The sequence below is a fragment of the Corvus cornix genome, chromosome 28 (assembly GCF_000738735.6).
Source record: "Corvus cornix cornix isolate S_Up_H32 chromosome 28, ASM73873v5, whole genome shotgun sequence".
In the NCBI taxonomy this organism is placed as follows: domain Eukaryota; kingdom Metazoa; phylum Chordata; class Aves; order Passeriformes; family Corvidae; genus Corvus; species Corvus cornix.
Genome location: NC_046356.1, coordinates 2,928,923 through 3,195,999, shown reverse-complemented (window position 1 = coordinate 3,195,999; position 267,077 = coordinate 2,928,923). Strand labels below are relative to the sequence as shown.

Here is a 267,077-nt window from a genome sequence, read left to right as displayed (position 1 = left end):
AAGGGAGGATAAAATTGCCTTGATCAGTGTCTGTGTGAATTTGTGTTTGTGTGGAAAGTCTCCCAGGCGGGCAGGATGGTTAACAGCAGTGAAAGCAATTTAGTTGCAAAAATTTAAGCTTAAGAAACATCCAAAAGGGCCTTCCCAAAAGGCAGAACTACAGCAGGGAACAGTGGGAATTCAAACCTGATCAACAGCCCTGTGCAAAAGGATATATTTTCTGCTTCTCCTCATTGTACAACACATCTACCAGCTGGATGACGTTTTTGTGCCGTAATCGCCGCAGGAGCTGGATTTCCCTGCAGGAAGAGACAAGGAAAAAGTTATGTTTAAAAAGCTTATTCCCAACTCCATTTCTTCCAAAATTTCACCCAAACTTAACTTGGCTGAACAGCTCAGAGACCTGAACTGAATCCTGTGTTTGTGGGGAATAAATAACGTAAAACAGTGAGGAGCCACCTTCCCTTGGCTCGGGGAACAGCCCCTTGAATGTCACTTTCTGTCAGCTGTTGTGATCTTTGTCTCCAGGGATTTTATACCTGCCCCAAATCACGGTTTAGTCTCTTTTGCATTAAACTCAGCCTGCAAAATCCCACTGGATGCCAGCTGTAGAGAAACAGGCAGAGCAGGACAGTCAGGTCAGGGTGGTTGTGTTGGTGCCTGGCAGTGCAGGTCCTGCTTTTCACTTTGTTCTGCTGCTGCTGCTCCATCCTGGGCTGTGCTGAGCTCCCAAATTCTCCTTCCCAACTCCCTTCCCGAGCCATTTGGCAAGTGCTTTAGGCAGCGTGGTCACACTTCATCAGCTCAGCCTCTGGGAAGCAGCACTACAAGGAATTCTGAGCACAGCTTGGGAAGTGAGAGCCCCTGCCCAAAGCCAGCTCAGAGCCCCTCATGGGCACAATTAGCAGCTCCAGTAAGAAGCTGGGGCCAGCACAAAGGCTGAGCAACAACCAGGAGCTGCTCCTTAGAAAGGCTTCTCTGATGCAGGAGTGCAAGGAGAATCCCTACTGATCTTTTAAGGACGCCTGAGCAGCGTGAATTATTTCACTACCAAAGTTTAGGCCAGAGACTCCTCCTTTCTCAGCTCTGGATTTAGAAGTAGCCATCAAGAGCTGAGCAGAGACCCGGGATACCACGGCAAAGCTCCCAAGTGTTCTGCGGACATGGCAGACAGGTCTAATTATAGGAATGACCAAAGGGCTGAAGTGGATTAAATTAGCACGGGAACTGCAGCCAGTGTCAGTGTGGGGCTGAGGAGATCCTGCAGCATGGAGGGAGAGGGCCAAGGGCTCCAACCAGGGCTGCCAGAGGGGAGCAAAGACACTCACACACAACTGCTTTTAACGTTGGGAACACATTTAAAATCCTGATCCCAACAGCTCACTCCCTGTAATACAGCTCGGAAGCACAAACACTAATTCCTCCCACCTTCAACGGACCAATAAATATCTCATATTTCTGTAACAATTTCCCCCCCCCAGGAGGACTTTGCGAACCAATCCAAAATGCCGGGGCAGTGCCCCCACCCCTGGGGCAGAGGCCAAGCAGCCCTTTTCCCAGAGGAAAGATTACTTCTATTTTTAGCCCCTCTTTTGCTCTGGAATGCCTGAGGAGCAGGGACAGCCAGCCCAGTCACCTCTGATCCCGTTTCACTTTGCAAACCCCTCGAGTAGGGGAACACAGGTCTCACCTCCTTAGAACAGGCCTAAATTTGTTTTTTTTTCTTCCAAAATTAACACCAAAGCCCCACCCCAGCCCACTGCAAATGTGTGACCAGACAGAGTGCCCGAGGGCAGGGCCTGCTTCCAAGTACAACCCCCTTGGAGGAAGACAAGGAGTGGAAAGACCTTCTAACTTGAGCTGTCAGCTCCATTAAGCTCATCCTGGCGGATTAAGACTTATCCCCTGCAAGGTACCTGCTCTGGCAAATAACAGGGGGTGTTGTTGCTCAGAACTGTAAATAGCAAAGCTGCCTCCTTGTTCCATGTGCCACACCATTTTGGAAGATGCCAAAGGCAGCCTGGAAAGCAGACGTTCCTTCATGAACATCCTCCACCGTGAGATCCAGTGTTCTTCCTACAGCTTGTTCCCAGTCATTCCTGCCTAAACAAAACCCAGCAACACAGCCAAAGGATTCGATCCCTTCCTTCGGTTCACAAGGCTCTTCCCACAACATCCTGAAAGCTTAGGAAGTGCAGTTCCAGCTCCGGGACCGTGTGAGCCCAAGGGCTGCAAGTGCCAGGAAGATCTCGGTGTTGCTTTTTCTCTTTCCTAGTCCCAAGGGTCCATCCACATTCTGCTCCTGCAGGGATGTCTGGCATTGCAAGCTCTAGATCCATCACAACCTGTGATTACAGCTCCCAGCATTTCACCTCTCAACCCAGGCATACATCCAGCTCAGCAGAGGAAGTCCTTGAGCCACACGGCTCCATAGGGAATGCGTGTCTGGGGAGGAGGGATCAGCCTGTTCCCACCTGAGTCCACACCTCCAGGGCTTCCAGCAAGTCCTTCCCCAGCAGAGATGTCCCTGTTTGGAAGTTCCAGTTTGGGACATGCAGATCCCAGGAACAAACTGTCACGGCACAGCCCCATGACCCAAGTTAACCCTCCGAGGAATTCCAAGGAGCACAAATTCCAACCTGAGCAATTGCCGAGGTGGTAAGTACAGCACAGGGCACTTGGGATCCCACAGAGCCCCAAACACTTAATTAACGTGTGAGGCTATTAGCACACGGCTTTATTAAACCTCTGCTGCTGCAGCCACAGGCTGCCAGGTTTTCCTGCCTCTTTTTGGCAATCCCACTAAACTCCTTTTTTTTGCAGGGATGAGTTCCAGCAGCATCTGCCTGACTGAGCCACCTCCACCTGCTCTACAGAGAAATGAAGATTCTCCCAATGGATTTAAGGAAACTCTGTCTTACAAGTTTAAGGCCTCAACATCTTCTCCAAGACTCAAGAGAGCCCTTCAGGGCTCATTTTCCTGGGCCAGAAGTGGAGTATTTTGGGGTAGAGAAAAATCATTCAATTTGATCGAAGTCCCAAACACATTTTAGTTGTAATTTCTGGGTCTCCAGAACACCAGGACACAGGGCTGGGGCAGGGGTGAGGCTGTAGCCTGGGATATCAGCAACAAGTGACCCAAGGATGGCATTAACATCCTATTTCCAGCCCCACATGTCCAGGTGCCCAAGGCCCAGCTCAGATTGTATGATCCTCCACAGCTCATTACTGCACTCTCATTACTCCCCTGTGTGTTAGTGCTCATGGAATCACCCGAGGGCCACAGTCTAGGAACTATTTTCCAGGGAATTCCTTGGATGACATGCTATCAGCACAGCTGAAGCAGCACTGAGGTGCCCTGTGAGGGGGCAGAGGCACGAGCCCACCACAGTAACTCAATCACCTCTGCCCAACAACCCAAGCCTCACGTGCAGCTTTTCCCTGGGTGGTAGGAAACACTGGAAACCACTTCAGTGATCAGATTCCAAGAGAGAAAGCAGAACCTGACAGTGTGATCCAGCCCACAACCTGATTTCCTGCAGTTCTGTGACACAGGACCAGTTTCTGGATATAAACTCCTCGAAGCTGCTCCGACACAGCTGCCCAAAGTGAGATTCCAGGGCAGTCTGGCCATGTTGACGTTAAAACACTGATGTCAGTGTCCTGTCCAGCACCACCTGGAGACCCCATAGAACTTTGTTCCTCCCACACTGACCACTCAAACATCTGGGTTTGGTCACATATCTCCACACTCAGAGCAGACACAGCTTTCACTCCCTGTCGCAGCAGTGCTGAAGAGTTCTGATAAGCTCAGAGTGCCACGGGCCCAGGGGACCACAAAATACAACAGTTTGCCTTAAAATTCCCCAGTGAAGCAGCAGATAAAGCACATGGATGGGTGGGCAGAGAGGAAAGGACGAGGGGACAGAAATAGGAACTTGAACTAAAGTAAACCCTGGGTACAAGACAAGACCTAAAATCTGTCTCAGTGTTTTGGAGCAGGAGGGGCTGAGCTAGGAAACGTCCACAGAAAACCTATCTTAGCAACTCCCTTAACGACCCATCTGATACTCTCAGCCCCACTCTGGGCACGAATAAAACTTCCACAGAGTTCACCCCAGGACACAGGAGCATTCCCATGGCTCTGAGAGCAGGGAACTCTCCTGATGTGGGCAAGCTCTTTTTATCTAATTTACATTAAAGGTTTCCCTAAGGAGGAAACTATCTCCACGTTCCCCAGTGGCAGCTCTGGATGTGCCCGTGGAGGGACCCAGGGACGGGGCACCCCAGCCTCTACCAGAAAAACAAGAAACATTTTATTACACATTAACCAAGTTTGCTGGATCCTGAACCTGAGCCAGGAAGGGAAGGGAGAGACAGGGAGGTCCCAGCCTTGGGATGTGACTGTTCCACTGCCAAGGCTGTCAAGAAAGGTTGGAAGGCAAAGTGAGAAAGCTCCCTGACAGCAGTGCTGGGACAGGATGTGATATATCCCACAGCTAAACTGGGAAATCAAACTGAGGGACAGACACGGGACCCTGCAGGTCAGGGCTCACCACAAGAGTCTCCTCGACCTCTCAGAGTTCTCCCTCCCAGCCCAGATAAACCCTCATGGGTTGTTTGGGCTGCAGAGGCTCCTGCATGGCTGATAAGCAGTTCCTGGCAGGGCTGGGACGCAGCTGCTGCGAGGTCCCGGGAAGGGAAAGTTCCCACACCAGCCCCACAGATCCAGCCCCACATCTGGCTTCTCCTAGGGTTCACTTCCATGAGGTCCTTGTGCCCTGAGTAACCAGGTGTGTCAGAGGCACAGACAGACGACAACCCTTGGCCCCATTTTACAGCCACAGAAATCAGCTGGGGAGAGCCTTGAGTTACCTCCCAAGCACCTCAGAAATGAAACCAAGGAAAAAACCCGAAAACTTCCTGTGCCCATTGAGTGCCCCCTGTACATTGGATCCCATCCCAGGCACCTTCCACACGGGTGGGAGCAGGAATTGCCACCCCAGAGAGCTCCAGGGCCTTTGGAACACACCTGGGCAGGTACAGGAATAACCCTGACTGTGACGACCTGGGTGCATTTGTGTCCCCCCACCTTTCCCAGCCAGCAGCACCTGGGGAAGGTGAGACCTTACAGAGGGATTGCTTTAGGAAACACCATTTTATCCATTAAACAACACCAAAGTGGTGTATTCCAGACTGTCCTGGCCCTCGGGAACCTGTCCCTTCCCTGTGCCCAGCCTCACCCGGAGCACTGGCGGCTGTTCAGAGGTAAGAGATTCCTAAATGCCTGTGGATTAGGAAGAACTTCCACAGCAGAACCACGCTGTCAGCTAAAACAACACAGGAGCTCAGCTGGAAAACAAGGACCAAGTTCACCCCCTCAGCTCCCAGAGCTCTTTACTCACTTTTTCACATTGGCCTCCCCGTTGGGGATCCGGCGCAGCTTCTTCTTTTTCAGGATCTTCACAGCTCTCCTGCACAGGGTCTCTGAGTCCAGCATCTCCTTGACTTTGCCGTAGGAGCCCTCTCCCAGCAGGTCTCCCATGAGGTACTTGCCGATGAGCTTGGCCCGTTTGCGCCGGGGCTGGTAAATGACCTCGGTGGAGTCGATGCGGTGGATGAACGTGTCCATCCCCACCGACATCAGCTCGCTCTCCGCAAACATTCCCAGCTGCTGGGGCTCCTGCAGATCCATCCTGGATTAAGTTCCTTAACCTGTTTTTTCCTTAAGCGCTCAGGGCTTTAATCCTGTTCGTTAGTTTCCAACGCTCCCTTTTACTCCTTCTTGGAAAAAAAATATCCAGAAGATTGTACAAACATGAATAATAATAATAAAAAAAAAAAAAAAAACAACCAAAAAAGAAGGGAAAAAAAAAAAAAAGAAAACCAAACCTAAGAGTTGCTTCCAGGTCAGTTGGATGCCAAAAGATCCCGGCCTGGCTCCAGAGTGTCTTTGAAAAAGAACATAAATCTGTGACGGGACACACTCAGTTTGGGACTCACTTTGCCTCCGACCCGGTCCCGGCTGCCGGGGGCTCTTCCCAGTCAACTGGCCTTGACTGGGCCCAGTTTGATCCTGCAGTGTTAGGTCATCTCCGGGCCGTCAGGCCACCCCGTGGAACCAGAGCAGCTCCCAGTCCCTCTCGTGACTTTCCATCCCTAGGAGCTCATGATTCCCAGCCGGGGTGGGAAGGTGTGCTCCCGCCGCCCTCCCGGGAGCACGGGGCGGAGGGGAGGGGTTCAGCCGTTGGGGAGCTGGAACCAAGTTTCCTTGAAGGAGTTTTCCGAAACAATTCTCGCGTCTTCGCTTTCGCCTACAAAAGTTTGAGGCCTTCGGTGCCTACCGAGAGCTCCCGGGGGCATCCTTCATCCACCGGGATTCCGCCTGGCACATGATGTGTCACCACCTCTGCTCCGGGTGTCAGCGGTGCAGGACAACACAACCCACCCCGGCCCCGCCGACCCCGGGGGGGGTCAGGGGGACTCTCTCTGCCCGGTGCCCCAACACCCGGGTCCTCCCGGGGGGGTCGGGGGACCTTCTGCCCGGTGCCCGGCCCCTCACCGAGTGGGGTCAGGGATGCCCACCTGGCCCGGGCGGTCCCTCCCGCACCTCCCACAGGTGTCACCGGGGCAGGGAGGACACAGCGGGGGAGCAGGGAGGGCTGACAGGGGACAGGACACTTTTAGTGCGACAAAATCAGCGCCGGAGCCGGAATGGGACGGACTCCCAGTGGGGGGGTTCGGTGACCTCCGGGCCCTTCCCGGCCCGGGCCGGGTCCTTCCCCGCAGGCAGCTCCGGCCGCTCCCACCGGCCCGAACGGTGAACTAGGGGAGGGGGGGTGGGCGGCCGAGTCCCCCCTCCCCGCCGCCGGGCGGGGAAACCGGGCCGGGCCCCGGCGCCGCGCTCCGCCCCTCCGCACCGCCGCCTCCCGCGTACCCCCGAGCTCAAGGGCCGCCTCTCGGCCGCTGCCCCCCGGCGTTGTCCCGGCCCCGGTCCCGCTCCCTGTCCCGGTCGCACCGCCCCGTTACCGCCCGCCCCGCCGCGCGCGCGCCGCCGCCGCCGCTGCCGCCATCTTGTCCCCGCCCGCCCCCGCCGTTCCGTCCCCCCCCACTCCGCGCCTCGCGCCGCCCCGGCGCGCTTTCCCATTGGCCGCGCTGCCGGCCCCGGCCCCGAGCGCTCGAGCGCTGATTGGCTGCGGCGGTACCACGTCGGGTTCCGGTTGGTTCGTTACGAGCAACCCGCCCACCCACTCCGGCCGGGGGCAGTGCAATATGATAGGTTAAGTGAGCTGTCAGTTGTCTTCAGAGGCGGGGTTTGAGGTGAGATGCAGATGTGATAGGTCGTAGGGTATGTCCGTCGCCAGGAAGGGCGGGGCTTGCGGCGGTAACGCGCTTCGATAGGCTGCGAGAGCTGTCCGTCACCGCTCGGAGGCGGGGCGGTGGAGGTGAAGGGCGGAGGGCAAAGGGCACGCGGGTGTCATGGAGACGAGGCCCGGCCCGGAGCCGGCCCTGCCCCGCCGCCCTCGCGGTCCGTCCGCCGTGCTTGGGCCGCGCTGCAGCAGCTTCGGGGTTGGGGCGAACCCGCTCCCCCCCGCGGTGTCCTCCAGCCCGCGCGGTTCCCCTCGGCTCCGGCTGCGCCTCATCCCCTCCTGCCCAGCGTGGCCGTGTAAGTCCAGCCAAGCAGCTGCGAGGGCATCGCCAAAATAACGGGGGCATCCCCAACATAACGGCGCCCGGCTCCTGCACCCCGGGCAGACCCCGATGCAGCCCGAGGGAACGGGCTCCTCTCGGTGCCGCCTGCCCCTCACGGAGACCTGCGGGGATCCTCCGCTGGCTCGTACGGGCTGGGCTGCACAACGCTGCTCCCCCCGCAGCAGGGGCGCTACGAGGCTCTCCTCCCGGTTTCACCGGACACCGGAGCCCCCTGCCCAGCCCGGGAGGCTGCGGTACGACAGCTCCAGCCTGTGCCGTGCCTGCTCCCGCCGGGAACACCGGGAACCGGTGCCGGCACATCGGGTTTGTGCAGTGCCAGCTCAGGGGAACCACGATGTCCCTGCAGCCGCCTCCAGCCCCGCTGTGCCAGAGGGTCGAAGCCTTGGGCAAAGGGACGGAGCCGGACTCGGCTGGGATTGCAACGTGGAGCACCAGCTCCGAGAGCTGAGCAGTTATTTTGAGGCAGGGCAGGACAAATCCACATGTTCTGCCTTTCCACGAGAGCTGCTGGCACTGCACGGATCCCAAAGCACAGGTGGGAGAGCCGTGAGCCCGTTTTTGGGGGCCTGAGCAGGGTCAGAGCTCCCTGGGTCCCCAAAGCATCAGAGCACAGCGATGCTCCAGGGCTGGTTTGTTCAAGGAATTTGAGCCTGTGAAGGGTCGGGAGGAGGTTCCAAGGGCTCTGAAGAGGGGGTGTAGAGGAAGGGGCTGCCCTGCCGAGCCCTCCACTCCTGCTAGCACCGCCTTTCCCTCCCTCAATGGCTTCTGTCATGACAGCGCCTGGCTGGTGATTTACTCCAGTCTTGGCACTGAGTCCAAAGTGCTGGAACGCATCCCCCAAATTCTGGTAAGTGCTGTGCATCCCCTTCCCGAGGTGTTCCCAGCAGTGGGAGGGCAGGATCGGCTGGAGGAGCTCCTGGCACTCCACACTCTGCTGCCTGCCCTGTTCCCTCTCCCACCAGGGTGGCAGGACAACAATCCCCCCCAAAGGTAAAATCCTGCTCGACCGTCCAGGAATGGGCCACTGGAGCGGGGCAAGCCAAGGACTCACATGGGGTGTCCCCAGGAACCCCCGAGCACCCCAGCCCTGTCCCCCATGGGGGCTGTGGGTGCATCAGGCAAAGCCAGAGGCTCTTGGGCTTTCCTGAGCGTGTGCACCAGCACCATCCCCTCCAGTGGGGAGAGCACAAGCTGGGGGGAACCAGCTGAGACCTGCCAAGCTCGTAGCACATGGGGCACTGCAGGAGCACAGCCCCCGCTCTCCCCTCACCCTCCACAGCCCCTCAACCTGGCTGAGGGAGCACAGAAGGGTCTATCTGGACATGGGATGGTTCTGTGGGACCCTGGCGCCCCAGCCAGGTCCCAGCCTTGGTCCCAGCCCCAGCCCAGCACTGCCAGGACCCTGCACGGGGCAGGGTCTGTCCCCTGGCTGCCTCTTCCCGCAGCTCTGGGGGCAGAGGGCCAGCTGGCGGCAGGGCTCTGCACCTCTCACCCCACGGAAAGTCAGGGGATTTCCAGGCTCTGGGAAAAAAAACAGGAACTGGCAGTGGGCGACAGCGGCCAGGCGCACCCCGATGTGGAGCTGCTCTGCAGCAGAGTCCACGGGACCAGGGCCCCAAAACTCCCATCTTTGTCCCCATTTCCTGAGGCTGTCTCACAGGGACCAGCTGCCTGGGAAGGACTATTCCTGGAGAAGCCAGGCTGTTTTCCAGGGACACTGCTCCTGTATGGGGACAAACAGACAAGGACACAATTCAGCCACGTCCCCACGCCTCCCACCAGTGCAGGCACAGGGCAGCCCCAGTGCTCCCAGAGCAGCATCAGTTCTGCTTCATCCCTGCCTTGGGGTTTCCTGTGTGAGTTGGGATCCCAGCTGGGATGGGAAGGAGATCCTGGTAAGGGAAATCCAGGTTTGGTGGTTCTGGGAGGAGGCTGGTTCAGCGCTGGATGGATCCCTGTGTGTTCTCCCACTTTATTTATTTATTTGTATTTGTGTAACACCAAATAAAGAGATGGGGGGGAGGATTTAGAAGAAGGATCCATGTAAGAAGGATATGTTGCAAAGTGTGACAGGATTGCCTTGATTAATTACTGTGTGCAAATGAATGAAGCCTGGGAGCGGCAGGATTAGGAGGGAAAGAAAGGGACTGAGCCCCACACAGCTGTCTCAAACCTTCCTGGTTCCCCCTTTGCCTCTGGCACGAACCCAGTATTCCCAAGGACCCATTGTTAACATGGTTCCCATTTGCCAGCACTTCCCTTCTTGGGAATAAATCAGTTCCCTCCTGCTGCTGCTGTCCTGGGGTAAAACCAGACCCATCTGGGAGGCTTTTCTGTGACCCCTGGGGATTTTGTTCCTACCCTGGGACTGCAAAGATTCATGAATCCAGTGCAAGCAAGGGGAAATTAAAAATATTAAAAGGCCCGGTGTGGGAAAAACGGGTGAGGAGCCCGGGGTGGTCATTCTTCAGCCCTGTGATCATTTAATTCCTACAGCAAGGACTCGCGGCATGGCAGTGGGTAGAATCCTTGGAAGCTGCTCAGGGTTTGAGTGTTTCCAGCTCTCCTGGGTCCTCTGTGGGTTGAGCTGCTGCCCTGGTCCTGCAGGGAGGCAAAGTGAGGAATTTCCTATCCTTTTGTGAGGAAAAGGACTAGACTGACTCCGCTCGGCCTGCGGCTGTGCGCAGCCAAGGCTGCTGCAGGACTTTGTTTTCCCTCCCATTTCCACCCCATCCCGGGACGGATGGATCCATGTGGGACACGAGGCGAGTGCTCCGGATCCGCACTGGTCCAAAGGCTGCGGGAAGGGACCGTGCCGGCACCCACGCGAGCCCCCGGGCCCGGTGTGGGCCAGGACCCGCCGCTCTGGGGGCGAAGGGCCGGGCGGGGGAGCCGCGGCCCCGGGCTCCCTCTGCGCCGGGGGTTCCTTCGGCCGCGGGCCTCTGCCGCTCTCCGGGGCCACTTCCCGGCGCCGCGGGGCTCGCTGCCCGTTCACCACCCGGGGCCGCCACGGAGACCGGGTTCCGAGCCCTGCCTCTCCTGCTGCCCGGTTCCCCTGGGGCCCGTTCTCGCGCTGCCCCCGTTGCCCCCGTTGCCCCCGTTCCCCGCTGCCCACTCCCGGTTTTCTCCCGCTCGCCACCGCCCCTTTCCCCGGAAGTTCTGCGGCTTTCCCAACATGGCGGACCCGGAAGCGGCGCCAGGCGGCGGCGGCCGGGCGGGAGCCTGAGCCCCGGAGCCCCCGGGACCCCCGGCGCCCCCCGCGAGCCCCGGACACAGGTAAGGGCCGCCCGCTCGCTTCCCCCCCCCGGGGCCCGCGGGTTCTTTTTCCCCCCAGCCCGGTCCCTCTGTGGGCGGGGGCCGCAGGCCCGCTCGAGACGGGCTGGGGGCTTCGGTGGGGACGCGGCCCCCGGCCGGGCCTGTCCCGGGAGCGGTCGGTCGGTGCCGCGGGGAGTCCGGGGGCTGCGGGGCGCGGGCCGGGCCCGGAGCAGCCTGTGGAGGCGGCAGCGCCGGCCCCGCTCCCCCCGCGCTTTGGCCGCCCGTGTCTCCCACGCGTGTCCGTCCCGTGAGTGGAGCGGGGCCGGGGGCGCTCGACGGAGACCGCTCGGGGCTGTGCCGGCACCGGCAGCGCGTGTCTGCATCGGAGAGAGCCGGAGATGCTGCGGAGCCTCTGTGACCCCGATCCCAGCAAAGCCCAGACCCCTCCAACCCTGTCCGAGCCGGGTCCGGAGAGGGAATTGCCCCGGCACGGCCGGGGTGGCCACAGCCAGCGAACCTTCGTGTTTCTGGTTCTCTCTTCAGCTGCTTTTCCACGGAGCGCTGTAAAAACTGCACAGCAATCACAGAATCGTGGAATGGTTTGGGTTGGAAGGACCTCAAAGCTCATTCAGTTCCACCCCCTGCCATGGGCACGGACACTTTCCACTATCCCAGGTTGCTCCAAGCCCCGTCTAACCTGGCCTTGGGCACTTCCAGGGATGGGGCAGCCACAGCTTCTCTGGGCACCCTGTGCCAGAGCCTCACCACCACTCTCACAGGGAAGGATTTCCTAATATCTAATCCAAACTTCCTCTTTGTCGGTGTGGAGCCATGAATCCATCATGCACCGAGCTCCTGCTGTGGTGCAGCCCGTACTGGCCCAATTCAGAGCCTCTGCAATAGGGAACCAGTGCTGTCAGACCATTAACTGGGCTGGTACCGGAGGCTTCACCTTATTAAATACTAGTGCCAGGTCTAAAACTCCTCAGACTAACCCTAAATTCCAGTGTGAGAACTGTGGCTCCCCTTTAGCAGGCTCGATTTACAGTGAAAATGAGATGGGCTGGGTAGGGCAGGTCGTGCAGGTTCAGCACTGGCGTCCCAAAGCTGGGATCCAAACCCCCAGAGGGTTTTCTGGTCCTTGTACTGGCCCTGGGGTGAGTCCGGAGGGCAGGAGGCTGTCGGCTGTGCCTCCTGAGGCTGTTACTGCTGCACATCACGGAGTGTTGAGCTCGTCCTGAGCTATGCAGGAACGGCTGAACCAAGAGCAGCTGGTGGTGGGAGCGTTTAAGTGAAAAATGATGTGCTGATACTGTTGCTGTGGGGTTGGGAGGGCTGCATGTCCCGTTCAGCACTGCCAGGTTTTGCAGAGCTCCATAAGCTGCCAGCTGGAGCCTTTGGAAGCCTGAGCTCTGTTATCTCTGCCACTGGCTCTTTACTTGATGGGGGTCTGTTTGTTGGATGTTTACACCCTCATTTTCCTAAAATAAGCCTGTACCTGTCTCATTCAAATGTTGCCGGGAGGTCTCTGCACAGGAGAAAACCACGCTGTGACCTGTCACCATGAGATTCTGGATCCTTCAGGAAAGCCTTCCAGGCCTAATTGGGAGGTTTATACTCTCCTGAGACATTTTTCTGTTTAAAACTTAAAACTCCGAAGTCTTTTTTGGTTACACGATCGAGGTCTGCACAAGTGTGGGTGTGATCAAGGTGAACACACGCCTCTCACGGAGCAGGTGCCCACTGAGCCTGCCTTAAGGCTGCCCTGATCCGTAGGGAAGTTGGCTTTGATGTCCTGGAGTGGTTTTTCCACCACGAGTGGCTGCGTGTGAAACAGAACATCGGGACCTGCTCAGGTCCAAAGGGTTTCTCCCAAGTGTCTCCTGGGAGAGAAGCTGGGGGAAAAAGGGTGAAGAATTTGGGACCTGAATTTTCCTGGCTCCTGACCTCGCTTAGCCAAGTTCTTTGTGGAAGGGGAGCAGCCCCAGTGCTCCCAGTGCCTTGCTCAGGCTCTGCCCCATACTGGGGAGCGTCCAAACCCCTGTTTTTGGGAACATTCCATGCACCCAATGTCTGAGCCACTGCCTCAGCCCTAGCTCTGCCTTGCAGGGATGCATTTGTAGTTTGGGAATGTTGGTGCTGGATGTGTGAGGGTGATCCCGGCAGGGCTGTGTGTCCTTTGGGAATGTCGGTGCTGGATGTGTGAGGGTGATCCTGGGTGGATTTACACAGGAACGTGCCGAGCTCCTTATCAGAGCGTGGGTGATTTTTGGGGAAGCATTTTTGCCCTGTCCAGAAATAGTCCTGTGTGTTCTCCCAGGTGGAAAAGCAGGGACAAGTGGAATCTACCTGTGGGGGACAGTTAATATTTTCTTGTAAAGGGGACTTTTCCCTCCGAAAAGCTGTATTTGATTGGTTTTATCCTGTATGGTCTGAGTATCAGACGAGGAGCAGCGAGCACTGCTCTTCCTTTTCTCCCTTGAAACTCTGCTGTCCTTGGAGGGCAGGTTTGTTCTTTTGTCTGCACCACCACAGCTCTTGCAAGAACCTCTGGAATGATCCAGATTTGTCTTCCCTTTCCTTACAGACTAATTCTCACAGCTAATCGGTCTCATGGATTGTTCCACGCTGCAGCTCTGCATTGGCTTGTGGTGCCCAGGTGGTGCCAGGGTTTGCCCTGGTGCCTGGCAGTGCCATGCCCAGCTCCAGAGCTGCAATGTCTGTGTCGCAGGAGCCTTTTCCATGCTCAAAGCATTCAGGAGATCAGGGTGGCTCAAAGTGCTGACTTAGGATCCCCTGAAGCGATTCTGTTTTCATCACCCATAATATGTGTTTTCTGCTCTGGTGTTCTCCTTTGCGCTGGTGACGGGACCGAGTCCTATTCCCATCTGCTTGTTTGGTCTAAACTTCCCAAAAATACGTCAAGGAGAAGCATGAAAGAGGAACTTGAAGGTGCCTGGGTGCTTGAGATGTATAACTGGCTGTTCAGAGTTCCGTAGTGTTGAGTTCCCAGTTCTTTGGGGCCGTTGCATCCTGACTGCATCCCGCAGTCATTGTATCCCACAGAATTCCCTCCAGCTCTGGTGGGTGCCCCAGCTGGGGGCTCATGAGTGGATGGAGCAGGGTGGGGACACTTTGGGGCTCCCCTTCTTCTCAGTGGGGGTGAGGAGGGTGAGCGGAACTGATCCCTGAGCAGGAGGAGGAGCAGGATCACATTCCCAAGGTGTTTTTGTTGTTCCCAGTGCGTGGTAATTCACGATCGGCAGGTTTAGCTCCGGCTGCTCCTGGCATGTCTGTAGGTTCCTGGCTGTCTTCCTTTAACGGAGGCAGTTTAAAACACACCAACAAAGGCTGGAACACAACAGGAGGAAGTGCCGGTTGCCTTTACTGGGTTGTTTTCACCTCTCCTGATCGTAGTTATCAGTGATCCAAGCCCTCACCCCCGGCTCTGTCCATCCTGGTTACTGCACAGCAGTTCTTTGTGTGTTCCCAATTGGAATTTTCCTGTTGGAGCACTGGTCTGAGAAATGCCTGAAAAGCTCAAGCTGTTAAAAGCTGAAATTTGTGCTCCGTAACCTCCAGACATGATGAATTCCAGAAGAATTCCAGGCTGGAGCTGCCCTTTAGTGCCTGTGCTGACAGCAAACCTTTAAGCAAAGGGTTTGGAATATTGAAACTGTCCTGGAGCTCAGTGATAGGATGAAATCACTCAGGGGCTTCGTCATCCTGTGCAGGGAGCTGCTTTCACTTTCAAACCTGGGCTGCCTGGCCAGGAAGGAACACGTCTGGTCCAGTGGGATTTTTAGTGCCCTCCCTCTGGATCTGGGGGATCGCTGCTCTTCCATAGCGCTGCTGCAAGAAAACGCGGTTGAAGCTGGGAACGGTCTCTGTGCTGTTGCTGCTGCTGTGGGCTGGGCTTTCCTCTCTCAGCCCTCTCCCAACACGAATGCTGGGACCGAGTGCTGGGACCGGGAGCCTCATCTCTGGGGATTTGCCATAACAGCGGAAGCTGCTGCGTGGTCGGAGTATGTTTGGTAAGAGAAGTGGTGGAAAAACACTTAAAAAGTTTGCTGTAGCGGTTCCCTGGCGTGTGGGCCTTTGTGTTATCAGTGTTTACTGTCACAGCAGCAGGATGGGATGTGGAAGTGGAAGCACTTCGGAACTTGCTGATTTTTATGGTTTTCTATGATGTGGCTGCCTGGAGGAATGGCAGGACAGGCACACTGAGGGCTGCTCCCACTTCTCTGTTCTGGTGCTGGGTGTTATGCTGCTGTCCTCGGGCTCACGCAAGTCTCTGGATTTAGTGAGTTTTTGTTTCATTTTTTCTTGGAACTTGGGTGTGTAAGCTGGACAGCAGCCCCTGGCACTGGAATGTGAGCTCGGAGTAAGAGCTGGGCCAGCCTCCACGTTCATCACCTGGAGCCCATTTTGCAGCACAAAGCTTTGGCAGGTGCAGGTTGGATTTTGGGGTGTCCAGCAAGTGCTGGTGCTGTTCTCCTGGGATAAGGAGTACCCTCAGCATCCTCCAGGACTGGGACATGGCTGGAATGGTGCCAGCTGTAGAGTGAGCTCTTGGTGCCTCTTTTTCCCCCCTGTTCTCAATGCTTGGATGTATTTTGCAGTTGCACTACAACTCCCCACAAACCAAGGCCCAGAGCATTCCAGCTTTCTTGCAAAGCAGTTTTCCTTTGTTTTGCCAGTGGGCTGTGATCTGTTGTGCAGGAGTTTTCTTAGGGAGCTGGTGCTGCTTTAGAGGCAGGCTCTGCTCTGCAGGGTCCACCAGTGAGATCTGGTGGTGTGAGACACGAGCTAATGCAGAGCAGGCACGGAGGGATTCTGATATTGATTTTACCCTTCCTAAGTTCCTTTGGATGTGTAAGTAAAGCTGTATATTTGCTACAGCTCTTACGGGAATCACTGCTGTTGATTTCCTCTCAAAAGCTGTTGCAAATAGGGGAAAGAAAAAAAAGTAAAGCAGCAAAACCCCTGAAGTCTGGTGTAAGAAAGAGTCACAGGGTTTTACAGACACCAGAGCAGTCAGTGGCATTGACCCTGAGATCAGCAAACCTCAGCCCTGCTTGGGTACAGCTGAGCAGGAGTTGAAGGGAATCTTTTCAAAATAGGAAAGGGAGACCTTCTCCCCACAAACCCCTCCCCCCCCAAACAATCACTCTGGGAGCTCTACACATCATTCCATAGGTGGGATGTGAATGTTGAACTCTGCTCTTCACCCAGAAGTTCCTCAGAACACGAGAGCTTCTCCTGTGACTCCGCCACGGGATCGGTGTCCGGGCTCAGGGGTCCTGGCTGGTCCCTGTGGGCCCTGCAGCCCCCACATGAGCCCTGCCCAGAGGGCACTGCTGGCACAGCTGCGGCACCACAGGAAGGCAGAAAGAGTCACTAATTTCACTTTCCATTGCAAATGCCACAGTCATTTTGTCCACCGCAAGGTCACTTATTTTTAAAGGGCCTCGGAGTCAGAAATGGCTTTTCAAAAATATTCCTTGTAGCACACAGTGTCTCCTGAATGATCACAGGTGGCTCTTTTAAATTACAGCTTTGGTCTGTGCTCTGTAGGTGTTGTGTGTGGCTTGATTGCTCCATCCAAAGGTTTTGGCCACTTTGATTTACTCAGCTTCTGGGGAGGGTCAGGGAGGGCAGAAAGGGGCAAAGAAAGATTCGGTGGAAGTAAAGACATCATGGATGCTTTTCTCTGCTCCTCTGGTTGTATAGGTTGCTTTCACCATCTCTTTTTTATTTTAATCCATTAAATCCTGTTGGAAATTGGTTTCCTTTGGGATTATGGAGAATTTAGAAGAAAATTAATCAGTTTGGAGGTTTTGACTGAGAAGCTGCACTGGAGGCAGCGTGTTACTGTGGGGTTAATCCTGCCAGGACAATGTTTCTGTGTTGGATCCGCTTTTGCTGGCAAAAGGGAAAGTGGCAGAATCTGATAAATTCAGGAATTTCTAGCATTAATACTGTTAATTTCAAATGAGTAACAGGGTCTGGTTTGACTGGTGTGGGAAAGATCTTGGTGCACAGAAACATCTGCCTTGGAACTGGGGAGACCTCAGTGTGCCATGGGATGGGAGACGAGGGTTCACTGCTGGCTCAGCGGTGTCCCACCTCCAGAGCGTATTTTCGGGAAAAGAGGCAATTTGGGGGAATTGATTACCATGAGTTTGCACACGAGTGCAGAGTCTTCTCACACATTAGATAAGAAAATTCCTCAGGCCGAGCCCAGCTGTGTGTGCAGCGACCCAGGTGATCTTAGGGACCTGCGGGGCTCCTGCGGTGTGAAAGGCAGGAGAGGTGTGTTCCAGTTCCAGCCTGGGTGAATTCCAGGTGTGGTGGTAATGGAGAGCTCTGTTTCCCATAAAACCCTCTCTTTTCTGAAGAGGCAGCAGCATTTCACAGGCTGGTGGCTGTTTGCTCATCTCTCAGCTATGTTTAAGCTTACAAGTGGGTTTTTTTTTTTCCCCACCTCCCCTTTCACAAAACCTAAACGTGCCTTTCTTTCCCAGCCCCAGGACATGGTGCAGGGTGAAGAGCACAGATAAAGACGCTCCCACCACTCACTCCACAGCCTGTCCCACCATCCCGAGGACTCCATGCGGCAGGACACGGGCTGATGCCCTCAGCTCACCCCGCCATGGATGGGGGGAACAGCTTCCCACAGCACCAGCAGCCGGGCGATGCCGTCTGCAGCATCCCCGGCCTCCACTCCCAGCTCGCCGTGCCGGATGTGGAGGTGAGGCCCTGCAGATCCTGGGGAGGAGGAGGCTGTGCCCAGGAGGGGTCTGGGCAGAGCAATCCGGCCTGGTAGATCCTGGGAGTTCTGGTCTGTGTTTACAGCAGCGATTTCCAGACTTCCAGGCAGCTGTGCAGGGGTGTGCGGGATCGATCGGAGGGGTTGAGGTTGAAGTGGGGAGGGAAAAGCAGAGCTGTGATTAAAACAAGGCCTCCCTGAAAGCTGCTGGGTGGCAGCTCCTTGGGGAAGGACTGAAGAGTGGGCCCAGGGTTGCAGACCTTGTCCTTACCCCATCACATCTCTCCCAGACGTGTGAATCTGTGCCCGGGTCCAGCTGTCCCTGTTTCCAGAGCAGCAGAGATAAATAAGTTGTATTTGTCCTGATATAGCTGCTAAAACCAGACCAGGTCCCTGATGCATTTGTCCAACAGGGCAAAAAGCAAACCCTGTCCCAAAATAGCTGACGTGTTCCTGGAGTTTTCTCCTTCCGTTTCAAATTCTGGAATGTGTCACATGCAGGGACACAGAGGTTCAAGCGAGGCCCAAGTGCCTGTGGCTTCAAGTACAAGGTTTCATTGCTTTGGGCACACAAAGAGCAGATTAAAGGCTGCTGTGGAGCTGAGTAAGGAGATACTGTGTTCTCTCCCTGGTTTTATTGGTATGAGCTGAGCTAAGAGCTTCCCGTTAATTGGAGACTGTTCAAGGAAGCGTGAAGACAAAAGGCACAGAAGGACATTTTTGGGTGTGACCTCTGCCAGCCGATTTCAGGTTATTTGGTTGGTGCTGGCATCCCACAGAGACTGAATTATAGAATCATGGAATCACTGAGGTTGGAAAAGACCTTCAAGGTCATCAAGTCCAATCTGTGACTGATCCCCACCTTGTCACCAGATCAGAGCGTTGAGTGCCACATCCAGTCCTTCCTTGGACACCTCCAGGGATGGGGACTCCACCACCTCCCTGGGCAGCCTCTTCCAGTGCCTGATCACCCTTTCCATGAAGAAATTCTTCCTGCTGTCCAACCCAAACATCTTTTGGCACAGCTTGATGCCATTTCCTCTTGTCCTTTCAGAGTGTCCAGTGAAAGGGCTGGGGAAGGGGACTGACCCTGGTGACCATCTGGGGACAGTGGTAGGGGAGTGGCTTCCAAAGCTGAAACTGGAGTTCTACTGGGGAGATGAGGAGCCACCTCTGCCTCTGGGAAGCACTGAGGGAGGGAAGCCATGGGCCTGCCCTCGGACCTGCAGCCCCAGGTAACGGTTCCAGGCCTCTGCTGCCCTAACTGTTGTGCCTTCTCCTTGCAGAATTCCATGCTGGCCGCCGACTCATGGAGTAGCTGCTACCCAGTCTCTTTCCCAACCTCGTCTTTCCCAAGTGAAAACCAGTGAGTGCTGTTCTCCTTTGTCTAATCCCCTCTGCTCATGCACACCCCGTGATTCAACTGTTTCTTTACTGCTTTCCATGTTTACTTTATTTCACGATCTGATGGGGAAATAATTGCATCACTCACTGATCTTGTGGCATTTCAGACACTGCTGCAGCTTGGAAACAGCAGCAAACAGCTTTTTGTTTTGAAAAAGGAGAGAAAACCTTTGTTTTCTGGTAAACCTGGAGGCTGCAGTAAGGGAGGAACAGCCTTGGTTTAGCCTGGATTTGTAACACTAATGGAATTTTTAACAGATCCTGCTGAGCAAACACAATAGGCAGTCTCTAGCTTTGCACAGATGTGGAGGAAGGTGTTACCTGTACCAGGTGTCAGGTTTCTGGTGAAGTTAAAATCCTTTGCCATGTCACTGGAAGCGACTGACTCTAACAGCCATGTCATGTCTACACTGAAAAATGTTGTTTTCCATTTTCCCTATTTACAATGAACCTCCATCCTGGATCACAAGGTGGGATATGACAAATGTTTGGACAACATAAAGTGGCCTTGTGCCATCACTGTGACTTGGCTAAGGACTCTGGTGGGGCTGGAGGTTTGGAGGCTGATCCATGGCTGCCTCGGTCTCTGTGAATCCAGGGAGTGGCACGGATACACAGGATGTGTTCTTTATCTAGGTCAGAGGTGGGAGGAAGGAGAATTGAAAGAAGCAGAACTTGACATCCTGAGCTAGCAACTGTGTCCCAGGTGCCTGGAATTAAACTGGGGATTTAGTGTAACCTCCCTCCTAAAGGGATTTCGGCATCTTCGTGGTGGGATCCCTCCCTGTGAGGGTGTGAGTTCCAGGAGCAGTGAGGATCAGCCCAGCCCCTCTGTCAGGTGGATGAGGGGACTTGTGTCCCTCTGTTGGTTCTGCTGCCCCGGTGGCCCCGGTCCCCTCTGGCCACAGCGGGAGCTGCCCAGCAGCACGGGGTGAATGGACAGGGCAGTTCCCCGTGAGGGGGTACCAGAAGCTGCCCCACAGGTGCTGAGGGAGCTGGGCTGTGCCAGCTCCTCCCCACAGGAGACTTCTCAGATCCATTCAGGCCCTTTGCTCTCGGCCAGCCTGGCTGATTGGAAGGGGCTGTGCTTTTTGAGCAGGATTCCTGTAAATTACACGTTGTGAATCCTCCGGAGAGCTATAACAGAATTTCTGTTTTGCTGCATTGAACCACAAGATTAGATTGTGTTTATCTATTGAGTTGGGTTTTTGTTTTTTTTTCCTTGACCATTTGTTCTGGTTCTGCCCCTCACTCTCTTCCTGTTTGGTGCTGCTCATATCAGCGCTGCCGGGAACGTTACAGCCTGATCCTGCAAGGACATGCCTGTGTCTGACACAAACCTGGACTTGCTGCCTTCGCTGGAGTTACTTCTGGAAATGAGGCCCATTGTAGTAATGATTTGATAGGGAATGATTTAGCCAAGGCTGCACCTTTAGCTTCCTGTTCTTCATACCCTGGGAGCTGTAAAAATCACCTTTCAGGTGAGATTTTCCATATCTGCATTTCGCATTAAAGAAGTCTGTGCTTTTTGTATTTGAAAATGGCACTGACTCTGTTTTAGGTGGATTCAGAGTGAGGGGGTTACAGGTAGGAATCCTGAAAGGAGTGGAAACACTGAAAAGTGGGATTTTAAAGGCAGTTGTAATTGTAGCCCATGCTGTAACACAGAAAAATGCAGCTAGCATTAGAGGTGGTGCACACTTCTCTTCACAGTCATTACAGAGAAATCTCATTTGCAAGTGGCTGTGTTTGGACAGGGCTTATTCTCATAGCAACATCTTTATCCTGAAGCAGGTTTTTCCTGTTTCCTTTCAGGAGTTCACTTTCATGCTAGGGAATTTCTTTAGAAGACCCCAAACGTGGCCTCTTTGGTTCAGATTTTCTTAACCTGACAAATGTCAACAGTGTATTAAACCTCTCTGAAAGAACCAGGGAGGTTCAGGGCTCTGAAGAGCAGTAGCTCAGTTCTTTTTTGAGGAAATTATCCCTGCAGAGCTCAGCTTCCCTTGCTGCTGGAGGCTCAGCACATTCCTGGCCGGGGGGTCTGGGACAGCCCCGTTGTGCTCTGGGACGAGGTGTCACACAGCTACAGCAAAGCTTTGTCCCCAGTTTCCAAAACACACGACCCCTTTTCTTGCTGTTTTCATGCCCCATTCCACCTCTGCATGGAGCATTGCTTGCTGGAATAGTAAAGCAAGCTCTGAAAAACGTGGATTGGTGTCTGATGGGGAAGGAAAGTGCCGGGCTGGTGCTGAGGCAGCCCGTGGCCTCTCAGCTCTCCACTGGCCTGAGATGTGAAGTTTGTGTGTCTGAGTGGAGGACAGAGGATGGAACCTGGCCAAAACACACATGGGAGGTCTCAGAGAAGTGGTACTGTGGGCCCAGAAGGGCTTTGGATGCATTGGGTCACAGATGAGCAGCTGGAATGCAGCGGAATTGGGACGGAGCATTCCTCTCTGGGCAGCTGGTGTGATTAAACCAGCATAAATTTCCTTCCTGGTTTTTGGTTGTCCAGTGAACCCCCTCGGCCTCTGAGGGAAGCTGATGACCCACAGTAGCTTCCATGGAGCAGTTTGCCAGGAGCTAAGCCCTGGAGAGGCTGAGCAGGTGAGGACAGGGCAGTTTGCTGTGGGCTGTGTTCACACCTTGGCTGTGACAGGGTCACTGACCTGATTCTTACAGTTAAAGTGTTTTTGTCTCAGTTTAATTCAAGCGAGCTTGTCAATGGCTCTGTGCCAGCCCTGCAAATGAGGGGGAACAGGTTTGAGTTCTGACTCAAGGGAAGGTAAAGCCCAGCTCCAAAGGTACTGATAGGATTTGGGGGCTATCCAAGGAGGATCTCAGAGCAGTGCTCAGAGCTGCTGTGGGCTCTCCCTGCAAACTTCAGGAACCAAGTGCATCTCACACGGACAGATTGAAAGACCCAAGATTAAAGGAAACAAAATACCAACCAGAGCTGGTCATTCCACAGCAGGCCAGGGAGGTTGGGGCTCTCTTGGTCTCCTTCCCATTACCTTGACTGACCCTTGTCCAGGCCACAAAGTGCCAGGGAAACAGGAGGGGGTGTTCACTTTTCCAGTAAAAATAGTTTTCCTATTCCTTGGTTTGTTCATTGGCGCTGGCCAAGCTCTGTCCTCGTGTGAGAGACAGCAAGACCACAGTGGCCTCGACTTGAAAGCCTTTTAAACCAGCCTTTTCCTGTGTGGAAATACATTCATTCCCAGAATTTATGCCCAGATTTTAATTTCCTTGGATGGATTAGGAGGAGCCGACAGTCAGGGCTGGACTCTGGGAGCTGGGACGTGCAGGTGTGTTCACACAGGGTCTCAGGTGTCTCTGCAGCAGGTAAAGCCATGGTAACACTGAAAAGAAGGAAGGAAGAAAAGGAGGAAGGAGCTGTTCATTTTTGAGGATATTATCTTTAGTGATGGGAAACGAGCAGGAAAAATGTATTTATCAGAAGACATAACTGTGTCTGCACATAAATCCGCAGGTAAATGTTCACCGAGTGTGTTAACGAGCTGCTGGTGCCACACATGGCACCTTAATTGCTTAATAATCCTTTGGCAGCTCGGCATTCCCAGCTCCTGGGCAGGAGTTCTGTTCAAACTCTGTTTCTCCCTCCCCTAGCGCCCCGTTCAAGGTTTTGGCCGTGGGTTCTGTGACTCTGGCATCGGGGAGAACGTACAGCTCCCCACAGGAGGAAACCATCCAGCCGGGGTGGACGTCCCGTGGCTCCAGCGCCCAGGGTGTCGGTGGCGATTGCCCAAGCAGGAGCACGGCCTCTTACGGGAAGGATTACAAAGCACATTCCTCGCTCCTGCAGGAGAGGGAAAGGGCTTGTGCCTGTAATAGCAAACCAGGAGGTGGCGTGGAGCAGAGGCCAGCGGCTGCTCCTGGGCAGGAGGAAGGAAATTGGCTGCTCTTGTGCAGTTTTTGCCCCTGGCTGCCCGGAGGAAGCAGATGCTGGGCGCAGGGAGCGGGAGGAAGCTGGCATGGCCCTGCCCAGGAGAAGCAGGCAGCATCTTTGCTTGTTCCCTTCCTAGCTGGGCAGAGATCTTGCCTTTGAACTCACACCAGTCACATCCCTAGTTCCTCTCTTGTGTGGCACTTCTGTCTGTGTTTCCCTGTCGCCAGTCCTTCTGTTCTGACCTGCCTTTGGGGTCTGTGAGCCGTGAACCCCCTGTCCGGGTGGGCTAACAGGGATGTTTCCCTGTCAGAGCTGGTTTGTGGGGCTGTTTTGGGGGTTTTGTGGCCCAAACTGGCATTCAGGTATGATGTTTCCCTGCACCTCATGTCCTTATGTGGTGACTGGCAGGTCCACCACACCCATCACGCTGGGACGTCCCGGGGCTTAATTCTGCTTTGTCATCAGGGCTGAAATACTGGGTACTGCAGACCATTGTTATCCATTAAATCCTTCCTGGTTTATGCAAATTTCCAGGAGTTATAATCTTAATTCAGCTTTCTTACACTGCTGAGTTTGGGAAGTGGGATGGAATTGGGAGAGGTATTATTTTGCCATCTCTCTTCTGGATAATATTCAATAATATCCCTCTCCTGTCCTCTGTGACATCCCAGAGTTGCAGCTTCACAGCTGCTAGAGGCTGAAGTGACCTGAGAAATGCTGGGGACTGACAGAGAGTAACTGCTTCTCCCATTTCCTTACAGGCAATATTTTAACCCCCCTCAGGATTTTTATATGGATTCCATCAGCAGACCACATTTCTTGGATACAAACTATGCAACTGTGGACCCCACTGACTTCTTACCAAAAAATGGGGATTTTCCTCAGGTAAGTGCAGAGTTCCTGATGTCTTTGGGGGAAAAGGGTGCTTTGGAGTGCTGGGAGTTATTTTTCAGTGTTGCCTTACTGAAGGGAAAATGAAGAGATGGGCAATAAATTTGTCTAGCCCCAGACAGGAATTGTGTGCAATTGGGATCAATCCTCTGACACCAGAAATTTGAAAGGTGTCTGTGGTTTGGTAGGAGCTTCTCTGTGGTAAAACTGCTTCTGTCTTTTAAAGGGAGGTTTGGCATAAGCACTGGTGGCACTGGGGGTCTTGAACATGCTTCAGACACTTCAGTTATTTCCCTCCCAAAATGTTCTTGTGCTGCATGTGCTTCCTCACTGGTTAAAAGTGGTGGATTCCTGAATAGTGAATATTTAGGGATTACATCAACTCAGTGCCCAGCATTCCGAGAGTGGAGCCAGGTCAGTTTTTGCAGAACTGGAGTGTGGGAGGAATGAACAGTGACCCCGAGTCACTCTGAGGACCCAGAGCTGCCTCACCTCGGGGATCTCTCTGGGTGGGAAGGAGCTCTTTCCATGGAGGGTTGGGAATGTTGCACTGGTTTTGGCAATATCTTATGGTAAGATTAGTCAGTAAAAACTGCAAGTAGTTGATATGACAGAGCTGACTTTGGAATACAGAAGGGACTGGCTATATCCTTTCTAGGAATTAATAGAGACATTGGTGTCTGCCTGGGTATGTGTTAATTCCCCCCTCGTTGTGTTTTTGGTTTCTTGGCGTGGCTAAAGAGAGGTTTTGACACTCCTCAGGGCTCTGATTTCTGCAGGTTTGGATGAGCAGGTGCTGGGGATTTGTGCTTTTTGAGGTGGCTACTGGTGTGGTCCCCCCATCCAGCTCCACATGCCTCACATCAGGGACCCACCTGGGCAGCCACTGGGCAGCTTCTGGTCAGGGTTTTCTGGCTGGATTAATAATTGAATCACAGGAGCATTGATCTCTGCCTCTTGCAGAATTAATTGTGGGAGGAATGAGGCAGAAAGGTGATCTCATCAACTTGTGAGACCATTTACCAGGCTGCAATGGGCAGGGGAGAGGGGTCCCCGCCATAGGTCTCACCTCCAGGTCTGGTGGAGTTTGGCTGATGGGTTTAACGGGAAAAGGGCTTAATTATTTCTCTAACTTATGTATTTTCTAGTATCTCAGTGGTCAGTCAGCTTCATTCCCTGCTGCATCACAGAAATTGATCTCAGCCAGCTTGGAGGAGCAGATTTCTGGAGATTCTTTGTGAAAGGACATGCTTTGTGTTGGCTGGGTGAGAAAATAGCAGGAGGCTCTGCGACAAACCAGGTGTGAATGACCTCAAGTGATTCCCAGAGCAATAAATAATTCTTGTGCTGCTCTCGTCCTTTGGGAGAGGAAGCCATGGATGGGAGTGAGGAGATTTTAGGCAAATGGGGTTTTGTTTGGACTCTTCTTTCTGTAGTGAGGCTGCACCTATTGTGAGGTGCCTGCAGGTGCTCTGTCCCCACAGCAAAGTGTCCTCTGAACCTAACACAGCCAGACCAGTTCCTTCACTGGGGTATTGCACCACCAGGTAGTGCCATGTGCATTCCCGCCACGAGCAGAGCAGCTTTAGGGTGCTCTCCTGTCCTATTCTATGGTTTGTCTGTGAGCCTGTGCTCTGGTCCCTGGAGATCCCACAGGTCACAGGGCACTGATTTGTCACCCTACGTGTGCTGAGAATCACTGAAAGAGGCTTTGTTAGAGCTCTGTTTGCCAAGCTGAAGTTCTCTGCTGGAGTTGGTACCTCCGAGGGCTGGGGTGTGTCTGGAGCTCTCTGGGACTGAGGGAGTGCTCTGTTATTTCACCTCTTGGGGTGGAATAGCGCTGGTGGGGCTGTCTCTGGAAGAGGAATTTCAGGTGCCAGTCATCCTCTAACAGCTCATTCTGCAGTGTGGAGCCACATCAGCCTTACTGAATGCTCAGATTTGGACTTCCAAGCCCACTGCATGGTCTCTCCTGGTGCACTGTGGGATGAGGATGCACTGAGCACTGATATGGAAGTAATGGATAAACCCAGGGCTCTCTGAGCCACCGGGCATTGCTCATCCAGAGAAAAGCTGCAGATCTGCTCACAGGAGCCAGAGTTGGAGCCTGGCTCTGGTGGAGCAGCAGGCCCTGAACTGGAGACAGTGGCATCAGTCTGGAGCCATCCAGGAGCATCCTGAAGCTTTTCCAGCCCTTTCTTCAGCAATGTTTTCCACTTTACTGATTTCTCATTGTCCCAGATGCCAAATGGTTAAATATTAACATTTCGTTGGGGAAGCTGAGACATGCCATCCAGGAGGGGTGGGAGCAGCTGGGTGGTTCCATCTTTCCAGGTGGCTGTACAGGAAAGTACCTGTCTTTTCCAAACTTTCCTGCTGCCATGGTAGGAGTGGCAAGGGCTGCTCTGACCGTGCCAGACGCAGCAGTGGAGCCCAAGGGAGAACATGAGGAGTCTGCTGCAGGTGCTGGTAAGAGATTCCTGATCCAATCTGGGGTCCTTGGGCAGGTAAAATGGATCAGGTGCTTGTGTGAGGATTTGTGCTGCCTCCACACATGGATACAGGTTGTTCTCTTGGCTTTGCTCTGGTAGCAGAACTCAGAATTTTGAGGAATAATGGAGAAGGATTTAAAAGGTCTAAAGAGCAAATGACTGACTGAGGCATTCGTGTAGCAAACCCTTTTTGTTGGTGGCAGTGATTGTCCATGTGCCGTAGGGTTTGGAGAGTGGGAGTTCTGGTCCTTTTTCCTCTGGCCCTGACATTTCCTCCCCTCATCCTTCCATGTTTTCTTTTGGGGATCCTCAGCTGGACCTGCAGGGTGCTGACCTGGGGACACTGAGAGTGGGAATTGCCACATTTTCTAATGGCTCTGGGAGTTTCTCTGTAGTTGAACCATTCACCTCGCTGAGCAGGGAAGGTGCTTTGCTGCACGGCCAGAACAGCCTGATGTGAACTTGAACTTGTTTCCTCCACAATATTTTTGGGTTCTGGCTTGCTCCTGGGTGATTCATCCTTGCCGATCTGTTGGCATTTTTTATATAAACAAGTGGCTTGAGCGGAGGTTCAGAAAATAGTTCTGGGAGGCCACGTTGGGTCTGACAGCGTTTCTGGTCTTGGGAACTGTTGTCTTCAGCCACAGTCTCATCCCAACCACATGGTGCCATCTCCTTATGGAAAAGTCTACAGGCTGCCCACGTGTCCTTAGAAATCACAGTCCTGAGAGAAGCAGGGCTTGGTTTCTGTTGCTTCCCTCCCTTCCTGCTGGTTATTCCTGCAGTCCCAGGTGCTGCTGAGTTGGGATCTGGCACTCGTGGGCAGTAGTTCTGCAAAGGCACTGTGGCCATGGCGGTGCTGTCTTGTGACACTGAGGGTGAGAGCTGTTAATTGCCACAATAAAGCACTGAATTCAGTGGGGTTTAACTTGTCCTCTGGCCTGTGTTGTCCCTGTGAGCTGTATCTGTCCTCAGAGCCTTACAGAGTCAGAGAATCCTGCTCTAGGAGAGCATTCCTGCCATGTAATACCTGCTGCTCTTGGCTACCACAGATTTTTCTTTAACTTCACTGCCCTGGTCAGTTTAGAATCGGTTGAAATACAGACTCTGCCTAATTCCTCTGAGTTCTCTGTTATCTCTGATGGCCTTTGCTGGCAGTTTGTGTTCCCTTTGCCTGATTTTGTGTGACTTGTGGCTCCAGAACAGGACTTTGCTGAACACACAGAAACCTCCTCTGCTGACTTCATGTGCCCTGAGGTCCACTGAGAAATAAACCCATGATGGGGAGCAACTCCAGGGAAGGGGGAGCAGCTGCAGGGGAAGGTGGAGCTGGGGACATGGTGGGTGTGCAGGGGACTCTGCTGATCCTCCTCCCCTCAGTGAAGCAGCTCTGGGTGTAAACGCTTTGGGAGGAACTCTGGTGCCCTTCTTAAAACGTGGGTTGTGCTTGGGCTGGAGGGAGGAGGTGAGGCCAGATGGATTTATCCTGTGGGCCAGGAGGAATTGGCTGCTCCCGGGCAGAAGTCACCTTCAGTAACACTTTTAAGATGCAGTTACAACCTTGTTTGATCTGCTGTGCTGGATGGGGGCTCCTGACCACACATGTTAATCATAAACCAGCCCTCTCCTCACCACCAGCCCCTTGCAGTCTCCTGTTAATCTTCCTTGTTAAAGCAGGAGGAGAAATTAACCTGCTCTTAAATAAAGTATTAATTTTTAGAAGTGCTTCAGTGCACAGAGCTCTGGTGATTTAGGAGAAATCAATGCAACAGTTATTAAATTATATGGAACACTTGGTTGTGGCTGAAACAAAGAGTTTCCTGGAATAAGAAACATCCTGGAACTTGTGTTACTGTCCTGGAGTTATATCTACAGGGAACACAGACATTAAAATCCATTTGCGGGCAGTTACCTGGCTCTGAGGTCTTGGGAGAACAAGTGGCTTTGCATGCTCATGTCTTTGTTTCTGCACTGCAGGTTTGGGGTTTGGGCTGATGCAATAACACTTTATAACCCCTCTGGGTGAGATACCTGACACTTCCTGCACGCCTAGGGTAAGGAAAGTGAAGGCTGTGGTTATAACAACTCACTGTGCGCTGACCAAAGGCTCAGGGTGCTCCAATTTAGGCACCCTGAGCTGGTTCCTAGGAGGAGGGGAGGTATAATTCAGCTATTGAGGTATAATTTGTTGTCAGCAGATTGCAGGAGCCCCCTGGGGTGCCTGTGGCCCTGGGGAAGGGGTAAAAGAGCCCGGAGGGCTCAGATATCCCCCCCATTCCAGTCTTGACAGTTTTCATCTGTGTTGCTGCCTCCAAGCAGCGCTGTCCACTCTGGGCAGGAGGGGATGGAGATCTGCCTTCTGAGGTTCTTGGCAGGCGCCATTCCCTGCCTCCTCCCTTCCCAAAGCCAACAAAAGCGGGAAAAGCCGGTCTGAAACGCTCAGTGCTCTTAAAAGTGCTGGTAATAGAATCCAATAGCAGACCATGGGGACATGGTTTAAAATAGATGCTGTAATTCAAAGCAGAGTTGGTCTGAGTCAGGGGTGCAGAAGGTTCCCCAGCACAGCTGGGAGGGGATAAGTCAGATGTGAGTGCTGGAACAATCCTGCTTTCCTTGTCCCTCTCTGTCAGCACACGTGTTCTTAGATGAACTGTGGGGAGCAGGATTGCCTCTCCCCTCGGACAGGCTGGGAACATTCCAGGTGGTGGTTCCGCAGCGGTTTATCTTCCCCGTGGTGATTACACTGCTGTGGTCTTGCAAAATCAATGCAGCAGCCCTGGGTGTCTGTGCCGTGTTCCCGCTTCCTTCGGCAGCACGGGTCTCTTGTGTCTGCATTTTGCCCCACTGACAGGAAAGGAAGAGGAAATGATCCACCTGCTCTTCCAAAGGTTGCACAAATTGCGAGACCTCGATTGGCTCTGGCAGGACGTAGTGGTTCAGTCAAGGTCACGCAGCAAGTTGCTAATTAAGACATTTCAGAAATTAATTTGGCCTCTTCACTCTACACATGTCATTAAAGCACCTGCCCCATGGGCCAGCACAGCCTGCCCTTAAATACAGCAAATTCAGAGAAAAGCAGCCTTGAGAACCCTCAGCCTTTCTCCACCCTGAGCCTGCTGCCCACAGAAACCAAATTCTATTGTCGCTGTAGTCCCTGCAGGATGTTCTGCTGGCTCTCAGGGAAGTGCTGCTTGCAGCCTCCACTGTGAGGTGAGATGGGTCCTGGGAACAGGGAGAACCCAGCAGATGCTCCAGCTCCTCCTGGGAGCTCCGTCTGTGACCACAGACCCTGCCACAGCTGCAGTTGTGCAGGAAAAAGGTGTTTTTCTTTCCCATTTGCTTATTGAATAAACCTCCTGGACTAGGTGTGTTGAGGGTGGAATGTGGATCCTCACTGTTGATGTCTCAGTCCCTGTGGAGCCACGGTGCTGAGAGGGTTCTGCCCTTGGAAATGAGCCTTGCTGCAGATTTTTGCCCTGTGGGTGGTTTTCCAGCCTCAATACCTGGTGTGTTTTCCTTGGAGGGGCCCATCCTCCCTCCTTATCCGATGGCATAAAGCAGAATTCCCTCTCTCAACTCTCCCTGGAGGGCTTTGTCTGCTCTCCTCTCTGGCGGGCCTGCTGGGACTTTGTGCCTTCTTTCACTCCAGAGCTCTCTTTTTTTGAGAAGTGCCTCGTAAACATGGGATTTTCCAGCTGTTCCCGGCACAAGGCCCCGAGAGGAGTTGCCTCAGCAGTAACAGCCACAGCAGCAGGCACCAAATGCTGGCTCAAACGTGGGACAGCCACGAGCTGCGCTCCCTTGAAGCCGTGCCGTGGGTGCCTGGAAGGACTGGGAGCAGGGATGGAGAGACTCGGAGCAGTCAGGGCTCCTCTCCCTCCCCGTTGCCAGCACGTGCACTGCTGGGTCCGTGCGCTGCTGGGTTTGCTGGGCAAACTGGAACTGACCCCGCGGGCAGAGCCCAGCTCTGGGGCTGCCACCAGCCCTGCCAGGGAAGAGCAAACAGGAGCCTCTTGCACCCAAAGCAAACACAACAGTTCCCAGGGATTTTCCAGAGGGTGGGGGGTTCTCTGGATGATTCCTTTCACCTCCAGTGGCATTGGAGGAGACCTTCCTTAAGCTTACGTCCCTTTTTAGATGTTCCCTTTTGTGCCTTTCTCTCTCCGCCGCCAGAAATTTGGCTTATTTCTGTTACCGAAACTGTTAAAAGTTAAAAGGGACAGCCTTGGAAAGAGAAGGCAAGGAACGGTCCGTGGGAAATAACAGTGATCCAGGGAGGAAAGGGAAGAGAATGGGCCACTCCTTTGGATTTCTAAAGGCACGGTTTGGGGTGGGGCAGACACCAAAGACAAAGAGAGCACATGGCTTTTGGGGGGACACCAGCATGGGAATACTCCTCATGAGCTTTGTCACTTCGACCACGTCATCCGAGCCCTGAAATCGGGAGGGGGGGGGGGTGGGGAGGAGGGCAGGACCCCCAGCCCAGAGCAGGGGCTGCCAGGGGGACAAAGTCTGGCATTGGGTGGCCAGGGAGGGGAGCTTGGAGCCCTCTGGCTCTGCGGAGCCCGGCGCTGTTTACTGTGCTCTGTGGTTGGATTACACCACGTACAGTAATTCTCCTCGCACTGCCAGTAATTTCACTGACTTACCAAGCAGGCATCATTTCCTGAAAGTCAGCCCTGGACTTAGAGGAAGTAAGAGCCCTCTCGTCGTGACTAAACAGTCTATGCAAATCTCCGGGTGCAGGACGGCTCTGCTGGGCCCTGAGTCTCCATTTTCACTTCTCTGGCTGCTGCATGTTGGCTTTTAAAGCCCCCCGATGAGCTCTGGCCGTGAATGGACCTTTCTCCACTTTCCACTGAGCACCCTCCCCCTGCTGCTGCCTCCTGCGCCGACAGCCCCCCGAATGCTGCTCTAAAATGTCCCAAATGCAGTTCTGGCTAAAGTTCCCGTCTCTCTACAAGGTAAAAACCTCATTTTTCCTGGGATTTTTCCTCCTCCTCCGTGGAATTCCTCGTGCGTTTGGTCGCCAGGGCAGCTGCTCCCCAGGAGTTCTGCAGCGGCTGCAGAGTTTTGGGAGTGACACCTCTCCACGTTGGGTACCGGGAATAGATTTTTGCATCCCAAAGACGTGATTTCTGTTTTGCTGTAAGCTGCGTTCCTGGTCGCTGAGTGTGGAATTTGGAGGGAAGGAGCTGTGTGAGGATCAATCCGTGTGTTTGTGTAGGTGTGATGGCTTTGAGTTGTTTTATTTCCAAAGTTGATGCAGGGTGCAGGAAGCAAGGGGAGCACCGTCCAGCCAGAGCTAAACCATCCACACTGCCAGTTTATTGCCCCAAATTTAGAAAGATTTTGGGGTTTGGCAGCTAAAAGATTTCATGGTGATCGTCTGCAGCTGCTGATTCGGTCACTCCTGAATAATAATTTAATCTGTGACTTTTGAGGTGCAAAATCTCTCCTGGCTGGCAGTGTGGCTGTGGTTGTGGGTGTGTATTTGGGTATATAGATAGGGTTTTGGGTTTTTAATAAAACCCTCTCTTCACTCGGGTGCTCTGCAGTGCAGTCATCCAGAGCTGCTCTGCAGACACAGTTTCCTCAGTGTCTGGATTGTGAGAAAATAAACCATTTCTATTGATGGCTTGATGGGAAAAAAAAATATTTTTAGGATGCTTGTTCTGTCTGTATTTAGACTTCACCTGTTCTTTCATTATTTTTAACGCTTTGTTTTGACCGAGGGAGCTGAGCTGTTCCCAGGAGCTTGGAGAAAGATCAAGTGTCTGGGCTGGGGTACCCTGATTTTTTTCCTGATCTTTTCTAGGAAGATAATTGTTTGATAATCTTAGTTTTGGGATAATGACAGGAGTACTGTGTGCCACAGCAACATCACGTTCTCCTCTGCTCCGAGACCCACCTGCAGCTCTTCCTCCAGCTCTGGGTCCTTGGCCCAGGAGAGGTCTGGACCTGCTGGGGCCAGTCCAGAGGACACCACAGAGGTCCTGAATGCCAGGAATAAGATTTATGTAAAGAACAGTTGCAGAAAAGTATCTGAAATAAAGATTCTGTGTGTCAGGACAACTTCCATCTGCTGCAGAAATTCAACTTCCACTGAAACAGAAGTGCTGTTACTGCAGAACCTCATGTTTCTAATGAGAAAAACTTCAAATTCTGGTTACTCTGTCTGAAACAGGGACAGAATTACATGTTTCAAACCCCAGTGCCTGAGCTGATCCTGACCATGAGCCCTTGGTTAAAGTGATGGTCCTTCCTTTTCCCTGAGGTCACTGGAGCAGCTGCTCCCCTTTGCAGCAGATAAACCAGCGGTGTGATTAGTCCGGGCATGGTTTGTGCTGGTTGTGGTTGTCCATGGCCTTGTGTTAAATGATTACCCTGGATTTGATAAATTTACAGAGGTGGTGGTGGTGGAAGTTCTTGGGGCAGGGAATCTGGCAGGTGATTAACTTTAGTGCTCTTTAGATAATGCAATTAGTTAAGACAAATGGGAGGCTCTGGAAGTTCGTGACTAATGCCTTGTAATTCTGGCAGAGGATGGGATCACTGAATCGCTTCCAGGAGGAGTATTGTCCTCCCTCTGCCTTGGAGGCTGGTTTCCTCTCCCCAGTTCAGCCCAGTGGTGGGACTGGAGTGTTCCCTGCGGATGGAAGGGGCTGGGTGACCTTTGCTGGGATGTCTCAGGTTGTGTCATGAGGCTTTCCCGTATCCTGGTATCCCGTTGCTATTCCAGCCCAGCCCTTGCCTATTGTTGGGACCCCAGTGGCCACTCTGTGCTGCCCCACAGCCTCCCCTGCCCTGACACAGGTGTGCAGATGTTTTCTCCTGCCCTAGCCTCTGTCAGTACCCTTTGCAGGTGAACAAACCCTGCTTGGAGGTGTCTCAGGAATGGGATTGGGACCATCCAGCTCCTGCACAGGCCACTCGCTCTGGCCACGGCCAGACCCACTCAAGTGTTTTTCTGCTTTCTTAAGTGTGAAGGGCAGCCCAGAGATCCCTTAATTCCAAGGTGATAAAGCCGGGTGCCTGTTCAGTCTCTGGATGCCTTAATTTCTGGGTAACCTAGAACAGACATAGAAATATCAGGAGCAAGAGCTGCCTAGAAAGTGCTGCCCTCACTCCCTGAGTCTTTGGGTCCATCAACTGGTAATTGAGGAATCCAAACTCCCCACATCACACCTGCCATTGCTGGAGTGCTTCCAGCATCTGCACTGATGGCTTCAAGGTTTAAACACTACAAGCCCATAACTTTTGATAGCAGTCGGGGGGGTCTGACCCAGCTCTTGGCCTGAAGCCCTTGGGAACAGCACAGCCAGGCTCAGCTGCTCGTGGGTTTATGTCAGGCAGGGCTAAGTGACTTTTAAGAGTGTTTGGCTGCCTTTCTGCCTGTAGTGGGAAATTGGCCCTTTACTGGAAGTGAGCAGCGATTCCTCCTGTACCAGCCCCTGGCTCTGCTGGCAGCAGCTTGGTGGGTTACCCTGGTGCTCTGGCTGGGCTGTGAGGAACCACAGACCCACCTCTGTTGGCAGAGTCTGTGGGGCACCAAGACAGACCAAGTTTGTCTGTCTGCCCTTCCCTTGGGGACAGAGGTCTCTGGCCAGACCCGAGTGCTGGAGTTTGGTGCTGGGAGTATGTTACTTTAAATTAACAGCAAAGTTTTTCTGCTTCAACAGAGTTTGAAAATGCTCTTTGGTGTGGGAGGAGGGCTGAAGTGATGGGATGAAGCTGGGGAAGGGGCAGGGATCTCACAGCGAAGGATGAAGAGCAAGAAGTGCTTATCGGCTCTCGGTTCTTGCCACCTGAAATAGGGAAACCAGACCAGGGCTTGATGTTAGGGAGAGGATTGATGGCTCTTTCTGAGCCAAAGTCTGTGTGACTCAAACCAACAGCATCACTGGGCTGGCACCAAATAAAACAGTTGCAAACCATCCAGCCCAGTCACCAGAAAAAGAGCAAGGGCAGAGCCTGGTCGCTGTTGCTGAAGCACGTTCCTTGTCCAGGCTGGGGCTGGCCCTTGGAAAGAGGATTGGTGGATCTGCCTGGATTTACCTAGATTCAAATCCAGGTGACACCAGCACTCCTTCCCCTGCTCCTGGCAGCCTCATGTGTGCAGAACCTGCCAGGGGGAGAGGAATGTTTCCCGCAGGCTCCAGGTAGTGTTGCATTGGAAATTGCAGTGAAACAGCCACGCTGTGATCTGGAGTAGCTGGGTCTCTGGGGGCCCCTGCACATGAATGAAATCCCCGAGTCCTTTGGAGCTGGGCTGAAGCCTTTGCACCCCCTCAGCAGCCTTTTTTTAATCAAGCACAAAGTGGAGTTGAGTTATGCCTTGTTGGATGCTCCTCTCTCCCACTCCGTGTGTGGGGATGTGCACAGCCCGAGTCGGCCTTGACCGTGTACCCACACTTCTGGCCGGGGCTTTCCCTGCTTTTTCAAAAAACAGATTTTCAAACAGCCCCTCAGAGCATGTCCTCAGTTCCAGGTTAATTTCTGAGATCTGTGGAGCGCGAAGTAGCGGAGCCGCTCATTGAACAGCACGAAATTAGAACTTGCTGGCTGAGTGAGGAAGGAGCTCTCTGGTCTCATCCTGACTCCTCCAACCATGGCCGTGTCTCTGTTCCAGGATTCTTCATACCTCGATGAGCTCTCCAACAACAACTCCCTCTTCTCATCCCCCGCGGATTCCCTCTCGGACATCGCAGATCCCAAGGACTTCCTGCCCGCCGACAGCCTGAACCACGTGCCAACACTATGGGATCTGAACACGCCGCAGCAGAACCAGATCGAGGTAGGAGCTGCTCCTTTCCCATCCTCCCAGCAGACAGGAGGTACCTCAGGCTTCATCCCATGGGGGTTTCACCAAGGAATTCAGAAACCAACCCCGTTCCTTCAGGTGAAGTTTGAAATGTCATGATGTTGCTGTTACCAACTTCACTGCAGGAGGGAAGGGGTGAAGTGGTGGCAGTGTTTAGTTTCCTGAAGCAGGAGGGAATCCAGACACCCTCAGAGGGATTCATGCACTCTTCCAGAGTGCAGTGCAGGCAGGAGGAGCTCTTTCCCCTGGCAGCCGTGGCAGGTAGGTGCATCCCTAAAACATTCAGCAGGTCCAGGGTGCTTGGGATTGCTGAGGGGATGGACACCAGGAAAACCACCCTGACGTGGATCATTAACTTTCCCCACCAGCAGCACCTTTTGTTTGCCTTCTCCAGGGTAAATATTTCAGTAACAATGACTAAATAACTGTCTCAACTTAAGACTCACCATCTGTGTTTACTTTGTGAGTCCAAGTCCCTGCAAGCTTCTACATCCCAGAGTTTTCTGGGGCATGGGATCTCGTGGCAGTCCTTCAGCATCAACTGATTGTGGGCATTTTTGGGCATTTTCACCAGCCCTCTGCTCTCTGCTGTGCCTCAGCTGGGGGACTGACATGGGCACCACAGGCACCAACTGGCTCTGGGAGTTGTTGGAGCCACATCATCCTCATCCACTGGATTTGTGTCTTGGGCTCTCACAGTACCTGCCCGGCTGTGCCTCAGGTTTCCATTGCAGGTCACTCTCTTAGGAAGAATGAGGGAAAAACACCCAAAGTAGCTACCCCAGGAGGCAACTGGGGTAGCCACTGCTGCATTTCGAGCCTCTGCTGTGCTCAGTGTCTCTGACTCTGCTTCCTTGAGCAGTCTGCAAGCCTCAGACCAGTTGGAACTTGCAGTTTGAGGCAGCAGGAAGAGAGCTGAGCTATTGGAACGCAAGAAATGGCTGCAGACATCCCAGGCTTGCAAATTGGATGGTTAAAATTGCTGGAGAGCAGAGGCATCCCCCAGGACAGAGAAGCCACGTGCCACATTGCTCCTGGTCTCGTATTATTGTTGGGTTTTTATGTAGTAGCCCAAATCCCTGCAGAAATGGCTCTGTGGTGGCCTGTGTCCAAACACGTGAACTCTGCTTGAGACACTCAATGCCTAGAAAAGCCTGGAGTTCTGTGTCTGTGGAGTGCACAACAAAAACTTACTGGGAAAAGCTGTTCTAAATCCAGCACGAAGAAAACGAGGGAGAAATAAACGTTGTGTGAGACTGACTCGTGTGAGCACAGCAGGATCTCCAGCAGAGTCCCTGCCCCTGTGCTGTTCCTTGTCCCTGTCCCTTGTGTCCCATGCTGTTCCTCACATCCTGTCCTCGCCTCTTGTGTCCTGCTGAGCTCTTGGGCTCAGATAAGGCCAATTAACTCCTTGGAATTCCATTTATAAATGACTTCCTTTGGAAAGGAATCTCCAGCTAATTTTAAATGTTGTCTTATCTGTGTTTGCTGAGGCGGTTGGGGCAGGGTTGCTGCTTTTTGGGCTGTTTTTTAACTGAGTAACATTTCCTGAGGTGGTGTCAGTGAGGCATCGTGGACAGGAGATTTTGGTTTCATTTTTGCATGGAAGTGGCACCATGTTCGGGGACGCTGGGTTAAAGAACTGTCAAACTGACTCACCACTGGCCTCTGCACATTGGTGTGGGATATCAGCAGCTTAGATAATCTTGTCCCTCGCCACATCAGCACACCAATTCTGTAGAATTGCAGGAATTTTGGCTTTTGAGCAGCCAGAGCAGTCACTAAGCTACAGTGATGGAACATCAGTCACGTTACATCCTGATTTCTGTGATCCAGGACATTCCTCAGCTGTGGCTGTGCAGCCAGCTCTGACCCACAGCCTGCTGCTGGGTTATCAGGAGTGTAGTTTTTCCAGAACTTCTGTCTCAGAGACCCAGGCAGAGCAGGAGCATTGGTTTCTCACAGTTTTGATGCATGGGACATCCCAGGAGCCAAGCTGGCTGCATCCTGGGGGAGACCCCACTGTGAACTGTTCCACCCCCAGGAACAGGAACAGCCTTGTGCTTTGTCCTCTTTAAAAATAAACATTCCCAGCTCCTTGAAAATCCCTGGATTGAGGTGCTGAAGCTGGAGGTGGCTCAGGATCAAAGTGGAAATGGCTGGACACAGAACTGCCTCCATGTGCCTGTGGGGAGAGCTGTTATGCCAGGGAAAGGAGCTGTATCCGATATGTTGGCTCTGTTTATCACTCAGGAATGGGCAGAGAGGGAAGAGCTGCCACCCTGTGAAATATTTGCAGGAGCAGCAGGCAAAACAGCTTCGATTGTCATGGAGTTGTGAAATAACCTTTTAAAAATAGTCCCTGTCATACATTGTGTTTTCTGTCATCCATCTCACACATTCCCAGTTTTTAAGTCTGGGAAGTGCAGCCCAGCCTTGGAAGCCTCTGACTGGGATTTGTGAGCTGCTGATGCAGTTTTTTTGTAGCTCATTCACAGCATGTTCGAGATGTGAGCACCCTTTTCCCAGCTCAGAGCCCAGGGAAGGGATTTGCACAGAGGGAGGTTGGCTTGGCAGCCACGTGGGACTGATTCCCTTCCCACGGAAGTCATGGCAAGGTGGGACAAAATGGAGAATAGTGCAGAAAGGAAAAAAGTGAAGTAAGACCGAGGCCGTGATTGTGCAATTGTCAGAATTTTTCCTGCTTCCAGCCCCCTGTTCTCACGGATCTGTGTTCCTCTTCTCTGCATGTCCTTAGCACAGAGGGAGGAGAAAATCAAACCAGGAGGTGAGGGAGGGTAGGGAAATGCAGGAATTGTACAGGTGGATGATCCATCTCCCACTGCAGCTCCTGCTTTGGCCCTCACAGCCCATTCTCACCTGTGTGTGTGGTTTGCAAATGCTCCAAGCAGCCAAGGTTCCTGTTGCTTCCTCTGCAATTCCCGAGGTGGAATGCTGAGTGCCAAAGCTGGGTTAGGATAGCAGAGGTTTGTACTTTGGGGATTTTGTGATGAAAACCCAGCCTTGCATTTGTTTCCTGCTGCTGGAGCTGCGAGAACACGTCCTGCCCTTCCAGCAGCTCCTGGCCTTTCTCCTGTCCGAGACCAAACTGAACTTGGATTTGTAGGTGGGGATGTTTCACCTGCTCTCCAGATTTGCTGGCACTGGAAACAGTTCTTCAGTCCAGCTTCCTTCTGGTAATTCTGACTCAGGCTTCCAGGAATGGAGGGTGGGTTTTTTCTTTCTTCTTCTTTTTAATTTTTTTAAATTTTATTTAAAAATAGGAGTGTTTATGCCTAAGAACTTCCCATCTTTCTCTGCTGCTGGTGCAGCATGGGTCTGTCATTGAGCTTGGCGCTCTGCACAGGCTGTAAACTTGGAGTAGTGCTGCTCCTGGAGTTGCTGATTGCTTTGGATGCCACAAGCTGCTGGCCTGACCTTGCTCCCCGTTGAGAAATTCCAGGGTGAATTTGTTTGTGTGGGAGCAGACAAAGGATCTCCTCAGCCCGGAGTATCTTGGGAGCTCTTTCTCCTCGCGGGGTGTCTTGGGAGCTCTCTCCTGGCAAGCTGCATGGTCCAGGGAGCAGTGTCCAAGGATCTTTGTTGGTGCATTTCCATGTTTGCCCTTCCTCACCCACACCCTTTGTGTTCCAGCTGTTCTCACCCAGCACACCGTTCCCAGGCCTGAACAGCTCCAGTGACCACGTTCCTGCTGTCCCCAACACCCCGCTCCTCATCAGCTACCAGGTGAGATCCATAGTTGGCCTCAGTGGGATGCTCCTGGTGATATCCCAGTGCTGGGGGGAGCAGTTCTGACCTTTTTCCCTTCAGAGGGAGTGAGACAAGAAACTCGGACAGGCACAAGTCCCTGCCCTTTCCCAGAAGTGTGTTACATTTCCCAGAGGGAAACCTCGTTGTGTTAAGGGGCACTTTGGGCTCTCAGGACATTGCTCTCTCCTGTGGGCACAGTGCTGAGTGGAAAACTGGGCCAGGTGCCTGCTCAGGGCAGGTCAGGGCATGGCTGGGCAGGGTTCACACAGCCCCACAGCCCATCCCAAGAGTGGTGCAAACATCTTTCCCTGGTTTGGTGAGGAGCAGGCATTGGGCAGCTCTTACAGCCCCTGGGGTGGGCTCCCACTGGTGGCTTTCCTTACTCTGGGAATGAATGGATTGTGTTTAGGGGGGTTGTGGCTTTGGGGGATGGTTTCAGTGTCAGTTTGAGGCAGGGCACAACACCACGTGTGTCCATAGCTCAGCAAGAACATTAACATTTAGTCAATGCTGGTTTTCTTCAGTCTCAGGCTCCTGCAGAGGAGGAAGATGAAGCTGAGGAGGAAGAAACGGAAGAGTTGGGGCAGACGGAGACCTATGCAGAATATATCCCTTCAAAGTGTGAGTGTTGCCTTGGGAAGTTCTGTTGACTCCATTGAACAACCTAATTTAATTGTGTGTTTGCTGCGGCACCTCCCAGGCTTGTGGTTTTCTAGGAAAACTCTACACTGCCCTGGGCTGCAGCTGCTTGATGAGCTCTGAGGTGCCCCTGGGAGTGAAGACCTCGACTAACCAGTGTTCTATTGTCATTCAGCCAAGATTGGGAAGCACCACCCTGACCTGGTGGTTGAGACGAGCACCCTGTCCAGCGTCCCCCCACCTGACATCACCTACAGCCTTTCCCTGCCCTGCTCTGTGGCTGACAAAGGCTCCCTGTCTGCACTACAGCTGGAAGCCATCATCTACGCCTGCCAGGTACTTGCTGCACCTCGGGTGTCTCATACCTGAAGGAAGCTGCCTCTTGCAGGGACAGGTGTTCACCTGTGTTTTAAAACAACTGTAATTCGGGTGACGAAACTCCTTTGGCATTTTAAATGCCTTTTGAAGGATTGTTTGAAGCCAGGGGCTTCTATGTGATCTGTTCTGCAAAGAGGCAAGAATCCTGGACTTTTCTTGCAGAGGGCTTTACATTTTGGGGCCCTTTCCCATGAACTGCCACTTGTGAGCTTGGCCATGACCCTGACCTTTCCTGCTGTCGTTTGGCTGAGCGGTGCACGTGCATCTGTGGAATGTGTGAAAGGGTTAAGTGGTGCTCACGTCAAAGCTCCTAGCAAAGGCAAATCTCGTTTAATTTTCAGTTCTGTTCTTGGTTTTGCAGCAACATGAAGTTTTATTGCCCAATGGGCAGCGAGCTGGGTTCCTCATCGGGGATGGTGCCGGAGTCGGAAAGGGCAGGACCGTTGCGGGCATCATCTTTGAAAATTATCTTAAAGGGAGGAAAAAAGCTCTGTGGTAAGTTGTTGGGGCTTTTTTTCCCTCTTTTCCCGTAAGACCTTGGAGTTAGTTTGGATCTAGAAGTAAGGAATTCCTTAGTGCTGATGTTGGCTTTAGAGTTGAGTCATGCTGTGGCCTTGGGTAAGTCATTTCCACCTCTTAGTGCCTGACTGCTGCCTGTGAAGTGGGAATATTCCCCCTGCAGCAGGGATGGAGAATGAGTCACTGTGAAATAGCAGGTTTCGTGCTCCTTGGGGCGAGTTGTCGAGCCTGGCCCCTGCTCTCTCTGGAGTCGTGGAGGGTTGTTCCTGGGCTTCCCGAGTGCAGACCCAGGAATATGGGGCTTTGCTGCAGATCACAGCCTGTGCCGAGGGGCAGACGGGCTGTCGGATCTCACACTGGGGTCCGTGGGCAGTGGGAGATGTGACAGCTCTGCACAGCTCCTCCTGCTTTAGTCAGAGCTGTTAATCACCAGAGCTGTTAATCACCGTGTGCCCTGACTCCCCGGGGACATACCCAGCCCAGACTCCCCGGGGACATACCTAGCCCCAGCTGCTGGGGGAGATAACCAGCCCCAGGAGGAGATAACCACCCCACACCTCCTTTGCAGGTTCAGCGTCTCCAACGATCTCAAGTACGATGCTGAGAGAGACCTGAAGGACATCGAGGCCTCCCACATTCCTGTGCATGCTCTGAACAAGGTAGGAGAGGAGCTGCACTGCTGCTCTGTGAAATCAGCCCCCGGGAGCAGTTGGAGGCTCTGGCTGAGCACGTGGAGCAGCCTCTGCCTGTGCAGGATGAGGCTCAGGCAGCAGCAGAGCCTCTGTTCCCTCCTCCCAGCCAGCTCTTCCCACTCGGGGCTCCAGCTATTTTTATCATGGAGCTGCACAGGGAGCACAGAGCTGTTCCCTGCTGGGAGTGGGAAGTGTCTGCAGACAAGTGCAAGTACAGCAGAGCTGGAACCTTCCTCACCATTCCTGAGGAATCCTGTGGAGAGAACAGCTCTGTGAGATGTGCTCTGCTCTCCTGAGCCAGCCTTTCCCAGTGCTGGTTCATGGAATCACTTCTCAGAGCTGCAGTGAGCACAGAAATGCACAGACTGGTGTCTGTCGTGGCCTGTGGTTGAGTCTCTGTCCAGTGTCTCCCAGTTCACTTAAATCCTCTCCTCTGGTTTTAATGGTATTAAATAACCAGCTCTTACAAACTCCATAGAAACCACAGGTGTTTGACACCTCTGAGTGTGCTCCACTAAGAGATTGAAAGGGATTTTGTTTTCAGCCCCAAAAGACTTTGAATGGAACTTTCTTCATCTCGGGACCAGGGTTTTCCCCCTACCTTCTATTTCGTTACATGTAGGATCCATTGCAGTGAGACAGACAACAATCTCACTTAGTCACAGAGAAAATGATTTTCTAGAAGGAATTAAAACAGACAGGAAGGGTCAAAGCAATGAAAGACTCTAAACTGTTGCTTAAAAAAAAGGAAGCACTCTTTATTGCCAGAAAATCGATGTCCCCGCGCGGTCCACGCAGTTCACTGCATGCATCCAGATGTGCTGACACATTGGCTGTGGCACTTCTCCAGGCATTTACAGTCCCTGTCATCACTGTGTCTCTGTGCCAAACACAAATGCTGAAGACATCAGCTACCAACAGCTTTTTGCCTGTTCTGAGCTCAGACTGGGATTTGTTCTCAGAGCGGGAATGTGTGTCCGGCACTCAGCAGCACGGAATGTGGGCAGGGGTGGGTGTGACATGCTGGGGACAGCAATCACAGTGTGTGTGTGCTCCTGCTCTTCGGCCTGCAGATTAAATATGGTGACACAGCTACCTCAGAAGGAGTCCTCTTTGCCACCTACTCGGCGCTGATCGGCGAAAGCCAAGCGGGGGGACAGCACAGGACGCGCTTGAAACAGATTTTGGAGTGGTGCAGGGAAAACTTTGAGGGAGTTGTATCCTTAAAAAAAAAAACCAACAGCCAAAAACTGGAGAGAGAGAGGAACTGCTGCTTGTGATTGTGCTTCAGCAGGGAACAAAGAGCTTGGGGCCATGTGAAGTCATGGGGAGCAGCTGTGGGAGCAGCCCAGTGCCTTCAGGAGACACGAATCCCCCACACTCTGATCTCCTCCTCCTCCCAGGATGCAGTTAAGGGGAGGAGGGGAAGAAGCAGCTGGGATTAACCTTTTCAGCATTCCTCTCCCGAAGTATCACAAGACAAGACACACCTTGGAGGTGAAGGGAGAGGGAGGGGTGGATGGCTTTGGGTCTGAAGAGCACAGGGCCGGGCAAACCCAGCAGATTCCATGTGTGGGCCATGAGTCAGTCCTGTTGATACTGGGATAGGTTGTTCAGTTGGTTGGAGGAGACTGGGCTGTATTTTCTGTCTGCTCCCATCCTCAGGGTGAAACTAGATCCTTTCTCCTTAACTGACACTGCCCTCCAGATTGTGTTTGATGAATGCCACAAAGCCAAAAACGCCAGCTCTACCAAAATGGGCAAAGCAGTGCTGGACCTGCAGAACAAGCTGCCTCGAGCAAGGGTTGTCTATGCCAGTGCCACAGGTGAGCTGTTCTGCCCACGGGGTGGGCGTGAGAGCGGCAGAGGTCCCCTCTGACCTGAAGGGGCACCCTGAGGTGTGAGTGTGTGTGAGATCCTGTAAGGAGAGGCCAGTGGTGCTGCAGGGCTAGAGAGGAGCTCAGTGTGCCCCATCACTGATGTTACTTGCAACTTTTTGGCAAGGTCAGATTAATTTCTCTCCAGTTTATGTTGTTCCTGGCTGTTCCAGCTGCTTGGTGATGTTTACCCGCTGTATGTAGGGAGGTCAATGTTTGGAAAGGTTTCTAAAGGCACAATGCAAATTACAACCTCTTCAGAGTTCTCTTCACTTGAGTCACAACTATTCCCAGCTGCTGTGGGTTTGCTGACAGTATCTTCTGTCCCAACAGGTGCCTCAGAGCCAAAAAACATGATTTACATGAGCCGCCTGGGGATCTGGGGGGAGGGAACCCCGTTCCGAGCCTTTGACGAGTTCCTGCACGCAATTGAGAAGAGGTGAGTCCTGTCCAGCCCTGGGCAGGTGGGGGCCTTGTGTGGGAAATGGTGCAGTGCCCGAGGATGGTGTGGGCAGCATGAGCCAGGGGAGGGGCCGGTTCTGGAAAGGCACCTGCCTGATGCTGCCCCAGGGCAGAGGGAGGGTCCCATAGCTGGGGTTCATAGCTGGGGTTCATAGCTGGGGTTCAAAGCTGGGGTTCTTGACTGGGTTTCACAGCTGCGACTCCAAGCTGGGTCCCACAACTGTTGTCCTCTCCCAGGGGAGTCGGCGCGATGGAGATTGTGGCCATGGACATGAAGGTCAGTGGGATGTACATTGCTCGGCAGCTCAGCTTCACTGGAGTGACCTTCAGGATCGAGGAGATCCCTCTGGACGAGCAGTACAAGGCTGTCTACGACAAGGCAGCCAAGCTGGTGAGCTGGGCCTCTTGTAGTGGGAGGCTGAGGTCTGACCATGCTTTGGGCACTGCTGCTGGTATGTGGGAGGGTGTGAGGCCCCAAAATGTGGCCATGACCTCAAACGTAAGAAGGAAAAGAGGTACACAATGCTCAGCTGATGTAGTAAAAAAACTTAGACGTTTTTGCTTCTTTTTGAAAGTTCTACATTTGCAAACCAGAGCTGCGTCGTGCTGATGGAGAGGATGACCAGTGTTCATCCAGCTCAGTGCACACTGATTCTAAATCAGATTATCAACCCTCAGACTGTTCTGATCACCTCCTGCATGGCAGGAATGACAATGGAAATTCTATTAACTCATTCTTCTTGGTATTATCTGCAGTGGGCAGAGGCCTTGATGGTGTTCCAGCAGGCAGCCGACTGGATCGGGCTGGAGTCTCGGAAATCGCTGTGGGGTCAGTTCTGGTCGGCTCACCAGCGCTTCTTCAAGTACCTCTGCATCGCCGCCAAGGTGCGGCGGCTCGTGGAGCTGGCCCAGGAGGAGCTGGCCAGGGACAAGGTACGGGAGCAGCACCCACCAGCCTGACCTGGGGTTTTGTGTAGTCTGCAACCAAAGGGAGTTAATTATTGCTCGGCTTGGCAGCCAGTCCAAACCACTTTAAGACTGAATTTCTCTCCAGAGTGAAGTGCAGTGTCTGGGTTTCTGAGAATATTCCTGGTGAATGATGCTGGGGAGTTCAGGTGGTCTCATCTCCTCAGGTGTTGTCTGCTGTTTGTGTGGGCAGGCTGGGCTGGGAGGGGGTTCTGGGTCATGTTCAAGCTGGAAGTGTTCAAGGCCATGTTGGATGGGGCTTGGAGCAACCTGGTCTAGTGGAAGGTGTCCCTGCCTGTTGCAGGGATTTGAAACGAGATGAACTTTAAGGTCCTTCCAACCCAAACTGGTCTGTGACTGTACGGTTCTAGAAGAGGTACCAAACCCTCCACCTCAAGTACAGCTCTGTCCTTTCTTCCATCTGGGTGCACCTTGGAAATTTTAGGAAGAAACTTCCTAGCACAGTCAGTGAGGTTCTGTGCTCAGAGTCCCCCTCTGTGGGGTCAGCACAGGGGGGTGTTGGATGCTGAAAGATTTGAGAGATGGTTCTTCCTCAGGAGCCCTGCTACGGGCCTGGCACGGATTTACCTGGGACAGGGGCCAAGGGGAGGTACCTGGGCCTGGGAAATGCCTCGAGCCTGTGGCAGTGCTCTGACACCTCACTGTGCCATCCCTCGTGTCCCTGCAGTGCATCGTCATCGGCCTGCAGTCCACGGGGGAGGCTCGCACCAGGGAGGTTCTGGACGAGAATGATGGGCACCTCAACTGCTTTGTCTCTGCTGCAGAGTGAGTTAAAAATCCTTGTTTTCCTTTGTGGGATGTGTGGGAGGCCGGAGGGGCAGGAGGAAAGCTCTGCCCTGGGGCACGGAGCACTGGCCAGGTCGTAAAAATTAGTTTGATGTCACCTCCCCCTGTACCATGGAGGGGATGCTCAGGTGGGTTCCTGAGGCACTGTATCCTCAGTGGGACTGCATGAGCTACATCCTGGATTTTGAAGTCTCCCGTGGACTTACAGGAAGAGCCTGATCCTACTGTCTACACACATAAAAGAATTGGCAGAAGGAGAGCCAGAACTGTAGCTCAGAGGTAGTTTGTGTGATCTGGCTCTGGAAAACAGGCTTTTGACATAGAAGAAATGAGCACGATAATTTCCTGTGGTGGCAGAGGCTGGGATGATGCTGTGGGGTGGCATCAGTGCAGCAGGGGGAGGGAGGAGTGTTCTGAGGAGTTTAGATCCACCAGAGTTGGCTTTTAAGTCATGTACGAGGCAGGATCAGTGTCCTGGCTGTGTGGCTGCTGTTCCCAGCTAACAGGAGAGCTGCCTGTGTCAGGAGTGAGCCAGCAGCAGGACTTGTGCTGCCTGTTCAGCAGAGAGTGAGGCTCTGCTCCCTTTCCTTCCTGCAGCTTCCAAAACCCCAGCCTGTCCCTGAATGTGGCTGTTCCTGCATGACAGGGGACAGAAACGTGGGACGTGGGTTGGGTTTCCTCTGTTTTGCAGAGCTGTTTTCTTCTAAGTGACTTTTGCTGCAGGTGGGAGCAGTGAGAGATGCCCGAGGCAGCGGGAGGCCAGGTTAGGCCAAGCTTTCCTCCCGCTTTGGTGGGGGTTTGGGTTGATCTGTGTCACTCCTCTGCCTCCAGCCCATTCCTGAAAACCAAATGCAGTTTGGTGACAGCTCACAGGGCGGGTCTGGCAGCTCCTTGGGTGATTTGGCCCTGTGGATTGGTTTCCTTGTCACAGAACTCAAGTCCAGGGGACAGCGTGGTCCCTGGCTGAGCAGTGCAGGAGGAGAGGTCTGTCAGGGGTCCCACTCTGTGTGACTGTCCCTGCTCCCAGGGGCAGGAGCTCTGTGTTCCCTGTCTCCTGGCATCTGCTCAGCCTCCAAATGTGTGTCCTGGTGTTCCAGCACTTCAGGGGATTTCTGGAGGGGAGTGTGCTGGGAAGGAGCAGTTTAAAGATGCCGAGAAATGGGGTTAAAAATAAACATGGTCCTGTGAGTGAATTCCAGCCCAGGGCTCTGTTTTCAGGGAGATGGGGAGGGCAAGTACGGGAAATGAGTGGAATTTCACAGCCGGGAGGCTCTGGAGTGAGTGGTCATTGGGTCACTCCCAATGGGGGGGGACAGAGGACAAGGGGTCATTCCTGGTGTCACATAACTGCAGTCACAGAGCTCCGTCCTTCTGGGGAGCAGTGTGGTCGCTGTCCCCTTCAGCCCCTCACACCAAGGGTCCTGGAGCTCCCTCCCCAATTCCCAAGTCTCCCTTTTCTCTCCCGGAGGAGTCATCATGTCCATCCGCTCACCTGTTGCTTGCAACATTTGGTTTTGGGGTTTTTTCTTGGTTTTTTTTTTTAAGCAGAGCTCAGTCAGCACCACCCCATTGCCCTGGGGGTTCATCCACACAGTCAGCATTTAAACATTTGCTCTTTGATTTGCAGAACAGCGCACGGAAACCTTTGGTTTTCACCTTTTCTGACTTTTTTTTCCTTCCATTCACTTGGAACCACTACAGATCCATGTTCTGTCCCCTGGTTTTGTGGGAAGCAGGCCCACGGCCAGGGAGTTGGAGGACTTTGGTGGAGCATGTTTGTTGGATGGCCTGACAGTGGTCTGTGCTCTCAGGGCATGGAGAGGGGCTGGGACACTGGGACTTACTGGATTTTTGGTGTAACAGCTTCCCAATGCAGTGTTTCCCATTCAAAACTCCCTCTTGGTTGCGATATAAAGGTCCTGCAGCTCCAGGAGCCACCTTGTACCAAGGGCTGGCTGAGCCCAAGCTGGTGGCCACGGATGGGGTGGATTGACCTCTCTTCCATGCACTGTGGGGCTATCCCAAACACACCTTGGTACGTGATAACCAGCACGTGTTGCTGGTAGCTGGAATAAATTTTGCATCTTACTTTCAGAGGCGTCTTTCTATCACTAATTCAGAAGCACTTTCCTTCAACCAAAAGAAAGAGAGAAAAAGGAACTGGCATTAAAAGAAAACGTAAGAGCTCCCTCACTCCCAGCCCAGCCCAGCCCCTGCCTCCTGCCCTGCTGCTCCCCCCACAGCCACTCAGCTTCTCTGCCTTTTGCCCTTCTCCCCACTTCATGCTTTTTGCTGCTCTCCCCGGTTTTGGTTTGCCCTCCTGCACATCTCCCATTGCTCCCTCATCCAGAGGACGGCAGCTCTGGGTCATCCCCCCTTTTCCTCCCTCTGCCCCACTGCCCTTGCCCTGCCCCCCCCTTCCCCTCGACCCACACTGGGGGCAGATGGCACAAGGCCTGGCTGGTGTCTCCAGCAACCTCCACAACCCCTTACTCAGAGCATGGCAGGTGCCCTGAGGAAAAAAAAAATAACTTCCCTGCCAAATTATTTGTTGTGGCTGCGGGTAAGAAGAGTTTGGGGATTTCTCCTCCAGTGGGATGTGGAAGCAGCACTGGCAGGTTGTGGTGCAGCCTGTGTGAGCTGATCCATGAACCCTCTCATGCAGCGGGGGCACGTGGTGGTGTGCCTGCAAGCAGTGTCCCAAAACACCAGTACCTTCCTGTGTCCTGCACACTCCTCTGGAGGCAATCCCATGGGATTCCTTCCCGGAGGAGCTGGCACTGCTTAGAGCCAGCCATGCGCCCATCCTGACATGTGCAGCCAACTTCAGCCCTGCTCAGGAGTGCCTTGTTCTTCCTTTCTCTCTCTTCCTTTCTCTTTCCCGCTCTCCCTCCCTCCCTAACTGCCACCCCCACCCCAGAGGCTCTGTCTTTCTGAGGTCAGACTGTCGTTTGGGGCAGGCTCAGCTCTTTTGGGATTCCTTCTCCTCCTCTCTCTGAGCTGGCCCTCTCTGTCCTGCACTGGTATCCCGCCGGAGCCGGTGCCGTGACCCCGCTCACTCTCTGGTGCAGGACGGCCGAGGGGCCGCTGCCCCAAGGCTCTGCGGGGCCCGTGTGACCAAGGGGTGGTCATCAAGATCAGCGATGACAGCAGCACCGACTCCGACATGGGGCTGGACAGCGACCTCACCTCCTCCCCGGAGTCCCTGTTAGAGACAGACGATGTCATCTTCGTGGATCACACGTTCGGCGGCTGCACTGGCGAGGACAGGGGTGAGTGGGGCAGTGACACGGGGACAGCTGGGGAGGGGGGACTGGGTCCTGCAGGGACCGCTTCAGGCTTGGGACAGCCCTGTGATCTTGGCTGGATTTTGTCCTGGTGGTCACACTCTGGCTTGTGAGGTGGATCCACATTCACCCACTGTGATCGGCGAGCAGGAGGGATCTGCCCTGTGTGTGCTCCTTCCCCCAGCAGAAAGGGAAAGCCCAGAGGGAATTCACTCCATGCTCAGCGTTTACTGCAGGTCATAGTGCTTTTGTCCAGCAACAGTGCCCCCAAAAACCCTCTGGGACAACTTTTTCCCCCTCTCTGATGTCCAGTGTCCAGGTTACTCTAAACCTTTGCCTTTTACATCGCAGGTAGTTTCCATATGCTGCCTTCCCAGAAAGAGCTGCACGGCCTGAGGGAGCTAAAGGTCGAAAAGATGAAGCAGGACCTCCTAGCAAAAGTGAAAGCACTGGGCAAAGAGCTACCTCTCAACACCTTGGATGAACTGATTGATTACTTTGGGGGCCCGGAGAACGTGGCCGAGGTACTTCCCACAGTCGGTGTATCTTGGTGGCACTGGGTGAAAGGGAAAGGGGCCAGTGAAAAATCACAGAATCATGGAGTGGTTTGGGTGGGAAGGGACCTTAAAGATTATCTTGTTCCACCCCTCTGCCCTGGGCAGGGACACCTTCCACTCTCCCAGGTTGCTCCAAGCCCCGTCCAACCTGGCCTTGGACACTTCCAGGGATGGGGCAACCTGGGCCCACACAGGGAAAAATTTCTTCTAGTAAAAAAAAAGCAGGTTCCTGCTGGCAGAGGGTTTCCTCTCCCTGGCAATGTGAAAAAGCTGTTGGGAATTGACTGGATAGCCTTGCTGGGCCATGTGGGTCCCCAGCCTGTAGCAGCCCCTCTCCTGTGTGCAGATGACGGGCCGGAAGGGACGGGTGGTTCGCAGGCCCGACGGCTCCGTCGTGTTTGAGTCCCGCGCCGAGCAAGGGCTCTCCATAGACCACGTCAACCTGAAGGAGAAGGAGCGTTTCATGCAGGGGGAAAAGGTGAGCTGGGGTCGAGCTCCAAAAACCTGCATGGGACTGAGTGTGCTGAGAGGGGGAGGGAAGGGAGGGTGTCTGTGCTGCCCTGTGCCCTGCCAGCCTCAGGCCAGCAGCTCTCTGTGGGTTTGACCTGCTGGAAGGTGACAAAGCTTCCCAGGTCCCTTTGTTGGCTGGGGCTGCTGCAGTGTCTGGGGCTGTTTCTTGAAGCTGTTTAACACATGTCCAGGAACCTCACTCTCTTCTCACTCGGCTCTCCCGTAGCTTGTAGCGATAATCTCGGAGGCTTCCAGCTCAGGGATCTCCCTCCAAGCTGACAGACGGGTGAAGAACCAGAAGCGCCGGGTGCACATGACCCTGGAGCTGCCCTGGAGCGCAGACCGGGCCATCCAGCAGTTCGGTGAGGGCTGGGTATCCCTGGGCACTGTCACCTCCCCTGAGCATGGGCCAGGCTGTGGGATGGGCCCTGGGAGGGTCTGGTGTGGTGGCAACCCAAGGTGCATTTAGGAGATGACTTTGTGGGGAAGAGAGCAGAGACACAGTCACTGGTGCTGCTGAGACTTGGCAGAGCTGGGTTTATAGCCCTGAGCTCTGGGGCAGAGGATGGACTCCCCAGGGTGAGCAAGATGGGCATTATGTGGCTTTTCTGGTTACGTTCCCATTCCAGACAGGCCATCCCAACCTCCTGTTCCATCCCTGTTCCCGTGTTCCCATAGGCCGAACGCACCGATCCAACCAGGTCTCTGCTCCCGAGTACGTGTTCCTCATCTCAGAGCTGGCGGGGGAGAGGAGGTTTGCATCCATCGTGGCAAAACGCCTGGAGAGCCTGGTGAGTGCCCACAGCAAAGATCAGCTGTGATCCCAACAGGGCTCTGATTCCCTCTGAGGAGATTCTGGGTCAGAGCTCCCACCAGCATGGCCACTGTAACTGGGAGGGTTGTGTCACCCCTGGCTGAGGCACTGCAGTTGTGGAATGCAGAAGGCTCTCAGCATCCTGGGATTTGGGAAAGGAAATGAGGAAGAATACGTAACCAAGGCGTTGGGAGGAATTTCAGGGAAGCAAGAACCCACTTCAAGATGCTGGAATTCCCCACTATTACTGGAGCATACACCCATATTATTCCCAAAAAGCTGATGAAATAATTAATGGAATAATTAGTTTGCCTCTGTTTCATTTTCTTCACTTCTGATAAATCCCCAAATCCTGTGGTGAAGTTTCAGTATTCCAGAGGAACACTGCCTCCCCATGGCACATTCCCGGACATGCTTTTGGCCATCCTTCCCTGGTGTTTTGCAACAGCTCAGAGTAAGAACCTTTTGCTTCATCTGCCTTCCCAGGGTGCCTTAACTCACGGGGACCGACGGGCCACCGAGTCCCGGGACCTCAGCAAGTACAACTTCGAGAACAAGGTGACAGGACCGGGCCGGCGCAGCGCAGCGCAGCTGAGAGGGGGTTGGAGGAACTGGGAGAAGGAGCTGGAGCCAGAGGCAGAGGCAGAGCCAGGAGGATCATTGCTGGCATCTGCAGGCAGGGCCCAGCCTAGCACCCAGCTCCTGCCTCCCAGCTTTAGCTCCCAGCTCCTGCGAGCTCGGAGTCATGGTCAGACTGAGGACTCTGCTCCCACCGGGAGCTGGGAAGGGGAAGCTGGGAAGGGCATTCGGTCCCCTGCCCCCAGGGAGGGGCCTGTACTCCGTTCCCCTGGGGACATGGGGGGCACCCATGCAGCTTCCCTCTTGCCTTGTCTGTGTTCCTGGGCTGACAGCGTTCTCTGTAGTGCTCAGCAGTGTGCGACACCCTCAGCTGTGTGTGTGACATCCTCAGCAGCATGTCACCTTCATCAGTGTCACCCTCAGCAGTGTGTGACACCTTCAGCTGTGTGTGACACCCTCAGCAGCATGTCACCTTCATCACTGTCACCCTCAGCAGTGTGTGACATCCTCAGCAGCATGTCACCTTCATCACTGTCACCCTCAGCAGTGTGTGACACCCTCAGCTGTGTGTGTGACACCCTCAGCAGCATGTCACCTTCATCACTGTCACCCTCAGCAGTGTGTGACACCCTCAGCCCCCAGCTCAGCTGTCCATGTCAGTTCCTCCCGTGTGTGACTCTGGTCTCCTCCCGCAGTACGGGGCCAAAGCCCTGGACAGGGTCCTGTCCACGATCCTCAGCCACACGGAGAACAGGGTTCCTGTGCCCAGGAGCTATGAGAGAGGGGAGGATGCCTTTTTCCGTGGTAAGGACATTACCAGTGGTAAGAACATTACCAGCTCCAGGGTTTCTGCTGGGTGGGTTGGTCTCAGGTTTGGGATGCTGGAAGAACCGAGCAGGAGGTCAGAGGGAGAAAACAGAGAGGGGAAAGTGCCACTGGCTTACGCTGCCAGGTCACCCTGCCAGGCATGGGGAGGAGCTGAGTTCTTGGAGGGGAAGCAGTCCTGCAGTAATGCTGATGGGAGGCTTAGCCCCAAAATGCAAAAGATGTCTTCTGCCATTCCAGAAATGAAGCAAGGGCTCATCTCGGTGGGGATCTGCTGCAGCCAGATGAAGTACGGCACAGTCTCTGTGGAGAAGGGTACGTGTGGAGCTGCTCCTGCCCCAGGCAGGGGACAGATGGAAGAGACAGGGGTGTCCTGGCTCACCCAACCTCACGGAGTTTGCTGGGTGCCTGGGCAGGATGTTTGCCTTGAGGGGAAGGTGCTGTGGGAGCAGCCTGTGCTGCAGATCCCGTGGCCCCACAGGAACAGCCCTTGGACTGGGCTGCTGTCAGAAGGGACATGGTGGGGCTGCTTGTGGGGCTCTTTGGGAGGGGGCTGGTGGGTTCCATGTCCAGCTGTGCCATGTTCCCTGACCCACTGTGCTCTTGCAGACTGCTCCATCACCAAATTCCTGAACCGCATCCTGGGCCTGGAGGTGGACAAGCAGAACATGCTCTTCCAGTATTTTTCCGACACTTTTGACTACCTGATTGAGAAGGACAAGAAGGAGGGCAAATACGACATGGGCATCCTTGGTATGGAGAAGGAGGGGTGGCCACAGCTCTGCCTCCTGCACCCCTGGGGTTCCTGTTCCTCCCAGTGCAGTGTCCCCACCCAGCACAGATCCTGAGACCCAAGGAGGTGTTTTTGGGAGGATGTTCCTTACAACAGACTTTTCTCCTTCCACAGATTTAGCCCCAGGAGTGGATGAGATCTACGAGGAGAGCAAGGAGGTTTTCCTGACCCCAGGGCACCCGCAGGACGGGCAGGTCGTGTTCTACAAGGTGGGCACCTGTCTCTGCCTGGTTCTAGGCTGTGCTGAGGGGGAATTTGTGAGGCAGACACCGAGGCACTCATCCTGCCCCTGGAGTTACAAATCCCTCTGTGTGTCCCTGTTCAGATCAGCGTTGACAGAGGCTTAAAGTGGGAGGAAGCCTATGAGAAGTCGCTCAAACTGACAGGAGCCTTTGATGGATTCTACCTCTCCTACAAGGTACGTCCCTGGGCTCTGCCAGGGTAGCACCTCAGCTCAGGGGTGATTCCAGCAGGAAATCTGCCATGGTTGTACGAGTGAAATGCCTCCAAGGACCTCCATCCTTGAAGGAAGGGGTTAGTTTAGAGAAATCTGGGGAGGGAGGCTGTGCCTGTGACCATCAGCTGTACCCCTCAGGTGCGAGGCAGCAAATACACCTGTCTGCTGGCAGAGCAGAGCCGTGGGAAGAACTTCATCCTCTACAAGCCAAATATTGGGAAGCAAAGCCAGCCTGAGAGCCTGGACAGTCTGCAGAAGAAATACCGGCGGGTAGGTGGGACCTGCACCCCCCAGTATGGGGGCTGGGGGAGGTTGGAAGGGCATTCACTGTCACCCTGTCACAGCTCCTCATGGCTCTGCTGTAGATGGGCAGGGATGGTGGTAGCACCAGGTGTCCTGACTCCCACCCCTGGATTTCACATTTTCTGCATCCTGGACAGTGGAAAATTCCTAATGTTGAGTGTTGTGCTGCAGGTGCTGCCCGAGGAAGCCAAGGAGCACTGGGAGAGCAGCTACCACTTCTCCTTGAAGAACTGTAACCACGCCGTGTGGTAAGGCAGCTGCAGCCCCAGCCTGCCACACAATCCCAGGATGGTTTGGGTTGGAAGGGACCCTAGATGAAGCCCATCCAGCTCCATGGCAGGGATGTGCAGGGACACCTTCCATTAGGCCAGGTTGCTCCATTCAGCCTGGTCTTGAACACTTCCAGGGATGAGGCAGTCACAGCTTCTCTGGACAACCTGTGCCAGGCCCTCCCCACCTTCACAGGGAGGAATTCCTTCCCAATATCCAATTTAAATCTCCCCTCTTTCAGCTTAAAGCCATTAAGCCACGTCCTCCCTCCCCAGGCACAGCCCAGACCCCAGGGATCCCTGCCTGTGACAGTGGGGGAGGCTGTGGGGAAGTGGATCCTACACAGCTCCAGGAACCTGTGCTAATTGCCGAGGTTTTCTCCCATGGTCCCCACAGGAACAAGAGCTGCAAGCTGATCCAGGAGGGGAAGGAATGCTTCCAGGGCATGCGCCTGAGGCACTATTACATGCTGTGCGGGGCCCTGCTGCGCGTGTGGAGCAGGATCGCCGGCGTCATGGCAGACATCACCAGCAGCAGCTACCTGCAGATCGTCCGCCTTAAAACCAAGGAGAAGAAGAAACAAGTCGGTGGGTGAAGTGCTGGGAAGGGAAGGGGGGGCAGGAGGAAGGGGTCCAGCTGCCCAGCATCAAGATTCCCTTCCTGAAAGGGATGTGTTCCAGCCTGGAAGCACCCACTGCTGAGGTGACCCCATGGGAAGGAGGGGAGCTCGTGGTGGGGCAGAGGGGGTGAGCCAGGCCCATCATCCTCCTGAACACCCCCAGTGCTGCTGCCCTTCCCTCTGTCCCCACAGTGCCCCCCCTCCAGAGTGCTGTGGGGATGTTATGAATGGAGAGGGGAGAGCTTAGACAAGTCCCTGCCTTTGACAGGCTTCTGGCAGTAGCCAGCAGCTTTATTGAGGCGGCCAGCACCCCAAAACCCGCTCTCACTCACACGTTCTTAATAATGACCAATCAGGCCATTAATTATTTATTTGAATAGGCCAAGGAGAACAGACATAAGACTTAAACAGATTTACTTACTACACAGGATAAGCAGAGGAAACACTACTAGTAAAGATAAAGGTACCTATGTTACAGCTAGCGAAGAAGTAGTGTAAATTAGGAGTCAGTGTCACCAATGAATGATAGCAGTGTGCAGAGAATCTCCTTAATTTCTCTCAATCCTCTGGGGAAGTAACTCGATGCCAATGTCTTGGTCATTGAGGAGAACTCTTCACACACTCAGTGTATAAGAGATTTCTGATTTCATGAAAATCATAGTGGTCTTTTGTAGTTGTAAAAATGCTTGTGTTCTGCAGTCACTAATTTTCCTTTCTCACACCAAGATAAAAGGCTTATTGCTGGCTAAGGGGGTTTTCAACTGAGATAATTCATCACATGACAAATCATTCCAGTCTGACTTAGCCACATGTGACAGGGAGATAGTTTTGCTGTATCGCGGTGAAAGGTCCTGCTACAGGGAACTGATGTGTGTTCCTCCCCCAGGGATAAAGATCCCCGAGAGCTGCGTCCACAGGGTGCGGGAGGAGCTGAAGCAGATGGACGAAAATGTGAAGAGGAAGCACAGCCGGCTGCTCCAGGCCCAGGAGCAGAGCTCACCCTTCTCCCTGCCACTGCACATCCTGCCAGGGCCTGGGCTGCCCCTGCCCCGGCACTCCCTGTGCCAGAACGAGATCTTGGACTTGACCTACAGCCCTCCCAGCAACAGCATTCCTGATGTGATGTTGAACCCGGAGACCAGAGCGCTCTGCTTCTCCTCGGATCCCACCCTGCAGCCCCAGCAGCAGCAGCACAGATTGTCCTTTGGCTTTGGCCACGCTCCTGGCCTGGAGGGCAGCGCAGCCCCCGGCCCCTCGCTGCACGAGCCCCCTGCCCTGCCTCCCCCAGCCCCCCTGCAGCAGCCACAGGAGGATTTTCTCCAGCAAGACGGGAATATCAATTTTAGAGAGATCCTGGAGGACATGCTGAGGACGTTCAACGGGCCCTCCCAGGAGAACCTGCTCCCCCCGGAGCGCCAGAGCGTGATCCAGTTCAGTGGGCCCTTCCCGGACTTGAGTGCCAGCTGGGAATGCTGCCGTGGATCTGTGTCCTCTGGTGCAGAGGTGAGAGCTGAGGAGCCCTGACTTTTCTACTGGTTTGGACTGACCCTGCTCTGGTTTTGAGGGAAGAAAAAGCCTGTAGTTCCTTAAAGTGAATTTTATTTATATATAATATTCAGTCAGGCATGTACAGGTTTGTGTGGAACGTGCCCCGGGGGGAGCTGAGTGGGTCCCGCTGGGCCAAGGGGGCTCTGCTGGGTCGAGTCCTGCTCACAGGTCAGTGCCCAAGTGGGATTGAGGGGAGACCCCTCCTCTGCCCACCCCCTGCAGACTACTGAGTGTCCGAACCTTCTCCAGCCCTCCAGCCCAGCAGGGCCATGGCCAGGCTCCAGAATGACCTGCTGACCACATGCTGGTCAGTTAGGGAAGGGTGAGAGCCCAGCCCCCAGCTTGGGCTGCCCCAGCCCTGCTGTGGACCCTGAGGCTGTGCTGGCAGGCTGGGATGAAGGGAAAGGGAATGTCCCAGAGGAGCTGGGAGATGCTGAGCTCAGGAGTTCTCTGGCAGGGCTGAGCAGGTGCAGTGAGAGAGACAAAACTGCCTGTGCTGCCCTTCCCGGGAAGCAACCTTGGGCTGCCTGAGCTCCGTGGGAGTGGCCAGAGCTGGCTGCACCCTCACGGTGACAGAGCTGGAGTCTGTCAGAGCTCAGCCACGCCAGGACCAGCAGGATTCCCCAGAGCAGAAGGGACACGTGTCCCCTGTCCTGCACTTTAACCTCACCGGGTCGCCGTGACCAGACGTGCTTTGGCCAGTTTCCTGCTGTCACATGTTGTCCCTTCACCTGGACATCCCACTGGTCCTGCCACTGTCCTTGGCTGGGCCATGGACCCCGGTCCAGGGGTCTGGCTTTGGGTCAGGGCAGCCCAGCGTGGGTGTGCAGTGTCATTGTCACTGCTCAGGGTGTGCAGTGTCACTGTCACCACCCGGGATTTGCAGTTTGGCTGCTCCTGCTGTACCCTTGGATACCAAAGAACAAAGGCTGCTTTGCAAAGCACTGCCCCACCCCCTGCTGCCTCCTCCCCAGGACAGAGGGCATCCAGGCCTTTCCTAAAAGTGGCACCGGGATCATTTCAGGGAAAGGCCTGGGACCAACCCTGCCTGACCTGGCCCTTCCTCGGAGAGCCCCTGGGGAAGGAGGTCCCCTGTGCCCTGACAGGTCAGTCTTGAGGGGGCCAGAGCTTCACAGTGCCTGGTGCTGTCACCTCCTCCGGGCAGACACTGTCCCCACCATGTCCCTCCAGGGCTCAGGAACTGGCCCAGTGCCCTGTTTAGTGTTGGGAATTGCTCCGGCTGTGGCAGGAGCTGACCCCTGACACACCGAGGTCACAGACCTGCCCTGGTGCCACACAAGTGGGCTCAGTTTGAGGCTACTCTGGTCCCTGAATTTCGTTTTGGGGGCCTGTCCTTACCCCCTCTCCCCAGCTGGCACCGGCCTCTGAGCACCAGGCCCGGCTCAATCCCTGTGGTCGGGGGGCACATTTCACCTCTTTACCTCAAAGTGATCACCAAAGATGGGGGAGCTCCCTGTGCCTCCTCCCAAAGCCTTGCTGCTGCCCCGGGGGCTCCTGCTCTCCTCCAGCTCTGCTCCTCTCGACCCCAGCAGCCTCCCTCGGGCTCAGGCAGAGCCAGGCTCCCCCCTCTCCACACCCTCCCCTATTTAAAGCACTGCTTGCTTGGGGCTGAATTCTCAGCAATGAGGGTAAAGGACGCCGGGAAAACCCAGCTCAAAGAGGTTTAAACTCAGGAATAGCGAGGGGGAATTCCCTGCTGGGCACCCTCTGCTGTCACCGGAGCCTTACCTGGTGGCTTTGACCTTAACTTTAAAATATATGCAATCCTTCCTCCCTGGCCTCTGGAAAGACAGAGAGCACCTTCAAGGAATCCCTTCCCTGCCCCAATCCCATGTTTTGTCAGGGTTAATAATATGTAATGTTATCTTTTAACTAAATTATTCTGCAGTTGTCCTACTGATTGTATTTTTAATGAGTCCCTGTTTTCTTCCCTGACACCTTTGTGTTGGCACTTTTTAATCCGCTTGTCGTTTGCCTTTTGTTTCTATGTATATTTATAATTAAGTTGTACATATGTAAAGAGATTTTTTTTAGACTATGTGCCTTGGACTAATATTTCCTGAATTTTCTACTTGCCTCAGAAGGATAATTTTTCATTCTGCTCAGTAAAAATGGAACAGAAGCCACACGTGAGATTTCTGTAACTCCCAGTTCTGTCTCTCTCTGTCGGTCTGTCCAACCTGCCCCAGGAGCCCAGCTAGGACTTGGACCAGGAATCCCTGGGCCAGCATCCTGCTGGCAGCTGGACTTTGTATCTCCTGTGTCACCAACTCAGTGGCATTGAGGGCTGTTGTCCCAAGCCTCCCCCTCTCCCTGGGAGAAGCCACGGCTCGTGCAGAGGAGGATCCTGGCTGGATCCAGCCTGGGCACCGACCTTGGATGAGGCAGCTCCCTCGTGGCTTGGCTGGAAAAACACAGATAAAAGAGTCTCTGTTCCAGCGTGTTCCCCCAGCGGGAGCTGCCACAGCTCCGGGACATCTCATCCAGGCACTGCTGGCCTTGTTACCCCATGGGAGGTGGGATGGGGTGACACCCACTGAGGGATCCCTAAACGAGAGCGGGATCCTCCCGGCATCCCTGATGTGCCAGGCTGGAGGCTCAGCAGGGGTGTCAGACTTGGGGGACCCCAGCAAAGATCCCGGGATTCTTCCTGAGGACAGACTCCCTGAGGGGGCTGCAGATGTGAAGGGGAGACCCAGCACTTCCCAGGCCCTGGGAAGAGGTGCAGCAGCATTCCTGCATGGCAGAACCTGAGCTGTCCCTGCCCAGGATGGGACATCAGCCCCCAGGGGCTTGGCTGGGCACAGCTCTGCCTTCACAATCACCAGGACGCTGCCCCGAGGAGGAGGAGGGTGATCCTGCTCGCTGTGGTCAGACACATCCCTAGCCGCAGGGGATATTTTGCTGTGTCCCAACACGCCTGGGTTCTGTTTTGCAGGAATTTTTCCTGGCCAGGGCTTGCACCACTGCTGGACCCATCCCCTCTGCTGCCCTGCCCGGAGCATTCCTGGGGACAGGAGGGATTCCAGAAGGGGAAGGAGGGATCCCAGAAGGGTACAAACACCCTCCCCTGCTCTGCCTTTTCCCAGGAAGCCCCTTGGGAGCACGGATCATGCTGGATTTGCACTTCCTCCTCAGCACTGAGGATTATCCCTGCTTGGCTCAAGGGTTGCGTAAGGTCTTGGCTTCCGAGCAAACTCCAGGTTCTCAGCAGGAGCAGCGCAGCAGCCCCCACCCCTCCCTGCTCCATCCCAAAAGCGACACAGCAGCTCCTTCCTAACGTCTTTATTGCAAGGGGACTCCTTGTTACTGTGAGGGGGCTCCAGCTGCTCCTGCCCGCGGCAGCCGCGGCCTCCGGAGCCTCCGTCCAGCAGATGCACGCTGTGGGTCAGGGCTGCCCCACCAGGAGCTGGATTGGAGGCAGCCCGTCATGGGGCTGGAGGAGGCTCCACAGGCAGTGGCGTCAGGACGGGCAGGGGCACAGCGGAGCAGAGCTACAGGTAGTTAGGCAGGTCCTTCTCGATCACCTGCGGGCAAGAGGGGAGCGTTGTACCCCGAGAACATCCCCGGCCTGCCCCTCCTCCCCAGCAGCAGCACTTACATAGGGATCTTCCATCGGGCTGTACCTCTTCACCACTTGGCCTTCCCGGTTAATGAGGAACTGTGGGAATGAAGCAACCCCTGGTGAGCGAGTCCAGGGCTGCCAGGGAGGTGTTGGGGGTGTGGCAGCTGTAGCCCCCACAGACTTGCTTTCCCCTCAGCTGTGCTCTGGGGCAGGGAAAGGGTTCCCAAGGGTCTCTAGGCACAGGAACCCCTCGGGATGCTCCTGCCCTGACATAGAGCAGAGCCCAGTGTGAAGCTCCCTCCTCCCCCAGCTCCCCAGAGGGAGGTGCAGCCCAGAGGAGGCAACTGTGTCCTACCTTGGTGAAGTTCCATTTTATTGCACTAGGAGAGAAAAAACAGGAGTGAGTTTCGGGCAGAAAAGCCCACCCTCAGGCTACTCACGCCCAGCCAGGCCCTGAGCCAAGCCCTCCCTGCCGGCTGCAGGGCTGGGGGTCCCCGGGGCTCCCCCTCCCACACTTACTTGCCCAGGGTGCCTCTCCCTTTGGGCTGCTCCTTCATCCACTTCCAGAGGGGGTGAGCATCCTCCCCGTTGACATCGATCTTGCTGTACATGTCGAACTTCACCCCGTAGTTCTCAGCAAATGCCTTGATCTGAGCGTTGTCCCCGGGCTCCTGAGGGGCCACACCGGGACCGTGAGGGTCCCCGGGCTATCCTGACGTTGCCGGGGAGCCCTCGCCACCACCCCACGTACCTGCTTCCCAAACTGGTTGCAGGGAAAGCCCAGGATGCGTAAACCCCTCTCAGCGTATCGGGCGTGCATGTCGACAAGCTGAGTGTAGTTTACCGCGGTTTTCCCTCATTTGGAGGCTACGTTGGTGATGATGCAGACGTCGCCCCTGCAGAGGGGGTGAATGAGTTGCCCTTCTCCCTCACCCACCGGGGCGAGGCCGGCGGGTTACGCAAGAACCACTGCGGCTCAACCTCGCCCGGCGCCGCGTTCCGCCACCCCCGGCCCCTCCGTCCTACCGGTACTTCTCCAGGGACACGTCGTTGCCATCGATGTCGAGGGCGTGAAAGTCGTAGATGGCCCTGGCCGAGCGCCAGTCGTCCGCCTGGGCACACTGCGAGGCGGGCACATCAGCGGCGAGCCCCACGCCGGCCCCGCCACCTCCGGCCCCGGTGGGGCCCTGGGGAGCCTCTCCGCGCCCCCGCCCCGCCCCGCCCGGCCGGGCCAGGCCAGGCCCGAGCCCCCGCCACCCACCCTGGGCGCCCCGCGGGAGAGACCCGGGGCCAGCCGCAGGCCGAGCCCCCGCTGTGCGGAGCGGTCCCGGAGCGGAGCGGGCCGGGTCGCGGTCCCCGAGCGGCCCCGCACTCACCATGCTCCGCACCGCGCTCCGCCTTGGTCCCAGTCGCGCTGCCCGCGCCGCCGCCCGCCCGCACCGCAGCGCGCTCCGCACCCCGCTGGCCCAGCCCATGGCGTAAAAACCCCGCCCCTTTCCGCCTGATCGACCAATCAGCGCGCAGAGAGGCGGCCTCGGCGGGATGATGGATGGAAAGCTGACCAATAGAAAAGCAGGACGGGCGGGGTGGCCGCGGGGATGTTTATCGGGAGAAACCACGAGGGCGGGGAGCAAGGACGGACCAAAGGGCGGGATGTGGAATCAGGTGCTGCGGGCAGGAGTTTCCGGGCGGCGATTCCCTCCCGGCTGGCCGCAGCAACCCAGACACCCACTCCAGCGGCAGCAGAGAGACGTCCGTTCCCTCCGCAGCCAGCGGCGGCGGCAGCTCGCAGCGGACTACACCTCCCAGGAGGCGCCGCGGCTGAGGCCCCCGTGTGCGCGGCGGCGCCGCCTGTGTGTGCGCGTGGGGCAGGCGGCAGCGCGGGCAGCCCGCGGGGGCCTCAGCGGGAAGCATGGACGACGAGGAGGAGACGTACCGGCTGTGGAAGATCCGCAAGACCATCATGCAGGTCCGGGGGAACCGAGGCACCGGGAGGGCCGAGCCTGGCGCGGGGGGAGCCCCGGAGGCGGTGCGGGGAGCCCCGGAGGCGGTGCGGGGCCGCGGGGCGGGGGTGGGGGCCGCCTAGGCCGGTGCGCCCGCCCGTGCCCGGTGAGGACGCGTTCCTGAGCCCGGTGCTGCTCCCGCAGCTCTGCCATGACCGCGGGTACCTGGTGACCCAGGACGAGCTGGACCAGACGCTGGAGGAGTTCAAGGCGCAGTTCGGGGACAAGCCCAGCGAGGGCCGCCCCGTCGCACCGACCTGACCGTGCTGGTGGCTCACAACGATGATCCCACCGATCAGATGTTCGTGTTCTTCCCCGGTGAGCAGCGCCGGCCCGGGCGGGGTTCACAGCGTGCGGAGGCTCTGGGGACCCCCGGGTCTGGCTGAGCCCTCAAGGAGGGGTTCAGAGCACAGGGGGATTTTTCGGGACCCCCGGGTCTGGCTGAGCCCTCGGGGAGAGGGGGGCAGAGCGCGGGGGGCTCTCGGTGACCCCGGGTCTGGCTCTTTCCCAGAGGAGCCCAAAGTGGGCATCAAAACAATCAAGATGTACTGCCAGCGCATGCAGGAGGAGAACATCACCCGGGCCCTGATCGTGGTGCAGCAGGGAATGACCCCCTCGGCCAAGCAGGTGTGTGGGGACAGGGTCGTGTCCCACTCCGGGGCTCCTGAGGGGCCATGAACGTTTTTCCTCTCTGTTTCTCAGCGTTGCTGTGGGTAAATAAAAGCCCTGAATTCCCCTCCAGGTAAAAGCTTTTGCTGGAGAATGCTGTTCCTTAGCACAGGCTCTTGTATAGCACCCAGGTGTGTTTAACCAGAGCAGCTGGTCCTGGTGGCAGTGGCACAGCTGAGGGCCCATGAGCAGATGGGAGGTGGAGGAGGGAAAAAGGGATGTTTCCCTGTTCTAGGAGATCCCTGTGCTCCTTCCCAGCCTGGCTGTGTCCGTGTGAGCACATGGTGTCCCCAGGTCCTCACTGAGGAGCAGCTCTGAGCCAGGGCTGTCCCAGCCACCTCTGACGGGCCTTTCCCTTCCAGTCCCTGGTTGACATGGCTCCCAAATACATCCTGGAGCAGTTCCTGCAGCAGGAGCTTCTCATCAACATCACGGAGCATGAGGTGAGCAGGGGCAGGATGGACCCTCCCTTGTGCTGGCTGCGTTCCTGCTGCTCCCAGAGTCCTTCTCCTGGATCTCTGGCTGGGCTGAGGGACACAGTTGTCCTTTCCCCCTCCCAAACGTTGTCTGCAGTTGCTGCCTCATTTCAGCCTCTCCTCTGTTTACAGCTGGTGCCAGAGCACGTGGTCATGACAAAGGAGGAAGTAACAGAGCTGCTGGCTCGATAGTATCCTTTGAGTGTCCCTTTGGTTGCCTTTGTCTGTCTCTTCTTCCTGCTTGGGTGTGATGAAATTTGGGCTGAAAACACCCCCTCCTGCCAGGGTTCATTTCTCTGTTTCGTGAGCTGCCAACAGCCCATGGCATGTCCAGAGCTTCTCCTTGACTCCCAGCACAGCAAACTCAGGGAGAACCAGCTCCCCAGGATCCAGGCCGGGGACCCCGTGGCCCGGTACTTTGGGATAAAGCGTGGCCAGGTGAGAGGAGCTGGCTGATGCAGCAGCTCCCTGTGGCAGGGCAGGGAGGGGATGATCCTTGAGCTGATTTTGGAGCTCTTGGAGCAGGAAAAGTGTCTCCTCCTCCTGAGCTCTGTGCCTGCCTTGCAGGTAGTGAAGATCATCAGGCCCAGTGAGACGGCGGGCAGGTACATCACCTACAGGCTGGTGCAGTGACACAGTGGGTAAGGATGAGGGGATCCCCCTGCCTGGGGGGGCTCTGGGCAGTGCCAGGGGATGTTCCAAGGTCACTGAAGCAGCTGCTTCCAGGGAAATGTCTCAGAGTTTGAAATGGCTCATGGAGGGACCTGTTGGAGAGAGCAGGGTGAGGCTCCCCTGTCACCTGTCCCTCTGCTCAGGCCGTGCCCTTTGGGATTTGGGGTGTTCAGAGAGACCTGCAGCGGGGTCAGCTCAGGGGGCAGGAGGTGATTCCCATTCCTCCTTCTCTTCCAGGTGTGAGGAGCTGGGAGACTCCCACCAGCAGTTCACAGGCACTCAGAGATTCCTGCCCTTCGGAGATGGCCAAGGAAATCCTCTTCCCACGTTGCCTCTCTGCAGCCCCGTTGCTGGGCTCATTCCCTGTCTTCCAGCTTGGACTTTGTGGTAACCCCTCAGTCCCATCCAGGACTCAGTCACAGAGAGCTGAAGTGATGGCAGGAAATGAGTGGGAAAGGCCTTTGCTTCCCTGTTCTATGGGCTCTGGTTTGAAATAAAGGTTTGTCCCCTCAGTGCTGTGGCGTTGCTCAGCCTCTCCCTGTGGCAAAGCTTCGAGACTCTGCAAGTTCCTATATTTTTCATTAGGCTTGGAATCTCTTCCTGCCGGGGCTCTGCATCGTGGCTGAGCCCTGCAGAGCCTTCACCAGCTGCCCTGGGCAGTTTGGATGCTGCAGCTCAGACTTAACCTCATTCCTTCCCTGATCTCCTGCCCTCTGTGCCCTGGTTTGGGACCCTGGTGTTCGGACACTGCGACAGAGTTGCTCATCACCCCCAGTCACGCTCATTTTAATTTATCCCAGAACTCTGGGGGGGCTTTTAAACTTCACTTTTCCTGCCAGAAACACTTGGACTTGGATGTTTCCTGCAGCTGGGGGAGCCTGGAAGCCCCAGATCCCCAGGACGAATGTGGGTCAGAACACACTGGTTTTATTGGTTTTTTGGAAGCTTGTCAATGTGAACACAGCAAGACACAAGGCAGCGCCGTGCAGCAGCTCAGGCCTGTCAGGACAAACACAGAATCGACACAACCACGAGGGAGCTGCTGCCGAAGGAAGCTCAAGCACAGCTTTAGCCCCTTCTCTCGCTCGCACTCGCCCTCATCATCCTCACCCACCCTCACACACACGCGGTACCGCCGTGGCAGCAGCAGTGCCACATCCTCCTGCTGCCCTGGAAAAATCCAGCTATCCTGTGGAAGAGCTGGCCGGGGCAGAACAGCTCCTGGGGGTCTCCAGCTCTTCCCTGGCTCAGTTCCAAACTCATGAGTTAACCTGGGTTCATGTACCTTTGCTGAGATGGGTTCTCCATCGACTTCAGAGGGCTCAAACCTCCCGTCCATTGCCTGCTTCTGCAGTACCAAGGTGTCGGAGACCCCCCAACACCACCTGGTCTGTCTCCCACAAGCAGGAGAACGAAGGAGAAGGCTCTCACCTCATTCCAAGCTAAAACTCTACTTGTTTCTCTGTGCCTCAGTGCAGGAAAGTCTCACAGCTTTAAAAAAAACGAAACCACTTTGGCTTTAGTCTCTTAGCCAGCAGAGGTAGTGGAGTCTTGTTGAAGGGTTGATTCATGTCTTTACAGAAAAGGAAGCTCAAGGTTATACTGGCTGGGGCTGGATCCAGGCTGTGGTGGCCCTGAGGAGGAGGAAGAGGCACTTCCTCATGGGGCCCTGCTCCTTGCCCAGCTCCAAGAGCAGAGGGGTTAGTCCTGGACTTGCAGCGCAGCTTTTTGGAGATTAAATGACTGTACAACCAAACCCTGAGAGCTCAGCAGGGCTCAAGACTCTGGAGCCAGGCAAATCTGCCCTGAGGCTGCCCACAGCCTGTGGCTGCTCCTTGCATGGCTCTTGCCAAGGAGGGAAATGCCCATCCATCAATGTCTGTCAATTCAAATGCCCGTCAATCCAAGCAGCAATGCAGATACCATCAGCTGGGCCAGGACCACGCAGTGCTGAGGTTTTGGGGCAGGAAAGTTTAGTTCAGTCAGGTGTCAGTGAGGCACATCCCCTGAGAGCCTGGCAGACGGCACAGCACCAAAGCCAAGCCTGGCTCGGGGTGAGATGGTGCAGGGGCTCCATCCCAACCCCAGCGCTGCTCCGGCCGTGTCCCTGTCCCAGGGGGCTGCCTCCAGGTCCGTCTGTCCCCGTGGTGCCATTCTCCTGTCCATCTTGAGTCATTGTCCCTATATCACCCTGGCAGCCTTGGCACCCTTCCAGCCTCAGCCATCGAGGATGACCAGGTCCTTCGACTCATCCAACCTCGATCTCACAGCACAGGTGTGGGATTCAGGGATTCAGGAGCTCAGAAAAAATAAAACACCTGGCACAGGCACAGCACAGCCCTGGGTTCCCTCTAAGTCCTGAACAAGAGGAGGGTCTGCCTAGCCGCAGCTGCCTCCCAGGGAAGGTCCCTGATGGCCCCAGCTGAGCCAGGGGTCCTGGCAGGCTGTGACCCCATTTCCCAGCCGGGCACCGAGGGAGTCGGGGGTTTTGTGTGAAAGCTCCAGCCAGGAATCAGCCAGGACTCGCCTGCAGCTGACACACCAAACCCCCCTGGGCTCCCACATCCCTCCTACCCCTCCACATTCCAGTGTCCTGGGCAGCCTCTGGGATTTACCCCTTTGTCCATCCCAGTGTCCGTGGTGGTCCTGTCCGGTGGCTTAGATGAACCGGGGTTGCAGCTCATGGCTGCCGTGGCCCCGAGGGGTGCCAGGCTGGTTTGTGGCATCCTTGGGGGTGGCAGGGCTGCAGCTCTCGGGGGCTTCCTCTGTGTCACTCTGCTCGTCCCCAGGGCTGCAGCAGCGGGGAGCGGAGCCCTCCGTGTCCGACTGGCCCACGCTGCAGCTCCGGTTCCACGGCCCCTCGCTCCCCTCGTCGCAGAAATGAACCTCCTCCGTGCTGGTCTCACTTCCCTGCTTGGTCAGGTGTGTCTGTGGCTCCCCACTGTCCTCCAGCTCCGAGTCGGAGTCCACGGAGCGGTCGCCGGACTCTGTGGGACAGAGGAGTTCTGTGCCACCCTCCAGCCCAGCACTGCAGTGTCAGCAGCAAACCTGTGGCCCCCGGGGCAGGGGAAGGGTCTGCGTGCCCCCCATGCCTCCCATGGGACCTGCGCCCGCCAGGAACCCCCAGTGCCTCTCACTGACCTGCGAGTGAGTCAGCGCTGAAAGCCAAATTCCTCTTCTCCGAAGGCAGCTCCAGGTAGGGGCTGGTGCCAAGAGGAGCCGCGGGCTGGGAGCCTGCGTGGGCCTGGGAGGGAACAGGGACGGTGGTGAGGGCACGGAGGAGAGTTCTCATTCCCTGGGAGCTGACTCCACAGAAGGTTCATGGAGCATCCCCTGAGAGTCCCCCCCTTCCCTGGAGACTCCTACCTGCTCAGCACCACTGGCCACCTCCTCCGTGGCACCTGAGCCGCGTCTGCCCGGCTCGGCTGGTGCTGCCACGTCCTTGTGCTCAAAGATGGTGGGGTAGAAGATGATGAGTGCCTCGATGATGCGAGCTTGGTGGGGATAATCCACCAGCGAGGACAAGGAAATCGTGGCATCCGTGGGCCTGGGGCGCATCAGCGTTGGCCCAAAGACGATGCCCAGGTTGCCGGAGGTCATCTTGTTGTCCTGTTCCACTTCCATGATCCTGGGTGGGAGGTGGAGGAACCGCTCGTGAGAGCAAGGAGGGAGAGGGGTGGATGGGCAGGGCTGGGGGAGATGCTGGGCTGGAGCACCTGAGCCTCAGGAGGGGGAGAGAAGCAGCTGCAACCATGGGCCTGACTCCAGTGAAGAGGCTGCGCTCACCTCCCCACCCCAGGGGAGAAAGGGAAGGTGCCCAGCAGCCACACAAGCTCTGGCTATGCCACTCTCACCTCCTCAGGTGCTGCAGGAGGTACTGGAGCGTGGCCATGTTCTCGCTGGGGAGCTCCTTCAGCAGCTCCCTCAGCTTCAACACCAGGGTCAGCACCACCTGGTCAGTGTCGGCTCCTCTGTCCACCAGCTCGGGGCCGCCCTTCCCGCTCCGGCCCTTGACCTCGCCACCCTGCAGGCTCTCCTTGGCCAGCCCCATCAGCTCATTGTACAGCCGGAAGGGCATGAGGGGCTCTGGCAGCTGCAGGGAGAGGAGAAGAGAAGAGAAGAGAAGAGAAGAGAAGAGAAGAGAAGAGAAGAGAAGAGAAGAGAAGAGAAGAGAAGAGAAGAGAAGAGAAGAGAAGAGAAGAGAAGAGAAGAGAAGAGAAGAGAAGAGAAGAGAAGAGAAGAGAAGAGAAGAGAAGAGAGAAAGAGAAGAGAAATGATCCCAGTCCTGCAAGCAGCTCCCACCTCCATCAGACCTGGACCTGTGCTGAGCTGCTGAGCTGGGGACACCTGGGGCATTTCTACAGTGAGGAAACATCCCTGGAAGTGCTCCAGGCCAGCTTGGAGAGGGCTTGGAGCACTTTTAACATCCCTTCCACTTCAGGATTCCATGAGTCTGTGACCTGCAGTGCCACAAACCTCTCCCCAGAGGTGATACTTATTTATCCATCTCCTGGAGCATGTCAATCCAGCCTCATTAGGCCTGGCCAAGGAGCACTTGTGAAGCTCAAGCCTCAAGCGGCGTTTGATCCACCCACGGGTGCTCCCTGCTGGGTTGAGGTGCAGGGATTCCCTTTTTTTCCTGGAAAATCCCTGGCTGGGGTGGGCCCAGCTGCAGGCTCCCCAGCGGACAGGGGCTGGCTGGGAAGATGACAGGGATGGGTAGTTCTGGGTGGGGGAGGCAGGATGTGAAGGGCACAGGATGTGCAGAGGTGGGGCTGCGGCGGGGGAAACTGCTTTGAAGTTTGTGTGAAGCAGACGGGGCTGGTATTAACTGCTGGGTGTTCCACATGGCTGGGGATGTTTTCAGAGCGGCTTAAATGGAGGTTTTGGGGACAGGCTGCCTCACAGCAGAGCAGGTTCACTCCATCTACCCCTTTAGGGAAGGACTTTAACCCATTTCTCTGCAGCGAGGGGTCAGGTCGGGGCTCAGCACTGATTTCCCCCTCTCATTCCATTCTGCTTTTCTTTGGAGAAACCCCGGAGGCAACTCAGAGTCCTTGACTCCTGATGTGCAGGAGCCCAAGGACACGGCTTCCCCTGTGAGGTAACACAGAGCTGCCCTTCGGAGGAGTTACAGAGAAAGGCAGCACAAAGAGTTAATCCACGGCTGCCTGCAAGAGAGAAGCAGCTTCCTCTTCGCTCCTGCCTTGCGGTGGAGGCTGTTGGAGGATGTGGGTGACACTGTCTGCAACGGCAGTTTGGGTACGGGGTGGGGGGTGCTGGGGCTGAGCCAACCTTGGGGTGGCCCGAGGGACAGAGATCCCTCTGAGCCCCCCTCAGAGTGACCTGAGGGGCAGAGATCCCACTGAGCCCCACTCCAAGGTGCCCAAGGGGCAGAGACCTCACTAAAACCCACCCCAGTTTGACTCCAGGGGCAGAGCCCACCCCATGGGGACGTGACTCAGCCTGTGCCCGGTGACCTTTGCTGGCCCCTTCCCTTTTTGGGTAGCCAGTTCCCCAGTTGGAAGGGGCGGAGCGTTCCTTGTTTGGAGCTCGGGCAGGTCGCTGTTGTGCGGCTGTGACCACAGTGACGCTGTGTGGGATGAGCTGGGGGGGGTCACTGTGGCCCCATCTCCAAGGCCAACCCACTCCCCCCTGGGAAGGACCCCTCCCCTCCCACCCAGTCACTGAGCCCAATTTGTGCAGAATTCCTCCGGCCAGGTTGGTTCCTCTGGCCACCTCCCCTCCTTCCCCTGCCACGAGGCACCACCAGCACCTCACCTGTCTCAGGTAGAGCTTCAGGACGTTGCTGATGTCATGGGGGGAGGCCTGGGACAGCTCCACCAGCTCCTTCCCATTCTCAAAGGCCTGGCAAAGCTTCTCCACGCGGGTCTTGACGCCGTTAACTCGGTAGATGCCCTGTGAAAGAAAGAAAAGCGGAGCTGAAGTGAGAGGAGAGGTTCCTCTTTGTGTTTGCTGTGTGCTCCCACCCTCTCCTCTTGGGGTGGGAAATCCCTCAGGGAAGTCATTTTGGGAGATCTCCTTCCAGCTCAGTCGTTCCTGCTTCATAGGAAAGCAGGAGGCAGGAGAGGTGAGTTTCCAAAGGCAGAGTTTGGGTTATCTGGGCCAAGCTCATCCCTGGCTCCCTGCCCCATGGAAATCTGAAATGGAGCCTGCTGGTTTTCCAGAGGACCCTTCCAAGATCCTGTGGCTCAGCCAGCTGAGGAGGAGAAGGAGAGGGGAGTGTGACTCACCTTGGTTTTCAGGGCCCGCTTCTCGATCTCCGAAATGCATTTCTTGACGATGAAGGGGATCCCATCCGGGCTGCCCTGAGACGCCTTCATGAAGTCCTGCCCGAAGAGCTGCAGCTTCCCTTGGAGCTTCTTGTGCCCACACTGGATGGCCAAGGTCTCCAGGCACTTCTTGTGGCAGGCCAGGTAGCACTGGAAGAGAGAGGGGAACACGTGGAGGTGGGGGGCAGCCACAGAGACACCAGGCACCGCTCGGAGCATGGTGGGAGACAGGAAAAATGCGTTGAGGATGCTGCAGGACCCAGGGAAAGCCACATTTTCCACCTGGAACCCTCCCCACGGGAGAAATGTCCTCCTGACCATGATCAGAGCTGGGTTCCACCCCCAGTTCTCCCAGCTCACCTCCTCGCACTCGGCTCCCTGGAAGTACACATAGCTGTTGCACTCCCGACATTTGGAAGGGGCACGGAGCTTCCTCAGCCGATGGGTCTGGGCAGCCTTGGACAAGCCAACATTCCGGAAGGGCCCTGTGGGAGTCGCCAGCTCCGGGGTGATCCCGTTGATGCCTACGGAAAAGGAAATGTGAGGTCAGGCACGGCAGGACTGTCACTGTCACCGGTCTGAGCAGGGCTCGTCCCTCGGGGAAGGCAGCGCTCCTTGGGGACACCATCAGGAATCTCCAGCAATTGTTGGATTTGCCTCCAGAACTACTGGATTTGGGAGCTCTGCTGTGGTGGGGGGTGTGGCAGCAGCACTGTCACCTCCCACCCTGTCACCTACTCTGCTCAAAGGGGGTGGTGGTCCCGTCCTTCTCCTCCAGCTCCTCACTGGAGGATGCGGTGCCGTTGGATGACAGCCGCTGGAGCTTGTGGCCAAATTCACCTGTCCAAGGAAAACCCACAGAGCAGTGAATCACCTGCAAAGCTGCTTCCCTTCTGAGAGCTCACCCCATCCCATCAAATCCCACCCTATCCCACTGGAGACTGGGATCAGCACAGTCGGTGAGAACAGTGTTCTCACAGGGCAGGTAAAACAGGGGACAGTCCTGCCTAACTGGGAAGCTCTGGGTTTAGATTGGCTGTGCTGGGAGGGGCTCCTGGGCTGTTCCCATATCTACCTGTGTTGGAATCCAGGTTGCTGTCAGCATCAGCGACAGAGGTTGGCCAGGATTTATGGACCTGGTGTCCCCTCCCACCTGCAGAGAGAACACACAGTCCGTTGGGATTGCTGTCTGTGTTCGGGAGGGAATAGCTGGAGAACAGCCTGGATGCTGGGAGAAACTGGGATGACTGGGGGAAGCTGCTGGTGGGGTTTGGTGCATCCAGTGACACCCAGCAAGGGGAGATTGGAATGGTTTGTCAGGGCAATGGTTTGTCAGGGAACAAAATGGCACAGATCTGATTTAGTGTCCTTCAGGAAATCCAGGCTGGGAGGCTCCCAGCCCCTCCTGCTGCTGCCAGCAAAGCTCCCGGTACCCTGGAGGTCCCACTCTGCTCTTGCCTGGGGGGATGTGGGGCATGTGATGCAGAACTTTGGGGCTCCAGGCTCACCTCTCCGCTCGGCCGCCCCGGCCCCGCTCGGTGACTCCTTGGCTCCTGCTGCTCCCTCTGAGCCGGCCCCAGCCCCCTCGGCACTTGTGGAGAACTCGCTGGCATTGAAGCTGCCCTTCCGTGCCCGAGTAAAGGGAGACCTGAGGGGGGAAATGGGAAGGTGGACGGGAAGGAAGGACACTTGGGAACCTTATCCATGGCTGCCATCCACCAGCCTCGGGAATCACAGTCTCTTAAATACTCAACAGCCTGTCTCATTCATTGAAGGAGGGCAATTCCCAGCTGGTCCAGCCCTAGCATTCCCAGCAGGAGCTGCCTTCAGGAATGCTGAAAGCATCCTGGCTCCTGCAGGAGAGCGTGGGCAGCAGGAGATAACGAAGGGAACGTGGCTGAGCTGGAGCATTACCCAGGAACGAACCCTCTCCTCCCTTACCAGGCATTGTGGGACACGTAGGGCTCGAAGTCGTACTGGACGTCGGGCTCGTCGCCGCGCTGCAGCTGCCGGACGTGGGACGCGTACTGCTGGCCCGGGTCGTACAGCTTGCTGCTCTCGCACAGCGTCTGGAAGTTCACGGGCAGCGGCGCCGTCTGCATGTGCATGAGCTGGTAGAAGGAGATGGTGGCCTAAAAGCGATGTGGAGAGGGACAGGCGTGAGCTTGGTGGGCTGGCACGGGAGGAGCTCCAGGTTAGGTAGGAAATCAGGAGCGTGGAGCAGCACTTTTCTGGGCACGAGGGAGAGGGGAGCTCTGCATCTGCACCCAAACCCCTGCTGGAATAGAGGCAGCTCAGCCAGCTCTGCTGGAAGGCAGCTCTGAGCCCTCCAGAGCAGGGCACAGCCACCTCCTGCCCTGGGGACACCCCAACCCAGGCCCACTCACCGACTTGACAACCTGGTCAGTCTGTTTGATCACTTCGTGGATCTGCCGCAGGGAGTTCACCTTGGTGTCCTCCAGCTCCTGCTTCTGCGTGTTTGCATCGGCCACACAGGTGCGGTACGTGGCCATGGCCTCTTCTGCCTGGGAGTTGGGAGAGCAAGGCATGGGAACAGCTCAGAGGTGAGGAGAGTAAGAACAGCCCCTTGGACCCGCTTTGTCCGGGCATTCCTGAGGATCATGGGGAGGGCTCAGTTCATCCACACAGCTCAGGGAACAGCAGGAGTGAGGAGGCCCCTCCAGAGCTGTCACCTTGTTCTTGGCTTCCTCTTCCAGCCGCCTCTTCTTGTCCAGGGCTTTGGTGGTGATGCTGCTGGTCGTGTTTTGCTGCTCCTCCTCTGCTTTCACCGCCATGTACTTGGCCTTGTCGTGCTCCTCGCTGCGCTGCATGTACGTCTGCTTGGCCTTGCGCAGGTTCCCCTCCGCCTCTTGCTGCCAGGGAGAGCCAGGGTGAGGATGGAGCCCAGCAAGGGGGTCACCAGCTCCTGCCAGGGTCCTCCAGCACAGCAGAGCCACCCGACGCCTCTGGAGAGGGGCAGGGTGCCCAGCGTGCTCAGAGGAGGACGTGTCATGGGTTGCTCCAGGCTGGGATTGGGAACACAAACCCAGTCACTCACCAGTTTCCTCTGCGCTCGGTGCCACTGCTCCTTGATCTCCTTCCTGCGCTTCTCGTGTTCCAGGCGTCTCACCGTCAGCGGCTGCATGGCAAGAGAGGGAGGAACAGCCCCGTGATGCCCTGAGCTGAGCACTCCTGCTCTGCCCTCGCCATGACTTTGCAAGGAGAAGTGCCCTGTGGTGGTCACTGTCACTCCCAGGACAGGTCACAGGCGCTGGTTTGTGCCAGGGATGAAAATCCACAGCCTGGGAAGTGCTGGATGCAGGTTCCCTCTGGACTGAGCTAAGGAAGAGCCACCTCTGCAATGCCAGGACCTCCAGCCCTGGAAGGACCTTTTGTCCCCTCACCTGGAGGAAGGTTTGGTGCTGCAGGGTGTTGGCTGCCTGCAGAACTGAGGTCCCATGCTCCATGTCCTGCTCCAGGGCCAGCAGGTAGATGGACAGGAAAGGCATGTTGGTCTGGGGAGAGGGAAAACACATCTCCCTGAGCCCCAGCACCCCACACGAGCCCAAGGAGATGCATCCTTCAGGGAGAAAGAGCCAGAGGCAAGGTGGGGCTGGTGACTGCTGCTGGTAAAAGCCCCATCCTGAATTTCTCCAGGCAGAGCTCTGGAGAGCTGCCCCCATGTTCTCCTGAGCCGGGGCACATGGAAAGGGCTCTCCAGGGTGGCTGGCTCCCGATCCAGCCTGGCACTGGGGGCTTCAGGGACTTGAAGACTTACCTCCTGGCTGATGGTTTGCTTGCAGCTGTTTGCCATCTTCTGGAGCCCTTTGGCAAACTCCATCTCTGGAAGGAAAAGGTTGGAAGTGAAAAGACACAAGACACCGGGATTTCCCTGATGGAACCCAATCTCCTTTTGAAAAATAAATCAGGAACTTGAGGAGTGAGGCCCCCCAGGAGGGACCTCAACCTGTCCCGTGGCTCAGCCCTGCTCCAGAAGACACCCACTTGCTGTCCCCCCACTCACCCAGTGTGGTCCTTTTCTCCAGGTATCCAATCAGGTCCTTCATGTACTTGGAGATGGTTTTGGCGTACTGGAGGGCAGCGTCCACGCCCCCCTCACAGCGCTGCAGCATCACGTCCACCTCCTCGGCCGGAGGACAGGCTGCAGTGGGATGGACACTCCGTGAGCTTCCAGCGCAAACCCCCCCAGCTCCATGCCAGCCCTGGTGCCACCAGCTCTGCTGCCTTTTCCCAGCTGAGGAGCCGCGTGTGGCTCAGGATGGCAGCGATGATGGGGAAGGTGCTGCTTCCTGCACAGACCCCAAACCCTCACCCAGACTCATCCTGCTTACCTGTGTCGTAGCTGTCCATGCCCGAGGGCACACCGTCTCCTCCAGGCCCAGGAATCCCCCCATAGAGGCTCTCCATAGTCTTTGGGAATTGGGAAAGAAAAGGGAGTGGTCAGCCAAGAGGATGGGGAGCAGCTGGAGGGGCTGGCGGAAGGATGGAAGCCGGAGCTGCTGGAGTCTTTTGGCCACTGCTGGAACTCAGCTGTGCCCGGGAGCTGACAGGACTGTCACCAGAGCAACAGCCTGCTCTGGGCCCACACCAGAGCTGAGGGGAGCAGCCAGAGCCCTGAGTGATCCTGAGCCCCACGTGGTGGGAGCATCTGGGCATCACTCACCTGGTTCTGGTCGCTGGGTGGGATGGAGAGGATGGTGCTGCTGTCCACCTCCCCCATGAGGAACTCGGACACCCTGTGGGGAGAGGAGCATGGCCGGGCTCAGCACAGGGACAGCGACACGGGCTGCCCCTGGGGGATGGCTGCCCAAACTCCCTTACGTGCTGCTGAAGGACACAGCAATGGTCTCGATGGCCTTCTCGAACTCCCGCTTGTCCGCCTCATTGTTGGATTCATAGTGGAAACCTGGAGATGAGGAAATGTGGGAGCCCTGTTGGCACAAGCACCTGTCCCTGTCTCAGCAGGAAAAACCTGCCAGCTCATGCTGGTATCAAGGGGGCTTTGGGGCTGGGGTGAGTCAAGGGAGCAGTGGGAAAGATCATCCCTACAGATGATGGATTTTTCCAGTGCAGCAGTTTCCCCCTCCTCCTTCCCAGGACTGACTTCCCTGACAGCAACCCTTGGCTCGTGTTTCTGTTTATTCCCGTTACTCAGGGCTGCTGGAAAAGTGCTGCTGGACCTGTTCCACTGCCTGCCTTGCCTCATGGCTCCTCCAGCCCCCTCTCCAAGCAGGATGAACTCCTCCAGGAGGGCTCTTGCCCGCAGCCAAAAGAGGAACCATCACCAGCAGCAGGAACCGGGGCCAACAGCCCTTGGCAGGCTCCCACACCACGGGACACCAGTGGCCAGGGCTCCTGGGCAGACCCCAGGTCAGCTCCTTGGGGTGGGGCTGGGGTCTGCTCCAAGCCCACTCCCCCCCATTCCTGTGTGGGACCAGCCCCATGGCAGCCCTCCTGCCACCCGTCATGAGCTTCCTGTCCCCTGCAGTTCCTGGTTGGTGTCCAGGAAGCCACGGGTGACTCAGAAGGTTGTGCTGTGCCTCTGGTAGGTGCAGCCGCCCCCTTCCCGTGGGTGACAGCGGTGGGAGGTGGTGCCCAGCTGGGATCTAACCTCCCAGATCCCGCTCCATAAACATGAGAGGCTGCCAGGAGCAAGGTCTGATTATTTCCGTGTTTTTCCTGTGGCTGTGCCTGGAAACCCCCGGGCAGGATCTGTCATTTCTGACACTACAGCATCCTTAAAGCTGAACCACAGCAAGAGGCAGACGACACTTTCACCCTCTCTGCCGGTCCATGGGGCAGCCCCACTGCCGGCAGCCCCTCCATGAGTTCCCCAATCCCCCCATCCCACCGTGGGGCAGGAGGGGAGTGGGACAGAGCTCCCAGCCCCACTGTCTCACCCTTGACTTTGGAGATGAGGGTCCCAGCGGCTGTCAGGGTCTCCAGGGTGTTGAGCAGCGGGTACTTGTTGATGACCTGGCGCAGGATGCGCAGGGTTTCACCCAGGCACTCGTGGGCCAGTGGCCGCTGGGGTTCCTGGGAGTCTGCAAGAGAGGGGGGCTGAGATGCTGCACCCCTGTCCCACGTCCCTGCCCTGTGTCCCTGTCCCGTGTCCCTGCCCCGTGTCTCTGCTCTGCATCCCTGTCCCTGCCCTGTTTACCTCCCAGCCACCCCCTGCCAGCCACATCCCAGGCAGGGACAGGCCATCTCCCAGACCATGCAGCAAATCCCCCTGCCCTCGGGGCTTCCAGGCCTGGCATGGCCACATCCTGCTTGTCCAGCACCTCCCCACACCCATGACCGTGTGTCTCCTGCCCAGCCTGGTGTTGGCTGAGGGGCAGCCTGACCTTTGAGGCATTTTTTCCTCCGTAGTAGCTTTTTCCCTTGAAAGCAGTTTGGGAATTTCCTCCATTTCCTTCCCTCCCTCCTGCCGGATGGACGCTCCCAGTTGGGAGGGATGTGCCTGGTCCAGCCAGGCTTGCTGCATCCCACAGGTCCCCCCCCAGACCCTCCCCTCTGTGGGCTCCAGTTGCCAGCCCAGGGGTCTGGTGAGCACCCCCCAGTGTAGGGCGAGGGCTGGGGACTGACAGCCCGGTTAGGAAATGGGGAACCTCCCTCAGGCAAGCGCTGGGATGGGGGATCAGCACCCACTGCCCAGCCAGGCAAAGCCCCCTCCCCATCCCAGCCCCCAGCTCGGGGTCAGGAAGGGGTTTCTGCACAACCAGGACTGACTACATGGTGTCAGACCCAGACCACAGGTTCAAGGCATTCCCTGTGTCCTCTCGGGCAAGGAGAGCTGCTCATGAGCCCGCAGACCACCCAGCCCCATCCTGCTGGCCACCCTGGTGGGCTGGGGGGCCGTGCCCAGAACCCTGCGGGGTTCGGGGGGCCCTGGCAGGCGGCTGGCAGCGCCGCGCTGTAAACAGGGAAAACGGGCGGATGAAAATAGCTCGTGGCAGGAAGCCACGTTATCCCGGCTCCGAGCTCCAGCAGCCACCCACCGCTCACCCACCACCTCTGACTGCTGCTGCACGTCCCCTGGGGGTCCTGGTGCCCTCTGACCCAGGCAGAGACTCCCACCCACGGGTGGGGTGTGTCCCGGGGTGCTGTGATGCAGGTGTTTGGCACGGGGTGGGCACTCACCATCGCGCAGCACCACATCCCGCAGCTTCTCCAGCGCATCGGCAAAGCGGGCGACATCCGCCAGCATCTGGGAGATGTCCTCGGAGTCGATGAAGGGACCCTCCCCGCCCTCCATCGGGCTGTAGCAAAGGGGAGTCTTGTGGCCCTTGGGCACGGCGCGGGGGGCTGCGTGCAGGGGGAAGCCGGCGGCGCTGGCATGGCGGCTCAGGCTGGTGGGGCGCTTCAGGGTGCCCACGGCGCTGGGGCTGCTGCTGAGCTTGGCGCTGGCCGGGGGCTGCTCCCCCACGCTGGAGCCCGGCGCCTCCAGGCAATCTTTGCGGGAGAGGTCCTGGGGAGCAAGGATGAGTTTGAGGGCACAGCCAGCATGGCGGGGACCCCAGAGAGGGAAGCACCCCAGGACCCATCATACCACCAGCCTGGGGAGCTGTTGCCTTGGGGGGCTGGTGCCAAGCCCCGCAGCTGTGTTGTGCCTCAGTTTCCCCAGGTAGGGATCACCTTTGGGGACTGTCTTGGGAGACTGAGCAGGGTCTGGGCACTTGCCTGGCTGCCCCCACCAGTCCTTGCCAGCCCCTCTGGGTCTGTGTTTGTCATGAGGGGCACACAGTGACCGTGTGGGTGACATTGCTTGTCCACTCCAGCACCCACCGTGATGAGGCTGCCCATCCCAGGGGGCTGGGGACCCCAGCACAGCCAAATGGCACAGGATCCAGCCCGCACATCACTTCCTCTTTTCCAGCTGCTCCCTTGCTGGGGGAGGAGGCAGAGACAGGGACACCTCCCAGGCTGCTGTTGGGGGCTTTGAAGGTATTTTACAGATGGAGGAAGCCCCAAATTTCTAGGGGTAAAATCGCACTGAGGGAGGGGCTGGTACCGGCTCTGTCCAGGGCTGTGCATGTCTTGAGGGCCACACATCCAGCAAAGAGTCCTCGGGTGTGGGGAGGGGACCCTGTAGCCCCTCAGCCCCCCCAGCAGCTCCCACCAGTGACTCCTTGGCACCCGGTGTGACACGAACGCGCAGGGTCTGAGCATCCCTGGCCGGGCGCTGCCGGAAGCGTTTTTGGCTCCGGCGGAGCAGAAGCGGAGCGCCGAGAGCACGAGGCTTCCGCGGGCGAGGGCGAACGGGGGAGCCCAGCCCCACAGAGGGCCAGACCACCACGGGGCTGCAAGGGGGCACAAAGGCCCCCACCCCAAAATGCCTGGGGGCACCCCAGCCCTGTCTCGGTCCTCCCGGGATGCAGCGGCCCCGGCGACCCCCGTCCCTCCCTCCGGCGCCCCGGGGTGCCCCCGGCCGTACCGTCAGCCTCACGGCGGGCGTGCGGGGCAGCGAGTCCAGGGAGCGCTGGGGCGGGTGGGCTCTGCCCGCCGCCGCCGAGGGGCTGTAGCTTTTCCTGCCCGCAGCCCGGCCGAGCATCCCGCTGGCCGCCACCCATAGGCCCCTCTGCCGGGGAGTCGGGACGGGGATGGGGACGGGTGTCCCCTGCTAAGGAGCCGCGGGTGGGCTCCGGGTCGCCGTCGGCCGCATCGTGCCAGCCTGGTCTCGCCCCAATCACCGGGACTGGGGCGCAGGCGCGGGGCGGGCAGTGCGGGGTGCGTCGGGGAGCCCCGGCCGGTGGCGTTTCCTCCTGGCTCCTCCGGCACGGGGGGGGGGGGGGGGGTGGTCCACAAGTCAATAAATAAATACCTGGCAGAGCCGAGGCACCGGGGCTGGCCGAGCCTGCCGTCGCCCCGCTCCCGCCTCAGTCGCCAGAGAGGTTTGGGAGTCTCTCTGCCCTCCCCAAACCCTCGGCTACAGCCCCCCCGTTTCCTCCCTGTCCCTTCCTGCCCTCCCGCCTCCCTCGGCGGCTGCTCCGTCCCCTTCATCTGGGGCAAAATTCCCCCCCACCAGCCCAGTGAGTAGGGTTCTTTCTCGTTTCCCTCCTTTTCGCAGACCTCCTGGACGTATCCAGGTCCCCATTGCTACCCTGTGGCTCTTCCCAGCAGTTCCGTGGGTGCTGTTGCCCCTACAACCCCCACCGTGCCGGGGGTGCCGGGGGGGGGGGGGGGAAACTCACCGGCAGGGTCTGTGGGACGGGGCTTCCCGCCCGGCTCTTCTTGGAGATGGAGGGGGTTTTTATCAGCTCTCGCTTCTTCCGGGAGAACATCGTTCCCGGGGGCCGAGCCGCTGCCCTCAGCCCCTCGCTCGGCCCGGCCGCCGTGCCGGCTCCTCACGGCGCCGGTCACATTCGCGGGGCGCAGTGTCAGGAGGGCGCGTGTGACGCCGCCTCGTTTCCTCATCGGCTTCGCAGCCCGACCTGAAACAGGAAAAGCCAAACGCGCACCCAGGAGCGAGGCCGGGGCCAGGGGCACCCTGGCTGCTCTGCTGGGTCACGGGGGGGCAGCGGGACCCCGGCACTCCTGGGGATATTTGAAGGGGTTTCAGTGCTTCAGCCCAGGGCTTACAGAGGGGTGGGGCGGCTGTACCCCACTCTGGGACCGGTGCTGGTCCCCGTGGGACCCCCACCCTCTGGGGAGTTCACCCTGTTTGGGGGTGTCCATCCGTCCAGGGATGTGGGGGTAAGTGGGATGGGGGGCTCTGGGCTCCCACCCGTGGGGCGCTCCCGGCTCTGCCCTTCTGTGGGCTCGGTGGCGGTGCCTGCTGGGGTCACTGCCCTGCCCCCTGTCCCCACCAGCCTTTGCACACGCACAGTCCCACCCAGCCACGGGTGCTGCGTGGGGACCCCCGGCCTCTGCTCATGGGGCCGGCTGCCGGCCCCGCGGGCGGTCGGGGGGTGGTGGTGTCCCCTCCGCTTCATCCCGGAACCTCCCCGCGGGACCGGTCCGGGCTGTCTCGCGTGGACCATCTGCCGGCCCCGTGGAGAGCACGGGTATGGCGGGGGTCGGGGCAAGAGGAGCGGGACAGAGTCGGGGATCGGTGGAGATCCGTGAGGTGCGGGGACGAGGGAACGCGTACGCGTGTCCTGCGTGTGTGCGTGACCGTGGGTGCGGGCAGGCAGGTGCGTGTGAGTGTCTGAGTGCATGAGTGAGTGAGTGAGTGTGCGAGTGGCTGTGCGTGTGCAGGGCAGCGCCCGTGGGTCGGGGGTGCGTGTGTGTGTGTTTGTGCACAACGCGTCCCCGTGGGTCAGGGTGCCCACACCTCTGTACGGGGACGCACACGCGTGTCCCCGTCTGCCGGTGTGTGCGTGTGCCCGCGGGCGAGTGCGTGTGTGTGCCCTGTGCCCGTGTGCCCGGGACGGATCCAGCCCTGGCCCCGGACTCCCGGTGCCCCCCGGGTCCCAATGTCGGGGTTCAGGACCCTCCGCTCGATCCGGCCGCTCCTGCCCTTATTTGGACATTTCTCCCCGTCCAATCAACGCGGGGGGGCCGGGCCCGACCCCGCCCCCGCCCCGCCCGACCCCGCTCCGGTACCGGCCCCGCTGCCCTCTCCCCGCTCCGGTACCGGCTCCGTTGCCCGCCATGAGCAGCTCCCAGTTCAACAAGGGCCCGTCCTACGGCCTCTCCGCCGAAGTCAAGAACCGGGTGAGCCGCGGCGGGGGCCGGGCGGTACCGGGACCACCGGACGGGGGCGAAGTGGGGGCTGGGGGATATCGGGGCCACCGGGCGCTGTGGCTGCCGGTGCTCCTGGACGCCCGGGAGAGCCGGGCATCCCGGTGCTGCTGCGGCGTCCCGGTTGCATCCCGGGTTCTGGAGAGCCGGGGGGGTTTCCGGTGTGCCCCAGGCATGCAGAGCCGGCCGAGAGTGGAGAAGTTGGGGGATTCCGGGAGGATGGAAATCCGGGGCTTCCCGGGGCGATGCGGAACCGAAGGACCTAGTGTACCGAGGTCTCTGAGGGCTGGGGATGTCGAAGCTGAGCTCCCAGTCTCGGGTCGCCCTGAGCCTGCCTGGAGGGTCCCAGGGAGGTGTCATGGGGGACCGGGGCTGGGTGTCTCCCGTGCGGTGGCCGCTATGGCTCCGCTGCCCCTGGAAAACCGCGGGACACCGTTCCCGTCACACCCGGGGCTGGGGGCGATAGCCTCGGTCCTCCGCGGCTCCGGACCAGCTCCACGAAACTTCTCCACTTTCTGCTTCCCCGCAGCTCCACATCGCTCTGCGGGATGCTCCGACCCGGCAGCGTCCCCGCGGCCCCGGTGACTCTCCCGCCGGAGTGCCGCGGGGCCGGAAGGGGGAACAGGAATAGGAGCCTCCGGCTGTTTGCATCCCTAGGAGGCACCCGGGTGCCGCGGGGTTCAGGCAGCTGCCAGCACCCTCCTGCGCCCTCGACAGTGCACGGGGGTCCTGCCGGGCCGGGGGGCACAGGGGGACACAGCAGCCTGGGTGGTCGGTGGCTGTGCCCGGCCCCAGGCAGGTGGCCGGTGGTCCCGTTTGTGTGTGTTCTGCCCGGGGACACCTGGACGGGGCCAGGGCAGGCAGGAGAAAGGACAAGTGGTGACGGGCACGTGGCTGCCACGGCCGTGGCGGCAGGATGTGGTGGCCGTGGCCGAGAGCTCCTTACCTGGCCTCGCAGGGGATTTGCATTTCGTAACGGAGCGGACGGGCCCTGGCCTGCCCGGGGCTGGGCTGCCCCGGCAGAGCGGGTGACACGCGCCGGGGCCTCGCCGCTGCGTGCTCTCGGTGCTTCGTGTTGATTCAGCAAGAGATGAGCCAGTCCGACTGCCCCGGTGTGTCTGATGGAGGTGACATCACCGACTGGGAACCAGTTAGACCAGTGGCGCGCTCCCAGTCTGTGCAAGCCCTTGCAGACTGGGCTGTGGTGGGATCCCTCTAGGGCTGGTCCACTATGCACCCCCCATGCCCTGGGAAACCCTCAGGCTGGCCGTGGGGAGGGAAGAGGCTTCAGCTGCTCACGCTCCAGAAAATCAGCTGGTGGGACTGTAAAATCCCCCAGCCAGGACACACGTGGCGTCATGAGCGTGATCTGGTGTCCTGCATTGGTCAATCTCCCCACTGGGGCCGGAGCATTTCCCTACTACATAGCTGGGCTGGACTGTGCCCATCCCACTGTGTGGCTGGAATCCCTGAGGACTCATGGCCCCAGCACATAATGGGGCCAGGAAGGGACAGGATGGGCGAGAGGTTGGTGGCTGCTCTGCAGCCACCCCCAGGTACCAGCTGAGCATCGGAGGGGCTCGGCTGGGGCAGCACTCGGGGTTTCCAGGCCCTTCCCCACCCCAGGCCAGGAGGCCTTTCCTTTCCCTTGCGGGCCGGGGCCGAGACGACGCTGCTGGAGATGCTGCCGGCCCTGGCAGCTGGTCTCCATTTGGGAGGAGGCGTCCACATTCCTGGCATAGCCGCGGTGACCGAGGAATCTGTGGCGGAGGTTGGGCCTCGCCGGAAGGGAAAGGGAGAGCATCTCGTGGCCACGACCCCCAGGGCTCGGAGCTGGGCTCCCACGGGCTCCACAGGAGAGGGAGGGACAGATCCGGGGGGGGCACTTCCCCCTAATCCCATGGGCAGTTCCTTCTCATACTTTTGGAATGGTTCAGAGGCTGCTGCGTCTGTTGGCAGCATCATCCCCGTGCTCCTGTCCCCGTTCCCATCCCAGAGAGTGGGGAACTGTCCCCATGAGGGGTTTGGGGTGCATGTTGCACCCTGCCTGAGCTGTCCCCCCACTGCCCCCCCCAGCTTGCCCAGAAATATGACCCACAGAAGGAGGCTGAGCTGCGGACGTGGATTGAGAGCGTCACAGGAAAACAGATCGGACCTGACTTCCAGAAGGGGCTGAAGGACGGGGTGATCCTCTGCGAGTGAGTCCTGGGACGATGCTGAGCATGGCCCCCACTCCAGCTGGGTGGGGATGGGGGATGCCAACCCTCCAGGGGACCTTCACCACCTTGTGGGAAAGGTGGGCTGGATCTGCACCAGAGGGACCTGTTGGAGTCACCCCCAAAGCTTCTGTGTCTGGGGAGAGCCCTGAGGACAAAGAGGGACCTGGAGGGGGGAATTTGCCTCACATGGGGGAGGCCTGGGCTGGACCTTCCCAAAAGGGGCCCATGCCCTGTGGCCCCTTGGGATCTCTTCCTGCCCCATGTCCCCCCTGCCTCCCTCCAGGCTCATGAACAAGCTGCAGCCCAACTCGGTGAGGAAGATCAACCGCTCGGCTCAGAACTGGCACCAGGTAGGTGCAGCCCTGCTGCCACCCACCCGCTGTCCCTCTGCCGTCACCCTCCGGGGCTCACCCCTCTACCTCTCCGCAGCTTGAGAACCTCTCCAACTTCATCAAGGCCATGGCCAGCTATGGCATGAACCCCGTGGACCTCTTCGAGGCCAACGACCTTTTTGAGAGCGGGAACCTGACGCAGGTGCAGGTGTCACTGCTGGCGCTGGCAGGAATGGTGAGCACGGGGGGATGAGCAGCTTGGGAGCGGCTGCAGCCATGTGGGGTCCTCCAGCTCGGTCTGGTGCCTGTGGGACCCCACGGTTCCCCCTGCCCAGGGAGAGGGTGAGGGGTCTGGGACCCCTGTCCTTCCTCACGACCACTCCCGGCAGGCCAAGACAAAGGGGCTGCAGAGCGGGGTGGACATCGGTGTGAAGTACTCGGAGAAGCAGCAGAGGAATTTCGACGAGGCCAAGATGAAGGCTGGGCAGTGCGTGATCGGGCTGCAGGTGGGCTGCCCCACAGGGTTCCAGGGTGGGGGGGCTGGACAAGGGGTGCCCAATTCTATCAAATTCTCAGTGGTGTCACAGCTCCAAGCACAGCTGGAGGTACCTGAGGCTTGAGATGCCTCAAGTGTCCTTGGGATCTGGGACCGTCTTGGCTCTGTGTCCAGCACTCGATGGCTGTGAGCCGGGGATGGGTCAGGGAGCACTAGGGGACAGGGACGAGGCGAGAAGGGGCACATGTGGGGCAGCACACACTCCTCACCAGACCCCTTTGTCAGATGGGCACAAACAAGTGTGCCAGCCAGTCCGGCATGACGGCCTATGGCACCCGGAGGCACCTCTACGACCCCAAAAATCAGATCCTGCCACCCATGGACCACTCCACCATCAGCCTCCAGATGGGCACCAACAAGTGTGCCAGCCAGGTGAGCCCCCACACCGGGCTGGGGAGGGATGGGGGGGACCACAGCTGAGCCCTGCTCCATCCTGTCCTTCCTTCCAGGTGGGCATGACAGCTCCCGGCACCAGGAGACACATCTATGATGCCAAGATGGGGACAGAGAAGTGTGACAATTCCTCCATGTCGCTGCAGATGGGCTCCAACCAGGGCGCCAACCAGAGCGGGCAGGTCTTTGGCCTCGGCCGCCAGATCTACGACCCCAAGTACTGCCCACAGGGCAGCCAGGGCGAGGTGGCCAACGCCGCCGGTGACCAGAGCGGGGACCCTCCCGGGTACCACTACTACCATGAGGAGGAGGAGAGCTACTGAGCAGGACGGCTCAACCCCGTCTGCACCATCTCATGTACAGCCCCACTGCCAGCCACATTCCAGCCTCCACTTTCATCATTCCCTCTTTTTAAACTCTTTTTTAACTTTGGAAATGAATCTATTTTTCTGAGCAAGGAAATAAAGACCCTGTTTCTAGAGAGGAGCCCAGCCGGTTCCCCCAGGAGCCCCAAGACCCTGGGGCAGCAGGAAGGTGGCAGATGCTCCAGCACCTGGGAGTGGACAGTGTCACCTCTCACACACCCAGCGTCCACCACGCACCCCTGTGATGCCCCCAGATCCCTCAGCAAGGAGCAGGAGTGGCCGCCCATGGTGCCCCTGGTGCTGCTGCTCATCCCTGTGCTGGCAGGACCCTCCTCATACCTGTGGAGGAGAGGGACTGGGGTCAGTGGGACATGGGGGAAGCACATCTGGGAGAGACTGCACGGCCTCAGGATTGTGTGTGTTTGTGAGTGAATGTTTGTGCACAGGTTTGCACTCTGGTGGGATCTCTAGATGCTGGAAATGCCCTTTTTGCAGAACTCATAGGGACCAAGGTTTTGATGCCACGGTGATGGCCGCAGGGCTGGGCTGGGAGCTGTCACACCTGGCACAGCCGGCGCACCTGGCACACCCAGCACCGAAGCAATCTGATCGCCCAGGCTGGAGCCAGGGCTGACTCTGACAGCCGCATCCTGCACCAGGGCAGTGTCCAAGTGCAGCCGGTGCCCATCGGCGTCTCCCCTCCCGTGCGGTTTTTAATGCAGATGCTCTCAGACTGAAACCTTTTATTTAAAAAAACCCCAACCTTTCAACATAAACAGGAGCTGGTCTCTGCTGCAGGCACCTTGTCAGGGCTCAGGCGGGTCCCTCTGTGCCTGGGGGGCTGCGAGCTGCTGCAGACCTGGGTGAGACCCCTGGAGTGCCGGGGTGGTGGGGCGGGATGCTGCGTGTCCCAGGGGGAAGAGCGGGAGCCGGGAACGGGCTGCGGGGTTAATGGATGTGCGGTTGATCGATGAGTGATTAACAGTGCCAACGGGACAGGACGGAACGGGCCCGTCCGGGAAGGGATCCACTTTTTTGGGCGAAATGCTGCTTTTCGGAGAGCTGCGCTGCCCCGTGGGGCTCCCAAGGGTGGAATGGGAAGGGATGGGGTAGGGTGGGGTGGGGTGGGTGGGGTGGGGTGGGGTGGGGTGGGGTGGGGTGGGTGGGGTGGGGCGGGGCGGGGCGGGGCGGGGCGGGAGCGGTACTCCTGTTCCTCGTCCCCCCGCCGCACCGGCCCCTTTAAGAGCCGGTTCCCGTGACGTCACGCCCACGGATACTTTGTAGCGCGGGGAGGGCGGGGCCTGCGCGCGCCCGGCGGGGACGCGGGGTCTCTTAAAGAGGCCGCGCAGCGGCATCAGGTAACGGGGGTCCCGGGCCGGGGGCTGCGAGGGCGGAGAGAGGGGGCTGTGTCCCGGCTGCTGGTCTCGGCCGGATTCGGTCGTCCAGCATCCCCCCGAGGCTGTTAGTGCCTCCCCGCCCCCCGCCGGGGCTATCCTCGTGTCCCCGTCGTACCCCCGAGATGTACCCATGTCCCCTCTGGCCTGTCCTCATCGTCCCTTCGAGCTGTCTCCATGGCCCCCCTGGGCTGTCCCTGTCTCCCCCGGGCTGTCCCCACGTCTTCCCGGCCCGTCCGCCTCCCGGTGACTCCGCATCCCGGTCCGGGGGTTGCCGGGGTCGCGGGATCCACCGAGCTCCCGCTTGCAGCGATGCGGCGTGTTTGTGCTCGTGAGATGAGTGAGCAGATTCCCACGCGAGTCCCCCGGGAAGATCCAGGGATTCTGTGATTGTTTTGTCCCGAAAAGAGCCGCCGCCCCCGCGGGGCTGGGACTCCCCCGGTCCGGCAGTTCCGCAGCACCCTCCGGTCCCAGCGGATGTGGACACTCAGACACCTCTGTCTCCCCGTGTCACCCCCACCCCGGCAGCTGCTTCCTTCTCTCCGTGTCACCCCATCTGACCCCGGTGCATCCCTGGAGGAATCCTGCCCCCGGACCCACTCGTGTCCGGCCCCGCAGGCCGATTAGGCGGATTTCCCAGCCGGGATCCTAATCCCGCTGCCCCGTGCCTGCTTATCCCGGCTGCGCCCGGGACCCGGCTTAGCCCCGGGCGCGGGCGGGTGGCGGCGAGCGCGGGGCGGCGGGTGAGTGCGCGGCTCCCCCGGCCCCGGGGAAAAACGAGGGGCGAGTGGGGGGTGGTGGTGGTGTCCCAGGCTCGCGGTGACCGGGGAGCCGCCCCGGAGCTCGGTTCTCCCGGGGCGCGGGTGGGTGCACCGAGGCGGAACGCTGCGGGTTGAGTCGTGCCGGCGCCGCCACTGGGCTCGTCACTGAGCTGCCTTGGCAGAGCTTTGCCGCCGGGCCCCGGAGCTGCTGGCCCCGGTGAATTCCCAGAAACTGGCCGAAACGCGGCTGCTACCCGCGGGATCCGGGTGTCGGAGCTCGCTCCTCGAGCCCGCGGCACCGGAGCAATTCCGCTCCTGGGCTGATGAGAGCCCCACCCACATTCTTCTCACGGGGAAACTGAGGCACGGGCAGGTCTCAGACTTCCCCTGGCTGCGCAGCTCGCCGGGGCTTGGAGCTACTCCTGGGGTGCCCGGCTGCTCCCTGTGCCCGGCGTGGGCTTTGAATCGTGCTCCTGGCTCCTGGACAGAGCTCGTGCCCGATTCTGGTGCTTTCGATTTAGGAAAGAATGTGATTTGAGCCTTTAGCTCCGGAAAGGAGCTTTGCTGCAGGAATGCCGTCCGGCTCCTGCCGGCCCCGGAGCTCAGCCCTGTGCCCGGCACTGTGCCCGGGGTGTGATAAGCCCCGAACCAGAAGGAAGTGAGAGCCCAACCGTCGCCCTCGGCTTGGGGCTGCCCCCCCTGCTCTCACCCGCAGGACCCCCGCGATGGCCGTGGGTACCCAGCTGGGGCTGCTGCTCTGGAAGAACTTCACCTACCGCCGGCGGCAGCGGGTGAGTGGGCGATTGGGATGGGGCTACCCAGAGCCGCTGGTGCCTGGCACAGGGGCAGGCAGAGCCCTGGACACTGATGGGCACCGAGACCCCTACCAGCCTTGCATCTCCCCCAGATCCAGCTGGCTATCGAGATCCTGTGGCCCCTCTTCCTCTTCCTTATCTTGATCTCAGTGCGGCGATCCCACCCGCCCTTCAAGCAGCACGAGTGTGAGTGTCCCCCGCAGGACCCCCTGAGCCAGCTGAGACCCCTCTGCATGCCCCTGTACGGGAGCCCTTTGGGGTGACACCGGCGGGACAAACACGGGAGGTGGTCACAGGCTGGGGGCTCGCTGGCATCGCCCTACTCGGGTGTGTGTGGGGTCCCGGGGGTCCTGCACTGCCCTCCTGAACCTGCCTCCCTCTCCCTTAGGCCACTTCCCCAACAAGGCGCTGCCCTCGGCAGGGACCCTGCCCTGGCTGCAGGGCATCATCTGCAACATGAACAACCCCTGCTTCCGGCATCCCACGGCGGGAGAGGCCCCTGGCGTGGTGGGCAACTTCGATGGCTCCATGTGAGCGGCGGGGCCGCGGAGCTGCGGGGCAGAGCGGGGCTGGGCCGGGGTCTCATTGCCCACCCCATGTCCCATGTCACAGCCTCTCCCGCCTCCTGACCGAAGCCCGGCAGGTCCTACTCCACGGCCACGGGCAGCGGCTCCTGCGCAGCTTCGCCCGGCTCCTGCCCGCCCTGCGCCGGCTCCGGGACAGTGGGAATCAGCGGAGGGGTGAGCACCGGGGGCGGGGGGTGCCGGGGGAGCGAGACCCCTTGTCTGACCCCTGCTCCCCCAGCTCTGCCGGTGAGGGAATACTTGAGAGAGAACGAGACCTTCTCCCGGTTCCTGCGGACCAACACATCTCTGCCCCCGGTGCTGGTGGATGAGCTGATGGGGGCTCGGCTCAGCCCCCGCATCGTGAGTGTCGGCGCGGTGCCCACTCCCGGTGCCCACTGCCGGTGACCGCATCATGACCCCCCCCTCTCCCTCCAGTTCTCCCTGGAGAGCATTCGCCTCCCGCTAAAAGCCCTGGTCTGCAACGCCTCGGTCCTGGGGAGCTTCCTGGTGGAGGGCGTCGCCGACTCCACCCAGAGCCTGCAGCAAGGACTGTGCGCACTGCCCAGCTCCCAGCTCCGTGCCATGGAGGGCTCCTTCCTCTCCCAGATGGACTTCCCGCGGCTCCTGGCGGTGAGCCCCCAGCGCGGTCGGGTGCTGGAAGGCACCGAGACAGAGACCCCTGGCCTCCCCGGCAGGGCTGTGACCCCCTTCCCATGTCCCCTTGTAGGAACAGCTGAGCTCAGAGTTGGGCGGAATCGCTGTCACCGTGGAAGCTTTGGGCAGCTTCCTGCGGGATGCAACATCCCTGATGGAGGAGGTACACCCCTCACTCCCCTGCCCCCTACCCACTCACACCGTGTCCCTGAGTGTCCCTGTCCCCCAGTGCCCTGCTCCACTCTCGTCCCACTCTCCCCAGGTCTCCTCCATGACCAGCCTGGCCGAGCTGCGGCAGGAGTTAGAGGGGCTGAGGGCCCCCAACACCAGCACCACCAGCACGGGCGCCTTCACAGCCCTGTCACGCATCGCCTGTGGACACCCCGAGGGTGGGGGGCTCAGGATCCCCTCCCTCAACTGGTACGAGGACAATGACGTCAAAGCATTCCTGGACCGTAACAGCTCGGAGAAGAGACCTGTGGCCTCAGGCAGCAGCAGTAAGTGGGGGGCTGTGGGGGGTTCAGCCAGGTGCTGTGTGGGGCAGTGGAGGCTGGTGGTGTGGGGCTGGTGGTGAGGGCTCTGCACCCCCAGGTCCCTTCTGCCGGGAGCTGCTCCGCAGCCTGGAGTCCAACCCCCTCTCACAGATCTTCTGGCGGGGGATCAAGCCCCTCTTTGTGGGGAAGATCCTGTACACGCCACCCGGGCCCGGCCCCGACAGTGTGATGGCTGAGGTGAGTGGGGGCTGCAGGGGGCTCTGGGGGGTTTGGGGGTCTCATCCTGGACCTGTCTCACCTCCCTCTCACAGGTGAATCGGACCTTCCGGGAGCTGGCGGTGCTGGGGGAGTTGGGGGGTGCCTGGCAGGAGCTGGGACCCCGAATCTACACCCTCCTCAACAGCAGCCTGGAGATGCAGGTGCTCCAGGTGTGTGACCCCAGGCTCCTCCCATCGGGAACGGGGCTGCTGTGGGGTGCAAGGTGGGGTGTGGTGGGGGGCAGCTGGCCAGGAGCAGGGTGGGGTGCAGGTGGAGCAGAGGGGGCTGCATGGCCTCCCATACCCTGGTGCTTTGCAGGACCTGCTGCTGGCCCCGAGCACAGCCCAGATCCTGGATGGGTTTCTCAACGGCACCTCCTGGAAGCTGCCAGAGCTGGCCACGTTCCTGGCGGGGCCGGCGGGGGGGCCGGGCCTCACCTGGCACCAGGTGTACGCTGATGTGGACGCGGTCCTGAGCATGCTGTCACAGTTCATGGAGGTGCGTGTCACCCTGCTGTGGGCGGGCTGGCCCCCTGTGCCCCCGTGCCCGCTGACCCCTACCTGCCTTCCCACAGTGTGTCTGCCTGGACAAGATCGAGGCAGTGGCCACAGAGGAGCAGCTGGTAGCCCGGGCCCTGGAGCTGCTGGAGGAGCAGCAGTTTTGGGCAGCAGTGGTCTTCCAGCCCCCCATCAATGCCACAGCCCCCGGACTGCCACCCCATGTCCGCTACAAGATCCGCATGGACATCGATGATGTCACGAGGACCAACAAGATCAAGGACAGGTTGGAGGATGCCCACCCTGTGTGTCTCCACGGCCGGCCAAGCAGCCTGTGCTCGTTGCCAGGGGATCCCTGCTCCCAGCACTGTGCTCTGCCCCCAGGTTTTGGGACCCAGGCCCTGCAGCTGACCCCTTCAGCGACTTGCGCTATGTCTGGGGAGGCTTCGTCTACATTCAGGACCTGGTGGAGCAGGCGGTGGTGCGGGTGCAGACTGGGGCTGCCCCACGGACAGGGGTCTACGTCCAGCAGATGCCCTACCCCTGCTATGTGGATGATGTGTAAGTGGGCACGGGGCAGCTCCGAACTGCTGGGACTGTTGAGTGACCCCCCTGCTGCCATGGGGGACACGTCCGAGCATCCTGCAGCATCGCTGCCCCGGGGAGATGGCACAGGGCTGGTCGTGCCCTTGTGTCCCTGGCCCAACAGTGGCCCGGGGGTGTTGAGCTAGGGGCAGAATGTCTGGTGGTATCTCCCCAGGTTCCTGAGAGTCCTGAACCGCTCGCTGCCTCTCTTTATGACGCTGGCCTGGATCTACTCAGTGGCCATGATCATCAAGGGGGTGGTGCATGAGAAGGAGACGCGTCTCAAGGAGACCATGAAGACCATGGGGCTGAGCAGTGGGATCCTCTGGCTCAGCTGGTTCCTCAGCAGCTTCATCCCCTTCCTCCTCAGCTCTGCCCTCCTTGTCCTCATCCTCAAGGCAGGTTGCAGGTCTCGGGGGACAGGGCAGGTGACACAGGGAACATCAGGGCTGGGAGCCAGCATGGGGGGCTCCACAGGCTCCAACCTGCCTCCATCCGCAGCTGGGAAACATCCTGCCCTACAGCGACCCAGCAGTCATCTTCCTCTTCCTCGGCACCTTCTCGGTGGCCACCATCAGCCAGTGCTTCCTCATCAGCACCTTCTTCCCCCGTGCCAACCTGGCCTCGGCGTGCGGTGGCATCATCTACTTCTCGCTGTACCTGCCCTACGTGCTGTGCGTCGCCTGGCGCGACTACATCACCTTCCCAATCCGCGTCCTCGTGGTGAGCGCCCGGAGCTGCCCCTCTGCAGTGCCCCTGGTGCTCTGGGGGGGGGTGTAGGGATACAGGGGATGGGTGAAGGCCAATGGGTTACAAAGGATCTGCATAGGGTCTCCTAAAGGATTGTGGGTCTGTCTTTTCTCGCCATGACCCAAAGAAGTGGTTGCCTTTCCAGGGAGTCCTGCTGGGCGATTGCGAAATCTCTTATCTCAGCAGAGATCCCTCCAGGGCAGGGGCTGGGCATACCCCACAACTCCCCCTTCTGTATTTATTAAAAAGACATTCCTGGCAGCCTTTCTACAGCAACGTAGGAGGCAAGAGAACATAAGTAACACAATAATAATTACAATGAATACCCACAAAGCTCCCTTAATCAAAGATGCAATCTATCCTGTTATTCCCCATCGTGCCAAAAAGGTCATTGACCCAGTCTAGGCTCTTATCTACTTTTAGGTCATCGAGGCAGCAGTGAGGACAGCATCAACGTAGATACATTTCATCTTTGGGCAGGGATGGGGCTTCTGAGAGGGAATATAAGTGAGATTTGTTAGCTTTGTGGTGAGAGGGGAAGTTTTGGGGTTTAGGGAGGTTTGACAAGGGTTGAGGGAAGGGGATATTTTGGGGTAAAAGGGGTGATAACATATAAACTAAGGATCAGTTTTTCAGGCTGCGTCTGGCCTACGGCTTGCCTTTGGGCCGCATCCCCCAGGCCAATCTTTGCCCACGCTGCCATTCTCGCCATCCCCAGAGCCTGCTGTCCCCTGTGGCCTTCGGCTTCGGCTGCGATTACTTCTCCCTCTACGAGGAGCAGGGGGTGGGCATCCAGTGGCACAACCTGGGTGCCAGCCCCGTGCCAGGAGACCCGTACAGCTTTGCTGCAGCCATGGGGCTGCTGCTGCTGGATGCTATCCTCTATGGCCTGGCGACCTGGTACCTCGAGGGTGTCTTCCCAGGTGTGTGCAGCCCCTCTGATCCCCAGCTGCCCCTCAGCCCCGGCCCCACTCAGCCCCGTTTGCTGCAGGTCAGTACGGGATCCCCAAGCCCTGGAATTTCCCCTTCCTGAAGAGTTACTGGTTTGGAGAGTCATCCTCAGCTGGGCACTCCCTGTACCACATCAGCCCCCACACTGCACCCCAAGGTGAGTCGCTGCCCACCCTGGAGCTGTGTGGCCGAGGGCAGTGACCATGGAGCAGGGCTGGAGCCCTCCAGCCCAGGCCTTGCTCCCCAGAGGAGGGTCCTGCACCCCATGGTGAGTGGTCCTGCCCCCAGCAAGGAGTCCTGCCTGGGATGTGACCCCTTGATCGCTTCCAGTGCTGGTGGAGGAGCCGCCTGCCGAGCTCCAGCCCGGCGTCTCCATCTGCAACCTGGTGAAGGTCTATGGCAGCAGCGGCCGTGCGGCCGTCAATGGGCTGAGCCTGGACTTCTATGAGGGGCAGATCACATCCTTCCTGGGCCATAACGGTGCTGGAAAGACCACCACCATGTGAGCCACAGAGGGGCTGCATGGCCACCGCTGGGGACAGGAGCTGAGCCTGACCCTTGTCCCCACCTGGTCCCCACGCAGGACAGGGCACCCTGACCCCAAGCCCTGCTGTTCCTGCACTCCATGACCCACTTTCCTCACCACATCCAGGTCCATCTTGACTGGCCTCCTGCCCCCCACTTCGGGCACTGCCTATATCCTGGGCTGGGACATCCGCTCCGATATCGACAGCATCCGCAAATCCATGGGGATGTGTCCCCAGCACAACGTGCTCTTCGACATGTAGGCAGGGGTGGGGAGGTGTGGGGAGTGATGCAGGGCTGTCCCCCTCAATTCCTGTGCCCCTCACCCTGCCCTGCTCCCCCTCTCCCCGCAGCCTCACGGTGGAGGAGCACGTCTGGTTCTACGGGCGGCTGAAGGGGCTCTCGGAGCAGCAGGTGCAGGAGGAGATGGAGCAGCTGCTTCAGGACACGGGGTTGGCCCACAAGCGCCGGGAACAGACCAGGAACCTCTCGGGTGCGTGCAGGGGTCAGGCTGGGTGCCTGAGCAGGGGCCGGTGGCTCTGAGCCCCCCCAACACTGTCCCTCTGCAGGCGGGATGCAGCGGAAGCTCTCGGTGGCCATCGCCTTCGTGGGCGGCTCCCGGGTGGTCATCCTGGACGAGCCCACGGCCGGCGTCGACCCCTTCTCCCGCCGCAGCATCTGGGAGCTGCTGCTCAAGTACCGCAAAGGTCAGGGCTGGGGGTCCCCCCCTTCGCCCTCTGAGCCCCCCAGCCTGGGGCGAGCAGGGAGATGTGCTGGTGGGGAGAACCTGCAATGGGGGGGGAGGTCTGGCAAGGGGATCTGGGGTCAAGTCCATTCCTGGTCCCCAGGCCGCACCATCATCCTGTCCACCCACTACATGGACGAGGCGGAGCTGTTGGGGGACCGCACCGCCATCATCTCGCAGGGCCGGCTCTGCTGCTGTGGGTCCCCCCTCTTCCTCAAGGCCAGGCTGGGCACCGGCTACCACCTCACCCTGGTGAAGCGGGAGCGGAGCGGGACAGGTGGCAACACCAGCACTGTCCCCAGTGTCACCAAAAAGGTGGGTCCCTCTGCCCTGGTGATCATCCCCCAAAGGGCAGCCAGTGCCTCTGTCCTGGGTATTGGGGGGCACTGGGGGCCAGGTCCTGCTGTGGGGTGCCAGGGTCCAGCCACCCTTTCCTGCAGGACGGCAGCGACTCGGAGCACAGCAGTGACACAGGCCTGGGCAGCGAGCGGGGCAGTGACGCCAGCGCCGTGGGTGAGGGTCTTGTCCCCTCACAGTGTCACCCTCAGCTGCTCCCCGTACATCCCCTGTCAGCCAGGGGAGCTGGGGGTGCACAGCCCTGCATCCGCCTCCTCACCTCTCTTCACTGGAGGGGCAGAAGGGGATCCCCATCCTCTCCCACCTTCCCCGCAGACCCTCAGGCTGGGATGCCGGGCACATGGAGCTGTAGCCAGCTGCGCTAGCCAGCGGCTCCTGCCCCAGGTTTCCAGCCCTCCCCATCCCCCCAGATGTGGCCCAGCTGTCAGCACTGATCCAGAAGCTGGTGCCCGGCTCCCGGCTGGTGGAGGACATTGGGCACGAGGTGCTCTTTGTCCTGCCCTACAGCGGGGCCAGGGATGGGACCTTCGGGAAGCTGTTCCGCGAGCTGGACACACGCCTGGGGGAACTGGGGGTCTCCAGCTACGGCATCTCCGACACCACTCTGGAAGAGGTACCCAGAGGGGCTGTGGTCAAGGGGCTCCCAGGGTGCCCTCAGGGGGTTTCTCTCACCGGGCTGTGGGTGTTGGTGTGCGTTTAACACCAGCCCTCCCACACCCCCAGATCTTCCTGAAGGTGGCTGAGGACACAGGGCTGGACACTGACACCACAGGTAAAACCCCTCAGTCCTGGCTGCAGCTGAGCTCTGGGGTACCGGGGGTGCTGGGGAGGTGATAAGCAGCCTGGAGCAGAGGTGTGAGGGTGTCCCCAGCACCCTGTGTGTCCCTGCCAGGGCTGGGGTGCCCTCTGGGTGTACCTGTGGCTGCAGAGATGTGTCACAGCCTGTGGCCTTGGCCCTGCCCTGGCATCTTGTCCTCATTTTGTCAGGAACCGCAAGAGGAGCAGCCCCATGCGAGACGGGGGACGTGGATGTGGCCGATGGAGAGCTGGGTAAGGATGGGGAGGTGGGACCCCCGAGCTGCCACTGAGTGCTCCCCACCTCCAGCCCCTGGGGGCACATGTCCATCTGGGCAGGTGTCCATCCAAGCAGGCATCCCTTCAGACACCTGTCCCTTCAAGCAGGGGGATACTCAGGGACCCTCGTGCAGCATTTCTACCTGCCAGTTTTGGGGTGTCCCCAGAGCAAAGAGCCAGGATGAGGGTGGGTTTGGGGGAGTCCAGCTCTGTGCAGGGGTTGGGATGGGACATGAAATCCCAGCCCCCTTATCCTGGATGGAGAACTGGCATGGGGGCAGCAGCCACGGGAGTCTGGTGGGCTGTGATGGTTTGGGGCACCAGCTCTGCCCTGGGTGGGTGCTGACCCCCGCCCAGCTGTAATCCCTCTCTCCTCTCCTTTACATTGAGCCAAAGGAGCCCGGCGAGGTAGGAGCTGGGAGCTGTTTGGGGGGGCTGGGGGCTCCTGCATGCAGCATCCTGTCCCTGCTGGGGTGGGGAGGGATACCCCTGCCAGCACCCTGTCCCCCCACGCCCCGCCTGGCACGAGCCCCTTGCCAGACCCGTCTCTGCCCTGGCAGTGGAGGAGCCCCGGGAGACGGACCTGCTGCGGGGGGCGGCGGGGCAGGCCTGCGGCAGGGTGAGGGGCTGGGCGCTCACCTGCCGCCAGCTCCGCGCTCTCTTCACCAAGAGGATGCTCCACGCCCGGCGCAGCACCCGCGGCTTCTTCGCGCAGGTGGGGCCGCGGGGAGGGGATGGGGCAGGGCACGGGGCAGGGTGGGGCAGAGCCAACCCTGACCCCCCTCCCCACCCCTCGACCTCCTCAGATCGTCCTCCCCGCCGTCTTTGTCTGCATCGCGCTGCTCTTCAGCCTCATCGTGCCGCCCTTCGGGAAGTACCCGCCGCTGCAGCTCCAGCCCTGGATGTACGGGCAGCAGTTCACCTTTTTCAGGTGTGTTCCCAGCCCTCTGCCCGCCGTGTCCCTTGTCCCCCACTGCCACCAGCTCACTCCTGTGTCTCCTGGCAGCAACGATGCCCCGGGAGACCCCGACACGGCCCGGCTGCTGGACGCGCTCCTGGCCGAGCCCGGCTTTGGCACCAAATGCATGAAGGAAGAGGGGAAGGCGTGAGTGCCCGCAGGACGGGGCTGGAGGAGGCAGCCGGGGCTCAGCCCTCACCTCAGTGCCCACCTGCCCACGGAGCCACCTGGTGTGATGCCATGGCACTCCCAACCATCCCCGTGGTTGGTCCCGGTGCCTCTGGCTCGCACCGGACTGGTAATGGGGGTCTCTCTCTCTCTCTCTCTCTCCCGGGTGCCCAGGACGGGGCTGTGCCCACCAGCTTCCCACCCCGATGGCTTCTCGGCCCCCTCAGCCCCCCCATCCCTGCTGGAAGCGCTGTGGCGTGGGAACTGGACACAGGCTGAGCCGTCCCCCCCGTGTCAGTGCAGTGGGCCAGGGGCACACAGGATGCTCCCTGAGTGTCCCGAGGGGGCTGGGGGGCTCCCACCACCCCAGGTAACCCCCAGCTCAGCAGGGGTAGCTCCAGGGCTCCGTCACTGCCGGCTGTGGGGGCAGGTGATGCTCCGAGGAGGCCATGGGGCTGGGTGTCCATCCAGCCCATCTGTCCATCCTGAAGGTACAGAGGGGGACAGGGGACATCCTTCAGAACCTGACAGGCAGGAACATCTCCGACTACCTGGTGAAGACCTACCCCCAGATCATCCGGCAGGAGTGAGTGCTGCGACTCGGAACATCAGGGACACTGTGGGGACACCAAGGGAACACCCCAGGGACACCTGGGGGAAGGGGACACTGCTGGGGACATGTGGCTGGGGAGGCAGGTGCTGCCCTAATGTCCCCTCGGGGGGTTTCTCTCTCCTCTGTCTCCCCCCACCTCATTTCTTTCAGGCTGAGGAACAAGAAATGGGTGAATGAGCAGAGGTGAGCTGGGCAGGGACTGGGCCCTGGCACAGCCAGGGATGGGAAGAGGCAGGAGATCCCTGGTGGGTTTGGGGAGAGCCTGAGGGGTCCCTGGGCAGAGCCATCATCCAGGTGCCTTCAGCCCTCTGCTGTGTGCCCCTCCTGCTGTCTGGGTGGGTGGAGAGTTGAGTTTGCACAAGGGTGGGGGTGGCAAATGGGTGGCAGGTTTTGTAGAATCGTGGAATTGTAGAATCTCGTGGGGTGGAGGGGACCCACGTGGATCCTCAAGCCCAGTTCCTGCCACGCTGGCAGAGGGAGTCTCTCTGGCAGGTTTGGGAGCCCCGTTTCTCCTGCAGGTACGGCGGCTTCTCCCTGGGCGCCGGCAGCTCCCAGGCCCTGCCGTCAGCAGCAGAGGTGGATCAGGCAGTGCTGGAGCTCCGGGTGCTGCTCAGCATCACCCCGGTACGGCTGCACTCAGACCCTGGCTCAGCTCTGGCGTCCCAGTGCTGGGAGAGCCCTCCTCACCCTGTGTTCCTGCACCCAGGGCAGCCCTTCAGATCGGCTCCTGGCCAACCTCAGCCGCTTCATCGAGGGTTTGGACGCCCGCAGGAATATCAAGGTGTGCCCAGGGCTGGGGGTCCCTCAGGGGTGAGAGCTGGGGGGCAGCAGGGATGTGACAGCTGTGTCCCCTCCGGGGGTGGAGCAGCCCAAGAAGGACTGAGAGTGGCTGGGGCTGGAGGGGAGCAGGACTCCTGGTGGGAATGGGTGCTGCAGGCACAGCCAGGGGCAGTGCCAGGGTATGTGGGGGCTCTGAGCTGCCCGGCCCTCTCCGTGCTGCAGGTCTGGTTCAACAACAAGGGCTGGCATGCCATGGTCTCCTTCCTCAACGTGGCCAGCAATGGGCTGCTGCGAGCCTGGCTGCCCCCCGGCACCGACCCCACGCGCTTCGGCATCACGGCCACCAACCATCCCCTCAACCTCACCAAGGAGCAGCTCTCTGAGGCCGCCCTGTGAGTGCTGGGGATGGGGGTCCCACAGCCCCCTCTGGCCCCTGCTGAGCTCTCCCCTCCTCGGCAGGATGGCCACCTCTGTTGACGTGCTGGTCTCCATCTGCGTGATCTTCGCCATGTCCTTCGTCCCGGCCAGCTTCGTTGTCTTCCTCATTGAGGAGAGGGTCAGCAAGGCCAAGCACCTTCAGTTTGTCAGCGGGATGAAGCCCATCACCTACTGGCTGGGCAACTTCGCCTGGGACATGGTGGGGATGGGGATGGGGATGGGGATGGGGATGGGGATGGGGACAGGGACCAGTTCCAAGGGGTCTGGTCCCACCCCTGACCCCTTTCCCGGCTTTTCCATCCCCACAGTGCAACTACCTGGTCCCTGCACTGCTGGTCATCCTCATCTTCCTCTGCTTCCAGCAGGAATCCTACGTGTCCTCGGCCAACCTGCCCTCCCTGGTGCTGCTGCTGCTGCTCTACGGGTGATGGGGCAGCAGAGCCCAGCAGGGGCGAGGGGGTTATGGGGCTGGGGGCAGCCAGGGTGAGGGGGTTGTGGTGCTTGGGAGGGTGGCTGCTGTTTCAATCCCCCCAGGCTGCAGGGTGCACCTCGGCCAGCCCCTGCCTCTCCCCCCTGCAGATGGTCCATCACCCCCCTGATGTATCCAGCCTCCTTCCTCTTCAGCATCCCCAGCACCGCCTACGTGGCCCTGACCTGCATCAACCTCTTCATCGGCATCAACGGCAGCGTGGCCACCTTTGTGCTGGAGCTCTTTGTGGACCAGGTGAGCCTTGGGATGCCCCGGACCCCCCATCCCTTCCCTGCAGGGCCAGTGCCAGCTCCCCTACCCCTCTCCTCACTGCCCCGACAGAACCTCAATGACATCAACCGCGTCCTGAAGAAGGTTTTCCTCATCTTCCCCCACTTCTGCTTGGGCCGAGGCCTCATTGACATGGTGAAGAATCAGGCAATGGCTGATGCCTTTGAGAGGTTCGGTGAGTCTGGTGCTGTCAGGGCTGCTCACCCTCCCCAAAGCCCAGCATGGGGCTCCCCCATGCCTACAGCCCTTCTCGCTGCTTGCAGGAGACAAGCGCTTTGTGTCCCCACTCTCCTGGGACCTGGCAGGGAAGAACATGTTTGCCATGGCCATCGAGGGCATCATCTTCTTCCTCTTCACCCTCCTGCTGCAGTACCACCGCTTCTTCCTGCGCCTGGCGTGAGCACTGGCCGGGGGGGTACCCTGGGGGTGCTCAAGGGGGTGGACAGCCCTGGATGTGCCCCTACCACTGTTCCCACAGGCCACGGGCTCTGGAGCTGCCCTCACTGGGGGACGAGGACCAGGATGTGGCCAGGGAGCGGGCGAGGGTGGGCAGCATCCCCCTGCACAGCCACCTCCTGCTGCTGAAGGACCTGACCAAGGTGGGTGCGTGGGGCTGGACCCTGCTGTGACCTCCAGCCCCCCCGCAGTCCCCGGCCATGCCGGTGGTGACAGGAGGGAGCACTCGGTGCCACCTCTCCTCCATGCAGGTGTACCGGCGCAGGAAGGCTCCGGCCGTGGACCGGCTCTGCGTGGCCATCCCCCCCGGGGAGGTGAGGGACAGATGGACAGACAGACAGCACTGTGGGCAGGGCCAGGGCTGCTGGTGACCCTGCTCTGCCCCCACAGTGCTTTGGCCTCCTGGGGGTGAACGGGGCCGGGAAAACATCCACCTTCAAGATGCTGACAGGGGACACAGAGGTGACGCTGGGAGAGGCCTGGTTGAAGGGGCACAGGTGGGTGAATGCAGGGACCCCACAGCTCGGACCCCTCTCCATGTCCCCACAGCACCCATGCCATCATCTCTGTCCCCAGCCCATGCTCCACATGGCCCTTTGCCCTGCAGCCTGCTTTATCCTCATCCTCATCCCTGCAGCTGCTTGTCCCTATTGCCACAGTATCCCTGGCACAACTCCCCATCCCACAGTGTGCTCACCTCTCCCTGCCCCGTGCTCACCTGTCCCCAACCCACAGCGTGCTCACCGACCTCCAGTCCGTCCACCAGCACATGGGTTACTGTCCCCAGTTTGATGCCATCACGGACCTGCTGACAGGGCGGGAGCACCTGGAGTTCTACAGCCGCCTGCGCGGGGTCCCGGAGGAGGAGACCCCCAGGGTAGGGCCTGCACCCTGGCCCCCCTAGCCCATGGGGAGCCCCCACCCTCACCTCCTCTGTCTCTCGCAGGTGGCTCAGTGGGGCATCGCCGCGCTGGGGCTGGGCCCGCACGCGGACCGGCCGGCGGGCAAGTACAGCGGGGGCAACAAGCGCAAGCTCTCCACGGCCATCGCCCTCCTCGGCTGCCCCCCCGTCGTCTTCCTGGTGAGGGGGGCAGTGGGAGGCCCCACGGCAGCACTGGGGTCCTGCCCAGGCTGACCCTGGGCTGGGACCGTTGCAGGATGAGCCCACAACGGGGATGGATCCGCAAGCCCGGAGGTTCCTGTGGGAGCGCATCCTTGGCGTTATCCGGGACGGCCGGTCCGTGGTGCTCACGTCCCACAGGTGAGTCCCCACCAAAGGGCCTGCAGCCCCACCAAAGGGAGCACCCCTCTGCCCCCATCACCCCCCTACAGGGGAGCACCCCTATTCTTGTGGGACCCCCCGGAGGGGAGTGTCCCTATGCCCCGGGGGAGCTCACACGTGCTCCCCCAGCATGGAGGAGTGTGAGGCGCTCTGCACCAGGATGGCCATCATGGTCAATGGCCGGTTCCGCTGCCTGGGCAGCGTGCAGCACCTCAAGAACAGGTACCGGCTCAGGGGGCTCAGGGGTCTCCTGAGGGTGGTGGCCATGGCCAGTCCTTGCAGCAGTGTCCCCTCTCCCCGCAGGTTTGGGGACGGGTACACGGTGGTGGTGCGGGCGGGGGGCCCTGGCCCGGCAGCGGTGCAGGCCCTGCTGCAGCAGCACTTTCCCGGCATCGTGCTGCGGGAGCGGCACGGGGGACTGCTGCAGTACCACCTGCCTGCCCGTGTCGCCTCCCTGGCCACTGTCTTCAGCCTTCTGGCCGCACATCGTGGCCCCTGCCACATCGAGGACTACTCTGTGTCCCAGACCACACTGGACCAGGTGACAGGGGAGGCAGGTGTGAGGCTGAGGTGGCCTTGTCCCATGGTGCTGTCTCTCATCATGCCATCACCGCAGGTCTTCGTGCACTTTGCCCAGGAGCAGAGCGATGGGGATGTCGGGGAGGTCACAGCCCCAGAGCAGGATGCGGCCCCCAGTCCCGGGAGGAGGCTGACCACGTTCCTGGAGGACGACAGCTACCAGGAGAGCGCTGTCTGAGTGGGGCATGGTGTCCCATGGACCCCTACAGACCCCTCCCCAGCTGTCATCGCAGTGCGACCCGGGGTCACAGGGCTTTGGGGTACTGCGGACCACCGGAGCTGCACAGTGGAGGCCTGGGTACATCCTGCCCACTAACATGGTGTCACCATCCCATGGGACAGTGGGTGCTGGGGAGGGTCAGAGTGCCAGGACAGGGCTGGCCCCGGCTCCCTGCGGTGGGGTGATGCCCTGCAGGGTCTGAGCTGGATGGGGGATCTGGGGCTGGCCTTGGGACCCCGCTACTCCCCACCGGAGCCGAGCTTGCTGTAACAGAGAAATTCAATAAAGACTCGCGGTACTGCCGGGGGGCTCGATTGCCCCAATGTGATCCCAAAGAGGGACAGGGCGGGGGGCACAGCAGGACAGGGGCAGGAGAGTGGGCCTGGCACAAGCGAACATCGACCCACAGCGCCGCGCCTGGGGCTCCCCCGACTTTGCGAGGGGGGCTGGAAGACCCCGTGCCACATCTCGGGGGCTAAAAGAGTCCTCGCGGGGAGGGGGCTCTGAGACCGTCCCGAGAAAAAAATATGGAACGCTTCACGAATTTGCGTGTCATCCTTGCGCAGGGGCCATGCTAATCTTCTCTGTATCGTTCCAATTTTAGTATATGTGCTGCCGAAGCGAGCACGAACTGCTCTCTGCCCACAGCTCTATTTAAACCACCTTCAATTGATAATTTTTACGTCACTGCGAGTACATTTCTTTAGGCTCCCGCGCCTTTCTTCACATGGTTATTCTCTCAGGCGATACGTGCTGGTTTTTTATTCTGGATCTTTCTGCTTTGCCGAATTTTTTTACCTTTTCCAGGCCGAGGTGCCTCCCGGAGGTGCCGGCCGCGCGCGCTGCATGGCGGGAGATCTTTCATTTGCATGGAGGCGGGGCAGGTCCGGAGCGTGTCCTCCACCGTCCCGTCGTGCCCTGGGCGCGCGTGCGCGCGCACGCGCGGAGCCGCCGTGGCCGGCGGAGGAAGATGGCGGCGGAGTGCTGAGGGACGGGACGGGACCGCGCCGGGACAGCTGAGCCGCCCTCCGCGCCCGGGCTCCGCCGCGCCGCTCCGCCCCGCCGAGGGACCCCCATGGCCGCGGGAACAGCCCGGCAGCCGCGTCCCTGCTGTGTCTGCTCCGGCCGCCCAGCTCCCGGGCCCCGCTGAGCGCTCAGGCCTGACCCGCTGGGCCTGACCCGCCGCCGCCCCGAAGCGTCTGCGCCGGGCAGGGGCCGGGGAGGGGGACGGAGTCAGCGCCGGCCCCGCGCCCGCGGCCCCTCCGCAGAACCCGCCCGGTCCCAGCCAGCCCTGCGGAGGAACAGCAGCCTTTTCGAGCCCAGCCCTCACCACCCCCGCCGTCAGGATGTCCGAGAACCAGCCGAACGCCAACAACCACCACCCGGCCAACAACGCCGGGGCCGCCGGCGGCAACAACCGGGGTGTCCGCAACCCCAACCTCAACCAGAACCCCCTGATCAACGTGCGCGACCGCCTCTTCCACGCGCTGTTCTTCAAGATGGCAGTGACCTACGCGCGCCTCTTCCCTCCCTCCTTCCGCCGCGTCTTCGAGTTCTTCGTTCTCCTCAAGGTGAGGGGCAGCTCCTCCTGCCAGCCCGCGGCCGGGCTGAGGGCAGGAATTTCCTTAGAAACACAAAAAGTCGTGCCTTCGCCAGAGGTAGCAGGCTGTGTTTGGACCACACACTCCGAGCTGTCCCTGGGGCTCCCGTGGGCCCCTCCTGTGAGGAAGACATTAGTCTCCATGGTGGTCCTGGTGTTCCTTGCACTCTGGAACTCTCCCAGATCTGTAAATCAAAAGGAAATTGCTGAGCCAGCTTGCTGGGCAGGCAGGCTGGCTCGAGGCAGGAGAGGTTTCAATTTCTGTTTCCAAGCAATCGCACTTTTTGGGTACATTTCCCACATGACATACTGGATTGTTGGAGTTCTGCTGGAGTCTTGTCTTTTCTGGAAGCAGTTAGGGCCCAGCCCTGTTCTAACCCTGTTTCTTTCAGCAGTGCCAGGGATGTGTCACTGTGCTCTGAGGTGACCCCACCTGTCTGCTGGGTGATGGGGACCTCCCAGAGGGGCGTGTCAGTGTCCAGGGGTGACTGCCTGTAGGTAAAATCCTGCTCCGTGACTTCCAGGATGGGAGATTAGAGTAAGGAGAAGGGGAGAGCAGCTTGCCAGGCGACAGGAGCACACTCCTCTGGGTTGCTACAATTCAGCAAGAAAACATTCAGCACAGCTTGTCTCATACTGCACGGAAACATTAGGGTTTTTCACATCCCTGTTCCCTCTCCCAGTTGTACAGCTGGATCCCAGCAGGCAGGCTAGGATAGGGACAGTGCTAAAGGTGCAGTGGTCAGGCAGAGTGGCTGGGAGCAGTTTGTCTTCCTTCTGCCTCTGATCACAGCTCTCCCATAGAAGGACAAACTTCCTCAGGGCTCTGTGGAGAGCAGCATGCAGGGTCAGAGGTCAGCAGCCTGCTCCCAGCTCTCCAGCTGCTAGCAGGAGGGAAGTGGGAGCCCACATTCCCATCTGGAGCTGTGGGATTGCCTCTGGTTCTGCTGTGGCTCCTGCAACCAGGGAGGTGGCCCTGCTCTACCTCCCCTCATGTCTCCCTGTGCAGCTCCTCTGCAGAGTGATGTTTACCAGGCTGTTTGTTCATCACAAATAGGTCAGGACAGCAGGGCTGATGAGGACAGAGCAGCGCAGGGTGGCTGGGAAGGGAGGTGTGAGCTCAGCAGTGCTGCTCGCTGTGCCAGCCATGCTCGGAGCTCTGAAATTTGGACATCTCTGCACTCCAGGGAACAGGTTTTTTTAGTCCACTCTGCTTTGCTGTGGTTTATGGCCGTTCCTGGGCTTGAGGCAAGGCAAGGAGCTGTGGTGCTCTGTGCACTCAGCCTCAGAGGCCAGCTCAACCATCCCGAGGCAGGACCTGTTCTTTGGGACAACGGATCGGGCACGGGTTTGGGTCCTCCTGCCCAGGAGTAGGTTGGCTTTGCTTAAGGTTTGCTTTATTCTACCTTTACAAAGCTGGGCAAGCTTCTCTACGTTTCAGCAGGAAACTTTGTGCTGAGAAGGGAAGGGTTGGAAGGCACGGACGTGTTTCCATTTCCTTCAGTGTGCCTTGTGGCCTCATCCCACACCAGTGCTGTGTGTGGTCGGTTTTGGGGACGCTGGTGGTTGCAGGACCTGTGCTTTCAGAAGGCTGTCACTGTCAGCTCTGGGCTCGTGAAAGGAGCAGTTGGTTCCTGCTGCCTTTGGCGCGTTCCCTGCCGGAACTGCCGAGGTCTGGCTGCTGCGTTGTTGATGCAGGGAAGCACTGAAGCTCTTGTCTGCTTGCCAGTCTACTTGTTCAGATTCTCCTGGTGTTTCCCAGGCAGAGAAGAGCTGGTGATAACTAGGGGGTCTGACAGTCTCTGCCTTGTTTCCTGCCCTTTAGGCTCTCTTCGTGCTCTTCATCCTGGCCTACATCCACATCGCCTTCTCCCGCTCGCCCATCAACTGCCTGGAGCACGTGCGGGATAAGTGGCCCCGCGACGGCATCTTGCGGGTGGAAATCCAGCGCAACTCCAGCCGGGCCCCCATCTTCCTGCAGTTCTGTGGGGTCGAGAAGTTCCCAGGAATGGTGGTGGAGTCCACGACTGAGGAAGAGGAGGAGGAAGAGGAAGAAATGACTGTGGATATGTTTGAAAACAGCTCCATCAAGGTAAGGACGCGCTCCCTGTGTACGGTGGAGAGGGAAGCCTGGGCGTTGGGTTGGAGAGAAGTGCAGGTTGGAAGTGAAGTCCCTGTGTGATCCCTCGGTCTCCTGGAAACACAGCATATTCCTTGGCTGCTCCTGGGTCCCCACGTTGGCCTCTGATGGTTTGACGGAGAAAGTGTCCTTTTATGCATGGGGAGGCCTTCATGTGGATCGAGAGAGCATGGCAGGTGAGAGGTGAAGAGGCTGCTGACGTGGCTTTCCCTACTCTGGTTTTCCAACAGTTTGAGCTGGATATTGAGCCCAAGGTGTTCCTCAAGCCATCCCGAGTGAGCAGCACTGAGCTGCCACACAACGACAGCCAGGAGTTCTCGTTTAGTGACGCAGCCACTAAAGGTATGCAGCCTCTGCGGGAGACTGTGTCCGAGTTTGAGATGCTAGCCCGAGCAGGTAATCACACCTTCACTGCTACCTGTGCTCCTCCTTCCTCCCCTCATCATCCTCCCCACACGTCCCTTTCCTGGCTCCTTGGGGCACCTGCACAGTAACCTTAAATGTCTTCCTGATGTGTTTACCTGTGGTTAATTGTGTCAGTACTAACAGCAGACCCTCAGTGAGCTCTGCTCTGAAGCTGGGGGGATGCTGGGGGTTGGGGGAAGGCTGGGTTAGAAAATTTGCCAGGCCAAGAGGCTTCAGATCGACCACGGGTGAACGAAGGCTCTTGGCCTGGCAGGTTCCTGCGATGATCGGTGTTGGGTATCTCAGCCTGAACCCCCTGTTCTGAGCCATTCACTGTCCCCTGCAATCCACAGGGATCCCCTGACAGCAACATTCCTTCAAGCATGAACAGGGTTTGGGCTGTGTTCTGGGTGCTGAGCCAACACCAGCACTTGGAGCCACCGATTTGCTACAGTTAATTAATCCCGAAAGCCACCAAGCGGGTTTTGGTGGATTGCGATACAGTGCTGCTGTTCCACTCAGATGTTCCCTGGCCTTATCCCACCCATTTCCTGCCTGACCTAAGCTGCTCAGGCCCTGTAAACTCCAGAGGGAGATTTAGTAGCTTTGTATTATTTAAAATGGAATTCCAGTGGGGAAAGTGGTTAAGGTGCACAATCTACTAAAGAATATTTATCTTAAAATAGAACTTGGGACCTGGATTCTTTGTCTTTTTCCACAAAATTTGCCAAAAATTTGCCTCTTTCTCCACACTGTTGTCTCTGTGAAGGCTGGAATTCTTTGCTCTGCAGATACACTGGGGTTGTGGCTATGGAGCAGGATGAGACTGGACAATGTCCTGTTCCTTGATCTTGCAGTGGATTTGCTTGGTGCTCATCCAGAGCTCATTAATCCTGAATTAAAGGTCATTAAGACCAGAGAGCAGTAAATGTTTTTGGTGCAGGACCTTTATTGCTGGTGCCCGGGTTCTGAGGAGAGTCACGTTGTGCTGGGCTGGGGCACTGGTGGGAAGTCCCTTGTTTTGCTGAATGCCTGGTTGGAAACGTTCCAGAAAAGGAGAGGGAGAGAACAGGCTGTTTTCCAGATTAGTTACAAAATTCACATCTTTAAGTCAGTCCCAAATACCTATTTTATTGTTTTTTCTAGGTTTTCTGTCTTCTCAATGCACCAAATTTGATGTTTAGTCAGAATATTTTACCATGAAAAAATATTTTATTCTACAAAGGAAGTAATTGTTTGTTGATATTTAAACCCTTGATTTCCTTTTGAGCTTAAAGCTGTTTATAATGGAAACAAAAGACAAACCCAACAGCCCAGCTTGTGTTTGCTGCCCAGTAAGGGGATCAGGGGATCTCTGTCAGTGCTGGGTCAGGTGTGGCTCTGTTCAGGTCTTGTGTCCCTTTAACTGTCGCTGTGGTGCCGGGAGCTGCCTGACAGCTGCCTCCCCCCTCCTGGAGATAGACCCTGGCAGTCTGAAAGAGCAGGGATTAAATTGCTTGGCTCTGGCTTAGTGGGAGGTTTTTTCCTTTCAGAGATGATGTAGCAAAAAAACCATCTCTTTGGATCCTTCCTTGGAGAAAAAAAAAAAAAAAAGGGGAAACTTCAGGCACCACCAGTTTTTGGGAAAGCTGTAATTGCTGCTGCCTTCAGTTCTGACATGTAATTGCAGCACTGACCTCAGTCCCCTGAGAAGTGCAGGGTTCTTGCCTCTGGAGCACTTACTTGCTGTCCAGCAGGTGTAAAGTGGATTTTCCTGCTGGTTCCCAAACAACGTGGGAAGTAGAAATTGAACAGAGCAAAAACAAGCAGCTCTGGGCTTGCCAGGCAAAGATGTGGGCAGGTTCTGGGCAGAGCTTGGAACTGCTGCCCTGAAGCTTTCCTAGAAGTCTCACATAAAGGACTAATGTCAAGGGAATGGGCTGCAATTCCAGAGAGTTTGCATTGATTTATGTTTAATTGGCTGAGGGAAGCCTGGAGCCCGCGTTTGCAACCAGTTCCCTTTTCAAGAACATGATGGGAGGGAGGGAACCCAGAGGGGCTGTTTCTTCGTGGTGGCTGTTTGCAGATATGGGTGTTGAGTCTCCCTGTCTCCCCATGTCTCTCTCCCAGTGTGGCCACAGGAAGAGTACATTGTGGAATACTCTCTGGAATACGGCTTCCTGCGCCTGTCCCAGAGCACGCGGCAGCGCCTCAGCATCCCCGTCATGGTGGTGACCCTTGGTGAGTGGGAGGCAGCCCAGGCAGGGCAGGAGGCTCAGGGGTGGGTGTAGGGGTGGGTACCTGCAGTGCAGAGACCTCCACACCATCTCTGGGAACTCTTGCTGAAGTCGATGGCACTCGCTTCCCACGCGGGAGAGCTGCTGTGCGCAGCCTGTCTGCCTTTAGTAGGTCACAGCTTTCCAGGAGGAGCCTTCTGAAATGGTGGAGCCTGGTTCAGTGAGCCCTGATGTCATGCCCAGCACAGTTTTCCCACATGGACCAGGGAAGAGCTCTCTCCCTGGCTGAAGGCACTGAAGCTCTGGGCTCAGTGTGGAGCAGCAGGGTTTGAGCCTGGTGGCCAGAGCAGCTGTGCAGGTGTTGGGGACAGTGCTCAGAGATCTGTCACACCGTGTGTGCTGCTGTGCCCCTGTGAGCACCAGCGGGTCATTTCCCTGAACAGTGTTCTCTTCTCCTGGTGTTTGCTCCATTAAAACTTGTCCAAGTCAGGAACACAGCCTCAGACCTTCTCGTGCCTGTGAATCTCTGTATCAATCAGAGTGGAGCTCGTTACTTCCTCCCACTCAAGCTGAAGCAGAGCTGGATGGGGGTTAAGCAGTTTTCCTGTGCAGTCAGGGTGAGCCCAGGAGATAGGCTGAGCCTAGAGGGTAAATTCCCTTTTTGTCTGTGCCAGCACAGTGTGATGGCCCTGACAATCCTTAAGGCCCGACTGCCATTAGCACTTTAATGTGGCTGGATCTGTCAGGGGGTGACACTTTCCCTCCCAGTCCTGCCAAATTTGGTTTTACTGCCTCAGATCCACATGCAGGTGCAGCTCTGCTGGCACAGGTATCCTTCACCTTGTGCCTTTGTGGCTCCAGGTGTGAACAGTGTGAAAGGGTTTTTGTGTTCTCTCTAGATCCTACCAGGGATCAGTGCTTTGGGGACAGGTTCAGCCGCCTGCTGCTGGATGAGTTCCTGGGCTACGATGACATCCTGATGTCGAGTGTCAAAGCTTTAGCTGAAAACGAGGAAAACAAAGGTAAGGCCTGGAGGAGTTGCAGCAGCGGCTGCTAGGAGCAGTGGGTGTTTGCTCTGTGGATGCCTGACTATCATCTTCTGACTATTGATTAATCTGTAATGCAAGGAGCAGCTCCCTGTGTTATTGTCAAGGACAAAATGAGAGAGGCAGGAGGGGAGAGGTGTCTGGAAATGTGATTTCCTCCCGCCTCACCGCCCTGCATGACAATGAATGCTGCCCTGAGGATTTGCTCCAAATCCTGTTTCTTTAGCAGGCACTGGAGCTTGGTTCTTAGTCTGCACATTAATCACACTGAGCTCGTGTTCGTGCTTTTTCTCCAGGTTTCCTTCGCAATGTGGTGTCCGGGGAGCACTATCGCTTTGTCAGCATGTGGATGGCCAGGACGTCCTACCTGGCAGCCTTTGTCATCATGGTCATCTTTGTAAGTCACCGTGAGCCGGGCAGTGCCCAGCCTGGTGCTGGGCAGCGAGTGGTTGGTGCTACAGCAGAGCTCTCATCTGCTTTCAAAGTGTAGTTGGTGGAGGATGAGGCTCTACTCTGGGGCATTTTTTTATTTGGTTGGTTTGGTGTTTTTTTTAGTTTCTAAAGTCCACCAGTGAAATGAGCGGGAGAGCTGACCTAGAATGCAGTGCTGTTTCCATTGTCAAAAGGGAGCTGCTGTTAATTTCTAAGTGTCCTTAGTACACTCCAGCTGTCAGCACAGGGTGCAGACATTTGTCCTCTGAGACTTTTGAGAACAGCCCAGACTGATTTGCCAGGAGTGATCAAGATAAACCAAGTGATGATGTGTGAGATGAGGTGTTCTCAGATACACATCAGACAAGATCCCAGGCGATAACTACCCCATGTTTGTTGTCTTGGGTGGCTGTGGGTGACTGTCTCTTTGTGTGTGGCTGTCCCACCCACTGGGGCAGGTCTGTCCACAGTCACACTGTGGGCACTGAGGAGTGCAGGGAGGTGCTGGGAGCTGCGGGAGGAGCAGGATAGAGGACGGGAGAATCCCTGCTCCCAGCTCTGTGGGTTGGCGTGGCCACAGCGCAAACATTCAGGATTGGTCCCTTTACAAACAAATCCCTTACTGTCTGTTCCCCTGCAGCAGCACAGAGATTAATTGCTGTTTGTGAAGCCCTAATTACTCTTTGGGAAATGGCTCTGCACAGCTCCAGCTAATGAACGTGGGATGTGCAAGCCCTGGCTCGCCCGGGCCTCTGCCGCAGTGCGATTCCGTGTGACTCCCTGCATCCATGGGGCTCTAATCTGCCTCCCCTTCTCTCTCCTGTTCCAGACTCTCTCTGTCTCGATGCTGCTGCGCTACTCACACCATCAGATCTTTGTCTTCATTGGTAAGGACTGGCTGAGGGGTTTGGGTTGTGCTGGGCACTGTGCCTGCTCCAGCATGGGGTGTTGTAGAGTCACAGCAGGTTTGGGTTGGAAGGACCTTGAGGATCATTAGTTCCAGTTTAGAAGGGTAGCTTCTAAATTGTACCTGCCTGAATCTGCACAGGGAATACATCCTCCTGCTCCCAGTCACTGCACTTGCCAGAGCTTTTCTCTGTCCTGAGAAGTATTGGCTGGGGACAGAGGATGTGGCTGCACTGAGCGGGCAGTACCGTGGGGTGGAAGGTTTTGTGACCCCCCCCATCCTCTCTGTGCCACAGCTTGTTTTCCCTCTTGCAGTTGACCTGTTACAGATGCTGGAGATGAACATGACCATTGCGTTCCCTGCTGCTCCGCTCCTCACTGTCATCCTGGCTCTGGTCGGTAAGGACTTGCCTCACTGCTTGTGTCTGCAGCACATCCCTCTGGGATCTGTGGGAAGTCTAATTCCCTGTTCCGAGCTGGCCGCGGCAGGTGGTTACTGTGGCTGCTCATCACAAGGCAGAAGGCTCTGGAATTTGATGGCACAGTGAGCTCCATTGTCCTTCTGGGTCCCCTGGAAAAGCAGCAGTTTGTTGGGAAATCCCAGAATCCAAAGCTTTGTCTGTCCCTGGAGCTCTGTTGCAGATTCACACTCTGTGGCCACGTTGCATTTGTACAATTTAAATTTAAAAAGCAGCAAAACCCCCCCTGAAATCTGCACGGCGGGAGGCAGCTGATCCCTGGGACATTGCAGGTGGAATGTTCTTGGCCGTAGCTGCTGCCATAAGCAGAGCCCAGTTACCTGCCCTGGGCAAGTGCAGTCACAGCCCTGCTCCGAGGTGACAGAGAACCCCTTCCCATACCCTGCCATGTGCTGATGTCCCCTCTGTCCCCAGGTATGGAGGCCATAATGTCCGAGTTCTTCAATGACACCACAACCGCATTCTACATCATCCTCATCGTGTGGCTGGCGGACCAGTACGACGCGATCTGCTGCCACACCAACACCAGCAAGAGGCACTGGCTCAGGTAAGGGCTGGCTGTGGCCACATCCCCTCTGCCTGTCCTCCTCCAGCTGCTCTGAGTCCTTCCCAGCACCCTCAGGCACAGCAGCCTCCACTCCTAAGGCTGTTATCTGTGTGGCTCCTTGGCAGCTGCCCCACACGTCACAGGGTCCAAAGTGCAATTTCTCTGCTTTGGGTTTGGGCCTGGATCTTGGAATCACCTTGATCTTCCCCAGCCCCTTGTTTTTTACTGCTGATAGACAGGCAACTCTAATTACCTGTTAATGAGTCTGTGTCATCCTGGGCAAAGTGCCCCAGCTCAGGCTGGTGTTGGGAGGAGAAGGGAGCTCACATTTTTCCTGATCTTTCTTGCCTTCTTGTCCAGATTCTTCTACTTGTACCACTTTGCCTTCTATGCCTACCACTACCGCTTCAACGGGCAGTACAGCAGCCTGGCACTTGTCACCTCCTGGCTCTTCATCCAGGTGAGTCCCTGCAGGGCTGCTGCACCTTGGGGGCGTTTGTCAAACTTCCTCTCAAGCTGGGTTGGAGGAGAGATCCTTATTTCTGCAAGCGATAGAATGAAGTGTGGTTTGGAAATGGGGCAGCAGAATGAGGCTGTGGAAGAGGGGATTATTGAATTGCTGCCTCCAGTCTAGCTGTGGGCCTGACAATAACTTGGTGCCACAGGGGTTTTGGGAAGGATTTCTGTCCTGTCCTTCTGGAATAAATCCCGGGGAGGGTCTGCCTTGCAGAGGAGCTGTTCGGGTCTGTGCAGTGAGGATGCTGGCAGAACCAGCTCCAAGCTGATGTCTCCAATATCCTGGATCAAGCATACTTGTTGGGTGTCTCTGGTTGTTGACCTGCTGCAGGGTGGGGACAGGGAATAGAGGATGGGCCAGAGGAATGCTGTCATCCTTCTTTTCCCAGCCTTTGAAAGGGAAGAGGGGTTGTTCTCTCTTGCCCGTCTTCAGAGGGAAACTATAAAGCAGCTTGCAGTAGTCATAGCGGAAGGGATAGATCTTTCCAAACTTGCTGCTGACCTTCTGGCTGTCAAAGCAGCTGGATTCTCCAGAAGTTTGGTCTTCTTGGGATGTGGTGGCCCAGACCCAGGGTGACGCCTTTCCCTTTCCTCCACCAGCACTCGATGATTTACTTCTTCCACCACTATGAGCTGCCAGCCATCCTGCAGCAGATCCGGATCCAGGAGATGCTGCTGCAGAACCAGCAGGTCGGGCAGGGCACCCAGACCACGCTGCAGGACAACCTCAACAACAACACCACAGCTGCCCCAGTCGAGGCCGGGGGCCGCCGAGCCCTGCTGGCCGCCGGGCCCCCTGGGGAGGGCAGCAGTCCGGCCGCCCTGACCCCCGGCGAGGCCTCCAGCGTCATCGCCGCCGCCGCCTCCGTGGGCAGCGACCTGAACTGGGTGGCCGAGACGGCCGCGATCGTGACAGAGGCCTCGTTTCTGTCTGACCTGAGCACAACCCTCCTGGAGCCCACCATGGTGCACGAAGCCGTGGCCAACGGGACCCCTCAGGAGGTGGCCACGGCCTCCGGGTTGGTTGCCCGCATCAGGGTCAGCAGCGACCACCCGGAGACAGCCGTGGGCTCCATCACCATTGAGGTCACCTCAAAGTCCGTGGTGGCCGCAGCAGATGCTCCTCCCCCAGCTGCTGGGGCTGCGCTGCAGGAGGGGGCGGGCCCCAGCCCCTCCCTTCCCAAGCAGACTGAGGCTCTGGAGGGCTCAGACAGCCGAGCAAAACCCAGTGGCAAGAACTGCATGGGCAGCAGCAGCGTGGCAGAGCCCCTGCCAGCCTCGGGGGGGGACAGCGACCAGGACAGAGGTTTTGAGGATCGAGGGGAGAGCAGCCCCTGCCCAGCACCAGCAGAGAGAACACCCAGCTCAGAGCCAAGCTCCAGGAACCTGTCCTGAGCCCCATTGCTGTTGCTGTTGCCCTGGACTGCCGGGAAGGCATTTGGATTTTGTTTGTTACTATTTCTCACTTCACCATCATCCTTAACCCATGGATCCCTCTGAGCAGAGCCAGAGCAGCTGGGACAGAGCAGGGCTGCGGTGACCTCCCTTCCCTGGGGAAGCCATGGGGGGCTGTGGGAAGGATGGGAGGGTTTGGTCCCTTGGCCCACACAAGTCTGGGGCACCTCTGAGGCCACAGGTGAGCCAGCTGCCTGTTCCCACCCTGCCCCGCTCGTGCCCTGGCTTTTCCTTGTCCCCAGTCCCCAGCTTTGCCCCTGCAGCTGCGTTTGCAGTCCGGGTGCTGATCCCAGGTGAGAGCTGACCTGGGACAGGCCACGCATGTGGCAGCTTTGTGGTTAGAGTAGGAGTGGATAGAGCAGGCAGAGAGTGTCCAGCCCCCGTGGGAGAGCCACAGAAGCGATTCCTGGTCACCTTTCCTGCTCCTGAGGGGAGGAGGAGCTTTGGCCTCCCCCAGGCACAAGGTCTGCCCAGGCCAGGGCACAACCAAAGCAGAAGCTGCAGTTCAGCCCCCTTTTTTCTGTCCTTGGACTTCCCGTGGTGGGTGGGTTGGGAGTGGAAGGTGCTGTGTCCGGGTGGGAGCTGCCATCCCAGGAGCCATGAGTGGTGCTTGGTGGGTGCAGCCGTGCTGCAGTGGGTGTCTGGAGAGGTGTAGGGCAAGGGCAGCAGCTCTGTCCTGCACAGCTCTGCTCTGGATGAGGCAGCTGCTTTCCAGTGCCTTGTCCCTCCCGTGGGACACGTTTGTGTTTAGGATCAGCCCCATCCCAGAGGAGAGAGTGGCTCCTCATGCTTAGAGTGTTGCATGAGCTGGTTTAGCAAAGAACCAAAACACTAAAGCCAAGACATTTCAGCTGGTTTTCCCCCATTTCCCTGGCAGTGGAGGTGAGGCTGGCAGAGCCTGACCCCTCTGCCAAGAGGCTGAGCTGGGGGGGTGCTGCCTGTGGACCCCTGCAGAGGGGGCAGATCCATGCCCCGATGTGCTGGAAGGGGTGTTTGTGCAGGGAGGTGGAGCAGAGTGAGGCGGGATGAAGCTCTGGGAGAACCATGGTGGAACAGGGCAGGGACAGGAGGTGACACATGGGCACTTAGCTCTTGGGGACAGCTGGGTCCCTGCACAGTTGTCCCCGAGTTCAGTGTTGTCCCCCTATGGCTGAGCAGTGTCTGGAGTCCATCTCCCTTGGAGGGCTCCGTGCGTTTCAGTGTTTCCTTGTCAATAGGAGGGGGCTCAGAGCCCCCTCTTCACCCCTCTGCCTTTCCCACCTGGGTGCCCCATTTTTGGTTTTCCCTTTTGCCTGGGGCAGCTGTGGTGCTGCTCCAGGGCAGGGGAGACCCTGCTGTGACCAGCAGGTCAAATCTTGCTGCTGCCAGCACTCCTGAGAAGGGGACTTGTGGCCAACTGGCTCCCAGCCTCTGGAGTGCCAGGAATGACCGTAGGCTTTTCAGAGGAGTGGGTGGGAGGGGAAGAGGGGACACCAAACCAAATGATTTGATGAATGAAGAGTAGAGTTCATTCTATTTAATTAATGTACAAAATGTGTTTGTATATAATAATAAATATTATCTCTTAACAGCTCCTGCAGCGCTGCCCCATGTCGTGCCCATGGCTGTGCTGGGCTGACGTGTGGGAGTCCTGGGGGCACGGGGGTGCAGCGAGGTGAATGCTCAGTCCTGGGGGTGCCTCCTCCTGCCGTCCTGGGGTGTCACCATCTGTCCCCTTGCAGTGTGCAGAGGGCCGAGCACCAACCCTGTCCCGGCCATAGCTCAGTGATGCTGGGCTGCCTCCGCACCAGGGGAGGGGCTGCAGGGCTCCGAGTCCTTCCACAGCCGCCTGTGGTGGGATATGGGGAGCTATTCCTTGTCCTCAGCGGGGAGCAGAGCCCTGAGCTGCAGCCTGTCCCGCTCCCTGTGCAGCGTCTCCATCTGCACCCTCCGCCTGAGGAAGGCTCCGGTTCTGCTTTGCGGTGGCTCTTTGCGGCTTTGCCACCCTGGAGCTGCCTCTCCAGAGGGAGGTTCCGGTCTCCGCTTGTCCTCCTGCCCCATCCATGTGGGAGCCTCCTCTGCCTCTTCCTAATCGCTGCCGTCCTGCGGCGGGGCTGAGCTGGGCCTGCGGAGGAGGGAAGGGAAAGGGAAGGGTTATGCTTAGCCCAGGCTTAGCCGAGTTTGGGATGCTGCTGAAAGAGGAAAAGCAGACTTTGTCTTCCTTCGTCATCTTTATTTACGTGGTGTAAAACCAGAACCGGGGCACGGGGCTCGGCGTTGTCCGGGCACTGCGGGGACCTCTCATCCCAATTCAACCCCCCAAAAAGAACCTTCAGGCCCTTCAAACCCCCACTGCCGGCAGGAGGGACGGGAGGAACAGACAAAGGCTCCAGAGTTGGGGCAGCCCCGGGACATCCCCCCTCCCTTTTTCCTTCCACTCTCTCTGAGCCGGAGGAGCGGGTGGCCTGCCCCGCCCCGGCAGAGCAGCCTGTCCTGGGGTGCTTCGAGGGGTCCCTGCCTCTCACCTCACCTCTCTTCCCGGGCTTCCTCGGTGGCCAGCGGAGCGGGCAGTGCCCGGCCGCCCTTGGTGGTGCCCAGCACGGACACCAGCTCGCTCTTCCTCAGCAGCGCCGCGCGCAGCTGCTCCCGCATCTCCTGGATCTTCTCCTCCAGCTCCCGGAGCTCGTTCTCACCGGCCGCCCTGTCCAGGGGCTGCAGCGGCCGCCCGTTCCCGGGGTGCCACGGGGACCCCTCAGCCTCGGGAGGGGCTTTGTCCAGCTGGAAGCGCACCCGCCGTGCCTCCTTCCGCAGGGCGCTCCAGGGCTGTGCTGCCGCCGGGGCCGACCTCGGCTGGGGCTCGCACCTGTGTGGGGAGGGTGGAAGGGCTGAACTGGGATCTGGCTGTTGTGGGGTCCCTCTGCAGCCCCCCAGAACTCTGGGTGTCCACAGGGGGGAGGAGGAGAGCGGGGCAGGCTCCCAATCCCAGCTCTACCTCTGCTCCAGCTTCAGCTGCTGGCTCTTCCGCTCCTCCGTGCCCATGTTCAGAGCCCGATGGATTTTCTGTGGGGAACAAGGGAGGAGTGAGCTGGGGGGTGATGGTCTGGGGTTAACAGGCCAGGGATTAATTAATTGGAGGGTGATGGTCTGGAGGTGACGGTTCAGGGGTTAAACGGGGCTTGGTGGTCCGGGGCTGGAGGAGGGCAGAGGTGGTGCAATTTAAGAGGGAGCAGCGACATGGGGTCAGGGGTCTTTGAGGTGCTGTGTGAGCCCCTTCCCCCTGGCCCCACCTGGCTCGTGTGCAGCCAGTAGTTGAATTTCTTCTTGCGCCGGATGCGGGGCAGGACGAGGCGGTAGAAGACGTGCTCGCCCAGCGAGGTGAGCAGGGAGCCGCTCAGCCCGATGCACAGCAGCACGAACAGCCCCGAGAAGTGGTAGATGCCCATCTGCAGGGTCTGTGGGCAGCAGGGGGTGTGGGCCGGGCTGCGAGGGGTGTCAGACCCCAGAGCCCACCCCGGCCGAGGAGCCGCCGCACCTCAGTGACGGCGAAGACGCGTTTGCCGCAGGGCACCATCTTGTACCACTTGTCGTGCAGGAGGTCGATGAACCCCGAGGACTTGTAGCGGCTGATGAACTCGGAGACGTTGGAGGTCAGCGGCGAGTTCTGGGGGAGGCCGATGCCGTAGCCTGGCCCCGGTGAAGGGGGGAGAGAGGGACAGTGCTGGGATGGGGGGGGGTGCAGCTCCCAGTGCCCACCACGGAGGGGGCACTTCCCCACCCTGGTTGTGGCAGGGCATGACCCCAGCCCGAGCACACACACAGAGTGAAACCCCCTTCCCACCACAGCCCTCCCCAAACCTTCGATGGCGAAGGGTTTGCCCACAGTGAGCAGTTTGCAGTCGGAGTCGATGGAGACCTCGTAGTCCAGCAGTGATTTGTCCATGATGAAGGCGTTGAGCTTGGCGGGCTCTGTCCTGCAGCAGCGTGGGGGGACACTCAGGGAGGGGCTGTTCCCCCCTTGCCCAGTGTCCCCCCGGCCTCACACCCCTCCCAGAGGTGGGGGCTCGTGTGTGTGGAGTGGGGGGTGCACAGGCTCCAGGGCTGGGGCAAAAGCTGCCCTGGGAGGGGTAAAAGGTGGCAGGGACCCACTCCTCCATGCTCTCCCTGCCCCTCACTTGAGCATGGTGACGCCGTCGGGAGTGGTGGGGGCATTGTAGCGCCGCATGTACTCGTGCATCTCGGGGAAGCTCTTCTTGATGTACTCCTCAGCACTGCTCTCCCACACCGTGCCGAAGCGGAAGCCCTGTGAGGGGTGATGGAGCTGGAAGGAGGCACCAGAGCATCAGCACCCCTGGCCCCAGGAATGTGTCCCCACTCCCTGGGCATGTGTCCCCAGCCTTGAGCCCCAGGCAGGGTGTCTGGGCAGCCCCAGAGGTGCAGCAACTCTTGGGGGTGTTTGGGAAAGAGTTTCCCCAAGAGCAGCCTCAGCGTGAAATCAGCCCACCTTCCCCTGCCCTGGAGCTGAGGCTGGGATTAAACACCAGTGGGATACACACACAAAGCTTTCTGGGGGTCTCAAAGACCCCCCCCCACTCTTAGGAGGGGCCAAGATGCAGGACTGGGACTGGAGAGAAGGAGGAAGGTGCAGAAGAAAGGAACAGGACCCCCCTCACCCCCTTTCCTGGACTTCAGGCCTGTCTCAGCCCATCTGAAGCAGCCGGACACTCGCTCACCTTTGGGTCATGGATGCCCGAGAGCTCCTCAAAGGTCTTGTCCCCCACCATGACGGCCGCCAGGTTGGCCGTGTAGCTGGAGAGCACCAGGAGGCAGAAGATGGCCCAGAGGTTCATGAGGAAGCGGCCAGTGCAGCACTTGGGCGTCTTGCTGGAGACGGTGCGCCCAAAGAGGATGGCGTAGCAGAGGTTGAGGGCTGAGGAGTAGGAGAAGATCTTCATGCGGTTGCGGCCGTGGGGGGTCATTCCATAGGGGCTCTTCCACTCGTACAGGGTGAGGAAGAGTGCGGTCATGTGCAGCGCCACGAAGATGCCCACCCACATGGTCCAGTGCAGGGGCCACATGAAGGCCCCGATGGGCGACGCCGTGTCCTTGGTCCTCACCAGGATGCCCAGGCTGGTGGAGAAGAAGGGGCTGGTGAAGTCGATGACTTTGCTCCGTGCCGAGTTGATGCTGAAGGAGGTGACGGCCATGTGGGCCATGCCACTGAGCAGGTCCCCCACCAGTCCCGTCCAGCGCCCGTTCTTCCAGGCCCCGTATTTCCCATCGCCCACGATGTAGAGCTCGAAATCAAAGGCCATGTCCTCAGCCAGCTTCTCCAGCAGGTCGATGCAGTACCCGTAGCAGCATTTCTTGTACTCCCGTGGCACTGAGCCGTTGCCAATCTTCTCAAAGAGGGCATCCAGCACGGCCGAATCATTTGTGCCAGGGTCCAGGCAGAGCTGCCCGGCCGGGCAGTTCCCTTCCTCATCCACCTGCCTGGTGAAGACGAAAGGATGCTCCACCAGTGTCACCACCCGCAGCCGTGTGTGGGCCCCCTCGGCCGCCTCGCTGGGGCTCTTGTGCTGCCGCTGGCTCTGCCACACGCCCTCCTCCAGCTCCAGCTTGCCGCGGCTCCAGGTGCCCACTGTCACCCAGGTGGGGACCCCCTGCGAGTCCCTGCGCAGACTCCAGACGCGGAACTGCTGCTCCGGCCTCACCAGTGCCGTGTTCTCCACACGCACCAGCCCCGTCTGGCCATGGAAAGATGTGTTAGCCAGGAACCTGCCAAGGAAAGGGATTCACAACTCTGGTGTTCCGGGTCAGCTGGGACCAAGGGATGAAGCTGGGAGCTGGGAGCGGGATGTGCCCAACTCAGGCAGGGACAAGGTCAAGGAGGAGCAGCGGGATCCAGCCCTGCTGCGCTGCCCCGCAGCTCGCTGTGCTGCCAGGGCCAAGTGTTATTAATATTTATAGAGTGACCGTGCTCGGGCAGCGTTAAGGAGATCTGAAGTGACACATCCCCCCCTGTGCAGCACTAACCGTGTCCTGGGGGGCTGAGCCCCGTGGTGGTGGCTGCACACACTGGGGACGGCTCTGCACTGAGCCCAGGGGTCCCGTGGCTCTGCCCTTACCCCATCCCAGGTCTGGGGCAGAACTCCCCCTTGCACCCCCATACCACAGAGCTGGGATGAAGGAAAAGAGGCATTCCCAGCATCCCCTTACCCGGAAAGGAAGAGCCCTGGGGACTCGCCAACTGCCCGGTGCCTCTCATTGCAGTTGCCCGTGGTCTGCAGCAGTGCAGGGTTGGGGCGGCCGCGGGCAGCGTGGGCAATGGCCTGGGACACCAGTCCCACCATGTCCTGCACGAAGAGCTCCAGCGGTGGCCGGCTGACCTCCCCGAAGGCCAGCAGCCCTGGGGGCAGCCCCTCGGTCTGCAGCTCACTAGCGCTGAGCGGGAAGCCCAGCATCCAGTGGAATTCCTGCGGTGGCAGCCCCAACTCCTCGGCCACCTGGAAGACGAGCCGAGCACGGTGCAGGTCACAGCCCAGCACCAGCACCGGGCTGGACAGGGTCCTGACACGCTCCCTGTGCTGCCGCAGGTAGCGGGTAGCCCTGGGCTCATCCAGGTAGCCCAGGTCCAGGACAGTGCGGAGGAAGAGCTGGGAACGTTGGGCCCAGAGGTCGAGGAAGCCGTCGGTGTCCCAGGGGTGGCAGAGCACCAGGCTGGTCTCCTGCCAGTCGTTGGCCTGCAGGACGCTCCCCAGCACATCCACCAGTGTCTCCAGTGAGCTCTGCCGGTCCATGTGGAAGTGGAAGGGGCTCTGCCAACACACAGGGGTCGTGGCTGTGCCCCTTCCAGCAGGAAGAGCCCAGAGGCAGCACCAGACTGGACCCACCTGCCCCGAGGTCATCCCATATTCCCTGCCTATCCCCTGCCCAGTTCCTGTCTGGGATCCACTGCCAGAACACATCCCAGAGCCCTTCTGAAGACAGAATGGAGTGGGGACTGGGGCTGAGGGCTGCAGGGCTCCCAGAGGAACCAGGGAACTTACCTTGGAGTGGGAGCTGGAATTGGGTCTGGGATATAGCTGGGCAAGGGGCCAGGAGAGAGCTGAGATGGGAGCTGGGATAGAGCCAGGATAGGGCTGGAATGAGGGCCAAGAGGGGGCTGGAATAGAGCTGTGATGGGAGACAGAGAGAGCCAGGATGGGGCCCGGGATGAGGCTGGGGTAGAGGCAGGATGGAGGTGGGAATGAGGATGGGATTGGGCCGGGGTGGGAGAGAAGACAGAGGGAAAACAGAGCCGGGATGGACCCCGCAGGTAGTCAAGATGCAGCAAGGATGCGTGGTTGGGACGGATTCGGAATTGGAGCTGGAATCGGAGCGGAAATCGGGATCGGGATCGGAGGCAGGACTAAACCGGCAGAAGGACCCGCGGAACAGAGCCGGTATGGAGTCGAGACCGGGATCGGCATAGAGTTGGTATGGATCCGGGACGGGGATCAGGACAGGAGCACGGACGGAGCCGGGACGGGAGCGAGGACGGAGCCGGCGAGCAGGGACGGGAGCTGCGCCCCCGTGCAGTGCCGGCGCTGCGGGTCTCACCTGCGCTCGGAAAGGCAGCGGCCAGCGGGTGTCCAGGATGCTGACGAAGGGGACCTGGAGGGCGGCGGCGAGGAAGTCGAGCTGGAGCAGTTCCCGGCGGGAGCGGGGCAGAGCCAGGACGGCGGCCACGCCGCGCCCCGCCAGCGCCCCGCACAGCCACCGCGCCAGCGAGCCGGGGTCCCGCGCCGCCGGGCCGCCCCCCACCACCTCCAGGCTGAGGTTGTGGGGCAGCGTCACCTCCCCGGGGCTCCCCCCGGGGCCGGTACCGGCGGCTCGGGCCAGCGCGGCGCGGAGCCGGGCGCGGGCGGGCGCGGGTGGCAGCAGCGCCCCGAGGCGCACGGTGGGACCGGAGCCGGGGCCGAGGCCGGGGCCGGGGGGGGCCGGGACGAGGCAGGGATGCGGGTGTCCCCCCGCCGCCCCCAGCGCCGCCGCCAGCAGCCAGAGCGCCCGCAGCCCCGCCATGCGCCCCGCACCGGCCCCGCCGCTCTGCGCTCCGCCGGCGGCGGCTCCGGCTGCGGGCAGGGACCGGCCGGGTCCCGCCGGAGCCCCCTCCCCCGAGGGTAGCGCCGAGGCCCCGCAGCCCCCGGTGCGCGGTGGGTCACCGCCGGACCCGGCCCACGCAGCGCCGGATCCGCCCGCAGCCGCCCCGTCCACGCCCACGCACGACGCGGGTCCCCCCTCCCTGCACCCCGCAGCAAAGGGGGCCCCCACCCGCGCGGTGCTGCCGTCCGAGGGCTGCGACCGTGGGGTCCCCCGGCACAGAGGCGCCCGCCGATCCCAGGGTGGCCCCGGCCGCCTCTGGACCACTGGGATCTTCCTCCTCTTCCTCCTCCTCATCCGCCTCCTCCAGCCCCCGACGAAAACCCCCTCGGGTCGATGCCTGAGCCGGACTCCGAGCCGTGAACTGCCGCTTCCATCCCGGTAAAGGCCCCCACCCCGATCCCTCTATCCCTCTGCAATCTGAGGTGCAGCTTCAGTATCGGGGGGTCCCGAGGCGGGGCGGTTCCAGGGCCGAGCGACTCCTCCTGCTGCGTGGGGAAGGAATGAAGGGCAGCAGCGGCGCAGCCTTCCTCTGCTGTTGGGGAGGGGACGCGGGGTCACCCTCCTCATCCTCACCAGGGAAACTGAGGCTCGATCCAGCCCAAGGGTCCTCGCCACCGGCACACAAACAGCAGCAACTGGGGCCAGAGCCACGCTAAATTAATAAGGAAAAGTGAAGGATGGAGCCAAAATCCATCTGGCAAAAAGTATCGATTCATGTAATATCAATAAATGTAATGAGTCACAGCTGCTGAATTCCCCTGCGGAGCCGGACCCGCCGGGAGGGCAGCACAAAATCCTGCCAGAGCACAGAGGGTCAGGGAGTGCTGGTCTCCCCCTGAGCAGGACCCTGACCACGGGACCCCTGGCAGCTCCTTCTCACAGGGATAAACACAGGACAGCACCCACGGTCCAGGCAGGAGGGGCAACAGGATCTTGGAATGAAAAAGCCCCCCAAACACCAGGCACAGCACAGGGGGGGCTCACTGGGCTCCCTTCTGCTCTACCCAAGCGCAGCACCCCAACAGGAACTGCACTGGGAAGACTGGGAGAGTGTGGGATGACTGGGAGGGAGTGCTGGGCTTGGGGCTTGGCTGGGGACTGCATCCCCAGGGGTCTCAGAGGGCTCCCTGCAACAGGGACGTGCTCCCACCTCTTCCCCCACCACAGCCCCTGGCTCTGGGCTCCAGTCCCTGCTGCAGCTGAAGAATGTTGATCCAAAGCGCTGGGAGGAAAAGGAGGAGCAGGAGAGGAAGGGAAAGGAACGGACTCCAGTGATTAAGCTAAAAGCATCTTCTCAGGAACTGGAGGGAGCCGAGGATGCTCGGACGCTCCGGTTTTAAAATGCACTTTAAATCATCTGGGCCTGGTGTATTGAACAGGGTGGGGGGACACAGAGGGATGGCCAGGGGACATCTCAAGACCCTGTAGGGACAGGGAGGGACCCCCAGGGCAAAGGCAACTGTGCAGTTTGGGGATAAAGAAGCGCTTTCCCAACTCCTAGTAGGTGGCCCCAGGGATGCAGTGATGGGTGGTCAAGGTCTGTGGCCACGCAGAGGGTGTTAAAGAAACCAACGTGGGCATCTTTCACTATAAAAAACAAATCTTTTATGTAAAAAATAAACCTAAACAAAACCCACAACCCCCGCTGCCATGCTGTGACAATACAAAAGGCCGAGTCCCCAAACACCGTGAAAACAGAGTTGCTGGATCCAAATATATATAAATTGTTGACTGACGAGATTGGAAATAGCACCTTGCTGGCCCCCCCCACCCCTCCCCAGTGTGACCCTGCGCCCCAAAACCACCACCTGTGCTCCAAGCCCAGCGACACCCCTGGGCCCTGCCCGCCAGACAGAGCAGGAGCCCCATTCTCAGCCCTGGTAGCCAGGGACCCCCCACCTGTCGCAGCAGCCCCCCCCCCCCACCACTGCACCCCCGGAGCAGGAGCTGCTCAGCCCCTGCTGTCCCAAGCACGGGGTCCGGTGGCACTGAGCAGCAATCCGCGGAGCAGGGTGGGTGGAAGGGGGTCTCCAAAATCCAATCTCAAAGCGGTATTGAGAGAAAAACACTTTTCTGTCTGCACTGCAGGGTCAAGTAACGAAAAGAAACAAAAAAGGGGCAGGGGAAGAGACGGGGAATGAGCAGGAGCTGCATCCTGAGCCCTCCCAGGAGCTGGCAACGCTCCTCCTGCAGCGGCCGCCCGAGTGCCCCCCGGCCCCGAGGCGGGGTGAACACGGTCCCTGTGCTGTCCCCTCGCAGTCCCCGCGCCGGTCTCAGTCCCGTGTCACGGAGCGGGTGAAGGCGGCAGCGTGTGCCGGGTCGGGGAGGTGAGCCGGGTGCTCGCAGCCGGCTGGGCGGTGCCCGAGGGCGGGCAGGTTCTTCCCCAGGAGCCAGACAGGGAGAGGCGGAGGGGTGCGAGGGCGGGGGGAGCCTCTTCACTTGGCTGGTTTGGTGATGATGCGAGTGGAGAAGTCAAAGAGGTCCTTGTTGATTTTCCGGAGGTTGCTCACCTCCTCCTCCAGCTCGCTCACCTGGATCGTCAGGTGCTCCTGGTCTCCCACCAGGTTCTGTGACACGAAAACACAACAGACAAGTGTCAGGGCCTCAGCTCTGGCAGGCACAGGCTGCTGCTCCCCCCTCAGCAGTAAACCGCAAACCCTTCGGTCCCCTCCCTTCTCCTCCTCGAACTGCAGCCCCTCCTGCCCATGTCACCAGCAGATTCCAGAGCTCTTTTCCCGTTCCCAGCTCGCTCGGGGCCTCGTGAGTCAGATCAGCTGACAAGGATCCCCTCCCCAAGGGGTCTGTACCCGACTCCCAGCCTGGGAGCAGCTCTCACCTTTTCCCTCGTTGAGTACATCTGTGAGTACATCCTCTCTGCCTTCTCCAGGTAGCTCTGCCCAGGCTCCTGCAGGGATCAGAATGGAGGGGTTGGCAGAGCAGACAGACCCTCTCCCCCATGCCCCTAGACTGGGTTCCCCATGGCAGGAACCCTGGGTGATCCTGCTGTCCCCTCCGCCAGGCAAACAGCCCCTTGGCCTGCTGCCACCAACCCAACAGGGAGCTTATCCATCAGCTCTGGCAGGACTGTCACTGTCACTCGCCCAGAGACAGATGCTGGCAGAGGGGAGCAGCTCTGGGGCCACTGGCAGAGAGGCTGCGATGGGCAGGACACCGATGGTGTGTGACCCTCCCTGCCTGGGGACAGCCACACTGGGACCGAGGAAGTGGTGGGACAGCAGAGCCAGCCCATGCTGCAGCACGGGGCTGAGAGGACAAATGACTGCAGCAGCCAGGATGGGGAGGAAGCAGGAGGGAGCAGGAACAGGTCTCACCAGCTGGAGGAGAAGCTTTGCTCCAGCACAACCCCTCCTGGCTGTCTGTGCCCCCTCCCCAGCTGCCCACTGGCCCCCAGTACCTGCTGGTGCAGCCCCAGGCGCAGCGTCACCCCCTCGGTGCCCGGCTCGTCGCTGCTCTCGGTGCCATGCAGGTGTCTGCTGAACTTGGGCAGGGGCACGCTGGGCTTCCCATCGGGGTTGACCATGTTGGAGGGGGCCAGCACGATGAAGGCGTTCGTCACTGGACCTGTGATGGGACAGAGGGGATGGGTCAGGCTGGACCCTGGTGGATTTGAGAGGCAGAGGCCCCGGGTAGCCCCGAGAACAGCGAGTACAACCCTGGCACAGGCAGTGGTCAGGACTCTCCTCCCTCCCCAGCAGCTCTCCCTGCCCGGGGCTGTGGCTCTCAGGGCCAGTTGGCACTCCCGGGGGAGCAGGGCCCGGCCTCCCCCCACCCTGAGCCGCCATCCATCAGCAGCTCCGTGCTGCCACCATCCATCACAGCTCTCAATGGCAGAGCTGATGAGCGCGTTAATTACCGCAGTTACCCACGGCTGCCGCCCCCTCCCAGCTCCTGCTCCTCCCAGCTCCTGCTCGCTGGGAGCCCCCCACGCCCTGTCAGACACAGCAGCCCCCAGCCCCCCTCCAGCAGGCACAGCAGCTCGGCCACTGCTACCACAGCCCGACCATCCATCTCTCCTGGCCAAAGGGAAAGGTGAAGAGGGTCCAGATGCACCTGAGAGGGGGCTGCTGGTGCTGTGGAGGAGGGTGTGGGGTGAAGGAGGGGTCCTGGGGAGGCCTAAGGCGGCTCAGAGCTGCTGGAGGATTTTGGTCTCTGCAGAGCAGATGGACACAAGCAGCTCTGACATGGATGAGGGCTCTGTCACCACCATCTACCCCTCCAGAGCCTGCTCCGAAATCTGATCCTCCCAGGATCCAAGGTTGGGTCTCACCAGCAGAGCAGAGGCTCTGCTGAGTGCTGGGCCCCAAAGCTGTTCCTGGCCAACTCTGATGGCTTCACTCCCTCCTTAGAGACCAGACATTTGTGCTCCTGAGGCATGTGCCCATCAGTGAGATTCCCACTGCACTGGCAGCTCATGGAGCAGTTTGAGAGGAAGGAACAGCAAAGATGGTCAGGAGAAAATCTTGGGAATGAACCCAGAGTTTCCCAAACCTGGTCACCACCCAGACATAGCCCCACAGCTTCTCTGGGGCCCCTGTGCAGATGCAAGTCCGGTACCAGATCACCTTGCCCCAAGGCCTGGGGCAGCAGGCAGTGGGTGACCCTAGGCCAGCCTGGGCACGGGGACTGGGCTTGGCTGGGGGGACACAAATAACCCAGCTTCCAAGACAGAGCTGCCAGCAGCACAGATTGGCCAGAGCATCCCAGGATGGCCTTGCAGGACCGAGACCTCGGGGATGGTCTGTGCCATGCTGTGTTTGCAGAGACAAGGATGGAGCTTGTGTGACAGGATAGGAATTGAGGCCTGGAGGGATTTGGGGGCAGCACTGGCTCCCAGCCTCATCCCACAGGTCTCCTGCTTCCCCCTGGAGTGGTGCCATCCACACCGAGTGACCAGGAGCAGCCCTGCCTCGCCAGCACTGCCACAGCTCATTACCCGGGAGCAGCAGCCTGACTTCTCCAAGTCCACCCGCTCTGCCCCCACCAAGGACAAGCCACCCTTGGTGACACAGCCCCCCATGCCTGGCCTGCCTGCCTGGCCCTCAGCCACACTCCAGCTCCTTGGATTTATTTGCAGTAGTGCTGAGGGGAGGGCAGTGGGTCCTGTGTGCCCGGCAAGCGGAGGGACCGCGCTGTCCCGAGGACACCGGGCCAGAGGCTGCTGTCACGTCACCATGTCAGACCCCTGTCACCTCTGCCCTGGGGAGGGAGTGGGACACACTGGAGAGGCAGCAGACAGACCTTGCTGGGGGGCTCACGCTCACTGTTCAGAGAGGTCAAAGGGGGACAGGGATCCATGGAAAGGGGGCTGGGTTGGGGCAGCAGATTCCCCCAAGCTGGGAGGCTGCAGGGCCCCGTGGGGACAGCTCAGGGGTGCTGGGCTCCCAGCCCATTCCTGTGCATACGCAGCACAGCACGGTCATGCAGGTGCCAGGGCTGCTGGGGAAACCAAATCCCTGCCCACAGGCAGCAGAGGCTGCAGAGCTCGGGGTCAGCCCAGTCCTACCCCTCCTGGGAAGAACCTGGTCTGTCCACTCTCCCCTGCAGCCTCGGGAGGACTCCAAGGCCCGGCTCACAGCCAAAGCCCGGCCCCCCCTGCTCGGATGACTCACAGCTCCATTCTGTCTGTTTTCACCCTCTAGTGCCCGCGGCGCCAGGCTGGATGGGCGCTGCAGTGGGTCCCAATTAGGGATGGTCCTTGGCAGCCAGAGGGGAGAGCAAAAGGGTCTGCAGGCAGCCTGGCTTCCAGAGACTGCCCTGAGGCAGCAGCTCAACCCTCACAGAAGAACAGGGTCTGGCTTTTCCCACCATCACCTTTGGGGGGGGTTTGGGCCATGCCACAGTCACTGTGGCACCAGGGGCCAGAAACCACCACAACTGGGGGAGGAACCCAGTTAACAACAGGAGGGGTAAATCCCTCTGAGGTAGCTGAGGCACCCAACTGCTGCTCCTGCAGTTTACTGGAGCCATCAGACTGAAATCCCAGACGGCTGCTCATCTGGGATTCACTTCAGGCCCCGTGAGCTCATGGGCACTCACTGCCGGGGTCACAGAGCTGTCTCCCCTCCAGACACAGCTGGGGTGTATGTGGGGTGACTGCTCCCTTGGGAAAACAAGGAGGAGGATCCTGAGTGGCCTCAGCGACAGGGTGAAATCCGTGACTCACTCCCGACAGAGCACAGGGGGTTGTTAACACACGGGGCAAGGTCATGGCACCGCTCCAGACAGCCTCGGCTCCCTCAAACGCCTCTGCCCTTCCCAGGGTGTGAGGCAAGGGGCAGAAACACACCTGGAGTGCCCAGGGCAGCACAGGTGAGACAAGCAGTGGCCTCTGGCAGCGAGGATCCTGGAGATAAGGACATTCCTACCTTTGTGATTCATCGTCTTCAGGCACTGCTTGCTCTGGATGTCCCACAGCCTGACGGTTTCGTCGTGAGAGCCAGAGAGCAGGAGGCTGCCGTCTGTGGAGACTGACAGACATGTCACCTGGTTCCTGGAATGGGGAAGAGGATGTTTAAACTCAGGATGACCCCAGGACTGCCAGAAGCTGGTGAGGTGGGCAGATGGGGGCAGATGGTACGTCTGGTTCCTCACCTGTGCCCTTTGAAGACCTTCCCGTTCTCCCGCTCTGTCTGGAAGGTCCGGTCTCTCTGGACCGGCTGCAGAAATGAAGGAAGGAAGAAAGGAAGGAGAAGGGTTAAAATTCAGGAAGGCTGAATCCAGCAGGTTCATCACCATGTCTGGAGGGGGCAGAGGAGACACAGGGGAACCAGGCCCTCCCATGCCCTGGCAGGTCACACCAGTCCCAGTGGGGAGGTGACCGTGGCTCAGGGTGACAGGGCACACCTGCAGCCCCACACACTCACCCAGGTGCAGAGGTCGACCTGGAAGATGGACCCGTCCATGCCCCCGCAGAACATGTGGTACTCAGAGAGGTCCAGAGTCACAGCCATGATCCCCACGTCGAAGAGCACGGAAAGCAGGAGCTCCCCAGAGGAGATTTCCCAGAGCTGGAGTGAGAGGGGACAGGAGAATCAGGGGTGAGAATGTTAATGGCTGCACTGGAGGAACACTGACACCCTGGCATCCCACCCCAGCGTCCCTTCCTGGCTGTGGCTGGGAAACTGAGTCCAAAAGCAGAACCAAGGAGCAGCCTCTCTGTGACCAGGAAAGAAGTTTCCCAGGCAGCTTCAAAACAGCTCTGAACCCTCTCTGTGGCCATCCTGCCCCCAGAACATCCCCTGCCCCACAGGCTCCAGTCTGCTCCTCTCCCTGTAGACATCAGCAATGGAAAACAGAGGAGCTGACCCCGAAATTCCCAGGACAACAGGGACTGCAGCAGTCCAGCCTGGGGGCAGGTGCAGAGAAACTGCTGTTGTTGGAGAGGCAGAGCCCAGGTCTGGCAGCTCTGAGTCATTGCAGAGACAGCCAAGAAATTCAGCCACTGCAACCCGGGCAAGCTTCGGGACAGCTTGGGGACAGGGACATCTTCCTGCTACCTGGCTTTGATCCCGCAGGGTCTGGCACCTCTGAAATGAGCCTCACCTTGGCTGTCTGGTCGAGGGAGGCGGTGGCAGCCCGTGCCAGGGGCCCTCCGAAGCCGCAGCACAGGTCGGTGATGGGGAGGCTGTGCCGGGACCAGACGTGCCGGGGGTCAGGGATCTGGGAGGGCTCTGCCTGCAACACACTGTGGGGAGAGCAGAGACGGGTGGGTCAGCCAGGACAGAGCCCCACAGGGAGCTGGGCCAGCCTCTGCTCCCACTGGGAATGCCTCTCCTGGCTGTAGGGACCAAATGGGACATGGGAGCTGCTGGCAGCCCCGGCACACAGATACCGAGGCTGAGGGGCTGAGCTCCCTAACCCAGGGGGACAAAGATCCTCGGTAAAAGGCACAGTTTGTCTGTGTCACCCAGGGAAAGAAGTCAGAGCCATATGCCCATTCCCAAGAAACCCAGGTGAGTCCCCAAGGAAAGGCTCCCTGCCTGCAAGGAGGGCACACACCCAGCTGTGGGCTCAGCTCCTCCAAAATCCCTGTGCCCCCCAGCCCCCCTTACTTGTAGAGGTTCCACACCAGGGCCAGGCAGTCCTTGGCCCCTGAGAGGAAGTGGCTGCTGTCGTCGGTGAAGCAGAGGCACGTGAGGTCCTGGTAGTGTCGGTTCAGGATGGCGAGGAGGTTCCCATTGGACACCTGGAGCGAAGGGAAGGGCAGAAAGGTGTCAAGGATGTCCTGGGATAATGTGGCACCCTGCCCTTGATGCAGTGAAGGGAGAAGAGTGGGTTCTGTTGCCCACACGAGCCCGTTTGCACCTTAGGGACAGTGACTGACATCACTGAGGTACAGCTGGAACAACAGCAGGCACTCAGGGCCGCAGGGGAACTCGGCACACGGCAGTGGAGGAGGTCCAGGCACACCAACTCTGGAAGCCAGAGATGCCAGAGCTGTTTCTCTGGTCAAGTCATGAGTGTGCAGCAAAGATTTCTTGCTCACTCTTAATATTCATATTACTTTGGCAACTTCTTCCCTCTTCCCACAGGTCCTCAGGAGGTGGAAGTGGGGTTATAAGAGCTGCAGGACACCCCAGGGGTGGCTCATGGTCCTGGGCCAGCAGGGGCTTTAGGGTGGACAAGGAATTCCCCAAACCTGGAGCATTCCTTGTTAAAAGGCACCACTGCAGATAGGGAGGGAACCAAGAAGCAAAGGAGTCTCAAATAAAATAAGAGTCTACTTCTTCCCATGGTCTGAATTACACCCAAAAATCAAACCCAACCTCAATTCAAGGGGTTTCACAGACCCACAAATCCAGGGCTCTAAGGGCTGGTTCCAGCTCCATGATGGTTTCCATGGAGCCTCTCCAACATGCCAGAGGGACAGTGCCATACCCTGGACACATCTGTGGGTGATGGGAGCTGGAGCAGGGCCCAGCTTGGAGCATCACAGGCAGCAGCTCCCACTGCAGGCTGAGCCCCCTGCTCCCTCATCAGGGATTTCATTCCAGTGCTGCCACAAGCACATTGGTACAAGCAAAGCCCGATGAGTTCAGGCAGAGCCACCCACACCATGAGGCTCAAACCTCCCCTGGCACGGGGAGCTCTCCAGGTGAGGCATCCTGGGGTTTAATCCCGGGCTCAGGACAAGCTACTGCTTTTATTTGCTCACTGGTGTGCTGGGAACCCAGCGTAATCCCGAGTAATCCAGCGGTAATTAACCAGCAGGACAATGACCAGAGCACAGCAGGGTCTGCTGGCACCCTGGGCACACACAAATACGCAGCTGAAATGTGAGAGAAGCACTGAAGGAAAACCAGGTCCTGTGCTGCTGCCTGGTGGGGGCAACACCCGACCCCTGAGGCATCGCAGATGCTTGGAAAGAGGAGAAGGAGGCAGAGTGAAGCCTCTCCCTGGATTTCTCCCACTCCTACTTTGACGAGCTGCCTCACAGGCTGTGGGCAGTACAGCCTTTGCCTGCTGTGGCACCCCAGGATCAGGATTTACAGACATCTCAGGGATGGGGACACTCCCTGACTGGCCAGGGTGTGAGTCTGTGTGGCCCCGAGCGTCCCAGCACCTCCGTACCTCCCACAGGTAGATGCTCTCAGCCACCCCCGCCAGGACGTAGAGCCCGTTGGGAGAGGCGGTCAGGCAGGTCACAGGCCCGGGGCAGATGATCTTCTGCTGCAGCTGGTCCTGGGACAGAGACAGCACAGAAAGGCTCAGAGAGGGGAAGGGGCTGCAGGCAGGGCCCCCCGACATGGGGGCTCAGGGGGATCACTGTGAGGGTCTCTGCAAAGAGAGGGATGGGGGGCACCTGCCCGTGGTGATGGGGGTCGGAATGGAGGGAGGGAGGGCCTGAGGGTCTAACCAGGGACTGGGGGGGTCTCTGTGGAGAGAGGGGCCATGGGGGTCTCTGAGCACAGAGGGGAGTCTCCATGAAGAAAGGGGCCATGGGGGGTCTTTGTGGCGAAGAGGGGCCATGGGGGGGGGGTCTGACCATGGATTTGGGGGTCTCTGTGGACGGAGGAGCTCCTCATCACAGGGGCCGCGGGGTCCGCACGGAGGGTGGCCCCGTCACATCCCCACGGGGCCCGGAGTCCCCCCGCGAGGCCCGGGGGCGTCCCCCGAGCCGACGCCGCCCGGGCCCGCCCGCCGCGCCGGTACCTTCCTCTGGAGCTCCCAGACGTTGATGTAGCTCTTGCCGAGCTGGGCCCCCAGCAGGTGCTCGCCGCCCAGCAGAGCGAGTCCGCGCGGGCCGCTGTTGCCGCGCGGTACCCGGGCAGGGCCGAGCCCGAGTGCAGCTCCCAGACCGAGCAGTTGCAGAGCGGCCCCGCCGCGTCCGACACCAGCGCCACCTCCATGGGCGCCGCCATCTTCGCGGTCCGCCAGGGCCACAGAGAGCGCGGCCGCGGCCCAGAGCGCCGCCTCCCCCGTCCGGCGCCGACCAATCAGCAGCGGCGCCGCCGCGGGCGCGCGGGGCGGCAGCTGCGCACGCGGCAGGAAGCTCAGCAGGGCCCGCCCCGGTCGGCGCTGGATGGGTGACCCGGGACACTGCGTGGGCACATGGAGACCCCAGGGACACCCTACAGCCTTATGGGCACCCTGTGGATACCCCATAACCCTGTGGACACCCCACAGCCCTATAGGGACTCCGTGGACACCCCAGAGTTTCGTGTGGACACGCAGAGCTTCGTGGGAACCTCATGAGCACCCCACAACCCTAAGGGTACCCCTAGCTGCTCCCCAATCCTATGGACACCCCACAGCCCTATAGGGACTCCATGGACACCCCACAGTCCTATGGGCACCCCATAGCTTCGTGGGAACCCCATGAGCACTCTACAACCCTAAGGGGTACCCCTGGATACTCCCCAATCCTATGGACACCCCACAGCCCTATAGGGACTTCATGGACACCCCACAGTCCTATGGGCACCCCATAGCTTCATGGGAACCTCATGAGCACCCCACAACCCTAAGGGTACCCCTGGCTGCTCCCCAATCCTACGGACACCCCACAGTCCTATGGGCACCCCATAGCTTCGTGGGAACCTCATGAGCACCCCACAACCCTAAGGGGTACCCCTGGATACTCCCCAATCCTACGGACACCCCACAGCCCCACAGGGACTCCATGGATAGCCCACAATCCTATGGGCACCCCATAGCTTCGTGGGAACCCCATGGACACCCCACAGCCCTATAGGGACTCCATGGACAGCCCACAATCCTATGGGCACCCCATAGCTTTGTGGGAACCCCATGAGCACCCCACAGCTATGAGGGGGCCCTTGGACACCCCACAGCCCTATGGGGACTCCATGGACACCCCATAAACCCATTGACACCCCACAGTCCCACAGGTATACTCCAATAAGGAAATCCTATGGACAACCTGTGAGCACCCCTGGGCACCGCCCCCCCCCCCCCCCCCCCAAAGCCAGAAACCCCAAAAACCACAACCTTTTTTTTTTTTTTTTTTTTAATATTTCTTCACTTTACAGGGTTACAATTGTCTTAAATATTCTGACGTTTAAATACAATCTGTATAATAATGTTATTATAAAATGTAAACTTTCAGTGTTTTTTTTTAAGTTTATTTTCTCTTTTTTTTTTTTAAATTTTTAATTTTTTTTTTTTTTTAATAATAATCAAAAAGTCTCAATACCTGAATGTTTTGCAAAACTGAAATCTTTCACCGGGGCCCCGGGTGCGCCCGAGGCCGCCGCGCTCAGAGGTAGAATGTGGTTTATTTTTTTATTCCTTTTTTTTCTTTTTTTTTGTCTTTTGTGGTTTTTTTTCTTTTCTCATTTTCCTTTTTTACCTGAGTTAAGATACGCAACGCTGGGGGGAGGGCGGCGGCTGCAGCTGGGGCCGCTCCTTTAGTTTAATTTTCTCTCCAAAACCCTCCCCCGAAAAAACTGATTTAGGCTCTTTTTTTATTATTTTTAAATCGATATGCAAAAAAGAAAAATAAAGTGGAAAGTCACCCGCTCTCAAAAACAAAAATAAAGGGGGGGGAGGAGGGGCACGGAAAGGAGGGGAGGGAAAATAATTAAAACAACCCAAAACAACCCAAAATAGTGACTGTACAATGCAAAAAAAATCACTAAGAAAATCTAAGCCCGCCCTGGGCATAAAAATTCCCCCTTGGAATTTCTCCTTACGGGGAGCTGGGTTGGACCCCAACAGCAGCAGGAGCTGGACGGACCCTCCCAGGCCCTCCCCACCCCCTCCCCGAGGGTCCATGAAGCCACCAAGACCCCCCACCCCACGGAGCCACCAAGGGGATTCCAGCAGGGAAAAAAAAAAAGGCAGAAAACAACAAAAACCAGCTGGAAAAACCCCAAATCCCCTGAGATCGCCACTTCCCCGAGTGAAATTAAAAATAAAAAGGGGGTTGGGGGGGGGGGGGGGGAGGTCCCATCAGCCTGGACCCCCCCCCCAGGGCACCTGGGGAAGGGGGAAAAACCCTGTGCTCCAGGTGGGAACCTGAGAATGGAGATACCGAGGGGGGTGAGGGGGTTTCGGTATCGGGTTGGATTGTGTCTCACGCAGATGTGGGTGAATTTTTTTTTTGGGGGGGGTGGGGGAAGGGGTGGGGAACGGTAAAAAAAAGAAAACGGAGATTGTGAGGCTTCAAATAAATCCTCAGGTCCTTCGGGTTCTCCGTGAGCTCCGGAGCGTCCTGCAGCCCCGAGCATCCCCATCCTCTGGATCCTGCTTATTTTTGGAGGAAATAAGCCCAAAGTGGCTTTAAACAGTAGTTTTATGCAGGGGGAGGAATAAAAATTAGGATTTGCCGGTGGGGGAAGGAGCAGAGCTGGACCCAACCACCGATAAGGAGAGGAGAAAGGAGATTCCAACTTTTTTCCAAGCTCCCATTTTCCCTGATGAAGACTAATATATATCATTTGCATGTTAAAAGTTTGATTCCTTTTTTTTTTTCTTTTTAGAGAATAAAATAGAAGCTATTTACAACAAAACAATCAAAACCAACCTCTTAAAATCCTGCAGAGAGTGGAGTTCCCAAAACAAAGGAGGGAAAAGGATGGAAATGAATAAAATATCTCCCTATTTCCAATTTTTTTTTTTTTAGCATTTTTGGGTTTTTTTTTTTCCTTTAGAATTCCGGGGGGGTTTCGCTAGAGCTCGCGTCGGCAGGCGTCCGTGCGTCTGTCTGGAGGTAACACGAGTTAAAAAATAATAATAATTATAATAATAATAATAATAAATGTACAGTGCAAAGTGTGATGTGAGTGAGGTAAACGGTCCCGGAGCGGCGCAGCCGGACAGCCGGCGGCTCCGGCAAAACCCCCCGGGGCTAAAGCTTTTCTGCCTGGAAAAAGAAAATCCAACAACACGAGAACAAGGGCAGAGTCCAGTGAGACCCTGATGAGACCCCGGAGAAACCCTGGCAAGACCTCGGGCGAGACCCTTGGTGAGACTCCAGTGAGACCCTGGCGAGATCTCAGTGAAACCCTGGTGAGATCCCGGTGAAATCCTGTTGAGACCCAGAGAGACCCTGGCAAGACCTCGGGCAAGACCCTGGTGAGACCCCAGAAGGCCCCGGTGGCCCCGTCCCCCCACGGCCGCCGGTGCTGTGAGGGCTGCGAGGCTCTGGGGCGTTAAGGCGAAGCGCTGTTGGAGGTAGAGCTGGGGGGGCACGGCCAGGCCGGCCGGGGCGGGGGCCGCGTTCCCACCGCCGCCACCGCCGCTCCCCACCCCGCTGCTGCCGCTGCTCCGGCTGCTGCCGCCGTTGCCTTTGCTGTAGGCAGAGGAGGAGGAGGAGGAAGAGGAGGAGGAAGGGCCGGGTGTCTGAGCGAACAGCACACCTGGGGAGAGAGCGAGGGGCTGAGCCGCGGGGTGCCGTGGCCATGCCATGGAAGGGGGTGAAGGGAGGTGGGAGTGTGACCCGGAGCAGCCCCCACCCAGGGCAGTGGGGCCCGGGGGAGCCCCTCACCTGTGTAGACGATGCCGTTGATCTCCACGGACATGCTGATGCTGTTGGTGCCGTTGCTGCTGGTGGCAGCGGCGTCCGGGCGGTTCTCTGCCGGGGAGAGCCGCGTTACGGAGCCTGCCGGGGCCAGGGGCTCGGCCGGGGCGGGTGGCCGGGGCCGGCACTGACCTGGCGAGCGTGTGCCCTGGCTGTTGATGCGGATGCTCATGGGCAGCTGGGCCGTCATGGCCAGGAGGTTCTGCTGCAGCGCCCGCTGCATCAGCCGCTGCTGCTCGTCCGTCACCAGCGCCAGCTTCTTCTCCGGGGGCTCCCCCGACTCCAGCTTCTCCCGCAGCTGTTCCAGCGCCGCGGCCTGGGCGGCCGCCGCCACCTGCACCGCGGCTGCCTGCGCGGCCACCACCGGGTGCCCGGCCAGCGAGACCGGGAGCCGGCTGGGCATGGAGATGGGGATGGGAGAGTCCTCCTCTGCCGGGGGAGCAGGTGTCAGGGATGGGGGCACAGGGGTAGGTTGGTACCACCACCCCAGGGTGTCCCCGGCCCTGGCACAACAGTTTGGTGCCCTGCTGTGCCTCCAAAGGTCAGAGATTGGAATCAGGGTCCCCGGGCTGAGCCCTGGAGCCCAAGGAGGGGAGAGGAGCATCACCCCTCCGCCCACTTCCCCCAGCTCTGCCCCTTATTCCCAGTGCCAGGAGAGGGCTCAGCTTGTGGCCAGACCCTGTGGCAGCTGGACCCCGCAGCAGCCAAACCCTGGAGCACCCAGACCCCACAGCATCTTTTACCTTTCTTGATCTTCTGGCCCGGTGCGATGGCCCCCGCCGTTGGTGGCAGATGCCAGCCCCAGCGCCGGCACTGGCAGCTTGGGTGAGGAGAGGAGGCCGTGGGTGCCACCGGGCGAGTAGGCAAAGAGGGAGCCGCCGAAGCCCTGCCGCCGGCCCTCCCGCCGGTTGCTGTCGATGGCTGCCTGCAGCTCATTGGGGTTGCTCAGCCCGCGCTTCTCACACTCGTAGGGGTACAGGTACTTCATGTACCTGCGGCCGGACGGGACACGGGCGGGGATGGTGAGGGTGACGCAGTGGCTGGGCACCCCTTCCCGTGTGCCACCCCATCGCTCCCCCCATCCCCACCGCTCCCACACAGAGCCCCCGTCCCCTGCACAGGGCAGAGGGACCCCGAGGGCTCGCCCCTCTCCCCTCCCCTCCGAGCCCCCGCTCACTGGGTGCGCAGGGTGAAGGCCGCGCTGGTGATGGAGGTGGGCAGGCTCAGCCCCTTGGTGATCTCCCGCCACAGCTTCTTGTTGATGACCTCCACCAGACCCCCCTTCTCGGTCACCAGCGTGTACAGCATGTACAGGTCCAGCACCTGCTTGGCCATGATGGGGATCCGGTTCACGGGGGTCCCTGGGGAGCGGCGGGAGGAGAGAGCGGGTCTGGGGTGCTGCTTTCTTACCCGAAGTGGGGGCGCAGCTGCCGAGACCCCTGTGGGGCAGTAGAGGGGCTGGGGGACTCCTGCCCTCCCTCCCCTTCCACTGTCCCCTTCTTTCCTCCCCCCCCCGGGCCCTCCCGCTGAGATCAGCCCCGAACAAAGGAAACAGAAACTCGCAGTTTCCAGCCACAGCCCTGTCGTGGCCGAGCCGGTTCCTCGGGCTGAGCCGGCACTGGGCAACGTGAGTTATTTATAACGGGGGCGGCACAACCCGGCTGTGGCGGCCTCCCATGAGCCAGGAGGCTCATCCCTCCAGCATGGGGAGGGGGCTGGCAGCACCTGCTCCCTCATGGGGGTCCCTCCCCTCCCAACCCTGTGGTGAGGGGGTGCTCTGGGGGACCCCAAGGGATGAAGGTGGGGTGACCCCAGGGGATGCAGGTGAGGGGACTGCATGGGACACAGGCAGGGGGATGCCAGGGGACACAGCCAGGGGAACCCTGGGGGACCCAGCCAGCAGCCCCAGCCCCCCCCCCCCGCAGGCACACGTGCCTTCCCAGTGCCGTCTGACAAAGGCCGGAGCCAGCCCTGTGTCAGCACTTCCAGCGCTGTTTTCCACGCGGGAACCAGACCCTCGAGCAGGAGCACGCTTGGCTTTCAGCCCTTCCCACCCCCGGCCCCCCACCGTGGCCTCTCCCCAGGCAGAGAGAGGGTGCAGAGAGGGGCTTTGAACTCTGCAATAACCCAGGGCATGGGCAGAGGGGGTGCACAGCCAGGGGTGTTTTGTTGGTGGTGGGACCCTGTGGGGAGGGGCTGCAGGTCTGGGTGTGGTGGGTGCAGGCAGGGGGGTGAGGGGGGGCCGCAGGCACTGGATCCAGCCCAGCAGGTTTGACCCTGCTGTGCCGAGGGGTTAAAGATTAACCAGCAGCTCAGCCGGAGCCGTGACCTCGGGGCAGTAATGAGGGGCGAGGAAATGAGCCCCCGGCCCTGGGGGGGATGTGGGGGGTGCAAGGTGGGTGTGGTGGAGCAGGGTGGGACACAGAGTGGGCGAGGGGGCACAAGGTGGGCACACAGCTGGGGACTCACCTCGCTTCTGCATGAAACTGAAGAGGTCATCCAGGAACTCCTTCCTCCTGGGGTCACCATCCAGCTCGTACAGCTGCAGAAGAGAGATGCTCAGAAACCCCCTTAATCCGTGTGTCCCCCCACCTGAGACCCCCGGCTTCCACTGCAGCAGCCCTGTGGCTCACAGAACACCAAATGGCTCGGGGGGTCCCTACATGGGATCAGGGGGTTCCTGTGGCTTGGGCTGACCTGCGCCTGAGCTCTGCTGTGCCATTCCCTGCCTGCCCTGCTCGGAGCTCAGCTCCGGGATGCCGGTGCTGGGATCACAGCTGGAGTGGCTCCCAGGCTGCCAACACCGTGCTCGGCCCCGGCTCCTCCTGGGAACGCTGATCCCGGTTATTTTTAGCATCCACTGCCTGCTCAGCACAGCAGCGCTTCAGCATGGTCCCTCCTCCACGCTCAGGGTGCCACAGAGAGCCACAGCCGGGAGCCGGTGGTGAGAGCCAGTGCCTTGTGTGCCTTGGCATGAGCTCGTGGTGCCTTGGCATGAGCTTGTGTGCCATGGCACTGCAAGGACGTGTCCTGCACCGGGACAGGCAGAGCTGGGCCAGGCTCCGACACGCTGCACCTCAAGCACCACCTCTGCTGGGGCATCTTCAGCCGGGACCCCCCACCCCGGCACATTCCTGCCTGATTTATGGTGCAGGATCTGCCAGTTTGGATGCGGCCCGGCACGCCCGGAGGCACAGCACCACCCCATTGGCGTAGCGGGCCTCTCCTGAAGCCCAGCACCGTTTCTGCCTGGAGGCTGGTGGATAATCCCCCCCCATCCCGGGAAGGGTGATGGAGCAGGGGCTGTGGGGGCAGGCGTTGCCCAGGGGTGGCCGCCACAGCTCCGCTTCTCTCAATGACAACTCTGAACAACTGCCAGTGGGGCCGGGGGGCTGGGAGGGGCCTATAAATACCCCCCCATAATATGCCAGGCACGCACTGCAGGGCCACCGCTGCCGGTCACTGGGTCACCCATGTGCCCACTCCCTCCATGGCTACGCCCTGTGGCACCAGGACCGTGGGCAGGTGGATGGGTGGGCATCGTCCTGGATGTACTCGAGGGGCTTGAGCCCCCTCCTCCTGCCACCCCGCAGGGAGGATCCGGATCCCGCAGGGCCGGACTCGCCCGCCGGCACCGATCAAAGGGATCAATGGGGCCGCATGATAAGCAGGGCCATAAACCCCCCCAGTTCCCCTGGGAAACTCAGCAGGCTCGACCAGCCCCTTGCACACCCCCAGGGGAAGGGCAGGAGCCACCGGCACCACCAGCACCACCGGCAGAGACCCTCAAAGCCCCCCTCCCACCCCAGCGCCCACAGTGGGACTGTGGTGTGGGGGGAGTGAGCCATGGCACAGAAGCACCACCATAGTTTTTTGGGGCTGAGCTGCACCAGCTGCTCGTGCTGGCTGAGGGATGTTGGGCCAGCGCCAATCCAGCCTCCCCCGTTTCCTTGAGTGGCTCTGCACACAGAGAAAGGGCTTCCCCGGCGCCCGATCCTGCGGGGTGCGGAACCATCCTGGGGAAGCGCCAAACATGCTGGTTCATCCACTGCCGAGACCCTCGGGGCCGTGATCCCCGCCCTGGGCTCAGTCCCGAGGGGAATGGACACGTTTAAGAGGATGAAAGAAAATGAACCGTCAGCTGAGGAGAGCGTGGCCGGTCAGGACGGGGGATTAGTGGCCGCAGCAGGCGGCTGCCCCGTGTACCGTCCTTCCACCAGCCCCGGTGGTCCCATGCCAAGCTCAGCTGGCTGTGGCCACTCTCACCCCTGCCCAACTGGGATGAAGCCACGGGGGTCCCCAGGGACGGCGGGCAGAGGGATCCCCGTTCTTGCCCAGTGACCTCACAGCCCTGCCAGCACCCCTGCCACGGCTGCCGGGCAAAGGATGTTGCACAAGCTGCTGCTGGAAGTTACTGGTGAGACTTCGACAGCTTCGCTGCACTTGGCAGCTGCTCACTGACCACTGCAGTGCCAAACTGAGAAAGACGCTCCCCATGGGACCCCCCAAACCCTGGTTTAGCTCTGCCACTGCCAGCAGAACCAACTGCCAGTGACGGGCACCTGCCCAGGGTGCTCATCCGGCAGCACTGTGAGGTGAGGACATGCCCAGCCATAGCCGGGACATGCCTGGTGTGCACTGTGGTGTGTGACAGAGTGGCATTTGCCGAGCTGCCCCAATCCTCCCTTACCACCCCTGTTCCCCCTCGCCCCCGAGCACAGGCAGGACGCGGAAGGGGACAGAGACGAGTGACTCCTCGCAGGATTTCCTTGCATTGACGCCATCGGCAGCCAACGGCAAAGCAGCCGGCGCCCCATGAGCCCCAACGGCAGCACAGGACAGCTGGGACAGCGGGGCTCAAAATGCAAATTGAGGAACAGAAACGTTCTGGTTTCGGCAGCATGCGAAACCCAGCACGCAGCTGAGCTTGGCACAGGCTGGCGGCTGCTGGCACTGCTGCACTGAAATCAGCAGGTGCTGAGTCTTGTGCCTGCTTGGTGCTGATCCCTGCCCTGCCCGTGCCTGTGCCCTGCCTCCTGCTCTCAGCCCTGGTTTCTGCTCAGCTCAAAGCCGGTTCCTCGCGGCGTCTCGGTGCTTGGTGCAAAGGTACCGGTGAGCAGGAGCTGCAGGCAAGGCCGCCCTGCACCATTGAGTCAATACATTTATGTTTCGTAATTAGGGAGGTGGAAACAACTTAATCCATAATGCAGCTGCCCCAGGAATATCCTCTTACTGTGGGGTCCCCATGGCAGGGTGCGGTGCCGGGGACGCTGCAGCACAGCCACCCCAGCCTGGCTGGGGAGGGGGCAGGAGATGGCCCCCACCTCCCCGAGAGTTCCCTGGGCTGGGGGGGGGATGTGACTCCATGCACCCAGTGCTCCCAGTGCTGACCCACCCCAGGGTGAATGCTCGATGCCAGTGGCACGGCTGGCTCTGGCCACAGTGTCCGGCCCACCTGGCTGCAGTGCAGCCCCCTCGGCCCCGGCCCCCGGCCGGCTGAGGACACGGAGCCAGATGGCCGTTGCCAGCAGATCTATAATTAAGTGGAGGAGGAATTAGGCAGGCGGTGGGCGGGTGGCCCTGACCCCGGCCCAGCGCCCCGGCAGGATGCCGGCCCGGCGTTTGGTGTGGATGACCGGATTAATGTTTCAAACCAGATTACAGGAAAATCCCAACCCGCTGGCTTTCAAAGGGCGGGCGGGAGGCGGCCCCTTGGCAATGCCAGGAATGCGGGAGAGCCCTCGGCACGGGCGCGGTGCGTGCCGGGGGTCCGACCTCCTCCCGAGCTGGGGCAAGAGGGGCAATTACAAGCAGGAGGAGAAGCGCCATTTCACAAGGCTCCGGGAATGCCGGGGGTCATGCTGGTGCCAGGCAAATCTCCCCTTCGGCAGCAGTCCCTTCTCCCTTGTCTGCCCCATGAGGCATCTGTGTCCCTGCATCCCACGTCCGAGTTAAAAACACCTCCCCTTCCCCCCCGCTCGGTTCCGGGTTTTCAGGCCTCGGGGATTAATTTTCAAGTTTCTTTTCCATCGCCAGGAAGTGGCAACACTCTCGGTTTTCCTCCTTCTCTCCGAAACCGGTTTGGGACGTGCACACCGTGACGTGAGCCGGGACTGGGGACAGACCCAAGGGCCACTGCAGCAGGGAGGGGGGCTGGTGTCAGCCTCCACCTTCCAGGAGCTAAACTCCCCCAAATTCCTGTATTTAAGGAAAAAACACAACGCAGGCAGCGGCGGGGAGAGCCCACCCTGTCTCAGCAGGTAGCAGGGCCAGGGGTGACAGGCTGAGGGGCTACTTCTCTCCTTTTCTTTCCTTCCTTCCTCTGGCAGCCCCCGGGGATGCATCCCTTTGTCCCGCGGACAGCCGAGGGGCCACGCCGGGCTGGGGAAGAGCCCGCGCACACTAACGAGTTCTTTAACGAAGAATAAACACATTTATGGCGCGTTTCCCGTCCCACTCCCAGCCCATACACAGACCCCGGCCTCTGGCATGCCAGGACCCGCAGTGGGGTCGGAGAGGGCACTTATTCAGAAAAAGAAAGTCATTTGTAAAAACCAGAGCGAAGGATTGGCGAGGGCCCCGGGCTGCGGCGTTTCGGAGGCGCTGGGGACGTGATTTCCCGTAAGGCGATGGCTGACTCAGGGCTGGGGGTGCCCGAGGCAGCAGCCCCTCTCCAAGCACGGCCTCCCCGGCGTGGGGTGCAGGGTTTGCTGGGGCAAATCCCTCCCAGTGAAGGGCAAAGGGAGCGTCCAGCCCCGGAGCAGATTCCTACGCAGATAAAGCACTCGGCTTAGGTACGGGTCACCCCCGGCTGTTCCCATCCCTAATCCCCTGCGAGCCCCCCAGGGCACAGTCCCCCGTGGGAAGGGGCTGCTGGGGACAGGGACGTGTGTGCCCCCTGCCCAAAATCCTCCAACACCTTGCTCGTGGGGGATGTGCTGGCGGGAGCCTCGCCCACATACGGCCAGGGCCGGCGGTGACTCCACTGACCGGCCCGGCGGGATTCCTGCCTGGGCTGGGGGGCCGCTTCCGCGGCGGCAGCTGGGGAGGGGGCCCGGGAGCTTCCCGTCGGCACCATTGTTCACACCAGTTCCCAGCATTGTCCCCTCCGTGGGGGACACGGCCCGACCGCAGGTGCCTCTTTGCACCAGCACCTCCCGCTCGGGCTGGGGGACCCGGTGGGCAAAGGAGCCATCGGTGCTCTCGTGGTTCAGTGACAAACCCAGTCCCGATCCCCCGCCATCGGCCCGGAAATCTGGGGGCCCCTGAGACCAGCCGGGCTTCCCCCGGTGCCCACCTCCTCCCCACACAGGCTGGAGGAAGGAGTCATGCGGGTGACCCCGGGGGTACGCGGGCGGCGTCACGGCACGGCGGGTGTCCCGGCGGGTGTCCCGGCACGGCGGGTGTCCCCGAGCTGCGGAGGGGACGCTGAAAGGGCGAATTAGTCACCGTTTAACCTCCCTGACCCCCCATTGTCCGTGTGCTGTCGGCCGCCCTCCCCACCGCGGCACGGGCCGCTGTGCCCAGCCAGCCGGCAGCTCCCAGGATCCGTGTCCCTGCCGCGGGCCCGACTGACACCAGCTCCCGGGACGGCTGTGCCGCTGCTGTTTGCTCCCTTCCCGCAGAGGAGGAAGAGATTCCTGCTGCCGTGGCGTTTCCAATGGCAGTTCACTGCTGGGCGGCAGCGTGCCAGGCTCTCGCTGGAATCAAAACTGGTTCCGTGTCTGAACGCGGACGTGTGGCACAGGCTGATGAGGGGTCACGGGACGGGGAGCTGGGGTGCTGGGGCTGCTCCCCTGGCTGGGCCAAGCCGCTGGCTAGATGGGAGCCGGGCCGGCAGCGGTGGCTCTCCCAGCCCTTGCCGTGTGCGTGCTGGTGCATGCCCTTGACACATGCTTGCTATCACACCGGACCTTGTACAAATATTAATCCAGCGGAGTCAGGCGCTGTTGAGAAAGCTCGTCCAAGGAAGGACACCAGGCCAGCACAGCTCCCGCCACCGGGCAGAGCCAGGGGAGGCAGCTGAGTCGGAGCCACGCAGCACGGAGCTGGGAAAACGTGGCCAGCCAACTCAAAACTCTTGGGGCACCTGGTGAGCCCCCAGTTTGGGTCATTCCTCCTGCGTGACTCCCAAGCCTGCTGGGGTGAAGCCCCCGAGGGCTGGAGGGCCAAGACCCTCATTCGGGACCTGACCCGGGTGCGGTGTCAGCAGTGGCAGCAGCGAGGCCGGGAAGCCAAGACGGGGGTTTAAATTCCACCATATGTAAATGATCGTCTTAGAAGGGGATCGAGGTAAGCCCCGGCAGATGAGTCACCGGGGCTTCCACCGCCTGCTGGGATTTGGCTAATTGCAAATCTGTTCCTGAAATGCGAGGTCCTGCACCTCTGCCCTCCGTCCGCACCCAGGGGTCCTGCGGGTGGGGCCAGGGTGCATGGAACCCCTGGGAACACCACTGTGGAGCTGCTGGAGGAGCTGGAAGGGGTCCAGCAGCCGCAGATGGGGTTGACAGGAGCCAGCTGTGGGCTGTCAGCCCCGGGAACCATCACCGCTGAGCTGCTTCAGCACCGCTGAAACCTCATGGCTTCCTCGCACTGAGGGGAGGGGGGTGGTGGTGGTCACTGTGGTGGCACCAGAGTGACAGACCCCATCCCACTGTGGCACCCGAGCAGGTGGCAGTGTGGGACAGCATGTCCCAGGTGCTGGAATCTCCAAAATCAAGCGCTGGTGCCCAAGTTGGAGGCTCCACAGTGGATGTGGGCAGGTGGGGAAACGGAGGCAGGAGGTGAAGCCCTTTGCTGAAGGAGTTTAGGGCTTGTACCTGCCTGGGTGCTCCCACTGCCACCTGTACCAGGGTGAGACCCTGAGCCAGCTGCTGTGGGGGGACAGGGAAGCCCTTTGCCAAAGGACTGTTGCCACAGAACTGACACGGCCACACCCTCCTCAGGGGTGAGCCCTGGCCTCCAGCAGCCCCAGCCACAGGGTGGATTATCCCGAGCTCCAGCCAGAGCGGGAACCCAGGCCCAGGCAGATTAAGTGACCGATGGGAAGGGTCAGGGAGCACGTCAGGAGCTGGTCCAGGAGCTCCACCCTGAGCCCCCAGTCTGGCTGCCCCAGGGGCTCGGAGCAGGGGGCCCCCCTGGCCCCAAACCACCCCCAGCCCTGGCCCCTGATTGCAGCACGTCCGGCTGGGCCCTGGGACCAGCTACCATTTCTTCTGTGGTTTGGGCCAGAAATAGGGCGATGGAGCAATGCTGCCCTTGCCCAACGCCGTGGTGGGGGCAGGGGGCTCTGCTGACAAAGGCCCCGCTCCCTGCGCCAGTCTTTTCTTTTTTTTTTGCCTTTTAAATAAACCCTGTTAGTTCAGCTGTGCCGAGAGGGGAGGCGGCCGCCACCTCCGCAGCCCTTGAGTCAGCCCGGGGGGCTGGGGCGTGGAGGGAGTGGGACTCTGGGAGGGCCAGGGGTGGGGGGAAATGAGGCTCTGGGGGGGTCAAAGCATGGGGGGAATTGGGGCTTTAGGGGGACACAAGCAGGCTGTGGGGAGCCAGCCCAGCTCCCAAGACAATGGGTGTCAGGAGCACAGTCCAGCTGGGCACCTGGAGCAGGAAGGATGTGTCACCCTGTCCCTCGACCTCGTTAATCATCCTGGGTCTTGCTGGGAGAAATGGCTTCATGGGTGCCGAAATGCCGGGACCAGCACCTGTGAGCACCCAGGCGTCTGGCTGGGGGAGGCACTTGGAGGCTAAGCCGCTCTCGCCGAGAAGTCCCTGACCTCTGGCCAGGGATCTGGTGGGATTACAGCCCCGGGAATGCTCCCTGAGCACTATGAGCCAATTACTGTGCTGGATCCCTGGCTGGGAGCACCCCTTGGCAGGCTGGGCAGTGGTGTGGGGTGAGAGAGGCGATGGCTGAGCATGGGCTGAGGGGAAAGGACGCAGCCCTGTTCCTGGGAGGGGTCCACCGGTGACTCCCCCACTGCTCTCAAAGTCCTGTCCTGCTCGGGTCCCCTCTTGTCTGCGTTATCTGCTGCTGGTCTGGCCAGGCACCACAATCACCTCCCCGCCAGAGCAGCGCCCAACCGGGGGCCCCAGGGCACTCCCCATTATCTGGGAGTCAAACTGCCTCCGGGTGGGGGACGGTGGCCCCCGGCCGTGTGATGACACTCGGGTCCCCCTTCCCTGCGCAGGGGGCCCCTCGCCCTCCCCGGGGGCGGCTCATCCGCTCGGCTGGCTAATGCAATAAAGCTCTAATCAATATTTTAAAGAAAGTAAATGGACCCTCCCGCCCTCGTTAAGAGGCCACGGGGCCCCCGCTCTGGCCCCACGCCCCCAGCTGGCTTTGGGCTTTGAAAAGGAGAATAATCCACGGGAGAAAGGGGTTCAGAGGGGATCCCCCCATGCCTTAATCAGCTCCTGGGGATTCAGAGGAGGTATGGGCTCTCTGCTCCTCCAGACCCTCCTGGAAAATCCCAGCTCCACCAGCCATGTGCGTGGGGCCAGTCTGGGAGGAGGGGGGTCCAGTTTCACCCACCCCCGCAGCCCTTCCGAGGTTGCCGAGTTGCTTTCGGTTTATTTTTCCCCCACCGCTGCACTTTGAAACGCCGTATCTCGGGGTGTGCTGCACCGCACAAGATAAGGGCTGAGGTTTCTGCGCCCATGTGCCACTGGCACGGCTCAGATGTCCCCAAGACAAGAAAACTCTTGCCCTACTAAAGCACCAGCACCCCTCGAAACCCCCCAGCTGGCACAGCCTCCCACCAGCACTGTGGTGACTTCTTAAATCCTTCCTGAAGCAGAAATGGGGGGGTTAAACATCAACCTGAGGCAGCCACAGTGGGACACCCCAAAAGGGAGCACCCAAAATGGAGAACCCCAGAGGGAGCCCGGTGGCTGCTGCAGCCGGGTGAACGCAGGGAGATGGATTCCTCGAGCTCCCGTGACGTGGGACGGGGTACCGGCGTGCAGGGTGCCCATGCCTGAGGGAGCACCGGCAGCACAGGAAACTCCAAAAGGGGCAGAAGCCGGAAACTCCAGCGGCTGCCACCGCACCAGGGGCTCCCACTCCTGGTATTAGTGGGATACAGTAATAGCAATAATGAAACAGAAAGATCAGAGGAGGGATCTTGGGGGGCAGCAGCAGCAGAGCCTCCACAGTGCTGGGGTACAGAGCTCAGCAGTTTTACCGCCAGCAGCTCCTTGCTAATGGCAGGAAGCTTGCTGGAATTTTAGCCATTTCCCGTGGGGAGCCTCTTCCCACCCAGAAAATGCCCCCTTTTCCCCCCCTGAGGAGCCACGGTGCCCTCGGCAGCCGCTGCCCCCGAGTCCTGTGTTGTGCTGGGGGCTCCTTTGTTCTGCTGCCCGCGCCGGCAGCGCCCGGGTCAGGCGGAGCTGACCTCTGCCTGTGCAGTAGCCGTCCCTGGGGATGGGGAGGTGCCACGCGCCGGCTCCCTAACCTCCCTCACCTCCATAACTCTTCCTCACGCCCTCCCCTTCCTCCTCCCTTGAACTGGGCCCCCTCCTCCTCTCTCTGGCCCCCCACGGCTCAGCCGAGCACCAGTTCACAGGAATCTGTCCCAGATGGGTCAATAAAACCTGGCAGTGGAGGATGGGGACAGCTCCCGGCTGTGGGGGTTTGGGTGTGGAGACAGGCACAGGGGCTTGGATGACAGCACTGCCCGGTGAGGACGGTGTCCTCGAGAGACCCACGGGCCAAGGATGCTGGCGGCACCACCACAACCGGAGCTGAATCCAAATGGTAGCTGCAGGGAGAGCTGGACAGCCAGGGGAAGCATCAGGGCTGGTGGGGGAGCTGGAGTGCTGCCAGTGCTGAGGAGCTCCTTGGCAAAAATAGAAAGGAACCCCAAAAGAGCCTGTCCCTCACAGAGCAGGCACTGGCACAGCCACGCGCAGCACCACGTCTCTGCTGGCTCACTCACGCAGGGATCCTGCTGTGCTCCAGCACCCTGGAGCTGCCGGGGTTCCCCCTAAGGCGCCTCCGCCCCAGCGAGGAGCGGGGATGGGGTACGGCATCCTCTGCCCCGCGCTGCCCTCGCTGTTTACATTCCTGCTGCTCCTTCCCAGGCCGCGCCAGCTGGCTGGGATGGAGCCCGGCGGCACGCGCTGGAGGCCGGCCAGGAGGAGCTCCCGGCCAGCACCGGCTGCGCCAGCAACCCCCTGGCCCCAGTCCAGCGGCCGCGATCCAAGCGCGGTCGTGCGGGCTGACGTGCCGGGGAAAGCCTCTCCGGGCCCGGCGCGTCGCCTCCGCTCCTCCGCCCACGGAGGCTTTCCAACCCCCTCTGGCTGCTTCCATGATTCACCACCGTGCCAGGCTCTTCCCGGCGACCCCAGGAAGCGACATGGAGGGAGAGGGGGTGCTCAACCCATTTTGCCAGCACAGCTTGGGGGGCAGGGGAAATGCTGGGACCTGGCAGAGGCTACAGCCTGGACTAGGGCACTGACACACTGACAAACAGGAAGATCAGAGCTGCGGTATTGAAAAGCCTTTTCACAGCTACAAGCTCAGGGCCCTGGCCCCTCGCTCCCCGGCAGCAGGAAGCATGAGAGAGAGAGAAACCACAAGAAGAGAAGGCGTCATGGGTGCAGCAGCACAAGGGATGCGCGGGGCAGGAGCATCCCTCTATCGCGCAGCCAGGTGGAAGCATCCTACTATCCCCACAGCTGGGCAGGAGCACAACATCATCCCCACAGCTGGACAGAAGCATAACACCATCTCCACAGCTGGGCAGGAGCATCCCTCCATCCCCACAGCTGGAGAGGAGCACCACATTGTCCCCACGGCTGGGCAGGAGCATCCCTCCATCCCCGCAGCTGGGCAGTGCCAGGAGGACAGCCACACATTCCATGCTTGCTGGTGCTCCCTCTGCCAGCCCTGTTCTGAGCCTGCCCACATCCAGATGTGCTGGCAGATCCCAGCAGCCCCTTCCCCCATTTCGGAAGGGATGTGACAGCCTCCTGAAGGCGAAGGGGCAGAGGTGGTCGCATCCCTCCTGAAAGGCCACCATGCCCCGGCCGCTCCATCTGGGTCCCATCTGCTGCTGCTGGTCCTGCCCCTTCCCCCAGCCCCAAACTCCGATGTATTTAAGCACACATCAAAGGTGCCGGGCGGCCCCTGGGGAGCCCCGGCTCCAGCACGTTTTCTTCTGTTAGTGAGAGCGCAGCGCAGCCAGCTCTGGCGCCGGGAGAGTGGGAACGTGCTGGCCTTGTTGCCTGGGGAAGGCAATGAAGGGGGCAGCCAGGTGCTTTCACTCTTCAGTGGCGTTTTGGCAGTGGCAGGGGGGCAGCTCTGCCCCTCACCAAGCATTCACGGGGCCAGAGTTATCCTGCCAGGCATCACCCCTGCAGTGACGGTGACGGGACACAGACAGGTCCCTGTGGAAAATGGCTTGGGGAGGTGGAGAAGAGGAAAACCAAGAATCCTGTCAGATTTTCAAGTTGGGGGCGATTTTTTCATAATTTTCAGCAAGAATCCTCCCAGCTCCCTGCAGCAAACCCCATTGCACTGTCTGCATGTGCTGGAACAACCCGGACACAGGATCCACTCAGAGCCACCCAACCAGGGAGGGGGCAAGACTGAGCCCAGCACTAAAACCCCAGAGAAATCCCACGCATTCCTAATGACAACAGCAGCCGGATCTGAGGAGAACACTGCCGGAGGCGGCACTGCCAGAGGCACCTCCCCACACTCGCGAGGACACACGGAGGCACAGGAGCAGGGAGAGGGATGGTACGGCAGGGATACGCATGTCTCAGTGGGCACATACCTGCTTGAACTGCTCCTCGTAGGTCCAGTCGCCATGGTCAGGTGCCGGCGGCGGGGGCTGCGCGGGGCCCAGGCCCGGGGGCAGCCGCTCCTGTCCCCCCGGCAGCCGTGGTGGCTCCCCCGGTAGTGCTGGGGCGCTGGGGGCTTGCGGAGCAGCAGGGATCCCGCGCCCGCCCGCACCGCCTCTGCTGAGCTGAGCCCTTCCTCTCCCATGTCTTCTTCTTCCTCATAGTCTTCCTCTTCCTCCTCCTCTTCTTCTTCCTCTTCCTCCTCACCCAGGTCCTCTTCGAAGTCATCTTCATCCCATTTGCCCTTTCTGGAACCAGGGGGAGAGGAGAGGTTTGGTTCCATGCTGGTTCCCAAGGTCCATCCCTCTCCCCTCCCCAGCTGTGGGGCTGGGACCACACACCCAGCACACAGCGGAACCCCGGTACAGCCCATTGGCAGGGGCAGCTCTGCGGGGCCTGGCTGGCCCTGGCATCCCAGGAGCAGCTCCGCCACGGAGCTCTGCCAGATGGCTCCTGGCCGGGCCCTGCCCTGGGAGGATGTATGCTGGAGGCAGCTGAGGGTCCTGCATAATTTAACGCCAGCCCGGCGTCCTCTGTCACAGCCCCACGCAGCTCCTGGGCAGAGATGGGATGTCGTGCCAGCCCAGCACGAGGAATCACGGCCACAGAGCCGAGCCGCTGCTCTCAGCACCTCCTGCTCTGGAATATCCCGGTGGCTCTAACCCACAACCTGCCCCAAGCTGCAGGATCCCCGCAGCCTCCCCAGCACGCTGTGCCCAAACCCACCAGTGCTGTGCCACTTCCCTGCCCTTTCCCCAAACCCATGAGAGCTGCCTGAGTACACTCACAGGTCCTCCTCCTCCTCCTCAGAGCCCATCTCCTGCTGGTACCCGCCATCTTCCTCCTCCTCGCCGCGCTCCTCCTCTTCCTCCTCCTCAGAGGCCTGGCTCTCGTCCGACAGCCCCGGGCTGGGCGAGTGGCTGAGGCCAGCGGCGGCCGCCCGCATGGCAGCCAGGGCGGCCATCTGTGCCCGCTGGATGTGCGCGCTCTCAGGCTCCGCTCCCTCCTCCGCAGGCGCTGGGGCCGGATCCTGCCCACGGCCCCGTGCTGGGTGCTGACAGGGGGCTGCCCTGGAGGCTGCGAGGGCTGCGCTGGGGGGGACGTGGAGCGCAGCGGCTGCTGCTGCTGCTCCTGCTGCCGCGCTTCCAGTGCCTGCTGCAGCCCGTGCGCGCTGCTGCCCGCTGCAGGTTCTCCATCACCGCCTGCAGCTTCATGGCTCTGCCGGCAGGCGGGGGATCCCCGGGGGGGCGGGGGGCGATGCACCCAGGGGGCAGTGCCCGGGGGGCAGCGCCCGGCAGGCTGCCGCGCTCCAGCGGGGCTGGGGGCCAAAGCTGGGCAGTGCCGGGGGGGGCAGCCCTAGAGGGGGCTGCCAGGGGGGTGGGGGCAGCGCCGTCGGGGTGTTAGGGCAGGATTTTGACACTGGGCCAGGAAACGAGGACGCGCCCCTTGACCCCTCTCAGGCTTGGCCCGATGTCTCCTTTGCTTGAGGGCTGCGGCGTGTTGCAGGCTCGGTGCTGCCCGTTGGGATTGGGGTGCTGCCGTTGTCGGGGAGAGTGTCCCGGGCAGGCTCCAAAACTCCTCCTCAGGCTCAGCAGGCAGCAACTGCAGCACGGCACATCACCCCTTCCCTTGCAGACCTGGCACTTTCTGGGGGCGACAGCCTCAGGGTCTCCTGCTCACGGCTGGTGTCCCTAATCCTCAGCCGGGTCGGTGTCCGGCAGGTGTTGGCGCAAACCTGTGGGACAAGTAGAGCAGAGGGTCAGCGGAGCTGTGGGCAGGAGCCGGCGAGCAAGAAGGAGTTAAAGACAGTGCAGGAGCCTCATTAATCTCGAGCTAATGAGATAGGACGGCCGGGCCTGCTGCTGGAGGGGGAAGGGGCCTGCCGGACCCGATAGCCTTGCCCGGCCCTGCAGGCAGCGGATACCGGTGGACCCGCGCCCGCAGATAACAGGCTTTGGAGAGAGACGCCCACCGGGTCCCCCGCAGGGGACAAGGCCATCCCCACCAGGGGCACACCACGTGGGGAGCACTGGGCTCATCGTGAAGGCACTGGGGCGTGGGCACCACTGGGGTCTGCACTGCACAGTGGAGGGGCCCCAAAGTGCCCCGGGGCAGATCCCAGGGGATGGGCAGGCAGAGCCTTGAAACCCTGGCAAACAGGCTCTGCCAACCGCCCGCAAAAGCCCCCCTGCTCCCCTGCTCCCCTTCCCTGGGGGCCGGGGGCCCTCTGAGGCAACGTGAGGCTGTGAGCAGCTCTGCTTTGCCCCACTGGAAAACACCGGAGAGATCAGCACATTACAGCTGGGCCCTACGGAACCCCCACGCCCCAGCACCCTGGTCTGGACCCCCTTAGCACTGAGCTCCCCGAGCCCCGGTGTGGCCAGCAGCCCCTGTGGCCAGCCAGTTCTCAGTTGTGACCTCTCCTGCGCTGAGGGCAGGGAGGGAGCTCACCGCAGCACCGCGGCCGTGCCGTATACGGGCAAACCCCGTTTCAGCTGCCCGGGGGCCCGTGCAGCGCGCACACCGCCAGACCCTCCCGGGGACTGACCCGGGGGCCGGACCCAGGGGCTGCGGGGCCAGGGACAGCCGGTGGTGCGCAGGGGCCGGCAGCTACGCCACGATCCCGCGCATTCTGGAAAGAGGAACCTGCTACCAGTGTGGGCCGGGGCCGCGGACGATCGGGCGGGAGCCGCTTCCCCCACGCCTTGCCGCGGCTGCATCTCAGTAGCCACCGCCTCCACCGGAGAGCCAGCAGAGGCGCGGCACAAGTGGGCCAGCACTGCCCGTGCCTCAGTTTCCTCTCCTCTACTCTGATCATCTCCGTCTCGCCCGCACGGAGGGAGGTCGGAGCAGGGACACTCCCCGCCCCGGAGCAGCCGCTCACCAGCCGTGGCCGCGCTCCTGCCCCGCACCGCACCTGAATCCCGTCCCCTGCGCCATCCACGAGCGAACCGGAGCGAGACCGACCCGGGCACGTGCTCCTCGCTGCCGCTGTGGCTCTGCCTGGCCACGACTCCCCGAGTGACTCGGTGCCAGCACCAGGTGTGGAGCTGCCTCCTCGAGCACCGCGGGCCGTGGCCGCGCCGGAGCCACGCTGCCACTTCTCCGCAGGGAAGCCGGAGTGGTGAGGCCACAGCCAGGGCCCCTTGGCACCCCGGCCCGGCGGCCACGGTGACCTTGAGCCGTGCCCCTTTGTCCCTCCGGCCGCTCGGGGCCACGGGGCCCGGTGCGTCCCTGCCGTGGGGCGGTGACGGGGGTCCCGCGAGGGATTCGGGGCGGCGTCACCCGCGTCCCCGGGGCAGGTGCTCGGGAGCGACAGCGGCTAAAAATAGGCAGCCGGGGGTGTGACGGACGGGCCTTTGTGCCACCGACACCGGGGATGGGCTGGCCGCTGCCGGACACCCCCAGGCGGGCTCCCGACACTGCCGGGAAGGGCTCCGGGGCTCTCGTGGAGGCTGAGTGGGGAAAAGGAGGAGGAGGACAGGGAGGCCGGGCCCAGTGGGTGCCGTTCCCGGGGACGGACGGAGCTGGGGACGCCGCGGGAGGGAGCCCCGGGCGGACAAGAGTCCCGTCCCCGAAACTGAGCCCGGCCCCGCTCCCGGCGGCACGTGGCACCGGCGGCCCTCAGAAGGACCGGGCACGGAGGCGGCGGGGCCCGGATGGGCCCTGGCCCCACGAACGGGGGGAAACGGGCGCCCCCGACACGGAGAGGCGAGCCCGGATCGGCCCGGCCCGGCTCCTCCGCCGTCCGGACCCCGGGAGACCGAGGGCCTGGGGGGGGGCACAGGGCGGGGCCACGGGGTTCTGCCCGGCCCGGACAGCAGCGCCCGGGGAGAACGGAGAGTCCAGGCCGGGAACGGCCGCGGGGGAGGAACCCCAGCCCCGCGTGGGGAGGCGGCCGATAACCGGCCCCGCGGGGGAGGGGGCGCCGCGCTCCCGCCCAGCACCGGCAGTGGAGGGCCCAGCCCACCTCGGAGAGGCGGCCGGTCCTGGGCTCTGGTCCCCGGTCCCGGCCCCGGTCCCGCCCAGTCCCCGACTCCCGGTCCCGGCCGCGGCCGGGGTCCCGGTCTCGGTGCCGATCCCATCCGCGGGAGCGGTGCGGCGGCGCGTTCCCCTTACCCGGTGCAGGCCGTGCGCCGCGAAGCCGCATAGCAGCCGCGGCCGCCCGGGGTCGGGCTCGGCGGGGCCGGTGCGCGCGGGGCCGGTGCGCGCGGGGCCCGCGGCGCTGCTCTCCCCGCGGGCGGGCGGGCGGCGGGCGGGCGGCGGGACCCGGCCCCGCCCCGCGCGGCCCCGCCCCGCCCCGCCATTGGCCCGCCGCGCCCGGAGCGCCCCGCCCCTCCCCGCCCCGGGCCGCCATTGGCCCGTCGCTCCCGGAGCGCCCCGCCCCTCGCCGCCATTGGGCGGCATGCAAATATTGCGCGCGGCGGGGCCGCGGGGCCTGGCGGGGGCGCGGCCGCAGCGCCGCCTCGCGGACGGGCGGCGGAACGGCGCCGTGCAGGGCGCGGGCCCCGGTAGTGCCGCGAAGGGGGGGGCGGTTAACCGGGGAGCTTAACGGGGGTTAATGGAGGCTAAAGGGGCTTTAACCGGGGTTAAGTGGAGGTTCACGGGGATTAGCGGGGGAGGTAACGGGGGACAACGGGGATTCACGCGGCGTTAATGGGGTCCGGCGGCCGTCGAGTCCCCGTTCCAGGGACTCCGCGGAGCAGCCCCCCCGTGCCCCACCTCCCGCGACGCCCGGGGCGGAGCTCCCGTGCCCCCGCCCTGTGACGTCACTTCCCGCGGGCGGTGCCGGGCCCGATGCCGCCGGTGCGGGCCGGGGGAGGAGGAGGAGGCGGAGGGGAGTCCCGGTCCTGGTTCTGGTCCCCGTCCCGGTCCCGATCCCCATCCCAGTCCTAGCGGGCCATGGTGGTGCTGCGGGGCGGCGCGGGCCCCGAGGAGCCGTTCCCGTGAGTGCGGGCCCGGGGCCGGGCGGGCCGTGGGGCGGTCGGGCCGGGCAGGAGCCCCCCGGGCTGTCAGTGCGGGCGGGGAGCGGCGGCGGCGCCTCCCGGGACAGCCCGTCCCCAGCGCCCCGGCCCCGGGGGCGGTGTCAGAGCGGAGCCCGGGGCCGGGATAATGAGCTTTATAATTAGTGTTTATCCCGTCGAGGTCACGGTGCTCCCGGTCACCGGGGCTGGTGACCCGGACCGGGGTCCCTCGTGGTGCCGGGGGTGGGTTGGAGACGCCCGCTGCTGTACCGGGGACCCGGGACCCTGCGGGACGGAGCTGTCCCTGGCAGCCCCGGCTGTCCCGCGGCGACTTTGCCCTGCAGGTCCCTGGTGCGTTCTGCTGCCAAAGGGTAAATGACAGGAATAGGTCAGAAATCCCCCGGTAGAGAACAAGTTCCTCTTCCAGGCGCGTTCCCTGCCTGGAAATGGGACGTGGAGGAGCAGCATGAATCTGTCTGTGCTCCGGTGTCCCCGGAGCTGCCGGACCCATTGCCCTGGGGTTGCGGTTTGCTGTGGTCGCCCAGGAATGACCTGTCCTGGGGTCCCTTCTCAGCCCGGCCCAGCTGCCTGGGACGGGACCCTGACTCAGAGGGCACCGATGCTTGTCCGACCCCGGTCACTCGCTCTGTGGACGTTGGCCCGAGGTCACTGTCCCCTGTGAACCTCCAGGTTGGCACTGGGCGGAGGTGGCAGTGCCAGGGCAGACGTGGCAGTGCCGGCTGCTGGGGCAGCCATAAACAGCTCTGAAGGCTTCAGGGAGAGAGTCGAGTGTGGCTCAGCCTGTTCCCCTCCCAGCCACGGGGGTCAGGGGGCTCCTGGTTGCCCAGGGGTGCTCCCACCCTGCTGGCCCTCGTTTCTGACATCTCTTTCCGGGGCCGTGCCAGTGAGCCATGACGGCTCCAGGGAGTGCCAGGCTTGCAGCTGTGTACTCAAACCCCCGAGCTGGGGCAGTGTAAGGTGACTCCCTCTGTTTATTGAGGTTTTTGTAACCATCTTTGTATCACAACTTGATCCGCCAGCCCTGGCCGCTCGCTCTGGCAGGTTGGGTTACTGCTCCCCACCTGTCCTCTGGGCATTGCCTTGATACCTGAGTCTCTTTTATTCTTTCCAAGCCCACCTTTGCCATGGTTTTCTCTCCAGCTTGGAAGGGGTTGGTTGTTTTTTTACCCCCACCAGCAGCCAAGACTATATCACTGTCCCCATGCAGGGAAATGGGGAAAAAAAATCAAGGTTTTGGCGAGGGCAAGCAGCTGGCTGTTGGCCCGGGCTGCAATCGGACAGCACAACCTGCTCTGCCCTGTGCCCAGATCAGCTCTGCTGGGGCCTGATTGCAGGACTGGAGCTCCCGTGAGCCCCAGAATGCAGGGAAGAAGGGGACACGTTAGGGACATGGCCCTGTGGATGGGGCAAAGCTGTGGTGCTGCCATGGCAGTGGAAACAGCGGTCACTCTGGGCAGCGCAGCTCCTCGTCCTGGATGGACAGTCCTGGGGGTTGTTTTGGGGGTGTTGGTTTTCTCCCCCGCCTTTTGCTGCGCTAAAGGAAACCCACACAACCCTGAGGGGAAACTCCTTTGCAAGTGAAGGCAGTGAAACTTCCTGTCTTTGGTGTTTAGTAAACTTTGAAACCCAAGCTGTTGCGTCGATCACCCAGCGAGCTGCTTGCTCCTTGTGTGCCTTCATTTTCCCGTAAAGTGCCTCAGTTTTATGGTCATTCCTAAGTTGTGCCTGTGACTAAGCAACACCCTGACCGTGGAATTGTTGTGAACAGAGACCAAGTGCCTTTGGGTGCCCTCAGGAGCTGGCAGTGCCGTGGCTGGGGCGGTGTTCCCGCTGCCCTCAATAGGCAGTGGCAGGGCCGCTACCGATCCGATCAGGACAATGGTGAGCGTGAAGTGCAGCAGGGGCCCAGCAGGAACGGATCCATTGGTTTGCTTTGCGTGTGGCATGGTTAATTACTCAGATTAATTACCCAGGTTAATTACCTGGCCTGTCCAGTGCTGACACACAGCTGCTTTGAGCAGAGCCAGCCCTTGGAGCTGGCGGTGACCCGAGGGGGACAGGCCCCGTGGGAGGATGCGGTGCCGGTTGCAGTAACAGCGGGGCCGATGCTCTGATGCCCGATCTCCCCCCGTCCTCACGCTGCTGCAGCTGCCCCAGGCCCGGGGGTCTCGGGTGGGCTCATCCCTCCTGCCATGTCCCCCCAGGAGGATCGAGGACTGCCTGCCCCCGCTGGAGGACTCCCCGTCCAAGCGGTTCTCGCCGTCCAAGAGGAAGCAGTATTACATCAACAAGGCCATCCGCAACTCCGACCTCATCCCGAGGGCCAAGGGCCGCAAGAGCCTCCAGAGGCTGGAGAACAGTAAGGACCGGGGCAGGGTCTCTTCCCCAGGGCAGGGACAACCTCCCCTGAACTGTGTGGCAAGGGGGGGTGTGCTGGGGGCATGGGGCCTCTCTGGAGGTGTTGCCTCCCCTCTCAGGCTTTGCTTTTCCCCCCAGCTCGCTACCTGATGACACTCCTGGAGCAGGACGACTGTGGGAGCGATGAGGGAGAGCTCACCCACTCAGCCACTCCCAGCATCTTCACCGAGGCCTGTAACAATGAGACCTACATGGAGGTGGGTACAGCCACTCACTGGGGGGGCCCTGGCACGGCATGGGGTGTTTGTACCTCACTCCTCCATCCCTCTGCCTCCCTGGCCTGAGCTGCTGTGCCCCAGCTTCTGCCTGGTCTGGTGTCAGGCTGGGATCTGTGGGATCTGCTGCTGCCATGTGTGCCGGGGGGTAATGGAGTCCTGGGGTCCCCAGTCCATGAGGTGAGGGAATCTCCAGGCAGATCCTCTCATGGAGAGTTGTGCCCGCAGAGCAGTGGGTGCCTGGTGAGCTGCAGCACTTCCTCTAGCACAAGCCCCTTGCCAAACCCCCATTGCCTCACGCTGGCCCTGTAACCGAGTGTTTTGAAATGTGGCCTCTCCCTGGTGTGGTGCTTGGGGCCATCCCTGGGGACAGGTGGGTGAGGAGAGGGCTCATGGGGTGTGGGGAGGAGCTCTGGGTGGCCGTGCACTGCCAGGTGCTCCCCACAGACCTCTGTAGTGGGGTCTGGTGGCTTCTGTTGTCAGATCTGGAACGACTTCATGAACCGGTCGGGAGAAGAGCAGGAGCGGGTCCTGCTCTACCTGGAGGAGGAGGCCAGGAAGAAGCACAGGAGGAAGCTGCCTGTCAAGAATGAAGACAAGTGGAAAGGTGCTGGGAGGGGACGCTGGGTGGGGACAGCTTCTCCCTTTGCTTCCTTGTGTACATTCTGCGAAGGGTGACCCCGCTGCACCCACTCCCTGCTTGTGGCAGGGCCAGGGGATGCCTGAGCCTACCCTCTGTGTGTGGCAGTGGGGGGATTATGCCTGCAGACCTCCACCATGGACCAGGGAGGGTTTGTGAGAGCCAGAACTGGCTGGGGCGATGGGCACAGCAGCCATCCCCCAATGTCCCACCCCCAAATCTCTGCACCCCCAAACCTCCTGTGCTGGGAAGGGCGTTGCTGTCCTGGCGGTGACTGCGAAAGGGGGGTGGCCAGGGGGGCCTCATGGGGCAGCTGGGGGGACACTGGGTCCTCCTGAAAGGTGGCACTGCGAGCTGTGGAGCTGTGTCTAAATCCCTTCTCCCTTCTCCAGATCTCCCAGCCTACACACCCCAGGAGTGCTTCCAGCGCATCAGCCGCCGCCTCCGCGCCACCCTGAAGCGGGGCCGGATCCCCATGGTGAGCGGGGGGCCTGGGACAGCAGAGCTGGGGCTCGCAGGGGTCCCTCCACAACCGTATCCCCAGAGCTGTGCCCTGACCTTGTGCAGGGCAGTGCCAGATTTCAGAGGAGCTCCTGGGAACGTGCTCCAGTGCTCGTGGGACCCCGCAGTGGTGGCTGGTTTGCAGGCAGACATCCTGCTGCCAGCAGATGGGTTTTCCTGGCTCAGTTCAGATTTTTCTGGCAGTTACAGGGCTTTTTTAGTGGTTGTTTCCCAGTCTCTGTGCAATGAGCAGCAGGTGACAGGTGAATCTGGGCATGTTTGTGCATGGGGACAGCAGTGGAGCCTTTGGGGTCTTCACAGTGGCCCACACAAGGTTATTTGGGGAAACTCCAATGCATTTTGAAAGGGGGTAAAAGTGCACAAACTGCTGAGCAGGAAGGAGAGAGGTGAGTGCAGCCCTGCAGTGCCTGCCCAGACACTTGCTCTCCCAGCCCTGGGGGTGCTGGCTCCCTGCTCCCTCTGCTCTGTGAGGCTCTGTTTGTTTTCCTGGTGCTAATTAGAGCCTCTAAATGCAGCCTGGGCTCCTCCTGCCCACTGGCTTGTTTGTCCTCAAACAAGACGCGTGTGCTGCTCGTCTCTGGGGTCACAGTGCTCTGGAGACCAGCAGAGAACTGAGCTTTGACTGTCGGGAGGCACAAGGCTCCCCCGGCTGCTGTGAACACAAGGGACGGTGCCAGCCCTTGGCACACACAGTGTGGAGTTGGCAGGAGCTGGATCCTTCCCCACTTCGGGGGCTGGAGATGGGAGATGAGGTCTCCTCTCCCTGCTGTCTCCCATCTGGATGACTTGCCCTGGGGCTGCTGGCAGTAACTGCTGGGGAATCACTTGTGCCAGGGCTGTGCCCACCACTGCCCCTTCCTCGCTGAGCCTCTGCCTCTCCTCACAGGGGACGCTGGAGGGGCTGGAGGAGGAGCTGCTGGCCTTCTTCTCTGTCACCCCCCACTCCGTTTACACGGCACTGATGGACAACAGGTATGTCCCCATCTCAGGGTCCTGGGCTCTGGGGTTCCCTGTGCCCCAGGCTGCAGAGGGGCTTTGGGAGAAGAAGAGGCCTCTCGGCCTCCCCTCAGCCATGCTTGGACACCGACCTGGCCTGGTCCCCGTGGAGCCCCCGGGGGAGGGATGCACCTGGGGATCCCTGTGCAGGGGCTCGTGGCACTTTGTGCTCCCCAACTGCTCCGTGGGTCCCCAGGAGGACGGAGGGCAGAGCAGCCTGTGGGACACACTGCTCAGAGACACGTTGGCTCTAACCCTGTCCCCTCTCCCTCAGCTTCGAGCGGCTCCTGCTCCACGCGCTCTGCCAGTACATGGATCTCGTCTCTGCCAGTAAGAGCCGTGTGTCTGCTTGTTTTCAGTTTTGATTTTGATTTTGTTTTTGTTTTTCCCCTTCCGTCCATCACTATCTCTCCTCTCCAGCTCAGCCTTTTCCTCCCTTCCTCCTCCCGGTCCCACCTCGCCCTGGGGCTCACAGATAACCCCGCGGTCCCCACCCCCGCCTGCTTCCTCCCCACGGCTGCCAGGAGCTCCCTCAGCAGTCCCGGCCGTGGTTACCAGCGCTGGCTGCAGCCCCACGCCCGGGGATCGGCCGGACCCAGCTCTGATGGGGGATTTGGGTGGTCCAGAGCAAGAATCTGCTCACGGGGTTCCCTCTCCTGCAGCTGCTTCCTCCTCCCACGGAGCAGCTGTGCTCTCGTAGTTCCCTGGGCATCCTCAGAAGGTTTTGTTGCCAAGGCAGGCGAGGCTCCATCCCTCCGGAGGAGGCTCTGCTGCCGAGCGTTTCATTAGGAGCCGCGTGTGGCAAACAGTCTGGGAGCACTAATGATGGGGAGCGAGCCCGTGGTGCCGGCAGGGACTCGGCTGGGGACGGAGGGGACAGAGCACGGGGGAGCCTGCACTCACCGCGAGCCCCAGGGAGGACGGGAGGGCGGTGGCTGGGCTGGGAGCGCCGTGTTGGTGACCCCCGAGGCAGGGAACAGGGGTGTGCTGACCGCTCCATCCCACCCACAGGTTCGGACATCGAAGGGAAACGTCAGATGAAAGTGAGCAACAAACACCGCGTGTTCCTGCCCCCCGAGCTGCTGCTCTCAGACTACCTGGGGCAGATGAGCTGATGCCCCGACAGCTGCCCTGCCCCTCCTGTGTCCGCTGCAGCCTCTCCCGGCCCTGCAGCCCTCAGACCCTTGGCCTTTCCCCTGCTCCAGCAGCCGGTGCCCAGTGGGGCAGAGCCAGGGGCTTGTGGCTGTGGCCCCTCGGGATGCTGGGACCGGCTGTGCCCTGCCCAACATTGCTGCAGTTGTGGAGCAGGTGCCTCTCGCCCGCCCCGCTCCCTGTGCAGCCCTCCTGGAACTGTTTGTGTGTCTATTTATAACCCAGGTGTTTTTAAAAATAATCAGGCGGGGCCAGCCCCACTCTGGCACTGACGCTCGTGGGGTGATCTCGGTCCAGATTTTTCTGCGGTGAAACAGCTCCTGGCGGCTGCTGAGCAATCGCTGAGCTGGCGGAAGAGCCTGGGGGCTGCCGCGTTCTGGCACCCGCAGCCCCGCACCCACGGGGTGTCCAGGGGGGCTCGGCCCCCTTGGGCAGGGCTGGGTGTGGGGAGCTCTGGGTGCTCCTGCTGCACACCCTGTGCCCTGCCCGCATGACGGGGCTGTTTTTATTGTAATATAGCTTGTGTTTTTTATCACGTGTGTGTATATTTACATGTGTGTGTGTGCGTGGTGGAGGGGTGCAGCCCCCCTCAGGGCTCTCCCTGCTTGTCCACAGCTGCCATGGGGGCAGATGGGGCACTTCGAGGGTCCCTCTGTGTTCCCCCATGTCCCTGGCATGTGCCAAGGGTTGTTCGTAGGGTGTGCCCTGGGGGGTCTTCACTGGTTGCTCTGTCCCGTGACGACACTGACTGCCATTAACCGTGGGGACCCCCAGACCCAGGGGAGCCCCTCGCGCCTCCTTTGCTGGTGTGACTCGGGTACGGGCGTGTTCAGGAACAATAAAGACGGTGCTCCCGTGCTCCGGCTCTGTCTCTCTGTGGGGACGGGGGATGGTGGGAAGGGGGAGGGGGTTTGGGGGTGTCGCGGAGGAGCCGGTTTGGTGCGGGCCGCAAAAAGGAGGGTGCGAGGAGGTGCGAAAAATATGGAACGCTTCACGAATTTGCGTGTCATCCTTGCGCAGGGGCCATGCTAATCTTCTCTGTATCGTTCCAATTTTAGTATATGTGCTGCCGAAGCGAGCACGAATTCCCCCTCACCCTCAGTGTTATTTAAAGGTCCGGAAAGACAATATAATCACCATAGGGTGACTGCAGCGTGGCTCGATGCTGACTCCATATCGAGCCTCCCCAAGTTTTCCCCAGTCTTTCGTACCCCCAACTCCCTTGTATTTCCCCCAAATATCCGAAAAACACAAGTTATATTTGCTATCTGTGCCCGGTGGGTTCTGGGTAGTTTGCTATGCAAATTAGAGCCACTGCAGGGCTCTCTAAGGGCCCCCGCCCGGGGTGTCCGTGGCCGTGCCTGAGCGCGCGGCGCAGGCGCGGGACGGGCAGCCCACGGGGGCGCGGCGGGGTCCTGGGGAGCGGCGGGCGCCGGTGAGTGCGGCCGGACCGGAACCGCCGGGGACCCTCCTGTGGCAGCCCCGGGACCCTCCTCTGACCTTCCCGCGAGCCCCGGGGACTCCCGGCACCTCCCCGTGTCTACCCCGAGTTTCCGCCCCCGGAACCATCCCACCCGCACTCCCCGCCCGCCGTAGGGTCGGTACCCGCGGATCGCTCCCTCCGCCTCCCCCCGGGGCCGCCGGGGCCTCTCCCGGTGTGGGGCTGTCCCCGCCTGTGTCGCGGGGGCCGTGCGCTCCCCATGGCCTCTGGGGTTGGGGTCCCCGCGGGCCGTGCGTTCCGGTCCCGGTGTGACCGGCCTTGTGTCGCCCCCAGGCAGGACCGAGCCTCTCCCGTGTCCCCTCCGGGGCCGGGCCGGCGGGATGGACCTGGCGTACGTGTGCGAGTGGGAGAAGAAGCCCAAGAGCAACCACTGCCCCTCCATCCCCCTCGTGTGCGCCTGGTCCTGCCGCAACCTCATCGCCTTCACCACCGACCTCCGCAATGAGGAGGAGAAAGGTACCGCGTGCCCCTTGGGAAATCCCTCCTGGAAGCTCCAGGTGCATTTGGGAAAGTCCAGGATCCGCTGGGCCGGAGCTCTGCCCTGCTCCTGACAGGCTCCCAGCTGCTACTCCTCCTTTTCTTTCCATCCCTCAGCCTCTGGCAGTGTCTAACACACGCTTGTTCCCTGGGAGTGGGTTTGGTTCTCCTAAACCAGGAGCAGCTCCACGTCAGTGTCTGGCCCCTCACTGAGTTCCCAGCACAGTTGTTACCCTACACCAAATCATTTCTATAGAATATTTTATGTTTTCCCTGCATCAGCTGTGGCTCTGAGGCTCAGAAACGGTGGCTGGTGACAAAGCACAGGGAGTCACTTCTGTGTTCATGCAGATCTCACCCACATGGTCCATATCATCGACACCGAGCACCCCTGGGACGTCTACTCCGTGAACTCAGGCCACACTGAAGTCATCACGTGTTTGGAGTGGGATCAGTCAGGTGTGCTGGGATCCCTCCTCGTTGTCCCTGTGTCCCCCCCGTGCTGTGCCTGTCCCAAAGCAATGGGGTGCGGTTCCTCGGAGGGTTTTGGCTGTTCCCCCTGTTCCCATGCAGTGTCATTGTCACAGGCTCCAGGCTACTCTCGGCAGACGCTGATGGCCACATCAAGTGCTGGAGCATGACGGATCACCTGGCCAACAGCTGGGAGAACACAGTGGGCAGCGTGGTGGAGGGGGACCCGGTGGTGGCCCTGTCCTGGCTGCACAACGGCGTCAAGCTGGCACTGCACGTGGAAAAGGTTTGTCCTGGCTCCACGGGGGATGTGGGCTGCCATGCTGGCTCAGGTCTTTGCAAAGGACTCAGGATCCTGCCTGTGTTCCGTGCTCTGGCCTCCCTCCTGGCCTTGGGCAAGTCCATCAGAGGAGTTTTTCCTGTCAAAGAGAAGGCAGATTCCTGGTTCCTGCTGAATTCTGAGGGGGGTTGGATCCTTGTTTCTCTTGGTGTTTTGAATGTGTCTCCCTCAGTCAGGTACCTCAGTTCCAGGCTGGAGCATGGCAATAGAGCAGTTCTTTCCTTACCAGTGGTAATTCAGAGGAAATGCCTTCTGGGTGCTGAGGTTTGATCTGGGGATTTGGGCACGGAGATGAGCTCCTTGTTTGGAAACATGTTTGCTTCTGCAGACTCTGAGAGCCCAAAGCTGCCAAGCACAAGTTCCCTGCTTGTGTTTTTTTAACTCCTGGGATGTCCCACAGAAATCCTGCCCCTCTCCCACGAGAAGAGCTCCGCAGGCACAAATTTTGGGGGCAAACACCTACGTTCTGTTGACCTCTGTTACAGTCTGGAGCCTCGAACTTCGGCGAGAAGTTTTCCAGGGTGAAATTCTCTCCGTCGCTGACGCTGTTCGGTGGGAAACCCATGGAGGGCTGGATCGCCGTGACCATCAGCGGGCTGGTCACCGTGTCCCTCCTCAAGCCCAACGGGCAGGTGCTGACGGCCACCGAGAGCCTGTGCCGCCTCCGCTGCCGCGTGGCCTTGGCCGACGTTGCCTTCACGGGCGGGGGCAACATCGTGGTGGCCACGTCCGATGGCAGCAGCACGTCCCCCGTGCAGTTCTACAAGGTCTGTGTGAGCGTGGTGAACGAGAAGTGCAAGATCGACACCGAGATCCTGCCGTCCCTCTTCATGCGCTGCACCACGGACCCCGCGCGCAAGGACAAGTACCCGGCCATCACCCACCTGAAATTCCTGGCTCGGGACATGTCAGAGCAGGTGGGAAGCTGCTCTTTGCTCCACCTGGCCGTCCTCAGGGGTGACCAGCATGTCCTGCAATACCCTTGGCATTCCTAGTTGCCCTTCTGGGAAGTGCTGCTGGTGCAGCTGGAGTTAGGGACCTGACCATCACCTCCCATTGATTCCAACCTCTGCTTTTTGCTGGTGGAGCATGACCTGACTGGGAGCAGGACCCTGGAAATGGAGGGTGGGAATGACCAGGGCTGTGCCCTCTGCGTTGTAACGCTCATGTGGGGGGCTCTGTTCCGCAGGTGCTGCTTTGTGCTTCCAACCAAAACAACAGCATCGTGGAGTGCTGGTCCCTTAGGAAGGAGGGCCTGCCCGTCAACAACATCTTCCAGCAAATCTCTCCCGTGGGTGAGTGTCTGCACTGGGGACTCTTAAGAACAGGAGCTTGGTCTGAGGAAAAAAGCAGCACAGTTTCTCACATCCATTATCCCATATATGGGATTATTCAGAATCCCATGTTTATTTTCAGGTATTCTCAGTCCATTCTGTCTGTTTGCATCATAGGCAGCAACTTGCTGTTTCCAGGAAGGGCTTTGGTTGTTGCTTTCACTTCATAAAAGACATTTTATGTGTTTTGCTGCGCAGCCGCCCTTCCTGCTGCCAGTGGAGCAAAGCCTCCCAAAGGACCAGGATCGAGCAGCAGAGCTGGATTAATCTCCTGCCCAGGCTGCCTGGGCTCCACCTGATCTCAGATAGAACAGAATTAATCGGCACAGTTTGTTTGGTGAAATAGAAAGGATTATTGTATATAACGATCTTAATCACCCTCAGCAGAGCTTTCCATCAAGAGAGATTTAGCAAAACATGTTGTTTGTATAATTCAGTGAAAAAAATAGGGGAATACGAGGGAAATGTCCCGGAAATAGATGGGAAATACACCAGTGAGGTGGAATGAAGAGTCAGTGCCTGAGCTGTGATCCTGCTTGGTTGGGGAGCGTGGGCAGAAATGGGGGGAGGATTTTCTGATCTCGCTGGGACAAAAGTCTCACTCATCTGCTCATTTTCCCAAGTGGGAGACAAGCAGCCCATGATCCTGAAGTGGCGAATCCTGTCTGCCACCAACGACCTGGACCGGGTGTCGGCCGTGGCGCTGCCAAAGCTGCCAATCTCCCTGACCAACACTGATCTGAAGGTGGCGAACGACACCAAGTTCTTCCCTGGATTGGGTAAGGAGTTCCTGTTGTCTTCCTCCTAAACATGTGGCTTTTGCCTGAAATTTCACCTTCTGAGCTGTAGCTGAAGTAAGAATGGGAGCAAAGCATATGGAATGCTGAAAGAAAACTTTCAAACGGGGCATCTTCCCTGCCATCCCGTTGTGTTTCCATGGGGAGAGGCTGTGAAATGCTGATGGCGGGGCTGTGAGTCCCCAGCCTTATGGCTTCTCCACGGGCTTCAGTGGTGGCCACTGCTTCAGGCTGTGCCAGGAGGAGCTGCTTGCTTAGCCTTGCTTGTCTCCTGTCCCCAGGCCTGGCCTTGGCTTTCCATGATGGCAGCGTCCACATCGTGCACCGGCTGTCCCTGCAGATGATGGCCGTGTTCTACGGCTCCTCCTCGCCGCGCCCCGCGGACGAGCCGACCCTCAAGCGCCCGCGCACTGCGGGGCCCCTGGTGCACTTCAAGGCCATGCAGCTCTCCTGGACATCGCTGGCCCTGGCTGGTGTGGACAGTCACGGGAAGGTTGGTGCTCTTTTATGGTGGGGTTATTTCTCACCCAGGCTCTCTGAGGGATGATGGGTTGCTCGAAAAACAGTGGGAATTCCAGCTGGGAGATCCATATTGGGAAGGGATGTACTCTGTCACTGCAGGAATTGTCACTAGGCCAGGAGTCAGCTGCATTAGGCCCCTTGCTGTGTTGTAGTTTCGTGGGATGATTTTAAGGCCGTTCCTGATGCCGGTTTTCCTTTGGTTCCTCCCTTCAGCTGAGCATGCTCCGCATCTCCCCCTCCATGGGCCACGTGCTGGACATGAACATGTCCCTGCGGCACTTGCTGTTCCTGTTGGAGTACTGCATGGTGACCGGCTACGACTGGTGGGACATCCTGCTCCACGTCCAGCCCAGCATGGTGCAGAACCTGGTGGAGAAGCTGCACGAGGAGTACATGCGCCAGAATGCGGCCCTGCAGCAGGTCAGTGGGTGGGAGCTCTGGGTTCACTCCCAGGGTGGGCACGGGGGGGCTCAGGGACTTGGAGGGGGGAGCAGCCAGTGCCAGTCCTCAGGACATGGGTGGCTCTGCCTGGCTGTGCTCTCTGAGTGCCCAGCTCGGGCAGTGATGGAGCTGGGAAGAGCCTCCATGTCACCAGCGTTCAGTTTCACTGACATCAGCGGGTCTCTACCTGTTGGAAACTCAGGGTGAGATGGTGAAGTCTATTTTTGGCAGAATCTGGGAGCAGCAGCACGTGCCCAGCGCAGCGCTCACGTGCGCAGCATGCACCTTTCCTGTCGCTCCTGTGGCAGAAAGGGAGAGCAGAGAATAAAGCAGAGCAGCAGCTTTAATGAGCTTATGCTAATTCTGCCTTTCCTTGTGCCTTTTGCTGCATTTCCCTGTCGCTCAGGTGCTCTCCACGCGCATCGTTGCCATGAAGGCGTCGCTGTGCAAGCTCTCCTCCAGCACCATCGCCCGTGTGTGTGACTACCACGCCAAGCTCTTCCTCATCGCCATCAGCTGCACCCTGAAGTCGCTGCTGCGCCCGCACTTCCTCAACACCCCTGACAAGAGCCCCGGGGACCGGCTCACCGAGATCTGCTCCAAGATCACGGATGTAGGTACTGACTGCTCACAGCATCCCTCGCTGCCTTCCCAAGGTTTGGGATTGGATCGTTCCCTACGGTGTCACAGTCTCATAGTAACTCCTGGGTTTGAGGAGGAGGAGAAGGGTGACCTCCGCAGGGAGGGTGTGAGGTTTGGATCCATCTTCCTGAGGCAGGCAGTGTCTTGCTTCTCTTCCAGACATTGACAAGGTGATGATTAACCTAAAGACGGAAGAGTTTGTCCTGGAGATGACGACACTGCAGTCCCTGCAGCAGCTCATCCAGTGGGTGGGGGATTTTGTGCTCTACTTGCTGGCCAGCCTTCCCAACCAGGTGAGACCTGGAGTGCCGGGAACACGCCGAGAGGACACAAACACCCATGGGCAGTGCTGGGGAGCTTTAGCCAGGGCACACAGGGCCACATGTCCCTGTCAGCATGAGCACTGGGGACGAGTAAGGAACAGCAGAATTAGAGAATGGCCCTTCCCATGCCTGTGTGGGGCTGGTGACACTTGGGGACACTCCTGTTGGAGCTCTGCAGAGGCGTCACCTTCAGGTCACCCTCTGCCATCCCCAGCAGCAGGTTCCGTAGGGTGTGTGCTGCTGGAAGCAGGAGCTGTCTGGATGCAGTGGGGTGTCTGGGGCCGGTGTGAGCCCCACCTGAGCCGGTGTGAGCCCCACCCATGCCACTGTCCCCCCGCAGGGCTCCCCGGTGCGCCCCGGGCACAGCTTCCTGCGCGACGGCGCGTCCCTCGGCATGTTCCGGGAGCTCATGGTGGTGATCCGCATCTGGGGGCTGCTGAAGCCCAGCTGCCTCCCTGTCTACACGGCAACCTCCGACACCCAGGACAGCATGTCCCTGCTCTTCCGGCTCCTGACCAAGCTCTGGCTGTGCTGTGAGTGTGGTCGGTTCCCTGAACTGTAATTCCTGCAATAGCGGGGTGGGACGTGACTCCGAGGGGGTCTGGCACATTCAGAAAGGGCAAGTGCAGCTGCCAAGGTTATTGTTTTCCAGGCTGAGTTGGCAGTGGAGGAGGAGGCTGCACGCAGCTCTCTGGAGCTCTGAAGGAGAAATGGAAAGGTCACACGGGTTCTTTCCTTCGTTTCCCACGCAGGTCGTGAGGAAAATCACATCACGGAGCCTGACGATGCCCTGATCGACGAGTGCTGCCTCCTGCCCAGCCAGCTGCTCATTCCCAACATTGACTGGCTGCCCATCAACGACGGCATCATCAGCAAGCTGCAGAACAAGCAGCTGGTCCGGCTGCAGTTTGGGAAGGCTCCCGGGCTCGTTGGCCACACTGTCTCTTCCCAGTTCGATGCCTTTGTCAGGTACAAGCCCCTGGAACAAGTCAGTGCCGTGGTGAGAAGGGGGCTTGGCAGCTCTGAGGTTTGGCTTATCTCTGTGCTGCTGGGACCCAAGAGCAGTTTGTCCTCTCTGCTGGAATCCGTTTCTCGGCTTGTGATGGGCTGGGAATTTTAAGTACTGAAAAGTGATAGCAAATGGGGGGAAAAAGCCCGTTAATTAATGTGATTAATTGTGTCATTGTGACCACGAATCTCGTGGCACTGGGTGGGCAAGTGGGCCAGAGCGTCTGCCATGTTGGCCAGTGGGATGCAGCTCCCTGTCCTGGGAGCAGCTTGTGGAAAGTGACACTCTAGGAAGGTCCTGTTCTCCCTCCCCAGGGCCCCTGGACAGCCCAAAATTGACCACCTGAGGCGGCTGCACCTGGGTGCGTACCCAACAGAGGAATGCAAGTCCTGTACCAGGTAAGTGACACTTGGCAGTGGAGCTTGGGCAGGACTTGGACTCTCCTGTGCCCTTGAGGAGTTCTCCAAGGCTGGTTGTGGCTGTGGTTAAGGTGTCCTCAATCTGGGACACCCAGATCTTTGTCAGAGTGTGGCGTTGTTGCAGCCTGGCCCTGGGTTAAAAATCAAACAGGTCAGATCAGGCTCTTAAATTAATCTGACCTGGAGGAGACCCTACAGCAACTCCTGTATGTGATGCCCAGTTCTGTGGGTCTGGTCATTAAAGCACCTGTGTGGTCATAGCAGAGCTGGAGGGAGGAACCACCCCACTGTTCCTGCTCCCATTTTGGGGTCATCATTCCACCAGCCTTGCATTTCATGCTGTCCTACTCATCCACCCTCACGGGAGAGCCTGGATTTCAGGATAATGGCTCAGGGAACAAACATCCATCTAAGTCATGTGATTGAATTAGCTTTAATTACTGGTTTTAATAGAAAGCCTCTGTAGCAGATCATTTTTGTGAGATGACTGTCAGTTGTTTCATGGATAAACAGCAGCTGGGGCTGTTCCTTGCCAGGCTTCAGCTCCAGCAGAGCCCTCAGCGGGATCGTTGCTCGCTGGTTTCAGCTGGTTTTGGTGCTCACAAGTGGCACCTGCAGATGACAGGAGCTGGTTTCCCCCACGGATACCCAGATCCCTGTGTGATCCATGCAGCACCCCAGCAGTGCTGGCTCTCCACTGCCCCCCGGGCTGGCTGCACCCTTCATGTCCCCCCAGGTGTGGCTGTGTCACCATGCTGAAGTCGCCCAACAAGGTGACAGCAGTGAAGCAGTGGGAGCAGCGCTGGATCAAGAACTGCCTGTGTGGGGGGCTGTGGAGGAAGATGCCCCTCAGCTACTCCTGAGCCCTTCCCGGGGTGCAGTGGGGGCCATGAGCTGCACGGGGCTCCCTTCACAGAGGTTTTGGGACAAGGGAGTGGCAGCTCCTCTCCCTCATGCTGGGAAAGCTGCTGCTGCTTGTCCTTGGTTCAGCTGTGCTGAAAAAGAGAGCTGAGGGAGCTCTGCCTCTTTTAGCAGGGAAGAGCTGGAAAGGAATGCCTGAGGTTTCCCCATCGTTTGGGGCCCAGGAGGGGAGAGCCTGGCTGTGTTTCGGGGCTGTGCCAGCGGAGCAGCCACGTCCTGGCAGCTGCCCTGGCTTGGGCAGAGTGGTGATGGGGTGGCTGGTGAGGAACAAAGTCCCAGCTGAGGGGAGCACACCTGGTACCTCCCATCCATCCTGTGCCTCCGGCTGCTTGGGAAGTGCCACATGGGCTGGGCACTCCTGATCCCTCAGCAAACTTGCCCCTCTGACAGGAGTTGGCTCCTGAGTGCCCATCAGTGTTGGATGGGAGCAGGAATGTGAGTGCTGCTGCCTGGAGTGAACTCTCCCTTTGCCTCTTGCTGTTGTAAATAAAAGTCCTCTGAATTTTGTACAGAACCGTGTGGTTTATGTCTGTGGTGTGACGTGGCCACCCAGCGTGGGGCCGGGGCAGTAGAGCCATGGGAGGGCTGCCAGAGCATCTGTCAGGAAAGGAACCACCATCGTTGGAAAAAGGGGAAGGGGAAATGGTTGTTTTCAAGGTTCGCCTTATGGACACTCAAGGAAAAAACATCAAATCCTTGGGGTTGTGTAAGCCTCCAGCTTCAGGCAGAGTTGGACACTTGAGCGTGCCAGAGGAGGAGCGTTTCTGGTGCAGCCAAAAGTCCTTTTGGGCTTTTGCTCTCTCTTGGCCCCCTCAGCTGCTGCTGGCCCGGCAGGAAAGCACAACCTCCTGGAGCCAGCGTGGCTGTGCCTGTGGAGCCCCAGCCCTCTGGGGGTGATCTGGGCCTGCTCCTCTCCCACGGCTCCTTCAGCTCTTAGGGAGGAGAGCCTGGAGCCTTGTGCTGCTGCATCCCAGCCAGCAATTCCAGGTCCCCACAGACCGTTTAAGAGAGGGAGTGAGCCAGTCTTAGTACATTCCTTTCCCTCTGGAACCGTGATTTCATTATTCTTGAGAGCTGGAGCTGGTGACAGAGAGTTCATCCCTTGACTCCAGCGAATGTTTCGCTGCACAGAGCTGTAAGAGCTGTACAGACCTCTCCCCCCTCGCTACTCTGCTGGTAATTAGGGACAATTGAATGGCTAATTAGGAAACTGCACCTTATTAAGGCTCTTTTCCCCTGTAAGTAAAACTCAAACCTGGCTCTCTGTGAGCTCTTTAGAGAACAGGTTTGGGGTTATTTAATGTTTGATTTGGAACAGGGAACAGCAGCACAGCAGGGGGATGGAGACAAATTCGCGTCCCCCTTGTCCCCCTGCTGACCACGGAGCTCCTGGGATGGGACTGGAAGGGTCTGGCAGTGCCCCGGGCCGTGCTGCTGCCCTGATCCCATCACTTGTGCCTTGGCCCTGCTCCCTCCAGGATAGGGCAGTGGGAGAGCAGGGGCCTGGGGGTGACCAGGGTTGTGGTGGAAAGGTGGGGGCTCTGCCCTGCCCTGCCCCTCAGCTCCTGGGACAAGAGGGTCCCAGTGAGAATCCTGCTGGGTTCCAGCACCGATCCCACCGTGAGAGCTGGAGCTGCCACTGCCATATCAGCAACAGGCAGATCCTGCTTTCCCAAATATTCACACAATGACCCTGCGGGAGGTCCCGGATCTGGATCCTATCGCGGCCACACTGCAGGATGCGTCCCCTGCTCCCACCCGAGGCCACACCTTCCCCAAGGGCTCAACCTCACCATGTCCCACCCCATGTCCAGGTGCCCCCGGGCAGGGGTTCCCACGCAGACCCGCCCAGCTCCCCCCATGCACCCCACTCCCCCAGCCCAGCAGCTCTGCAGGAATCATCATCACTTTATTGCAGCAGTCGCAGGCAGCATTTTGGGCACTTTCAGCAAAGCCTGTTGAGGGCTGTGACCCCCAATTCTCCCCCACCTGGGCCCTGCGCTTTGTGAGTGGGGGGCCAGGGACCCCCTTCCTTAGTTCCTCGCCAGTCCCCTGGCCCAGCCCTCCCTCCTGGCGTGGGGGGACGCTCCGGCAGCGGGGTGGGCAGCGGTGGGAGCCCCTGGCACGCAGCGGGGCGGCACTGTGGGTGCTCTGGCCGTGCTGGCAGCCGCAAGCCGTGGCATGGAGCAGGTCCCTGCGGTCCCCTCAGCGAGTGTCCCCCTCCTCGTCCGCAGAGGCCATGACGCTGTCGATCCAGGCCGCGTACGGGGCGATGCGGGTGTAGATGGCCGGTTTCTTGTAGTTGCCGCAGACCCGGGAGCCGGCCGTGACCACCCCCTCGGCCACCCCGTTGCAGACCAGAGGGCCACCGGAGTCTCCCTGCAGAACCAAAGCTCATCAGTATGGCCAAGGGTTTGCTGGACACCCCAGCCCATCTCCCACCCCTCATTCCTGCCTCCAGGCTCCTGTGCTCTGCTCTGCAGTGGCCAGCACAGGGCCTCCTCACCCCAGGGATGTTGTCCCCTCCTGCTCCACAGCCCCTCCCCTCTCCCAGGCTCTGGGCATTGTCCCCTCTTGCTCCCTCCCAGCTCTCCAGGGGTCCGGCGGTGCTTCCGTGGTGGGTGTGTGGTACCTTGCAGGTGTCCATCCTGCGGGAGTCGGTGCACATCATGTTCTTGGTGATGGTGCCGTCGTGCCGCGTGCGGTGGTTGCAGACGTCGCGGCTGATCACCGGCCGCTCCACCTGGTGCAGCTTGTCCGGCCGGCGGCCACTGTGGTCGATGGTGCCCCATCCGGCCACCTCGCACACCGTTTCGGCCGCCACATCCCTGTCCTCCCGCTGGAAGGGCAGCACCCGCACGTCCGCGTTCAGCTCCGCTTTCTCCTCCAGCTGCCACAGATCCAGCGGGGACCCAGGTCACAGGGGCAGCAGGGCACAGTGAGCCCAGCCCTGACACCGGTACCACCCCGGCCTCAGCCACACTCAGGGCTTCGCCTCCCGAATGAAGCCCCAGGATGCAGCCAGAGACCAGAGCTGGAGCTATGAGGAAGATGGAGGCATTTGGACACAGCTCAGAGGTCTTTGGTGGGGGAAGCAGGGATGGTCCCATGGGACAAGGGAGGGATGGACAAGGCAACCAGGCCCAGCCTGACCATGAGGATTTCCTCTGGCCAGTCAGTGACCCTGCAGGGTCCCAAGGGGCAGTGGGATTTGCAGGAACGGGGCTGTGCCTGGTGGGGAGGAGGGTCCCATCAGCCGCCAGCCCACCTGGAGGAGAAGAAGGTCATCCTTGTTGTTGTGGATGTTGCTGCCAGGGTGGGGGAACTGGGCGTGCACTTGGTACAGGCGTTTGTGGGGCTCCGGTTCCGTCAGTGAGTGGGCACCCAGCAGCACCTGGAAGAGTTTGCCATCCCTAGAAGAGAGTCAGAGTGTGGGACAAACAGCTGGGGGTATCACTGCACCCAGCCATGGAAATGGGGTGCTGTGGGGGATTGGAGAGCCCCCCAGGGAGCTCCAAGAGGTCCTGCAGCCCCTGCCCAGTCCTCCCGGCAGGTGGGAGCTCAGTCCCGTGCTTTGACACCGGGGTTGAGGCTATGGAGTGGGATTTGGCCTGAGTCCAGCAGCCCCCCCAGCCATGCACTGACCCCCACACACACTCACGTCTCCTCGGTGCAGTGGGCAGCGCTCAGCACCCACTGCTCAGCGATGAGGAAGCCCCCACAGACGTGCTGCCCGTCCATCTGCAGCGAGGCCATGTACGGCTTCAGGTGGGGCTTGGCTACGGAGCCCCTCAGGATCCGTCCCCTGGGCTGCCCTGCAGGAGAGAGGCTGGGTCAGCTGAGGGGCACGGGGTGTCCTTTGGTCCCTTCCCAGGATCCCTGGACCCCTCCTTGTGGGCTGCACCAGCACCTGGCTGCAGGTGGAGGCAGGAACTGGGGAGCTGGGCAGGAACCCCCGCGCTGGGCACGCCGCTGCCCTGGGGTGCAGGGGGTACACTCACCATGCACTGGGGCCCAGAGCAGCAGCAGCAGCCCGAGGACGAGGACGGGAGCAGGACTCGGCCCCATGGCTGCAGAGCCCGGCGATGCCTCTGCCCGGCTGCGGGGTGTGCAGGAGTTTTGGGGAGCGCGCAGGGGCTGCGGGGTGGACGCTGCTCACCCGGGGCTGCGGCTGGGACTCGCTTTTATGTCCAGTTTGGGGCAGGAAAAGGGGGGGGGGGGGAGGCGCGGAGGGAGCGGGGGGGTTTCCGCAGCGTGGGCTGAATGTTTTGAAATATTCAGCTTATAAAAGGGGTCAAGAGTTCCCGGCACAAACAGCGCGGGAGGAGGAAACAGCCCGGCCCAGCTGCCGGCCCTGGCACCCACCGCCGGGGATTTCTGCGCCGGGGTTTTTAATGCCGAAAAAGTTCAGGCTCTTGGCAAATGAAGGCTCCGGCAAATTCTATCCCGGCCCCGCCCCCCGCAGGAGAAGGGGGCCGCGCCCGGCCCCGCTGGGTGCTGGGTGTCAGCTCGGTGGGTGCCCAGGGATACAAACCCGTCCCTTGGGTTAGCCCTCGGGCTGACGAAGACAGCGGGGTCATCCCTGCCCCGAGGGGGGTCCTGCAGGGCTGGGGGCGGCGGTGATGGGAGGGGTGATGGCAGCGACAGGGTCGGTGTCCGGGATTCCGGTGGCGGTGGTAGCCCCGGTCGCCTCTGCCTTTCTCCCCGGTGCCACTAAGCGGAGCCACCGCCTCGGCTCCCGCGCGTCCCTGAGCTCCGGAGCCGCCCGGAGCCCCCGCCCGGAGCCCCCGCCCGGAGCTCCCGCCCGGGCTCGTTCCCGGGGCCTCACATCGCGCCTCGAGGTCTCTCGTCGAGATGGCCACCGTGGCCACCGTGGTCACCGTGGCCACCCACAGCGCAGCCGGGACCGAGCAGGGCTCCTGGGGACACCCCACAAGGGGCTGGAGCCCACCCTCTCCTTCTCCTGCTGCTCCACGAGCCTTTACAGTTCCGAGCTGCCGCATTCCCTTTGTCCGGCTGCGTAGACGCCCCATCGCCCCGACCTCTGACCCTCCGACCCCCCCAAGCCAATGGACCTATGGTCAGCAGCTGGCCGGACTCATCGGCGAGGAGGGGGCCGGGCACTGGGGGTCCCCGGAGGCTCAGGAGTCCCTCTGCAGTGGTCGCTTCGCCTCCCCGCTGTCCCCACGTGCTGGTGGCACATGGTGGGCAGGGGTCAGTGGTGTTGTGGGAGGCGGCCGAGTCTGGCTCAAAACAGGGATTTTCCGCAGGGAGAGCAGCTTAATCGCAGCTTCCAGGGATTCGGGATTTAGATGTTAAATACGCCGGGAGATTTCTGCCCACTTAGGGCCAAAAATGGAATAAGGGCACCGTGTGGAGCCAGGGCTGCTCAGATCCCGGACAGCACCGTGACAGGGTGGGCAGTGGGCGGTTGGGGGGAACAAGTGAGTGTGGGGTGCAGGAAATGGGGTACAGGGTGGGGTACTGGGTAGGGCACAGCCGGGATCCTCTGCAGAGCGGGGGGACAGGGGCAGATGGGGCTGGGGTGCTGCTGCCTCTGCCAGGAGGTGCCAGGAGGCTCTAGAAAGCAAAGGGAGCTGCACCCACCTCCCCAGGCCCAAGTGTGGGACACACAAGGCTCCTGCTGAGGGTGGCTCCCGGCACCGTCCCTGGGGCTACTCATGAGTGTGGGTCCAGGACTCGCCCCGAGTCCCCCGGGAAGCCCCCAGGTGCCACGGGCAGGGCAGGTGCCCCCCGGCCGACAGAGCCCAGGTGAGGGCTGGCAGAGCTCTGGGGCGCTGGGTTTAGGGGTCACGCATCCCCGTGATGCGGGACCCCCGCTTGGGCACCCCTCGGGTCCCCACAGGCCCAGGGCAAGGGAGGGGGCTCTGCAGGGCAAGAGGGGCCTCGGGGCGGGGGACAACCCCCCGCAGCACACGGGGGCAGGGGAGCTGATCGGGGGGCCGGCGGTGGAGGCAGCCCGGGTTGGGGGCGGCCCCGGGACCCCCCGAGCCCCTCGGTGCCTGGGCATGGTCCGGGGTGCGGAGCGGTGCGGAGGGAGGTCGGTCCCACGGCTGTCCTCGGCCCCGCCCGGCCCTTTGTCTCGCCTCGATCCCCCCCCGACCTCCCGACCCCCCCCCAGACCCTCCCAGACCCCCATCCCTGGACCGACGGGGGCTCGATGGGGGCTCGGCGGGGGCTCGGCGCCCCGGGAGGGGCCGGGGGCGGCGGGGCGGAGCGGGGGGCGGCGGGCGAGGGAGGAGGAGAAGGAGGAGGAGGAGGCGGCGGAGGCGGAGGAAGCCGCCGCTCCCCGCGCTCCGCCGAGGCAGGAGCATCCCGGATCCCGGGGACATCCCCCCCACAGCCGCCGCTACCGCCGCCCCCCGCCCCGCTGCGCCCCGGGGCCGCCGCTGAGGTAAGTGGGGGACACGGACCGGCACAAAGGGCCGCTCCTCCCTCCCCCGACACCCCCTCCCATCTCTCGGCCCCGACCCCCGCCCGCGGCTGCGGCACGGTCCCTGAGAAGGGGAGGTTCCCCGCTGAGCCCCCCGCCCTCCCGCTCATACCCCCGGTTAATGCTCCGTTCTTGCCCCCCCTTCATTGCCCCTCGCCGTTGCCCCTCGTGGCTCCATCCCCGTTGTCCTCCCCCCTCGTTTCGCAGCCCGGGCTCGGTGCAATCTCGTAGGGCTGGGGCCGGGAGGGCTCGGGGAACCCCATCCCCGGCCCGGCTCTGCGGGCGGCACAACCCCTCTGCACGCCCTCCGCAGCAGCCTCGCCGCCTGTCGCGGTAGTGACCGCCTGTCGCGACAGACGAGCCTCCGCCCCACCTGTTGTCACAGCCCCTGGGGCTGGCACCCCCAGTTCCGGCTGTGTCTCTGGTGAGCGGGGGCAGTGGGGTGACCTGGGGCTGACCAGGGGTGACATGGGGTGCCCGTACCCCTGCAGAGCCGGGTGGTGGCACAGGGGTGCTCGTCCCCCTCGGGGGTCAGGAACTGGAGGGGTGGTCAGGGGTCACCGGGGCTGCCCATTCCCCTGCCACGCAGTGACACTCGTGCCCCCACAGGGTGGAGGCACAGCCCAGTGGGACCCCTGTGCCTGCCCAGGACCATGATCCCCCCCAAGGAGAAAGCCCACGGTCCCAAGGACAGCATGACACTCCTGCCCTGCTTCTACTTCGTGGAGGTGGGTGTGGGGTGGGTGGGCACGGGGTGGGGGCTGTGCAGGGGTTCTGTCCTGGGCCCTGGCACGGCAGGTGGGGGTCTGTGTCCCGTTCTGGCAGTGCCATCGCTCCGGGGGCACGTTGGTCCCCACTCTCTCCCCCACAGCTGCCCATCGTGGCCTCCTCCGTCGTGACGCTCTATTTCCTGGAGCTGACGGACCTCTTCAAGCCGGCCAAGGTGGGCTTCCAGTGCCATGACCGGGCACTCTCCATGCCCTACGTGGAGACCAACGAGGAGCTCATCCCGCTGCTGATGCTGCTCAGCCTGGCCTTCGCCGCGCCTGCTGCCTCGGTGCGTCCGGGCTTGTCCCGCTGTGGGGGTCGGGGCAGAGCTGGGAATTGATGTCTGGCAGTGTCCAGCATCTGTTGGGCAGCTCTGCCAACATCCCAGACCCGCCCAGTCCCTCCTGAGCCAGCGGTTCCTTCCCAGATCATGGTCGGGGAGGGCATGGTGTACTGCCTGCAGTCCCGGCTGAAGGGCCGCGCCGGTGCCGAGGGCAGCATCAATGCCGGTGGCTGCAACTTCAACTCCTTCCTGCGCCGCACCGTCAGGTTTGTGGGTACGTTGTGCCACAGCCTGAACAGGACCTGGGGGCTGGGGGGGACCTGGGGCCACCCTGGCTGTGATAGCAGGAGCACGGCTCCACCCAGACCCTGCACACTGCACCAGACCCTTTCCAGCAGGTGCCCCAGGGCTGGGTGAATCCTGGCTGCCCCACATGGGATGGGGGTGACCCACTGTCCCACTCCTGCCATCCCCAGGCGTCCACGTGTTCGGACTCTGTGCCACGGCCCTGGTGACGGACGTCATCCAGCTGGCCACTGGCTACCACGCTCCCTTCTTCCTGACCGTCTGCAAACCCAACTACACCCTGCTGGGCACCCCCTGCGACGCCAACCCCTACATCACCCAGGACATCTGCTCAGGCACTGACAAGCACGCCATCCTCTCTGCCAGGTACGTGCCAGGGGAGCCATGTGCCGCCCTGCCAGCCCTCCTGCCCCATCCCAACCGTGTCCCTTCTCCCTGCAGGAAGACCTTCCCATCCCAGCACGCGACGCTCTCGGCTTTCGCTGCTGTCTATGTGTCGGTGAGTTCCCAGCACTGCCTGGCACATGCCAGTCCTGTGCCATGGGCAGCTGTGTCCCTCTCCTGTTGGCACAGACAAGCTCTGCCCGATATTCCTGTGCCCGTGCTGGGTGTGGGTGCAGGCACCTGCAGTCCCACATGCACCCAAGAGCTGTGTGCATGGCCGGGGCTGTGACTAACACCCTGTTCCTGCCCCAGATGTATTTCAACTCCATCATCTCAGACAGCACCAAACTCCTCAAGCCCATCCTGGTCTTCGCCTTTGCCATCGCTGCCGGCATCTGTGGCCTGACCCAGATCACCCAGTACCGCAGCCACCCCGCTGACGTCTACGTGGGCTTCCTGATCGGCTCTGGCATTGCCGCGTACCTGGTGGGTGCTGGTCCTGCCCGTGGCCCAGGGAGGGGGTGGGGGAGGCTGGGGGGGCCATGTTGACTCCCCACTCTCCAGAGCAGCTGTGGCTGCCCCATCCCTGGAAGTGTTCAAGGCCAGGCTGGACAGGGCTCAGAGCAACCTGGTCTAGTGGAAATTGTCCCTGTCTGTAGCAGGGGCATTGGACCAGATGACCTTTAAAAGTCCTTTCCAACACAAACCATTCTAGGATTCTATGGTTGCCCTTCCCACAGGCTTTCCATGCTGTTGGCAACTTCCGTGCCCCGACGGAGCGCGTTCCGATGCAGGCGCCGGCCAAGGACGCGCTGCGGGCACTGACACAGCGGGGCCATGACTCCGTCTACCACCAGAACAAGTCGGTGAGCACCGACGAGCTGAACCCACAGGCGCGGCTGGAGGAGGCGGCACGGCCGGTGCCGCGTGAGAAGAATTCGCTGGGCAGCCTGAAGCGGGCCAGTGTGGACGTGGACCTGCTGGCCCCCCGCAGCCCCATGGGCAAGGAGAACATGGTGACCTTCAGCAACACCCTGCCCCGCGTCAACACCCCCTCCATGGACGACCCTGCGCGGCGGCACATGACCATCCACGTCCCCGTGGACGCCTCCCGCTCCAAGCAGCTCATCACAGAGTGGAAGCAGAAGTCGCTGGAGGGCCGGAGCATGACGCTGGCGGAGGAGGCGACACAAGGCCGGGGTGTGGGGGAGCCCGGCGAGGAGGTGCCCCCCTCCCTGTACCCCACGGTGCAGGCGCGCTCGGCCGAGCGGGCGGCCATGGGGCCCCGTGTGCTCATCCAGCCCCGGCGGGCGCCTCGCAGCTGGTGCACATCCCCGAGGAGAGCCAGGCAGGCGCCGGGGCCGCGGCCGGCAGCGGGGCGGCCGTGAGGGCCAAGTGGGTGATGGTGGCGGAGAAGGGGGGAGCGCAGCGGGTGGCCAACCCCCCGCGTCTAATGCAGGTCATCGCCATGTCCAAGCAGCAGAGCCTTGTCTCTGTCACCCCCAAGCACTCGGAGACGTCCTCGTCCTCCACCAGCTCTGACTCCTCGCAGTACCGCTCGCCCTCCGAGCGGGACAGCTCCAGCATCATCACCATCGACGCCCACGCCCCTCACCACCCTGTTGTCCACCTCTCTGCAGGCAATGGGCCCTGGGAGTGGAAGTCTGGGTCGAAGGGGTCAGAGGGGCCAGACACCTACGAGCTGGGTGAGGTGGGGAAGGATTTCCATGGCTTCCGCCCAGCCAAGAGTGCCGGTGTCTCCCCTGGCTCCTCTGTCAGCGACATGGAGCAGGACGAGCCACGCTATGGCAGCCTGGCTGCCATCCCGGGGGCAGCAGGAGGTGGTGGGGAGCGGGTGGAGGCCCCTCCTGAGGGGCTACTGGCCACAGCCAGCCGCGACTCCACGCTGCGGAGGAAGCCGGCCGAGCGGGACGGGACGGCGGACGGCGAGGTGGACCTGTACTACAAGAAGATGCAGGCAGGCCGCAGGTTTAAGGACTGAGCCCCGGTGCCTTGCTGGGGGCCCCATGCCCCTGCCCTGATCTGGGGGTGCTCTGTGATTCTGGGGCCCCTCTGCAGGGGATGGCAGGACAGGGCTGGATTTACTCTCGAGCAGCACAGCCACGCTGGTCCTGAGCCGGTTGAGACGTCTGTGGGACCCCTGGCATGGGACCCTGCTCCCACCTGAGCAGCTGGAGGGGCTTTGCCCCCACAGGCTGTGGGGCTGGGCAGCTCCAAGCACTTTTGACTTTCTTTTTCTCTCTAACACTGGTGCTGACATTTCCGAGGGGTTCTTTTATTCCGGCTCTGGAAGTGGATGTCTGTAGGGGGGAGCGGGGAGGGACAAATGGTGCCGAAGGGCTTTGGGGGGCACTAGATCAAGGGGTTTAACAGGGGGAAGAGGCTGCTGTGGGGCAGCAGGCCCTAGCTCATGGGGGGATTCATGGGTGATAGGGGTCCTGTGACACCCCACCATCCTGCACCACTGGTCTGTGTGAGCGAGCCTGAGGGTGGACAGACTGGGAGGGGGGGTCTGCCCAGGGCTGTGGCTCTGGGCATGCAGAGGCTGTAAATACTGCAGGGACTGGAGGAGAGGGGGGTGTTGGGGTAGGGGTGCAGTGGGGACCGAGCTCCACCCCAGGAGGCGCAGCCCTGGGCTGCAGCCGAGGTTTGGGGGGAGCAGGGAGGGGATCTCCAGACTGCGAATATGTCGGGCAACAGCTGGAGCTGCTGTGGTTTGAAACGCAAATAAACACGTGGATGTTCCCTGGCTGGGTTCCTTCGGCAGGGTGGGGGGCAGCTGGGTCCCACAGCTGGCGGGGGGGGGGTTGGGACCAGGGCTCTGGCACCTGCGGGAGTTCCCAACCATGGGGAGCGGTGGCTGGGGCAGCGGCGTCCCCCCGCCCCCCAACGGGACACTGTGCCGATGGCACCAAACTGCCACTGCCAATTGGATTAACAGTGGATATACCAAAGCCTTCGCCTTGCAAACATATGGATTATCCACATAACCCTGACTCGATGCTGGAAAAGCCACCCGGGATTAGCGGGAGGATTGTGGCAACAGCTCGTGGTGTGGGGGGTTGTGGGGGGCCCTGGGGGCAGGGGGTCGAGGGGGTCCAACGCCAGCCGGCACCAGGGCCGCGGGGCTGCTCCATCCAGCCGCGGTGCGGGTGACCCGGGGAGGTGACCCGGAGCTGCTGGCGAAGGTCACCGGGATTGACGCCGCGTTCCGGCGGTCCTTGGTGGGGGCCGGGGCGATGCAGGGGCTCCCAGCCCACCAGCCCCACGTCGCCCCCGCGCTCACGGCTCATTGCGGTGCCGATGGCGTCACGCGCCGCTTCCCGCCGCCTCTGACCCAGCGGTTTCCATGGCAACTGACAGCCCCACATCGCTCTCGCAGTCTCGGGCAACCCCCCAGCCCCGCACCCGCTCCCGCAGCCCCCGACCCCTTTCGGGCAGCCCCCCAGCAGCCGCTGCTGCATCGCTTGGGGATCCGCGGGGTCGGGAGGGAGCGGGAGCATCCTCATCCTCATCCTCGCCCCGGCCCCGCACAGGGTTGCAGCAAGAGGGGCTGCCAGCCCCCATTATCAGCTCCGGCCTGGACTCTGCTTCGGCACCGCACATGTCCGGTGTCCCGATCTTTTCCGTTGGGGACACCCCGGCACATCCCCGTGTTCCCCGGGTGAGCCCCAGGGGCAGGGCCCGGCTTTGTGACACACAAAAGGCTCAGCCCCGCTCCCGGCCCCGCCCCGGTGCTCGCTTTGCCCCCAGCCAAGAGTGGGTTCCCGATTTGGGGTTCCTGCTTTGGGGTTCCCGCTGGCAGCTATTCCCTTTTGGCACTCAGCGGTGCTGAGGGCGTGCGGAAGGCCGGGGTTTAGGGTGTTCTCTCCGCAGGGAGCATCGTCCCCCGGCTCCGGGCAGGAGCTGGAAGAGCCCTTTGGTGCGGACACGGCGCGCTCCCGCTGCCACAGCCCCCGCTTTCCCCGCGTCAGCGCTTTCCCGTTAAAGGCAGCTTCAGGGACGTCCCCTCCTCTGCCGGACACGACGCCCGGGCAGAGCCGGCCCGGGGTGCGGGAGGACGCAGGGGCAGCCCCCGACACGGGCTCTGCTGTATCTGGGGCACGGCCCGTCCCGGGGCCAGGCTGGGGGGTTCTGCTGTGGGAAGAGGGGAGCCGGGGCAGGACGCGGCCCCCCCGGAGCCGCCACTGTTCCCATGGGTACCCCGTCCATCGCTGCCACCCCGGTCGATCTTTCGCCCGTGCCAGCAGCCGATCAGCGTCCGCGGGGCCAGGGAAGGGCAGGGGGATGCCCGCGATGGATGCAAAGCCTGGGCTGGGCCCCAGAGAACTCAGGGAACCAACCCCGGAGCGGTGATCCTGCTCACTCCTGCGGGGCAGCAACGCATCCCCCTCGGCCGAGCTCTCACAGGCACAGGCGGAGAGGCAGCTGTTACAAATCGCATTAGCCTTTCACAGAACAACAGTGGTTCCTTTCAGCAGCCCCCGGCTCCGGCAGGACCCCCTCGGTAACCCTGGAGGCACAGGGCTGTGCAAACGCCTGCGGAATACGCTGGAGCCTAATGCCAGCACAGCCCACAGGGATGGGGCCAGCAGAGCCACAACAGCAGCTCCAGGTGGGGATTGTGTCGCCCCTCAGGCCCCGGTGACTTTTGGACAGGAGTTTGAGCAGAGCTGAGCATACAGGTAAGAACCAGATCCCTAAGGAAGCACTGTGCTCCTCAGGGAGCTCATGGAGAGATGGGAATTGCACCTCCTCCCACGGGATGCAGAATGCCACATCCAGCCCCACAGCTACAGCACAGGACTACAGAGAGGAGGGTTTGATTCAAAGTGGGTTATTTTTCATGGGTATTAGCCAGAACATATGGAAAGTTTAGGAACATGAAGTAACAAAGTGCTGGAGTGTGACACAGGCAGAGCATCAGCGAGGGCCCGACAGCCTCAGGCCTTGGGGCTCCAGCCTGGCACCGAGGGGCCGGACCCCATCCCATGGCTCCACGGAGACAGGGACACGCACTGCCAGCCCAGAGGGTGCGAAAAGTCAAAGTTATATAAAATGAGGCAGCTGGAATTACATGAGAAGGAAAAATCAGAAGCAAAACAGGCACAATAAAGAGGAGGAAGATCAGGAGTGAAGGATACAGAAGAATTTATTGAAAGCACAAGTACAGACTGGGCACCAACTGCTTCTACAATCTCAACAGGAAATAATGGAGCTACAGAAAGGTACAAAGGTTGTTATAAAATAGTTTTAATTTCATTTCTTTTTGCATTACAAACATTCTTTGAAAGAGGCAATGGAATTCTGATGGTGTGTACGCTTCCCCTCCCCACCCACCTTCCACAATACTGAACCTGGAATTGCTGTTATCAAAATATACAATACATCTGGTCACCATAAAAAACTGGGTTTTGCTGCCCCTCATGTCTTACAACAGGTATAAAAAAATTATAAATATGTACACCCTTAGTTACTCACATTCTTTACATGCAAACACAGGATCCGAAGGGAGCGCCCGCCGTGCCGGGGGCCTGGTTACCCCAATCCATCTGTGATTTGCACAGGACACCCAGAGTGTCCTGGCCGGGGCCCGGCCCCAGGAGCCTCCCCAGAGCTGGGGAGGGTGATGGGGAGCACTGACCAGTTACCCCAGTGCTGCTGTGCTGGGCGGGCTGGGTCCCCTGTGGGAGGAGCGGGTGTTTCACTGGGGAGGGGACGAGCCCAGAGCCATCGAGACCCCCGGCTGTGCCCTCCTGCAGGACGCTGGCAGGGCCCAGGGGAGCTTTGCAGGGGCAGAGCCCTGGCTCCAGCACAGCTCACCCAGATTTAGAGGTACCCAAAAGCAGCTGGGGTGATGCTGTCACCGGGGGTCTTGCCCTCCCCTCAGGGGTACCCAGCACGCCACAGCCCCAGCCGGACCCTCACTCGGACCTCACACGCTTCTCCAGCATAATTCATATCCTTGAGAGTCCAGGGAGGAACTACGGAAAGTTAAGACTTCTCCAAACACTCAGTGCTAGGCAAGTCAAGAGCTCCCATACCAAGCAAGGAAATCAGAACTTGCTACACTAAGACAATTAAAAAACAAACTTTGGTCCACAATTTGCAGAAAAACCCTGAAAAAAAGTACAAGATTCTTGTTATTTTGCATCCGAACAGGTTGCAGGTTAGAGGGAAATGTAAGGCAACATCGGATCACACGGAATAGAAGGCAGAATGGCCCGGGAAAGAGTTGTAAGCCAGAAAAAAACAAAACAACAAAAACAAAGGTTGTATCATTGGGAAAAACCGATCTGCTGCATTCTACTTTTAATAAATTCCCTTCCTAGAACAACATCTGGGCTTATAGGTTCAAAAGATAAAAAAATCTTTAGCCTGGGTCCTATTCCTTCCATTCCCGAGCTGTTCGTGCTCATTCTCTCACACCCTTGTCTCTGCTCATCCTCAGCCACGACCTCAGCCTGGAAACTACTCCTGCCCTACAGCTTCAATTACAAAACAAAGAAAATAAAGTACAGTATACACGGGTAATACCACAAAGGAGTAAATTTAGATTACGTTTATACCATCTTATCATTCTATAAAAGGTACTTAAACTATTTCTTTTGCATATAAAGAGATTAGAATATTTGGTCAACTGGAAATATTGCTAGGCACAGAGGACAGCAACGGCATCAAAGTATAATACAAGGATTCAAACAAAAGCTCAAATGCTGAAGACATGCTCTAAGAACGATGGCGGAGCTACAGCAGCCTCGTTAATCTCCAATTAGGGGCACAAAGGTACCTCTTGCAGGCACCTTTCTAATTGTGGGGTATCCAAGGATTCTCCAAATCCTAGCCAAGCATTTAGGTATATACACAGACAATTTCGACAAACTCTGATTCATCTTCACAAGTGTCCCACAGCGGCTCTTTTGTCCCTCACCGATGCTCTGTGAGGGCAGAGCCTGCGGGCTCGCTCCTGACACTGGAATGTGATTTGGCCTTGGGAATGCTCCCCCACCCACACTTTTGCTCAGCCACAAAGGCTCTCAGGTAACTCCCACCTGAGTTTGCAGGTGGCAATGACCCACGAGCAGACTGGGAAGTGGCACAGGGCAGACGTCGAGATGGAGACACGTGCAGGGCAGCGGGGAATGACTGCCCCGAGTCACAGCCCAAAATTTCCTTTATCCACTTTGCCAGTTCCCCCAGCTGATCGTCAGCCAGAACCACTCCCCCCCCTCAGCTCTGCCCATCCCCTCCCTGCAGCTCAGATGTTTTCCCCAAAGAAGTAGAAGGTTTAAGGCACAGGACAGCAGGTGCACAGGTAAGGTGGGATCAATGCAACCGAGTGTTGTGCTGGGCGGGTTGGGAGCTCCTGGTCACCACAATCCTGACTCCAAGGCGCTACAGTGAATTCACACAGTGGTTTTAGGTCTTTCAAGGCATGGATGGGTAAGGAAATTAAAAAAAGGCATCAATGTGAAACCTGATAAACTTGTTGGGATCTGCTTTTTGGGGGAAGAGGAGCAGGAGGGGAGGGGAATTTCCCAGAGCAGGTTCCATAGTGTAAACTTGAACTTGTGATTTTTATTGGAACAGTCAAGATTGTTACCCATCACCGCAAGGTTAGCAAGAGGAATTAAAATTAATTTTCTTTTTTTTTTTTAAAAACCGGTAAACTGATTTCTCTTTAAAAAAATAAAATCTCTGGTCTTTTAAGGTCACTTCAGCTGCATTTTTAAAGTGGCTTTTTTTTTTTTTTCTGGAATGATGGAAGTTGAAACCCTGGTGTTCAGCCTTTTAAGGTCAAGGCTGAACCCCAGAGGTTTTAAGTCAAGTCCATTTTTACTCAGGCCTTCCCAAGCTCTAAATGGTGGACTTGGAGAAGGACACGCGCAGGTGATGGTTCTCCCCCAGGTCATGATTGTGGAGGTCAATGAGGGACTGAATGGCTTCTTCCACAGAGCCCATCTGGATCAGAGCCATTTTACGGTCCTTCCTGACAAGACACAAGTTTCAAGCACGTTCAGTTCCATTGCAGGAGTTTCCCCAGCTTGATCCAAGTTCTCCCATCCAGCAGAGAATTAACCCCCTGGGTACCCGCACCACACTCACTCTTTAGAGGGGTGTCTCTGTGGCAAGCACACACAGTCCCTACTGCTCACTCAGTGCTCAACCCAAGGGTACTCAGGAATTCTTTATTCCAGAGTCAAACACTGTTAGTAAGGATTCTGCTCACCTTTGAGCCTTTTACTGGAACCAAGTACTTCCACCCTTCCCATATGAAAACCCCAGAGTAAGGAGAGGACATAACACAAAACACTTACTGGAAGAATTTGAATCCTTTGACCATCCCACCATTGCTTGAAAATAACATTTTAAGGTCTTCTTCAGTTACTGAAGGTCTGAAACAAACAGTTTTCCCAGTCAAATGGACATTGACAGAACAAATTTATCTCAAAAAACTAATTCTCATCAGAGACTTCTCTAAATTCCCTACCAGCAGCCTCTTGGTGTGGCAAGGCAATGGAACAGGGAGCTGGGTGAGCTCTCCTGGCAGCAGCACAGAGCTGCCTGTGCCCACCCTCACAACCGAGGCTGCAAACACCTCAATACTCAGCCAAACAGGAACTCTCCCTGCAGATACTTACGGAATATTGGACAGATGAAGAGTGGCAGAAGGGGGAAAGATGTTTTGGAAATTTTTGGAGCCTGGTTTCTTGAAACGATGTAGAGGAGAAGTCCCATAGTCCTTGGTCAGGCCGTGGTCCTCCTGGTTCTCACGGGGCAGCTGCACTGTCTGGTGCTTGGACAGCGTGATACGGATTGGCTTCCCGTGGAGCTTCTGCCCATTCAAGTGGCTCATGGCTGTAAGGGGGAGGACAGACCTGACTGCAGGGTACTTCAGTTTTGTTCAGACATGAATCCAAGGCCAGAATTTCTCTGCCCTCGCAGACACCGCACCCTGCAGGGTCCCTCTGCCTCACTGCATTGCCTACTTCCCCCTCGCACCCACGAGCCACCCCTGTCCCAGAGCAGCCCCACAGACACACCCCCCGAGGCATGGATACATTTGGGTCTTCTGTTGGAAGAGAAGGAAGTGCCAATATCAAAGCTTTAAGTACCCCTTTTGTCCCTAACTGCTCAGAGTCTGACCCTGCCAAGCTTACCAAGCTGGGCCTGATTCCCATCAGCCATCTGAACCAGGGCATTATCTTTCTTATTAAATAAAATCTTCACCCTCTGCACATCACCATAGACTCCTTCAAAGAGGGAGGAAACAAGAACAGTCTTAGGTAGGGAAACAAAAAGTCTCATTCAACTTAACATCAGCTAATCAATCCAACAGCAAAAACATCCATTCCCAACCAGAACTGATCTCATTCCAACCATGGCTACGTATTCTGCTCTAATTAAGGGAATTCTTATATAGCAGAATAATAATGGAACAATACATTAAAGAAAAGACATTGGGTTTCAGCAAAAAGCCAAAATCTTACTGCCAGAAGACTGGACAATTTCGCATGCTCTCACCATTTAAAACTCTTATCAAAGACATGCAAAGCAATAACCCATGCAGAACTGAACCAAAACCAAAGGCAAACTAAATTAAACAGCAAACTAAGTAAACAATGTAAAACCGAAATTATGCATTCAAAAAATAAAAAAAAGCAAACTGCAAACTGTACATTTCTGAAGTATCAAAAAGTAATCTCAAATAAATGAAAAACAAGGTAATAAAAAGTGTGAATAATAACATACCGAAAAGAATAAAGAGGCATTGGGGTGTAACTCTCTTTAGAGAACAGCAGAGCAAGGCAGCGGAGGGACAGGGAAGAGGTAAGGAATCGAAGGGGAGAGCGAGGTTGCACAAATCGTCCACAACGAGGAAGGGCAGAGTCCCCGCAGGAAATGGCGAAATTGGTTGATGGATGATGAAGTTTTCAAGATGGTTAATATTGAAGGGCAGGTTGGTTTCCGAAGAGCAGGGTTTGTTTTATATTTTTTTTTTTTTTTGGAAGGGGAATGTTTTTATTTTTTTGTTTCAAGCAACAACAGGAAGCAGAAGTACCGTGCAGTCAGTTGGCAAAGAAATTCCGGATCGGGGGAAGAAAAAAAATTCAGGGATGGGGAGAAAAGAAAAAAGTAGCAAAAAACACAGGTCAGTAAATACATAAGGAATATGTAGTGTTCCATCAGTCAGATTTATAGAATTCTACATACAATAACTTGCTTACAGAAACAGTTAATAGGTTTTACCTAGTGGAACACAATGATAAAGAAAAGGCATTTTTACTTCAGATATACAAAGGAGTAAGAGACAGTATCCCCCCAGAGTGACTTCCACAGGCTGCAATATCCAATTCAATTGCAATGGCATTCCCTAAAATTTGACTAAAAGTATTTCCCCTGTTTACAGTTAATGACTTCATGGACCAAGTCACAAACAGCTTCATTTGCTGCTTTGGGGTCAGGGACTGCAGGAAGCAATCCATACCACAATACTTGGCTGGAAAGAAACAAGGAATGTCCACCTTGGGTACCAGCCACTGCTTTAAACAAACAGATCATGCAGATGAGCAGCTATACTGCCACAAATCCCACTCCAAGGTCTGCTGGAAGCACTCAGATAAAGGAGCTGGTACCTTGTTTGCAGAGGACTGTTCCCTTCCCGCTCCGTGGCCTGACCTCACCGTACAGAAACCGGAAGTACTGGGTCACCACAAGCTGAGATGTGTGAACTGCTCCCACTCTTGTGGAAGAAAAAATGGAGCCATTTCAGCTCCCATGATTCCCACTCAGGAAAACCCCATGGCAGAGGAGTCACTCCAGGCAATGCTGTCTCTTTACTAACTGGTTGTGGCACAGGTAAGTTTCTACAACACTGATTATACAGGCAGTGGAAAAAGTTTCATGTCTGTTAGTTCACAGCTTCAGTCCAAGTCCCAAAGTCTCTCTAGCCCAAAGACAAGCTGGATGGAGAGTGAAGAGCTCCTCAAAAAAACCACAGGGCATGAAATAACTGCTTGCTCCTGCCTAAACAGAGCTGTGAGAAATCTGAGAGGTGCAGCACAGCCCCTTGTCCTGCCACTGCCATCCAGGCACCCAAGAGCATCCCCAGAGCAGTGTCACACTGAACAGGAATAATGATGCCAGCAATTATCAGGACTTATGGTGGAACAAGCCACAGATGAGAGTCCCTAGAATGGCAGAGCAGTTTCCAGGCAGCATGAGCAGCAAATCCCAAAGCTGTTCCACAGCCCCTGCTATTATTTCATGCCCTGGAGAGAACAGCAATGACAGGTAAGAGCAGTCTGAAACATGATCCAATTGGTTCACCTCATTAAGAGTTAAATGTTTTGATCATTCATCACATCCAGGCTTCCCCTTTGATCCAAAGAGGTTTTGTGGTGACTCTGCCATCACTGGTAAGGTTTACAGCTTTGCAAAGTGCTATTAACGTGTGTGCACAGTCCCACCAGTTACAGCTCCTCAGCAGAGCCCCATCACTCTGCTGAACACCTGAGGTTCTACACTTTCAATCCAACCAGATCCAGGGGCTGACTGAAGGAAAATCCAAGCCCCCCGTATCCAATTCCCTTATGGTGCTGTCTTTCATTAAACAAGATTTTTGTTCAAATATTACTTGCTTTATTTTTAGAGAAACCCCAATATTTCAACTCACTCAGTTAAGTAGAATTGAAAATGTAAACTGTGAGCTGTTAAAGGGTTTAGCTAAGGAAAAACTTCCAGGAATCCTGGAAGGGGGAAATGTGCAAGCACATGGCAGAGGAAATACTGCACAGGTACAAGGTCAAGCTAGCAGGGATCCAGACACTACACAGAAAGAGCAAAGGTCAGCATGAAGCCTCTCTGTAGTTCTGAATTAATGTATTAAAAACTACAGCATGCCAAGGAAAAGGAATGGACATGGCTATTCTGTGACCCAAATGACACTAATCCATGGGAATGGTGGGGAGACTCCACACAGAAGAGGGAGGAAGGGACAGGCATTGTAGTCTCTGGGGGACAAGAGCAGGCAGGCAGCATCCTTGGCTTAGAACCAAGGAAGAGCAATTTCAATCTGAGATGGACTTTCCCATTTCCCTTCAGCAACTAGAGTACTGCTCTGCCCTGCACCTGGGGCTGTCAGAGCATGGCAGCGGCTGCTCTAGCGGTGCCGCTTCCTTTGGATACAGCGGGATTTCACTTTCAATGAATTTCAGCCCAATCTGTGTTCAGAAAGTGAAAGCAGAGATAACAGGAAGGAGAAAAAAAAAGAGTAAAGTTAGGACTGCACTAACCTCTGGGATCAGATTGCTAACCAGCAGCACGGAGTGCCCTGTCCCAGACAGGCCGGGAATGGCAATCCGCCCTGCTGCAGCCGCCGCAGCTGCTGCTGGAATAGCCAAAGGAGCTAGTGCTCCAGGAACACTTGGAACTGTCAGGCCTGGAAATTAAAGAATATTAACCAGTAAAGAATTAACAGCATGTACTCTAGTGTATTTGCTGCACCAGAAGGGAGAACAGCACGCCCTCTGAACCATGCAAGTCATCATTCCCAACAATGCCCATGTCATCCTAAGGGCAACAGGAGCCTCTGCTTCTGGTGCTGCAGGAAATGTTCTGGTTTCTAACAGGATTTGCTCTTGCAGTGCCTGGTGCTGAGCAGGTGCCTCAGCAATCTCGTGCGTGTTTCACAAGCAGCGGACGAGCACAAAGCCTCAGCTCTGCTGTGCAGGGCAGGTGTCACACATGGGGCATGGGGAGGGTCCGTCCAACCAGGGCATGCACAATGTGCTGTCACCACGCATGCAACCACCAGGTACCCTGTGCCACCATCACCCAGCTCTCCTGAGTGGGAACCACTGCAGCTGGATTTACAGGCATTCCTAGGCAGCTCCCAGTACCAGCTGGCACCTCCTGTACCGGCCCTCCAAGGCCAAGAGGAGCTTTAGAGCTCAAGGAACAACTGCTAGTGGTCAATTCCATGGATTACTCCTCCCAAAGCAGCCCTGCCTATTTCCTCAGCAGGGCTGGATGTTACCAAAACAACAACCCCTCAACAGCCCACTCTGTGCTTGTTTGTCATAAGCAAGGAAATTCCATTGTGTTCCCAGAAAGTCAACATGGCTTGGAACGCTGAGAACCCCAGCAAGGCTTGTTTAGGCTGGCACTCCAGTGAGCGTGTTCAGCACCTCAAGTTTTCAGACTCTTGGCTACTTCTGGAAGCAGCAATGATCTGTTACCTACAGCATGAGCTGTGAACTTCGAAGTGCAACTGTCCTAGCACATGTAATCAGTCTCATGATTAAATACCAGCTTTCTCAAAATATTGAGGAAAAAAATGGACAGATTCCTTGCTTCTGACTACATTTACAGCTGTCAAATAAAGTTCCCAACCTTTGTAATCACATGAGGAAATTCAAAGCACAAGAACTTCTATCTCCTCACCATCTCCCCAATTATTTCAAAGCCTGCCTTTACTGTTTCTCCCATCCTGCTTCACGTGTTTTCCTCCCATCACCAGGACATTGCCCAGAGGTGCTGCAGCTGCACACGGCATTCCTAGCTGAGGTGATGTACTGAATCACCAGGCCCTTCCATGTCCAAGTGCCAGCATTTAGAATTTACATGGCTAACCTCAACAAAAACATCACTATTTTGCTTTAAAACATGAAGATGCTTCAGCAACAGAAAACCTACATAAAATGACAACTTACGAAATACAGTACCTGTAGCCTGAGGAATGGCAAAAGTAGGAGGAAAGCCAGCTCCTGCATATGGAGGAGAGATTATTCCTGGGGCACCTGGGAAAGACATACACATTATACAGAGATGCCTTAACAGCAGGAAAACTCTAAACTTCCCAGAACTACAGAACATTCGGAGTTGAAAGAGACCCACAAGGATCATCTAGTCCAACTCCTGGCCCTACACATGACAGACCAAACAATCCCACCACGTGCCTTGGAGCGCTGTCCAAACGCTTCTACAACTCTGTCAGGCTTGGTGTTGTGACCACTGCCCTGGGGAGCCTGTTCAGTGCTCAGCCACCCTCTGGGTGAAGAACCTTTTCCTAATATCTAACCTAAACCTCCCTAAACTTAGCCAGAATGTCTTGATCTGGCCTTCAACAGAAGCATTTAGTTGAAAGCTAAACCCTAAAATCCAGCCAGCAATTCAAAAATGCCTCTCACATAACAATGAACTTCCAGAGATTACCAAAACAATTCCTGGGCAAACACCAGGTGGCACCAGAGGCAGCGACTGCTGGCACTGCCACGGGATTTGGCACTAATCTGATCCTCAGTGATCATCCCCAAATGTTCCTCCTTACACTCTATTCCAAAATTTTGACCAAATACACCAGGATGACATCCTCCTTCCCTTCTCCTGACACACTGTCCTGAACAAGTGTGCTTGAGATTGCCCAAAAAATCACCAACGAGGGTACAAACAAAAGTTGATTTAATATTAAACTACAAAGCACAACCGATTCATTGGCAAGATTCACTCCCTTTACAAAAGGCAACTAAAGCACAACAAGGGAAAGCAAGCAACAAGAAACTAAACAAAATCCAGGCAACCAAAACAGAAATGAACTGAAAACTACCTAGGGGTGTGTGTGTGTAAAGAAAGTGTAAACAAAGATGAAAAGGAATGTGGCCTAAAGCTTAACAACACCTAAACTTAACACTTAACTTACACCTAAACTTATAGCTTAACCTTAACAATCTTAACAGAGCAGTAACACTTAACAGCATTTAGCCTAAATGGTAACTATAACTTAACCTAACTTCCAGATTTGCTATAGCATATGCACAAAGGGTATGCACATAGGGTATGAAACAGCCAGTGCAAGCTAAGGCACCTGTGGAAAAATTTCCCTCTGAAAGAGCTGAGGCCAGGCAGTATTTCTGAGGACGAGGCCTAACAAGCATTTCTCAGAGCACACTGCAGTCTGAAAAGTAGCAGGGGGTGGAGGATGCACCACCACCCACCCACCCACCCACCCCAGCTGGATTTGTCCTGTTCCCACCTCCTGAACTCTCACCGAAAGCAGCTGCCATGGTCTGGTCCAGAGTGGGCTGGCTGTCCCCAGAGGGCAGGTCTGGGCGGGTGTAGTCTCTGCTCTTGTCGTTATTGTACTTTACATTGAGACTCGTGAGCTTGGAGAAGTCGATGCGCAGCGTGCAGCAGGCGTTGTAAATGTTCTGTCCATCCAGAGACTGCAAGGAAACAAACCAGTCCTCACCCAAATGCATTCACACCAAGCTCACAGCAATTGCTCTCTGCAGAGTGAAGGTGTTAGCCACCCCATGGCTCCACCTGAGAACAGGTATCTCATGTGGAGACAGCTGTGCTTCATTCAGCCCCTCTGGCAGCCTCCAAGTCGCATATGGGAGCAATTCCCTCCCACTCATGCCCTGTTCTTGGGGTAACAGTGGTGTCAGCCCACCCTGAGCTTGTATTAAACAAGGCAAACCCAATGGAGAGTAATCCAGGTATGCAGCACTCACCAGTTTGGCATGCTGAGCACTCATGGGGTCAGCATATTGCAACAGGGCCTGAAACTGGTGGTTCTTCGTGAATGTGATGATTTTCAAGACTGTACCAAATTTGGAAAAGATCTGTAAAGATATTTGCATATCCTGTTATCACATTTCCAGTAAGATAATTTCATATTGATCTCTTATTACAAGCAGAAACAAAAGTCATCCCTTCATCCCGTCAGCTTTTCAACTGCAGCACTGAAGGTTTTAAACCACACTGTAGGCATTGCTTGGCTGGCATCATGGCATCAGCCTAGAACACATCAGAGTGACTGAACTGCACCCTAAGCAGAGTTTGTTTATTCTGGTTTATTAAACAGGAATATTCACAAACACCTTCACGAATTCAACCTCTTCCAGGAATTTCAGGAATTCTTAAATGCAGTCAAGCTTGCATTTTAAACATTAAGATAACGTTAAGCAATCACAGCAGACAGAGGGAACTTTCCAAACTGGCCACTGCCTAAATAGCTCCTGGACACAATTTGTTTCCCAGGCCCTGGCAAAAGGATGAGGAGCAGGTACTGTTGCTAAAACCTAAAGATAACCTGAAGAACTGTAATCAATCCAATAAAGTGGACCAGGACTCCAATCTCTGGAAATTAAAATCAGGCAAGAGTGGGAGACCAAAACTAGCAGCATCTCCTGTAGGTGTTTGGTCTCCAGAGAAGTCTGTTCAGAAATTGCATTGTACAAACGCAAACCACAAAATTTGCAACTACAGCAATACACCAGTTGCTGCTGCCCCTTTCTCCAGGACAATCTTCAAGCAGTTGTGGTGACATGTTTTACCTGGTGCAGAACATCTAGAGTGACAGGGTAGAAGAGATTCTCCACAATGATCCTCAGGACAGGGCTCTGGCCAGCCATCGCCATCCCTGCATCGACGGCCGCAGCCGTGGCGGCCAGCGCCAGGGTCCCGGCCTGCACCTGGGTCACGGCTTGCAGAGCTGCTTGGGCACGCTGCAGGACCAAAAAAGCTGTTAGACCCACACTTCTGCTTCCAAAAAACACACTGTCAGCTCTCCTTGAGCTCCTGCTCTGCAAACAGCCTGCTGGACTCAGCAGTGTGTGGAACAGCCACATGCTGCTCCCAGGGCTGGGGCACTTTTGAGATAGGGCCAATAAAGACCACCCCAGCCAGTAAGGGCAAAGCAAAAATACAAACGAAATCAACCATACAGTACCTATGCTATGGCAAAATCTTGCTCAGCATAAACCGATGCAGCAAAATTATCCCATTGTTTAGAAAAAGGGAAAAATGGGGGTCTTCTGGAGTGAAACACTATTTCCAGAATCCTACACAAGCTGACAAGACTGAAAGATTGATGCATATTTGCCACATGGATCCACGAGTGACAAGTGCCTGAGGGTTCTGCTGAGCCCCCTCACATACAGAACACTCGTGCTCCAGCTCCAACAGCAGCATTCCATCTGCACAGCACCGGATGCTCTGATCCTGACTGGAGTCAGCTCAAGAAGTGAGAGGAGACAAAGGGGATGGTACTGGCAGCCACATCTGACAAAGAGGCACAACACTTGAACTTCTTTCCAGGGTTTCTGTCCTAAAAGGTTGCCAGGAGGGGCTGAGCTGAAACTAGGAACTTTTTCCCATCTGCAGAGCCTGTGGTGCAGAGACCCTTGAGGGCTCAGAGCCTTGAGAGACCTGCTGGGTTCAGGCACTGCCACCCCAAAGCTGCACCTACCAGCACCAGGCCGTGCTCTACCACAGGCGAGTTCTGCCCCATCAGGGCTGCACTTCACAGAAATCTTTCAAACATTAGAAACAAACACCCTAAAGCACCAGATGTTACTCAAGCCCCTGGATCTCAAGCTAGCAGCAGAGATCTGGCTGTGTGTCCGCCCTCCCTGGGATTACAATGCAGAGAACAAACTGACTGCTTGGTTTGGAGAGTTGTCTGTCTTCAGCTCCTTGTGGTTGGAGAACTGGATGTAGATGGGCTGACTCCGGAGCACCGGAGTGACTGTGGTGTAGTAGTTCACCATGGTGTTGGCTGTCTCCTCTGTGTTCATCTCTATGAAAGCCTGGGAAGTGAAACCCAACACGGACACATCACACCAGGACAGCACCAGGTCACCCCGAATCTCTGGCGCAGCCGTAACAGCTTTTCAACAACTGCATTTACACATGTTTTTGTACATAGAACTGTTTAAAAATCAACTGTAGGTAAAACAAATGAGAATCTTCCCTCTCCAGACTGACTTAATGCAATGCTTCAGTCTCACCCTAAGATCTCCACGCTATGTGTACTTAGACATAAGTGTCTGCAAGAACACAAAAATAGAGCAACAATCCAGACTCTTCATTTCTCTCCAGGGTAAGAAGCCCCCTCACTGCTCCACACCCTTAGGGGCTTCTCTCTCTCAAAAGAGAAACATAAGGGATTGTAGCAAGTCACTGCAGTAAGCACTTGCATATAATCACACCACGCAATTTATCAGAGGCACCTTTCCATAATTAAGATTAAAGACATTATTTTAAGCAATGATTAAAGTTGGCTTGCTTTTTTTTACTCCTTAATTTGCAAGACAATTTTAGTTACCAAATTAGTGCACACCTCCTGCATTACTCAAGAGTACTTCAGCCTTACCCAGCTCATTTACTACATCTGGAAAGGTGTCCTCAATATGCCACGTTACACGGTGGTAACTCGGCTGTCAAGCAAGCCTGAGTGAAAAAGGCCAACTCATGGCACTGCTGTCCAAATAATCCCTGGCCTGCAATTTCCAAACCAGGCCTAACGCTAATTATAAGTGACAACCTGTAATTATGGACTGAGCTCCTTCTGCAGCCTGAAAATGGTATTTTCTACAGCCCATGGGATAATCACAGAAAAGTAAAATAAGAGTATGCAGAAGTTATTGACTCGTAACACACAGCAGTTGTTTAAACAACTTGGAGCTGGTTTCCTGATGACAAACTCATCGAGTCTTTGACACAATCCATGCTTTCAATTATGGAGACAATACCTGGTTTTTTCCTTTCAACATCAGAAGATTGGTGACCTTGCCAAAGGGTAAGCCCAAAGAAATGACCTCTGCCTCCGTGACGTCACTGGGGAGCTTGCGGACGTGGATTACTCGGGATGGGATCCCAGCACTTCTGTTATCACCTTTGAACTTCTTGCTGTCGTTTCCATTAGCTGTAAGAGGCAAGAGTTACTGCTGATGAGAAGGGTCTGGAAGAAGAAGCACGCATTTCCCACTGCTGACACACAGACTCTGCTCCCAGCCAGTCACTGCACTATTACAGAGAAATTCCATAGTCTAAGTTAACTTGAGTCTGAAGACACATGGTTTTATTCTTTTTTTCCCCCAAATTACATGATGGGAGGGACATAGCCAAATGCCAGTGCAATGGAATCAATTCTCCAGTGGCCATTTCCTAGTTTGTGTAAAGCACACACCTACCCATCCACATTTTTAGTGGGGGTCTGAGCCACTAACCCCAGATTGATGCTTTATTCCTTTCCACCTGGCCTAGTGTTGTTGAAGTTTATTATTATTATTCAGCACCATCCCACAGAAGGCCTAGTAAGTACTAAAAATGAAGAGACCTTTAAATTATGACTAAGAAGGAAAATCCAGACCTCCTCACAGCACTTATAAATTGCTGTGCTTGTTTCCATGCAATATTACCTGCAGAAGGAGAGTTGCTGCTCATGATAAAGGGTCCGTTAGTAGTAACACAAGGAGAGAAAAGCTCCTCAGCTGCCCGCTGGAAGAGAACAGAAGACAGGTAAACAGACAGCATTTTACTCAATTCTGTCCAGGCACTCCTAAAGCAGAACAATTGAGAGAAAGCTGGAGAGGAGCTGAACATAAGTGTAAGTGAAAACATACTGACAGTGGGCAGTGAAGCTCACCTCCATGAATTAAATATCAGTCAGATCCAGTTTGGTAATGGAGCAGCACTGTTCAGTATCTCTTTTCAGCTCAGCATTAGAGATCTCAGGGCTGGAGTGTTGCTGAGTTGTGTGAAGCCACTACACGCAGTGCTGTGCACCAACAGACACCTTCTCCTGTCATACCTGGCAAAACAGGTTTCTGACTACTCCCATCCCACAGGATTTTCACTCTGAAACTGCCAAAACTGTTTGGGAATGACTTGGCAGTTATGAACCAAAGCTGTGCATTTTGTGTCCCGTTCCTGGAAGTGTTCACGCCCAGGCTGGACAGGGCTTGGAGCACCCTGATCTGGTAGAAGGTATTTTCTGATACAGCATTCCCTGTAAAGTCACCTAAATCACCTCAACTGACCAGGACTAGTCTAGCTCAAGTAGTATGTACAAAAACCACTACTAAGACAAAAGTAAACGTGCCTATGAATGACTTCTTAGCACAATCTATACTTGCATACACAATGCACCTTACAATCAGCACAGCTTAATTTCAAGTAAATTACACGGAAGACTTCAAGTCCCATTGTAAACTGTGAGCAGACAATACTACAGATCTAACACACAAGAGCACTTTCTCATCATTTACACTACTCTTCCACAAAAGTGCTGCACTAAAAAAGCTTTCATCAATAGAAAAAAGCACAGAGCTCATCCCTGCCTCAGCAGCTCCCACCCACCTCAATGGAAACGTACCCCGCTCCACACCATGGCACCAGAAACCCTTATCTTCCACACGCCCTGTATCTGGTGGCACCTGCAGAAACGGGAGCCATGTAACAACAAAAGCTCTGTGCACTCCCCCAGCAGACAGGCTGAGAAAGTAGGTCACTGAGAGCCCCAGAACACCCAGCTACAGACACACCGTTTGGCTTTTTTTCTTTCCCCCTCAAATCTCGAATTTCTCGTTTGACTACTCACTGCCAGTTCTTCAAAGAGGCTTCAAGGACTTTGATGTCCCAAAGATGAGAATTAGGCCAGGTTCCAAACCGCGGTTCATGAGCTGCTGCTGGTCACCTGCAAGCACTGACCAGCTCCCACCAAGGCTCTGGCCTCGGCTTCCTCCTCCTCACATGGCGCAGTCATTAAGAATGGGCCTTTTAACAGCTGTTCTAATTAGCACTTCGATTCCTGAGTACACCAAGAGGCAAGCTGGGCTGGGAGGCTATTAGACTGTGATCCCATCCTTTGATGACTCAAATTAAGGCATAATTCCAAGGGTACAAAAAAAAATCCTCTGGTTTGCTGTCAGAACACTCTTGTGCCTGCACTGCTGCTGCCACTCCAGGTATGGCTTTCTGTGCCACAGCCTGGGATACACCTGACGGCTACTGACAAGAACCACCCATCAAAGCACAGCCCTATCCACACAGTCGGGTGTTTCTGGCTTCATGAAAGCCTTCGCATCAGGCCTTAATGGGACTTCAGTGTTTTAAAACATCTTCTTAAGTATTAACTTCCAGTACAAATTGATGTGTCTGTGCAAACATAGTGGGCAGCTCCTGAAACCCATCATGGAAATGCTGGGAGAACAAGCCACGTATTTGGCTCTCATGGAGGCAACACTAGGAAACTATAAACTGGAAAAACAAGCATTTATACCATTATGGAAAGAATTTAGCTTTCCTAATGGCTTGTTTAAAATAAACATTTTCTTGCATATTTGAGAATTTCCTCACAGGCAGGGATGACAAGGATGTCACTGCAGCCAGGCTCCATGAATCCATGTCTCTTTAAAGAGAGCAATTTCCAATCCACTCCCCTCTTATCTTGGAGACAGCCTGTACTGCCCACTGCGATCAGACCAGAGCCGGGAGGCAGAGGGGGGATGATTGTTCAACATCAAAAGCAGCAGCAGTCAATTTGTAAGCTTCCCAGCTGGAAGTACATGCAAACGAGGAGGGAATACTGCCATGGTTGGAAAACAGCAGTTATTACAAGGTCTTTTCTCTGCACAAGGAAGTTTATGGACAGTAGTCACACCGAAGTTATTCCCCACATCTCCCTGTGCAGGATTGGCTGCTGAAGTGTGAGGGGAGCAGAGCCCTAAGGAGCCTCAGTGGTCACCCCATGCTGCCATCCCCATGCTGCACAGGCCAGTCCCCAGCACAAGGAGGCTGCATGAACCATGACTTTTCATCGGCGGGTTGGAGCTGATATCAGATAGCCACAGGAAATAGTTGCTTTTTTGGAACGACCAAACTCAAGGCAAACTGAAACCCAGTTCTCTATGACTGTGCCCACAGTAATGAGCACTCAGCAGCCTCCATCAGCTCTCTGCCCTTACACTGCAGGGATCACCAGTCTCTTTCCAGACTCTTTTCTATCTTTTCTTTCTGTACATGTTGGAAACACTAATGAGTTTCTTTAAAACCATGGTATAAATTCAAATGTTTCATACCAAGTACCCAATTCAGCAGAGGCAGAGGAACCAAAGCAAGACTGGTTGGTTGAACAGGTTTAGAAGAGTTTCTCACCAACAACGCCCCCATTGGGTATTTTGAATTATTCTGGTAAAGACAGTAGAAAAGTTACTGATTCTGAAGTTTTATATAATTTAATCTGGGTTTAAAACAGAACAAACCCAGCCAAGGGCTGTGGGGGTGTTTGGTGATCACCCACATCCACCCACAGCACTGCTTCTCTCCTTGTTACATTCTCTGAGTCTTTTGGGGAGGCCCAGCTGCTCTTCAAGACATGATTCTCCAACTCCCAGTTCCCATCCCTGCTCACAGAGGCATTAATTACACTGACATTTCTGCTCAGCCATTCTTTCACAGCTGGTATTTTTATGACGAGATTAACAGAAGCCACAGTGCACTCACAGCACATCAAACTCCTCGTTTGAACTAACAAATCTCCTCTTCCTGTTGACTGAAAACAACCACCACTTCTGGAGTCACACAGCCAGATCCTACCTAGAGCAGGGTAGGGCTGTTTCCACCATCCAAATCCCCAGTCAGCAGCACACTGGCACCAGGGAAACCCCGCTGGGATGGGTTTCCATGCCAGCAGCCTCCTCTGGCCTGATGCTCCTGACTACAGAAGGCCCCTTGCCCAAGCTGCACTAATTTAATCACACACCATGCTCCAGGCAGCCCTGCTGCCAACAACTCCCTCGTTCCCTTTTCAGACTCAGGGAGAGGCAGGTACAGCTTAACATTTCATATCTCCCCCAGCTGTATTTTTGACCATGCCCCAAACTCTAAGCCTTGCCTTGTTTTAAAGTTTTAACAAGTAAATTCTAAGAGTTTTTAGTCTGTCCAGGCTTTCACAGCTTAAAAAGCAACAGCTCATTTACATACACTACACACTGCCTCACTGCCAGTAGGATTTTACCTGGCTTACAATACTTTGGAATGAGGCCAGAGATTGTCTCAGCTTCTAGCAGCACACCTAGAAATGCTACAGAAATTCCCAGCTGCCCTATATAATCCTTTATCTACTTAAGATACAGCACTTATTTTAAATGGATTACAGTAAGTCAACTGCATCCTGCCTGTGCAAAAGGCTAGAAACAAACACAAACTGAATCACCATAAAAATATTCATTTCAAGTCAAACACATTATATTAATCAACTTTCAGGCAGAAAGCAAAATTAAAGCAATGGCAAAAAGACAGAGCACATGGGAAGGAAGGGGACAATGACCAAAAAGGCCAGAAGCCACAGGCTGGTCAAGCTCAAGATCTACAAAAAGCTTTTTGTCTCCATGGCTCACTGAGGAAACCCTACATAGCAGCAGGATTGCCTCTGGATGCGGAGCACCTTACACTGCTCTGACAGACTAGGGATAGCAGTACCTTTAGAGGGAAAAGGTGGATTTTGGAGGCAAGCAGGCCATCAGCTAACAGGCACTTACAGAAAGCAAAGCAAGGAACAGCAGCACTTGGAAACCCCCCTCTGAAAAGAAATCAAAGGAAACCTGTGCTGCAAGAAGTCAGAGCACATGGGCACTGTTGTTCTTCACTTTCCTACGTTTTGAAAAATACTGTAGAGCCAATAAAAGACCACTGTAATATTTTCCAAAAAATGACACAGACCACTGAGCTCACAAAAACCCTCTGCTCTGATCAAAGAGGCAAGAAAATGCCTCTGAGCACAGAAGGAACAAGCGGCTCTCATCAGGGGCTGTCCGAGGTCAGTCCCAGAGGGACGCAGGAATGCTCTGATCCTTCAGTTCACAGCTCAAATCTCTGTGAAGAAACTATTAAGAGAAATCCAGTCTGATGACATCATCACACTCATGTTACATTCCAACATTTTTTGCTGAGAGATTCGAGATTCAAGAATGGAACTAAATTTAAACTACTAGGAAGGATGCCAGCTTTCCTTGCCTTCCACCAAAGACTCACGTCCAGCACAGTTCACTTACGTTTCCCCTCTACTCCCCTCTCCTGCCTCCAGCACTCTTTAGTCAGTTAAAGTAGTGTGAAAAACATTCCAATTTGGGTCACAAACAAACCATGAGTCAACTTTTTTTGTGAAACACTTCTGAAGAACACGCACACCTGCATCCCCAACAGTCTCCAGGAAGCTGGGAAGTTAAGGCCAACAAAAAGCAACTTGAAGATTCCACAGCCTGGCACAATGTGACACTGCTCCCATCTCTGTGTCACTCACACACTGGACACACAATTTATCATCTGATCAGAACCAAAGGAGTTTGGATCAATTAAATTCACCAAATTGCTCATGGCTGATGTACCAATTCAAACACAAGAACACATATACCATTAATCAAATTAAGTCCAACCCAGCAGTCAGCATATTCCATGGACACAGTGGATCTGTGGCAGAGGCATCAGCCTATCTGGCAGGCACAGGGGATGCTTATTTTCAACCCATGCTCTGCTCAGCCAACATCAGTCACCTGCCACTTGAGGCTTTTAGAACTGTTACAACCTCCCTCTTGCCTGGACAAGACTGAGGCTGATATCCCTACAAAGCAGCCAATGGCAAGCTCCCCACTGGGATCCCCCAATGGCACACTGGACACACATACCCTCCTGGCCCCTTTGAAGCTGGGTGAGATGGTCAGAGCATGGCAGTTTCCTCCCACTGTACTGCTGGAAGTGCCAGCACCGTTTCTAGAGGCTACAGACAGGCCCTGGAGTTCCTAAAAGCCACCAGACCCTCTAGTGCTGCACCTGCTCACCCTGTGTGCTTTGGCAACGAGCTGTGTTAGAGCTCGAGCACACACCAGCCTCACAGCAAAGCCGGATCCTCAACCCACTCATCCATCAGCCCCTCCTAACTTTTCTTTCTCAGCTTTGCTGCTATGGAGACACCTCGAGAAACAAACCTGCCCTTTGAGCAAATAAAAGGTGTGGCCAGTTTAAATAGCCCAAAATTCCTAAACTCCAAGTGCTGCAGCAATGCAGTCATGCTGGCTCTGTAGGGCAGCACACACCCAGGCTTTATGATCCACCGCTCCCAAGCTGAAACTTAACTACTCGTCAACCTTGAGTTTTCAAGTCATTGCCATGGAGCAGAGGGGCCTTGGCAAAGCTCAACAGAAATCCTATCAGGGAGAAATAACCCTGGATGAGTCACTGCAGGAACACAGAACCCACGGAAGGACATTTCTGCCCCATCCATCAGGGGGTCAGTGGAACATACATGTTCAGCAGGAACTCTCTAAGCAGCACAGTTGCACCTGAACTGCGGCTGTGCAGAGGCAGCACCATGAATGGGATGGCTCAAACACCGGCCCAGCTGAGCACAGCATTCGGTGTGCTCTCATAGGAAGCTTGAAAGAGTTGTACCAGAGCCATGGGGAACGTGAAATTAAGTAATGCTTCCTCTTCTTGCTGGTGTGAGAAGAAAACAAATGCGGCACCACGACACCTTCGTTTTCAAGTCTGACAATACCTGAAGCAGATGTCAGAGACCAGACTCCATCCCTACAACTTACAGGTTTTAAAAGGAGCAGTTGAGTAAGTTCACGTGTATTAAATATTTTCCTTGTTTTTTTCTAAATCATCACAGATTGAAGTCAAAGTAGGCCTGAGGTTTAACTCCAGTATTTCCTAAAACCATTTTATTAACAGATATATGACCTGAAGACCCAGGTGGCATAAAGCAGCATGCAGCACTCCCAGGCGAGATGGAGCTGTTTGGCACACTCAGGTGACCCGATGCCGCCCAACAGCCACTGCCATCCGTGTCCCCTGCCACCGACATGTGGTTCCCATGTGTGCTCACGCCTGACAGGGAGGCCACAAGAGCCAGCTTGTTGCAGCCTCTAACTAAAGCCATAGGAGGGGACTGGAATTTCCTCACAACATTCTTGGCCCACTGCCTGAAGCCATAATTACTGTTCCCATGGCAAAGATCCTGGCTTCACCACAAATCACTTCTATGCAGTCAGCCTGTATCACACTCCAGCAAAGCCTGTTTTAAAAATTAACTTCTCAAACGCCACAGAACTGCACTTTTGGTTTCTGGAAGGGCAATCTTTTGAGCAGAGCTTCACTTAGCCAAGAAACTATGGGATTATTCAGCACCTAAACTATTCTGAGACTTTTCCAATCACCAAAATGCAATTTCACTTAAAGAACAGCGACGTGTCACAGTTCATCCTCTCTCTAGTCCTGCTCAGACTTCAGAGTGTGAAGAACAGTGATATCCAGGGAAATTAAACAAAGGGCAAGAAGACACAACAGAGAGAGACCTTGATCAGACTACTTGCAAGAGGCAACTGCAGGGTGAAAGAGCACCTCAGAGCTCAAATACAGTGCCTCCATCTTAGGGCCAGACTTTCTTGCTTTTCAGACAGCAGTGAAATTATGGGAAGGAGTAAGTCTTAGATCATGTGTTTCTAATCTGCAGGACATTCCAGAAGGCTGTGCATCAGGAAGCCCCACACCAGAATGGCAATGAGCTTCCTAAACAAATTCACACACTTTAAACTGAGGAGCTTGGAATGGCTACTACAATTACACCTGATTAAAAACAAGACCATTTAGGCAGTACAGTGCTCAGAGGAGTAAGCCACTAGGACAACCTGGGGGCTTCTTAAGTTAAAGAAACTAAATTTAATTAAGACCTCGAAAAAATTAATAGGTGGGTGTAAATACTCTTAACATGTAAATTAAGGATGTGAGAATAAAAAAAAAAAATATGCCAGCAGCCTGCCTTTTAAAGCAATAATGTGGAGCAAACTGAAAAAAAGGACTTTATGAAAGTCCTCAATTTCCAAGTTAAGCACGGCACTCACAGCACAAAGATGCCAAGAGGCCACTGGGAGTTTGCTGTGACACGTTGCTCAGCAGTGGTTTGAGTCACAGGCACTTTTCCTACTTGTCTGAGCCAGCTTTGGGACATTCCAGTCACAATATCTGATCATGGACAAGGTTACTGGGGGCTCAGTAGCATGTCTCTGAGCATGGCTGACAGATTTTGGGGACTGTCATCTTCCAACAACCTAACAAATCCCTACCTTCTGTGAACCATTGCTATCTTCTGTGCACATAGACATCAGGAATGAGTGCATTTACACCTCAGATTAAAAACAGTTTTCCAGCTGCAATCTCTGTGTGTGATTAGATAGCTTAGCCAGGAAGCTCTCCTGAGCACGGGTGACAGAATGGACACCCCAGTCCATGCTGGATCCCAGAAGCTGTCTGACATGGCTGACACAGGCAGAGGATGGGAGCACAGAAGTTTCACTTTGCTCTCAGATACACACAGACTCCAATTTACCTACAGAAACCCACGACATGTTACACCCAAGCACTAACGAAGGGACTTCTATAACAAGAACTACAGCTGCATACTCAATGACTGACTTAAACCCAATCAGATAATGTGGCTACAGCAAAAATCAGTTGAAAACTTACCTTTACCAAGACGATTCAGCTTTCGTGCTTGCTTCTGCCACTCTTCAAATTTTGATTCAACTTTCTTTAAACCTGCCTCGTCTGACTTTACAAGAAACCTCATGTTCCATGCACAATTCAGTCTCACCACTCCCTCCCTGTTTGACTGGCACAGCCGTGGGTACGATGCTGTCCCACGTCAGGGGTGAAGGCACTCAGATGGGATTGCTCCCAGTCCTCATCTGAGCCATCTGACCGGAACTAGGGACTGGAATCCCTCCAGATGGGAGTGATGAGGCAGGCAATCCCACACCCCAAAACTCCAAGATTCACTGAGGACTACAACTACAGTTTCAGAAGCTTCCTGGTCAAGTTTAGTTATGTAAAACCACTTTTAAAAGTTACAAATTACACATTGTTAAAAACCAGGGGACCTTAACCGACATTAATCAGTTTACCAGCAGACCTTGTATCAAACTGCTCTGGGGATGCCTTAGTCCACCTTTCATAATGGCTATGAACTATTAACCAACCTTATTTGTCCAGGCTCAAGCCTCTCCTCCTCGCATCCGAAGGCAAACTGAGCTCCTTGCAGCAGGCAGCATATCCACCCGAACCAGACACTATCATTAATTCAAATTTGAGATTCCCGTAGGGGAAGAAGTAGAACTGACCTTTTCCCCCCAGCTGCTAGAGCCCCTTCAGACCCCAACACACTACCAGGCTGTCTGTGCTTAACACAGTTCATTCCGTATTTCCAACACAAAAACTTTGCTGGCCAGCAGCACTTTCTGTGTGATGCTCCTACCCCATTCTGTAGGGCTGCCGGTGCTTTCAGCGCACCAGCTCCGCTCCACATCAGTCCCATCCCACAGCATCGCTTCCCTGGCCCTTCCAAGCAGCCACTCGTGGCTCTCAGTCACTGGCAGCCCTCGGTCACTGGCTCCCCATGTGCCGCTCGGCCGCATTGCTGATGGCCAACACATACACACAGGGCCGAGTTCGCTGCAGTCCTGACCCCAGAGCTACTACATTCACCAAATCAAACCCGAACCCTTCAGCCCACTCTGTCCTGCCCATTCCGGTTCGGCATTTCACGGGACCAGTGCTGATCCTGTGAATGCGACGCCTGTTGCCACCTGCGGCTGATAAGGAGCCTCCTGTCAGCACTTTGAGTTTAGGGCTAAGGCTGCACTTTGCAAACCTGAGACTAGAAGGGCAAAGGTCATATTTACTGTACTCACAGGAGATAAAAATCAACTGCTAAACCCTCCCTTTTTGTGGCAGAAGGATTTTTGACATATAACTGAGCAGGAATGCACACAAACAAAGGAAATGGAGTTCTCCAAAGGAAAAGGACCAGTTTCTTCATGGAGAAGTATTGTCTAGCACACAAGTAACAAGCATTGCTTGACATTTTAGCAGGGGAGAGGGCTGTTTCTAAGTGCAATCAAGTTGATAATCAATGCCCAAATGCTAAGAGCTAAATGCTAAGCCATATTATAACTTTTAAATGCACATGAAACTAAATTACCTTCTGGTTAAAACCAATTTACATGGTACCAGAAATAACCCTTTACAGCTGAAGATCTACATTTGGTGAGGCTAAAACTAGGTCAGATGCTGAGCAGTGTAAAAAGAGAGAAAAAGTGAGAAGTGCCTACCTTTGTACCAACTGTTATATCTTGGACAATGCTGTAGAAAAAAGAAAGAAAAGGATTAAAAAAGTTAGATAGGTTTGCCACAAAAATCCAGCATAGTTTACAGTAGTAAGAAAAAAGCAAGTCAAAGTGCACAGTTGTCTTTGCAGGTGAGCCAAGGACAGTTTATACAAAGAAAAAATATTAGATGGTGATGGTGGAGACCCAAGACCCAGCAGTGCCAGAAAACTGCAGCTCTCCCACTTCCTACGGCAGCACCTGCTCCTCCTGTGAGGGCACGGGGTGGGAGTGAACCCCCCCAAGCCCAGCGATGTGACCTCGACTCTGACCACATCAAGAGGAAAAGCATCATGAGTCAGCTCTGTCACCAACATCCCCCTCTGAGGTTCCTGTCCCCGACACACAGAGAGCCCCTGCCAGGCTCTAGCGTGGCTGAAGAGACCAACACCAGAGCTCCAGTGGTCCCAGGGGCAGAGCCCAGCTGTGTCCCAGCAGAGCAGGAGCCCTCAGGCCACACCAGCACTGCCAGAGCAGGGCCAGACCAGCAGCATGCCCAGAGGTCCAGGCAATCCCAAGCTGGGGTAAACCCTCCATAGAATTCCTCTATCAACTCCACAAAAAAAGTTATTAAACTCTACCTTAGACACTTAAGCCTCCTGAAATGAAGATTTTCTGATTAACTAAGATGAAAAATAACACCAGCTGTACCTCAAGCAACCCACACCAGCTCCTGTCAGCACTGAACTCTCTACACCACAACACACCCCTCCTTTGCAGCAATGTCTTCCACCAATGCAGTCAGAATGGCTTGCATATGGCCTGGCATGTTGGACCCGGGTGATCTTCCAGAGCCTTAGAGCACCTCCACGTTACTGTTTTGTGGGAGCACTTCAGACAGCCTAAGATTTCAGTTATACCCTTGCACTGGTGATTGCATTTTTTTTGTACTTAATTCCAACCCCCTGTAAAGCAGCAACACAAAACAGAGAGCAGAAATGACCCCTTTGGACTGCCATGGACAAAGCCCTGCCTGGTTCAACTCCTCTCAAAGAGCTGCCTGTAATTCCAGAGCACAGGATGCAGCAATGGCCGCCTGAGACTGACCTGCAGCAGCTCCACAGAGCAGGGGGACACACAGTAGGCAGGGCAGTCCTTCTTGAACCAGCAATATGAAACCTGAAGTTCTCAACTCTACACAGTGATTTAATGTGAAAAAAACTTGCATTTACTAGTTCTTGCTTGCCCCCACTCCTGCAACAATTCCTAACTTGCATCAAAGTCCTGCCTGATCTCATTAGGCCGCTCGAATGTCCCCAGCTCCACAAATGAACCACAGCCCCAGGACGAGCCAGCTCAGCTCCTCACACTTCCTCTTCCCCCCAACCTGCCATGTCATCATAACCCAGCGCTCTGCAGCTGGAGCCACAGCCCGGTCCAACGGCTGCTGCGGGAAGCCACGCGATAGTTCCGTATTTTCCAGGGGAAGTCCTCAGAGAAGGCCGTATCCGACACCGCTCCGTGAGCCCGGCGCTGGTCACCCACCAGGCAGATGGGTTGGCTGCACTCGAGGGTCAGCTCTAATGAACTAATGAAACCCATCTGCATGGAGCAGTTCAAGAAACCAGCATCCCTAAACACAGCACACATTCCTCAGCTAACACACAAACACTAATCCAGGCATTTCCAGAACCTTAAAAAAACTACTGCCAACAAAGCACAATAAGAACAGGGAATGCCCCACATTTCCCAAACTCTCAAACGTACCCCAGAGCAGTTTCTCCCACTTCCTGTTCCTCCTGTGGGCCTCTCACACAGGAAATGTTTTACATAAAGTGCCTTACCAGGGGATGGCATTTAGAAGTATCCAACTGGAAGAGACATTTTATTTGCCAAGAACTATTGATTCCTGGAATATTGTTGTAGCCCACTTGATAACGCATACCACAGGAAACAAGCTCCAACGGTATTTCAGAATTTTTATTCAAGAAACATGCAATGTATTTCCAGTTCATACACCCCCTCAGTAAATTATCCCAAGCTTCCTTCTCCTGTCCTGCACATCAGCTCTCAGGAGGGGATTAAAACTTCTCCCAGTTCCAAAAGAATAGGCAAAAAAGCCCTTCATAAAAATTATTTCTTCCCATGGAATAATGGGATAATTCCTACGCAATAAGAGGAAAAATTAAGCAGCACCAGTAAAACCTCCAGGTCATTTTCCAAAGTAACACTGCCCATATGGACTCCTCACATGTTTTAACAAAGCAACTTATTCAAAGGGGATCATTTGGGCACAGCTCAGGATCATTTTCAGGAGGAGATGGGAGCAGCCTTGAGCTAGGGGCCACTCGCTGCCAACTCGGCAAAAACCTAAAACCATTTTCCGAAGCAGCTTTTGAAGTTCCAGCAGGACACAGGAGATACTTTCACGGGGCAAACGGATCCTGCACCGGGATCTCCAAGAGACATGGGGGAACTGAGACTACAGCGTCTACATTCAAATAGCAACTAGTTTAACATGCACAGAACATCCGCCTTCCCTGGAACTACAGCTGATAACAAACCGATTTTTGCCACTAGAATGTGTGATCTCATGTGCTGAGAATTTGTTGAGTTTTTTTTTTTTTTATAATATCATTCAACAGTATGAGCAACTGGTTAAAAGCAGCAGAGCGATCCTAGACTGCAAAAATTGTAAGATACAGGATTTTTATGGATTTTAAGATGAAAACAACACTGAGACGCCACCTTTTCAGCGTGTAAAAAAGCCCAGACATGTGACTACGCCCAGACCAGTGTTCTGAGGCAGAAAGCGAGAAGGGACTAATTTGGGCTTCCCGTACTTACGGCTCTGGGAAAACAAACTGCTTACTCGGAGGCCTTTAGAAATATTTTAACTACTGCGCGCTAGAAGAAACAAAAAACCACATCACTGAAAAAAACCACGCCATTCAGGAGAAGAGAAACACGGAGAGCTCGTTTTCGAGAGAGATCCCCTGATAAAACACCCGCTTTAGAGCGAACTCTGCCGCAGAGAGGCCCCGCCGGGCGGTGGTTAAAGAGGAATCGACGCTGCCCACGATAAAAGTTGCGCTCTGGAAACTCCCCGAGTCCCGACGTGCGGAGGGAAGTTTTCTCTCCCGGAGTTGCGCGGGACAACGGGAGCGGGGCCGGGCCGTACCTGCGGCGCTCAGGTGAGGCGGCGATGGAGCCCTGCCCGCCCTCCTCCCGCCTACAAAACTTGGGGCGAGCGAAAACCGGTCACAAAAGGAACCCAGCGAGAGCCCCCCCACCCCCGCCCGCGGAAGAGCCAGACAATGGGAGGGAGCGCGGCCGTGAATCACCGCACGCTGCCCGCCAGGTGCGCCCGCCCCGCCCGGCTCCGCCCCCGCGGGGCCGCGCCCGGGCCCCCCGCCCGCCCCGCGGCGCTCCCGGCCACCGCCCCCCTCCTGGCCCCGACGAGACCCCGTGAGCCCCCCCGGCCGGCAGCTCCGGAGCTCCCCTCGCCGGGACTCTCGGAGCCCCTCCGGGTGGGACCCCGAGCTCTCCCCGGCCGGGACCAGGGGTGCGGCGGGAGCGCACGCGGGACGGCCCGCACGAGGCGGCGCGCCGGGGCCGCCTCCGCTTCCTCCGCCGCCGCGGGGAGAGGTCCACGGACAGGGGGGGCTCCCACACGAGACTCCCCCGCCTGCCCGGCCGCACCCGTGGGCCCCCCACAGGTACCGCCCCAGCCCCCGGCGCGGGTCGTCGACCCGGGCGCCCCCGCACCACGGGAGGGGCTCAGCAGCGCCGCTCGTGGCCCCGGCGCGGCGCCGGGCGGGACTCACCCGTCCATTGCACACGGAGACGACCCGTCGGGAGCGGAGTGGAGGCGCCGCAATAGCGGGACGAACGAGACCGCTCCGTGTTATAGACTCACAAAATGGCGGCGCCGCCCGGCCCGCCCCGCCCGCGCCGGCGCCCCATTGGCCGGCGGAGCTGTCACCCTGACGGGAGGGCGGGACCGCCCGCCTCCCGGGGTTGGTGCCCTGGCTCCTCACGAGAAGCCGATTGGCTGCGCTCGGGGTAGGGGGCGGGGCGACTCGCCGGTGCGCGGCGCCATTCGGTAGGCGGAGGGAGGCGGCTGGGAGGAGCCATCTTCAGAGCGGGAAGGGGGCCGGAATGACGCCCGGAGCCGCCATCTTGATTGGGGGCAGGGCATCCGAATCAGGGCGTTGGGCGCCATCTTGGATATGGGCAAGGGGGTCCCCCCGCGTGCACATGGTGGCAGCCGGGGGCCGCGGGGGCGGCTCGGTCCCGCCGCCATGTTGGGGGCGGGCAGGGAAGCCGCGCGCCGCCGCCATCCCGGGTGAGGCGCGTCCGCCTGTGCTGCCTCTCAGGGGTCGCGTAGGGCGCAGGGGCTTGTTTAAGGTAGAGGACGGAGTTAATGTCTTCAGGATAAAGATTACCAGAGGTTGAGAGAGAGAGAGAGATAGATCCTGTGAGGTAAGACGGTAAACGTACCTGCCGAGCCTCAGGTACCGTTGTGACACTGTGCTGCCCAGCCCTATGGCCCATTAGGGGCACTTCAGTGCGGAATTAGATCGGCTTGTCTCACTCTTAATGTCGGTCATTGCCTGTAGGCCCCACTTTTGCAGGGATTCATGTATATTCCAGTGATTCGGCGCTTGTTAAACCTCTGGAGGACTTGCTTTGCCAGTGCTGGGCCACCTCTGGTTAATTTCAACCGACTGCGGTGGCTTTGTGTGAGATCTCTTCGTGGCTCCCGCAGGGTGACCGGGACAAGTGTGGGGGTCTGTCCCCAACCCCGACCCTCGGGCACAGCTGGATCCTCCCCACCACTGCTCCATGGAGCCACTGCTGCCATGGATGAAACACTCTGTTTAAATACAGGCAGTTTTTGCTCGCTGGGGATTCCGGTGTCAAGTGCCCGTTTTCTGAGCCTCACTTGCCGTACCCCACGGGGATTAACTGGACAGTTTCTGGCTAATTTCTAGCTCTGTCCTCAGCCAGGCTCCTCTGCCCTGCCAACCCTCCCACCCAGGGCTTTTCTGTGAGAGTGTTTGGCAGTTCTGCCAGAGCACCTCTGCTTTGGCAGCACTTGTAAAACACCTGGGCTGTGACACAGCTGTGTATGGGAGGGCTCAGAAAATTATTTTAAAAATAAGAGTGCAAAGGAAATTTGGAAGTGTTATCCCTGGACAGTGTTTCTGCTTTGTGTCAGGTAACTCTGGCAGGTACAGACATGCATTTTGAATTCTCGTGTCTCTCTCAAGCGCACACTTGACACGTGAGTAGGGAAGAGAAAAAGTTAGAAGTGAAATGGTCTGTTTTCTCCAAAAACCTTGTTCCTGTGCCAGGTCCTCTAGCCAGAGCCCTCATTTCTCACTGAGGCAGTGCTCAGGGGTTTCAGTGGCTAGGATCAAACATCACCTACCTGCCTCACTCTTCTCACCCTCTGTGAAATGCAGGAGCTTCCCTTTGCCTTGGATCTTTCCAGAAGCTGGGAGCTCTGATTCCCCAAATCTTTGGCTTACTGGGTTTCCAGTTTGGCCCCTCTGGAGTTTAAAACCAAGGAAAAGTGTGTTCTGACCTATTGCTGAAGGGAACTAGACCTATCTGAAACCACGTTATTTACTGTGTCCTGCATATGAAAGGCTCAGCTGCTGCCTCAGATAAGAGACTTACAACTTCAATGAGGCAAAGAATGGGAAAATGATGGGATTATGGGTCCACTGTAGCTGAGAGCCAGAGAGATAAAGTGATGTGATCAAAGAGAGCAGGAATTTAACTGCCAGCACAAGCTCCCTGCACTCCCTTGAACTGTGGCTGGTTTAAGGTGTATTTCCCGTGGAGGTGTTTCTTCCCAAAGTAAGGAATCCCTTGATGGTAGAGGATGCTGTGGAGACAGAATCTTTTTTTTTTTTTTTTTTTTTAATACGGGGTATTTCTGTACCCTAAAGAAGAGTACTCTGAACACCCCACAAAGACTGAAAACATTCATTAACACTCGGCACAGATCACAGGCCAGGACGGGGTCTGATTGTCTAGTGGTTGCTGACATGAGTATACGGCATGTGCAGGTATCCCAGGTGCTTTTCAGGTATCTTTGGCAGAGCAAACAAAGGTGAATGCCACCACAGGATTCCCAATTTCCAAAGGCCTTTCCTTTGCAGGTGTGGTCTGACTTAAAAGGCTCTTCAAGGTTTGTGCAAGCTCACCCTGATTTTCCACAGTTCTTGCAGTAATGATGATTGTGCAACATTTTATCAGCCATTTTCCTGCAATAGGAACAGAATATTTTAGATGGCATCTGCTCAGGTATTATGGGACTACAAGTGACCAGTGACACTGTTGTGGTTTTCTCTGGGCCAAAGGGGAAAATGCTTTTAAGAACAAGATTACACTTGAAATGAAAACCCAGCAGGGAGCAGGACCAGCCCCTATGTGTCCTTGTGTTTGTTTTGAAAAACAAACCCAGATGAAAATAACGATATGAAAAAAAAAAGAGGAGGGCAAAGGGAAAAAAATGAATCAGCTTCTTTTGTATGATCCTACAGCAAGCAACGTCCCACGTCCCACCCTGGTTCTGGCACTGGTTCCTCTGGCCGGGAAGGGCTCTGGGGCACACCCAGCTTGTTCCCTTTTTGAGCCCTTCCTGCATGTGTTATCTCTTGGCATTTAATTCACCAGCAGGGAAGAAAAACTCTCTGAAACAAAACGGACCCTTTCCTGCCTTTTCCCTTTGTATTGTTACACAGCTCCACAGCTCGTGTGGGGTCACGGACACTTCTCTTCGCAACCGTGTCCTTCACAAACTGGCAAAACTCTTCCCCTTCTCCCTCCTCTTCCACCCAACGTTTCTGTCAGCGGTTTGAAAACCAGAACCCTCCTAAACAGGGCATAATTCAGGAGCCCAAACCCCTGAGTAGACCGGTGCATCCTGGATACTGCTGTCAGTGACAATTGTTTTCCTGGAAGTTCCTCTCCTGCCCCATTATTCCCAGCAAGGCCCTAAACCAGGGAACTCGCACAGATAACTGTGCTACCACTGAATCCCAAAAAAAACAGGGAGCAGGGGGTGTCTCCAATCTTCTGCTTCTCTCTGTGGCTTTTATTTATTTTCAGCCCCTCTCAGCGAACACGGCGTTTTTATTTCAAAGTGTATTGGCAGCTTCAGCAGCATCTCATGGTGCCAGAACATTCTTCTGTGCATCGTTCACGATGCCACATCACCGCTCTGGGAATGGTTAGTGAGGGGCGGGCAGAGCAGGAGCGGAATCCGAGCAGGAGCAGAATCCCTGCAGGGTTTGTCAGTCCAGCAGACACGTCCAGCTCTGACCCACGGCCTCCCCTCCTCATACCTGAGGGAAGGAACCAGGAGAGGGACCCAAAGTGCCTCTGCAGCTGGGGTGGCTGGAGGAGAAGGAGTGGGAGAGCTGGCTGTGTTTGTTCCAGCATCTGGAAGGGGTGCAGCTCATACCTGCCCAGACGTGGCTTTCCAAGCAGGACATGAGTGAGGGGAGTGTTTCTTCCATTGATCCACGAGAGTTTGGCAGCATGCAGTACTATCAAAGAATGTTCTGGTTGGTAGCTGATAAATAAATGGGTTTGGAATTGGGCTTAATGTGCTGTCAATAATAAAAAGAAATGTTTTTGGAGACTGATTTTTTACAAGGGTCTGGACAAGGGGGAATAACTCCATGATTCTGTGATTCCTAACCTGTGTATGGGCTCCCTGACTGGAGCTCTGCCACCACAGTGACGTGAGGCTTCCTGTGCAGGGCCAGAGCTGAGCAGGTGAGGGACACTCTGCAAGGCAGGAGAGCTGCACGTGGGCATGGTTTGTGTTGCCATCGCACACTCCGAGTTCCCCTTCTACGGGTATTTCATGCTGCGAGCACCTACATGAACTTCAAATTTGAAGTAGAATCACAAGAGCTCACGTTTTACATCTTTCCTTCTTTTTAATCCACGACACAAGAGACTTCTGTATTTCTGCTATTCCCCGTCCATGTTATTTCAGCACTTCCCTGTCCCCACAGCTCCTCCCGATGCTCTGGGGTGACTCATTTCCTGTGCGGGACGAACCAGCCATTTCCTGGCTGTTCAACACAGGACTTTTCTCCCTCCTAGTCGGGGCTGGAATGGTGAAGATTAGGCTATGGTTTGCGTAATCTGTGGTTTGATTAATCTGTGGTCTGATTATACCCCCTGCAACTCATCCCAGAGCTGCTGCTCTTCCCCAGAAATCACCTGGCAGCAGCTGGGGCTCGTGGCTGCCCCTGCTCTCCTGGGCCCCAGGCTCAGTGATTTGGGCTCTGACATTAAAATCATCACTCTAACAGTGATCACTCTAATCAGCTTTAACAGTGCCGTCCTTCCAGTCACTGCAAACCAGGTCTTCATTCAACCCATTTCAGCTCATAATAAACAGGATTTTAAAAAAGCACCACAAGGCAAAGCCACTGATCTCACAGCACAGGTCAAAGCCAGAAATTTTGATTGATCCCCCAAGTGCTACCAAAATTGCTTATTGGCATTTGAGAAATCCAGATAATACCTGTGTTTGTGTTAGACAGAGGTTATCAGAAGGCTGCGTTGGTTCCTGTATTGATTCTATGCCCATCATTCCAGTTCTCCAACCTGTGCTCCCAGTTTCCTGAGCCACTTCTTATTCCCATCCCATGCTGTGACTAACTTGGGGACAGCTTATGGAGCTCAGACATTGCCTGACCATTGGAATGTCAGCCTGAGGTGTCACAGCACTTTCAAGAAGCTTTTTACTGATAGATTTTAAATTATTTTAATCTTATTTGAATACTTGGACTCATCAGCCTACCATAGACCTGGAGTGTTGGGGAAGAAACCCCGCACAGTAGAGATGCTGCTGGCACATGTGGAGGGCTGAGCCCTGAATAATTCATACCTGTAATGATTTATTCATGACCAAAGCTGGATACCTCCCTGTGACTTTCCATTATCTCAAAGAGAAGGTGGGTTCCAATTCCATTCCGCTGTCCCCAGCCCGGTGCCAGCTCATGCACTGGACTCTGAGCAGGGGGCTGACATCTCTGCTCAACACAAACAGGCAATTCCTGCCCTTCCAGTGCCACAGCTGTGGCCCCTGACACCCAAACTGAAATGTAGGGACAGGTCCTTGCACATTCTTCAGAAAGGACGGTGGGTGAGCAGGCAGGTAAAGTTCTTTTCCACAAATACACAGGGAAAGTGAGACCCTGAGGTCACAATGCAACACTTTCTGAGCATGGAAAACAGACAGGCCCTGACTCTGTGATGTGACACCACCGAGCTGAGCTCACTCTCCACGAGAAATTGCAGTGTTTCCCACTGTAAAGTTACAGATTCTGACACAGTCGATGCCACATTGCAGGATGGTTTCCTGCCCTTCCAGAAACCTTGCAGGAAAGCCTGGACAAAGAGCAGTGGCTCAGGCTCATCTTTCCTGCCTGCCATGTGATTGCAGAAAATACCATCAGGAGAGGTTTACAGGGCCACGCTCTTGAGTTCCTGACCTGGGTGAGGATTCTGCAAGACATTCAAATTCCGTCTGTCTAGAAAGGCTGAAAGATGATCCCGTGTTTCAGAGAGTCTCCAGACCCCCAGGCAACAGTGCTCCTCACTGTCTGGTGTGAAATTTCCTAATTGTTTAACCTGCAATCCTGACTTTTTTTGTCCTTGAAATGGGCTCTGCATCAGCATAATTAAAAATGTCAAGCAGGCTTGAGAAACTCTCCAAGTTGCTAAAAATGAATGTGAATTTCCTCTCTGCAGCCTCACTCCGTCTCTCCCTTGCTCTGGCCTCAGCTTTCCCGAGTGCCTGGTTCCAGCCCCTCAGCATAGTTTGCATTCCACTGCCAAGAATGAACATTTATTTATACAAACAACCCTCCTTCCAAGCACATCTCCCGCCATCCCAGGGAAGGGAAGTAAACACCATTTCTGTTCTGTCCATAGCTCCAGCTCTGCATTTCCTTCTTGCTTTAGTCAGGGGTTGGTTTGCAGGGAGAGCTGACTGCCATTCTCTTGCTTTCCTGTGCCCAGCAATGGTCTGGAAAGCTCCTTCACTTCCTTACAATGATTTGGTTTTGTGACTCCCTGAGTATAGTGCCTTATCAGCCCCTCGAGGGGGCTTGCTGGCTCAGCAGCAATGTCCAGAGCTGGAGCCTGGGGGGGCTCTGCAGGACTCTGAGAGTACTCAGGCCCCCGGATCTGCTTCTCTCCCAGCCCACCATCACCTGGCGTTCCCAGTCCGTTACTGGGCCACTGTGCTGTACTGGTTCTCCCAGCAGTGCGGGTGGCACTGTGGTGGAGCTCAGAGGGAACTGGAACAGCAGCTCCCAGACGAGCAGTGCCGCAGGGCCGAGGGCAGGCAGGCGCAGCTCATGCATTATTGCTGCACCATCTCCATCGCTCACCTGCCAGGCTCTGGGATTGTTCCTGAAACCTTAGCTCTGCCCCTCTGTCCTCAGGTGTCTCCTGTTGCATCTACCATTCTAATGGATATGGCACAGATGCCAGATGACTCCAGACAGGGGAATGTCACAGTCTGAGCACAGGTTATTTAAATGAAAAAGGGCCCTGACAGAGAGACAGGCACCTGCAGAGCGCCTAGGGATGCTCCCTCCGGTGTGGAGCCTGCCTGCTGCTCGATCCCTGCTCTGAGCACAGGATTTTACTGCTAGAAATTGCAGCAACATTTGAAGAGGTGTCCACGGTATAAAGGGGGGGCGGGGGGGGTGCCCCCAAGGCACCCAGATCACACAGGTGTGTGTGGCCCCCAAAGCACATGGAAGCACACAGGTATGTGCCCCCCGGGCACCCAGATCACACAGGTGTGTGTGGCCCCCAAAGCACACGGAAGCACACAGGTGTGTGCCCCCTGGGCACACAGATCACACAGGTGTGTGTGCCCCCACCTCGGGCACATGGATCACACAGGTGCATACAGCCCAGTACTGCCCACATGTTCTTCCATGATTGTGTCTGCAGCCCCCTAATCCATACTGTGGGTCCCCTGGAGCTGAGGGGGACATGAGAGACTCCAAAGGCAGAAGGAGCAAGAGGACAGGAGGGATTGCCCAAATCCTGCTCCCCCCCTCCCCAAATCCTGTGTTGGTGCCACACATGGCAGCTCAGGAGCCTTGGCCCCCGTGCAGCTTGTTTCCACACTGAGTCAAGAACAAAGGTGTCCAAACACAGCTGGCTCGGAGAGGATGGGGACAGCCATGCTCTGTGCCTGCCGTGAGCCCCATTGTCATCCCGGCCAAGAATGGCATCATTTCCCCAGGGCTGCAGCTCTATTAAACACAAAGCTCCAAATTATTTCCTGCTTGGATCAAAGATGTGTTTGTTCAGTGGCACTTAAGTTTAAAAGGCAGTGCTGGGGATGAATAAAACCTCCCCAGCGGCAGCTGCTGAGGCTCAATTGGTTTGTCAGTGCTGCAGTTATGCTGTGGACATCTCGTGGTTGCCGGCCCGTATGTTCCTGAAGGATGTTGTGCAGTGGAACAGTTCAGGGAATCCTTGCTCTATGACTGAGGGGCTTTTGCTTTCGTGGTGTGAAGGTTTGCTTGTGCTTCAGATGGTGAAAGCGTTCAGGAATCTCACATTCTGATTCCAGACTCAAAGCCAAAGCACTCTGCATCAACTGGGTGGAAGTGTATGAGGACACACTACGGCCTGTGCACAGAACGCTGGAATTGGTGGTTTGACTGTAGACTGGGATCTGGGTGAGGAATCTGCTCCCTAAATGCCATCTCCTGGTCTGGATTGTACAGCAGGTGCTCCCTGTGACAGACAGGAGGGAAAGGAAGTATGAAATTAAGCACTAAAAGAACATGAAGGCAGGAACATGCAGCATCTGAAGTCAGGGAGAACTGAGAACATTGGCGATGCCAAAGGAACAAAAGAAACCCAATATCCTTTAGAAGTTTTTAATATTTAATTGGTGAGCTCTCCGATACCAGGGCAGTGAATGTGGTGGGCGATGACCCGAGCCCATGCAAGGGGTGCCTCATGGGGCCCCAGCATCCCCAAAACACAGGCACAGGGGCTCCTTGTGTGCAGAACTACAGAGCTCCCTGCTCTGCACCACAGCACTGCATTCCTGGTTTTAGGTAAAACCAGCATCACCACAGCCCAAAAGAGACTCCCACTGCCTGGCAGCAGGTTTGGAAGTTGGGGATGCATCACTCCTGGTTCCCTCCTGTGCAAGTACTGTCTGCACCTTCAGCCAGAGGAGCATTTGCATGAGCTCACACACTCTCCCTGTGGAGCTAAGTTCCCTCCAAGGGGCAGTTCAGATACATTTTCAGGGCTCAAAAAATACATGACAATACTTTATTTATTGAGAAATACTTCGTTCCATCCTGCAAGATGACAAGTTCCTTCTGCAGCAGGTGTAAGTCAGTTCTCAGAATCCTTCCCTCAGGGGCAGTTTCAGCTGAGGACTCCAGATCCAAACCACCCATTGGCTCTGGTTTCTCTGGAATCTGTAGAGCGGAGTTGCCTGGTTTGCTCCTCCTCCCACTCTGGGCAGGGTGTTACGGCTGCAGCTCTCCCAGATCCAAGGCCAGAGTGTGAGTTTCTTGCCCAAAGAATCATCCAGCTGTGGGGTTTTCATCCCTAGGGCTCTCAGCTCTGCTCTCAAGGAGTGGCAGACAGCAATGGGGAGCCACTCTCCAGATCCTGCTGGTCCTGGCTGCTGCCCCAGGCAGCCACTCAGAGCCCAGCAAAGCTGAGGGCTCTCAGTTCTCAGGGCAGAGAGCTTTGCTTATTGCTTCCATCCCACGCAAGGGATTGGCAGGTTGCTTGGAGTTCTCTTTCCTAACTAACACCTCTCTTCCCTCTCTCCTAGGCTGCCCTGTGCCTTGGATGAGATCCTGTCCTTGGGCAGTGCTGTGCTCTGTGGGAGGCTGCCTGCCTGACCTTGGAGCAGGTAAGGGACACAGTGGCACGTCAAAACAAGGACAGAGTAGAAAATTGAGCAGGAGCCAAGGCTCCAAAGGTGGGAGCCTGCAAGTCTTACAGGTGTCCCATGGCATCACTAGGGAGCATAAAGCAATGCATTTGCCTGTGGCCAAAATCCTGGGGTGCTGCTCAGGGGGATGTTTTGTGAGGGACAAGAACTTGGGGTTCCTTCTGTGCTCCCCATGCCAGAGAGCCATCAGGGACTGGAAACAAGCCATCCCACAGCCCAGGAGCTTCCCCTCCCCTGCAAGGTACGTGGTTACCAACAAAGTGTTTTTTCCAGGAGCCATTTCCCATCACATCCCAGCAAATCTCCGTAAACACCTGGGGTGCAGCAGTGCAGTGTTAGCTAGTGCTGGTGAGACTGAGTCCTGCATCCCCAGGCTGAATCACCTCGATTTCAGGGCCTTTAGACAGGAGTAGGAAGGAGCTGAGGTGTCAGTTGCTAAAGATGGTCTGTATTGTAAAAGAACTAGGTTACGATGTCCCATTTTGAACAATTACATTTAATTACAAGTCACAGATTCACCACAATCACTATTTAATAACAAATTGCTGCCACACTCCAGCCAGAGCGTGCTGGGGAAACACGTGAGCTCTGGTCTGCGGGCAGGTGGGACAACAGGGGACAGGGTCTAGCTCAGCTCAGAGAGGGGTGGGTGCCAGGCCCCAAAACAGAGGTGAAACACAGCTGGGTGCTGTGTCCTGCTCCCAGCACTGATGGGTGGGGTTGGGTTGGGTTGGGTTAGATTGGTTCGGTTCAGTTTAGCAGATGGTTGAAGAAACACCTTGTAGCACACGATGATTTTAGTCAAACTTTAAAAGGCTGCTCAGAAATGTAAAAAAACGGCGATAAACGCCCTGACAAATCAAACAGGATTTGCGCCCTTCCCTCGCCAAGCGCCAGCTGTTCGCTTTGGCTGTTTGGTACTGGCAGAGCAGCACCGACCGAGCCCGGCCCAGGGCCTCCCTTCTCCCCGCCCTGCCGCACCGGTGCGGGCCTGGCTGCGGTGCTGCGGTTCCCGGAGGGACCGGGACCGGCGCGGCCGGGGCGAGCACCGGGGGCCGAGCGCCCCCTGCCGGTACCGGGACCGAGCGCCCTCCGCCGGTACCGGAGCCGAGCTCCCCCTGCCGGTACCGGGCGGCTCCGGGCGCGGGGGAGCACGAACAAAAGGGTGCCCGTCCCACGTCGTTCCTGGGTGATTCGGGAGCCCGGCGCGCTCAAACGCGGCAGAACCGGGCGGGCCAAAGGTGCTCGTGCAGCGGGAGGTACCGGAGCCACCCCATGCCCGGCACTTGGGGACGAACCCCGAGAACAGCGAGTGAACCAGCGATGCTCCTGCACTGGCCTTCTGGACCCCGGTAGCTCGTGCCCAGGGTGAGGGGACAGACCACTGTCGCACAAACAGCGGTGGGGGACACGGTCAATCCCCGCGGCTGGGCTGTGCCGGTAACGTCTCCGTGCTTATCTGTCACAGCTTGCACATGGAATCGTGGGGACAGTCCAGCCAGATGTCCCTGGGGCACTGGCACAGGTGTGAGGTGCCCCCGGACTGCACCTTGACACTGTGTTAGTGACGTTGCAGCATTTCCTGCCCAGGTCACAGATTTGCCCATCGCTGATTTCAGCTTTCCAGCTTCCTCCTGGGAAATACAACATGAGCTCCTATTTATAGAACTTCATGGTTTCCGATGAATTTTTTCCTTTACTCAGGCTGGTTTGGTGGCTGATCCCTGTTTGGTGGCCCTGGCAGTGCCAGCTGCCCATGGCTTTTATTAGCACTTTTCAGAGGCCTTGATTTAGTGCTCACAGTCACATCCCAGGCCAGCGGCTCTGGAACGCAGCCCCTCAGGAGCAGAGATAATTAGAACTCGGGGAAAAAGTGGTGTCTGAGTCTTGGAACAAAACAGCTCTTGTTTAAGGAATGTGGTGCAGGAGGCCAGTGTTTTCCAGCAGGGTCTGTCTCCCACTCGGAGCCAGTGCCTGCAGACAGATCCTGCCCTCCGCAGACACGCCGGGTGGGATTTTCTGGGAGCATCTCTCAAAATGGAGGCATGGTGCCCTGTAGCAAGTACAGGATGTATCCTGGGAATTGTATTTCTGCAAGCAGGTCAGGAGAGGTTGGTGGAAGGATGTGGGGAAGCAGGAAGAGAGCTGAAGAGGTGCTCAGAAGATTTTTGTACAGGGCAGATGAGGAGGGAAACAAACATTGCAGAGAGCAGGAAAACCGATGTGCTAGGAAGTGATGGATCCACCCCCCAGGCTCCTGCTAAGGAGGGTGGGACAAGCTCCATGATTTCTGGCAGCCATGAGCTGCAGCTGCTCCACTCAGCTCCCATCCTGCAGCCAGATGTGTTTGAGTGCAGCTTCAGCCTTTCCTGCCCTGACACGGCCCCGGCAATGCCCCCATGCTCTGGCAATGCCCCACGTGTGTGTTTGGGGACTGTCCCAGGTCCCCTCACCTCCAGGGAGGGTTTCCCAAGGGAGCTGGGAAGGGGGCAGGAGTCAAGTTTAAGCACAGCTGTTCTGTATCCTGTTGTTTTCCTACCAGGATTGTTGCAGTTTCCTGCACTGTCTTATCTGGAGCAGGGAAGCCAGTGCTCTCCAATTCTCTGGCTCCGTGCGTGTCCCAGGTTCTAATCTGCAAAACAGGCGTTGGAGCCCGTGAGAGGAACCAGCCAGGGCTGTCACAGGGCAATGGGACAAGGACAGAGGGGGCAAAGAGCTTTTAGTGCCTCGAAATTAGTGTCTTTATGTAGTGCTACTGTTTGCACAAGGCTGTGTCTGTTTTATGGGTTCAGGCCTTCAGCACACCTGGGAGGGGGAGAGAGGAACATCCCAGTGGTGATACTCTCAGGTGACTGTCTGACAGACCTTACAGGAGGATAAATCTCAGAAAGTGCTGAGTTGGCTTCCCTCCCCTCCCCCCAAGGACTCAAAGGACACACATAAAGTCTTAAAACAGAAAAAGCATTTCCGTGTTTCAGTCAGCCCAAAGTTCAGTCTCCCCTGAAGTGCTGGGGACTCCTGTGAAATTACTTGGCCGCATTTTCTGGAATACAGAGGTGAAATCAGTGCCCACAACAATGAGGCCTGGAAAGCTGTGTGGAGTGGGCCCTGAGAAAGCCAAACTTTGTAGATTTAAAAAAAAAAAAAAAAACCACTTTTTTTTTTTTTCCCATAAGTGAGCCTGAATTCACCTAACTATAGGTTTTAGCAGTAGACTGAATTCCCTATGGGTTAAAAAAAATTAAATCCTTTACTGTACAGCTCTGGAATGTCCTGTTTTCCTGCAGAAAGGTGTGGGTCCTGTACACAGTGTCCATTATCAGATGGGAGCTTCTCCTGGAAAGAGGATTAACCCACAACATCACTCCCAGCCACACAGACACTTGAATCAGGCACAAGGCTCCAAAATAAACCTCAGCCCCAAACTCCAAGCCCAGAATTCTCCCCACAGGGATCCCAGGGTGGTTGAAAGCAGGTAAAAACTGTGGAAACGATCAAGATGGATTTTTATTATTCAAAGGGAAGACACATGTGCCAGTTCAGCCTTTGGGGGAAGGACAGTGGTCATTTTTCTCATTCAGCTGTGACTGTGAATCCAGGCTGATTCCATTTGCCATTTCTTTAGCAAAATCTCAGCTGCTGGAAGTCTGAGGGCCACAGCAGGCTGAAGGGTCTGTAGCTGAACACCAGAGCCTGTGCTGGGAACTAAATAGCAAGAGAAAAAAAAGGCTTTTTTTTCCAAGAGATCAGGAAGAGGAAGACATGTGCCTGGAGATAAGGAGAGATAAAAGCATTCCATTTGCAGAGGCCTGTGATAGGGATCAAGATGTTCATCTGCCAAGTCAGTAATTTTGTGGCCTTACGACCATGTGGAGCTTCCGTTCCTGTTACCTTTTCCCACACTGACTGAAGGCACCAGATTGTTGGCATGGAAGTTCCTTTGAGTCTGTCTGAGTGGCTCAGCCCTTTCGGGGAATTGCATGGACTGAACTCGAAGATAAAACTCTCTTTTACTTCAGGAGGGAAAATGGTTCTCCCCCAAGTTTATGTTCATCTTGTAGGGGCTTAGCAGGAGCAGGCTGTGAGCTGCCTGGCCTGGGGAGGTGGGAACAGGTCAAACATCTCTGGGGAGAAGCTTGGGCAGAGCCTGTTTCTGTGAGGGGTCAGGGCAGCTGAAATGGCCACTGGAGGTGACTCCCCACCCTGTTTGCTGGGATTCATCAGGAGTGAGCTCACGGGAACAGTAGATCCCATACAAGGCCTTGATTAACATCAGGAGCTCAGATTGCATTTGCTGCTTCCAAAAAGGCTTTTATTGTCTGACTTTTTGTTAAAGCAGCAGCGGATTTCGGTAAAAAATTCTCAGTAAACCCTGCCTTTGCACATTCCACACGCTGGCACATGCAACAGCCAAGCACTCAGGCTAAAATTATCTGTGCTATCATTAGGAAGGAACATATGGATTGATGGAGCCTAAGTGCAGAAGGGAGCTGTGCTGCTGTGCTGCAGGCTCACCCCAAAGGGAGCAGTTCTTGTGCTTCCCTGTCATTCCCTGTCGGCTGGCACCTGCGAGAGGTGTGACCTGTTCTCTTTGGACAGGAGAGCCGGTGTGTTGGGCTGGTGCTGGGTGGGCACTGAGCTCACTGGACACCAAGGGCACCGGGCACAGCTTCTACCTGGGGCCAGCACTTCTGCGGCACAGCCGTTCCTGCCCCTGTGCTGCTGGCTTAACCCTCAGTCTAACTACCACACTCCTGAGATAAATCCCTGCGGACAAGCACTGTGTTCAGGGGTTACAGAGCAGCCCTACAGCTGTCAGCTGGGATGGGCTTCTCCCGTGTTCCCCATCTCGCTGGGAGAGCAGGAGCCCTGGGGCTGGAGCTCCCGTACCTGCGCAGCGTGTGCTCACTGACCGCCAGCCAGGGCCTGTTCTCCCCGAGAGCTGTGTCCCGTTTAGGCCAGAAATGCTCAAAAGAACTGCTCAAAGAACCACTTTAGACAAGGTCCCCGTGTCCAGCATTTTCAGCCTTGCTTCTTTTACCACCACTAATTGCAAAGCTTTTAATTAATCATGGACCGAGATGCGAACGCACGGTGTTGGCAATGGCCACACAGGGCTGCCATGGTGCTGAGGGCACATTACATGTTCCCTGTGACACAGAAACAGGGTTGACTTCCAGGCTGCTGCATGGAGCCTTCCAAACAGATGGGAGAATTTCAGATTTAGTCTCTAATACAAATACGAGTTGCATGTGCAAGTTCTTCAGTTGGGAAACTGCCTCTTGTTACTGCTTGCAAAGTCAGAGAATGTCAGGCTGAACCAGCCTCACTATTTCTGGTTCTCTCTCTGCAGATCAGCACTTGGAGACACAGAGCTTGCCAACCACGGAGTGCTGAAGGAATAGCTTGCAGAGTTCAGTTTGTAAAATTCTATTTTCAGTGTTTATATTTAGTTTCCGTTTCGTTGGTGTTGCAGAGGCTGATCCTGCAAATATTTACCCCAGTCAGGTTTTGTGTGTAGAGTTCCTGGGAGCACAGTGGGAGCTCAGCCCAGGGAGGGCACAGACCTGCAGTGGGCTGAGCATGGAGAAATTCAGTTGCATCTTCTGGTCAGGGTTTTATATACATATATATCCATATACACACATCCATGTATATAGCACACACATGTGATGATCATTTCAGGTTCTGAGAGAGAAAGGCCATTCAAAGAGTCACTTACTGATCTCCACCTGAGAGAAGGCTCAGTGAGACAGAAAGCAGCAGCATGGTGAGTGTCTGTTATGGCATAAATGATAGCACAGACAGAAAGAATGAACAAATTGATTTTTAAAAAGAATCCTGAGATGAAATTGCTGGTCTACAATTATTGCACTGTTGGGGAGGGACAGAAACAGCCCCAGGACTGCTCTTGTCTGCACATCCTCTCTCACTCATGTTCTCTCCAACACACCTTTACAGAGCAAGAGCGCCAGTGATAGAGAGTGCAGCAGAGCCAGTTCCCTTCAAGCAGATCTCTCCAAACTTGTGATCTGGGCACACAGTCACGGGACCATATGCAACCAGATCCCAGCCCTGGAATTTGTGCATAACACGGGTCCCCTGAGCAATGACAACGCTCTGCTTTGGATGTGCAGAGTCGGACACGCCTATCACTGGCACTATGGAAAGTTATGTGACAGAGGTGAAGAAGAGACTGAGGCTGTAGGAAAGATAAAGAGGTTCCTGTCTTCTGAGTCTTTGACAAGGGAAGGTAGCTTTGAGGAAAAGAGGCTCAAGCTGACCCCATTATCTTTTGAGATAGGTCAAGCAGATTCTGGGAGCACAGGGTCATGTGGCAGATCCCAAGGGTTCAGTGAGCAGACAGCTGACAGCACCTACACAAGGAATAATGAGCCCAGGGGGAGTCAAAATACCAGGAAACCCATAACATTGTACTCTGCAGCAGAGCGGAACTTCACAGTGTCTGGTGGTATAGTCCAAACTGGTGAACAGGACCTGAAGTCAGAAAGTGATGAAGACTTACAGATCATCGCTGATGAAGAGCAGCATGAGGCAGATGAAGACAACCAGGGAGACAGAATCAGCCAGGATAATGTGTCAGAGCCGTCTGCTGAGGAGTTGCAGATGCTCCACTGCCAGAATACGGCATTGCACCAGCCAACAGACCCCCAAAAAGCTGCCTCTGCCCCCACAGCAAGGCCACCCCTAACCCGTGCCTACATTCTGCAGGCTCCTGTCAGCGACCCAGAAGACCCGAGCAGGAACGTCCTGAGGCTGGGTCCTTTCACTGCTACAGGGCCCACAGCTGAAACTTCCAGAGCAAGGAGCCTCCCAGCGTCAGCAGCACCAAAGGTATGTTTCAAATCCCTTCCAGTCCGCAGCACCAAAGCCAGGGCCCAGCCTGAGGCACAGCCCTCAGTGATATTTGAGTTCCAAGCCATTGCTGATGTTCAGCAGCATCTCCAGCTGAGCTCTCCAGAGTGTGGCACACCAAGCTCCAGCTGGGATGGTGCTGAGAACGTGAATGAGGACAGTGAGACATCAGGATCCGGGCAGATACCTTGTTCTTCAGCCTTCCAGAGTCTAGACAGCAATCCACCTGGAGCCTCAAACAGAGGTAAGACAGCCTGGAGTTCTGTGTCTGCAGGGGTGTGGGGGTGTTCTATTAATCACTTTCCCAAAATATCCAAGGAGGGTGAGTTCACATCACTGCCAAGATCTGTACTGCAGCATCTAAGTAAATCTCTTGGATTTAGGGCACTCCTGTTTCTGCTCAAGGGGACTACAAAGCTCCCTGCCTAAAGGAATTGGTACTTCTGTAGGGAATGCCCTTATCTGTGGTGCCCAAAGGTGTTCTTGGCTGTGCCCCAGCCCAAACAAGTTTGAATACTTTGGTCTTCCATTTTACCCAGTATCCCCACACAGTATGTTGGCTGTACTTGAGAGAGTCCCTGTGGGAAACTGGAGCCAGAGAGGTGAACTCAGGTCTCAAGAGAAAGAAACAAGAAGTAATGCAGAGAAATTTGGCTGCACCAAAGTCAGTGGTAAAACCTCCTAGTGCTGGCAGTGGCAGCAGAGCGTCAGTCCTGCATGGAAAATGCAGAACTCCACACACTGCTTTAGTCCTTACAAGAATGAAGGTTTTCCTATGTGCTGTCCTGAAGCACAGGGGCCTGGGCACATCCTTGGAAAGGGCAGAGGTTGCAGAGGGAGCGTTTGGGGTCTGCCTGGAATGTGCTTACAGCACCAGTGCTGGTCCTGGAAAGGCTATGGGGTTGTTGTTCCTTGTGGAGCCATAACCACACAAACTGCCACAGTTGGGGTTTGGGAGCAGTATTTTACTATTTTCATGACTGACATCATGTGTCCTCTGAAGGGACTGGGAATTCTTCTGGGAATATCTGTGTAGTAGCTGTTACTGCCAAGGTAACTGGCTCATGGCTCAGAGGAGGCCTCAGCATTACGGATTCATGAGCTGTTCCTCTCTGCACCAGGAGCAGTCAGTACAAAACAGGCCAAAACCCCAAACCAGTGGGACAGGGATCAATCTTTCAGGATGACAACTAAGCCTGTACAAAAGAACCTGGGTGCAAAAAGGGGAATCTCTAGGTGTTGGCTTGTGAGCCCTTTTCCATCTCCCCCTCCTCAGCCCTGGACGAGTCACAGGCAAGCAGATGGAGCTTTCCAGCAATCCAAAGAATTCATTTCTCATGCTACATCGAACTAGGTAGATGTGGTATTGCCATGACAACTTGAGAGAGAGCCCAACTGGAATCCTGGCAATCCTTTAAACAAAATCATAGTACACTTCTACTCACCTGTTTGTTCTCCCTCACCGTCCACCCCAAACTTTGGTTCATGCTGTTATTTCACATTAAGAGGGAAATTTCCCTGTGGCAGTGAGCAGGGCCAGCTGCCAAGGAAGAGGGAGCAGGAAGGAGCCTGACTTTCCCTGGAGAGTTGGGCACGGTTGGGTGGTGCTGGCTTGTGGAGAACACAGATATGACCAACAATTTTAGGGGAGGGGATTAGGGAGAATCCTGTCCTTTCTGAATGGTTTCCCAAAGGCAGGTGCATCTCCTCATGTTTTACTGATCTTTGTGGGCTCTTGCTGTCCACAAAGCCGTGTCTTGTCTTTTAGATGTGCTGAAGAATCAGGAGAAAAAGAGAAACTATACCCTGGGGGACATAAAAGTGTTTGAAGAGTGGCTGAAGTTGCACCACCCCTCTGAGACGCGCAAGATCCACACGCTGCCTCCTGCAGACCTCGACCGCTACCTGGTCTCATTCTTCAGCTCCACCAAGAGACAGAATGGCATGGATTTTTCTTCCAATTCCCTAAGCTTCTTCCAGCGCAGCATCGACCGGTACCTCAAGGACCACAATTACAAGTACAACATGTTGAAAGGGGTAGAGTTCAAGGCCTCTCAGGAAGCCTGGAAATTAAAGCATTGGTACCTGTTCCAAAAGGAGAAGGAGGAAATGTGGAGTGTTGTGGAGAACATGACAGATGAAGATGTGAAAAACCTTTTTAAGAAGGGAATTTTAAGCAAGACACACCCTCAGGGCTTGTTGCACCTCATGTTCACCAACCTCATTAGGGGGTTTGGGGCAAGTACCCACCATTGGACCTACCAGCTGTGCTGGGGACAGGTGGTGCTGAGGAAGACCAAAGGAGAGGTGGAATACTTGGAGTGGAAGGATGATCTGAGCCCAGAGGGAAATGAAGGGGAGCCAACCCCACGGCTCTTTGCCAAGCCTGAGGATCCAGAGAACTGTCCAGTTGCCAGTTACAAGGAGTATGCCAGGAGGAGGCCGCCGGACATGATGAATGATAACCACCCTCTTTACCTGTCTCCCAAGTCACTGTGCTCCGTCTGGGACAAAGTGTGGTACAGCAGGAAGGCACTGACAAAAACCAAACTGGATAAGATCTTGAAAGTTGTTAACCAGGGAGTCAAAGAAGTTGTAAGGAAGACCAGGAAATAGAAGTGTCCCTTCAGCTTTGCCCCCTAAACTGCTCCAAGGCTGCTCTGAAACAGAATCCTATTGCAATATTTGGTGTAGGTTGAGAACAAACATCCTTCTGCTGGGCTTCACCTTGGCACTGAAGCGCCTTGGCTTCCAGGGAAGTTCCTTTTTGTTGTTTCTGTTACTGGAATTGGTAATTCAGTGAGTTAGTAAGAATCTCCAGTTTCACATTGGCTAAACAAGTTAATGTTCTACTGTGGGGTCAATGCTGTTGCAAACAACCAGTGCTGATATGGAGAGGGCTTGGGGGTGGCAGAGCCTGGCCAGAAGCATCAGCTGCACCCACATTTTGGGGCTGAAACCCCCCACAGCTCAGCCTGGGGCACAGACCTGCGGGGAAGGATGAGTGACAACAAGGAGAGCGATGATGCTGCCGACCCAACTTTGCAGGAATGCTTCTGACAAGGTTCAGGTCATTTCCCTTAAGGAAAGATTCGTAGAATGAAGAAGCTGTGGCTGTTTTAAGAAGTTGTTTAAAGTGTCTGACAATGTTGAAAGGTTTTATGGTAAGTGGTTTCCCTGGAGTGCAAAACACAGCTCCACAAAGGCACTGGAAGGTGTGCTCAGCTCTGCTCAGCTACCCCAGCACTGTTTAGTGCCTGTTAACAGCTCAGTCAGGTTTTTGGTTGCATTGTTGACAGAGCCAAATAAAAGAACCTTTAATTCAGTCCTGTCTGTCTGTGTCTGAATGGCAGGTGATGTTTTCCTGGAACACTGGTTTGTTCCCTGCTGTGCTCAGTCTCCCCTGCTCACAGCCTGGTGGCACAGAGCTTTGGGCCCTTTGAAGCCCTATGAGCCATCTCCGTGGTATCAAACGAGGCCTTGGGGGTCAAGCTCTTTGCCAGAATTGGTCCCATTCAACCAATTTAACATCAAGAAGTAACTTAAGGACGTTTGAAGAGACATTAAAAAAGACAACTCCTCAAGTGCTGGAGGATGTCTGCCGGCTCCCCTCGTGCTGCGGAGCACCGGTGGCATCGCCACGACAGCACGGCTGAGCAGCTCTCCCGAGGGTCCCGCCGGTCCCGGGGGACCCGGCCGCGGGCACAGCTCTGCTCCCCGCGGGGCCGGGCTTCCCTCAGCCCCAACACCACCCCGGGTCGGGCTCTTCCCTCCCCCTCGCTGGTCGCAAGGCTCGGGAACGAGCGGCTGCTGACGGGAGAAAGAGGTTGCACTATCTACCCCCTGTGACAGCACCTGGGCACCTCCCAGCTCCCTGGGGCTCCACCGGGGAAACGCCCGGTCAGCATCTGCTGAGCGGGGCCCGGGTCCGCACCGGGACCCCGCCAGCACTGGCGGAGCAGGCTCCGGATCTCAGGGGGGTCATTACCTGGACCCCCATCAGCGCTTGCGGAGCGGGCTGAGGTCCCAGCGGGTCGGTACCGGGCCCCCATCAGCGCTCGCGGAGCAGGGTCGGTACCGGGGTCCCGGCGGGTCGGTACCGGGCCCCCCATCAGCGCTCGCGGAGCAGGGTCGGTACCGGGGTCCCGGCGGGTCGGTACCGGGCCCCATCAGCGCTCACGGAGCAGGGTCGGTACCGGGCCCCCCATCAGCGCTCACGGAGCAGGGTCGGTACCGGGTCCCGGCGGGTCGGTACCGGGCCCCCATCAGCGCTCACGGGGCAGGGTCGGTACCGGGGTCCCGGCGGGTCGGTACCGGGCCCCCATCAGCGCTCACGGAGCAGGGTCGGTACCGGGCCCCGCGGGCGCTGCCCGGGAGCCCCCTAGCGGGGGCGGGCGGACGGGCACGGACCGCGGCGCGGTTGGGGTCGAACGGGACTTTAAAGCCCACCCGGTGCCATCCCCCGGTGCCACCCCCGCCCCGGACAGGGACTGCTCCCACCGGCCCAGGGTGCTCCCAGACCCGTCCGGTGGGATCCCGGCGCTCCCCCAGCCCAGCAGCCTTGGGACCCCCCACCGCAGCCCCCGGAAGGCTCCGGCTTCAGCCCCGCATCCCAACCACGGGGGCTCCTCTGAAACACTGGAGCAAAACCAGTGGAGCAGGCAGACAGAACAGGCCTGGAAGACCGAGAGAGAGCAACAACTCTTTAATAAATTAGCAAAATAAACAGCATTTATGTATATATTTATATTCCATTGCTGCATTTCCATGGATCACAGGGGTTAAACCAATGTTGATTCCCAAGTCCCACGGCAGCACTGATCTTGTGGCCTCAGTCCAGGTACCCCCAAGGCAATGATCAGCCTTGTGGTACTTAAAAACCTAAAACCACTGAGAAATAAAACAGCTTTTTCATAAGCCTGAGACACAGCTCCCAAGGGGCAAAGTGAATTACTGGGTGATTTCACCTGGCTGGCTCCAGGCAGAAGTGATTAAAAAAGATACTGATCCAATTTTTCCCCCTCTTAAAAAAAAAAAGTGTTCCTCCACCCCAGAGGGAGGAGGAGGAAGGAGCAGATCTATTGCATGGAAGGATTATCAGTTTAACAATAAACCAGATTGATTTGCAGGGTACACATCTCTGATTGTTGCAATGGCCAAGGGTGGAACTGATCGAGTATTTAGGTCATGCATCAGCTGATCCTGAACGGGGCGAGCCCCCGACCTGGGGGTTCCTCAGTCCTCATCCCGGACGTACTGCCCGGCCTCCCAGCGCTGGGCCATGATGCTCTTGTGGCGAAACACTCGGGTGCTTTCCACCACCTGCAGAGACCAGAACGTGCAGGATTTTAAAAAGAAGAGACTTTTATAACGATCTGGTTTGCAGAGCTGCCCCTCCACCAGCTCCCCAACCCGCTCTGCCTGACATAGTGTCCACCCAGGTGGTGCCTGTGGGAGCCAGGACCATCCTGTCCACCCCTGTCCACCCACAAGCCTCCAGGAGTGAGGGGAGCTGGGGAATGTGGGAGGTGTCAGGGCAGGGTGAGCAGAGCCCCCGCGTTCGTGAAGGGCTTTACCTCTGTGTTGACCTTGTCAACGGGTTCAATGCCTGCGTACTGTGGAAAGAGGAAAACACGATTAGATAATGGCAGCCTGGCAGGGGAATATCCAGGGGCAGCCGGATCCAGCCCCCAGTGGGGGCACAGGAGAGTCAAGGGAAGGCAGCAGATGCAGTCATGCCCTCCCTGGGGTTGGGGGAACAGTTCAGGCCAGGATCCCCCACAGGAGGAAGCTGCGGCTCCTCTCCAGTCCCACCCAGTGCTGGCAGCCCTGGACAGCAGGTGTTGCCTGGGGGGCCCCTTGATGGTGCCACCACTGCCGCGTCTCCCACCGAGCTGAGCAGCTGGATCTCAAACTCCAGGTGGGAGTCAGGAACAGACACCACCAGCCCCAGAGCCACCAGTCTTCCCCCAGGCTCAAGCCTCCCAGCCACTTGGCACAAACAGAGTGGGCATGTTCACCTTTCCATCCTCCTTCACCCTCCTCCTCCGCTCCTCGAAGGGGCTGGAACGCGATGAGTTAGGGGTGAGGGTCTCTGCGCTGCCCTGGGAGGAACTGGTCACTCTCAGCGGGGTGAAGGATGAGATCAGCCCCAGGACCCCCGTGTGGTGTGAGGCAGGAGACCCGGACACCGAGTAGCTGCCACTGGCACCTGAGGCAGCTGTGAGAGAGAGAGAGCATTGGGGGATGAGGGACCTCAGTTCCACTCCCAGGGGGTGGAGACCTGCAGGAGTGTCAGGCCCCTGCCCCAAACCTGCCTCTGTGGCAGGTCCAGCAGGTTTGGTCACAGCCGGGACCCCGCGCTTGGGCAAAATGCATTACCTGGGCCCTTCCAGGCCCTTCCAGCCCTGTTTGCTGCCATAACATGACACAAACTCATCGAGACTTGAGCAGCTCTGGAATCCTGCAGAGCCTATCCCTCCTCAGCAGCAGTTCTCCTGCTGACTCCAGTATGCTGGTATCAAGCTCTCCCGGGACAACTTGCTACCAGCACACAGGAGTCCTTTACAGGCATCCCACAAAATCATTTCTCTGCCACTCTGTCCCTCTGCTCCCTTACCAGAGCTGTGCCGAGAGCGGGAGCCCTCCTGGGGAACACCGTCACTGTAGGTGTCCATCAGCCACTGCCGCTGCCGCCGCCGCTGCTCCTGGAGCTCCTCTTCCCTCTGCAAGTCACTCCGGATCTCCTCCTCGATCAGCACCGACGTCTGGGGCTTCCATGTCCGCAGGCGGTACTGCTCCTCCTGGCCATCCTCCCTCCGCAGCGGGCTCTGCGTCCCCATGTCCTCCACGAAGGACACCTTGGGCTTCCAGAAGGGGAGGGAGAAGTACTCTCTGGACAGGACAGCAGTGCTGGCGGGGCTCGGGGTGGAGCCGGGAAGCTTTCCTCCCCAGGAATCCTCGCTCCCCCATTTGCTGGTGCTGGCGGAAGCGTGCTGGGACAACAAGGGCTGCTCCCGGCTCCTGTCGCTGGCGGCGAAGCGCGGCTGGGACAGCTGGAAGTGCGCGATGCTCGCTGTGTAGCTGGGAACGCTTTTCCCACCCCTGGTGTCTTCTGCAGGGCTGGGGCTCGAGGGCTGCTCCACCACAAACTCTTTAAACCAGCTCCTCCTCTCCTCTGCCCGCTTCAGGGGAGTGGGCTTCTGCGGGGGGGCTTCCTCCTGCTCAAACACTCTCTTGCGCTCCTCCAGCTCCTGCTGCGTCCCCCTGTCATATGCCCCCAGCAGCCTCCCCTGCCTCTTCAGATCTTCCTCACGCTTGGCTTCCTGTTCAATTTCCCTCTGGACATAAAGGGAAGCGCGGCCTCTGTCCTTCCCTTTCCTGCCTGGGCCAGGAGATGAGTGAATGTTGAGGACAGGCTTGGTCTGGATCTCCACCAGCTCGCTGCTGGAGGTCAGCCGCTGGATCCCCCTTTCCTTCCAGAGGTTCTCCTCCCTCTCCATTGCCATGCGGATCTCCCGCTCGATGGGCGTCTCATTGCTGACCCTCGTCTCCTTGTCCAGCTCGTTGCTGCTGGCCCTCAGATCCACATTGAGGGTCTCGTTGGAGGTGCTTCCATCGCTGGTGTAGCCTGCAGTGGCTTCATTATACATCTCACCCAAGCCAGAGTCCAGGTCTTCTCTGGACCATGCTTTGGTCAGGATGGACATCTTCCCAATGGGATATGACCTTTCCGTGTGAGGCTTTCTGGGAGCATAAACCTCATCTTTCTTGGGTGTCTTGTATGAGGACACACCATAAACCTGATAAACACTCTGGTCTGTCCTGCGCTGGCTTGATGCCTCGGCACTGCCATAGCCTTCTGTAGCCTTTGTGGCCATCTCAGGGCTGTACCATTCTTCCCTGGAGACTTTTGTCACTGACTCTGGCCTTGGGGACATGGCCTGCTGCCCTGGGCTGAAAAATGAGCCTGGGTTGGTCTTCTCCAGCATCAGGAACTGCTGCCGAGCCGCAGAGAAGTTGATCTGCTCTGTGTCGATATTCTCAGGGTCAACGGGCGTCACAGCCCTGCCTGGGGAAGGTTTGTCAAAGCAGATGGCAAAGCTGGTGGGGACACTGCCTGTGTACCTGCCTTCACCTTGGCTGCCCACGCCGGTGCTGATGGAGCTCAGCTCATCCATGGAGCTCCATCTCTCTGCGATGGTGGAGCTCTTCCTCATCACCTGCCTCCGGATGACTTCTTTCCTCTCATCTTCGAGTTCCCTGGCTTTCTCAGGTGAGATGCTGGGTGGAGGGACCCTGTACAGGTCTTGCTCCTCGTCATCGTAGAGCTTCGAGGGTTTCCTCTCACCCTTGTAAGCCCGGAGGTCGTACAGGCTTCCCGATCTCACTACCTCTAGCTTAGACTCCCTGTCCAGGGATGGGGTCCAGACATCTCTTCCACTCTCCAGGAAATACGAGGGTGACTGCGACCTCCTCTTCCAGCTGTAGCCATTTTCCACCCTCTGGGTGCTGTGCTGAGCAGAACCAAACACATCATCGTCGCTGTTGGCCCTCAGGTCTGCCAGCGAGTCGTGCCTGTGCGAGGCCTGTGGGAGCTGGAACACCAGATGCCTGGTGACTCTGTCCATCTCCTGGGAAGAGTCACCCCTCTGCCAACCTCGTCTCCAACAGGGGCCACTGCTCAGCTTCGAGGGCACCCTCAGAGTCCCAGTTCAGTGGAGGCCAAGGGTCTGGACCTGGCTGGCCCTGCAAGCAGGAGGGGAGAGCAGCCATTAAGAGCAGCAGAAGGAGCAGAGGTTGGGGTGCAGCCCCTCTCCCAGCCTGGTACCATCGTCCTCAGCATGGGACAGACACTGTCACACCAACCTGCCCTGTGTGGGGCAGGAGCAGCCACAGCACAAAGCGCCATTCCCAGTAGGGACTGCCACAGAGCCCAGAAGCCTGTCCCACCTCTGTCCCCCAGCCTGGCTGGGTTCTGAGGGAACACAGCCAACCTGCCACAGGCAGTCAGTGCTGCCTGCACCGCCAAAGGCAGCAAGACCTCAGCCACAAGCTCCTGGTGACGCCACGTCCAGCTTGGCACTGCTCTGGGCATGGACAGCCTCGGGCCTCTCCACGTGCACAGGGCAGGGAGGGACAGGGAGCGCTGGCAGGGAGAGGCGGTGCTGGTGCCTGGGCCACCCCTGCCTGGAACATCTCCTCACACATTCACAGAAAGGTGCCTCCAAATAGCCCAGCTCTAGAAACAGCAGGGTCATAAAAATGGTTTCATGGCTCATAAAACGAGGGGACTTTAACCCCCCTGGCACACAGGGCAGGAGTGAACGGCCCCAACCTCAGGGTCAATCCTCCAGTGCTGGCTGGGCCACAGCTGGCTGGGACAGCGGGTGCCAGACAGGGAGGGGCAGCACAGGTGGGTCCCCCATGAGACAGCGGCTGCCACCACATCACAGGTGCCATTCCTGGCTCCAGAACTGGTGACACAGATGTCACCCGTGGACAAGCCAGCTGTGCCTGGAGCTGGCACCCCATCCTGTGCCACTATTTGCTGAGGTTTAGCCACGGCTTTGCTGTCACCTGTCACCGCTCCTGGCTGGGCTCCTGTGAGCCCTAGCAGGTCAGGGTGTGTCACCACTGGGCACCGCTCCCAGGCACTCACGGCCTCCTGGGACTATGCAACAAAATGGGAGCAAGGCCACGGTGATGGCAGGGGCAGCCCAGAGCCTGGGAGCCACGGTACTGGCAAGCACAGCTCAGGGTGAGGCTCGCCCAGATGGAGGCAGGTGCCCGGTGTTCCCTGCATCCGGAGCATTCCGGCCCATCCCCAGGATGAGAGCACTCCGTGCGTGACTCCTTCCTGCAGCGGCACCGGTGACCGAGTTTCCCCTGCTCACCTCCAGCCCTCCCGGGATTCACCACCCTCCCACAGAGCAAGCGGGGCTGGGCTCCAGCCAGGAGCTTTTTAAACCTTTCCTGGGGCAGGAGCACGTGGGTCTCATTAGCTGGGACATCCTGGCCAGCCCCAGGCGATGCCTCACCGCTGGAGCTGCTGCCCAGCCCCGTGCCCAGCCCCGGTGCCTCAGCCTCTCCGCCTGAAGCCGTGCCCAGCTGAATTTCCCTGTTAATTCCCCGAGCTGTGATTCACTCTTGCTCTTTTATTTCCCCCAATGACCTGGATAATGAAAACCATCTGCCCACGCCTCTTACCATGTTTGGGGGGGGACAAAGTCCCGGCTCGAAGGGGATCCCCTCACTGGGGAGCGCTGGTGGCTGGCACAGGAGGGGAGCAGGGACAGGGAAACCAGCCGGGCTGTTATCAGGGCTCCCGGCCGGCTCCACGCAAGCTGAACGGCCCCTCCCAGAGCTGCACCCAAAACATTCTACCTCCCTCAGCTCCGTCTGGTGCTGTGGCACTGCAGGGCCTTGGGGGTCCTGGGCTTTTCCCCCCGAGCTGGGCTGCCCCCGGCATAGCCAAGCACCATGGCAGGGTCTGGGCAGAGCAGATGACATTGCCACCAGTCTGGCCTGGGACCCCCACCATGAGGAGACATCTGGGGTGCTTTCCAGGGTCCCCCCATCTCGGGGGTTCTGCACAGGCCTACAGAGCTGCAGTGCACCCACCCTGTGCCCACCCTGAGCCAAGGGCTGCCCGCGGACCGGCTGATGCACACAAACATCCCAGCACATGTCCAGTGTCCCTCTGCTGCCCATGCCAGAGAGCGCCAGCCCTCACTGCACACCCTCTCTGCCAGCATCCCTGTGTGGGCACCGGTCCCTCCAAGGCCAGGGGGACACAGCATCCCCCCACTGCCCGGTGCTGCCCTTGCCCCCGACCACGCCGCACTTACTGTCCAGGGAGCCGTCGGGGCAGGGGTCCCCATGCTCCGGGGAGGCCACACGGGGCACCCAGCTGATCCGCGTCTGCCGGGGCGTGGCCGGGGTGGCAGCGGTGGGGTGTGGGGGGTGCGGGAGGGTGGCTGCGAGGCCCTGATAAGCTCAGCACCAGGGAGCCGTGGGCAATTCCAAGAACCACGTTGGGCTCAGTGCCCTGTCCCCAAATTCCTGTGCTGCCGTCACCCAGAGGGCTGCCCTTGGCCCCGATCTGTGGCACACGCTGATGCCCCGACGCGCCAACGTGCCCGTGTGCCCCAACGTGCCCGTGCCTCAATACACCGGCGCGGTGCTGTGGCCATGCAGCCACAAACCTTCCTCCAGGCGCTTTCTGCCCTTCCATGAACGCAGCTACGGCACTGAGGAGCCCTGAAGCTACAGCGAGAGCTGGATGTCAGCTCTCCCCCACACCCTGTGCCCCAGGGTAGCTGTTAGCCCCGGGGTAGGGGCATGGCAGAGGAGCCCTGAGCAACGTGCCAGGAGCAGCCCGGGCTCTCCTGTCACACCGCTGATAACCCCGTGTTTGCACAGGCGGGTGCCCTCGCTGCCACAGCAGCCCTGGCACTGCCAGTCCCAGCTCCTCGCAGCTGGGCAGCTCTCTCCTTCCCTGGGGACATGCGACCCTGAGCCTGGTCTGGATACCTCTGGCACCTGCCAGGACAAGGGCAGGACCGTGGCACAGTGTCCTTGGTGCTCTCAGTGCCTGGATCTGGCTGGATCCCAGTGGAGTGGGCGACATCGCCAGTGCCCAGAACTGCCCTCCCTCCTGGCACAGGGTGTCACAGCCGAGCGGGCGATGCTGTGCCAGGACGCTCAGCCCCGCGCTGTGCCGGTGGCTGGGGCAGGACATCCCTGTCCTTGTCCTCCCTGCCCCCCACTGGGAGCCCCTCCCGGCCCCCCTGCTGCCTGAGCACAGCCCTGGTGTCAGGCAGACCCCGGCTCACCCCAGCTGAGGGTGCTGGGGGTCCCACTTACCCCTGCCCAGCCCCTCGGTGCCCCCGTTCCCGCTCAGGGCTAGTGCTGGCCGGCCTGGGCACGCTGGTGCGCTGCGGCTGCCAGGCTGTTCTGCGTTTCCGGGCAGGTGAGCGGAGCCTGTTTTACCGTGGGGCTGAGCCAAAGTCCACAGGTGATGCCAAGGAGCCAGGAGCACTCCACGCCCGCTGCAGGGCGTGTGCTAGCACCCCGGCTGGCACTGGGCAGGGTTGACGCCCCACCGCCCCAGGAAAGAGCCCTGGAATCCTGGCCCTGGGCAGAAGCAGGACCTGCACCAGCCTGGGGATGGACAGAGACCCACGGCCATGTGGTGATGGGACCTGGGGGCATCCAGGAAACTGGGCTGCCATGTCCCCTTTACCTGGGCAGCATCACTCGTCATCCCTTTCCTCCCAGCATCCTGGGTCCCACATACCCCTTCCTCCCCACATCCTCTGCCCATGCAATGAAGGGGCAGCAGAGCCTATCCCTAACATCCCCATCCCAAACCTTCCATCCCCATCCTCCCAGGATCCCCAGCCCAGCCTCCTCCCACCCATTGGTGGCTCCAGGCTGGTTGTTCACACAGTTTATTTGCTCGGTTTGGGTGTTTTACAAACAACGGGGTGAGGGGGGGTGGGATGGGGAAGGGAAGGGAATTCAAACGGCTTCGGCACAAGTGAAAAGCTCGGGGGCACGGGAAGTGCACTTCAGCAGAGCCGGGCAGGGGACACGGGGGCTGTGGGACGGGGCAGGGACGATGCCAGGCCCACCGCCCGCTCCTCTCACACCCCAGCCCCGGCCCGGGGGCCTGGTCCTGCTCCCCGCCGCCCCAGGGGCCGGATTGGGCTGGGGGTCAACGTCAACCGCGGGGCAGGGGGTGCCAAGGGTGGGAGGGAGCCCCAGCTTCGGGCTGGGGAGATTGCAGGGCCCAGGGTGGGATGGGGTGGGTGGTGTTGGCCCCTGACATGGGATGGCAAGAGGTGACATTCCCCCAAGGACTATGGGGGCAGATGCCCTGTGGCACCCAGCCCGTGCCCTGCTCTGCAGCAGTGGGGCTCCAGCAATGCCCAGCAGTGGACGGGGCAGGAGAGGCCCCCCCTTCCCTGGCAGTGCCCTCCCAAAGCCCCCCTTCCCCAGCTCTGCCTCTCCCAGAGGCTGTGGTTGCCCGGCTGGGGTTTGGGACAAGGGTGGCACCACGAGCCCCCTCACTCCCCCAGCCGTGCAATGACTCTACTGGGGGGGAAAACTGCAGCCTGGGTGGTAACTGGGGGGCAACTGGGATGTCATGGGGATGGGGGGGGTGTCACTGCTCACACAAGGGGAATGTGGGGGAAGGAAGGCCTTGGGGGAGCTGAGCCCCATCCCTGGCTGCTCGACCAGCCGTGTCCTGGTGGGCTGGGCAGCACTGATGCTGCTCCACTCATGTTTTGGGGGATCCCTGGGGACTTGCCCAGCCTCACAGCAACAGGTACCCTCTCACACTCGAACAAGGATCTCTACCCTGGCTGGTGGCTCCTGGACAAGTGTCTGGGCACTGCCAGCCCGGCTGCTGCAGCTCAGGGGCAGCTGATGTGGGCACTGGGTGCCAAAAACAACGCCACGCCCCCCCCCCCCCGCCTGCCCCAGTTGGTCTCAGTGAGGAGGAAACGCTGGTGCTGGTGGTGAAATCCCCACTGAAGGGCTGGGGTGTGCGGTGGGGCAGCAGGGAGGCTGCCCTCTGTGGGACACCGGACCCCTGGCAGCTCCCAGTGCCAGTACTGGGGTGAACTGGGCTGCCCCACTTCCCTGGGGGACCCAATGCTGCAGCCCAGGACTCCAGAACGCGGCTCTGCGAAGCTGCTGCTGCTGAGCGGCAGAGGCAGGAAGGGGATGGGATGCTGGGCCACACTCCTGCTGCCACCAGGAAACACGGGAACCCCCACCCCATTCCTGTCCCACAGGGCTGGGCCCCGCCGCATTCCCCTTCCTTCTCTCGCTGCTGTTGCCCCAGGAGGACACGAGCAGTGGCCACAGCACAGTTCAGCCCCCTCGGCTGGCAGAGCCCAGCGGCAGCTGAGACAGAGGAACGGCTGTCACTGCCAGCACCAGAGTGACGGGCTCCAACACGTGAAGCTGAGCCCGGGAGGAGCAGAGCAGGCCTGGGGACAGACTGGGTTGACCCTGCAGGAGCCCCGCGTGGCCCCAGCCGTTACCACAGCCGAGTATCAGGGGGCTGCCCTCGAGGCCCTTCCCTTGCCTGGACGCGCTCCGTCCTTGTGTGAGGAGCCCGGGACCACAGGGATGAGGACGTGAGATGGAGCAGAGATGTCCATAGGCAGCCAGGGGGGAACAGACCCAGGCCTTTCCCCGCTGGAGAAGCGGATGATGGAGGCACAGAGGGAGGGGTTGGCACGGGGCTGGGTCCGATGCCCACCATGGGCTGGGCTAAGAGTGGGTCCCGCTGGTGGCAGCTCCCGGGGAGTCATCTACGGACACAGTGTCGTCCTCCGACCCCCTGCCCGGCAGCTCCATCCTCCGACGGCGAGTGGGACAAGGTTGGTGACACAGGGAAAGGCCCCGGTGCCGGCAGCAGGTGGGGATGAGGCCGGGCCGTGGTGGGGTGGGTGCACTGTGAGGCGGGGGGGGGTCACTAATAAATTACCACAGGCAGCGCTGGTGGGGGGCAGCGCGGGGCTGGCATCGAGCAGATGGAGCGAGCGTTGCCACGGCCGTCACTCGCCGCTGCCCGCTGCGGCCCCATTGGCACCATGTTGGATCTCCCCGGTTCTGCAGAAAGAGGGTCTGTGTCCGGTGGGGGGGAAGCCCGGTGTGCCGGGCCTGGCGAGCAGGGGCCGGGGCGGAGGGGGCTCGGCGGGGGCTCACATCACCGTGCAGCACTTGCAGCGCTGCTTCTTCACGTCTGTCTCCTGCTCGGCCTCCTTGGCATCTGTGGCGTTGGCACCCGGCTTCTGCCCGCCCGCACCCTCCTCGCCCAGCGGCTGCGCAGCCGCTGGCTCCAGCGCGGTGCCGTTGGGCGGTGTGTGGTCCTTGTGTGCCGGCTCCGGCTTGCTCTCGGCGTCCTCAATCACCACCAGCTCTGCCTTGATGGTGCCCTCCAGCCCCAGCACCTTCTTGGTCTCGTTCTCATCCTCCACGTTCTGGTAGCCCATGAAGATCATGGTGACAGGCTGCTCCTGGCTGGGCTCCGTCCCCTCGCCTGGTGGCACCTTCGCTTGCAGCCCCGTGATCTCCCGCCGCGGCGTTGGCTTCTGGCTGCCCGGGGCGCTGCCACCCCCCATGCCAGCCTTGGCTGGGGTCTGGCGCCCGGCAGCTTCGCTCAGGGTGGCCTCGTCCGCCTTGTGCAGGAGCTCGTCGACCTCGGAGGAGCTGAGGGGGTGGGCCCCGTTCTGCAGGGCCCCGTCCTCGGCGGTCACCGCATGCACCACTGCGGGGACAAGAGAAGGGAGGGTGAGGGGGGCTCAGGATGGGGGCACAAGATGACCTGGCAAAGCTCCTGCTGGCATGACCCACTCAGCCCCGGCTCTTGTGTGGTCAGGGAGCAGCCCCTTCCCCTCTCCAAAGGTCCTGCCATTGAGGCTGGGACTCCCCACAGCATCCCAACCCTCCCCTCAGCGGACCTGCTGCCAGACCCTCTCTCATCACCTGGCTCCTGCCTGACAGCAGCCAGAGAGACCAAAATAAAAGCCCAATGCAAGGAGCTGTTCCCGAAGCCTCAGGCTCAGTGAGCCCTGCAGGAGCCGCGGCCATTTGCCAGGCCACTGACAGCCGGCCAAGCTGCCCATGGCGGGACGGCGTCTGCTGGCGCTCGGCTTGGCCAGAGCTGACGTGACACTGTGTACCAGGTCACCCCTGCCCCTTCTGAGACCTCAGTGATGCTCGGCAGTTGCTGCCCCACCGTGTTCCCACCACCTCCTGCCACATCCACCAGGACCACTGCATCCGGTGGCCCTGTGCCCGGAGGAGCCGGGGCTCTCCCACCCCAGCGCGCTGTGCCGGCTGCTTGTGGCACCGGAGGGGGAGATGTGCGTCATGGCCAGAGCGGCCAAGGGCTTGTTGCATTTTCCACTCGACCTGGGGCATGACGTGATGGTCAGTGCAACTGCCTCAGTGGGCAGCCAGAGAGTGAGGGACAGTGGCCAGCCTGGCAGGGCCAGCACGGCCATGGCCACAGGGAGGGGGTTGAACGGGAGCGCTGCGCTGAGTTTTCCTTGAAGAGGCGGTTGGTCCACTCAACCACCACAGTTCCCAGTAAGAAGCCCCACTTCCATGGTTGGTCCCTGCCACCACGATGGTCCCTTGGGTTTCACCAGGCCCTTTGGAGCAGGTTCCCAGATGTTCCCAAAAGCAGGAGCTGCAGAGACCAGTCCCTGCTGCTGCACTTCCACCACACCCGTCAGCCACGCTCCCCGCTGCCAGCCTGTGGGACAGGCCAGAGCGGTGCTAGTGCACCTTCCCTGCCCACAGGACAGGTTCCTGAGTCTTGGACACAACAGATCCTCTTCTCTGCTCTCCAGCAGTGCAGGGTCACGATGTGCAAACCAGGGCTGGCCCACCTGGACCATCCACACTATGCTGCCACGACGATCCTGCGATCCACTGGACTGCAGTCGGTGAGGGATTGCCCTCACAGAGCTGGTAAAGCTGTCAGGAGCAGCCCCCACACTTCCTCACCCTGCTGGGTGCCCGCTGGGATGTTCAGGTGGCCGCTCCCTTGTCCCCTGCCCTTGACTCCTGCCAGCGGCCAGCGGTGTGGGCTGGCCCGTACCTTTCAGCTCATCCTCATACACTTTGACCCCCTGCAGACAGTGGTTCTGGGGGAGCATGGTGGTGCTGGACAGGACCTTGGTCTCCCCAGTTACTCTGTCCTTCTCCACTGTGATCTCCACCGAGTACATGGCTGGGACACAAAGAGGACAGCGCGCGTTACAGCGGCCACGGCCCTCCCCGGCCCTTGCTCTGCGGCTGGCGGCGGGACGGCGCGTGGCGGTAGCGCTGTGGTGCTCAGCAGGGCTCAGCAGGGCTCAGCAGGACTCAGTGGTGCTCAGCAGGGCTCAGCGGTGCTCAGCAGGGCTCAGCGGTGTTAGCAAGGCGGCAGCGAGGAGCGGTGAATGGCAGAGGCGGGGGCGACATCCCCGGCACATCCCTCCTCCCCGGACCCGCGGGACCGTTGCCATCCTGGTGCTTCTGGCATCACCTTACCTCCACGGCTGCTGTGGTTCTCGGGCTGAGCCATGTCCATCTGTCCAGCCAGTGAGCAGTGCTGGCCATGGGGCCCAGGCTGGGAGCCAGGTTCGTGCTCACAGAGGTGCAATCCCCACCAAGGGTGCTGGCGCTGGGACAGCCCCTCTGCCCCCATATGGGATGGGTGATTCTTGGCATCTCTCCTTCCTGCCAGTCCCTGCCAGCAGCGGGGTCCCCTCAGCCCTGTGCATGGTGCTTAGCTCCAAGGATCCCAAAACAGGCTCTGCTCCATGCTGGTGCTGTGGTCTGGTCTGAGCCACTGCCCCAAACCAGAGCAAACCCCTCCAGCAGCAGAGGCGGCTGCAGCCCCCCCAGCTCAGGCAGCCTGGCCCCGTGTGCCCTGTAGCTCCCTGTGGCAGCAGCCCCAGGGCCTCGCACAGGGTCAGCCCTGCTGGCAGCCAACACTGCTGCCTCACCCCTGCACAGAGAAGCTGCAAACAGAGCAGGAAGGATGAAACTGGAGCAGGGACATGGAATGGGGCTGAGGTGGAGAGGCCCCGAGCCACGAACCAACCGTGGGGTGGAAGCAAAACCAAACCCTGTGATTGCAATGACGGATGTTCTCTGCCCTGGGCTTGGAAAGGCATCGAGCGGCACGGCAGGGAGCGGCTGCGGGGGCGGCGAGCCGAGGGCGGTGCGGAGGGGAGGGGGAAGCAGCCTGGAAGGAGCGCTCCTCCCAGGGCAGTGGGCACCTACCCGCCTTCATCATGTCACTGCCTTCCACTGCCTTCATGGGGCTGCTGGAGACCCTCTTGTCAGCTGGAGATGGAGAGGAGAGACGACCCCCTGAGCCAAAACGATCGCCTGGTGTGCCCATGGGTCAGGCCCCAGGGAGGGCAGCGTGTACCCCTATGGCTGGTGCCTGGGATGGGCTCCCCCGCCGCAGGACACCACTGCCCGGGAGGGGACTTGGGGACAGGGCTCTTGTCTGTCTCTCCCCACCCATCTGGCCCCAGCCTTAGGGCAGCAGGAGGGGATGGTTGGCGCTGAACCATGGCTGAAGGGAATCAGGATTCACCTACCCTTAACTGTGCCCAGGGGACTCTGCAAAACAGAAGGGAGAGGTTATAGAGTTGCTGGGACCCGCCACAGACCCGCTGCCTGCACACCCACCACCCATCCATCCCCAGCAGGGCCAGGGACCCCGAGCCCACTGCTGGCAGCCCTGCCCATGGGCAGCAGCCGTGCCCACCTTCTGCGCGTTGGGGACAGCCTCAGCCTTCTCCTCCTTGGCTGCTGCCTCTGCCAGGTTCTCCTTGGTCGAAGCCACTGAGCTGCTGTTCTCCAGCGTCTCCAGCTCCTTCTCCAGCCTGCAGGGAGAGTCAGGGCTGAGAGGCCGAGGGGAGCGTGGGACAGGTAGCTGTGGTGCAGGCAGCCACAGCAGACCTGTGAACACAGGCCAGTGACAGTGTGGGGGAGAGGAGAAACACAAATTGTCCCCGGGCTCATGGGGTGCAGGGAGAGACAGGCTCTGGCATGGCTGTCACTGTCTCTCTGCAGGAGAAAACCCAACGGGCTCAGCACCAAGTGGATGGCAGAGACCACGCCGTGGGCACTGGGCAGGGGGACTGACCCCTGCACACTTGTGGTCCCTCACTTGGTGGCCAGAGCGAGGCTGCTCCATCATCGTTCTGCTCCCGCACGTGTCACCCAAAACCTGGTTGAGCTTTCCATGAGGGCAACCTCCTGTTTCCAGCCACAGCCTAGCAGCACAGCCCCACTGGGATGCAGCAGAAGTCCGGGGAGTCCCCATGCATTGGCGCGGCAGCAGCTGCCCCCGGCAGAGCTCCCCCGGGCTCCTCACACGGCGCCGGCGGAGGAATGCACCGCGCCATTAGCCGGACACAAAGGCCCCTTCGTGCCTGACCCTTCTCTGCACCGATGCTCGGTAATTAGCGGCACCACCGTGACTGATTGCATTCCTGCTGCGCTGCCGGGACACCTCCGAGCCGGGGCTCCGGGCCCCCGCCTGCGGCTGCCCAGGGACAAGGGGGCTGGGCAGGGGCTGAGGCATCTCCCTCTCAGGCTCCCCCCCTGCCCCTTTTCAAGGGCTGAGCCACCACGATGGGGACGGAAGGCTGTGGGAGGCAGCACCCTGCCATCAGGGGGGCTGGGCACCAAGCAGCCCCCCGGGGATCCCAGCGCGAGGCCCCTCACCCTGTGGCTCCCACTGATACCTGACGCAGAGGCAGAGCACAGCTGGGGATGTCCATGCTCAGAGGGGCCGCAGGGCTGGACAGGCTCTGGGTCTGGCTGCAGCCCCTGGACAAAAGCTGGCAAGAACCCAGCCAGGGTTCAGGGTCCAGGATGAGCCCTGGTAGCACCGTGGGGGCACCTCTTCTCTCAGCAGCTCCAAGCTCAGCATACCCTGCCTTGTGCCCAGCACGTGGGATCCACCTGAATGTCAGCACCCGCCTGCCCAGGGGTCTCTGAAGGGACGCAGGTTCTCTCTAACTGCACCCCAACATCTGGCTCCACACCTGCCCCATTACCTCTGGATGGTTTCCTCCAGCTCCTTGGTCTTCACCTCATCCTCCTGCATCTGTTTCTTCATGGCCTCTTCCTCCTCGGAGGCAGAGGCTGGGGCCCCCTCCAGGAGCCATCTCTCCCGCAGAGCCTTGGACTGGGGAGCAGAAGGGGGTCACGGTCCTGCCCTCCCCAGCCGGGGGCTCCCCGGCGCAGAGGCAGCCTGGGGGTCCCGGGGGAACCTCACCTTGAGATGCTGCAGCTGCCGCCTGTCATCCTCGAGCTGCCGCCTTTTGTTCTCGATCTCCGTCTGACGCTTCCGCTTCTCCTGGAGGGACGGGAGCGGCGGAGCCGGGGTCGGCGAGGGGAGGGGATGGGCACCGGGCATGGCCGGGCAGGGAGGAGCGGGGCCAAGGGGCTGCCCTTGGGGACAGGGATTTGCGAGACCAGCCTTGGGAACACCCCACGGTATCACGTCCCTGCCCTCTCCGGGACAAACTGAGGCACTGAGGGCATAGGGAAATTGGGGCAGAGCCTGGGCTCTGTTCACCATCTCAAAATGTCACCTTCCCCTCGGCCGGCCCCACTGAGCGAGCTGCCAGCGCGGGGGGAAAGAGCCCCCGCGGCCTCTACCTCGTCCGCCCCCCTCCGCCACCCGTCCTGGGGCTGCTCCAGATCATTTCAGCAGAGTCAGACCCAGCCCGGACGCGTCACCCGGCGCTTTCTCCTCTGGTCCAGAACAATTTGCCCTTTGTGCGGCCGAGATCGGCCGGTTGCCGGCTGGGCTGGGCTGGGCAGTGGGGCTGCCGTGGGGCAGGGGTGGGCAGGGGAGCTGCCATGGGACAGCAGTGGCTTCAACCAACCCTGTGCCCTGCTCTGTGCTGGGAGCGGTTGCTCAGCGCAGCCCCCGACTGCTCGCTAATTAATGTAATTACTAGTGCCCATGACAGGCATGGCTGGATAGCACCATCCTCAGCCCTTCCTGGGGAAGGGGGGGGGGGGAGAATCATCACTCATTTCCCTCACTTGGGGCTCATCAAGGCGCTGCTTCGTTAATTAAACCTCCCAGCTGCCTGTTGCTTGCTCTGTCCCTGTTTCAACCATGCAGCCAAGCCGTGCCGGCTCTGACACCCCAGGAAGAGCCCCCACAGGGACACACTGGCACAGGCCATTCTGAGTCCTCATTCAGCTGCTGGGGACTCCCGGTCTGGGGCTGAGCACCTGCACCAGCTCGCCTGCACCTGCACCCTCCTCCCTGCTGGTGTCTGCCCCATGTGCTGCAGGTGATGGCTTGGGGATGTGGGGACACTGGCCTGAGCAGGGACTCACCGCGATGGCCTGCAGCCTCTCCTGCTGAAGGGTGCTGGCCTCCACGACCCTGCAGAGAGCAGAGAGTAGCAGTGAGGGGTGACACCAGCAGCAGGTGACTGGGACAGCATGCAACCAGCAAACCAGACTCTGTGGCACACAGACAAAGGTTGAGCCCTTCCCTTCCACCGGCCGTTTCCTCCATGCTACCCTTGAGCCAAGTACCCCTCACCTGCATGGCTCCTCCAGGCACCCCTTGGCCCCTGTCCTTCCCAAATCCCCCGGGACAGGCGCCTTGCCCAGCACCTGGAGGACTCATCTCATCCGGACCCACTCCTGCCATGGCGCAGATGGAAACCGTGACCACGGAGGGGCTGGAGCGGGACGCTTCTGGCCGCCCCTGCGTTCCAATCTGGCTCACGCTTTCCATTCCAAGCCCGTTCTTGGCTGCTGACACCTTTCCCGGACAGTGACCTTTGCGGGCTGCACACACAGGCACACGCACGCACATGTGCACAGACACACTCAGACACACACATGACAACAGGCTCTGCTCCCGATGGCATCCGTGTTCCAGGCCCAGCACCTGCCTCTGCAGCACGGGCTGCCACAGCCGTGCCAGGGATGCTGCCGGTGGCAGCCGCCTCTCTGGCCCCGTACAGCTCTGCCAGGTGCACCCAGCCCTGGAGTGCTGCAAGGAGGGGTCGTCCCCCATCCCCGCAGCCACCTGCCCATGTACCCGCCTTCCTGTGTCCCCGTGGTGTGGTGACCCGGGCCAGTCCAACCAGCAGCACAGCCCCCGGGGCCTGGCAAGAGCCCCCGCGCCACGGAGCACCAGGTGCAGGTTCAGTGCCGGGAGCCGCAGCGGGGCTGGGGTGGCTGGTGGGGCCGGCTGGGGCCAGGATGCTCCAGCGCCACAGGAGCCGCTGGCTGCTCGCCAGACGGTTCTAACGAAGTGCTTAAGCTGTGGCAGTAATTAGGGTGGGAGGCACTGAGGTATTGTCAGGCGATGGATCATCTCCACTTGCTTCCTAGCAAGGGACAGAGAGGTGGACTCCGCGCTCCCAGGAAGGGAGTTTGCCGAAGATGGTTTTACACACAGGGTGGGCTTGGAGTGGTGAGCCCCACGCATGACACCCTGGGCTCTGATCTCACATACCAGCCACATGTGTGTGCCCTCACACGGGCTTTGCCACAACTCAAACGGGCTCTGCAGGGTGAGAGGAGCCCCTGCCCCCGCCCGCTCCCTCCTCGAAGCCAGCAATTAACTGGGAGCTGCTCAGAGCTGCCGTCCTCCCCTCACCCCACACCCTGGGGATCCCTGTGATGCGCAAAATCCAGGCCAGGAAAACAAACCGGGAAGGTGTCGCTTTTGTGGTGGTTATTTTCGTGCTGTTTGCAGCGACGCTGTGACTGTTCCACTGGCGCAGGCGCACGGCACCACTCGCACGCCCGCGTGTCCTGTGTGTCCCTCACCAGCCCCACAGATCCAGGGCTGCCTTTCATCGTGGGCTCCCTCCTGGCGTGGGGCCACAGGTCCCCTCAGTCCAGCCCTTGGCACCCCACACTTGCAGGGCGTTGAACTGGGCCCTGTTTCTCTCTCGGATCTTGCTCTGTTCCATGGATCCAAACTTTTACAGCATTCCTGAAACATTCTGTTCTGCTTTTCCTCCCTCCTCCATCCTCTTTATTTTCCATTATTTGCTACAGTCTCCACATTCCCAGGTCAGACGCCAGGAATCTTCCTGGCCCAGGGAGAGACGCAAAACAGGCTGGATGCCCCTTGCTGCAGTCTCCCAGCCTGCTCAGCCCCTGCCCTGGGGGCTCTGATCCATCGAGGGGGCCTGAGCAGGGATCACCCCAGCACCCCCAGTCCCTGCCTGCTGGGACCAGACACTGAGGTAGAGGCAGAGGGTCCCACACTCCCCAACAGCCCCAGCCTGCCTGCCATGACCTGTCTCTGGGGGTCGGTGTGATGGGGCCCCGCTGCCGCCGGCCCCGGTGACTGATGGAGGCGGTTCCCTGGCAATGGTTCCCTGGCAACAGCGCCATGGCAACGGCGCTATGGCAACGGGCGAGTGCCGAGGGGATGTGGGGGGATACTTGTGGTGGCAGAGGGACCAAGGGGCCCCCCGGGGCTGGGACGCCGCTCCTCAGGCCTGGCACCCCGGCAGCACTGGCGGGCCAAAGCCGTGGCATCACTGGGGCCTCCTTAGGGGGTTCTGGTGCTCCCAAACCATCCTGGGTGCCAGGAAGGGTGGGAAGGTGATCCTGGGGCTGCTGAGCTCCTCAGGAACCACCAGCCCAGACAAGGAGCAGGGAGAAGGAGCAGGGACATGGGGGATGATGCCCTGGGAGCTCCCAGCAGCAGTCCCCAGCGCCGAGGCTGGACCCACACACACACGTGAGCGCACACGCGCCCGTGCACGCGCCCACGCTCTCCCTTGGCTCTCCAGCTCTTTCCAGCCCTGCTGATGCTGCCGTTTCCCACCATCACAAGGGAAGCCCGTGACCTTTTGTCTCCTCCCGCCTGACATGAAACAATAATGTTTATTTGCCTTCCTCTGTTTTTTCCCATTAGCTCATCCAAATGTGCGAAGAGCCGTTTCAAGCTGCTCCTCTGCCCTCCTGACCTCCGCTCCCTCCCCACCCGCTCAGCTCCAAGCTGGGGGAATGCAGGAGAGCGCCCTGCATGGGCACCACCCCTGCACAGGCCCCGGGTCTGTGGTAAAGGCGGCAGTGGAGGGATCAGCACTGATTTACAGCACCGTTCCCATGCCAGGAGCCGGGCCCCTCGGCCGGGCCCGGAGAGACGCGGCCGTGGGGAGGCTGCAAAGCTCTGTCACAAAGCCACGAACAGCGGGGCCGGGATCGAACGCCCCCGATGGCAGGCGCGGGAGGGAAGGGAGGGGAGGGGAAGGGAGGGGAGGGGGCTGCTGCAGCCGCCCGGGGGGCCGCCATGCATCGACCATTGAAGGCAAATGCATCAGCGGCAGCGGCGACGGCGAGGACGGCCAGAAATCGAGCAGCGTGCCCAGCACAGGGTCGGGACCCTGCTCAGATCCTGGGACAGGGCGGGGGGCTGCTCCTGCCCTGCCCCACAGTGTGGCTGCCTCCCCCTGCGGCTGCTGCATCACCCCAGCGCCCATCCCACTCCTTCCCACTCCTTCCCGTGCTCCCACTGCCTGCGCAGCCCGAGCCATCGCCGCTGTCCGGGGAGGGGACAGGGACGGAGGGAGGCGGGGGGAGGAGATGGCAGCCCCAGGCTACCGAAAACGCAGATGCATTAGAGCAAGCGGAGCTGCCTGATTGATTCTTCGGGCTGAGACGTGGGCTGGGAGTGCCAGGAGAAAATGGATCCCATGAATATTTGATGAACGGAGGCTTGGGGAGGGAGTTTGATTGGAAAATTACAGATCTTTCAAACAATGGTTCAAGTGCCCTCCAAACACTTGGGTTTCCAGCTCCCTTCCAGTTAGAGGAGCAAGGCTTCACCAGGAAACTCCCCCCACGATTCATGAATGAGAGTGGAGCTGGCCGCTCCCCACACCCGGCAGCACCAGCTGGCCAGGATGGGCAGTCCTAGCGCTGGCCAGGATGCGGCACCTGTCTCCTGTCACCAGCCATCGCTGGGTTCCTGTTCTTGCGTGGCAGCGTGGTTTTCCACAGCAATGCCATGAACACAGGCACACATGATGTTCCAAGGAGCCAGCAGGAACATGGATCCTGGCACAGGCACCCCTGTGAGCCCTGACACTCACAGGGAGCTCAGTCCTCGGCACCAAGCCCAGGGGCTGGGCCCAACCCACATCCAGCCACGCTCCACCAGGAAACACCTGTCTGGAGCAGGATCCACCCGGCTCCTGTCCCTCCTCCAGGCTCATCCTTGCCCCTGACGGTGGCTCCTGTCTGGGACCTGGGGGCTGCTTGTCTCCGGATGGAGTGAAGAGACTCAGGAATCTGGGCTGTGCCTCCAGCCCCAGTCCTGGCGCCTCCACTCAACCCTGTCCCAGGGCACAGCACCTCCTCAGCTTTCCTCTGGCACCTCCACTGCTGGAGCCCCGGCACGGCTCCCAGCACAGCTCCCGGCACAGCGACAGCCACATGAACCCTTCATGAACATGAAGGGAAAGGGGCTGTTTCTGGCCAGGAAGCAGGAACACTGACACCGGCGGCTTCCCAGGAAACCTGCCCCAGTTCCTGCCAGCAAGGCAGGTCCAGCTGAGAGGCCCCGTCTTGCAGCTGAACTCTGAACCCCCATGATCTGCCAGCCCCAAGCAGGGCTGGGTGCTGTTGTGGGGCCATCTCTGGTGGAGATTTATGGCCTCCTCTAGGACAGCTGGGAAGGGTGACAGTGCCGTTCCTCTGGCTGCACACAGGGACAGGACAGACCTGACCCCTTCTGGCTCCCTGCACGTGGCCAGGAGGCAGCGGGGTCTGGCCTGGGTTTCACTTCTCCCTGGATGCCAGCAGAGAGCAGGGTCTTGAGTCCTTTCCCAAAGGACGCACGGGTTATTTCTCAGGTAGAAATCTCCCTCCTTCCCCTGGGTGCAAATGTCAGCTTCGGATCAGGGTTGGGAAGGCAGGACCAGGAGAGCCCTCTCTCCAAGGAGACCCTCAAAGCCAAGGGGAGAGCAGCAACTGAGACAAACCACCAGAGCAGCCAGATGTGAGATGCAGGATCTCCAGCTGCTCATGAACACTTGACAGCAGTGGGAGCAGAGGGCACACGAGCAGCTCCAGTGGGACCAGCCCAGCCTTTACCAGAGTTGGAAAGTTTCTGCCAAACCCCCCTGGGCACCAGTGGATTGTGGCAGCCAGGACCCTCCTCCAACTACAGCTGGTGCCAAGGAAAAACGGGAGCCAAGGCAAAGGCAGCAGTGCCCGCCCCAACACCCGTTGGCTGCCGGGCCAACAGCAGGGCAGCACCTCGCCATGTCCCCAGCTGTCCTGGGACCCTCCTAATCCTCCAGCCCCACGGCCAGGCTCTGGAGCTGAGTGGCTGTGGGGGTTGTGTTGTTTTGCATTGTGGCTGTGCCCCTCACCCGGGGTCACTCGCGGAGTTTCACTCAAAAAAAAGAGACATGGGCAGGTCCAGTGTATGGAGCGGGCAGGGGAAAGCCTTTGCACCACTCCACGGGTGCAAATGAGGTGCTGGGAGGGTCGGTTCAGAGCGGGGTGAAGGGCAGCGTGTGGAGCACAAGGGCAGGAGCCACCATCCTGTCTGGCACCATCCCCCACCTCCACCCCAGCCCTGGATGCCTCAGGAGAGCCCGAGTCCAGCCCGGCAGCTCCTCACCCCCTCCCCAGGGCACGTCACACCCCTCGGCTCTGCCTTTCCCCTCGCTGCTGCCTTTTGGCAAATCACGCACGTTTTCCTCCCCAAAGAGGCTCTTTCCTGCAGGGACTGAGGAGCTGTGGAGCTGCCCAAAGTCGTGGCCCTGCTTTGGCCAGCTCTCCAGCCCCTCCAGCAGCACAGGGAGCACTCTGCCTCCTCAGTCCCGCAGCTGCTGCACCCCAATCTCCAAAACATCCCCACATCCCCACTGGTGCCCCCAGCTCAGTTCCAGCCCCAAATCAGCCAGAGCCCACCCTGGCCCCAGGACACCCCCACCCCTTGCCAGTGCCCCATGGCTTCTTGGGGCTCCCAGGTGGGAGACAGGCAGTGGTGAGAGGGACCTGTTGAGCACGCGTTGTCTCGGTAGCCAGTGGTAAGTGGATCAGTGCAAGGTGAGGAGCAGAGGGTGGCTGACCCCGAGCTGGCTGGGTGCCCTAGGAACCCCCAGTGCCAAACCCAGGCGGTGCTGGGGTGTTCGCCACGGTGGGGATCAGAGCCACGGGTGGGAAGGAAAGGCCTGGGTGAGACAGGGCCAGCACTGGCTTGAGTACCTCGAGCAGCCACCCAGCCCTATGCCCTCCTGGCACCAGCTGCTGGTGTCCCTGAGGGGCAAAACCAGCACACGGGTAGGACAGTCTCTGACCACAAGCCCCTAGTGGCCTCTGCCTGCTCCGTCCTTCCCCACCCGCCCGGCTCCAAGCTCCCAGCGACCGGGCAGGGCCCCACCGCAACACACAAAGGATGAGGCCGGGGTCGGAGAGTGTCCATCTGTCCAGACTTCTCCGGTGGGACCCGGCTCATGAGGATCCCCTGGCCACAGCCGGGTCCCTGGGCAGGGGCTGGGGGTGCAGTGCAGGGAGGGGTCCGCAGCTCTTGCCACCCACTCACCCCACCACACGCAGCAGCAACAACAGGTTCAAAACACAAAAATAAACGCCCTCCCCACCCCCCGCTTCCTGCACCGCTGCCAGCCCCGACACCCCCGCACCCTCTGCACCCCTCGCACCCTCACCGGGGCCTCTGCTGCTGCCCCCGAGCCGGCGCTCCAGCACCCCACGGCGGGGCAGGGACCAGGGAGGGGCCGCACCTGCTGAGCGGCACTGGGGGGAAGGAGGCCCCGGAATGGGGTCCCGAGCCCCAGAACCGAAGGGATGGGAGCCCCCGGTATTGGGGTCCTGAGCTTCAGTATCTGGCGGGATATGAGCCCCCAGTTTTGGGGTCACAAGCCCAGGCATTGGGGGGATGCGAACCTCACCCCCGGTTTTGGGGTCCCAAGCCTCAGCATAGGGGGGATACAAACCTCTAGTATTGGGGTCCTAAATCCCCAGAATCAGGGGGATGCGAGCCTCCGGTTTTGGGGTGCTGAGTCCCCAGGAGCTGGGGGATATGAGACCCCAGGTTCGGATTGCCCAGCCCCGGCATCGGGGGTGTACGAGCCCCCGGTACGAGCTCCGTGAGTCGGCGGAGCGAGCTTCCCGCAGCCCCGGCGCGGGGGTCCCGAGCCCCGGCCCCCGCTCCCCCTCCCCGGTACTGCGGTCTCGGCCGGCGGGGCCCGAGCGGACCGCGGCCCGGTGCCGGGGTCCCGGCGCGGCTCCGGTACTCACTCCATGGTCCCGGCGGCGGCTCCGGCGGGAGTGGGGGGTGGCGGAGCGGAGCCGGCGGCCGCCGGCGTCCCGGCGCTCAGGGCCCGGCGGGCGGCGGCATCCCCGGCGGGGCTGCGGGATGCGCAGGGATGTCGGGACCGCGCCGGTGCTCCCGCCTCCCTCCCGCACAGCTCCGTCTGCCGGGCGCGCCCCGCCACTGCCGCCGCCCATCTCCGGCCTTGGGGCGCGCCGGGGTTTCGTCTGCTCCTGGGGGTGCCAGGCGGGTCCCGGCCCGCCACTGCCGCCACCCATCGCCCGGCCTCGGGGACCCCCGGAGCTGTGGCTGCTGCTGGGGATCCCGAAGCGGGTCCTGGCTGTGCAGTGCCCGGTGCGGGGCGGGTTGGAGGGGCTGCATTCACAGCCGCTCCGTGTGTAACCTGTCAGTGTGTAACCCCCTCCTGTGAATGCAGCCGCTCCACGCTGCCCCACTCCAGGAACCACCGACTCTTTGCTCTCCCCTTTCCGCTCCCCCATTTCCCAACCCAACGGCCACAATGGGCAAACTGCCACAGGAAGCCCTAAGCCACCCTCCGTTGGGAAATCTGTCTGCTGCCGGGCAAGAGCTCTGCACTTGGCTCCAGAGCAAGCCTGGCCCTGCCGTGGGGGTCAGCATGTTCCCCCACTCCCATGCTCCTCACCCCTTGCACCCCTTTTTGCGCTCCAGGTTGGTGCAGAACAGAGGGAGGAAACTGCCCCTCTGCCCACAGCACCATCCCAGAGCCAGTGGGGCTCTGGAGGGGCTGAAAGAGGCCTTGGATGGGAGCACAGCACAGTCCCTGCGTTATCCACGGCAGTCCCGGGGACACTGTCATGTCTGGGAGATGTCCTGGGGCCCCGCTGCTGCCACCTCCCTGCGGAGAGGGGTTTCATCCCACTTAGCTCAAGGCACAAGAGGAGTCAGGGCCGAGAAGCTGCTCCGCTCCCCATCTCCCACTCCGGGGGAAGCCGCACGGAGCTGCCAGGGCCCCCCATCCCCCGAATTGCACAAAGCAGCAACATCCTGAGAGGAGGAAGCAGGAGGGAATTACCCGCCCACATCCCAAGGCTCAGCCCCTGGAGGGATTTAAGCACCCCCACCCCGAGCAGCCCCAGCAGCGGTGGCAGTGGCCCGCTCTGTGCCACCATGGTCACAGCTGGGCTCTTCATCCTCAGCCTGGGAGGCTCCATCCTGCTCCCAGCTCTGGCCCCGGCAGGTAATGGGACAGCTGGGGTGCTAGGGCAGGCTCCCAGGGTGGGAGATAGGAACCCTGGACTCCCCCATGGTACAGGGGAGGCCAACGATCACCTGCACCCCCCCAGGCACCCAGGGGAGCCAGATCATCGGGGGAAAGGCGGCAGTGCCCCATTCCCGCCCCTTCATCGCCTCCATCCAGATGGACGGGCAGCACGTCTGCGGGGGCTTCCTGGTGTGGCCCAAGTGGGTGATGACAGCTGCCCACTGCCTCATTCCCAGGTGAGCCTTGTCCCCACGTGGGACATGTGCCCCCCTGGACATGGTGCGGCCCCTTAGCACCAATAACCCCATCCCAAGGGGTTAAGCTGCCCCCTCCCACCTGTGCCCCCGTGAGTCCCCCAGCCATCCCGCCCTCCCCGATGGCCACAGCAGCGCCCTCTCAGCACCCCCCTGGCTGCAGGCACAGCCCCTCGGTGCGTGTGGTGTTGGGAGCCCACCGGCTGCAGGAGCCCGAGGCATCCCAGCAGGTCTTCAGCGTGGCCGAGTCCATCGCCCACCCACTCTACAACCTCCGTGCCGTGGACAACGACATCCGCCTGCTCCGGGTGAGTCTGCACCGGGCACCCAGCAGCCGGGCAGAGGGATATCCCACAGCCCTGGGGTGCGAGAGGGAGGTGGGATGTCCCACAACCCTGGGGCACCGGGAGGGAGGTGGGGCGTCCACGGCCCCGGGAGCACCGAGAGGGAGGTTGGGTGCCCCACGGCCCCAGGGCACCGGGAGGAGGTGGGGTGCCCCACGAGGGGCCGAGCCGACACTAGATGTCAGTGCTTCTCCGGAGAAGCAGGACCGCGCCATGGGGTGTGATAGAGGCACTGAGGACACACCGACTCTGTCCGGATCGGCAGCTCTCGGGCAGCCAGTCTCTGCAGCAGACTGGGACCAGTGCAGAGGGGCTGACGGGGAGGGACCCAGCCTCTGAAGAGGGAAGAGCAGGGCTGGGGGGTGTCAGCAGGAGCAGTGAGCTGGGATGCGAGGGAGAACCAGGCAGGAGCAGCTGGGGGGCTCTGCCCCAGCAGCAAAGCCACCCCCACCCTCGCTGCCCACCCAGCTGAACAGGTCGGCCACGCTGAACGAGTTCGTGAAGCGGATCCGCCTGCCCTCACCACACATCGACCTGAAGCCCGGCACTGTCTGCTACGTGATGGGCTGGGGGGACACCTCCAACTTTGGAGACCAGCCCACCGAGCTGATGGAGACCAACACCACCATTGTCAAGCGGAGCCTCTGCCGGACGCTGTGGAGGGGCAAAGTCTCGGCCAACATGCTGTGCGGGGCCAGCCGCAACACCACGCTGCAGGGCGTCTGCGCCGTGAGTGCACCCCTGGCCCCGTCCCCCACGCTGGCCCCCACTGGGAGACCCTCAGTTCTCCCTCCCACCCCCTCATTTTGCAGGGTGACTCCGGGGGACCCCTGGTCTTCAAGAAAAAGGTTTATGGCATCGTCTCATTCTCTGGGGAGAGATGTGGGGACCGCCGCTTCCCTGACATCTACACCAAGATCTCCAACTACATTGACTGGGTGCATCACATTGTGCGAGGGTCCCGCCATCGGAAGGGGTGGCTGAAGCCCTAGCGTGGCTGGGAGGGAGTCCGGGGGGCAGGCAGGCTGTGGGAAGAGGGGCCGAGACGTCTCATGGGAGGGGAGAAGAGGGCTAGAACTTCCACGTCCTCCAGCTCTGGCAGGGCTGGGAGCTGATGCTCCGGGTTCCTTGACCCAGATCAGGGCAGGAGCCCCCCTCTGCCCATTGTCCCCCCTAAGCTGCACCAGAAGCCCCTCGTTCATCCTCTCACAGTGGCGACGTTTACCTTCCTCAATAAACCCTCAGTCCCCATCCCACTGCTCCCCCTCTGTGTTTTGGTCCCCCTGACTTGTCCTGGGCACGGGTGGGTGGAGCAGGGAGTACAGGAGGAAGGAAGGGAGTGCAGCCTCCACCCAGGACCAGGCCCTGCCCCAGAGGAGCCAGGATCTGCATCCAGGTGCTGCCACCCCAGCAGCATCCCCAGCTGCCTTCCCGCCGGGGTGTGGCTCCCCATCCCGTCCCACCCCGTCTCATCCCATCCCGCCTCATCCTGTTCCATCCCGTCCCACACCGCACCCTCCCCACCGCGCGACGTGACCCCCCAAAGAGGGGAACCACAGACTCCCCCGGGGGCAGGCGGGCTCCCCGCTGCGCTGGCGGGGCCCACAGGGATCCCGTCGGGAGCCTCACCCGCCTCCCCCGCGTGCAGACGGGGAGCTGGGTGCCCGCAGTGGCCGGCAGACGTGTGCCGAGCTGCTGCTGGGTCTCGGCTGAGACACGCGTGGCTCTGCCCGGTGTCTCCGGGGACAGACCCAGACGTTCCTGCTCCTGGATGTTTGTTTTATCTGCAAATTGCTGGCACGCCGTGGCTGCTGCAGGGCCTTGCGCAGGGTCAGGAGATGCAAGCCGCAGGCATCGGTGGCCCTGGGGACATCCAGCAGAGAACAGACCCTGCCAGGCTGCCAGCCTCCAAAGAATTCCCAAATCCCTGTGGGGTGCTGGCAGTGACAGCGTGGGGCAGAGACCCCCTGGAATGCCGGGACAGGACTGCCAGCCCGAGGGCATCCGCGCTGGCAGGGAGCCTGGAGAGCCGGCGCCTGTCCCGGCTTGTCCCAGACCACCCAAAAACCGGTGGGAAGGCGGCGCCTGACTCACAGCCGTGTTTTGGAAGCCGAAATCTCCCGCTCATCACAGGAGCTGCCGTTGCTGCCGCAGCCCGTGCCCGCGGGCTCGGCACGGAGCCACCCGCCAGCCGCTCCGGGGGCCAAACCCTGCGGCGGGGCGGGCAGGACCGGGAGCTGCCGTGGGCAGGAAGCACTGCGGGCGGCCGTGGAGGAACCCCAGGCCACACACCACCGCGTGTGGTGGCACCTAGAAAGGCATGGGCAGTGTTTTGAGAACTCCCCTACACCCAAAAGCAGGGGGACACTGCTGAGCTGGGCGAGCAGAGAGGGGCTGTAGGAGAACCCCGCCCCCCCCCCCCCCCCCCCCCAATGCCCCGGGTTATCTGAGATGTCTTTTCCAACCTAAATGGTTCCACGATTCTGTGCGATGCGCTCCCGGGCTGGTCATGGCTCTGAAGGGATTGGGCAGGGGTCAGGGGCTGTGCCATGCCGGCCCCCGGCACAGGGGATGTGGCCGAGGGGGATCCGGCAGCAGTTCCCGTGGAGCTCAGCGTGCCAAGCCGCAGGCGGCCGCCCGGGAAACATCCCACATCGGGACCCAATTACCGGCAGGAATTGTTTTGTGAAATACCAAACCCTCATGGCACGGCCCGAGATTGGGAACAGATTTATCTGCGTCGCGGGTTGCTCTTCCCCGCTCTCCCCTTCCCTCCCACCGCACAGAGCAGCCTCGGAAAACCCCAGCATGCAGCTGGAGCAGATGGGATGCGGCTCCTCGTGGCTGCGGGGGGCTCCCCACATCCCCAGACCCTGGTGTGGATGCACAGCCCCAAGGAGGAAAATTTTCCTGCGACCCCAGAACCTGCCCAACAAAACCGGACATGCACCACTGTTTATTCTGGTTTTTAATTATAATCCAAATCATAACACAGCCGTAAAATGCCCCAACAATATGGAAGAGGGAATGTGGATGTTCCCAAAGTGTCTGCCTTGGGGGTCAGAACCCAATCATACAAAAATAGAAAATAAGGTATTTTTACATATAATATATATATGATATTTATATAAAGTCAAGAGCTTTTTGGTGTCAGAGCTGAGCTGGTATTTACACAGGTGACAACAGAAGAAATGAGAGAAGGAGTAAAAATAAATACAGGTGTGGGCAGAGCAGGGGGTGTGGGGCCGCACAGCCGCGGTGAGGGGTCCTCGGGGGGGATGGACAGGGCCAGCTCCCCCCGCAGCCTGGGCTGTGCCCAAAGCTGTTCTGGCAGGCAGGGATTAGGAGGGCTGGGGGCAGCTGCCCCAGACGATGGGCTCTGGGTAGGGGGACAGTTGTGCCCCCCAGCCAGGGCTGCCACTGCAGCCCTCTGAGCACTGGCGTCGCCTCTGAAGATGGTGGGAGCCTGGTCTGAGTGGGCCTAGGAAAACCTAAACTGAAATCCATTTGAACACACACATGCTGAAACTTTAGGAGACAATAACATACATATATTTTTTTAATATATATAAAAATATATATCTATCTCTCTCCAATCTGATGCAGCGTGCGCTGCCTTTCCTGCCGCTGGCAGCTGGGGCCGAGCCCCTCAGGGAAGGCGAAAGCGCAGATTCCCTCTAGACCTCGAGGTCCTGGCCAGAAACGTCAGCAGAGTACCGAGAATTAATCCAAAAATAAATAGGCCCAGGGCTGCCGGCCAAGGACACGTGGGGGGGCCCACGGACACCCCTCCGCTCCGCGCCAGCAGCAAGGAAGGGCACCGGCCAGCGGAGAGCTCTGCCGGGCACCGGAGCATCCCAGGGCAGCACGGCCTTGCTGCGGCCACGAGCCCCCTCCCCTGCTCCCTGGCCAGCAGGATGGGAATGGAACCCCCTGCGACTGCTTAACATACACAGGGATAAATAAGGATCTTTTTATCTTAATAAATATCAGGTATATGGTTTGTACAATATACACATAATGCCCCTGTCTCCCGGCTCCGGCTCGGCCGAGGGACGATTCACACATAGTTCTCCTCCACGCTGTCCGTCTCTGCGGAGAATTTGGCCGCAGCTGGAAACAGAGAGAAGTGGTGAGGGGGGTGTGAGGGCCAAGCAGGCACTGGGGGTCGGTGCCCGCTGCCCCCTGCCCTGCCCTGCTCACCTGAGCAGCTCCCGTAGTGGCGCACGCCGATGGAGCGGCCGCGGTGGCAGGTGGCTCGCCGCAGGTGGCACGCCGAGGGGTAGGTGACGTTGTTGTTGCCGCACAGGGCATGGTCCAGGCTGGTGGGCTCGGGGCAGGGGGCCGTCCGGCACATCACGCAGTGGGCGCTGCCCGTCTGGTCCACCACGCAGGTGTGGGTGCCGGGACACACCACGCTGGAGCAGGACTCTGCAGGGAAGCACAGCGTTGGAGTGACCCCAGGAACAGCCACCCCCTTCCCACGGCTCCTTCAGAACCCCAGGGAGGCTTCGGGCATCATCCCAGGGAAACCCAGTCCCTTCCCACCTTTTCCTACCAGGGGACAGAGCAGAGCTAGGGACCGGAGGGTCCTGATGTCCCCCATGGGTGCTGTTCCCAAGGTCAGGGGCTGGCAGGGGTCGGCATCCTGAGCACAAGGGAGCTCATGACCTTGAGCCCTTGGGCTCGGCCCTGGCCCGAGCTTTGCCGCGCGGGAGGAGCCGAGGTCCAGCTGCAGCAGCGGAGCGCGGGGCTGAGCCCGCTCGGCGCAGCGGGACCCGGCTGGGCCAGCGGCCGCACGCAGGTGCCTTGGCAGGAAAGCAGCAGCCACTGCGGCCAGGCTGGCAGCCGCCGCGCTGGCCTCGGCGAGAGGGAAGGGCAGGGTCACCCTGGACCCGACCCAGCGCTGGAGCGAGGGTGCACGGGGGTGGAGGGAGCCTGCGCAGCAGGATCAGGCCCTGCCCGGGGCTCTGCTGGAGCGGGTGGAGGCTCATGCACCCCCATCATCCCTCCACCCTCCTCTCTTTCCCTGATGGATTGGAAGACTTGGCATCTGCAGCTCCCAACTCCCATTTCTTGCCCCATGTTTTCCTGCGCAGTCCAGAGCAAAGCCTTCCAGAAAGGAGGGCTGGAAAAATAACCATAATCCTTCTGACAGCTCTTGGCAGGGCTGGGAGGATCGCTGCACTCTTTACAAAAGAGGAAAAAAAGGGGCTTGACGTTTGTAAATGACATTTTAGGGACTGTTACTGCTCAGCCCGCAGCAAGACCAAACCCCATTGCACCAACAAGCTGCAGTGTCCCCTCAAAGGGCACTGAGACCCATGTCCTGCAGGGCCCTGCACCAGGACAGAGCTTCCCTCCTTGTCCCACAGGGAATGGGGACAGGACAGGGACAGGATGGGGGTGGGACGCAGTGGGGTAGGGGCACGACTGCACCTTACTTTTGCATTTGCCCTGGTACATCACTTCGAGGTCGGGGTGGTCTCTGCACTTGGCCGTCAGCAGGTCACACTCGTCCCGGTAGGTGTAGCCATCGGAGCCACAGACCTGCAGCTTGCGGGGCAGGCTGGAGCAGTCGGGGGCACAGGCACACTGGGGACGCCCGTGCTTCATCTTGCAGACCTTGTCGGGGCCGCACACCACCCCCTCGCAGCTCTCTGGGGACAGAGGGCAGCAGCACATGAGGACGTGGCCCTGGCTGCCCCCCACCAGGGAAGGGTCCGTCCTGCCCAGCCCCACGGTGTGACACCAAGTGGGACAGCACTGCCCTTGTGGTCCCAAGCACCCCCCGGGTCACAGCACGTGTGCTGACGCCGAGCTGGCCCAGCAGCATCTGGATCTGCTCAGCTCCTCCAAGGAGCAGGTCGTTGGCTGCGACTCCACGCAATCCTCCAGTGCTCACCCCAGCCGGAGCCCCGGCTCTGCTCAGCACCAGCTCGCTCACTCCTTCCCATCTATTTATTCTTTGGAAGGAGACATTTCTTTTTCTTGTGCAATGGAAAAATCTATCTCTACAAGGCCTCAGTTCCACCAGAAGTAGCCGGGAACTTCGCGAGTTGTCCGGGCGATCGGGAATGCCGCTCCCAGCAGACAATGCCCGGCCCTGTCTCTCTCCGTGACTGGAACACAAGAGCGGGAGGCAGCAGCCAGCGCCGGTCCCCAGACAGGCAGATGCTTTGTCCCCCCGGGTCACCTCCCGGCCAGCGCGGGGGCCAGGTTCAGGGGGTCCTGCCAGTGCCCCAGGACCGTGCCCACGCCGGCAGGGATGGAGAGGGGCTGCCAGCTCCAAGCAGGGGCCCATCCTGGTGTCCAGGGACCCAGACACTGGTGCCTCTGCAGGGAGAGGCAAAGGGGTCAGCAGCAGGGATGGGAGGCTCTGGCTGGGGCAGCTGGACTCCCCTTTGCCTCCCAAAGCACACACATCCCTCATCCCAAAAGGACCCAATGCCCCCACAGCTCCCAGGACAGAGGCACTGCTGGGACCCATCAGCAGCCACGAAGAGAAGCGCAGGGCAGGACCAAAAGGCTTCCCAAGATGGGGATTCACCCCCAGCAGGAAGGATCCCAGCAGACAGGGTGTGTGCTGGGAGCTCTGGGAGGCACGGAGGGGGATTTCCCTGTGGGAGGTGGGCCACCTTAGGAGACATGGAGGAGGGGGAAGGGGAGAAAGAGAAAGAGGAGGAGGATGAGGAGAAGAAGGAGAAGGAGGAAGGGGAAATTCCCTGTCTGCTTGGCTCAGCTGTCCCTGGGGGAAATTCCCTGCTGGGAAACACTTTCCCATTTTGCTCCCTGATTTCCATAGCTGGGGCCTGTCTCAGGGAAGAGAAGACTGAGACTGGGGGACCCCAGGACAGAGGGGGACAGCTCCATGTCCCAGAGCTGCCAGAGCAAACGAGACCCTCATCACCCTCCACTCTGAGATGTTGCCAGCAGAGCAGAGTCCGATCATCCAGACTATCCCAGCAAGGGATAGTTGGAGCAGTTGGAGAATCCGCCCGTGACCCCAACCCTGCAGCCTGGCTTCCCCCTGCACTGGGTCCTTGGGGGGGACACCGTGTCCCCAGCAGCTGCAGCCAGGAATTCCACCTCCCCCCAGAGACCCATTTGCAGAGCCCCCAGGGTCCGGCCAGCACCATCCCTGGCTGCCCCGGCTGCAGCCCACTTTATCCTGGAGTAACCTCTCCCAGCCTCACAGGCCCAGGGAGTGGGAGCACAGCTCCTCTTATCCGCCCTCTTCCAAGGCCTCTGGAGCCTGGTGAGGAGCAGCACCAGCTCCATCTGGATGGGACAGGCAGGGGCTGGCTGCGGGTGGGGGGTTGTGGTGCACGTGCTGGCCAGGCTCTCTAGCGGTTTCCTCAAAGATCCTGCTGCCAGACACCAAAAAACCCCAGGAAACGCAGCCCCCACCATGGTCTGTGGCCAATAGCAGCCCCCACTGTGTCCCCCAGCCTCCCGACAGAGATAAGTGAGGTGGGTGCAGACTCCTGGTTGAGGGCTGCCCGTCCCCACTGCACTTTGCCTCCAGCACAGGGGAGCCCCTGGAGAGGGTCCCAGTGCTCCCAGCTCCTTCCAAGCAGTGATGGGGCCAGGGCCAGGATCTCGCTCAGCTTTTGGCTGGTGCAGAGTGCAACCCCAAGCTGCAGCAGGACGGGCCTGAGGAGCTGCCATTGTGGCAGTGCTGAGGGGTGCAGGGCACTGGGGGAAGTGGTTTTGTTAAAAACCTTTTCCCCTTTAAGCAAATAACAACATGACCTTCCAAAGCCCTGCTCCTGCCTCCTGCGGGCAGCAGGTCCTTGAGCGTGTTCTCACACAGCCACGCAAGTGCTGGAGGATCCGCAGCTCTGGCACACGCCAAAACATCTGGCGGGGCTGGAACTCACAGCTGGAGAGTTTCCACTTCTGGAACTGCCCGTTACATAAAGCCATTTCACACACGCGCTGGGAGGAGCGAGGGGCAACGGAGGGGAAGAAATAGATCTTTTTTTCCTTAGAAAAACCTGATGAAGTTTCCTTCTGAGCAGCCGTGGTGAGGGCAGGGGAGGGAGGCCCCAGCGCAGAGGGGTTAACTTGGGAACAGCCAGCCCCAGATCCTCTCCCTGCACTTGGCTGCCCAGCCAAGACCTGGGTCATGCATCCCACTCCCCTGGGAGAGCAACTAAAATACACTCAAAACGACAGCAGCCGGGGGACACAGGCTGTCCCGCCAGCCCTGATCCACAGCAGCATCCGTCCAGGAGCTGCAGCAGCGGGAGCATGGGGTCAGCAGTCCCCAGGGTCCCTGTGCTGTCCCAGACCAACAAGGAGAGCCCCGTCTGGTGAGGGGCAGCCCAGCTCTGTGCTGCTGCATCAGCCGGAGCTGCAGACTCTTAAGTATTGCCCCTAGGGCTCCACACATTCTCCCTGGGCAGAGCTCGGCCCTACAACAGCTCCTCACCCCCCCCAGCCCGCTCACCTTTGCAGGGGTGGCAGGTCACCAGCCCCAGGAAGCCCAGCAGGCTGATCTTGTTGCCTGGGTAGGTGTAGTTAGACCAGGCCACGTCCACGTTGCCGTTGGCACAGCATTCCTCCCACGTCACGCCTGTCTTCAGGATCATGGTGCACTTGGCCTCCTTCCCCTGTTGCAGCCAGCAGATTCCACCTGCGGAGAGGGCAGAGGGTGAGGGATCCCTGCTGTGCCAGAGCCCCTGTGAAGGGCAGTGAGATCCTGGCTGTGGCTGGACCACCTTGGGGCAGAGGCACAGGGATCACTCCAGTGCCTGGGATGAGTTGAGGAACCTAGAGGTGCTCTGTGCTGGCTTCTGTGGCACAAGAGCTGTCCCAGAGCAGGCACCTCCAAGGGTCCCTGGCATGGCAACTCAGTGCCCCCATGGCCACCCCAATGCCTGCGACCTGCTGCCAGCCCTCTTCTGCCAACAGGCTCCAAATCCAGCACTTGGACCACAGGGAGGGACCAGCTATCCCAGCACTCCCCGTGATGCTCTGGGAGATGCCCAGCCTGCCAACCAGGATCTGGGCTTGCAGCTTGCCTCCCCCTTGCCCTGCTCTGCCTGCATCTCTGCCCAAATTCTGCCTGGCCCCACAGAGAGGGGGTCCCAGCCCAGGGCAGCAGACAGAGTGAGGCTAGTGGGTGGCTGCCGTGAGGGCTGGATCTCCTGGCATGTGCCAGTGGCCCCACGGGGGGATGGAATTTTTCCCTGACACGGGAGCCCGACACCCACGGCCTCTGCAAGGAGCATCTGAGCCAGCAGCTGGAGCACAGGGCACTTGCCCCAGCCCTTGGGTCTGGGCCAGACCCGCGGCACCGGATCCCTCTGACTCAAAAGCCTGTTTGTTCCGTGACCCACCAGCAAATCAGTTAGATGATTTTTTTTTTTTTTGTGAGTGATTTCTTTGCAATTTCCGCCTCTGCAAACCAGCCTCTTGTGACGCTTATTTGGGTTCGAGCTCTCATTAGCTGTGCTTGAGGTTTGCTAAACGGCGAAAGATGGAAGGGAGGGATGGGGGCAGGGACGGGTCTTGCGCTGCCAGGCGGGAGTCGTTCCCCTCCTAAGCAGGATTCACCCTGCTCCAAAGCGGAGCCCGCCCCCGCCCTAGACCCCCTGTGCCCCCCTCTTTCCCCACGCACAGGATTTTGGTTCGGTCACAAGCACACGGGGCTCCCAGCCCGTGGATGGAGCAAACCCTCGGGCTGCGGGAAGCAGCGCCTGGACACTCCGGGCAGCACCAGCCGCTCCAGCACGCGGCTGGCATCGGGGTTTTATCCTGCACGGATTTGTCCAATTGCTCTTCCAAGCCCAATTTCCCGTTACAACACCGCGCGGCCCCCGCTCCCCACGGAACACTCAGCATCGTGCGAAGGGAAGGTGGAAACTCCCGCGCCGCTGCGGGAGAGGCGACACCGGCAGCACCGCACGGCTTCGAGGCGCTGGGAAGGACTGATAGAGCCCCGGTCCGGGGTCTTGGGACGGCGTCTCCCACTGTCCCGACGCCGCCCAGGCACGGCGAAAGCCGCTAGCACCGGCAGCGGAACCGGGAGGGTCCAAGCTCCGTACTCCACACCCCGGTCATGGACCGGCCCCGGTCCCGGCCCGTCCCACTGGGGAAACGCAGTCCCGAGCCGACTCTGCCGCCCGCAGCCCGGGAACGGGGATCCCCCGGGACACACGAGGGTGCGGGATGCCGGGGTCGGGCAGCGGCACCGCCGCGATCCGGGACGCGGCAGCGGGGCCGGGCGGGACCCGGGCGGTCGCTCCCGCCGCGCAGCCACGGGACCCGCCCGCCGGAGGGACGGCGGGGACCGGGACACCCGAGCGTCACCGCCGGGAACCCGGCGGCCGCCGCTCCTCCCGGTAAAGCGGGTTTGCGCCGCCGAGAGCCCGGCATCCGCCCCGCGGGACGGGACAGCGGTGTCCCGGGGTGCCGCCCGATAACGGCGCCGCGACCCCGGGCCGGGCCGCCCCCGCCCCGAACACCTGCCGGCGGGAGCGGCGTTACCGGCGGCCGGGGCGGAGCGGGCGGGCGGACTGCGCCGGGACCGCCGCAGGGATCGGGACCCCCGTGGCTCTTACCGTGCGCGGCGGCGGGGCTGCAGAGCGCCAGCAGGCAGAGCGCCAGCCGCAGCGGCATGGCCGGGCCGGGCGGGGACGGGCCGGGACGGGCCGGGGCGCTCCGGTGACCTGTTGCTGTGAGGCGGCGGCGAGGCCGGCTGAGCTATAAAGCGGCGGGGCGGCGTGAATCACCGGGCGGGGCGGCGCGGGGGGGCCGGGGCGGGGGCAGCGGCGGTGGAGTCGGGGGGCAGCGAGGGGGATGAGCGCGGGGGGGCGGGGGGAGGCAATGAGGGTCTGATCGTCACCGAGTGGGCGGGGGGGGGGTCGTGTCCGTGCGTCCCCCGGAGAGGGCGGGGGCCGGCATCCCGGGATTGAGATGGGTCGGGGAAGGTTTGGGGTGCTCCCCGTGATCGGGGTGCAGCAGAGAAGACCAGTGCCTGGGCAGAGCCCGCGGCGTGGGGGACCCCAGAGCATTCCCCTGCACGACCCTGTGCTGCCCGCGCGGCTGTGCCTTCCCCACCCATCCTCGCATGAACCCGAATCTGCCTCCTCCTGCCCTCCTCCTCCTCCTCCCAAAGCAGCCCCGGCTGGCAGCAGGGGTACGGTGTGGGCTGTCTCACATGTGGCTCCTTTCATCTCTGCTCCCCAAACGCTCCCACAGCTCGGCCGGTACCCAACATCACCGCCAACGTTCAGAGGGAAACTGAGGCACCACCTTGAGCCCTGCCAGGCAAGGAGGGGAAGAAGAACTGTGGGGCCGTACCCCCATGGCACGTGCTGCCCCTGTCCTCCACAGATGTCCCCATCACCACGAGGACTGCTTCATCTGGCTCCTGAACAGTTCCCCTGGGCTGGGGAACTGCAGCTGGGCCAGCACTGCCAGGCTTTGCAGCGCTCCCAGGCTTTGTGGGGCTCCCAGCAGGACAGGGGAGGGCAGCAGAGAACCCAGGGCAAGGCAGGTCAGGTTTGGCCTTGCTCCTTGCTTGGTGTCCCCACAAAGAGATCACCCACCTGTCTGAAGGGGAGTCAGGATGCACCAGGGACCGTCACCCCGCTCCCCAGGCACAGCGCTGGGGGCACA

General features: G+C 58.6%; 21 protein-coding genes and 2 non-coding genes across 42 annotated transcripts in view; 10 read left to right on the top strand and 13 right to left on the bottom strand.

The window, feature by feature from the left end:
* The window catches only part of STK11 (serine/threonine kinase 11), a 32,496-nt gene extending 25,608 nt beyond the window's left edge, over nucleotides 1–6,888 (bottom strand). The window contains exons 1-3 of one of the 2 annotated variants that reach the window (XM_019293200.2): nucleotides 5,893–6,888; nucleotides 5,406–5,784; nucleotides 216–299 (exon numbers count right to left, since the gene is read on the bottom strand). In XM_019293200.2, the coding sequence (XP_019148745.1) occupies nucleotides 216–299; nucleotides 5,406–5,695 (374 nt within the window). In that variant the 5' untranslated portion in view covers nucleotides 5,696–5,784; nucleotides 5,893–6,888. The remainder of the gene's footprint in view (nucleotides 1–215; nucleotides 300–5,405; nucleotides 5,785–5,892) is intronic. The other variant, XM_010411586.3, reaches the window with a different exon arrangement.
* A 620-nt stretch (nucleotides 6,889–7,508) lies between these two features.
* On the top strand, nucleotides 7,509–58,083 carry SBNO2 (strawberry notch homolog 2). 5 transcript variants are annotated; one of them, XM_039566447.1, is made up of 32 exons: nucleotides 7,509–7,666; nucleotides 17,496–17,722; nucleotides 19,027–19,106; nucleotides 23,816–23,939; nucleotides 35,070–35,234; nucleotides 38,916–39,008; nucleotides 39,557–39,653; nucleotides 39,847–40,007; nucleotides 40,411–40,544; nucleotides 41,137–41,227; nucleotides 42,334–42,477; nucleotides 42,969–43,086; nucleotides 43,471–43,576; nucleotides 43,837–43,990; nucleotides 44,356–44,532; nucleotides 45,254–45,351; nucleotides 47,468–47,550; nucleotides 48,444–48,644; nucleotides 49,011–49,183; nucleotides 49,563–49,694; nucleotides 49,953–50,088; nucleotides 50,405–50,517; nucleotides 51,027–51,098; nucleotides 51,815–51,923; nucleotides 52,185–52,259; nucleotides 52,554–52,697; nucleotides 52,852–52,946; nucleotides 53,063–53,155; nucleotides 53,333–53,464; nucleotides 53,669–53,745; nucleotides 54,164–54,354; nucleotides 55,273–58,083. In XM_039566447.1, exons 2-32 carry the CDS (start codon nucleotides 17,603–17,605, stop codon nucleotides 55,908–55,910), a joined length of 4,326 nt encoding a protein of 1,441 aa, XP_039422381.1. In that variant the 5' UTR covers nucleotides 7,509–7,666; nucleotides 17,496–17,602; the 3' UTR covers nucleotides 55,911–58,083. The 5 variants fall into 5 exon arrangements, with proteins under 5 accessions (XP_039422381.1, XP_039422380.1, XP_010409884.1 ...); XM_039566446.1 differs by lacking the exon at nucleotides 7,509–7,666 and adding an exon at nucleotides 10,935–10,989; XM_010411582.3 differs by lacking the exon at nucleotides 7,509–7,666 and adding an exon at nucleotides 14,777–15,002.
* A 1,142-nt stretch (nucleotides 58,084–59,225) lies between these two features.
* Nucleotides 59,226–61,010, bottom strand: GPX4 (glutathione peroxidase 4). Its single transcript, XM_039566453.1, has 7 exons — nucleotides 60,897–61,010; nucleotides 60,547–60,641; nucleotides 60,272–60,416; nucleotides 60,040–60,191; nucleotides 59,876–59,900; nucleotides 59,557–59,616; nucleotides 59,226–59,482 (listed from the first exon to the last, which is right to left on the bottom strand). Exons 1-7 carry the CDS (start codon nucleotides 60,993–60,995, stop codon nucleotides 59,450–59,452), a joined length of 609 nt encoding a protein of 202 aa, XP_039422387.1. The 5' UTR covers nucleotides 60,996–61,010; the 3' UTR covers nucleotides 59,226–59,449.
* Nucleotides 61,011–61,176: 166 nt separating this feature from the next.
* Nucleotides 61,177–63,854, top strand: POLR2E (RNA polymerase II, I and III subunit E). The gene is given in 9 exon segments (XM_039566451.1): nucleotides 61,177–61,489; nucleotides 61,668–61,761; nucleotides 61,764–61,841; nucleotides 62,035–62,150; nucleotides 62,555–62,635; nucleotides 62,801–62,859; nucleotides 63,028–63,106; nucleotides 63,236–63,309; nucleotides 63,578–63,854. Coding segments are annotated over 8 exon segments (630 nt in total). The 5' UTR covers nucleotides 61,177–61,432; the 3' UTR covers nucleotides 63,302–63,309; nucleotides 63,578–63,854.
* Nucleotides 63,855–64,245: 391 nt separating this feature from the next.
* ARHGAP45 (Rho GTPase activating protein 45) lies at nucleotides 64,246–80,068 on the bottom strand. 2 transcript variants are annotated; one of them, XM_039566449.1, is made up of 23 exons: nucleotides 78,849–80,068; nucleotides 76,798–77,125; nucleotides 75,555–75,698; nucleotides 74,476–74,560; nucleotides 74,318–74,390; nucleotides 73,986–74,064; nucleotides 73,658–73,795; nucleotides 73,412–73,476; nucleotides 73,038–73,148; nucleotides 72,692–72,772; nucleotides 72,327–72,506; nucleotides 72,021–72,158; nucleotides 71,575–71,765; nucleotides 71,142–71,281; nucleotides 70,709–70,786; nucleotides 70,372–70,473; nucleotides 69,994–70,157; nucleotides 69,595–69,783; nucleotides 69,122–69,259; nucleotides 67,195–67,433; nucleotides 66,707–66,968; nucleotides 66,482–66,584; nucleotides 64,246–66,327 (listed from the first exon to the last, which is right to left on the bottom strand). In XM_039566449.1, the coding sequence occupies exons 1-23, from the start codon at nucleotides 78,936–78,938 to the stop codon at nucleotides 65,999–66,001; spliced, it is 3,447 nt and encodes a 1,148-aa protein (XP_039422383.1). In that variant the 5' UTR covers nucleotides 78,939–80,068; the 3' UTR covers nucleotides 64,246–65,998. The 2 variants fall into 2 exon arrangements, with proteins under 2 accessions (XP_039422383.1, XP_039422382.1); XM_039566448.1 differs by lacking the exon at nucleotides 78,849–80,068 and adding an exon at nucleotides 78,092–78,347.
* Nucleotides 80,069–80,173: 105 nt separating this feature from the next.
* CNN2 (calponin 2) lies at nucleotides 80,174–84,321 on the top strand. The gene is made up of 7 exons (XM_039566450.1): nucleotides 80,174–80,313; nucleotides 82,417–82,538; nucleotides 82,843–82,909; nucleotides 82,989–83,126; nucleotides 83,281–83,397; nucleotides 83,673–83,819; nucleotides 83,897–84,321. Exons 1-7 carry the CDS (start codon nucleotides 80,251–80,253, stop codon nucleotides 84,161–84,163), a joined length of 921 nt encoding a protein of 306 aa, XP_039422384.1. The 5' UTR covers nucleotides 80,174–80,250; the 3' UTR covers nucleotides 84,164–84,321.
* Nucleotides 84,322–85,477: 1,156 nt separating this feature from the next.
* On the top strand, nucleotides 85,478–101,193 carry ABCA7 (ATP binding cassette subfamily A member 7). 6 transcript variants are annotated; one of them, XM_039566139.1, is made up of 51 exons: nucleotides 85,478–85,563; nucleotides 87,076–87,151; nucleotides 87,268–87,361; nucleotides 87,564–87,705; nucleotides 87,788–87,915; nucleotides 87,980–88,101; nucleotides 88,177–88,371; nucleotides 88,469–88,558; nucleotides 88,658–88,892; nucleotides 88,987–89,126; nucleotides 89,201–89,317; nucleotides 89,466–89,645; nucleotides 89,722–89,930; nucleotides 90,029–90,205; nucleotides 90,405–90,627; nucleotides 90,731–90,952; nucleotides 91,698–91,902; nucleotides 91,971–92,087; nucleotides 92,261–92,432; nucleotides 92,583–92,714; nucleotides 92,809–92,948; nucleotides 93,025–93,162; nucleotides 93,304–93,515; nucleotides 93,641–93,713; nucleotides 93,968–94,170; nucleotides 94,281–94,329; nucleotides 94,545–94,607; nucleotides 95,022–95,039; nucleotides 95,192–95,346; nucleotides 95,438–95,562; nucleotides 95,638–95,736; nucleotides 95,932–96,127; nucleotides 96,249–96,343; nucleotides 96,521–96,553; nucleotides 96,889–96,994; nucleotides 97,077–97,151; nucleotides 97,373–97,542; nucleotides 97,610–97,787; nucleotides 97,897–98,012; nucleotides 98,168–98,312; nucleotides 98,400–98,523; nucleotides 98,612–98,744; nucleotides 98,827–98,947; nucleotides 99,056–99,118; nucleotides 99,195–99,301; nucleotides 99,540–99,681; nucleotides 99,751–99,885; nucleotides 99,962–100,065; nucleotides 100,216–100,308; nucleotides 100,390–100,627; nucleotides 100,703–100,843. In XM_039566139.1, the coding sequence occupies exons 2-51, from the start codon at nucleotides 87,086–87,088 to the stop codon at nucleotides 100,841–100,843; spliced, it is 6,756 nt and encodes a 2,251-aa protein (XP_039422073.1). In that variant the 5' UTR covers nucleotides 85,478–85,563; nucleotides 87,076–87,085. The 6 variants fall into 6 exon arrangements, with proteins under 6 accessions (XP_039422073.1, XP_039422071.1, XP_039422076.1 ...); XM_039566137.1 differs by having other exon boundaries at nucleotides 85,480–85,563; nucleotides 86,882–87,151; XM_039566138.1 differs by lacking the exon at nucleotides 85,478–85,563 and adding an exon at nucleotides 85,884–86,342 and having other exon boundaries at nucleotides 86,882–87,151.
* Nucleotides 101,194–101,406: 213 nt separating this feature from the next.
* On the bottom strand, nucleotides 101,407–101,513 carry LOC120411460. The gene has a single exon (XR_005603763.1). It is a non-coding gene; the product is annotated as a U6 spliceosomal RNA (small nuclear RNA).
* A 317-nt stretch (nucleotides 101,514–101,830) lies between these two features.
* TMEM259 (transmembrane protein 259) lies at nucleotides 101,831–114,197 on the top strand. 2 transcript variants are annotated; one of them, XM_039566145.1, is made up of 11 exons: nucleotides 101,831–102,456; nucleotides 104,311–104,577; nucleotides 104,856–104,967; nucleotides 107,140–107,250; nucleotides 108,146–108,268; nucleotides 108,589–108,689; nucleotides 109,554–109,611; nucleotides 109,946–110,029; nucleotides 110,524–110,656; nucleotides 111,017–111,116; nucleotides 111,773–114,197. In XM_039566145.1, the coding sequence occupies exons 1-11, from the start codon at nucleotides 102,232–102,234 to the stop codon at nucleotides 112,565–112,567; spliced, it is 2,109 nt and encodes a 702-aa protein (XP_039422079.1). In that variant the 5' UTR covers nucleotides 101,831–102,231; the 3' UTR covers nucleotides 112,568–114,197. The 2 variants fall into 2 exon arrangements, with proteins under 2 accessions (XP_039422079.1, XP_019148704.2); XM_019293159.2 differs by having other exon boundaries at nucleotides 104,856–105,021.
* On the bottom strand, nucleotides 114,129–120,667 carry GRIN3B (glutamate ionotropic receptor NMDA type subunit 3B). Of its 2 annotated transcripts, none has more exons than XM_039566144.1 (10): nucleotides 120,206–120,667; nucleotides 118,823–119,421; nucleotides 117,337–118,381; nucleotides 116,779–116,924; nucleotides 116,462–116,577; nucleotides 116,139–116,290; nucleotides 115,894–116,058; nucleotides 115,599–115,666; nucleotides 115,132–115,469; nucleotides 114,129–114,731 (listed from the first exon to the last, which is right to left on the bottom strand). In XM_039566144.1, exons 1-9 carry the CDS (start codon nucleotides 120,665–120,667, stop codon nucleotides 115,133–115,135), a joined length of 3,090 nt encoding a protein of 1,029 aa, XP_039422078.1. In that variant the 3' UTR covers nucleotides 114,129–114,731; nucleotide 115,132. The 2 variants fall into 2 exon arrangements, with proteins under 2 accessions (XP_039422078.1, XP_039422077.1); XM_039566143.1 differs by having other exon boundaries at nucleotides 115,137–115,469.
* A 1,992-nt stretch (nucleotides 120,668–122,659) lies between these two features.
* Nucleotides 122,660–131,165, bottom strand: WDR18 (WD repeat domain 18). The gene is given in 11 exon segments (XM_039566409.1): nucleotides 122,660–123,315; nucleotides 123,585–123,653; nucleotides 124,164–124,330; nucleotides 127,135–127,259; nucleotides 127,361–127,425; nucleotides 127,633–127,776; nucleotides 128,312–128,453; nucleotides 128,821–128,954; nucleotides 130,340–130,450; nucleotides 130,922–131,025; nucleotides 131,028–131,165. Coding segments are annotated over 11 exon segments (1,296 nt in total). The 5' UTR covers nucleotides 131,131–131,165; the 3' UTR covers nucleotides 122,660–123,183.
* A 3,121-nt stretch (nucleotides 131,166–134,286) lies between these two features.
* On the bottom strand, nucleotides 134,287–152,801 carry ARID3A (AT-rich interaction domain 3A). The gene is given in 14 exon segments (XM_039566327.1): nucleotides 134,287–134,421; nucleotides 134,423–134,592; nucleotides 134,721–134,807; nucleotides 134,886–135,182; nucleotides 135,497–135,530; nucleotides 135,532–135,745; nucleotides 135,931–136,114; nucleotides 137,223–137,295; nucleotides 148,532–148,653; nucleotides 148,656–148,846; nucleotides 149,387–149,651; nucleotides 149,654–149,774; nucleotides 149,777–150,333; nucleotides 152,718–152,801. Coding segments are annotated over 13 exon segments (1,830 nt in total). The 5' UTR covers nucleotides 149,813–150,333; nucleotides 152,718–152,801; the 3' UTR covers nucleotides 134,287–134,385.
* A 559-nt stretch (nucleotides 152,802–153,360) lies between these two features.
* R3HDM4 (R3H domain containing 4) lies at nucleotides 153,361–160,384 on the top strand. Its single transcript, XM_039566232.1, has 8 exons — nucleotides 153,361–153,544; nucleotides 155,788–155,942; nucleotides 156,080–156,198; nucleotides 156,700–156,823; nucleotides 157,249–157,334; nucleotides 158,265–158,350; nucleotides 158,649–158,704; nucleotides 159,386–160,384. The coding sequence occupies exons 1-8, from the start codon at nucleotides 153,501–153,503 to the stop codon at nucleotides 159,487–159,489; spliced, it is 774 nt and encodes a 257-aa protein (XP_039422166.1). The 5' UTR covers nucleotides 153,361–153,500; the 3' UTR covers nucleotides 159,490–160,384.
* A 117-nt stretch (nucleotides 160,385–160,501) lies between these two features.
* LOC120411461 lies at nucleotides 160,502–160,608 on the bottom strand. The gene has a single exon (XR_005603764.1). It is a non-coding gene; the product is annotated as a U6 spliceosomal RNA (small nuclear RNA).
* A 341-nt stretch (nucleotides 160,609–160,949) lies between these two features.
* On the top strand, nucleotides 160,950–169,237 carry MED16 (mediator complex subunit 16). Its single transcript, XM_039566231.1, has 15 exons — nucleotides 160,950–161,123; nucleotides 161,301–161,483; nucleotides 161,856–161,963; nucleotides 162,092–162,261; nucleotides 162,801–163,232; nucleotides 163,505–163,610; nucleotides 164,273–164,428; nucleotides 164,728–164,939; nucleotides 165,182–165,388; nucleotides 165,816–166,026; nucleotides 166,211–166,344; nucleotides 166,715–166,907; nucleotides 167,127–167,343; nucleotides 167,698–167,781; nucleotides 168,539–169,237. Exons 2-15 carry the CDS (start codon nucleotides 161,348–161,350, stop codon nucleotides 168,663–168,665), a joined length of 2,493 nt encoding a protein of 830 aa, XP_039422165.1. The 5' UTR covers nucleotides 160,950–161,123; nucleotides 161,301–161,347; the 3' UTR covers nucleotides 168,666–169,237.
* A 1,374-nt stretch (nucleotides 169,238–170,611) lies between these two features.
* On the bottom strand, nucleotides 170,612–172,893 carry CFD (complement factor D). Its single transcript, XM_039566396.1, has 5 exons — nucleotides 172,725–172,893; nucleotides 172,385–172,538; nucleotides 171,992–172,136; nucleotides 171,356–171,613; nucleotides 170,612–171,102 (listed from the first exon to the last, which is right to left on the bottom strand). The coding sequence occupies exons 1-5, from the start codon at nucleotides 172,789–172,791 to the stop codon at nucleotides 170,929–170,931; spliced, it is 798 nt and encodes a 265-aa protein (XP_039422330.1). The 5' UTR covers nucleotides 172,792–172,893; the 3' UTR covers nucleotides 170,612–170,928.
* Nucleotides 172,894–174,985: 2,092 nt separating this feature from the next.
* On the top strand, nucleotides 174,986–179,688 carry PLPPR3 (phospholipid phosphatase related 3). Its single transcript, XM_039566423.1, is given in 9 exon segments — nucleotides 174,986–175,138; nucleotides 175,787–175,905; nucleotides 176,049–176,234; nucleotides 176,373–176,502; nucleotides 176,705–176,900; nucleotides 176,976–177,033; nucleotides 177,231–177,404; nucleotides 177,659–178,232; nucleotides 178,235–179,688. Coding segments are annotated over 8 exon segments (2,079 nt in total). The 5' UTR covers nucleotides 174,986–175,138; nucleotides 175,787–175,830; the 3' UTR covers nucleotides 178,921–179,688.
* Nucleotides 179,689–182,174: 2,486 nt separating this feature from the next.
* PTBP1 (polypyrimidine tract binding protein 1) lies at nucleotides 182,175–209,881 on the bottom strand. 2 transcript variants are annotated; one of them, XM_039566041.1, is made up of 15 exons: nucleotides 209,716–209,881; nucleotides 205,895–205,925; nucleotides 196,148–196,226; nucleotides 195,479–195,651; nucleotides 194,387–194,533; nucleotides 193,280–193,450; nucleotides 192,455–192,565; nucleotides 191,989–192,163; nucleotides 190,667–190,741; nucleotides 189,236–189,381; nucleotides 186,693–186,726; nucleotides 186,101–186,193; nucleotides 185,582–185,798; nucleotides 185,258–185,335; nucleotides 182,175–184,929 (listed from the first exon to the last, which is right to left on the bottom strand). In XM_039566041.1, the coding sequence occupies exons 1-15, from the start codon at nucleotides 209,721–209,723 to the stop codon at nucleotides 184,797–184,799; spliced, it is 1,671 nt and encodes a 556-aa protein (XP_039421975.1). In that variant the 5' UTR covers nucleotides 209,724–209,881; the 3' UTR covers nucleotides 182,175–184,796. The 2 variants fall into 2 exon arrangements, with proteins under 2 accessions (XP_039421975.1, XP_039421976.1); XM_039566042.1 differs by lacking the exon at nucleotides 205,895–205,925 and having other exon boundaries at nucleotides 184,651–184,929; nucleotides 209,716–209,838.
* Nucleotides 209,882–210,208: 327 nt separating this feature from the next.
* LOC104697011 (uncharacterized protein KIAA1958 homolog) lies at nucleotides 210,209–229,093 on the top strand. Of its 2 annotated transcripts, none has more exons than XM_019293138.3 (6): nucleotides 210,209–210,373; nucleotides 218,769–218,849; nucleotides 224,577–224,661; nucleotides 224,853–225,746; nucleotides 225,852–226,011; nucleotides 227,518–229,093. In XM_019293138.3, the coding sequence occupies exons 3-6, from the start codon at nucleotides 224,659–224,661 to the stop codon at nucleotides 228,381–228,383; spliced, it is 1,923 nt and encodes a 640-aa protein (XP_019148683.1). In that variant the 5' UTR covers nucleotides 210,209–210,373; nucleotides 218,769–218,849; nucleotides 224,577–224,658; the 3' UTR covers nucleotides 228,384–229,093. The 2 variants fall into 2 exon arrangements, with proteins under 2 accessions (XP_019148683.1, XP_019148680.1); XM_019293135.3 differs by having other exon boundaries at nucleotides 225,849–226,011.
* A 1,363-nt stretch (nucleotides 229,094–230,456) lies between these two features.
* Nucleotides 230,457–237,122, bottom strand: LOC104697010 (mitotic spindle positioning). Its single transcript, XM_039566395.1, is given in 7 exon segments — nucleotides 230,457–231,089; nucleotides 231,344–231,382; nucleotides 231,788–231,987; nucleotides 232,387–234,469; nucleotides 234,472–234,515; nucleotides 236,618–236,657; nucleotides 236,659–237,122. Coding segments are annotated over 7 exon segments (2,838 nt in total). The 5' UTR covers nucleotides 237,004–237,122; the 3' UTR covers nucleotides 230,457–231,002.
* A 1,084-nt stretch (nucleotides 237,123–238,206) lies between these two features.
* Nucleotides 238,207–253,816, bottom strand: PALM (paralemmin). Of its 5 annotated transcripts, none has more exons than XM_039566270.1 (9): nucleotides 253,593–253,816; nucleotides 246,672–246,720; nucleotides 245,590–245,670; nucleotides 245,369–245,499; nucleotides 244,069–244,186; nucleotides 243,899–243,920; nucleotides 243,573–243,662; nucleotides 242,401–242,532; nucleotides 238,207–241,059 (listed from the first exon to the last, which is right to left on the bottom strand). In XM_039566270.1, exons 1-9 carry the CDS (start codon nucleotides 253,595–253,597, stop codon nucleotides 240,494–240,496), a joined length of 1,194 nt encoding a protein of 397 aa, XP_039422204.1. In that variant the 5' UTR covers nucleotides 253,598–253,816; the 3' UTR covers nucleotides 238,207–240,493. The 5 variants fall into 5 exon arrangements, with proteins under 5 accessions (XP_039422204.1, XP_039422205.1, XP_039422207.1 ...); XM_039566271.1 differs by having other exon boundaries at nucleotides 243,573–243,635; XM_039566273.1 differs by lacking the exon at nucleotides 242,401–242,532.
* Nucleotides 253,711–256,699, top strand: PRSS57 (serine protease 57). The gene is made up of 6 exons (XM_039565973.1): nucleotides 253,711–253,970; nucleotides 254,577–254,824; nucleotides 254,931–255,084; nucleotides 255,266–255,410; nucleotides 255,915–256,175; nucleotides 256,259–256,699. Exons 1-6 carry the CDS (start codon nucleotides 253,711–253,713, stop codon nucleotides 256,436–256,438), a joined length of 1,248 nt encoding a protein of 415 aa, XP_039421907.1. The 3' UTR covers nucleotides 256,439–256,699.
* Nucleotides 256,700–258,396: 1,697 nt separating this feature from the next.
* On the bottom strand, nucleotides 258,397–266,133 carry FSTL3 (follistatin like 3). Its single transcript, XM_039566408.1, has 5 exons — nucleotides 266,018–266,133; nucleotides 263,902–264,087; nucleotides 260,891–261,106; nucleotides 259,650–259,877; nucleotides 258,397–259,559 (listed from the first exon to the last, which is right to left on the bottom strand). Exons 1-5 carry the CDS (start codon nucleotides 266,073–266,075, stop codon nucleotides 259,507–259,509), a joined length of 741 nt encoding a protein of 246 aa, XP_039422342.1. The 5' UTR covers nucleotides 266,076–266,133; the 3' UTR covers nucleotides 258,397–259,506.
* Between the last annotated feature and the right edge of the window lie 944 nt (nucleotides 266,134–267,077).

What these genes read in the sequence shown, in the direction of transcription:
- R3HDM4 (XM_039566232.1), top strand. Translation starts at nt 153,501, where the DNA reads ATGGTGGTGCTGCGGGGCGGCGCGGGCCCCGAGGAGCCGTTCCC. An exon ending in ACAATGAGACCTACATGGAG is followed by an intron (nt 156,199 to 156,699) that starts GTGGGTACAGCC and finishes TTCTGTTGTCAG; the next exon opens with ATCTGGAACGACTTCATGAA. An exon ending in AGCGGGGCCGGATCCCCATG is followed by an intron (nt 157,335 to 158,264) that starts GTGAGCGGGGGG and finishes CTCTCCTCACAG; the next exon opens with GGGACGCTGGAGGGGCTGGA.
- CFD (XM_039566396.1), bottom strand. Translation starts at nt 172,791, where the DNA reads ATGGGGCCGAGTCCTGCTCCCGTCCTCGTCCTCGGGCTGCTGCTGCTG. An exon ending in GCTCTGGGCCCCAGTGCATG is followed by an intron (nt 172,539 to 172,724) that starts GTGAGTGTACCC and finishes TCTCTCCTGCAG; the next exon opens with GGCAGCCCAGGGGACGGATC. An exon ending in GCCCACTGCACCGAGGAGAC is followed by an intron (nt 172,137 to 172,384) that starts GTGAGTGTGTGT and finishes ACTCTCTTCTAG; the next exon opens with GGATGGCAAACTCTTCCAGG.
- MED16 (XM_039566231.1), top strand. Translation starts at nt 161,348, where the DNA reads ATGGACCTGGCGTACGTGTGCGAGTGGGAGAAGAAGCCCAAGAGCAAC. An exon ending in CCGCAATGAGGAGGAGAAAG is followed by an intron (nt 161,484 to 161,855) that starts GTACCGCGTGCC and finishes GTGTTCATGCAG; the next exon opens with ATCTCACCCACATGGTCCAT. An exon ending in TGGCACTGCACGTGGAAAAG is followed by an intron (nt 162,262 to 162,800) that starts GTTTGTCCTGGC and finishes CCTCTGTTACAG; the next exon opens with TCTGGAGCCTCGAACTTCGG.
- PALM (XM_039566270.1), bottom strand. An exon ending in CTGTCCCCAACGCGCAGAAG is followed by an intron (nt 243,921 to 244,068) that starts GTGGGCACGGCT and finishes TCTGTTTTGCAG; the next exon opens with AGTCCCCTGGGCACAGTTAA. An exon ending in TCCCCTGGGCACAGTTAAGG is followed by an intron (nt 243,663 to 243,898) that starts GTAGGTGAATCC and finishes GTTTTGGCTCAG; the next exon opens with GGGGTCGTCTCTCCTCTCCA.
- CNN2 (XM_039566450.1), top strand. Translation starts at nt 80,251, where the DNA reads ATGAGCAGCTCCCAGTTCAACAAGGGCCCGTCCTACGGCCTCTCCGCC. An exon ending in CCGCCGAAGTCAAGAACCGG is followed by an intron (nt 80,314 to 82,416) that starts GTGAGCCGCGGC and finishes TGCCCCCCCCAG; the next exon opens with CTTGCCCAGAAATATGACCC. An exon ending in AGTGCGTGATCGGGCTGCAG is followed by an intron (nt 83,398 to 83,672) that starts GTGGGCTGCCCC and finishes CCCCTTTGTCAG; the next exon opens with ATGGGCACAAACAAGTGTGC.
- TMEM259 (XM_019293159.2), top strand. Translation starts at nt 102,232, where the DNA reads ATGTCCGAGAACCAGCCGAACGCCAACAACCACCACCCGGCCAACAAC. An exon ending in CGTCATGGTGGTGACCCTTG is followed by an intron (nt 107,251 to 108,145) that starts GTGAGTGGGAGG and finishes TGTTCTCTCTAG; the next exon opens with ATCCTACCAGGGATCAGTGC. An exon ending in TCAGATCTTTGTCTTCATTG is followed by an intron (nt 109,612 to 109,945) that starts GTAAGGACTGGC and finishes TCCCTCTTGCAG; the next exon opens with TTGACCTGTTACAGATGCTG.
- ARHGAP45 (XM_039566448.1), bottom strand. Translation starts at nt 78,208, where the DNA reads ATGCTCGGCCGGGCTGCGGGCAGGAAAAGCTACAGCCCCTCGGCGGCG. An exon ending in CACCACCCCCTTTGAGCAGA is followed by an intron (nt 70,158 to 70,371) that starts GTAGGTGACAGG and finishes CCTTTTCCGTAG; the next exon opens with GCATCAACGGGATCACCCCG. An exon ending in CAGCGCTGACTCACTCGCAG is followed by an intron (nt 66,328 to 66,481) that starts GTCAGTGAGAGG and finishes TCTGTCCCACAG; the next exon opens with AGTCCGGCGACCGCTCCGTG.
- GRIN3B (XM_039566143.1), bottom strand. Translation starts at nt 120,667, where the DNA reads ATGGCGGGGCTGCGGGCGCTCTGGCTGCTGGCGGCGGCGCTGGGGGCG. An exon ending in CCAGGGCTCTTCCTTTCCGG is followed by an intron (nt 118,382 to 118,822) that starts GTAAGGGGATGC and finishes TTTCCTTGGCAG; the next exon opens with GTTCCTGGCTAACACATCTT. An exon ending in GACGGCGTCACCATGCTCAA is followed by an intron (nt 116,578 to 116,778) that starts GTGAGGGGCAGG and finishes ACGCTGCTGCAG; the next exon opens with GACAGAGCCCGCCAAGCTCA.
- LOC104697011 (XM_019293135.3), top strand. An exon ending in CAGCGTCAGCAGCACCAAAG is followed by an intron (nt 225,747 to 225,848) that starts GTATGTTTCAAA and finishes GCTGATGTTCAG; the next exon opens with CAGCATCTCCAGCTGAGCTC. An exon ending in ACCTGGAGCCTCAAACAGAG is followed by an intron (nt 226,012 to 227,517) that starts GTAAGACAGCCT and finishes CTGTCCACAAAG; the next exon opens with CCGTGTCTTGTCTTTTAGAT.
- ABCA7 (XM_039566140.1), top strand. Translation starts at nt 87,086, where the DNA reads ATGGCCGTGGGTACCCAGCTGGGGCTGCTGCTCTGGAAGAACTTCACC. An exon ending in GGCAACTTCGATGGCTCCAT is followed by an intron (nt 87,706 to 87,787) that starts GTGAGCGGCGGG and finishes CCCATGTCACAG; the next exon opens with CCTCTCCCGCCTCCTGACCG. An exon ending in TGGAGATGCAGGTGCTCCAG is followed by an intron (nt 89,318 to 89,465) that starts GTGTGTGACCCC and finishes GGTGCTTTGCAG; the next exon opens with GACCTGCTGCTGGCCCCGAG.
- PRSS57 (XM_039565973.1), top strand. Translation starts at nt 253,711, where the DNA reads ATGCGCAGGGATGTCGGGACCGCGCCGGTGCTCCCGCCTCCCTCCCGC. An exon ending in CCCAGCTCTGGCCCCGGCAG is followed by an intron (nt 254,825 to 254,930) that starts GTAATGGGACAG and finishes GCACCCCCCCAG; the next exon opens with GCACCCAGGGGAGCCAGATC. An exon ending in ACGACATCCGCCTGCTCCGG is followed by an intron (nt 255,411 to 255,914) that starts GTGAGTCTGCAC and finishes CTGCCCACCCAG; the next exon opens with CTGAACAGGTCGGCCACGCT.
- FSTL3 (XM_039566408.1), bottom strand. Translation starts at nt 266,075, where the DNA reads ATGCCGCTGCGGCTGGCGCTCTGCCTGCTGGCGCTCTGCAGCCCCGCC. An exon ending in GTACCAGGGCAAATGCAAAA is followed by an intron (nt 259,878 to 260,890) that starts GTAAGGTGCAGT and finishes GCTTCCCTGCAG; the next exon opens with AGTCCTGCTCCAGCGTGGTG. An exon ending in CCACTACGGGAGCTGCTCAG is followed by an intron (nt 259,560 to 259,649) that starts GTGAGCAGGGCA and finishes CTCTGTTTCCAG; the next exon opens with CTGCGGCCAAATTCTCCGCA.
- SBNO2 (XM_039566447.1), top strand. Translation starts at nt 17,603, where the DNA reads ATGCCCTCAGCTCACCCCGCCATGGATGGGGGGAACAGCTTCCCACAG. An exon ending in ACGACAAGGCAGCCAAGCTG is followed by an intron (nt 43,991 to 44,355) that starts GTGAGCTGGGCC and finishes TATTATCTGCAG; the next exon opens with TGGGCAGAGGCCTTGATGGT. An exon ending in AGTACAACTTCGAGAACAAG is followed by an intron (nt 51,099 to 51,814) that starts GTGACAGGACCG and finishes CTCCTCCCGCAG; the next exon opens with TACGGGGCCAAAGCCCTGGA.
- PTBP1 (XM_039566041.1), bottom strand. An exon ending in ACAACTCTCCAAACCAAGCA is followed by an intron (nt 193,451 to 194,386) that starts GTCAGTTTGTTC and finishes TTGGTCCTGCAG; the next exon opens with CGTGCCCAAGCAGCTCTGCA. An exon ending in CTCTAGATGTTCTGCACCAG is followed by an intron (nt 192,566 to 193,279) that starts GTAAAACATGTC and finishes ATATCTTTACAG; the next exon opens with ATCTTTTCCAAATTTGGTAC.